The sequence below is a fragment of the Nycticebus coucang genome, chromosome 10, assembly GCF_027406575.1.
Source record: "Nycticebus coucang isolate mNycCou1 chromosome 10, mNycCou1.pri, whole genome shotgun sequence".
In the NCBI taxonomy this organism is placed as follows: domain Eukaryota; kingdom Metazoa; phylum Chordata; class Mammalia; order Primates; family Lorisidae; genus Nycticebus; species Nycticebus coucang.
In genome coordinates, this window is record NC_069789.1 from 121,778,003 (window position 1) to 122,016,978 (window position 238,976).

The following is a 238,976-nucleotide window of genomic DNA, read 5'->3' on the forward strand; positions in this document are numbered from 1 at the left end:
GTAATGCATCACTCTGACCACCAGGAGGCAGCAGCCACACAGAATCCAGGTTGGAAGGATTCACTAGGGCCCGCAAGCTGCGGGAGACGTGGGCGGGGTCTGGGGATTGGTCCGTAGGAGAGGCTGCTTGCTGGTAAGGAGGGACGTCTCCATGTGAAAAGAGCAGGGAAGAAGTTCTGGGAAGGGCAGCCCGGGGGAAGGAAGACCAATTAGAAATTGGTCTTTCAGTGGAAGACCAATTAGAAATTCCCTGTCCTGTCTTGCAATGTCCCCCGCACAGAGCTTTAGGAATGCAGGTGGGGCTTGTTTGACAGGGTACTTCCAATAGCCATGGGTTTGTATTTTAGACCTTGATTTTCTTTACTGTCCTTTCTTGATAGTATTACTTTGCATTCTGTAATCAAAACAAACTGAACATTCAAGAAAAGTCAAGTGTTGAAAATATTATTTTAAGGCCGGGAGAGGTGACTCACACCTGTAATCCTAGCACCCTGGGAGGCCAAGGCAGGTGGATCACCTGAACTTAGGAGTTCAAGACCAGCCCTAGCAAGAGTGAAACTCCATCTCTACTAAAAAAAAACAAGAAAAGAAAAGAAAAAAGAAAAATTATCCAGGCATTGTGGTGGGTGCTTGTAGCCCCAGCTATTCAGGAGGCTGCGGCAAGAAGATTGCTTGAACCCAGGAGTTTGAGGTTGTTGGGAACTATGATGCCACAGTACTCTACTCAGGGTGACAGAGTGAGACTCTGTCTCAAAAAAAAAAAAAAAAAGGGAAAAAAGAAAGAAGAAAAAAATTTTTAAATGGTAAAAATGGCAAAAGTAATTTTTTTAAAATGGGGGAAAAAACCATACTGAACTTTTTTTTTTTTTTGAGTAGAGACAGAGTCTCACTTTTTCACCCTCTGTAGAGTGCCATGGCATCACACAGCTCACAGCAACCTCCAACTCCTGGGCTTAGGCGATTCTCTTGCCTGAGCCACCCAAGTAGCTGGGACTATAGGTGCCCGCCACAACGCCCAGCTATTTTTTTGTTGTAGTTTGGCCGGTGCCAGGGCTGCGTTTGAACCTGCCATCCTCAGTATATGGGGCCAGCGCCCCACCCACTGAGCCACAGGCGCTGCCCAATACTGCACTTGTTTTTAGTTTTTGACTGCTTCCCTGTGAGAGTCCTTCCTCCATGGAAGCACATCCCCCACCCCCAAAGCTGCCTTGGCTTTCCCTTATTATCTCAGGCATCACTTCCATCCAGAAGCTTTCCCTCACTTCTTCCTCTGTCTCCTCTTGGTTTCCGCAGAGCCCTATCTGCAGCCTTAAATATTCTGGCTTGTAATCACTTATTTATTTTGGGCTAGCTCTATTGTGGTATAATTTGCATTCTCTCTTAAGCCCAGGAGTCTGAGATTGCTGTGAGCTGTTACGCCATGGTACTCTACCCAGGGTGACAGCGTGAGACTCTATCTCAAAAAAAAAATTTTTTTTTTCACCAGTTTTATGTGTACTGTTTGATGAGCTTACACACACTCTTGTGTAACCAGCACCACAGTCACGTACAAAGCATTTCCATTACCCTTAAAAGTTCTCTCTTGGACCTTTACTGTCAGTTCCCTCCTTCCACTGCAGCTCTTTGCAGCAGTAATAGTTTTGCTCTGTCTAGAATTTCATAGACGTGGAATCCTACACTATGTAGCCTTCTATGTCTAGCTTCTTTCACTTTGCTTTGAGGTTCATCTATGTTGCCGCGCGTGTCAGTCCTCACTCCCCTGAGGGTCTCTGTGAGGGCCGTGTATCTCCTTCACCTTTGTTTCTTCAACTTGCAGCATAGCACTAGCACATGGCGATCATAGTACATAGTACATGGATCCCAGTACACAGCACTAGTACATAGGGAACTGCATCAACTGCCCTGGGACAGCCGGGCTTGGAGAGCTTCTGAACCTGGGTGTGCATAAGGCAGGACTGCCCTGTCTGTCTGGGAGTTGCCCGTGGCCAGTGGCCTTCACACCCCACTCCAGTTGCTCCTGCATTTCCCCTGCCTCTTTCCTCTCAGCAGGCTCCCGCTCCTCTGCCCCTTTCTAATCTGCCCCCTTCTCCCTGGTCCTTGGTTCCCTGCTCCTGGCCTCAGGCCCCCACTCCACTGTTCACTCCTGCCTCCTCCTGGCCTTTGGAAGTCTCCACACTACTGAGCCCTGGACTTCCTGGGTCCACCAGCCTCTCGGCTCCTCCCCTGCCTCCTCCAAGACCCTCTCCCTTCAGACGCCTCTACACCTTAGAGTGTGCTAGGTCTGTGTGCAGACCTTAATATGTGTCTCCCTTAGTATGTGTCTCAAGGTCCCTCTCTTTGGGCCCCTTCTGGGATGGTGGAGCAGTTGGCTGCCCCATCCTGGTGGGCTATGATTTCTTTTACTTTCTCTCTTTTGCTGCTCTTTCATCCCCATACTCGAACACCTTTTCATGGGAGGCCCTTGGGCAATCTCTAAATTTTGTTCTGACCAAAAAAGCCTCTCTCTCTCTCGTTTCTTTTTCACTTGGTTCCCTCCCTCCTCCCATCTCCTTTCTCCTTCACTCTGCTTGACATCCTCACCCTGCTTTCTTGCCATTCTTGAGTCAGTGCCCCCTACCTTCCTTCTCCCGCCCTCCCCTCCTTTCCCTCCCACCCCTTCTCCTCCTTCCTCATCCCCAGCCCCTCTCCCTCTGCCTGTGTCCGCAGGCCTGGCCTCCTTCCTTCCCTGGGTTCAGTTCCAGGTCTCGTGTTTTTGCCTCTTCTTCTTGCGCCTCTTCCTTCCTTTTTCTCCCAGTTTCTTCCATTTCCCTTGTCTTAACCCTTTATCCTCGGAGGTTGTAAAGGCGGCCCAAGACTTGTAATATGTATACATACACACACATGTGCGCACACAGAGGTGGCCACACATGTGTGAACAGGTGTGTTGCATTGGTGAGCGTGGGCATCAAGTTAGAGGCATGTTCAGATGCACACACACACGGTTAAGACCACCATTTCCAATTGTTGTACTTAGTGTGTGCCAGGTACTATTATTTTTATTCATGTTTCTGAAATGTGAACAGGCAGAATGAAGAGGGAGTGAGAGCCAAGCACACAAGTTCACTCGCACAAGGAAGACCCATTCCCGGGGATGGCCCTCACTGAGACATGCATGCACATATATTCCTTGGAGGAATCTGATATTCTTTCTGGAACTGGTCATCTTTCAGAAGCAAAGGGAACACACACATTTTCTCTGTGTTGTGTGCAGTATACTGCGTACATCTTTGTCGTGCCTGGCGTGTGTACGTGTGTGGCATCAACCTTCGTGGAGTCGTGACTCAGGGCTGTGGGGAGCTCTGGAGATCATTAAGTCAGCCTGCACCCAGAAATTGCTTGAGTCTCCTCTTGGATCTCATGAGGGAGACTCTGGTAAGTACATGAGGGGAGGATAGCCTCTGCTTAATATAGATATTCTGCATAATTAAAAGATACCAGTCTTTCATAGACTGTGGATCTCAGACACTCAACATACTGTCCAGCAAGCATATGATATGGACTTAGCACATCTTAAATCATTTTTTTTAAAGAGAGTTTCACTCCGTCACCCTGGATAGAGTGCTACAGCCTCATCATAGCTCACAGCAATCCCAGTGATCCTCTTGCCTCAGCCTCCTGAGTAACTGGGACTACAGGTGCCCAGCTGTATTTATTTATTTGTGAAATAGAGTCTCACTCTGTCACCCTAGGTAGAGTGCTGTGGCATTACTACTCACAGCAACCTCAAACTCCTGGGTTTGAGCAATCCTCTTGCCTCAGCCTCCCAAGTAGCTGGACTATAGGCACCTGCCACAATGCCTGGCTAGTTTTTCTGTTTTTAGTGGAGATGCAGGTCTCACTCTTGCTCAGGCTGGTCTTGAATTCCTGAGCTCAAGCAGTCCCTCTGCCTCAGCCTCCCAGAGTGCTAGGATTATAGGGATGAGCCATTCACTGTAGCCAACTTCAAATCAATTTCTTTTGATCCTTTATATTGGCTCTCTGTGCTTAACATGTGCTCATTGTACATATAATCATCATGTATTTGGTCATTATCAGAAGGGGTGGCCCTCTTCCCCCGGATGCTGATCCTTCTAGGTGCTGGGGGTGAGGCCGGGAACAGGACATCCTGGGACCCTGCTGTGTCTCTGAACTTCCCTTCTAGCAGGGACACAAGGTATCTGTAGTTCTTCTTAGGTCTATTGTACATGTACAGACGATTGTGGGAGGAGTGCTCCAGATTTGGTGGGGTATATTCATGGCAGAGTTCAAGTTTCTTTTCTTCCAGAGTAGGTAGTTCGTGGTTGTCATTACACATACCCTTTATGAGTTCCCGTCTTACTGATGGGACCGAATGTGCCTTTGTATACAGGTAGGGTGTGTGTTTCTTATGTTCAGTTGTGTTATATATGCCCGGGGGGTCACCAGGACCTGCTTTGGGGTGTTTTTATGTTCACACCAGGTAGGTCTAGTAGCCTGGTGTGCTTGCTTCCTAGGCATGAAGGACAGGATGTGTCCTGCACGCATGTGTGTTGTACACACACAGCATGGGACTTGGGAAGCTGCTTGGTATGCGGCTGCTGGGAAGTTTCATGTCTCACGCGATATGCCCATAGGTCCCATGCGCCTAGCTCGTGTGCAGGTGGGGAGGGCGTTTCCTGTATTTATTTGATTTGTACACTCACAGCATGGATCTCAGGAGCCTGTTCTGGAGAGTGGGTACTAAGTGGTCCCATGTCTATTATGCACTTCCTGAGTGGGTAAGTCCCTGTGTCTACTTTGTATGCACGTGGGTAGATATTTTTTGCATCTATTTGTGTTGTGCACACAGTGCGGGTCCCAAGAGACTGCTCCGCACAGGGAGTAGTAGGTAGTTCTGTGTCTATTATGCACACGCTACACGGGTCCCGGGTACTTACTTTGTACGCCCGCGGGGTAGGTGTTTCCTGTATTTATTTCTGTTACGCATTTGCAGTGTAGGTCCCGGGAGCATTTTCTGTACATGTGGGCAGTTGGTGATTCTCGTGTTTCTCTCACACACAAGTCGCAAGGGTCGCCTATGCCCCCTCAGTACGGACGGGGCAGCCGTGCTGGTAACAAAGCGAAGGGCGGCTGCTGACTGAGACCGTGCAGCGCGTGCCCGCATCCTCCTCCTCCTCCTCCTCGGTCCCCCTCCTCCCTAACATCCCTCCTGGGTCTGGGTACCATTGCAGCCCATCCGCCTCCCTGAGCAGCCACTTCGCCCTGCCAGCAGGGGGCAGGAGCCGTGCACCCTTCCCAGACCCAAATGGGATGTCCCCTGGCCCAGGACCCCTTCCCGCTCTGCCCTCCTTTCGTTCCTCCTCCTCCCCAAGCTGACTGCCTGGCACAAGAGAGGTGTCAGTGACCGGGCACTGCCCTGCTCACTTCCTTTCCCTCTTCTCCCTTCTCCCGCTCCCTCCTCTCTGGTGTCTCTCCCCTCCCACCTGCCCTCTCCCTTTTGGCGCCCCCCACAGACTCTCTTGGCACCCTCGGAGTCTCTGCTCTCACCTTGGCCTGCCCCTTCCCTCGCTTTCCCTGGCCTCCGACTCTTTGTCCCACTCCTTGTCTTTTCCAGGTTTCATTCTTTATGTCGGCCTCTCCATTTATCTCTTCCTGTCTCTGTCTTGTGTCTCTCTGTGGATCTGTCCACCAGAAAGCCCCTTCCAGTGTCTGTCTCCATCTCACTGATCTCTGTGTCTCCTTGGGCTTCTCCTTTCTTGCAGACTGTCCCTGCTGTGTGTCTCTGTGTTTCTCTGTATCACTTTGACTCTCTAAGACTGTCTCTCACTGCCTCTATTTCTTTTTTGTCTCTGTATGTCTGGGCCTCTGTGTCTCTCTTTGCACACATCTTCCTGTCTCTGTTTCTTCGGTTCCTTTTTAGAATCTCTATGCGTGTTTCTCTGTGTTTCTGTCTACTTCTCACTAATCATCTGTCCCTTGTCTGATTCTCTCTGGCTCTTCATATCTCTCTGATTCTGCAGGGTATCTCTCTTATCTCTGTGTGCCTGTCTCTCTCTCTGTGTCTCTAACTCTGCCTTGCAGCTTCACCTTTCTCTCTCTGCCTGTCTTTCTGATCTCTGTGAGTCTCTCTCTCTTTTCTCCCTGTATCTCCCTATCTCTGTGTGTCTGCTTCTCTGTTCTGCACCCTTCTCCGCATGAACTCTTCTTCTTATCTCTTTGTCTCTGGGTGTCTCTCTCTGTGCCTTCATGTCCTCATCTGTGCCTCATCTCCCTCCTCCCCCCCTCTACTCTGCCCTGTGTCTGTGTATTTCTGAATATCTCTCTGCCTGTGTGAGTCTCTTTCTGCCTCAGTGTCCCCTGTGCTCCAGGCTTTCTCCTTTCTTCCTTTGCTCTGGGTGTCCCTTTGAGTCTCTGGTTTTAGGGCCTCTCTCTGACTTTGAGTCCCCCTCTGCTCCCCATCTCCTCTCTTCTCTTTCTCTGTGTCCCTCTGTTTCTATGCACCTGTGTCTCTCGGTCTCTGTCTCTGAGTCCTCCCGAGCTGTCTTCTGTGCTCCTTCCCGGTCCCCTCTCCCTTATCTCTCCGTCTCTGAGTATTTCTGTGAGTTTCTGGACGTCAGGATCTCTCCCTGCCTTGAATCCCCCTCTGCTCCCTGCTCCTCTCCCTTTCTTCTCTTTCTGTGTGTCCGTGTGTCTCTGGGTATCTCTGAGTCTCTGTGAGTCTCAGGGCTTCTCCCTTCCTTGCTGTCCCCCTCTACTTCCCACCCCTCTCCCCTATCTCTGTCTCTGTCTCTGTCTCGTCGTATCTCTGCGCGTCTCTGTGGGTCTCGGGCCTCTCCCTGCCTCCGTGTCCCCTGCGCTCCCCGCCCTCTCCCTCTCCCTCTCTCTCTCTCCCCCCTCGCTCTCTCGCTCGCGCTCTCTCTCTGAGCATCCTTGGGCCCGGGGTTGCCATGGGGACAAGGTGGGAGCCGGGGATGGCGCGCGCCTGGGCTCGCGCCGGCAGCTCAGGCGAGGAGCAGCGGCCAGAGCAGCGCCAGCAGCAGGCAGCGAGCGGGCGCGGGAGCGGGAGCGGGAGCGGGGGTAGCGTTGGCGGCGGCGGCTCCTCCTCGGCCATCCCCTCGGAGCCGTGCAGCTGACGCGCATGGCGAAGACAGCGGCGCCTACCGATGGGAGCAGCGGTAAGGCAAGGCGGCGCGGCGCAGCCGGGCGGGCGGCGGGCAGCCTCCTCCTCTCCCCAGCTCGCCTGCGCGCCCGCCCGCCCGCCCTCCCTTCCTCCCTCTCCCCTCGCAGCCCCTGCCCGCCTGCCCGCGCCGCGCTCGCCCTTCCATTTAAAAATCTTTAAAACTTTGCATATTAATATCTGCGCTTTGCATAATCTGACCCGCGCTTTATTGATTGCAAGAAGCTTAATGCAGCCGGCTCGGCCTATTGCAGAGAGCTCTCCGGCGGGAGCCGGGCGGGCGCCGCTCGCTCCGCACCGCGCTCCAGCTGCCCGCCGCCGCCGCGGCCCCGGCCCTCTCGCTTCCCTCCCGGCGCCTGGCGCCGGGGCTTTGCCCTCTGGCTGGTATTTTTATTATTTGGGGGCGACGGGGGCCAGCTTGCTGTCGGTGGCGGTGAGGGAACCAGAGGAGAGATGAGGGGGTAGGGATGGGAGGAAATAGAGATGGAGAGGAGGTGAAGAGAGAGAGAAAAAGGGGAGAAGGGGTAAGAAGGATGGGGAAAGGAGAGGGGTGGAGGGGAGGCGGTGGAGAGGAGAGGGCGATCGGCTGAGGACAGAGCTAAGAGGACAGGAGCGAGAGCCGGGCAGAAGAGAAAGGAGGGAGGCGGAGGAGCGCAGAGCAGAGAAAGAGCCGGACGCCGCCGAGCTGGCAAGGAGACAGGCAGCGGGCGCTTCGTTGCTACCGCTCGCAGGCCAAAAAATAAAGAAAAGAGAAAGAAAAAATAATGCCAATAAAAAGACAATGAAAATAAAACACATCGCAGCCAGGGCCACCGAACACAAAAAGGAGAGAAAATGGAGAAGAGAGGCGAGGTCGCGCGGCTCCTGGCGGCTGCGGCGCTTCGGAGAGGCTCCCCGGGCTGGGCGGGACCCCAATTTTGACCCTGCATTTGAGGAAGGGGAGACTGTGGAGAAAATGAGGCAAGAGGGGGTCAGGGCTGGTGGCGGTTCCGCCTGTTTTTTTTTTTTCCTCTCTCTCCTTTCCTGGGGGTGTGGGGGCCGGTTTAGTGTGATGATGGTGAGGATATTGGTTGGTGATGCTGTCTGAAGCTCCGAAGCAAGCGGGGTGCATGGGGGGGAGAGGTAAGAGGGCAGAGGGACTGAGAAAGGGCTGGTGGGTGGGAATGAGGGGTGAGAGAAAGGAGTGGGGTGCCTTGGACGGCAGGAAGGGTGGGAATGGGAAGAGGAAGCAGCCGGGATGGGGCGCAGAGAGGCGGTGGCGCGTCTCAGGCAGGAGGGGAGGTGCACAACGGAGCTCCAGGGCCCCAGAGTGATGCTGGGGAGCCACAGAGTGCCCCTCAGCTTTCTGGACAAAGTCCATAACTTGGGGACCCCCTTTGGTGGCTGCTTTGCTCCCTTCTCTTTTCTTCCCCTTCTCATGTCCTTTCTCTGCTCCTTTCCCTCCATCTCCTTTACTGATTTTTCTTTCTCCCTGTTTTCCAGTTTCTCTTCCTCTCAGTAAGATCTCTTTCTCTCCTAAGTCCCCCCCAGTTTTTATTTTTCTATCTCCCACTCTACACCCACTCCCTTTCTTTTTCTTCCCCCTTTCCCTTCCCCCTTTCCCCTTCTCTTTTATTCTCCCTTCCCTGCCACTCATTTTCCCTGTCGTGAGTTCTTTCTATCCCCTCCCTCAGTTTCATTTATTCATCACTTTTGCAGCACTAGCTTGAATGGGGTGCTAGGGAGACGGGCTCCACAAAGAGGCAGGAATACCCCAACTCTCGCCAGAGCCTAACCCCTATTCTGAACCTCATGTATTTCCACCCTCTTCTTTCCCTCCCAGCTGGGGGCCTGGGTCTGGGGGGGTTAGCGCCACCCCCATTTCCTTTGGGCTCAGAGAAGTCCTGCTGGATAATGGGGGGGGGTTTAGGAGGGGCAGGGGAAGATCTTAAGTGAGGGCTCATGGCTATGGACTCAGCCCCACTGAGAGAGAAGGGTGTGGACAGAGGCGAAAATGACATGGATGGCTAGCGGGAAGGGAAAGGGGAGGTAATTGGGGTGGGGGTTCTTCTGAGAGGGTCCTTAGAGCTTTAGAGTCCAGGAAAAAAATCCCCAGAGAAAGCCTCTGGTCTGCTAACCGCTCCCCATGCTAGGGTTGTGGAGTTGGGTTGTAGGTCTTGGATTTAGAGAAAGACCCAATCAGGTGCTGAACTCAGTAGCGTTTAGTCTCTTTGCCATCTTGTCAGGCAGATTTGTCCCCCATCCTCCAGGGTAAAAGGGGAGGGTAGAGTCCATGTGCAGTGGGGGACTGGCGTGCACAGAGTTGGACCATGGCAGTAGCACGCATGTATATAAGGCCTACATCCATAGCGAGATGAGTTTAGGAAGGACTAACTATGTGTGCAGGGCTTGGCACCCTTGGCAGAATGAGAAACCAAAGGTGTAGAACCATGTCATGTGTTTTCAGAGGGGGTCAGTGACTGGGGTTCCCCATACGTGCAAGAGGGAGTTAGTGCGGGCATTTGTACTTGATGTTCATGTACCACTCGCTGTGTGTGTGCTCCAGAGGCCTTCTCTGGCTCTGTTCGTGGAAGCTGTCCACGCGTGTGCAGGTCTGTGTGCCAAGTCTGGCTTCAGCGGTGGACACATGACATTCTGTACATGCATCGTGTTTGGAGTAGAGGCTCTACATTTGGGTACTAGGTCTGGGTGTAGTGTGTGCACATGAAGGTGAATGTTGAAGACATGTGTATGAAAGTGCCATGTCTTCATGGAGATATTATTATCGTAATTGCTAGGGGTCTCTGTGTATCCGGGGAAGGGGAGAGTAGGTTTGTGAAGGAGGGCCTGTGTGAGCAAATAGAGGTCGCGGGCATATGGGTGGGTTTGACAGCATGCTTGCGCAGCAACCTTGAAGCTGGGTTCAAGAAAACAAAACAAGAAAAGATCCCCGCTCCCCGCAGTCTGCCAGCCTAAGAAAGCCCTTCTGTAGTAACAAAGCTTCAGTGTAGGGGTGGCAGGGGGGCCTGGAGGGAAGCTGATCAGGGCCGCAGGCATCATCTTCAGTTGCTGGTAACGCGATTCTGTGTCTACTTCCTGATTTATGGGTAATGCTCAACAGAGCCCCATCCTTGCCCATTTGAGAGGTGCAGACCCCCCATTTCCCTGAGGCTGATGGCCAACCAACCCTCTGGCAGATTGCAGGGCCATCCTTGGGGCCGTTGGTTGCTCTCACTTCCCTCTGCCAGTCTTTGCAGGGAAACTGGAAGGTCCACGGCAGGGCCGCGGTAGGGAAAGAATTCAGAAAGAATCCAGTCATGTTTGTGAGTGGGTGTGTGTGTGTGTACACACCTATACCCAGGCTGTGTGTGTAAAAGAGATTGGTAGTCTATACATCTGAGACCGCATGTTGGCCAGATTTGTTTTTCCGGAGAGTCCATCAGTGGCCACTACAGGCCACTTCCATTCTGGTTCATATATATATTCCCTCCTTGCATGAATGGCCCTTAGGTAAAACCTCTTCCCCCACCAGCGTGACAGTTAGGCAAGGGTCCCAACCTTAGCACTCCACTGGGTAGATATTTCCACAGCCCTGGTGCATAATCAGAATGTGTGCAGGCATGACCTGCAGCATGTGGGTGAGCCGTATGGCCTCACCAAAGGCTATTTGAACATCGATGGGGTTAAGGGACCAGTTTCCCTTTCCGGCATGTGCTGGTTAATTTTCAGGATTTTTCGGGATGGAGATGGCTGAGAAATCCAGGTGTGACAAATTGTTAGAAGACAGAATGGGTATAGGCTCTCCTCAGACCACAGTCTATTCTTCCTTCTAAATATGTATTGCTCACCATTTTCTCTTGAGCCAAACACCTCCTGTTATAATAATAATAATAATAATAATAATAATAATAATAACAAGACATCCCTTACACTTCCCCAGCTCTTACTGCAGCCCCGATGGTGTCCCTTTCACAGATGAGGATTGTGAGGCCCACATTATTTGTTCAGCCGATCACCAACTAAGCGGCTATAGAACCAAGGCCTCTGTACTCCTGGTACTGAGTTTTGTCTGTCCTGAGAGGTCTATCCCTCTCCTATCAGCTGTCCCAGCGCCATTTTCTTTCCCTGGCTCTGCCCCTTCCCCCACTTACTCCCTGCCCCCTGAGACATCCATCCACAGGCCTGTCTCCCAGGACCTGTCGGGTGGATGGATGCCTTATGTGGCTCAGCGCGGCTTTGAGGACCTGGGTCTCGCTTTGTATCCTAGAAAGAAAGCTGGCAAATGAGCATGGTTGGGTCTGCTCTGTCGGTGATGGTTTGGGCTGGGCCTGTTCAAAGATGAGTATGGATGAGTTCATGGCCCCTCGGCCCCTTCTGGTGATCCCTGTGTCATCTTCCCAGATGCACGTGGTGGCCTTGGGAGGCAGGCGCACCTTCCTTCACTCACCCACCACCCCAACTTTGTTAGATCCTTGGGGAAGCAGCTTCCCCAGCTCTGACACATTGAAAGGAGGCTGATGCTGGTAGTCCCACAGGAATACAGGATTTTTGCATTCAATAGGCATTTACTGAGTGGAATGAATCACTGACCAAAAAAGTCCAGTAAGTTCCCTGCAGTGATCGGGCAATGGTAGCATGATCACTCCTCACTGAAAATGATTGTTAGGCACCAACCATGGACCAACTCAGGCCTGGACTCTAAAGCAGAGACAGCCTCAGTCTTAGTCAAGATCCTGGGTGCCTGGCCTGTGAGCACAAAGGGAGCTTTCAAGTCATTAAGTGTCTGGAGAAAGGGGAAGGCATAGGTTTGGATAGGGAGATGGGTCTTGGAGGATGCTCAGGCATTGAGGAAGGAGGAGTGGCGGAAGGGCATCAGGATGGCTGGGGAAGCAGGGAGGAAGAGCCCAGGTTGGCAGCATGGTCCTAAGGCAGAAGTTGGCACAGTGTCGCAAGGTCCCATCTAGAGAGGCTCAGCTACTGGCTTTGAGAAGTTTGGACTTGAGCTAGCTGGCAGTGGGGAGCTATCATGCATGCGGTCACACTTGTGCATCTTGCAAAAATGTGCCTTGGACCACATAGAGTGGTGTGTGAGCAGGAGTGTATTCGTGTGCACACACATTGAGGAAGGGACCTTCATCCTGGCGACCATTCAGAAGCTCCCTCACAGAAACTAACCAGGGGGGCACTTTAGCCCTCACCCCCAGGATCCTATAACGCACAGGGCTATGACCCACACATGCGAGTGGAAGAGCAGACTGGGGACCCTCCCCCATCCAGGGTGTGGACTCATGTGACATTCACAGACTTAATCCGCCGCAGTGAGGCCAGGGAGGCAGCATCTGTCACTTTCACAAACACAGGCAACAGAGTCTGAGAGGCACACTCCACTGTCTCACAACTGCTTAAGAAATACTGTCCTCCCACCCCAAGCCAAAGACAGAGATGGTCCCTCATGGACCCTCCACACCAAGCCCAGACCTATACACTAAGTCACTCCTGCACTAAAGCATGCACACACGCAAACACACTCGCAGGAAGCACAGCCCCTGACATTCCCTCTCCCCATACGCACAACCGTATACTCAGGCACTCTTTGACTTTAAGCACAGCCGCTGACATCCTAACCCTGTAGTCACACACACACACACACACACACACACTCCTTTTGACTTAAAGCTAAGCTATGGCCAGCCCACCACCCATGCACACACACCTATAAGCAGACTTACACACACTCACACACGCAGCCTCGAGATCCACCAGAACCACTGTGGCCAGCGGTCATTGAAGAATGACAGCCTGAGCAGTGTGCTGGGTTGGGGGGGTTGCTCTGAGGCATGGGCTGAGGGTCACACAACAGGGTACCTCGGACTCACTTGAGGAAAGGGTCAGGCAGACCCCGAAAGGGCTCCATTGGTCCAGACGGTTCTGCCAGGTAAGGAAGATTCAACAAATGCAGGCCAGAGGCAGGAGCCGGCTAATGGCCGAGGCCGCCGACGGCCGAGATGGCTGGTCAGCGAGGAGGGGAGGCTTGACAATTGGTGTGACTCAGAGCTGGACAAATGATGGCGCATTTGGCTGAAGCTGGCTGGGGGCCACGGTCCAGAGACCAGGCAGCCATTCTCGCCTCAGTGGGAAAAGGGCCAGAGCGGGTTATGTTGTAGCAGGGTGGGTTTCCAGCCTGCTCCCCCAGGCATCCTGGTGTGTGTGTCTTGGGGGTCTTTGTAGGTGTGAGTGTTCACATTTGTGTGCATGTGTGTTCATATGTTCATCTGCAGTCGTCAGCGTGCACCTGCCTCCATAGAACTTTGTGTCTTCAGGACTCTTGGTGTGCGTCTGTGTGTGTGTCTTTGTGTGTGTGTGTTTGCTTGTGTGTATATATATATATATATGTACATGCCCACTCACAAAGTGTTCAGGGACCTTTCTCATTGGACTCTGTTTTTGTGTCTCTGTGTGTGTGTGTGTGTTTGTGTACTGAATGTGTAGGGACCTTTCTTATTGTGAGATGCCATGCACTCTTGCTTGGATTTGTTTTTTTTTTGTCATTGCGGTGTAGGTTGGGGTGGGGAAGAAGGGATGGGTCTGGCTCTGGACCCTAAGGTGTCCATGCATCTGGGGGCCCATGAGGCTGTCTTTGTGCATCCATTTGAGACTCTATCTAGGTATCGGCAGCCATGAGCTTATGTGTTTGCCTGCTGTGGAGTTGGAATATCTGTGTGTCCACAACAGCATCTCCCTTTGCCCATGGCTGTGGGTGGGGTAGGCCAGACCAGGATGTGAGGGGCATCTCCCCGAATCTCAGCATCCCTCTGGAGGGGTTCACACAACCCATGCTGAGCCCTGCTGGCACCCAGCAGCACAGCACGGTACCGACCACCCCTCCCCCTTCTTCTCCCCCATGACCTTTGAGCACAGCAGCCCCAAATACATATTTATCAGAGGGGCTGTGGGGACCGGCCCCTCCCCCACCACTCCCCTCAGGGCCCAGCCTGCCTGGCTGCAGAGAAATTAACCTTGTGACACAGGAGCTCGCTGACACCCCGGCCCCCTCCCCATCCGCAAGGCACATATGAGCATGGCTGGGAGTGCGTGAGAGAAGAGAGAGAGAAAAGGTACTCATCCAGGCTGGGAGGCAACAGCAGCTAGGGAAGACAGACGCACAGGTATACACGAGTCCATATCACCCCAGACATACACACACACACACTCTCTTTCTCACTTTCCGAACTAGAGAGGCCACATAAGTCTTGAACAGATACACAGGCAAATACTGAAATAGATATGCATGCATTTGTAGGCAATGGTCTTGAAACGGACGCCCACCCAGATTCTGAAACACATGACAGACATGTGTGATCATGGGTCCTAAGACCCAGATACCCATACTCTTGATCAGAGATTTTCTTAGAAAATTCATAGATCATAAATCTACAGATCCATTCAGATATTGGTGTACGTGACTAGAGAGACGCTGGAATGGACACACAGGTTTGGAAACAAGGAGAAGAACATATTCACACACAGGTATGACAACCCAGATGTCTGTGCAGGCACGTAGGTACTGAAACATCACAGGACAAGACAAATACCAAAACACCAGGGTGCTCCTCATGTGGAGATTTTGTTTCAACAGAAAATGTACAAATACAAATGCTAAAACATAGCGGCCTCCTGGCCTACATGCCCTGGGGCGCACATAGGCCATGATCAGGGATCCCAGGAGGAAGCCACGCATGGTGACCAAAAGGGACACACCCTGCACACACAGACATCCCCCAATCTAGCCTCATACCCTTAAAGCAAACAAGAATGGGGAGATACTCAAGCATGAATATGTTCTTGGGATTAATTAACTCATAGCACAGGTACTTAGCCCTTACTTGAGCCTGTCCCCATATAAGAAGCCGGAGAAACATTGAGTTTCCAAGACAGAACTTGGCCTTGCTTAGGGAGCACTCCAAGCCAACAGGACTGATGCTGATGGGACCTTAGTGTCTGGTCAGTTATAACTGGAGATAACATCTGGAAAGGACAGGAACAGGGCTGCGGGAGGAGGTCACAGAGAACCTGGTTTAGACGAGTGTTTCAGGTGTAATACCGCAGAGCAAGTGGTGTTTAAGATGAGTGTTAGACACGACTGAAAGTTCTGAATGTGTACACATATCCTTCCCCAAACTCGCCCAGGCCACACAGGCATAAATAATGCAGGGCTCAGATGTCCCACCCCCACCCCATATGCTGCAACTGTCCCTTTAGAAAAGTCCTCTGGGCTGGGCACAATAGCTCATGCCTGTAATCCTAGCACTCTGGTAGGCGGAGGCAGGGGTGGTTTGTCTGAGCTCAGGAGTTCAAGACCAGCCTGAGACTCCTTCTCTACTAAAAAATAGAAAAACTAGCCAGGAGTGGTGGCGGATGCTGCAGTTCTAGCTACTGGGGAGGCTGAGGCAAGAGGATCACTTGAGCCCAAGAGTTTGAGGTTGCTGTGAGCTACGATGCCATGGCACTCTACCCAGGGTAACAGAGTCAGACTCTGTCTCAAAAAAAAAAAAAGAAAGAAAGAAAAGAAAAAAAAAAAAGAAAAGAAATTCTGATGTATCCCTAGGTGGGAAATGGGGTCTCTGCAACTGGGGCCCAGGTTCTGGTCTCTAATGGGGGTGCACAGAGTGCTTGGGGGCACCACTGAGGAGGGCGTCCCCAGGAATCTTCACCAAGGAGAGGACATGGACAGGGTGAGTTGGGTGTAAGGAACAGGGGAGGCAGAGAGCTTTTAAAATGGAGGTGCTCGCCTGGGCAAAGGCATAGAGATGTGAACAAGTATGGATTGTCTCCAGCAACCAGGCAGGACCCAGGGTCACTAGGCAATCGGGAGCCCGGGAGGAGCTGGACATGATTGGGAAGGGCGAATTTATTCTAGGCACACCGTGTAATCATGGTTTTGAGGAGGGACAGGTGTGTGGGCTGGGTACTAAGTCAGGGGTCTCTTGAAGCCTGGTGGGGAGGAGGAACAGCATGTGCAGACCCTGGAGGAAGGGATTTGGTGAGCAAGCCACCAGTCACAGGCCTGCTGCCCTCCCTATCCAGCCTGGGAACCTGGGACAAGGCTTGGTGTAGGAGGGTAGACTGCCTTCCCCTTGTGACCAATGAAGTTCCCTGGGCAGAGTTGGACAAGATATGGTTTGCCTCCAAATGGAGCTTTGCTGGGGGATGGGGATAGGGGTTACAGTCCTCCTTGGTAACTACTGACATTACTGATTTCTGAGGCCTCTGGTGGCCAGGCCTGAGCTGGGTGCCAGGACACACGGATGAGTCAGATCCTACTCTGTTCCAGAGGAGTCCCCAGTCTGGGGACGTTGACCTGGACAAAGCCCTGGCAAGGGACTCCAAAGGCTTATCCCAGGCTTCTTGGGTTTGGTCTTTAAGAGTGGTTCTACTAGGTATATGGGGAAAGAGTCAGGCTGAAGCTTGGATTCTCTCTTTCTCTCTCTTTACTAAACACTTTTTAAAAGAGACTGGGTCCTACTGTGTTGTCCAGGCTGGTATAGAACTCCTGAGCTCGAGTGATCCTCCTGCCTCTGCCTTCTGAGTACTGGGACTATAGCTTCAAGCAACCACACTCAGTGAGTCTAAAGGTGAAACCCTCACCTGCCACCCTGACAGCCTGTCATTCCCCCCATCGCACTTAGAAGAACATCTAGCTGGGCCTGGTGACTAGGCCCAGTGCTAGGATTCCTGCAATCCTAGCACTCTGGGAGACCAAGTCAGGAAGATCGTTTGAGGTCAGAAGGAGTTCAAGACCAGTCAGGGCCACATAGGAAGAAACTGTCTTACCAAAAATAGCTGGATGTGGTGGCAAGTCTCTATAGTCCTAGCTACTTGGGAGGCTGAGGCAGGAGGATCACTTCAGCCCAGGAATTCATTTCTTCAGTGAGCTATGATCATGCCACTACACTCCAGCCTGGGCCACAGGGGAAGAGCTTGCCTCAAGGAATAAAGAGGAGGCTTGGTGCCTGTGACTCAAGCGGCTAAGGCACCAGCCACATACACCAGAGCTGGCAGGTTTGAATCCAGCCGGGGCCTGCCAAAAAACAATGATAATTACAATCAAAAAGTAGCCAGGCATTCTGGCGGGCACCTGTAGTCCCAGCTGCTTGGGAGGCTGAAGCAAGAGAATCGCTTGAGCCCAGGAGTTGGAGGTTGCTGTGAGCTGTGATGCTACGGCACTCTACCCAGGGTGACAGCTTGAGGCTCTGTCTCAAAAAAAAAAAAAAAAAGAAAGAAAAGAAAAGAAAAAAAGAGGAAAAAAGAACATCTTTCTTGATCTACAAAGCCCTACATAAGCTGATGCCTGTCTGCCTATTCAACTTTACTCCTTTCCTCCTGGCTCCAGAAGCTCAAGCCCATCTGGCCTTTTTTCTATTCCTTAAACCTTCTTCCTGACTCAGGGCCTTTGCACTTACTGCTTCCTTTGCCAGGAAAGCTCTGACCTCCATACTTCATTTAGGCTGCTGCTCAAAACCCACCTCTCCCAACAGATCTTTCCTGACCACTCATTCTAGAATAACATATTGAAAAAACCAAATAAATAAAATAACACTTTGTAAGCCACTCCTTACTTGCTTTATTTTCCTTGTTATTTATTTTATTTTCTTTTTGGTGACAGTCTCACTTTCTTGTTCCTAGTAGAGTGCTGTGACGTCATAGCTCACAGCAACCTCAAACTCTTGGACTCAAACAGTCCTCTAGCCTCAGCCTCCTAAGCAGCTGGGACTATCGGTGCCTGCCACAACACACGGCAATTTTTTAGAGACGGGGGGTCTTGCACTTGCTCAGGCTGGTCTCGAACTCACGAGCTCAAGCAATCCACCCACCTTGGCCTCCCAGAGTGCTGGGATTACAGGCGTGAGCTACCGTACTGGCTTTCTTCTTAGTTCTTAAGGGTACTTTCCTGCCTGTTATATCTCTTCCTTTACTAGAAGGCCAATGCCTTGAAGGCAGGAAGTTTTTCTTGTTCCCAGCTGTATTCCCAGTGTAAGCCACAGTTCCCAGCATGTGACTGAATGCTCAGGGGATATTGGTCAAGTGAACTGGAGCCGATGCCCTGTCTTCCTACTTGCCCAATATAATGGTGGAGGTGGATGTCTGCTGTGTCTAACAAGGCTGGGGGGAGCTCCCCTTCCAGGGGGCTGCACCTGCCAGTGCTATAGGGAGACATTGGCAACTCAGTCCACTTCTGGCCTGAGCTTCAAAGCAGTCAGATTCCAAAGCTGCCATCCTGGGCCCGTCTACTCCCCTCCTGCACCTCCATCTCCCTCACAACACTCCCTTTGCTCCAGCCAACTCACCCTTACCCCCATTGTCTTGTCTGCTCACCCCCAGCATACGGAGCTGCCCTCCTCTCCTTCACCCTGATGGCCCCACCCCCAGACACAAAGGAGGAGGCCACAGAGACTGTGGAGCCCCACATACCCGGCTTCCAGTCACAGCACTCCTTTTAAGCTTCGAGTTTCCTCGTTGGCAAAATGAGGTTTTTGTGGGGATGAAGAGCAGTGGCATGGTGGCATGTGTGATGATGACACTAATAATAGCTCCTATTTATTGAGTACCTGCCAGGTGGTAGGCATTGTGCTAGGTGCTTTGAACTTTTTTTTTCATTAAAAAAAAAAAGGAGGAAAAATACCCTGAGCACAGAGTGTCCCCAGAGTGTCGGGCCTGTGAATTACAAACTCTGTACAACCCATCTGCACAGAGCTTACTATTCCAGTGTGTGCACACACACCTGAGCTGCTACACCAGTCAGATGGTGGGGGTTTGTGGTCCTCTACTCAGCGCTTTTCAGCAGAAGCCCCAAGGGACAGTTTGGGGACTACTGAGGCAGCAACTCTTGGAGGCAGGGACCAGCCCCAGCCATCCCTAATTCCCCCTTTACCAGCCCAGTGGGAGCTCTCATTATTCCTATCTGAATTGCAGGGCCCAGCACAGGGTTTGACCTAGAATTGGCCTCAGGAAATACTTAGAATGAATGAACAGATGAATGAATAAACACAGGAACAGATTTAACCAGGTGTCTTCTTGCGTTTTTTCATTTGCTCAGGTTACCCTTCCCCTCCCACCGCCTTCCATCCTGCCCAGCACTTGTGGCTGATGATGGTAATATCATTTCTAATGCTCACTTGCCCCCTTTTGGTGTGTCTGCTAAGTTCCTTATAAGCGCAGGATTTTTGGCTCCTCACCTCAGTGCTGTGAGGGAGGTGTTATTGTCGTCATGCTGTGATTGAGCAAACAGGCTCAGAGAGATGAAGTGACTTGTGCAGGGCCACACAGGGATGAAGCAGCATGCCCAGTGTTACCCACCATGCTCTTCTGCCCTGCACAAGTGCCCATTCTCTCAGTAGTCTGCCTGCACGCTTGCTCCTGCCGTTTTCCTCCTGCCAGTAGTAGAATGGGATGACCCAGGACACAGGAGCCTGGAGCCCCAGCATCTGGTCCTGGTTCTCTCATAACCAGCTGGGTAACTCTGGGGAAATCCCTTCCCTCCCTCTGGGTCATGGCTTTGCTTCCAGCTGTTCCTCCTGCCTGTAAAGGTTCAGCCAGTTTCCTGGAGAGGGGATGGGGGACATTATTTGGCTTGATCCTACCCTGCTCACTCTATTGAGAGCAGAAACTAGAAGAGCAAGCGCTTCTCTAGTCAGCAGACTTGAAATTCATTCACGTACTTTTCTTCTTCTTTTTTATCATTCACATTCTTGAGGACACTGAACTTTGCTGGACTTGGACATAGGAGGGGACGTTAAGACCAGCCTGGCTGGGAAAGGGAGAGGGGCCGAGAGAAACAGCGCTTCTCGTGTGTCTGCTGTGCCCTCAGCCATAGTTCAGCCAGGGCAGTGTTCATTAGCCCCACTTCTCACATTTACAAACAAGTGGTGTGATACACATCCATTGTAGAAGTAATAGAAAACACAGACACTCCAAGAGATGATAATCTAGTTAACAATAATCTAGTTTATGGCTTTTTTTTTTTTTCTTCTTGTTGCACTTTGGCCGGGGCCGGATTCAAACCCACCACCCTCAGTATATGGGGCTGGTGCCCTACTCACTGAGTCACAGGCGCTGCCCCCAGATGGCTTTTTCTCAAAGGGGAGTATGCCTCTGAGTTTACCCAAAGAAATTCAGATGACTGGGACCCAAACTCAGAATTCTGATTTCTGTTCCAAACCTTTTTTTGGGGGGAGGAGCAAGGAGGAAGTGTGGGTGTGTGTTTCATAAAAATGAGATCATATGCTATATACCTGTTTATAACTTGCCCGTTTTCCTTCCTAACAACAGATTATGAACATCGCTCCCTTGTCAGTGAATTTATTTCAAGCATATTTTCTACAACTCCACAGTTCTCCTTCGTATGGCTGCTAAACCATCATTTATCGTGCCAGTCCCCAGCTATAGGACATCTGGGTTTTTCCCTATGATAATTATTTCCAGGTAATAGATAAGGACACTGAGGCTCAGATGTGAAGACTCTCCATGTGTGAAAACCTAAGGCATGGTCCGCGGGAAGTTGGGAGTGGCAGGGGGGCCGGGCTCATCATTGGCCTCATTCAGGGAATAGTGTTCACTAGCCCTTCTTCTTGCAATTACAAACAAGTGGTGTGATGTGTGCTCATTGTAGAAGTAACAGGAGGGCCCAGAGAGGAAAGAGAAGCTTGGGAAGAGGAAGCCCTCAGACAGAAGACATGAGATGTTTCCGGAGGCAGGAGACCCTGAGGAAGAAGAGATCATCACCTTCCAGGCCTCAGGCCCAGGGTTGAGGCAGGCTTGAGCCCTATCCCTCCAGGCATCCCCCGTCCCTTTCACGGCCTCCCTCCCTGAGCCCACTCGCCGCCTGCTCCATCCTTGCCAGCTTATCAATAGGTTAAGTGGTCAGGTCAGTGATATTGACCATTTGATTAGGACCTTGTCAGATCAATCCCCGGCTCATCTTGTGGGCCTCCTCTCCTGCCCATACCACTCCCTCCTGCTCTTCTGTATCAGGGAGCTGGTGGCCACAAAAGCTTCTGTTCTCCCCACATAGCACCCCGGAACTGGGAGCCCAGCGGCCCGTTGTGGGCCACGCCTGGGCCTCTGCCTATGTGCTAGGTTTCACTTCCTCCTGGCATCCAGATCTCTCGCTTGTAGTCATTAAATCTTATTTGTTCTGCATCTGGTGCCCCTCTGGGTTCAGACAGGTGACCTTGGGCAAATGGCTTTACCTCTCTGAGCTTCCATTTCTTCAGCAGTGTCAGGGGATGGTACTCACCAAATCTTTGTGAGGATTCTGAGAGATCCTGTGGGCCAAGCACCATACCTGGTGCATACCCAGCATTTAGGAAACACCAGTGCTGATGTGTTTGTGGGTCTCTCCATGCATCTGCCCCATGGTGGGGGTATTTGTGGACAGTCTGTGTCTTGTAAGCAAGTGACACTATCATCCTTAGGCCTGTCCCAAGCCCCAGCTTGGAGATATACGCTGTGTTGGGTGATGCTGGCAACCCCCCGGGGAGCCAGGCCCTGCCCTGCCTTCAAGCAGCTCACAGCCTGGTAGGCAGGTGGAGACGAGGACACAACGAACCCACCTGCCATGAGGGTTGCCAAGGGGCCCGGACTGAACTCTGAACTTTCTTTCCTCCTGTGAACGTTAGCATCAACCACTTGTCTGGTACAGCTGCAGGGAACACAGGCTTTGGAGTCAGACATCTCTGTTTCAAATCTTGGCTCCTCCTCTTCCTATATCTGTTAACTGTGGCCCAGCTGCTTCCCCTCTCTGATCTTCGGAGTCCGCATCTATAAAATGGGGAGAAGGCATCTTACAAATAGCTTCCGGGGTCAAGGTGCTCCTGGCAATACAGGTCCCAGATCTCATGGGCTGTCTACTTGGAGAAGTTGTCTACCTGGGAGAGGCATTCTCTCCCCTCTGTCAGAGGGCATATGGCGGGTCAGGGCCCTGGGAGAAGGGAGGAGGAGAGCTGGAGGCAGATAGGCCGGGGTAGTGCTGCACATGGGACTGCAGCTGAGGGTGGCAGAGGGCAGAGAGACTGAAGTGTGGGCCCTGCTGGAGGGAAGCCCTATATAGGGGTGCTGCCTGGGGGAAGCCCCAGCCCTGAGGCACTATCTGACTCCAGCCCCCTCCAGGCCCAGGGATTCCCCCTCCCACCCCACCATCACTTACACCAATATTGACGGTTAATGCCGTGTCTCCACCATGTTCAACACTCAGCACGGCTAATTGTTTTGACTGGGAATCGGCAAGGCGATTAAACGCCATCGATTTTGCCCTGCGCGCTGCATCGATTTTTAAATTTCCTATTGATCCCAGCCCTAAATCTCCTTAACCAAGACCTCACCGTGGAGATGACAGCCGCTGATTAGCTCCAGGGCGGGGGTGTGGGGGGAGCAGCCCCTGAGGAGGGAGCAACCCTCCCTCCCCCAGGAACCAGGCATCCTGGTCCCCTTCTGCCCCTGAAGATGGAGGCCCAGCAAGAGGGGTGGGCAGAGAGAGGGGAGGGAAGCTCCTCTGTCCCCTTTTCTTTCCCATTAGGCTTTTCTCTGGTCTCTGCCTGTGGTTTCCTCCATCCCTTCCGTCCGTCTGTCTGTCTGTCTGTCTCCCCATCTGTCCTCCTCTCTCTCCCCTCTGTCTCAGTTTGTCTTCTTCTCTTTTCTCCTCCTGAGCTCTGGTGCCTCTTGTAACTCCTCGTGCTTCCTTACCGCAGGGCTGCGGAGAGGCTCAGCCAACACGCTTTGGGGATGGGTCTCCCGACCTCCTATCTGCCCCTCTGTCCTCTCTTTCTTCTACACAGAACTCAGGGAACTTTTCCAGACAAACTGGATGATGGCCTTTCCTCTCCCACGAAGCCCCCACTGCTTGGACCCTACATGCCAGGCCCTGCAGGGTGCAGCCCCTGTGATCTCCGAAACCTCTTCCTTTCCCACTTCTCTCATTGAATCCTGAGTGGGCAAAGGCTTGACATTCTCTTTCCTTCCCCCTGTTCCTTTGTCTGACTAAAGTTTGTCTTCCAGGTCTGGCTGGCATGTTCTTCCCTCCCTGACTTCCTGTGGGATTCCTGCGGCATCCTCTGCCACCCTAGCACATTGGCATCAACTCTTTTTTTTTTTTTTTTTTTTTGGCCGGGGCTGGGTTTGAACCCGCCTCCGGCATATGGGACCGGAGCCCTACTCCTTGAGCCACAGGCACCACCCAGCATCAACTCTTTATTCAACTTGTCCATGAGTCCTGTAAGAAATAGGGCAGAGACCTAGTCTAATCCCTCTCTGTACTCCTTGCACTTGATTCAGAGCCAGATAAACCACAATAATTGTCGATTAACTAAATGTGAAAGTGAATGGATAGATGCACAAGTTAGAAATATCACTGTGACTCTTACTATCTCCCTACAGCACGTAGGTACCTAATAATGAGTAACCCTTTCAAATTTCTTCCTCATTTGATCCTCCCAGCAGTCCTTTGAGATACACAGTTTGTTAATTAATTAATTCATCTACTCACCCATTCACTTAGTCATCCATTATGTACTCATTGAGCATCTCGAATTTGCCAGGCTCTCTGCCAAGACTATGCACTTTTTTTTTGTAGAGACAGAGTCTTATTTTATCGCTCTCAATAGAGTACTGTGAAGTCACAGCTCACAGCAACCTCCAACTCCTGGGCTGAGGCAATTCTCCTGCCTCAGCCTCCTGAGTAGCTGGGACTACAGGTGCCCACCACAACGCCCGACTATATTTTTTTTGTTGCAGTTTGGCTGGGGCTGGGTTTGAACCTGCCACCTTCGATATATGGGGCTGACGCCCTACCCACTGAGCTACAGGCACTGCCCAGTCCCTGCACTTTAAGGAGTTCCTAGTCTGATGGGAAAAGACAGATGTTCAACAAGGGCTGGCACCAGATGCCCATTTATGAGATGAAGATACTGAGGCTCAGAGGCCAGAAACAACCCAGGCAACAAGTGGCTGACAGGACTGAGTCCCCGGCACCTGAATGCACTTCTTACCAGCTTGCAACTCCTAGTGGTGTGACAGAGGAGGGACATGAGTTCTGCACGAACTTAAGGAGGTTGACTCATTCTCTTCTCTCTCCAGGTTCTCAACTGGACCCGGTTGGTGGCCTGAATGTATTAGCTTCGCTGCGTCTGCCCAAGAGGTAAGGGCTGCGGGCTCAGAGTTTTGCTCATTGCTGTGTTCAGGGGTCCTGTTTTCTCACAAAGCCCCTGCTTCCTCACCCTCATCTCTGATGCCACCCAGGGGTTCTGCCCTTGGCCACTCTGCAATCCCCTACCCCCAGATTAGAGTCTGACTGGGTTGGGTTTTCATCCTCCAGGCATCCTGAGGCTTTCCGGCCAAATCAGTGGTTCTGGGTATTGGTGACTATGGGCCTTTCTGCTGCTGAGTGTTAGGGCTCAACAGGAGAGAGATGGGACTAACTTTGTGGCTCAGATCACAGCTTTGATCAGGTACACTTATATTTTAATCTCTTTTCTGCCCCTTCTTAACTGCGAGGAGCCTGGGAATGTTGGTCCCTTCATTCCTCATCTGTAAATAGGCATAATAACAGAACCTACCTTAAGTGCTATCCTGAGGGAAGAAGGAGCAGAGGAAGGATAATTGGGAGGTTTTGTGATCCTGAGCATGGCTCAGTTTCCCCAGATGTCAGAGAGGTGTAAATAATAGCACCCACAACACTGAGGTATTATGAAGATGAAAGTAGTTATTCCTCTTGCAATACACCTGGGAGCACTCACCTGAACAAATAAGGATTTGAAAAGCCCCTCGTTGGAGCCCACTGATGCTCCCAGATGGATGCTGGAGTTTTCCAGCCACTCTGGGCATTTGCTCCACCCAGCAGAGTGAGGCCCTGGGAATAAGCATCTCCAGGGGGATGAGGACAGAGTCTCTGCCTCCCACACTGCCACCTATTCCAACTAGAGCAGCTTAACCCACAGGCCTCAGGACCTTGAGGAGGTGGCTGTTTGCTGTCCTAGGATTCCTACTCAGGAATCTTTGCTGTCCCGGGAATCACATACTCATTTTAAAAAGCAAATGAACTCCTAGAGGCTGAGGCGGGCAGATTGCTTGAGTTCAGGAGTTCAAGGCCAGCCTGAGCAAGAGCAAGACCCTGCCTCTAAAAATAGCTGGGCATTGTGGTGGGTGCCTGTAGTCCCAGCTACTCAGGAGGCTGAGATAAAAGAATCACTTGAGGCCCCAGGTGACTGAGTGAGACTGTCTCAAAAAAAAAAAAAAAAGCAGATGAAAAACTATAGCCCAGTGTTTGCAACTGGTGTAGTAGGCTGTGTGGTAGACCAGAAAATGCATGGAGTCGGGGGCTGCTTTTTAGGTCTACTGACTGTTTTCATATACAGGTGCAACTCTGACTTGCCAGATTTTCTGATTTTTCAAGAGAAGGCAGAAATCCAGACTTTTATGTGAGATATCTCAATTTTTACTTCTTAGTTTTTTAACATACATGTTTTTTTTTGGTTGCAGTTCAGCCGGGGCCAGGTTTGAACCTGCCACCCTTGGTATATGGGGCCGGCGCCTTACCGACTGAGCCACAGGCGCCGCCCAAGATATCCCAATTTTTAAGTGGTGGCAACTAATGCAAAATTTTTAAAATCCCTATTTGGTCCAAACCAAGCAACCTTCGGCCCACGGATGTCTAGTTTTACAACAGTATAGACCTGCTCCCGGGAATATTTACGTTCATCTAGTTGTGCTATGATGTTGGGATGTTCACAGACCCTCTGAAGTTCGTTTATGGACTGATGATCTAGCTGGTAAGGAACGTAGGCGTCTTAGTTACAGGACATATGCTTTCTCCAGGGAACAAGAGTGGCAGCTTTCCCAGGATTCCTCATGTCCTCTGATACCCTTAAGGTTGAAAAGAACGTTAGGGAACTTCTAGGGTGCAGAATTAGTTTGGGGGCTGGAGGCTGGCTTTGAGGAAGGCCCGGAAGTTGGGCTGAAATAACAGAGGAGTTTAGTTATGTTTTACAGTTGGTAGAGATTACTATCAGGTCTATGATTTTAGTTGTTTGGCTTCAAAAGGTTGTTCATTAAGTATCTAAAGTTTTATGGACATATGCATGACAGATTTGGTAACACAGAACTGTTACATCTCAATGAGGAAATTGCTTTTATTTTTTTGTGAGGCACAGTCACACTCTGTCCCCCTTGGTAGAGTGCTGTGGCATCATAGCTCACAGCAACCTCAAACTCTTGGGCTCAAGCAGTCAGCTTTAGCCTCTTGGGTAGCTGGCACCATAGGTGCCCACCACAACGCCTGACTAGTTTTTCTATTTTTAATAGAGACAGGGTCTGGCTCTTGCTCAGGCTGGTCTTGAACTCCTGAGCTCAAAGGATCCTCCTGCCTCAGCCTCCCAGAGTGCTAGGATTACAGGTGTGAGCCACTGTGCCCAACCTTCAATGAGGACATTTAATTATCTATTAGGGGCTACCATGTGCAAGAGACTATTCTGAGGACTTTCCGTGTCACGCGCACACACACACATAAAAGTCATTGTGTGGGTCGTTATTAGGGCAGCCATGGAAGAGCACTTTTTTTTTTGAGACAGTGTCTTACTCTTGCTCCAGGCTACAGTGCTGTGTAGTCATAGCTCATGGTAACCTCAACTCCAGAGTTCAAGGGATCCTCCCAAGGTCTCAGCCTTCCAAGTAGCTGGGACTCTAGGCACCCACCACAATTCCCTAATTCCTGCTAATTTTTACTATTTTATGTAGAGATGGGGTCTTGCTTTTGCTCAAGCTGATCTCAAACTCCTGCCTCAGCCTCCTGAGAATGATGGGATTATAGGTGTGAGCCACCATTCCTCACCTTTTTTATTTTATTTTATTTTATTTTATTTATTCATTCATTCATTTATTTCGAGACAGAGTCTCAAGCTATTGCCCTGGGTAGAGTGCTGTGACGTCACAGCTCACAGCAACCTCAAACTCTTGGGCTTAAGCAATTCTCTTGTCTCAGCCTCCCAAGTAGCTGGGACTGCAGGGACCCACCACGGCACCCAGCTATTTTTTTTATTTTGGTTGCAGTTGTCGTTGTTTAGCTGGCCTGGGCTGGGTTCGAACCCACCAACCTTGGTGTACGTGGCTGGCACCCTACTGATTGAGCTGTGGACGCCGCTTTTTTTTTTTAAGACAAGGTCCTGCTCTGTCACGTAGACTAAAGTGCAATGGTGCAATCATAACACACTGCAGTTTCAAACTCCTGGCCTCAAGCAAGCATCTCACCTCAGTTTCTCAAGTAGCTACGACTACAGGCACGTGACCCAGCTAATTTTTAAATATTTTGTAAAGAAGAGGTCTTGTGGCTTGGCGCCTATAGCTCAGCGGCTAGGGTGCCAGCCACATACACCAGAGCTGGCAGATTTGAACCCATCCTGGGCCTGCCAAACAACGATGACAACTCCAACCAAAAAATAGCTGAATATTAGCATTGTGGAAAGTGCCTATACTCCCAGCTACTTGGGAGGCTGACAAGAGTATCTGTTTTTTTTTTTTTAGAGACAGAGTCTCACTTTATCACTCTCGGTAGAGTGCTGTGCTGTCACAACTGACAGCAACCTCCAACTCCTGGCCTTACGTGATTCTCTTGCCTCAGCCTCCCGAGTAGCTGGGACTACAGACGCCCGCCACAATGCCCTGCTATTTTTTTTTTTTTTTGGTTGCAGTTTGACTGGGGCCAGGTTCAAACCCGCCATCCTCGATATATGGGGCTGGTGCCCTACCTGGCAAGAGAATCTGTTAAGCCCAAGAGTTTGAGGTTGCTGTGAGCTGTGACACCACTGCACTCTAGCCAGGACAACATAGTGAGACCCCTGTCTCAAAAAAAAAAGAAGAGGTCTTGCTATGTTGCCCAGGTTGATTGAACTTCTGGCCTCTACTGATCCTTTTGCCTCGTCCTCCCAAAGCACTGGGATTTATAAGCATGAACTACCATGCTTGGCTGCACTTTGCTTTTCATCCTCACTGGGACCCTTGAAGTGGGTGTTTGTCACCTGCTATAAGGGAAGGAAACTGAAGCGCAGAAAGGGAAGGCAATTTGCCTAAGGTCACCCAGCGTGTAAGGGGCAGAGTCAGAACTTGAATTTGGGTTTGCCTGAACTTAAAGCTCTCATTCTTTTACATCACCAAGAGCCACCATAGTTTTGGGAATACTCTATAGGGTGGCAAGTTTTTGTACTCTGGAAGTGAATTTGATTCGGAAGAACACCTAAAGTCTCATTTAACATGAACTGTGATAAATTTAGCAAAATAGGGGCTACTTACTGGTTTTTCGGTAGAAACTAGAGACAGACAGTGGAGGGATGTTTTGCTGATGGAGTTTGTAAACTGGCCTTGAAGGCTGGTGCCAGTGTATCTGAGTGGTTTGAGAGAAACTTCAGCCTCCTAGGGAGACATCTTTGAAGGAGGCCACACTCTTTTAGGTGTACAACTTTGTTATAAAACCACTACTGCAATAAACACTCTCCCCACCTCCAACCTGTTTTTCCTTTGTAACTATGCTTGGGAGGTGAGAGATTCCCCCAAACATGTCTGGAGGCCTCCTCAATGCTCCTCAGCTTTCCCGCTAAGCCTGCTGCTAAGCCTTCCCAACTTTGAATGACCTTTTCTGCCCCCTGGGCTGCTATGCCCCCTTTTCCCTCCTGAGCACTGTCCCCATATCTGATTATATTCTATGCGTTAGAGTCTGCCCCCAAGGCCTCATGGTGAGGGGACTCCTCTAATTGTCTAACCTGTCTACACTCAGTCCCTGGCACATAAATAAGTGAACAAACAGACACATAAACCCATATCCATCCATTTATTCCTCCAGCCAACATTTTCTGGGATTTCTTGTGTGTGAGGCCTCAAGCCATTGTCTGAGGGGCCCCCAGGCTGGTGGGAAGTCAGGGACAAATGCTACCTACCCACACTAGGGGGGTGCACAGTGCTGGGCTAGGGGACAGAGGGAGAGATTGACCCACCTGGGAGGAGGAGGTGGTAAGGGAGGAGCTCCTGAAGGGCTAGGACAAGCCAAAGAAGTTACAGTTGGGTGGGTGTGAAGAGTGCTAGGTGACCAGGCTCTTGTTCACTCTGGGGGACTGTGGATGCTGGCCTGGCTCAGGGTCCCCAGAGCCACTACAGTCCTCTGAGTATCTGATGCTCTCTGGGCTCTAGGACAGGAGCAAGGCTATGTTCCCACCTTATCTCTCCCTCTCTTCTGTCCTTCTGTCCTTCCACAAAAAGACACAATGGTCTTCTGTATGGAGTAGGTCCTGAGGTCACAGGTAACTGAGACATAAGCACCCGGGGCATACCCCAGGTTACCCACACACCCCAAGGGTGTCCTGAATGCCTCAGAAGCAGAAGCTTAGCTGTGGGTAAAGGCTTTCATGTTGGGTGTGATGAGGTGACAGGGCTGCATGTGGAGGGACACTGAGCCCCAGGTGGCAACCTTCACTCACAGGCGAGAGCATAGGCGTGGGGACAGGTTGCCCTGGGATCAGAAGTGCAGGCCTTCAGGGCAGCACAGGTGTTTTGTGGACAGGAAGCCCGTTGGTGGGATCAGGGACTTGTCCAGATGCCCCAGGGCAGTGAACCTCCAGGATTGCACTTGGGCCGGTGTTGGCTACAGGAATAGGGTGTGTGGTGTGCTTTTACAGATGTGGCTTGCTGGGTGGGCTGGGCTGGGCCAGAGCTTCACATGCTTTAATCCAGGTGGGCTACGGCTGTGGGGTGGTCTGTAGGTGGCAGCTGTGTGATCCAGGTGGTGGGCAGGAGCTGAGCCCAGATGCCAGGGGTTTACCATTTTGAAGTGCTAGGAGGTGGCAAGAGGTGCTTGATCGCTTTGGCTGCCTGTGTTCTGTCCCTGAGTGTAGAGTGTCTGTCGGCCACGGAATGGGGCTTATAGACGTGGAGGAGGGAAAAATGGCTTGAATCTCTTAGCAGGTTCAGGGACTGGTGCACCGCTGGAATCCCTGACAGTCCCACAGCAGATGAAGGTCAAGTGCTCACCATCCTGGCAAGCAGGGAGCCCCAGGGGCTGAGGGCAGGTGCTGGTCTCTGACTTCACATAGCGGGAGCGGATCCTCAGGGCTCTATGGAGCACTGGTGGGAGCCAGTAGGCAGGTGCGGGCCTCGGAGGCTGACCCCAGACATTTCAGCAATGCTTGTTGGAGATCATGATGCGTGCCTACCCCACCCCACCCAGGACTGTGCAGCTCACACTGCCCTGTGGGCTCGGCTTCTGGCTTTCCTTCCTGTCCTCTTCCTCTCCCCGTGGCTCCAGACCCGTTCTTTTCTTTCTTCTTTTTCTCGGTCTTGGCCTCTCCATTCTTCCCTGAGCCTGGATCTCTGTTTCTGTGACTTGTCTGTGGAGAGTATATAGGTTGGCGTCTCAGCTTCTGTCTCCAGGGAGAGATGTAGGGCCTGGTGGGAGGAGGGGTGGAGTGAGGAAAGGGAAGAGGAAAGGCTTGAGGGAAAAACAGGAAAAAAAATGTCCCGCCACCACCAGCCACCCCAGGACAGTCTGAGGCCCCATGCACAGTGACCTGCCATCAACACCATGGCTTTTCTGGGGACACCTTCAGGCAGGCCATAGGGTCATCTGAGAAAGGGGAGTCCAGAAATATATCAGAGGGGTATGGGATGAGAGGGACACTTGGGAGACAGAGAGAACACCCTGCGACAGAGGCAGAGAAATACAGAGAGAAAAAGGGAGCAACCAAGTTGAGGACAAAGGGAAAGGGAGATCAGGGGAAAAGTCAGAGACAGGGAGGCAGAGCGAGGGACTCGGGCAGAAAGAGTGCGTGACAGAGCGTGAGTGTGAGCAGGGTGAGCAAGAGAGAACCAGGTGAGAGATGAGGGCCCCGTGCTCTGGGAGGGAAGGAGTGAGGCTGGGAAGGACAGCGTTGAGGGCAGCCAGGAAAATGGTCAGGAGTTTGGGGCAAGAAGGGAGCGCCCTAAAACCTGGTCCCTAGCCCCTCACTAGCCTGGCCAAGGTCTGTGTGTGTGTGAAGGCGGCAGGGACCTACTTACACCCACCGGCTGGGCTGCCTCTGGCCTCTGCCTGCCTGAGCGCATCCTTGTCCTCCATCCCATTCCCTTCCTGCACTGGCTCACAGGGCCCAGAGGACCATGGGAGGGCTTGGCATCCTGACTTCTGCCCCGGTGGGGAGAAGGCTGAGTGCGTGTGTGCCTGTGTGGGGGCATCAGTCCCCCTTCAGCTGCTCTCCAGCTCTGCCGCCTCAGTCTGAGTTCCCCCACCACGGCCACCTGCGTGCCTGCCTTTTATCGCTGGCCTGCCTCGTTCTCTCCCTCAGTCTTCCTGCGGCTGTCTGCGTGTCAGGCCCCTCTCTAGGTCCCTGCCTCTGCTCGCATGCTCCCTTTATCTGCTTCTCCTCTCTGTGTGGCTCCATGGCTGGGTTCACTCTGCTGGGTTCTCTTTCTGTTTCTCCCTGTCTCTCTGGTCTGTGTTTCTGTCTCTTTCTCCGCTGCGTTCTCTGCCTTTGCCCTCCTTCTGCTCTTGTCCTCTGCTTTGCCTCCTGGCTTCGGTGCGCGTCCCTCCTCGTCTCTTTCATCTTCCATCTCTGCCTCTCTCCGTGTGTCCCTTGTCTCATTCTCGGGCCTTGTCTCTCTGGTCTCTGGCTGTCCATCCCTGCCTCTGTGTGTGTCTCTCTCACTCCCCCTCCCTCCCCCGTTTTTTCCTGTTTCTAACACCCACACTCACATCCTACCTCTGGAGTAATTGCTTTTGTCTGGGTTGGACTGGACTTGTGGTGGGGGGAGGGCGGGGGGAGTGGGTGGCGCTGGGGGGGTTGGGAGGGACGAGGTCGCTTGGTGCAGTTGAGGTGCCGTCCACCAACACAGGGGGTATTGAGGACCAAAGGTGAAGCTTGCCCGAGGAGCATGGGGAGGGGCCTGGGCCCATCCTGGCAGGGGCCTGGGACCTCTGGCAGGGAAGGGAAAGGCAGCAGGCAGAGCCTCCCATTCGCATTGGGAACCAATACAGGGATGAAGCAGGCTGGCTAGTGTCTCAGTGGCAGCCTCTGCTGCCTCGTCATCCCCACTCAGCGACTCGGGGACGTAGCCCCCCACCATTGTGACACACACAGGGACACACCCAGAGCCTCCCACACACTTGTGGAAACACACTTGGCCACCAGCGCATCGGAACATTCAGAGTCACGTAGACACATGGAGAAACCACACGGAATCGCTGACAATCATGGAGAGCCTCCAACACACGGAGAAAGCCACCCGGAGTCCCAGAAACACACACGCAGCCACCCAGCGACACAGGCGCAGAATCCACACAGGATGCACGGGACTCACAGAAACACTCATGCTCACGCACACTGCGGCACAGGCGCGCACACACCAACACAGGCGGGTTTCCCGGAGCACATAGGAACACATTATTTGGGAAGAGCGGGTATCCTCTGACATGCTCCTAGGATACATTCATATTTTCTCAAGGGACAGACAGATATTTGAGGACATCCAGAGTCAGGGAGACACTTATGGCAGCACATACACAGCCATTAAATGCTCCTGGGACACACCCACAGACTCATGGCCACACACAGACATGACTCAGGAGCCAGGATACTCGGGCACACGGCCCCAGAGTCCCACAGCAGAGCTTAAGGACAAATGCACACCCTTCCTATATGGCACTCAGACACCACAGCCCTCTCACGGGGACCTCCTGTCCGAAGCTTTACAAGCCCCCACCCTCATCACACATGTGCAGGCCAGGCTCTGGGGTGAGGTAAGGCAGTTTCTACTCACAGAGACCCAAAGAAGGGGCAGCCAGCGGCTCTGTGGGTGGGCAGTAGGCTCGCTTGAGGGGAATCGTCTTTGCGTCCACTCACCTTAGCTGTCTCCAGCACCCCCAGGCTTTCCCCTGCCCCATGGGCTCAGGATAGTGTCTCTGCAAACCCCCAGGTGCCCCCTGCCCCCCTCCCAGAGCTTTGTCTCTAACATACTTTCAAAGGGTCCCATTTTCCTGAGCTGCTCCCAACTGAGGGGATGCCTGCTTTCTCCCATGGGGGGGACTGTCCCTCAATTTATCCCAGGCCCCTAACCTGCAAGTGTGACCCCATCCCCATCTGCTTCCCTGCCCACTCCCATACTCACCCCCTCTCCTGGCTGTCCAAGCTCTCAGCCTCCCTAAGCTCTCCTGCTGTAGGGGAGTGGTGGTGGGGATCCCCGGCCCCTCAGAGGCTTGGCTAAGGGGCGCATGGGGGTTGGGGGGACCTGGGTGCGGCTCCGGGAAAGGGAAACAAGACAAGCTAGGGAGAGAGAGAGAGAGAGAGAGAGAGGCAAAGGCAGGCAGCCAGCCGGCTTTATATCCCTGCCGTATTGATCCACCATGTCACAGCCCCGGTCGATAGCCAGCCGAGAAAGAGAGAGGAAGAGAAGGGAGGGGAGGTTTGGGGGAGGGCAGCTGGGACCCCTATAGTCCTTGGCCCATCTGGGACCTCCTTGGCAGGCTGCGGGGGCATATTCGAGCCTGCCCTGCCCCCCAAAATACAGGCCCATCTTATCCTCCCCCTCATCTTCTTGGCTGTGGTCCTGGAGAACCACCTCAGCCTTGGTAGAAGAATTTAAGCATGGAAGATTCGCCCATTTCTTTCTGTCTCTCTGGTGGGCATGGGGTTCCCTGCCTGAGCTCCCCTATGCCCTCCACAGTTGGCTGGGCAGGTGGGAGGCCTCAAGGCAGTGTCCAGTTGGCTTTGGGACTGACCACAGTGTGAATCCTCCTTTGCTGTGACCATGGTAAGAGAGAAAACTTCTGTAAGGCCCTCTTCCCCAGCCATCACCAGCTGGGCCCCAGGAGCATCCTGCTACCTCAGTTTCTTGCCCTTTCCAGCTGACACTAAGTTTCTCCCTGCAGCTGTACCAGGCCAGTGCTAGAGGCAGGTTACATTTAAAATTTATTTCTCCTGGCCTTCAGTGGCCTGAGAGGAAAGCCTCTCCTTCTCCTTGGCCTCCCCTTCCCTCTCCTAGAACATTCTACCACCTGTCCCCACCTAAGCATCCCCTGACCTGGGGAGGATAGGCAGGGAAGGAAGATGTCTTCCCTTGGTAGGAAGAGAAGTGAGGGCCAAGGCTATTAGATAGCGCTGAGAGCCCTGTGGCCATACCACATCCTAGCTTCCAACCCTGGCTCTGTCTACCCTCTCTAGGACTCAGTTTCCCTCCCCCCCCCAATCCAAGTTTGCCCAAGCTCAGAAGTATGTGTGGCTCTGGGATCCATTGGGATTGGTGCAGATGGGAGGCAGGGCCATCCGGAGGGTGAGACCAGGGCCAGAGGGGTGCCTGCTGTCCTTCCTCAGCCAGGACCGCCTGGGTCCCAGGTGCATCTCCCCAGCCCCCAACTCCCAGGGGCTCTAGTTCTTTGTCTGTCCAGATCCTCCCCCCTCCCATGCCAGCATGTAAGAGGTTGAGGAATCACCTTAGCCTTGACCTGAGGGGGAGGGCAGAGGAGGGGCAGGCAGACCCACCCCTGCCTCCTGCCCATGGCCATCGCATAGCCCCTCTCTCCTCCCACTTCCCTGAGTACCAGGCCCCAGCCAGCCAGCTAGTTGGGCCCATGCTCCCTTTGTTAGGAAGGGGGAGGGGAAAGAGATGAGCTGAGGGGACGCGGCCTGACCCCCGACCTCTTCCCCCTCCCCTCTTCCATTTGGGTCCCCAGGGGCTCAGAGCCCCCTTGACGGACAGTTCTGACCATCAGCCAAATGGCTCTGGGATTGAGCAGGGGGCCAGGTAGGGGGGAGAGGAGGAAGGCCTGGCCAGGGCCCTGGGCCTATGACGGGTGTATAGGGTGCTGGTGGGTGGAAGGACGCCTCTAGGAGGGGTGGCGAGGGGAGTCAGGCACCCACAGGAGACATTCACTGAGAAAGCCTGGTTGGATTGGGGTATATAGAATCAAAGTGGGGCTCATCCCAGGGCCAGCAGCTCTGGACATCCTGTGGGTAGGAGCCTTGCCTGGGCTGACAACCCCACCCTGCCCCCACCCAGCCTGCGGCATTGGGAGTGCAGCGAGTTTTGAAAAAAATTAAAAGAAAAAAAACAGGAGCAGGAGAAGCTGGGGGAAAAAATATATAAGAAAAAATATAATAAGAACTAAGCGGTGGCTGCAGGAGAGAGAAAGGGCAGGAGGCGGGGAGGGGGGCACAGGGGGAGGGCGGCTCGGGCCCTGGTCGCTGCAGAGGCCGGCCGCCGGCCTCTTCACTGAGCCCTCCGCGTCCCCCCTGCCGGCCCCCTCCAGCCCCGATCGATCCAGTTTCTTGGCAATAAAGCATTTTTATTGTCAGCTGCCCTGAATGCCAAATGTGAGCCTGGTCCTGCTCCCCCCAACCCGCTTCCTCACCACCCCTCCCCCAGCCCTCCTCCACCCCCTCCCCTGTCCCCCCACCGCAGAATCAGCATCGTCCATCACCAAGACCCCCTCCTCTTCTTCCTCATCCATGTCAGCCGCAGTGCCCACACCTCCTCAAGAATCCACCAAGCCCTCAGCCCCCCACCCCAGCCACTGTGCTTCCCTTCATAACCCCAAACCCATAGGGGAGTAGAAAGGTGGGCATGGGATGAGTGGTCTTGGGGGACATGGGGATGGGCAGGAGGAGGTGCTGAAGTGTGTCGCATGGTGATGGCCACAGGTTGAGGGAGGCGCTGGCCAAAGTCAGGAACGCACAAGCCTGTCCCCCTGCACAAGGTACAAGAGGGAGGGAAGGGCAGGTGGGCCCTGTGCTGTCCCCTGGTGCAGCCCTCGGTTCTCTGTCCCCAGAGCCTGTCCCTGCCCCTTCCATCCAAACTTGGCCCCTTTCTCTCAAAGGCAGTTGGGTGAGGGAGAAAGAGAGAAAGCTGGGAGTTGGACACCCCTTGCACGTATCAGTCTCGGCACTGTTTGGAACAGCCCCTTCAGGGCTGGGGACAACTGGGGATGATGACAACACATATCCTGCAGGCTACTGGTGTGAGGGACAGAGGAGGGGTGCTGGGAAGCAATTTGCAGACGGTCGGGCAGCCCCAGCCAGCTTGCTCGGCCTCCATCCCTCCTTCTTTCCTCTTTGTCTCTCTTTCTGCCTTTCTCTGTCTCTGCCTCTCTCTCTGCATCTCTCTGTCTCTGTCCCTCTCCATTTGATACTGACTCTCTTCTTTATTGCTGCCTCTCCCTCCAGGGATTTAAAAGCCTCCCTCACTTCCCTGTTCTACTTTCATATCTCCAGTTATTCTTCCCTGTCCCTCTTTGCTCAGCTCTGCTACCTGCTTTCCCTCTGTCCTTCTCTACCCTGCCTGCCTCCCACTCCTCTTCCCACCTCTCCGACTCATCCCACATCTCCCTTGGTTCATCCCCCCTCCCTCAGCCATAAAAATAAACAGAGGCCAGATCCTTGGATGTCAGCAGAAAGCACAGAAGAAGGGCCTTTAGCCCCTCTTATCTCATCCTCTCAGGGCGGTGTCCAGAGGAGCTGGACCAGTGCACACCTGCCGAGCTGGAGGACCAGGGGTCCATCTCTCCACCACAGATGTGTTGTGTGGTTTTGCTAAAGTCATTTGCTGGCCCTGAGCCTCAGTTTCCCTGAAAAATGAGCTACTTGGAGGGTATCCACAGCCTGCCCTATGGACTCCCTGTGCCTGAAGGCCCAGGGTTCTCTCAGTCTCCTAGGGAGGGAGTCGGGGTAGGATCCTAACTCTGGGGGACTCTCCCTCCTCTCACCTTCTCCTGGTATCTGCAGAGATTTTTCCTCTGGAGTCAGTCTGGGTAGGAGAGACACTGATTAGGGTCATGCTTTAAGGAGTGTAGGGCATGGATTCAAGACCCCAGGCTCCATGTCCATTTTCAGCTCCCCAGGGCAGGGGCCATGACATTGTGGGTCCCCAGATCAGTGTCTGCCTGGATGACGTTCTGGAGACATCTGTGGAGTTAGTGAGGAAGAATGTGTGCAACAGGGCTGAGAAGGGGGTGGGGCAGGGACAGGGGAAGGAGCCGAGGAATTCAGACATATCTGGGTGGAATGGAGAAGAAGTTGACGTATGGGGGGCACTCGGGAGAAAGAAGAGGAGGATTCTGGATGACCCTGGGTCCAAGCTGCTACCCTTCACTCAAGATTCAGTTACCTGGCAAGTCACCTGCACCCACGACAAATCTCTACATCGGCGTGGCATTCACATTTCTCTGCCTTGGGCCTCACACCTACCTGGTTTGCCAAGAGGAGTGAAGAGCTGTGTTAGGGACATCCCTTTGACATGTGGGAAGAGGCCATTTGTGTCAAAGAGGTTGTGTATAGGTTGGACACAGTGGCTCATGCCTGTAATTCTAGCACTATAGACAGGAAGATCACTTGAGGCCAGAAGTGATCTTTGCTCTTTGAAATTCAGGACACACTGAGGCTTCCCACTTCCTGCCTTGGCAGCAGGGCATGGATTTGGGAGTCCCTTCCCATCTGGCTCCAGATGCTCCTCCTGCCGGAGGCCTTCTGTTATCGACCTTCTCTCCACTGGCCTCTTATCATCCTTTGTTCATGCCATTCCTTCCCATGGAAGAGTAACACTCCTAACGGCTGTCCATGGACTGCTTTCTTGGTGCTAGGCTCTCAACCTGTGTGTTCTTGCTGACCCCCAACCACCCTGAGTGGTAGACGCTTTCATTATTCCCACTTTGCAGATGGGAACATTGAGACCGAGAGATAGGAAGCAACCTGTCCAAGGTCAACAGCCAGTGACAGGCAGAGCTGGGACTGCCATTCAGGCCCAGTGATTCTGGTTGGTCCTTCTCTTTGGTTCAACTCAGATGTTAAGATCCCACAGCTTTGGTGTGAGGAGGTCAAATCCCGCCTCTACCATGGACTCACCACGACATCATGGCCATGAAGCTCCTCCTTCCTGAGCCTCAATTTCGTCCTCTGGCTCATAACCACTACCTCCTGAGAGTCAGTCAAATAGGAAATGTAAAATGCAAATAACATTACCTGCCACATGGCCATGACCTTCCCTCCAGCTCTTCTCTTCCCTGATTCCTGCCCATCCTCTAGGTTTCAGGTCTTTCAACCATTTTTATTTGTAGAGCATTTTTCCCAAAGCACTGACAATATTCATTAACTGTGGGATCCTTACCACTACCTTGTAAGCGAAGAATTATTAACTTGACATTATGGAAGTGGAAACTGAGGCTTAGAAAACTCAAGAAATCTTCCTAGAGTGCTTGTCTCTATGAAGGAACCATTTAAAACATTTTTACAAGTCTGTTGAGCCCTAACTATGTGCCAGGCACTTATTGGACACGGAAGATATAGCAGTGAACAAAATGGACACAGCCTATTTTCATGGAGCTGACAGACTAGAGGAGATGTAGGTCTTTTTTTGGGGGGGAGACAGTCTCACTTTATGGCCCTTGGCAGAGCGCCGTGGCCTCACACAGCTCACAGCAACCTCCAATTCCTGGGCTTAAGCGATTCTCTTGCCTCAGCCTCCCAAGTAGCTGGGACTACAGGCGCCCGCCACAATGCCCGGCTATTTTTTGGTTGCAGTTCAGCCGGGGCCGGGTTTGAACCCGCCACCCTGGGTATATGGGGCTGGCGCCCTACCGATTGAGCCACAGGAGCCGCCCGAGATGTAGGTCTTTAAGTGTGATTATTAATCAAAAACAAAACTGGAGGCTGGACGTGGTGGCTCACACCTGTAATCTCAGCATTCTGTGAGACTGAGGCAGGAGAATCCCGTGAGCTCAGGAGTTTGGGACCAGCCTGAGCAAGAGTGAGACCCTGTGTCTACTAAAAATAGAAAAATTAGCCAGGTGTGGTGGCGGGCAACTGTAGTCCCAACTACTCAGGAGGCTGAAGTAGGAGGATTGCTTGAACCCAGGAGTCTGAGGTTGCTGTGAGCTAGGCTGACACCATGGCACTCTATCCTGGGCAACAGAGTAAGGCTCTGTCTCAGCAAAACAAAACAAACCAAAAACAAACTCCTGGAACTTATAATAAATTCCCCCAAAGAACATACAAGAATAGGGAGCTAGGCAAGAGAGGACAAGACATTTAAGATAAACCTTGAAAGGAGAGTAGGATTTAAACAGGCAAAGGGCACAGGAAGAGTGTTTCAGGCAGGGGGAATGGTACATGCAAAGGGCCTGGGGCTGGAAAGAGCTTGATTTGAGAACAGAGAGACAGACTCAGCGCCTGTATCTCTGGCGGCTAGGACACCAGCCACATACACAAGAGCTGGCAGGTTTGAATCCAGCCTGGGCCAAAAAATAGCTGGGTGTTGTGGCAGGTGCCTGTAGTCCCAGCTACTTTGGAGGCTGAGGCAAGAGAATCGCTGGGGCCCGGGAGTTTGAGGTTGTTGTGATCTGTGACTCCACAGCACTCTATCCAGGGCAACAGCTTGAGATTCTGTCTCAAAAAGAAAGAAAGAGAGAGAAGAAGGAAGGAGGGAAGGAAGGAGAGAGACAGTGTGGCTTGGAGCAGGACACGTGAAAGGGTAAGTGATCGGGGAGAGATGAGAGGTATTGGCAGAGAGCAGATCACACAGGACTCTGTAGGCTGAGTTAAGAGGTTTGAGTTTTATTCCCAAATACACAGGAAGCTCCTGGAGAGTCTTAAGCAAGGGAGTGGCACGGCTTGGTTAAATTTCATTTTATTTTATATTTATTTATTTATTAATTTGTTTAGAGATAGAATCTTACTTGGTCGCCCTCTATAGAGTGCTATGGCATCATAGCTCATGGCAACCTCAAACTCCTGGGCTCATGTGATCCTCTTATCTCAGCCTCTGGAGTAACTGAGACTACAGGTGCCTGCCACAATGCTTGCCTATTTTTAGAGACTGGGTCTCGTTCTTGCTCAGGCTGGTCTTGAACTCCTGAGCTCAAGCAATCCACCCATCCCGGCCTTCCAGAATGCTAGGATTACAGACATGAGCCACTGTGCCCAGACCCACTTGGTTAAATTTTAGAAAGACCATCTCTGGGTGCCAGGGGAAGGCAGGGATATAGGGAGGAGGCCATTAAAGTCACTTAGACCAGAGATGGCGGTGGCCTGGACTGCCTTGGGAGTGGAGGAAGTGAAAGAATTAGAGAACACTTTTTTTGGGACAGAGTCTCAGTTGCCCTCAGTAGAGTGCTATGGCATCACAGTTCACAGCAATCTCAAACTTTGGGGCTTAAGCAATTCTCATGTGTTAGCATCCCAAGTAGCTGGGACTACAGGCGCCCACCACACACATGGCTATTTTTTTTTTTTTTTGTCATTGTTGTTTGGCAGGCCCGGGCTAGATTGGAACCCGCCAGCTCTGGTGTATGTGGCTGGTGCCCTAGCTGCTGAATTGCAGGCACCGAGCAAATTCCAAAGAGAACACTTTGGAATTGGTGACAATATCGAGACTCAAAGAAGTGGAGAGCAGAGTAAGCATCTGAACCCATATATACCTTTTCCTTTACCAGAAAGATGTAACTAGATGTAACTAGGGACAGTGATGGGAGACACATGGGTGTCTCAGATGGCAAAGCCCAGGTTAAAGGGCAATGTTTTATGCTGAGCCAAAGGGACGAGGTGGGCAAAGGTTTGATGGAGAGGAAGAGGGCAGTGGATAGCAATGTGTACTTTGGGGTCCAGCTGCCTGGGTGCCAATCTTGGCTCCATCTGTGTGACCCCAGGCAGATGATTTAACCTTGCTGAGCATCATTGTTCATCTGTAAAATGGGAATGTTGACAATGCTTTTGTCGCAGCATGTTGAGAAGATTCAGTGAGAAAGTGCTTCTGACTAGTACGTGCAGGGTTCTTTTAATTTGTCTAATGTGGAACTCTAGATTCCCTGTCCTCAGCTTCTCCAGGAGCTTGTATCCATCTCATTAAATGGTTGTCACACCAAAAACCTAGACATTTCCCTTGATCCCTCACTTTCCTTCAAGTGTCCAGAGCTCTGAGTTTGCTTCAATGATTGGCAAGTACTGTGTCTCATATGATCTGAGCAACCCAATTATGTTAAGTTAAACTTCCCTGAATCAATGTTTGGGGAGCATCTCCTGCAGCCAGGGTCCTCTGCGGATGCTGCTCAGAGTCCACATGGTTCCAGGAGAGGCACAGAGAGGTCGAATGACTTTCTTGAAGTCACACAGCAAGGACTCAGCAGGCTTCACAGAGGCTGAGAGAGGCCCAGGCCACTTCTAATTCTTTCTTTTCTTTCTTTTCTTTCTTCATGCTCACTCTGTCTCCGTGGATAAAGTGCCAGGGCATCGTGGCTCACAGCAACCTTAAACTCTTGTGTTTAAAGAGATCCTCCTGGCTCAGCAGGTAGCTGGGACTATAAGTGCCCACCATTAACACCTGGCTAGTTTTTCTATTTTCAGTAGAGATTGGGTCTCTTGCTCAGGCTGGTCTTGAACTCCTGAGCTCAAGCAATCCGCCCATCTTGGCCTCCCTGAGTACTAGGATTACAGGCATGAGCTACTGTGCTGGGCCCTAGTTCTAATTCTTGAGCCTCCAAGTGTACTAATAATGAAGGAATACCAAAATGGAGCTACTGCTTTTAGCAACAACAACAAAATGCAACATTCACTGATACTTACATGGTCATTTCAGGATTTACTGAAACAAAATTCATATTATAGGTGATATGGTCTGGCCATGGCACCAACAATAAATTTGAAAAGGAACATCTTGTTTTAATCTGGTCCCTTCATGAATGTGGTACCTGGGCCAAGCAACACCCCTGCCCAGGCTACACCTAGGCCCATACCTATTTACATGACTCTAAAGCTGACACCTTTTCATCTATCCTCAGTTGCTTTTTCAGAGATGAAAGAGGGCCATGGACTTTTGGAGAGAAACATGCATGCAGTCAGTGTCACACAAGTTGCGCGGCCTGGTGGTAAGGAGAGCGTGGGGTCCTGCCTCAGCCTCCCCAGCAGCTGGAACTACAGGTGCCAGTCACAACTCCTAACTAGTTTTTCTATTTTTAGTAGAGCTGGGGTCTTGCTCTTCTTACTCAGGCTGGTCTTGAACTGCTGAACTCAAGGGATCCTCAGCCTCCCAGAGTGCTAGGATGACAGGTGTGAGCCACTGTGCCTGGCCTCTATTTGGATGTTGAATGGTGGGTTCACATTAACACACTATGAAAAACAAGTAGAGTGTGGTCAGGGTACAGTGGCTCACACCTGTAATCCTAGCACTTTGGGAGGCTGAAGTGGGAGGATCACTTAAAGCCATAAATTTGAAACCAGCTTAAAAAACATAGCAAGACTTGTCTGCGCGCGGGCGCGCACACACACACACACACACACACACACACACACACACACACACACACTTAGCTAAGCATGGCAGTGCATGCTTGTAGTCCTAGCTACTCAAAAGGCTGAGGCAGGAGGATGACTTGAGCCCAGGAGTTTGTGATTGCAGTGAGCTGTGATTACATTACTCTAGCCTGGACAACAGAATGCGACCTTGTATTTAAAAAAAAATATGTAACATAAATAAATGAAAGAATAAAGAAAGGCTCAGCGTCTGTAGCCCAGTGGTTAGGGCACCAGCCACATGCACCAGGGCTGGCAGGTTTGAACCCGGCCAGGGCCTGCTAAGCAACAATGACAACAAAAAAATAGCCGGCGTTGTGGCAGGTGCTTGTAGTCCCAGCTACTTGGGAGGCTGAGGCAAGAGAATCACTTAAGCCCAAGAGTTTGAGGTTGCTGTGAGCCGTGATGCCACGGCATTCTACTAAAAGTGACAAAGTAAGACTCTATTTCGGAAAAAAAAAAAAGAAGAAGAAATAATAAAGAAGGAGAGCTCTACCCAGCCCAGTGATGGGACTATGTCATGAACCAAGGATTACTATTAATATAATTTCGTGCACCTGAGGTCCTTTTAAAAGATGAGATGCAATATAACAAGACAAAAAAATCCTAACAGGACATAAAGGCTTCCTGTCCTGGCATGAGCATTCAAGTGGGGGAGGAGAGAGGTAATAAACAAGCACAGTAAACATGGAAACTTGAATGTTAGATGATGAAAAGTGCTCGATTACAGCGGTTCTCAGCCTGTGGATTGCGACCCACAGGAACTCTATTAAAGGGTCGCGGCATTAGGAAGGTTGAGAACCACTGTGCTAGAAGAAAATGCAACCTGATAAAGGCCAAGAGGGATGGGAAGGGTCGTATGAGGTAGGATGATTAAAAAGACTTGTCTAGGGGCTACGCCTGTGGCTCAGTCGGTAAGGCGCCGGCCCCATATACCGAGGGTGGCGGGTTCAAACCCGGCCCCGGCCAAACTGCAACCAAAAAATAGCCAGGCGTTGTGGCAGGCGCCTGTAGTCCCAGCTACTCAGGAGGCTGAGGCAAGAGAATCACTTAAGCCCAGGAGTTGGAGGTTGCCGTGAGCTGTGTGAGGCCACGGCACTCTACCGAGGGCCATAAAGTGAGACTCTGTCTCTACAAAAAAAAAGACTTGTCTAAGAGGAATCCTGGGGCCACGCGAGTGGCTCCTGCCTGTAACCCTAGAACTGTAGGAGGCCGAAGTGGGTGGATTGCTTGAGCAATGGGAAGACCCCATCTCTAGTAAAAATAGAAAAAAACAGCTGGCTGTTGTGGTGAGCACCTGTAGTTCTTAGCTAGGTTGGGAGGCTGAGGTAAGAGGATCTCTTGAACCCAGGAGTTCAAGGTTGCTGTGAGCTATGAGGCCATAGCGCTCTACCCAGGGTGACAAGAATGAGACTCTGTCTCCAAAAAAAAAGAAAAGAAGAAGAATGAGATGAGCTTATCATCTCCGGAAAGATTGCACCAGGAAGGGGCAGAAGAAGAGCAAAGGTCCTGGGGGTGCTGGAGCAGAAAGCCAGTCAGAGTGGGGGACGCCAGTGACAGGTGGGAGAGCACGGGAGAGTAGCAGAGGTGCCAGGAGCTCCTTCAGAAAGAGGAGTCTCTTGGGCGGCGCCTGTGGCTCAAAGGAGTAGGGCCGGAAAAAAAACCCAAAACTGCAGAAAGAGGAGTCTCAAAGTTGGCTTGCTTGGCCAGCCTCCCCAGGCTTGAGTCCTTAGTACCCCCGAGAGAGGCTTCCACCCCTCTGGAAGCTTGCAGCAGTGGGTGAACCCTACCTAACACGGACTCACATTAAGCCTGCTTCTGGGCAGTGAAATGGGAGGAGGAGAAAGATGATACTGTAATGAAGTATTGCCTGCGGGAAGTGTGTGGTCACTGCATGAGACACGGACGTACGTTCAGTGAATCTTGATTGAGTGAACATCATATTCACTACGTGGGTGGCAGGTGTCAAAGACACCCAGCACCTGGAAGCCCCGCCCCTGTGTGTCCCTTCCTAAACATACCCTTCCGCCCCTGCTGGAGACAACCACCATCCTCACTTTTGGAATAATCACTTCTATGCTTTTCTGCCTCTGTATCATTTAATATAGTCTAATTTTAATTTAAAAAAGGAATACAACCTCATGAAAACTAAAATAATTGCAGAACAGGCTAAAATCGCCTTTGAGTCCCCTCTACTTTCCCAGTCCTCATCCCCTCACCAAAGATAGTAGTCATTAGTGAATTAATTTGTTACTGGACCTTTCTGTATTTGCTCAATAACCTACGCACCTATAGAGAATGTATAGTTTTTCTGGTATGTGCTTTACAGAAATGATATCCAATGATATACATCATTCTGCAGCTTGCTTTTTCACTCACCTGTATCCTGGAGAACTTTCCATTTCCATATCCATAGTTCCATCTCGTTCTCTTTCATTACTATATAATATTCCTAAGTGTGAGTTTACTGTACCTTATTTAGCCACTGTCCTGTTGGTGACATCTAGGTATTTCTGATTTTTCTTTTTTCGAGACAGAGTCTCACTTTGTCACCCTGGGTAGAGTGCTGTGGCGTCGTAGCTCACAGCAACCTCAAACTCTTGGGCTCAAGGGATCCCCTTGCCTCAGTCTCCTGACTATCTGAAACTACAGGCACCCGCCACAATGCCCAGCTATTTTTAGAGGTAGAGTGTCACTCTTACTCGGGCTGGTCTTGAACTCCTGAGCTCAAGTAATTCACCCGCCTTGGTGTCCCAGAGTGCTGAGATTACAGGAGTGAGCCACCACGCTGGGTCTAGTATTTCTGATTTTTCTCAGTCTCCAACCTTGATATAGTGACCACCTTTGTACTTAGAGCACCATGGCATGTATTGTATTTATGATCAATAAATTTCCTATCAGCCCATGTTTCTGCTCCCATTTCACAGATGAGAAGCCTGAGGTTCAGAGAGGGAAGTCACTTACCCAAGGTCACATAGCAAATGAGTAGAAGAGCCCATTTCCAAAGCCTTATCTATCGCGTTATTCGCAAACCAGTCATTGGGCACGCCTGTGTGGGTAGTTACAGGTGTCTGGGAGCCCTGGTTGGATGCAGGCCCCGTGCTGGGCTCTGACTCTACAAGAATGAATCAAACTCAGCCCTGTCCTGATGAGGAGGGGGGACAGCCTCACTGGGAAGTAACCCCAGGGACACTGCCTGGAGCTCAGGGAAGACAATAATATTAACTATTCCCTGGGCCTCCTGCAGCATCAGGGAAGGCATCCAGGGAGAGGAGATGTGTGCAGAGGCTGGTGGCAGACAAAGCAGGCATGAGGGACAGGGCACATAGGGCAACACAAGTTACTAAAAAGAGGGAGAGGCTGGGTGCAGTGGCTCACTCCTGTAATCCTAGAACTCCTCTGGAGGCTGAGGTGGGTGGATTGCTTGAGCTCAGTTCACGACCAGCTTGAGCAAGAATGAGACCCCATCTCTACTAAAAATAGAAAAACATGGGCAGCACCTGTAGCTCAGTGGGTAGCCGAGGGTGGCGGGTTCGAACCTGGCCCCGGCTGAACTGCAACCAAAAAATAGCCGGGCGTTGTAGCGGGCGCCTGTAGTCCCAGCTACTCGGGAGGCTGAGGCAAGAGAATCGCCTAAGCCCAGGAGTTGGAGGTTGCTGTGAGCTGTGACGCCATAACACTCTACCGAGGGTGACAAAGTGAGACTGTCTCTAAAAAAAAGAAAAAAGAAAGAAAATGCAACTGGGTAATGGAGTGGAGTGTGACCAGGGAGGGCCTCTCTGGGTGTGGCCATTGCGTCCTGACATAAGCAGAGGAGGAAGAAGTAGGGAACAGAGTTCAAGGGGAGCAGCAAGGTTGAAGGGCCTCAGGTGGGACAAAGGTGGCTTCCTCCACCAAGGCTGGAGCGTGGCACTCTTGTGAGCAGAGTGGGCGTCCTGCCAAGCCCTGCAGGCCAGGGTAGGGGGATGGAATCTGTCCCAGAGCAGCAGGGCTGGAGGGCTCTGAACCAAGGCTGCAGCCCTTGCTTTTCAGCCTTTGGACAGCTCCCTGCGCTGTGGGGACTGCGGTGGCCCTTACGCCAACAAAGCCAATGCTGAGTGAGGATGTTAGAGCTGGAGCAGAGCACAAAGCACAGGGGTGGGGGGTGGAGCACTCCTGGGCCAGGAACAGAGTCTCCCCAGTGAAGACCCAGGGCCAGGCACCTGCTCCCATGGCTCATTTGGAGGCCCTGGTGATCACGTGGTGTCGGATGCTAAGGAACTTCCCTGTTCTTGGGAGGTCTGCAATCCTGGGAGAGACATGCACAAGCCAGGATGAGGTGCAGCAAGCTCAACACAGCAGTTTAGGCACAAGCTTACGGTCAGCCAGACACTGGGTCTGCCTTGGCCTGTGTGACTGTGGGCCTCAGCTTCCTCATCTGTGAAATGGGGCAATAGCAGTCCCTACCTCATAAGATGGTCGTGGGGAGTCAGTGGAATGCTGAGTATACTCAGCCAGCACCCTCTTCTCTCTCTGTCCTACCACTAGTCAATCCATTCGCCCATCTTGCCTGCTCTTGTTTCTTTTAAGCCACAGGATGTTAGAGCAGGAAGAAGCCTCTGTGTTCCCAAATTTGGCTTTGTTGACTCCCCAAAATCACCCCCCCGGTGCGCCTGATTCTTCCTCTGCCCACTGCCACCATCGCCTCTCATGCAGACACCACATCAGCGTCCCCGTGATGATCCCCCACACGCTGGTCCTTCATTGCTGCTTCTCTAGCAGCTAGAATCGTCATGAAAATGTTCATAGAACCACGTCGCTCTCCAGCTTGACATCATCCCACTGTGTCCCACTGTACTTGGCGTAAAGTCCAAAATTCTTACCTTGGCCCACAAGGCCCGTGTGGCCTGGCCCTGGCTGCCCCATCTCCTGTATTCTCCTCCTTGTCCTCTCTGCTCCTGGAACTGCCACGTGACTTGCTGCCACGGGGCCATCATGTCCTCTATTCCCATTGCCTGGAGTGCCTTTCCCCACATTCTCTGCCTGGGGACATGCCACCCTCCATCTTACAGCAATACCCTCCTCTACCTATTGTTTTTTGTTTTTAGACAGAGTCTCACTCTGTGGGTAGACTCTGGGTAGAGTGCTGCGGGGTCATAGCTCACAGCAACCTCAAACTCTGGGGCTCAAGGGATACTCTTGCCTTAGCCTCCCAAGTAGCCAGGACTACAGACGCTGTTTTTATTTATTTATTTATTTTACTGTAGAATTATCTTTTTATTTTGGGTAAAAACCCACAGTAATTTGGGGGGGCTATAATTAAGATTTAACAGCATTATAATTCTAATGAATTACTTAAATATCCTCTTGAGATAAATATCATATTTTATGGATATTTTGGAACCCAGTATTAAGGCTACAAATACACACCAGCCTACATCTATCCCCAATGACTCAGACCGGTTCTTTCTAATGAATTGACCATTACATTTCCGAAGTTCTGAAATGGCCAACAGCCCACAGAAAGATAATTCTTTAGGCTCCTGCTTGAAACCAACAGCTTCAGCAAACTGCTGGCCTTGATTCAGGGGCTGTTTTTAGTAGACTCAGGTCTCACTCTTACTCAGGCTGGTCTCGAACTTCTGAGCTCAGGCAATCCACCCGCCTCGGCCTCCTGGAGTGCTAGGATTATAGTCGTGAGCCACTGCATCTTACCTCTACCTATTCTTGAAAGCACTTTTCCCAACTTGGAAAAGATATTTACTTGATGGCTTTTTAAAATTGTTTCTCTCCCCAAAGATGCAGGGGTGGGGAAACCTGTGGCCTCAAGGCTACATGTGAGTTTACAGATTCTTGAGTGCAGACCCTCAGCAGAATCTAAACTTCTGTAAAATTCAGATTTGGGCATACTCAAGGGTCTAGAAGGCCGTGTGTGGCCCCAAGGCTGCAGGTTTCCCACTCTTGCTGGGGAAAGACAAGCATCTTTGTTTTGTTGTTAACTACCGTGGTCTCTGAGTTTAGCAATGGCTTGGCACAAAATGGTGTTTATTGAATCCTTACTGAGAGACAGACTGTCATGATGTCTTTGCTCCAGTCTTCCCTCATACTGTGAGCTCCTGGAGAGCAGGTTTCGAATCTAGATCGTCTGTGCATCCTTAGCTCCTAGCACAGAACTTGGCACTGAGGCACATGAGAAAATTTTCTAATTTAAAGAAATGGGAAGGGTTTGGCCAGGACTGATGGGATTGGAAGGCATCTAGTGCAGCGTTGAATATGGACAAACAGACTCTAAGCTATGGGAGCTGGGCTCCCAGGGGACTCCAGTGTTCCCCAGTGTGCAAAGAGTGGTTATTACTGCTGCCCACCGGAGGATGGAAAACATTTCAAAGGTCCAAGAAGGAGGCCCGTGGCTGAGTAGAGAGAACAGGGGTGAGGAGGACAGACCTGAGTTTGAATTCTGCCCACTCACATGCTATGTGACTTGGGGCAAGTGAGTTCACCTCTCTGAGGCCCCATTCAGTAAAGTGGGAATGATGACAGACCTTACCTCCTCCGACTACCATGAAGATTGAGAAAAAACATATTGGTTCAAGTAACACAGAAGTAACAGCAGTGCTGCTGCTGCTATGATAGGATGAAGGAGAAGAAATAAAGTCCTTGGAGGTTGGATGCTCCTAAGAAGAACGTGACCTTAGAGGCAGGTGTGTAAACAGGAAATGGGCTTGAACCCAGGAGCCAGGAATGTGGGCAAGAAGCAGACAGGCAGTGCCCAGGGTGGGCCAGGGCTGAGGGTATCTGAGGCCCACTGGGGACTGCATGGCCTTTCAGCAGGACCAGCCACACATCCCTTTATGTGCTTGCCACCCCTCTCATACCGTTCTCTTGCCTGTTTGGGTTCCTAAGCCAGCTTTCCACAGTCCTCTGGAGGCTGCCCTTGGCCTGGGCTCTGCTGAGGGCCCACAAGCTTAGATACAGCAGGGAGGCTGGACAGTAAGAGGCTGGCTTCAATGAATCTTGGGCCCAAGTTCATCTCCTGGCCCAGCCATTGACTCACAGTGTGGCCTGTAAGTTGGTCTCCCTGTTTCCCTCCAAGCTAAGGGTTTGAGGGGCCTCCCTGAACTCACACATGCTACACGCTCCTGAAGAGGGCAGCACCTATGGGGAAACCTGTAGAACCCTTGGGGTCCCCATGCAGGGCAGAGATGAAGCTGGTGTCTAAGTGGAGAGATTGCCAAAGACTGCAGGAGCCCAGAGAGAGGCCAGGGAACTGAGCCTCAGACAAAGTCCCCAGGGTGGCCAAGAGGAAGAGGCCATGGCTGGGGGGCCCTGAGGGGTGAAGAATCTGGTTCTACTGTCCCCGGTGGGCTGGCTGCTCCCCCCCCCCACTCCCTGCCGGGCCCCCAGGGGACCTCGCTCTAATAATGTATTTGATCGACTCACCGGCCGCGTACAAGCGATTATTGTCTTGTCGGGAGTCAAACGTATCGATCCGGTGAGAAATATGAGCGGAGCAATGGGGCCCGCGTGTCAGTTACCAGCCCCGCTGGCCCTGGGGAGCCCCCTACGTCTCCTTTAATTACGGCTCAGCCCTGAGCCCAGCCTGGCCTCGCCTGTGCCGCCTCCCTCCCAGGCTCCCTGCACCTTCAGTGTCCCCCCTGCTCCCCAGTTCCCATGCCTACCTGCTTTGCTCAGCATAGCTTGAGGCCTCTTCTCTGGCAATGAAGCCACCATCTCCCCCTGCCTGGACTTCCCTATTCCCTGCTGCCAGTTCCTACCCAACCAGTATGTTCCATACTCTGCCCCTCCATCCTCTCAGGAAGTCCCATCGTCCTTCAAGATCCCCTGACCCAGGCCCAGGGACTCAGCTCTGGTCTGAGGCAGTAACAGTGGAGCCAGCACTGGAGGCTGGAGGGTGATTTCATTCTTCGGGGATATAACAGGCCTTCCCTGGCTCTTGGAACCAGCCACAGACCTGGCAGCCCTGGGGGTGGGTGTCCTTCCCTTCTTGCTCACCTTTAAGAGCTGGCACAGGGTCATGTCTAAAGGCGAACTCCTGGCCTGGATGATACTGATTCCAGAGTGGAGCATAGGGACGGCTGATAGGGTTTTGGCCCTCCCCACAATGTCCTATGATCCCCATTTCCAAGCCCCTAAAATATAAATCCTAAATGAAATCAGAGCTTACTGGGCAAATGCAGCTTTAAAACAAGTGCCCCACAGCCATCAGACTGTTGTCAGGAACACCCTCACATGGAAACCCTGCAGCTAGTTGCTACATGGTCTGTGGAGCTCCCCTGTGAAATGGCCTTTACCATATGGGATGCTGTGGAGTGCAGATGCCTAGAAACTGTCCCCTTTGGGTGTGGATCTGAGAAGTGCCCACCTGCCTAGGCGTGTCTGGGTGTACAGGGACCTTGTGTAGACAGGGGAGGACACTCATGTTGGTCTGTGTGCTGTGCTCTTTTCCAACTTGCCTATGAGTGTGAGTGTGGGTAGGAATGGCTAGGAAGTGTGCCTGGGCTTGTGTGAATGTGCCCTTGTCCCCGTGGGTCCATGTAAGGAAGCAGAGGGGCATCTGTGTAGGAAGTGCCCTGTTATTAGTGAGAGTTGGTGTTGGGGCCTGGGCACCCAGAGATGTATTCGTGTGAATCTGTGTGTGTGAAGTGCTGGGGTCCATGTGTAAAAATACTTAAGTGTATGCGTATGTCTGGGTAAGTCCTGGCGTCTGTGCGCGCGCGTGTGATTTAGGGGGCCCGCAGCGTGGGGCCTGACGGCCGGGCCAGGCAGACGGTCCCACAGCCTCGGACCCCGGACGACAAGGGGAGGAAGAGGGCAGCGGGCTCGGGCGCGCCTTTGTCTGAGCCGCTGTGCGCGGGGAGTCCGGCGCCTTTGTGTGACCCTCGCAGGTGTGCGCGCGGGGGCGGGGACGCGGGAGTTGGCTATGGGGTGGAGGGAGGGGTTCCATCCTCCACAATCGGCCTCGCCCTCCTGCCTATTGGCTGGGCGCTGCTGCCCTCTGGCGGGCGCGGTGGGAAGCGCTGGACTGGAAGCGCCGCAGCACCAAGAAGGGGACCCCGGGCTCTCCTTCACCAGAACTTCCCCCGGTCTCCAGCATTTGATCCTTGACAGGCCTCTTGCCACCATAGGCCAAGGACCCGATCCACCGCCCGCTTCCCACGGGCACCGCTTCCTCCTAGACACCTAGGTGCCCCCAGACACCTCACCTGCAGACAGGTGCAAACTTGGTCCTTCCCAACGCACCATGCTTTTTGTCTTCAACTCGTCCCAAAGTGGGCCCTTAGGAAAGCTACCTCTCACCTCTTTGGTCCTCGATCTTTTTGTCCGTAAAATGGAGCCAGTAACAGTGCCCACCTGTGGAGCTGACACCTGTCAAGTGTGAAATGCAGGGCCGGCCACTGGGAAAGCCCTCCCTCCAATAAGCTGTTGGCTGGTGTTTTATTGTTGTGGTCTAGGCGCCTTGCTCCAGCTGTGTTTGCCCCTATGGGTGTGGCAGGATGGCAGGCACCTCCTGGGGTGGAAGCTGGGGGACCTTCCAGGCTGCTTGCCCTTTGTCTCACGAACCCACACCCTCTATCATGCACACATGATTTGGGGTTCGCCAGGTTGCTGGCGTGGGTCTGCAGGCCTGGGTATTTTTCGCTTCTGAAAGGGGCGGACTCTTGCTCACTTCGGCAGCACATACACTAAAATTGAAGGGGGCGGACCGGGCCTGTGGTTTCCTCCCTGGGTGACTTCCGGCAGGGAGGGCTCAGCCCCCAGAGAGGCGGGGAGATGACACAGTTGTTCCCCCAGCCCTGGCGGGGCGGGCAGCATGGTTCACTCCAGCATGGGGGCTCCAGGTAAGGGGGCTGGTGCCTGTGCCACTGATCAGGAGGACAGGCTGCACATTTGGGTTTGTCCTGCTGTGTCACCTCTGCTTGCCCTCCACTGTTTTCATTGTCCTTCTACTCTGTACTCTAGCAACTACCCCTCTCCAGTGTTGGGTCCACCTCCCCCAGCTCCTCCTTGTCCTCCCCTTCCAAATCACACACCAAAGCTTCCAGCATCTTCTCCCTATCTCTGTTGTCTGGGGGAGGGAGGCATGGAGGCTGTTGGTCGTGGGCCCTTACATGGAGAACCAGTGGGGTGGGTGACATGGGTGATGTTGGGTGGGGGCTGCAAAAGAGTTGGACACCAAGTTGCTGAACTTGGAGGGCGTCACTCTCCTTTTGAGTGTATGAGTCTGTGAGTGTGTGTAGTTGTTTTCAGTCCTCTGAGAGTGACGGCTGTGTGCTTGTGTATGAGGGAGGGGAGGGGGCTGTTGTGTGTAGCATCCTGGGGGTAGCCTTGGCAATGAACTCTTGGCTCATTTCCTCACTTCATTTGCCTCAGATGTCACCTCCTCAGGGCAGCCTTCCCTGACCTCCCCATCCAAACTGGCACTGATCCTGTCACTCAGTCCTCTCAGCCTGTTTTATCTTTTCTTCACGGCACTTATCACCACTGGGAATGTCATTACGTGTGTGTCTGTGTGCTTATGAAATGCCTCCTCCAGAAAATGTCAGTTGATAAGTGAACGTTGTGCACCAGGCGCTGGGTACCGTATGAACTGATTTGTATTGTTTGCTAATTTAGTGCAATGTGTGTATGTGTGTATCTCTGCATGGCCATAGTCGTCACTCGTCACAAGTGTGAATGCGGTGGTGTCTGTGACATCCTTACCACAGTGCCAGGGGCATGTGTACACTTGAACCTTCATGACGACTGTGGGTGTGAGTCTCAGTTTGGCATGTGCCATCCTATGTGTGTCAGTGTGTGTGGCATCCTGCGACCCCCCCCCCCATCAACGTATATTCACTGAGCAGTTCTGTGCTGGGTGTTGGAAATACAACTGACAGAGACAGCTTCGAATCTGTCCTCCCGAAGCCCCCAGATCAGTAGAGAAGACAGACCTATGACCAGTGACAGCATACAGGGGCACAGGCAGAGGGACTGTGGGAGCCCAGAAGATGTGTGATTCAGTTGGTGGGGTGTCAGGGAGGGCTCCCTGGAGAAGGGGGACATCTGAGTGAGGCTGTGAAGGGTGAGGGGGTGTGAGCAAGGCAGAGGAGGTGAGGAGGGTTGGGGTGGAGGGAAGACTGTGTGCAGGACAGCATATGTGTATTAACTGGGGTGATTGTATGTGCAACTGGGTCACACAGCAGGATGCAGAAATCCCAAGTATCTGCACATACATGGTGTCTGCTTTCCCCCTGACTTGTCCCTGTCTGGGGTTGAATGGGGACCTTGTACGTACTGGGCAGTAGATTTGACCCTTTACTTGGGATTTCTCCCAGAACAGCCCTGCTGGGGAGGACTGGCCTGGTTTTCCTGCCTGGACATGAATGAATACATTGTGTGGCCTTGAACGGATCACTTGCCTTGCCTGGTCCTGGGCTCCACACCTGGGTTCAGGGGTCTACTGTGTCCATCTCCCAAGATGAGGTGACTCTGGGTGTGTGTGTACATCTGTATGTATCTGTGTGTGTATGTTTGTGTGTGACTCTGGGTATGAGAGTGTGTGTACATCTGTGGGTATCTGTGTGTGACTCTGGGTGTGAGTGTGCACACGGCTGTATGTATATGTGTGTGGTAGTGGGTGGCTCTGGGTATGAGAGTGTGTGTGCATCTGTGGGCATCTGTGTGTGTGTAAGACTCTGGGTACGTGAGTGTGTGCACATCTGGGTGTGTCAATCTGGCTGGTTGGGCATGACTTGGTGTGATGTAAGTGCATGTGCATGGGCCTATTGAGTGACTCTCGGGGTGTCTGTGTGTTGCTCTGGGTGCGTGAGTGTGTGCATATCTGTGTGTATCCAGCCGGCTGGCTGTGTGAGAGTGTGTAGGAGTGCATGCGTGTGTATACACGTCCAGGTGTGTGTTTCGCGTATCCACCGTATACACCTGTGGCACCGTGTCTGGGTGTCTTTATCTGCAAACTTGTGTACGTCCCTGCCTGGAATCTGCATCCCCGCATCTTGTGTGTGTTGCCTGGGCCCCTGCCTGCCTGTGGCCGTGGTGTGGGTACTGTGTGGTAGCTCTTGTCAGAACAGCTGTGGGGCCACTGTTCTTGTTGTGTCTGCTGCCCGTATCTCTGTCCCTCCCTCCTGACAGCTCAGAAGTGTTTGCTCCCTTGAGGCCACCCAGGGACAGCTGTGGGGCTGGGTGGGTGTGAGGTGCTGCTCCTGGGGCGGCCGGGACTGGGCCAGCTGGGCCCACAGAGGTTCCCGGCAGCACCAACCTGCCCACAGGGGCTCCCGGGCCATAGCCTTGATTGAGGCAGGTTGTGGAGCCAGGGGACCCAGGGGACAGGCCAAGTGGGGCCAGAGGGGTGAGGGGCAGTCCTTGGGCCCTCTATATTTAGCCCCATTTTCGGTAAGTGCTAACGAGAAGCTGGCCTAAGTCTGCTAAAACTGGCTGGGGGAAATGCAGAGGAGAAGTGAAAGTCCGGGGAGGGTGGGAAGGGGAGGGCAGAGGGGACCCAGAGCCCAGACCTGGGGCAGTCGGGCAAGGGAGTATGAGTTTAGGGCCTGGGCAGCCCTGGGTGGGTCTGTCCCGAGGATGGTGATATTCAAGGGGCCACGCAGTTCCAAGGAGCCTGGTAGGGTTGTGTGTTGCTTTTCTCTGCCAGTTTCTCTGAAAAGTTATACACTGCCTGGTCTTGGGAGTGGGAATGAGCGTCAACAACCAACCAACTTTTCTGTGCAAATGAGGCTTTGAGAGGGGCTTCGAAAGGGGCCAGGGGCTGGAGCACATTAGAATCACCTGCAGGGCCTTTTAAAACTCTGGACGGCCAGGTCCCACCTGTACCATCGAAATCAGAGGGTCTGTGGGTGGGAATAGGCACCAGTATTTCTGTAAAGAGGTGGGCAATGGGCATCCCTGCCTGGGCTGAGGCTGAGCCAGAGCCTTTTGACAAATCTTCCAAGCCCATGGTTGCCAGTGCCCTAGAGTCCCTGTTAAGGCATCTTTTGGTGGCTGGGTGCAGTGGCTCACACCTGTAATTCTGGGAGGCCAAGGCAGGAGGATTGCTTGAGCTCAGGAGTTTGCGTCCAGCCTGAGCAAAAGCGAGACCCTATCTCTACTAAAAGTAGAAAAACTAACCGGGCATTGTGGGGAACACCTGTAGTCTCATGCTCAACAGGCTGAGGCAGGAGGATCACTTGTGCCCAGGAGTTTGAGGTTGCTGTGAGCTAGGTTGATGCCATGGTATTCTAGCCTGGGTGACAGAGCAAGACTCTTGTCTCAGAAAAAAAAAAAAAAGGCATTGTTTGGCTTTTGGTTCATGGTGAAAATGGAACCCTATTCATCCTTGGTGGGAATGATTTGATTCTATTCTCAGATGGAGCTCTGATGGGGAGGAGGAGGAAAGAGCAAGGGGGACCTGGGCCAACAGCAGCACTTGACCATTCACTGTGGCCCAAGCAAGCGCTAGGTGGGGAGTGCACAGGCTTGTAGGGGAGTGGTTGGGAGAATCAGGGAAAATAAAGGAACTGAATGGTGGAAATTTTCCCTCAAACTGCTTCTGTCTGTCTAGCTGCTATTCCTGCAGAGGGAACCCTACCTAAAAGGTTATTTATTTATTTATTTATTGCAGTTTTTGGCCGGGGCTGGATTTGAACCCTCCACCTCCGGTATATGGGGCCAGCGCCCTACTCCTTTGAGCCACAGGTGCTGCTCCTATTATTTTTTATTTTTTTATTTTTTTGAGACAATACCTCATTTTGTCACCCTTGGTAGAATGCGATGGTGTCATAGCTCACAGCAACCTCAAACTCTTGGGCTCAAGTGATCCTCTTGCCTCAGCCTCCCAAGTAATTGGGACTATAGGTTAGGTGTCCACTACAATGCCCAGCTATCTTTTAGAGATGTGGTCTTTCTCTTGCTCAGGCTGGTCTTGAACTCCTGAACTCAAGAAATCCACCCACCTCGGCCTGCCTGAGTGTTAGGATTACAGGTGTGAGCCACCATACCTGGCCTAACCGAAAAGGTTTAAATTGGGTTTGCTTGGGGATGGGGATTAGGGTTGAGATGCTGGGTGGCGTCAGAGACAGGGTCTGTTGGAGAGGATTGAGACCTGGTCAGTGGGGGGATTCTCTCCCGCATTCATTCATTCTAAAGATATTGCCTGAGGCCTGGGCAGTGATGACTCCAGCCTGGGCCCTGGAGGAGCCCACAGTCAAGGGGTGGAGAAGGGCCATCCAGGGTGGTCAGAGTTGATGGAGGTGGTACAGGGCTAGGAACCTTAGACAAGAGAGATGCTGACCAACCCGGGGAGTCAGGGAGGACTTCCTCAGTGGGGAAGGACGGGGGAGAGGAGCAGAGGCAGAGGCATAGGGAAGGGAGGTCAGGGCCTTGGGGCCACTACTGCCCACTGACCCTCATGTCCTCCTCTGGGCGCTATTGAGGCCCTACTGTCAGACCTGCTCTTGAGGAGTTCCCAGTCTAATAGCAGACACATACTGGGGCCCAGCTGGCTGCAGTCAGCCCCTAGGACAGTGACAAGGGAGGTGCTGGGGCATGGGGAGAGAGCTGGGGCGTTGGGGTAGTGGCTTCATAACAGATGGAGCCTGTGACAGGTCTCAAATGAGGAGTAGGTATTTGCCAGGTGGACAGTTGGGGAGCAGCATTCCAGGCAGAGGGACCGGCCCACACCAAATCCTTGTTAAATGGCAACACTTACGGCAGGGAGGCAGCAGGACGGGGCAGCTGCAGGGAGGGACGTCCACCAAACAGTTAGAACCTGTTCTGGGAGGGTGATGCCGGGGACCCAGCAATGAGTCAAACCAGGACCGTCCCCTGGTCTGGTGGGGAAGGAACCTGGACATCACAGATGGCCACAGCCCTGGGGGCTGGAACAGCAGAGCGATAGGAACCATGGGAGGTTGTATTTGTCTGCTAAGGCTGCCATAATAAAGAACCACAAACTGGATGGCTGAAACAAACAGGAATTTGTTTCCTAGCAATTCTGGAGCCTAGAAATCAGAGACTAAGGTGTCAGCAAGAGTGGTTTTTTCAGAGGCCTCACTCCTTGGCTTGTAGATGGCTGTCTTCTCCCATGTCTGCTTATGGCCTTCCCCCTGTTCCTGTCTGTATCCTAATTCCCACTTCCTATAAGGATGCCAGTTAGATTGGATTAGAGCCCACTCTAACAACCTAATTTTACCTTAATTACTTTGTGAAGACCCTATCTCCAGATGGTTAAATTCTGAGGTATCAGGGCTTAGGACTTCATTATATGATTTGGTGGGCGAGCAAAAATCAGCCCACAGCAGAGATCATGAATGAGTGTGACCTTTCTGGGGTGGAAGTGAGGACAGAGGCTACCCTGTTCTGTGGGCAGCAGAGGTGTCTCCAGCTAGGCAGGGAGTTAGAGCCTACAAGGCCTGGACTCCCCACCAAGCAGAACCTCTATGACAGTGGTTCTCAACCTTCCTAATGCAGCGGCACTTTAATACAGTTCCTGTGGGTCATGACCCACAAGTTGAGAACTGCTGTTCTAAGCAGAGGGAAATGCTTGACAGGACAGGTTAAAGTGCAGGGTACATGAATGGCAAGAGAGGAGAAGTGGAGGGTGACGGACCACACCCAGAAGGCCAGGGAGAGCTGGGTGTAGGAAGAATTGCCCTGGGGCAGTGTGGAGCCCAGTGGAAGGGTGGACAGGGGGAGGAGGCTGGGGTTACAGGTTTAGGGATGCTAGGAGGGGGAGATTAGGGCTGGGGTGGGATAGTGGTGGCTTGGAATAAGATTAAGTTAGGGGTTAAGTTAGAGCTAGGATCAGGCAGGATTCCTGCCTTTACTGACCCGGAGCTGGCCTTGTCACCGGCTCCCTTTCTGTCTCTTTCTGTATCTGGTATGATCATAACCATTTAGTGCCCCATCCCCAGTGCCCGGAAATAGGACCTGAGCACTAGTAGCATACTGGGCACCTAGTATGCTCCCACCTTCCACCCTCAGAAGCCTGTGCTTTAATAATATTACAAGATGGTTGTGGCGGGTGCCTGTAGTCCCAGCTACTCGGGAGGCAGAGGCAGGAGAATCGCTTGAGCTCAGGAGTTGGAGGTTGCTGTGAGCTGTGATGTCTCGGCATTCTACCCAGGGCGATAGCTTGAGGCTCTGTCTCAAAAAAATAAATAAATAAAATAAAATAAAAAATAATAATACTACAAGATGGCTTTTTAAAAAATAGCTTTTAAATATTTTTCTTTTGGTTAAAACAATGTATTTACAGTAAAGTGTTCAAATTTTAAGTATAGATCTTTTTTTTTTTTATGGACAGGCTGATCTTTTTTTTTTTTTTTTTTCCGTTTTAGACTCTGAGACTCTGTCGCCCTGAGTAGAGTGCAGTGACCTCATGGCTCACAGCAACCTCAAACTCCTGGGCTTAAGCAATGCTCTTGCCTCGGCCTCCTGAGAAGCGGGGGCTAAGGTGCCCGCCACAATGCCAGCTAGTTTTTCTATTTTTATTTATTTATTTATTTATTTATTTATTTTTGAGACAAAGTCTTACTATGTCTCCCTTGGTAGAGTGCCATGGCATTACAGTTCCCAGCAACCTCAAACTCTTGGGCTTACATGATTCTCTTGCCCCAGCCTCCCAAGTAGCTGGGACTACAGGCGCCCATCACAAAGCGCGGCTACTTTTTTTTTTTGCTGTTGTTTTCCTTGTTGTTTAGCAGGTGTGGGCTGGGTTCGAACCCACCAGCCCTGGTCCATGTGGCTGGCACTCTAACCACTGAGAATGGGCACCAACCCATAGTTTTTCTATTTTTTTTTTTTTATAGAGACAGAGTCTCACTTTACTGCCTTCGGTAGAGTGCCATGATGTCACAGGACTCACAGCAACCTCTAACTCTTCCGTGATTCTCCTTCCTCAGCCTCCTGAGCAGCTGGGACTACAGGCGCCCGCCACAATGCCCTGCTATTTTTTGGTTGCAGTTTGGCCAGGGCTGGGTTTGAACCCGCCACCCTCAGTATATGGGGCCGGCGCCCTACTCACTGAGCCACAGACGTCACCCAGTTTTTCTATTTTTAAAGATAGGGTTTTGCTCTTGCTCAGGAGGATGATCCAGCAGCCTCTGCCTCCCAAAGGGCTGGGATCACAGGTGGAAGCACCCAGCCCTGGATTTTTGCATATGTATAGGCCCCTGTAACTACCAGACAGGTCCTTTCTGGCCATTCAGCCCTTCCAACCTTCCCAGGCACCATCCCCCAAAGGTACTCCCTAATCTGACCTTCATCACCTGATGTCAGCCTGTCTGTTTTGAACCTTCTGCCATTGGAGTCATCACTGTGGATCTGCTTTTGTGTTTGGCTTCTTTCACTCAGGCTCATGTTGGTGAGATTCAGAAATGCAGATGAGGGCGGCGCCTGTGGCTCAGTGAGTAGGGCACCGGCCCCCATATACCGAGGGTGGCGGGTTCAAACCCAGCCCCTGCTCGGGAGGCTGAGGCAAGAGAATCGCGCTAAGCCCAAGAGTTAGAGGTTGCTGTGAGCCGTGTGACGCCCCAGCACTCTACCTGAGGGCGGTACAGTGAGACTTTGTCTCTACAAAAAAAAAAAGAAAGAAAGAAAAAAAAAGAAATGCAGATGAAGCAGGACTTTATTCTGTTTCGTTATATGGATGTACCATGTTTTGTCTATCCTTTCACCTGCTGATGGGCCCTTGGTTTGTCTCCAGATTGGGGCCATTGTGAAAAGCTTTGGAAAGTTCATGCCCATGCCCTTTGGTGGGCAGTGAGCGTGTATGTCTTGGGTGGATGCCTAGGAGTGGATGTGCTATGTTGTAGGGAGGGGGCATCTCTGCAGTTTGCTGAATTGTGCTGTATCAGTTTATATTCCTGCCAGCAATACATGACCTGACTTTATTTTATTTTATTTTATTTATTTATTTATTTTTGAGACAGTCTCACTGTGTCACCCTTGGTAGAGTACGATGGCATCACAGCTCACAGCAACCGCAAACTCTTGGGCTTAAGCGATTCTCTCACCTCAGCCTCCCAAGTAGCTGGGACTGCAGGAGCCTGCCACAACACCTGGCTATTTTTTGTCGCAGTTGTCATGGTTGGCTGCCCCGGGCCAGGTTCGAACCCGCCAACTTCGGTGTACGTGGCTGGCGCCATAACCACTGTGCTATGAGTGCCGAGCCATGACCTGACTTTTTAATTAGGATGTTCAGACACAAGCAATGATTCATGTCAAGTAGTCCCCAGTTGCAAAATTCTTAGCCTTTTCTGAAGTTGCCGAACTCTTCCCATCCTTCACTTTAGCTGGCCTTCTTTAAATATCTTCTGGAGTTGGAAAGCTCTCTTTGGTAGGGTTGGAGTCGTGGTTTAGGTGGGATTTTGGAGTGAGTTGTGGAGGAGAGTTTAGGATCAGAGACAGTTATGAATAAGGTCTCAGGACAGTTGGGGATCAAGGTCAGATGAAGGCCTTGGGCCATCTGGGCACAAACTGGGATTCAGGGTGAGTAAGGGGAACTAAAAACAAGTCAGGTGAAGCCCACATTTGTGCTGGGGTTTAAGACCAGGAAGGATTGGGGTTGGTATCAGGATGAGCTTGGATTGGGGCACTTTTGGAGATGAAATAGGTAGGAGTCAGGCCTGGGGGCCATAGGCCTGGAGTGGTCCTGAGCCCTGGAGTCACAAAGATGATTTAGGGCACCTTTGCTGTCTTACTGTAGTCCTGGTAAGGTGACATCCCCGCTCAGAGCCTCGGTTTCCTCCTCTGTAAAATGGGGGTAATATTAGCACCAACCGCTAGTGTGAGCTCTGAGTCACAACCTAGCTCTGTGCGTGGTATTGGCGAGCACTCACCTCTCCATGATCAGTATCAGAGTGCTTTGAGGACAGGCGTTTGTCCGTTGGTTTACGTGCCCTTACCCCGCTTGCTGCTTGCCACCTTTCTTTGGCTACCTCCTTGCAACCTTTCCTTGGCTACCTCCTTTCATTTTCTGGGTCTAGAGGATGATAGAAAGTGGCTGTACTGCAGACGCAGATGTGATGGTGCAGCTGGGGTTCAAGGCTGAAGTCTGGGGTGAAATCTAGGGTTTGCTGGAGGACAAGATCAGGGATAGGGCCGGCTATAGTTGGGGTCAGAGAGGATCCAGGTGGGGCTGCTTGGCCTGTGCCCTGAACCAGTGAGAAGGCCAGGTGAGAGTGAGGTGTGGATGAGGAAAGTGGTGGGCCGGGGAGAGGGCCGGAGGGTGGCTGAATCACACTGGAGATCTGACAGCCCCCTCCTTTGAGGATGCTGCTGCCCCATCACATGCCCCAGGCCCCACTCTGAGTGGAAAACATGTCTCACCCGAAACCTGTGGGGCAGGACGCCTGTGGAGGAGGCTCAAGGTTGCACTCGCTCCTCTGTTACATCACCAGCCTCCTCCTGGGCAGCTGACACCTTCTTGTGACCACTTTCTATCTCCTGCCCTGCCCCAGGGCCTCCTGGTGGGTGACACCCACTGTGCCACTTTCTGGAGGGGGTGAAAGGATAATGTAAGATCCCTCAGGGCCTGAGGGTCCCCTCTTGTTCTGCCAGAGGAGGGCAGAGGCTCAGATCAGAGAACAGGTCTCTCTCTCACTTTTTTTCTCTCTAGTCTCTCAGGAGACACTTCGAAGGTGGTGGGGGGGTGGAGAATTTGGGGAAAGGCTGGGGTGTGGCGCAAGAGGGGCCCGACAGCCCTCCTGGATTCCCCTCCCTCACTCCACTTCCATCCCTTTCTGTCCCCAGAAATAAGAATGTCTAAGCCCCTGGAGGCCGAGAAGCAAGGTCTGGACTCCCCGTCAGAGCACACAGGTGGGTGGGAGGGGAGCAGGGGCAGCAGTTACTGCGGGTAGGTGGGAAGGCAGCAGGGAGGGGACAGGTGTGGTGGGGGTGGCTGATGACAACAAATCCTTGCCCTCTTTTTGCAGACACTGAAAGAAATGGACCAGACACTAATCATCAGGTCAGGAGGGGGTAGTCACTTAGCAGGCAGGAGAGGGAGGAGGGAGTGGACCGGGTCAGTGCGTCAGATGCTGCTCCATTGCACTATTCTCATTCCCCTGCACCTATTTTTTCTTTTCAGAACCCCCAGAGTAAGACCTCCCCGTTCTCCGTGTCCCCAACTGCCCCCAGCACCAAGGTAAGCACCTGTTGAAACAGCCAGGGAAAGGAGTGGTACTAGGGAGATGGTCCTTGGCAGACCTGCCATGGGCCCAGGCCTGAGAGAGCACCAAGCCCTGGTACCTTGGTGACAAGGCTCCTCCCGCCCCTTCTCACCCTTGGGCTCCCGCCTCAAGCCTGTGACTCACTCAGGCTCCTTCCCCTTCCCTAGGGGGTGGGGGTGGCCAGGGAAATCCCCCCCACAGCCCCAGGGTGATGAACAACAGGAAGCCAAGGGCTCCACCCCCATCCCGACTTCCCTGACCCAGCAGGGGCCTGCACCACCCCCTTGTCCCCCAATATACACACATGTAGGGGCTAGCCTAGGTGAGGGTGATTGGCAGACCCTGTGAGGGCAGCCTTGGGGATGCAGGAGCGGACAGCGATGGAGAGGCCAGAAGCAGGTGGTACAAATTCCAGATCTAGATGGGTCCCCTGCTAGGCACTGCTGGGCTTCCTGGGGTTTCTTGGGGGCTCAGGTCCCCACCCTCCAGGCTGATTAGGGCAGCAGACAGGTCCAGAGGCTTGAATGATGATAGGGGTAGAGAGGGCAGGAGCCAGACCCTGCCCTTGACCTGTGGTGGTCGAGGGTGGGGTGAGAGGCTAAGAACTACTCCCCACCCTGGGGCAACCTTGCTCTGTGACCATGAGAAAGTCACTTCCCCTCTCTGGGCTTCTCAGTTTCCTCTTCTCTAACATTAGTTGGGGGGAGGGGGCAGTCAGATTGGACGGCCTCAGAGGTCTGGAAATCTGGTGTGCACCGATGCCACCGTGGGAGGACCAAGTGCTTTGTGAGCAGGTGTCTAAAACTCTTCTGTTCGAAGAGCTTTGAACAGGGCCCCAGGAAGGGCTTGGGTCTTGACCTCCTCCACCCTCTGACCACAGACTTGGTCTGACCCTGAGTAGAGCATGCGTCTCTAGGTTCTGCTGCAGCTGAATCGGATCTTTCCAGGTTTCCTCGCCCCTGCAGGAGAAACTGGAAAGATTCTCTTGGGGAAGCCAGTGGGGCCGAGGGAATGAAGGTTTCTTTCTCCCCTTCCCAGACTTGGGCTCCTTGCACACCTCGCCTGTTTCTCGGCCTTTCCCTCTCAGCCTCTTCTCTGTCAGTCTTTCCCTAACTGCCGTGATTCATGGGCTCCCATTGCGGTCTCAGATGTATCCTCACATCACTGTGTGTGATTATTTACATAATGATTTCGCTAATCCGCTCAATTAAAAAAAAACACTTTATTATGGAAAATGTGAAACAGATACAAAAACAGAGAAAGATATAATGAAAATAAACCCCCAGGTACCCATCAATCAGCTTTAACAATTACCCACTCATGAACTGGCTCGCTTTTTCAACAGCTTCAATAAATGTTTTTCAAATGGAAATTTCATGAATGGAAAACCAGAATCACTTGCCATGGAAATAAATACAATGATTATTAAAATTTGCCCAGAGTCTCTTATGTGCTGAAGAATCTAGACCTGAGGCCTGTTCTCTGTTTATTAAAAGAAGAAATCAGCCAATATTGGACAGATGTTAAAGACATCCTAGCACCAAACCAGAACTTTCTTAAGATAACTAACTAGAAAAAATGAAAAAGCACCAAAAAAGGAATAGTGGTCTTGCCAGGCCATTCATTGTTATTTTTTAAAAACTTTATATTCAAATATGACACACATCAAAACACACACAGAATCCTCAGTGTATGACTCTGTGAATTTTCACAAACTGAGCACACCTATGTCACCAGCACCAGATTAAGAAGCAGAGCACCACCAGCCTTCCCAAGGTCCTTACTTCCCCTGCCAGGGATAGCCATGGCCCTGACTTGTAAGTCACAGTGTCATTTCACACTGCATCCCTGTAGCTCTTAATCTTTCTGAGACTTTTGTCCCATAATTTGGTACATGCCACTCACTCTCATATAGCCTGTTCCTGGCCTCTGTTGTCTGTCTGTGTTCTAAATGCCACCCCTCTGCCAACCTGCTGTGTCACCTTGCAAAATTACTTTCCCTCTCTGGACCTTCTTTTCCAAAATGGTGTCGGGATATTGGGCCAACAGATGATCCCAATGTCTGCTCTGGGCAGGCAGAGACTACGTGATCCATCAAGCCATGCTTCATTGCAACTCTGAACTTCTGGGCTCAAGTTACCCTTCTGCCTCAGCCTCCTGAGTAGCTGGGCTATAGCTATGCCAAAACACCTAGCTTGGTGTCTGGCTTTTTATCTAGGAGAGGAAGGAGGCCAGGATGGCTCTGTGCCAGTCTATTCTATGGATATGATGCAATCTGAGTCCACACCTTCCTCAGAGAGATGCAGAGGGGCTTGGCAGACCTCTGGGGCAGAGGCTAAAGCTTTGTAGCACCTGGGCCACATCTGGCCTGGCCATAGCACAGGACATATGCTGTGCTTTGCTTTGCTTGTCAGGATTTTTGTTTTAGACTTTGAAATGAGGGCCGGGGGTGGTGGCTCACACCTGTAATCCTGGCACTCTGGGAGGCTGACGTGGGTGGATTGCTAGAGCTCAGGAGTTGGGAGACCAGACTGAGCAAGAGGGAGACCAGACTGAGCAAGAGTGAGACCCCCGTCTCTACTAAAAATAGAAAAACTCGCCAGGTATAGTGGCAGGTGCCTATAGGCCCAGCTACTTGGGAGGCTGAGGCAGGAGGATCACGTGAGCCCAAGAGTTTGAGATTGCTATGAGCTACAACCCCCTGGCACTCTACCCAGGGTGAGAGAGTGAAACTCTGTCCCTCCCCCAAATAAAAATAGACTTTGAAATGACAGACTAGTAAGATATCCCATCTCCATCTACCCTGTCCTTATCACCCTTTTGTGCTATCTGCCTATTTTTATAAGCATTTTGAGTTTATGGCCTGAGTTCCAAGGAGGTGATTTTAATACCCTAAGACCTTTTCTTCCAATCACAGCCTGTCAGCCAGCTCCCCAGAACCCACAGCTCACCTTGTCCCAACCCATTGGACAAATGGAGTAAGACTCCATCTGGCTGACACAGATGAACGTGTAAGACCCAGGACCCCCTTATTTGATCTCCTAGGTGCCCAGTGGCTATTATTTTCCATTTTGCAGTTGGGGAAACTGACTCCCAGGAGGGAAAAAGCACTTTGCAAAGGTGACCTAAGCTGTAGGGAGTTTGGGAGCAGATAGTATGTCAGCCCTGTCTGATTTATAAGGAAGCTGGGGCCAGAGGAGTGTTCTGAGGGTCCCAGCTGGTCAGTGCAGGGCCACGAGCCTCAGCCTCACCTCTGTAACCCAGTCTGCTCCTCCTGTGCCAACCCGAGGCTGCCATCGCCACACACGTGCCTTCTCTTTGGTTTGCAGGTGGGCATTCTCTCTGGCCTCCACTTAACATTCTGGGGTCCCGGACCCTGCCTCTCTCCTCCCCAGATCAAGGCTGAAGACCCCAGTGGTGACTCAGCCCCGGCAGCACCCCCACCCCCTCAGCCGGCTCAGCCTCATCTGCCCCAGGCCCAACTCATGTTGACAGGCAGCCAGCTCGCTGGGGTAAGTACACGGGAAGGCTGGGGATGGGGGGTGCAAACCAGCCACCTCCCATCTGTTGCAGGGCTAGTGGATGAGGTGTCCCTCCAAGGCCATGGCCGCTCTCTCACACCTGCCTCTTGCCCTCCTGCCCTCCAGGAAGACTTGTCTCCTCTCCTGCTTGGCTTAGGCACTAACACCTCTCTGCCTTCTCTGCTCCTCCCCAACTCCCTGCTCTGGCCTCTGCCGTCCCCCACCCACCACCCCACAGCTCACGGCGCTGATGCCGGCTCAGCAGCAGCTCCTCCTGCAGCAAGCGCAGGCCCAGCTCTTGGCCGCCGCCGTGCAGCAGTCCAATGCCGCCGCTGCTGCTGCCGCCGCCTCCTCCTCCGCCTCCTCTTCCTCCTCTTCCTCTGCCTCCTCCTCGACCTCGCAGCCCCCAGCCTCCTCTGGGGGAGGTGACCTGCCACCACCACAGCCTGCCAGCCAGCCCCCTGGGACCCCACAGCTCACCTTGTCCCAACCCATCCAGCTCACAGCACAGGTAAGGATGGTCACTGGGATCACACTCCCTCCAGCATAGGACATGCAAAAGCAGTGGGTGTCCCCAAGGGGCTGCTACTGTGCCAGCAACCCTGGAAGCCTTAGGAGATGTTGCCGTCCCATCTTACAGAGGGGGAAGGACTTGGGCAGTGCCCCTCATGCTAACCTTCCTCCTGATGGAGCGGGGAAGAGCATTTCCATACATCTCATGGAGGGTTCAGGGCCTCCTAGGAGGTTGATGTCATTATCCTCAACTCACAGGTGAGGAAAGTACAGATCAGTCCTGTGAACAGTAACTGTGGGGGTACAAAAAAAGGGCTGAGAATCAGAATTAGTGCCCCACGTCATACCCCCTGGCTCATCCAACAAGATGGTCCTTTCAGAAAAGGCGTCCATTGGGGTTAGATGTATTCATTTAAAAAACATAGAAAGAGGGGGCGGTGCCTGTGGGGTCTCAGTGGGTAGGGTGCCGGCCAAACAAAAAATAGCCGGGCGTTGTGGCGGGCGCCTGTAGTCCCAGCTACTTGGGAAGCTGAGGCAGGAGAATCACCTAAGCCCGGGAGTTGGAGGTTGCTGTGAGCTGTGTGACGCCACAGCACTCTACGGAGGGCGATAGAGTGAGACTCTGTCTCTGCAAAAAAAAAAAATAGAAAGAGGGTCCGTGATGCATGAATTAGGAAGTGCTGCACCCTCTTTCCCCACTCTGGAGTTGTCTCATGTACAGTTGACTGTAAACGAGTATCTGTCTTAGTTTCCCTGGGCTGCCATAACAAAGTATCACAAACAGTGTCTTAAAATAACAGGAATGTCTCGGACCACAGTTCCAAAGTCCAGGTGTTACAGGGCTGCACTCTCTCTGAAGACAGGAGAAGAGTCCGCCTGGGTGGGCTCCAGCTTCTGGTGTTGCTGGCAATCCTTGGTGTTCCGTGGCTTGTCAATGAGTCACTCGGCTCTCTGCCTCTGTCATCACATGGCCATCTTCTGTATATGTGTCTGTCTGTGTATTCAGATTTTCATCCAATGACACCAGTCATCAGATTAGGGCCCACCATCATGACCTCATTTTAACTTGATTACAAAGACCTATTTCCAAATAAGTTCATGTTTACAGGTACCAGGGGTTAGGACTTCCATATGTCTTGGCGGACACAATCCAACCCATATTCAGTGGCTGGCAGATTTCCTACAAAGATAGCCAGAGAGTGCAGAGGAGGACGCTTCCCCTTTAGAGAGGCCACTCTCTCCAGCCCACTCCCATCTGCACATGCTCACTGCACCATTTGTGCTGCTTGTCTGGGTTTTTTTTAATTTAATTTTTTTTCTTTTTGAGACAGAGTCTCACTCTGCTGCCCTGGGTAGAGTGCCGTGGGATCATAGCTCATAGCAATCTCAAACTCTTAGGCTTGAGCAATCTTCTTACCTCAGCCTCTTGAGTAGGTGGGACTACAGGTACCCACTATAACACCCGTCTAGTTTTTTTATTTTTAGTACAGACAGGGTCTCACTCTTGCTCAGGCTGGTCTTGAATGCCTGAGCGCAGGTGATACACCTGCCTTGGCCTCCTGGAATGCTAGGGTTACAAGCATGAGTCAGCATGCTGGGCTGCTTGTCTGGTTTCAATAAGCGTTTGAGTCTGTGGCAGTGTGATGGTCTAAGGCAGTGAAGGTCCTGAGAAGTCCTACAGGAAAGAAACCCGTTTAACTTCCCTTAGCCTAGAGTTGCCTGCAATGGCTGCCTCACAGATGGCTTTTCTCTGTGTCCCCCCTCTTCCACAGAACACCTGGTGGCAGATGCAGCCTACCTGGGGGAGCTACCTACCCTCTATAGGGCTGTTCCCTCAACAGAGTTCAACCCACCAGATAGGCCCATTTCATTACTGAGCAATACTCCCATGCAGGATTCTCCTTAACCCTGAGCTGACACCTGCCTCCTTAGAACTTCCTGTCAGTGGGCCAGACACCATGGAGACAGAGTAAACTGGGCCCACTGGTCCATGATGGTCCTTCCAGATGCAGCCTCCCAACACCTGGCTCTCCACAGTAGCAGTAACTATAGTCTATTGGGTGCTGCTTTTGTTCTGGGCACTGTGCCAGTGTGAACTCTTTGAACCCACAAGTCCTCCCAGCTGAGGCTTGGAGTGGCAGACTGACCTGCCCCAGGTCATGCCGTGAGCAGGATTGGCAGAGTCAGCCTGTATGCCCAGGACGCTAATCCCATGATCTGTGGCTGCTACCCTCAGCCATCCTTCATGGAAGTGGTTTCCAGCTCCTCCCACCCCCCCTCTCTGGTCACCAGAAATGCCCTTGGCAGACCCTTCAGTGAGCAAGGCCAAGGGTTGGGGCTCCTCACAGGGGCACGGCCCTTTCTCATCTCCTGCTCTCCTTCTCCTTTGCACTTCGAGGTCTGCTCCCTTCTTTTACCTGGACAATTTCTCTTCATCTGTTAGGCCCAGCTGTGGAGTCCATACCTCCAGGAAGTTGTGATGATTTCCCACCCTCAAGCTGTGCCTGGGTATACCCAAGGAAATACCAATTCAAGGAACAGAGACTAGAGGGAAGCAGGAGGCACAGGGCAGCCTAGTGCAGGCCCAGCCAGGCCCTTACCCAAGTGGGCAGCAAACACTCCTATTACTACACACTTAGAACCACCTTCCCCAGCTCACCAGGGACCCTAGCAGCAGCAGGCTGACCCTCTGTCACCCGCTGTCCAGCCCACACCTTGATTGTCAAGGTCTCCTTAATCCCCTCCCTGCAAAGTCCTTTCCTTTTGCTCCTTCCTCCCCAGCTTCCCTCAGCTCGCCATCTTTCCCTGTCTGTCCTCAGCAAGTGCAAAGCCCAGCCAAGTTCGTTTTCTGGGAATTCCTTATCACAGGCTGAGTTGCCCTGTGATATCATTTCTCCCAACAGCACCTCCTCCGTGCCAGGCCCCACGCAGGGCCCAGGCTGCAGTGGGGACCGCTCCTCCTGCCCCAGCTGCCACGCTGCAGCCCTTCCTGGCCCCTGGGCTTGAACAGCTCCCCTGCAGCTTCTTGTGCCTTCTCAGCTCTGCTGGGGTGGTCATTTCACAGACATTTCCCAGCCTTCTGCACTTCAGGCCCTGGCAGGAAAGCCAAAGACTTAAGAGTGAATCACAGCACCACTCAGCCCCACCCCTCAGGGGCTCCCTGTTTTGTAGTAGAGCAGGCACATCTATGAACCACTAAGAAATGTTTCACTTGAAAAATACTAAGAAGCCTGGGATAGAAAGTCAAAAGCCTTCGGAAACTCTATCACTTTAAAATTATATAAAGTACTAAGGAAGAGTCCCCCCTTCCATCCCTCTGATGTCAGCTTCTGAAGTAATGCCAGTTAAACAGTTTGGAAGGATCCTTCCCTGCAATTTCCTGGCTTGTACAGATGAAGGGGCGATTATAATACAGTTTCATAATTTGTCTGTCCATTGCTCGGCGCAGTGCCTTCCACCGAGGGGGCCATGTGGATGTTTACTGGATCAATGAGGGATGTTTTGCTGCAGTTTTTCAATCAAAGGAAGGGAAGACATCTCTCCAGGGGAGTATTTCAGAATGTCTGGGGTAGGCAAAGGCATTGATTGAAAACTTACGTTAACGGTTAGAACATCATTTTGTATTAGAGCGCAGGAAAAAAAATCCCTATTTTCGTAATAGGTCCATGGAAAATAAAGCTTGACAAAATCTGTTTAGGCTAGGGAGACCCAGTGAATAAAGGTTTCTGGGAGGAACCTACTAGATATGATGCAAATGTGGGAAATGAAGTGTGAGCTTGTGTCTGAGGGAATCAGGAAGGCTTTGGGGAGGAGGCAGGATCTGAACTAGGGGGAGATGAGTAGGCGTTTTCCCAGAAAGGGCTTCCAGGCAGTGAGAATGGCAGGTACAAAGGGAGAAAGCGGAGGCAGTTGGGGGTGGGGGGCAGGTAGTGGGAAAGGGAAGGACATGTGGGAGGGTGTAGGGGTCAGGCAAAGCCCAGGTCCAGGTGCCTGAAGAGTACAGGGAATATTTGGCTCAGACCACTGAAAAGGCCTGGCCTGGAACATCAAGCCCCGCTCCAGGGATCTTTCTCCCTGTTTCATGCTGGGGCAGGCAAAATGGATACCAGCCTTTCCAGACTTGCAGCTGTCCTGCCCAGAGATAAAAACACATCCACAGGCCAGGTTTGAGTCAATGAGCCTTGAGAAGGTGGGGTCAGCCCCATGTAGATCTCATGACCTGTGTGTATGTGGGGGAGGAATAAGTCCCCCCAAAGGGATGGGTCCTATTGCCTGAAGAGGGGGTAGTGGGGACCAGGCCAGTCCAAACTGCCCACCTGGGATCTGCTCTTGCTTGTCTATCCTGGAATTCTGGCCTGAGGTAGAATGTGATGAAACACAATCCATACGTAAGTTGGATGGGTCTCTGTTTCGTGGTTTTCTGCCCCACTGCTAGGATGTGGGGGGTTCCATTTGGCATGCCCAATCTCTGGGAGCCAGGATGCAGAGAAGAGCCCACACTTGAGAAGGGCCACCTCCCCGATCCTCCACCCCCATCTTTCAAGCTTCCCCTAGTAGAATGACAGGAATCATCATAGTCATTCATTCATTCAACTGCAATTTACTGAGCCCCTTTTTTATGGCAGGTACCCATTCATGGCCTGGGGGAACAGCTGTGAACAAGGCGGAGGTGGCTGCCCTCAAGGACTATGTATTCTAGTAGGGAGACCAAGAGTAAACAAGCCAACCAGCAAAACAAGACCGTTTCTGAGTTAGCATAATGAAGAAAAGGAAACAAAGCAGTGTCAGCCAGGGAGGAGGCCACTTGCGCAGTGGTTAGGAAAGGTTCACTGAGAAGGTGAGCTTTCAGAGATAAGGGCCGGAAGACTCAGTCATGAAAGAAGCCAGAGGAAGATCATTTCAGGAAGAGGGAACAGTACATGCAAAGATCCTGAGGTGGAAACCAGCTCACAGAGGAAGGTGGTATGACTGAGCCCAGCAGGCAAGGGGTAAACATGTATGAGAGGTGAGGCAGGAAGAATTGGAGTGTGCAAGGGGCTGGGAAGCTTTTGGAGGGTTTTAAATGAGGAGGTCACGTGACCTGATTGACCATTTTAGGAAGCTCCTCTCACCACTGCCATGGGAGAATGGACTTTCAGGATGGGAGTAGAAATGAGCCCAGCAGGAAGTCCTTGCAGGCATCCAGGTGGAGAGGAGGGTGGCTTGAACTGGGAGGGTGCTGGTGGAGTCCTGGATGCTATTTTGTATGGCCTGGGTTCATATGTCAAGGATGATGCCTAAGATTTTGGCTTCAGCAACTGGGTAGTGATGAGCTGGTGTCCTGAGTTGGGGAATAGAGGGAGACAGCAGGGTGTTTTGGAAAGCTGGGGTAGGAAACCAGGAGTTTCATATTGGATGTGTTAGGGTTTGAAGAGGCTATTAATCACCCAAGTGGAGACCCCCAGGTAGGCAGATAGATATTTGAGGCTGAAGCTCAGCAGAGTGTCCAGGGGCTGGAAGTTGTGAGCCGTCAGGAGGAGAACTGACTCCTTAGCCACATTGGGTTTCCACCCTCAAGGGCTCACAGTTGAGTGGGGAGAAATGAGAGGGCAGCAGAAGCAAATGCTGATCTTTGAGGGTACTCTGTGATTTCCAAATATTACTCAGGCCTGAGGGCAACTGAGTGAAAATCAGCCATTAGGGGTGGCACCTGTGGCTCAAAGGGGTAGGGCTCCGGCCCCATATGCTGGCGGTGGCAGGTCAAGCCCAGCCCCGGCCAAAAACTGCAAAAAAGAAAAAAGAAAATCAGCCATTATATAATCCCCATTTTTTTGAGACAGAGTCTCAGTATGTCGCCCTGGGTAGAGTGCCGGGGTGTCACAGCTCATAGCAACCTCAAACTTTTGGGCTTAAGTGATTCTCTTGCTGCAGCCTCCCAAGTAGCTAGGACTACAGGCACCCACCACAACACCGGCTATTTTTTTGTTGTAGTTGTCATTGTTGTTTAGCTGGCCCGTGTCGGGTTCAAACCCACCACCTTCGGTATATGTGGTTGGCACCATAACCACTGTACTATGGGTGCTGAGCCAACCATTTTATTTATTTATTTGTTTACTTTTTGAGAAAGAGTCTCACTCAGTCACCCTGGGGTTGAGTACCATGGTGTCATAGCTCACAGCAACCTCAAACTCTTGGGCTCAAGTGATTCTCTTGCCTCAGCCTCCCGAGTAGCTGAGACTACAGGTGCCTGCCACAAAGGCACTATTTTTTAGAGACGGGGGTCTCACTCTTGCTCAGGCTGATCTTGAACTCCTGAGCTCAGGCAGTCCATCCACCCCGGCCTCCCAGAGTGCTAGGATTAAAGGCATGAGCCACCACACCTGGTTACCACCCCCATTTTATAGATAAGAAAACTGAGGTCCTGAGAAAGAAATGACTCAGTAATAATAAGTACCATTTCTGGAGGACCAGTTAGGTGAATGGGAACCAGGCATTCTACGTGCATTGTTGCACACTGACTTCCTTTCACAGCTCCGTGTGGTAAGAATTACTGTGGTATCACCTAGGAAATTGAGGCTTAGAAAGTGTAGGGAACTGCCCACAGTCTCGGGGTGTATAAGAGGTAGTTAGGGTTCTGGCATCTCCAAAACCCAGGTCTTTCCACGACACCTTGCATCATCGTCCTGTACTGTTAAGGAGGCCGAGCCCCAGAAGAGAGGGAGCCTTCCCCCAGATCACACAGCAAGAAGCAGTCGAGAGAGATTCTAAGCTGGAAGGGCCCCTTGCACCCCTCTGTTCTAATCTCCCCCTGCAGTGTTGCACTCCCTTGCCAATGTCACCAGGTGACATCCCAGGTGGGGATTTCCCCCAGGTGGCTTCTTTGACAGGAGCTCACTGCCTTCTGGGGCAGCATGTCCCAAAGCTGGACAGACTGACACTGCTCACAGTGTCAGGAAGCCTGTCCTCAGTTTTTCTTAAGTTTTCTTTTATTTCTAATGGACAAATAGTAAGTGCCTGTACTAATGGAGTACAGTTCAGTGTTTCCACACATGTATGGAAACATGTGTTTCCACACATGTGGAATGGTCAGGTGGTGCCCGTAGCTCAGTGAGTAGAGCGCTGGCCACATACACCAAGGCTGGCAGGTTTGAGCCCGGCCCCGGTCAAAAACTCTCGGGGGGGCGGGGAAAGCCAGGCATTGTGGTGGGCACCTGTGGTCCCGGATGGTTGGGAGGCTGAGGCAGGGGAATTGCTTAAGTCTGAGAGTTTGGGTTTGGCGCCTGTGGCTCAAGCAGCTAAGGTGCCAGCCACATACACCTGAGCTGGCGGTTCGAATCCAGCCTGGGCCGCCAAACAACAATGACAGCTGCAACCAAAAAACAGCTGGGCGTTATGTCAGGCACCTGTAGCCCCAGCTACTTGGGAGGTAGAGGCAGGGAATCACTTGAGCCCAGGAGTTGGAGGTTGCTGTGAGCTGTGACAACACCACAGCACTCTATTGAGGGAGACATAGTGACACTCTGCCTAAAAAAAAACAAAAAACATTGTGGAATAGTCACATCAGACTAATTGGCATACCCATCTCCTCAAATATTTATCATTTATTTGTGGTGAGAACATTTAAAACCCTCTCTTTTAGCTGTTTAGAATTATATATTATTATCAACTAGCATCACTAGATCACCAGGACTTAATCCTCCCCTCTAACTGAAACTTTGTACCCCTTGACCAAAGTCTCCCCTTCGCCTGCTCGTTCCCCCTTCTCATTTTGAACAATCACAATATAATTTGCATGGTGTTCAGACCCTACCCCTTCCTGTTCTCCCCACTCTGGACTTAACTCAAGGCTCTCCATGTCCAGAACTGATCACAATTTGCCATTTCAAAGAGGCAGGTGAGTGTTGACCCTCACAACAACACCATCCCAGCCGCAGTGGCTGCCAGGGTGTTCATGAAAGCCTGTTGGGTGAGGGGTGCCGGACCATGGGGGTTGGGCCATCTGCCCTGCGTGCTGGGGCGTGTCAGCCAGCAACTGTGGGGTCCAGGCCTTGTCCAGTTCAATCTCTGAGCTTTCTCTACCCACTCAGGTGGAAACAAGCCCCGGAGGGAGAGTGGGCGATTACACTTCACTTGTACATCATATAACCGTGCGTTACTCTTTCTGCCCCCACCTGTGGCCAAAGTCCCAGCTGGGGCAAAGCACAGTCGGTCTCTCCCGAGGTTTCACCTCATTCATTCATTGGAACTGTAGTCATCTATTAGGCGCCTGAACTAGGGGCAGGAGGATGATCAGAATGCAGTGATGAGCAAGAATGGGTCCCTTCCCTTCTCAGCTTCGATTGGGCGGGGGGGGGGGGTGCTAGCTCTCTGTGGTTGACGTTCTCACAGGCCAGAGAGAGAGCTGTCCATCCGTGAAATACGTTTGGCCAGGGGCTCTTCTCTTGCACCTCTGGACTCACTAGAACTTCTACACCATCTCACTGGTACATAACACGTCCCCAAGTGGCTTCAGATGGGCACGTGGCCTCGATTGTGGAGAACTGGTGCCCCCTACCGGCTACCGCCAGTCCTTTCTCTCATTCTCTCATTCCTTCAATCAGCAAATATTTAGCGAACATCACCACACTCGGGCACCTTTCTAGGTGGGGGATATAGTGAGGAATAAGGTAGACAAGCTTGTACCCTCACGAAACTGACATCTCTGGGGCTGGGGAGACAGACAGGAAGCATATAATTGCTATGAGGGAAAGCAAAGAGTGGGATGTAATAGTGACCGAGAAAAAAAAGCCCCTCTGTAGAGGGGACATTTGATACAGACTTAAATGATGGGAGGGGGCAGCTATGTGCAGATCCAGAAATGGGACTGGCAAAGGCCCTGAGGTGGGGACCTCTTTGTGGGTTCAGTAACAGGAAGGGGAGCAGTGGTGCAGAATCAGAGTTGGGGAGCCAGAGATTTGAATCTTGTGAGATAGGGAAGGAGAGGGAAGCAGGGGGCCGGATCATTCAGGGCCATGGTGGGGATTTACATTTTAGAACAGGGACCTGGTGTCTAAAGACTACCCCTGGAAGGGTCTGTGGATAGAATCCAGAGAGTCCATGAACTTGGATAAGAAAAAAAAATACATCTCAATTTTTACCATCCTTGGAAATGTGGTACTTCTTTCTATTTAAGAATACGATCAACTGACTCAGCATTAGCAGTACCGATAGAATGCACAGAGATTTTTATATTCTCTTATAGTTGTTGCAGATATTGTTTTCACTCATCATTGCTTTGAAATTAGTCATCAGACCTATTGCTGGATTTTGTCAATGTGCTAATAACCTCATCAATTAACTATATCATGATTTGAAATATGTTTGATGACTATATTTCATTAAAATTGACTTCACTTGAATTCATGTATATTTTAGTGTGTTTAGAGACAGTCCTGCTGTCACCCAGGCTGGAGTGGATGACAGAGAGGTCTGATCATAGCTCACTGCAACCTGGAACTCCTGGGCTCAAGTGATCCTCCCACCATGGCCTCCCAAAGTGCTGGGATTACAGGTGTGAGCCACCATGCCCTGCCTTTTTTTTTTTTTTTTGCACAAACAGTAGCACATCATACCTACTGTTTGCCTCTTTTTTTTTTTTTTTTCCTGAGACAAAGTCTCATTATGTCACCCTTGGTAGAGTGCTATGGCATCACAGCTCACAGCAACCTCAAACTCTTGGGCTTAAGCAATTCTCTTGCCTCAGCAAGACTACAGGCACCTGCCACAACACCCAGATATTTTTGTTGTTGTTGTTGTTGTCATTGTTTAGCAGGCCCTGGCTGGTTTTGAACCCGCCAGCCTCGGTGTATGTGGCTGGTGCCCTAAGCACTGAGCTACGGGTGCTAAGCCCTGTTTGCCGCTTGAGCTTTGCACCCAGCAGGACATTCTGCAGATTGTTCTGTATCCAGACACAAAGGCTGTTCTCATTCTTTTTGATGACCACATGGTTTTCCACTATAAAGCTTCATTCTAACTCAGCCAGCCCATCCCCTACTGCTGCACGCTCAGCTTGTGTCTACTCATTTGCTAGAACACCACTAGCTGCTGGGTATAGCCTTCTATGGAGATCATTTTGCACAAGTATGAATATATCCCTAAGATAAATTCCTAGTAGTGGAACGGCTGAATCAAAGGGCATATGAATTTGTAATGTCGATAGGTATTGCCAAATTACCTTCTCACCAGCAATGCACAGTGTTTGTTTCCCCACATTCCCCAGCTGTTTTTATCTTTGTTGATCTGACAGGTAAAAATGGTATCTCAGTGCAATTGTACTTGTGTTTATCTTATTGTGAGGGAATCCGAATGTATTTTTTTTTTTTTTTAGAGACAGAGTTTCACTTTATCACCCTCAGTAGAGTGCCGTGGCGTCACAGCTCATAGCAACCTCCAACTCCTGGGCTTAGGCGATTCTCTAGCCTCAGCCTCCTGAGTAGCTGGGACTACAGGCGCCTGCCACAATGCCTGGCTATTTTTTTGTTGCAGTTTGGCCGGGGCTGGGTTTGAACCTGTGACCCTCAGTATATGGTGCCAGCACCCTACCCACTGAGCCACAGATGCCGCCCTATCTGAATGTATTTTTATTTGGAGTTGTTTGTATTTCCTTTGCTAGGCACTCTCTAGACCTGCTTTTTGGCCACATTACTGCTGGGTTGTTAGTTTTTTTTTTTTCTTTCTTTTGAAACAGAGTCTTAGTCTGTTGTAGAGTGCTGTGGCATCATAGCTCACAGTACTACCTCAAATTCTTGAGCTCAAATGATCCTCTTGCCTCAGCCTCCCAACTTGCTGAGACCACAGGCACCCAAAACAATGGGTGCCTGTGGATAGTTTTTCTTTCTTTCTTTCTTTCTTTAGTTTTTCTATTTTTAGTAGAGACCAGTTCTCACTCTTGCTCAGACTGGTCTCAAACTCCTGAGCTCAGGTGATCCACCTGCCTCACCCTCTCGAGTAGCTGGGACTAGTGGTGTGTGCCAACATACCTGGCTAATTTTTGTAATTTTTTTAGAGATGAAGTCAGGGTGGTCTGGAACTTTCCAGCTCGAGGGATCCTTCCATGTCAGCCTCCCAAGTAGCTGGGATCACAGGCATGCACCCTGCACCTGGCTAGGTGTTGGCTATTTCAAATGGTCCATGTCACATTCTAATATACATCTTGTGGTAAAAACATGTACATATTTATGGTGGGTTATACCCAGAATTGCTGGGTTGGAAGGCAGTTGTATACTCCACAATGCCTTCATTAGTCTCCCAGAGCTGCCATAACAAGGACCGTGAACTGGGAAACTTAAACAACAGAAATTGTTTGCCTCACAATTCTGGAAGCTAGAGGTCCAAAACCAAGGTGTTGACAGGGATAGTAGGTTTTTCTTTTTCTTTTTTTTTTTACAGGGATAGTAGAGCCTTTTTTTTTTTTTTTTTTAGAAACAGTCTCACTCTGTCATTCTCAGCTCACAGCAACCTCCAGCTCTTGGGCTTAGATGATTCTCTTGCCTCAGCCTCCGGAGTAGCTGGGACTACAGGCATCCACCACAACACCCGGCTATTTTTTTGTTGTTGTTGCAGTTTGCCTGGGGCTGGATTCGAACCCACCACCCTCGGTACATGGGGCCGGTGCCCTACTCACTGAGCCACAGGCACTGCCCCAGGTTTTTTGTTTTTTTTTTTTTTTTTTTTTACAGGAATAGTAGCTTTTAAGGACTATGAGGGAGAATCTGTTCCAGGTCTCTCTCCTAGGCTTGTAGGGGGCCATCTTTTTTCCCCTGTGTCTCTTCACGTTCTCTTCCCTCTATCCATGTCTGCCTCTGTCCAAATTTGTCCTTTTTATAAAGATACCAGACTTACTGGATTAGAGCCCACCCTGATGACCTTATTTTAACTTGATCATCTGCAAAGATCCTCTCTCCAAATAAGGTCACACTGAGGTTCTGGGCGTTAGGATTCCAACATAGCTTTTTTTTTTTTTTTGGAGGGTGAGAAGACAAAATTCATCCCATAACAGTCCCAAAGAGGTTCCCAAAGTAGTTGTACCAATTTATGGACCCAATATTTGCTGGGGTATTTTAAAGCTAATTCCAGACATGGTGTCATTTGCCTTGGGAGTGTTTTAAAAGGAAGAAAGACTTGGTCTGGTTTACATTTTTAAATGAGTCTATTTGTTCTGTGGGAATGTAAGACAAGGCAAATATCTCATCAAGAAAGAAAAAGTAAATAAAGAGTGAGCCCTCCTGAGATGGCCCATTTGAGACTCTCTGGTACCCTGTGGTCAAGAGAATCTTCTGGGTGCCTATAGTTCAGGGATGCCATTCAGACACTGAGTGGATCACCCTTTTTTTTTTTTTGCAGTTTTTGGCCTGGGCCGGGTTTGAACCCACCACCTCAGGTATACGGGACCGGCGCCGTACTCCTTTGAGCCACAGGTGCCACCCTGAGTGGATCATCCTTCCTTGGCCAGGCCACGCTGCCCAAGGGACAACTTCCTGGTTTCAGCCCCTTGGGGTTCAGGTGATGCAGAGGGAGAAACCCAGCCAGGACTCAGGCCATCTCTCTGTCTATCCCCTTCCCTGGCAGGACATACAGCAGCTCCTCCAGCTCCAGCAGCTGGTGCTTGTGCCAGGTCACCACCTCCAGCCACCTGCTCAGTTCCTGCTCCCACAGGCCCAGCAGAGTCAGCCAGGTAAGGCTCCCGGACCCTGGATGGCCTCCCTGATGCGACCACAGAACGTCCCTCACTTTCCCCTTTGTCTCCCCAGGCCTCCTACCGACACCAAATCTATTCCAGCTACCTCAGCAAACCCAGGGAGCTCTTCTGACCTCCCAGCCCCGGGCCGGGCTTCCCACACAGGTGAGACTGTCCACTGAGTGTGTCAGGCGAGGCTGCGTGACAGGGATGGGTAGAGGGGTAAGAGTCTGAGAGTCGCCTCTCCATGTGGCTCACCCTATAGCCATAGGGTCTAAGACAGGAGTTGGGGAACCTAAGGCCTTGCCCCACTCTGCCAGTGATTTGCTGTGGCACCTTAGGCAAGCTACTCTCTCTTCCTGGGTCAGCCCCTTCTTCTGTAGCACGGGGGAAGTTGAACCAAGATTAAAGGCTCTTAACCATTTCAGGCACATGGACTCCTCTGAGAATCTGATGAAAGATTTAGATCCCCCCAAATGCACATGTACACAAACACACAAAATTTCAGGGGGTTATAAGCCTCGAGGTTATAAATACCTTGGGTCTCTTCCAGTACTGCAACTGGAGGGTTCTCAGAGTAAGGCATCTGTTAGGTATTGCCGTCTGTTTACTACACCAGAGACCAAAAGCAGTGCCCCCAAATGTGTTTTATTCAGCCGTCAACTAAATTCCCAGAAAACACCAGATTTCCAGGTTCTCTGGACAAACTAGAAGATCCAGAAAGACCAGATCTGTGTCCATGTGGTGGTTTGGTGACAGCAAGCAGCTAGCTTGGCCACTGGCAGGAAGGGCCCTGGTAGGCAAGGTGCCAGCTCTTCAGGCCACCTTAGCACCTGGAGCCCAAGGCTTTTTTCAGTTTCCTGGTTGGGTTCTAGACTTTAATAATAATCTTTCACTACCCTTTACAAATGTCAAACCTTTTTCCTACTCCTTTGTTTACAGCCCTTTCAAAAAATATATGACCTGGCTGGGCACCTGTTACTCAGTGGTTACGGCGCCAGCCACATGTTCCGGGGCTGGTGTGTTTGATCCTGGCCCAAGCCTGTTAAACAGACAACAAAAAATAGCCAGGTGTTGTGGTGGGTGCCTGTAGAACCAGCTACTAGGGAAGCTGAGGCAAGAGAATCATTTGAGCCTAAGAGTTTGAGGTTGCTGTGAGCTATGACACCACAGCACTCTACTGAGGGTGACAAAGTAAGACTCTGTTTCAATAATAAAAAAAAAAAACAAATTATTGCAGAAAGACCTAAAAGTTTGGAAACTAATACAGGTCTTAGTTTCAGTTCCGAAATCCAAAACGCTCTGAAATCCAAGTTGTTCTTATAACGTTGACATCAGAACTCATTTGGTTGAAAAACCTGCCCTGCCGTGACAGGAAGCAGTGCACTTTCTTTATCTGTCTTGGTGTGGCATTCCTGCTGCTGCAGAGCCATTACTGTGTCTGATTATAGGATAATGCCTTGACCCTGATGGAGGGCGGCTGGTCACATTATCTATGATATAGGCCCTACGTAGGCTTTTTTTTTTTTTTTTTTAGAGACAGAGTCTCATTTTGTGGCCCTCAGTAAAGTGCCACGGCGTCACAGGTCACAACAACCTCCAGCTCTTGGGCATAGGTGCATCTCTTGCCTCAGCCTCCCTAATAGCCGGGACCACAGGCGCCTGCCACGATACTGGCTATTTTTTGTTGCAGTTGGCCAGGGCTGGGTTTGAACCCACCACCCTCAGTATATGGGGCCGGTGCCCTACTCATTGAGCCATAGGCGCCGCCCCCTATGTAGGCTTTTTAAAAACTGGAACACTTGGGCGGCGCCTGTGGCTCAGTGAGTAGGGTGCCGGCCCCATATGCCGAGGGTGGCGGGTTCAAACCCGGCCCCGGCCAAACTGCAACAAAAAAATAGCCGGGCGTTGTGGCGGGCGCCTGTAGTCCCAGCTGCTCGGGAGGCTGAGGCAAGAGAATCATGTAAGCCCAAGAGTTAGAGGTTGCTGTGAGCCGTGTGACGCCACGGCACTCTACCCGAGGGCGGTACAGTGAGACTCTGTCTCTACAAAAAAAAAAAAAAAAAAAACTGGAACACTTCTGAATTCTAAAACATATCTGGCCCTTGTGTTTTGGATAACAGATCAAGGACCTGGGTGACAAACATCCCTGCACCCACCACACTTCAAATCTTTTATTTTTAGGGAAAGTAATTATTCTAGATGGAGCGGTTGCTTTTCTATAAATCCCCCTAATATTTCTCCCTGTCCTTTTTTTTTCTTTTACTTTATCTGCAATCTCATTTAAAAAAAAAAAAAACTTTATTATTATTATTTTTAAACAAAATCTCACTCCGTTACCCTGGGTAGAGTACCATGCATCACAGCTCACAGCAACCTCTAAATCAGGGGTCCTCAAACTTTTTTTTTTTTTTTTTTGTAGAGACAGAGTCTCACTTTATGGCCCTCGGTAGAGTGCCGTGGCATCACACAGCTCACAGCAACCTCCAACTCCTGGGCTCAAGCGATTATCCTGCCTCAGCCTCCCGAGTAGCTGGGACTACAGGCGCCCGCCACAACGCCCAGCTATTTTTTGGTTGCAGTTCAGCCGGGGCTGGGTTTGAACCTGCCACCCTCGGTATATGGGGCCGGCGCCTTACTGACTGAGCCACACGCGCCGCCCGGTCCTCAAACTTTTTAAACGGGGGGCCAGTTCACTGTCCCTCAGACCATTGGAGAGCCGGACTATAGTTTAAAAAAAAAAAAACTATGAACAAATTCCTATGCACACTGCACATATCTTATTTTGAAGTAAAAAAACAAAACGGGAACAAATACAATCACACCACCTCATGTGGCCCGCGGGCCATAGCTTGAGGACCCTTGGGCTGGAGCAATCTTCTTGCTTCAGCCTCCCAAAGTATCTAGACTACAGGTGCCCACCACAACACCTGGCTAGTTTTTCTATGTTTTTTAAGTAGAGATGGGCTCTCACGCTTGCTCAGGTTGATCTCCAACACGCTTGCTCAGGTTGATCTCCAACACCTGAGCTCAAGCAATCCACCCACCTCGGCCTCCCAGAGTGTTAGGATTACAGTTGTGAGCCGCCACACCCAGCATAAGACTTAATTTTTTAAGAATAGTTTTAGATTCCCAGCAAAACTGATACAGAGATGTCCCCTTCCTTCTGCTTCCACTCATGCACAGCCTCCCCCATTATCAACATCCCCAACCAGAGTGATACATGTGTAACAACTAATGAACCTACAGTGACACCTCATTATCCCCCAAAGTTCCTAGTTTACATTAAAGCTCACTCTTGGTGGTGTACCTTTTATGGGTTTGGACAACCTATTCATTTGTTAACCCTATTCTCTCAACAGCCGCATTGGGTAGGTAGAGCACAGGGATTATTTCCATCCTGCAGAGGGGGAAAGTGAGGCCTGGGAAGGTTAAGAAGCTTACCTGAGCTACCCAGCAATTCTTTTTTTTTTTTTTTGTAGAGACAGAGTCTCACTTTATGGCCCTCGGTAGAGTACTATGGCCTCACACAGCTCACAGCAACCTCCAACTCCTAGGCTTAAGCAATTCTCCTGCCTCAGCCTCCCAAGCAGCTGGGACTACAGGCGCCCGCCACACGCCCGGCTATTTTTTGGTTGCAGTTAGGCTGGGGCCGGGTTTGAACCCGCCACCCTCGGTATATGGGGCCAGCGCCTTACTGACTGAGCCACAGGCGCCGCCCGCTACCCAGCAATTCTGTGGCAAGAGCCAGTCCTTGATTCCCTGACCTGGGAGGAGAATAAAACCATCACCACCCCCAGCTCCAGGAAGAGAGCCTTTGGAGAAAGAAGGTGACTGCTTGGCTCACGCCTGTAATCCTAGCACTCTGGGAAGCCGAAGCTGGTGGCTTGCTTGAGCTCAAGAGTTTAAGACCAGCCTGAGCAAAAAGCGAGACCCCGTCTCTACTAAAATAGAAAAACTGAGGCAAGAGGATCGCTTGAGCCCAGGAGTTGCAGGTTGCTATGAGCTCTGACGCCATGACACTCTACCCAGGGCGACAGCTTGAGACTCTGTCTCAAAAAAAAAAAAAAGGTGGCTGCTCCTTCTCGGAGTTCGCAGGCTTGAAGGGACAGTGCAAAGAGTTACAGGGAATGAGAGGACCTATGTAAGACAGCAGAGTCAAACCTTTAAAGGGACCGACAATGAGTGTGGGGGGGCCTCCTGGGGTAGGTGGAGGGGAGAGTCTTCAGGAAGAGGCTGGACACCAGAGAGGCCGGGGAACTGTGCAGTCATTGCTGAGCCCCGGAACTGGTCCTCCGTCCTGCATCCCACCCACCTGCCCACCCCACCAGGCCGTGACCCGCCCCACGCTGCCCGACCCGCACCTCTCGCACCCGCAGCCCCCCAAATGCTTGGAGCCACCATCCCACCCCGAGGAGCCCAGTGATCTGGAGGAGCTGGAGCAGTTTGCCCGCACCTTCAAGCAACGCCGCATCAAGCTGGGCTTCACGCAGGTCTGGGACCACCTGGCTGGCCGGCGGGAGAAGGGCGCGGCCGCGTTGGGGTGGGGGCGGGGCGAGTGGGCGTGGTCCGCGACCCAGTGCCAGAAGGCCCCGCCCTGATCTCCACCCCATCCTCGCCCCACTGGCCCAGGGTGACGTGGGCCTGGCCATGGGCAAGCTCTACGGCAACGACTTCAGCCAGACAACCATTTCACGGTTCGAGGCCCTCAACCTGAGCTTCAAGAACATGTGCAAACTCAAGCCCCTCCTGGAGAAGTGGCTCAACGACGCAGGTGGGGATTAGGCTGGGGCTCCTGCGCGGGGGTTGGCTGCGGGCTGCGGCCGGGGTGGCGCCCTCTCACGCGCTCGTCTCCTCCTGGACACAGAGACTATGTCTGTGGACTCAAGTCTGCCCAGCCCCAACCAGCTGAGCAGCCCCAGCCTGGGTTTCGACGGGCTGCCCGGCCGGAGACGCAAGAAGAGGACCAGCATCGAAACAAATGTCCGCTTCGCCTTAGAGAAGAGTTTTCTAGCGGTGAGGCGCGCACCCTGCCGGTGGCCTCGAAGGGTGGGGGGCGGATGGGCTGGCGCTGACGACCTCTCTGCCCCGCAGAACCAGAAGCCTACCTCAGAGGAGATCTTGCTGATCGCCGAGCAGCTGCACATGGAGAAAGAAGTGATCCGCGTCTGGTTCTGCAACCGGCGCCAGAAGGAGAAACGCATCAACCCCTGCAGCGCGGCCCCCATGCTGCCCAGCCCCGGGAAGCCGGCCAGCTACAGCCCCCATATGGTACCAAGAGCCCTCTGCGGGGGTGGGAAGGCACAAAGCTACCCAGTCACCTGTGTAAAGCACACCCTACCTGGTTGTCCCTGAGCCTAGAACAGAGGCAGGGAGTCACTCTTGGGGACAGCCTGTCACATATATGGAGCAATCACACAGGGACACATAATTTCCAGGGAACTGTGGTCTGATGTGGGGGATACAAGCACCCACAGATTCACACTGACACAGCCAGACCTAGGGTTATCAGAGGGACTTAGCCACACAGGGATGGATACATATGTGGAGGGACATGGTCGAGGTAGAGACATAGGCTCACAACCACATGGAGACAGGAAGAGGTGCTTATTTACTCTGCAGAGACATTGTCACACCCATGGGTGTACTCTTAGGTCCACAGCTGCACACAGGCTTACTCAGTATCAGACACAACTGGGACATCTTTTATTCCATCTCTTTATTTCCATTTGTGGAAAGGGTGGTGACATTACAGAGAGGAGCCTCTACCTCCAATGGTGTGGACAGAGGAGGGACTGTCTGGGCTGACTCATAAAGGATGAGAGAGTGTTAGCCAGCCACGTGAAGGAGAGGAGAAAGGCCTCCAAGCAAAGGGACTAGTGTGCACAAAGGCCTAGAAACCCCAGTGTCCCAACCTGATCTGAGGAACTCCAGTGCAATTTCGTGTGGCTGAAGCTGCAATGTATATGAGTGAAGGTGAGGGTAGGGGGCGAGCAAGAGGCAGACACCCCAAGTGTCAAGATGAGGAGCTTGAACTTGAACCATGGACAGTGAGGAGCTAAGGAAGGATTTTGAACTGGGGAAGGTTAGGGCTAAATTTAGTGAGGTTTTTGGGGCTGATGCAAAGGGGAAACTGAAGGCAGGGAGGCCAAGCAGGAAGCTGGCAAATGGTACCAGAAGGTCAAGTAATGTGACATCCCTGCACTCTGACACTGTGTCCCTTTGCTTCACAAATCCCCCTTTAACCACCCCCCCAACACACATACTTTATTTATTATTATTTTTTTTAGAAAAAAAAACCCACAGGGCTTTATTATTCCCATCACAAAGAGCAGGCCTTCACAAGACGGGGGAGCAAGCTGTCAGCGGGGAAGAGGGCCCTATTTGCCAGCAATAAGTGGGTTCCGCAGGACCACAATGACTGAGTCCCCACGCAGGAACATCTTGGAGATGTAGCGATCTTTGTTGACTGGCTTAGACTTCTTCTTACCCTTGCCACTTTTGGGGACCTCAGTCCACATCTCCTTCACATTCTCTAGCACCATGTTGCAGTGCCTATGAAAGGCTTTCACCCGGCCCAGGAGTTTCTTGTTATTGCGGCAATTAATAAGCACTTGAGTGTTCTTGACTGATTGTGTGAGCACAGAGAGTGGACCAGTGTTAAATTCTTCTTCCTCCTGCTTCTGTAGCTCCTCTGGGTCATCTCACTCTTGGGCTTGTTAAGGAGGCTCATGGTGGTGGCTGTGCTCTCTCCAACACACATACTTTAGACTTGCTCCTTTCTTGCCTGAGTCACTTTGAACAGTTTCTCCTGCATGGCTTGCCAACTCCACTCTTAAAAGGTCAGTAAAAGGACAGGATTTTTAGTCACAGAACCAACACTGGCAGGCACATGGAGAGCGCTAACCCAGTGTTCAGGTGTGCTGTTGCTTCCGACAGGATGCAGCACTGCTGAGAGTAGCCTGCTTCGTCATCTCAGAGAGAGATGGGAGCTCTCGCATTTGGGATTATTCCTTCCTGCTTGTGGCTCAGATAATCTGGGGTAAATGTGAAGAAAGATAGGATGGAAAGCACATGGAATAACATAAATGCAGCATTGTGGCCGGGCATGGTGGCTTACTCCTATAATCCAGCACTCTGGGAGGCTGAGGCTGGACAATGATTTAGAGTTGCAGACCAGCCTAAGTAAGAGTAAGACCACATCTCTACTAAAAATAGAAAAACTAGCAAATTAGCAACAGAAAAACTAGAAAATTGTGGTGGGTGCCTGTAGTCCCAACTAATTGGAATGTTAAGGCAAGAGGATCACTTGAGCCCAAGAGTTCGAGGTTGCTGTGAGCTGTGAGCCCACAGCACTTTACCCAGGGTGACAGAGTAAGACTCTGTCTCAAAAACAACAACAAAAAACCTATCCAAACAAAAACCCAAAACCCCCCAAATGCAGCATTGTACCCTTTACTTCAACCTGGGGGTAGACGAGTGGGGGTTGTACCCACAGGTAGCATCATGGGGCTGCTGGGAGACGGTGGCCTAACCATACCTCCTTTCCTCTCTCTCTAGGTCACACCCCAAGGGGGCGCAGGGACCTTACCATTGTCCCAAGCTTCCAGCAGTCTGAGCACAACAGGTCAGGGAGGGCAGAAGATGGTGAGGGGGCACTGGGAGGATGCATCACAGGCTGGAGCCTGAGGTTTTCAAGTGGTTCTTGGCATCCATTGGCCTCAAGGCTGGGCCTGGGGGAATATGGGAGGGATGGAAGGGAGGAACAGGGGGAGAGGCAGGCTCCCTCCTTCCTCTTCTCAGAGAAACTTGGCTTTTATTTGTTCTACAACTTCATGAGAAAAACATGGGGTTGGTAAAAGGTGACCACTTGGGTTTGGGGCCTGGCCTCTGTCATTTATGAACTGTGTGAATTTCAGAAGTTAAGGCTGGGTGAGGTGACTGACGCCTGTAATCTTAGCACTTTGGGAAGCTGAAGTGAGAATTTGCGACCAGCCTAAGCATCACAGTGAGATCTCATCTTTACAAAAAAGTAAAAAATGTAGCAAGGTGTGGTGGCTTGCACCTATAGTTCCAGCTACTCGGGAGGCTAAAACAGGAGAATTGCTTGAGCCAAGGAATTTGAGGTTACAGTGAACTATGATTGTGCCACTGTACTCTAGCCCATCTCAAAAAAAAAAAAAAGAAAAGAAAAGAAAAGATGCTTTCTCTCCCTAAGCTTCCATTTTTATAAAATTATTGTGAATGTGCCAAGAGCAGTGGCTCATGCTTATAATCCTAGCACTCTGGGAGGCCGAGGTGGGTGAATTGCCTGAGCTCAGGAGTTCAAGGCCAGCCTGAGCAAGAGCTAGACACCATCTCTAAAAACAATTGGGTGTTGTGGCGGGCGCTTGTAGTCCCACCTACTTGGGAGGCTGAGGCAAGAGAATCACTTGAGTCCAAGAGTTTGAGGTTGCTGTGAGCTATGATGCTCCAGCACTCTACTAAGGGCAGCAAAGTGAGACTCTGTCTTAAAAGAATTATTTTGAATGTATAATTCACACAGAAGATATATGCATAAACATATACTATAAGAGTGTATGTATATGTGTACTCTTGTACCCAAAGTCTCCCTTTCCTTCTTACTGGGACAGGGGATGTTGAATACCATATATGTGACAGTAATATAAAAGAATAACATTAAACACCATTTTGCTGCTCTCCAGGTTAAGAAATAATAATTGGAGATTTATAAAGTACTAAGTGCATGCCTGGCACTGTTCTGAGCCCTTTTTTTTCTTCTTTTTTTTTTTTTAAGACAGAGCCTCAAGCTGTCCCTCTGGGTTAGAGTGCCATGGCATCACATCTCACAGCAACCTCCAACCCCTAGGCTCAAGCGAGTCTTCTCCCTCTGCCTCCCAAGTAGCTAGGACCACAGGCACCCGCCACAATGCCTGGCTTTTTTTTTTTTTTTTTTGGTTGCAGCCATCATTGTTGTTTGGTGGGCCTGGGCTGGATTCAAACCCACCAGCTCAGGTGTATGTGGCTGGCGCCTTAGCCACTTGAGCCATAGGCATTGAGCCTTTCTTTTTTTTTTTTTTTTTTGAGACAGAGTCTCACTTTGTTGCTCTTGGTAGAGTGCTTTGCTGTCATAGCTCACAGCAACTTCAAACTCTTGGGCTTAAGTGATTCTCTTGCCTCAGCCTCCCAAGTAGCTGGGACTACAGGTGCCTGGCACAACGCCCTGCTATTTTTTTGTTGCAGTTGTCATTATTGTTTAGCAGGCCCAGGCTGGGTTCGAACCTGCCAGCCTCAGTGTGTGTGGTAGACACGGTAGCCACTGAGCTACGGGTGCCGAGCCTGTACTAAGCTCATTATAACCGTGGTTGGTGGCATGAGCCTGTGTTGCCAGCTATTTAGAAGGCTGAGTATGAGGATGCTTGAGCCCAGGAGTTGGAGGCTGCAGGGAGCTATGAAGGTGTCTGTGAATAGCCATTGCACTGTGTCCTAGGTCATGGTGAGACCCTGTCTCTTAAAAAAAAAAAAGTATATTGACTGATTTAGTTTTCACACCCCTTTTATGAGATAGGTTCTATTATTAGCCCCATTTTTCAGATAAGAGATCTGAGGGTCAGAGGGGTTAAAGCACTCGACCATGGGCACAGGAGCTTCTACCCCAGCAATCTGGGCTCCTAGGGTGCCCATTCCTGAGCTGCTAACCTTGCACCCTGTGCCCCCATCACCGGCCTCTAGAGGGAGCCATAGGGCTTTGTCTCCTGGGTGCCCAGTTTTTTGCCTGCGTGAAAGTGGTGCAGGGCGTGGCTGGCATAGTACCAGCAAATCTGGCACAGGGCACAGGTTCAGTAGGTGACAGCTGCTCTTACTTTGATTATTGTGATTGCTGTCACTATGGCAGAGGCACAAAGAAATGGCTCTGGGAAAAGAGGGCAGGGAGGTCTAGATCTGTTCTGACTGGAAATCCTATATGAGCTGGGTTGGAAAGACAAGCAGTTGACCCTGAGTTCCCCGGTGGGGGATGAGTGAAAGCTGAAGATCCCATCTCTCTGTCTCTCTCTGGCAGTTACTACCTTATCCTCAGCTGTGGGGACGCTCCACCCCAGCCGGACAGTCGGAGGGGGTGGGGGTGGGGGCGGGGCCGCGCCCCCCCTCAATTCCATCCCCTCTGTCACTCCCCCACCCCCGGCCACCACCAACAGCACAAATCCCAGCCCTCAAGGCAGCCACTCAGCTATCGGCTTGTCAGGCCTGAACCCCAGCACGGGGTAAGTGGGTGCAGGCGGGGAGGCTGTGGGAACAACAGTAGGGTCGCTTCTGCTTCCAGGGTGGGGAACTGTACCCCAGTTTGGCTGGCGGGTCCCTGCCCCTGCTAATGCCTCTGCTTTGCCTCTTGCAGAAGCACAATGGTGGGGTTGAGCTCCGGGCTGAGTCCAGCCCTCATGAGCAACAACCCTTTGGCCACTATCCAAGGTGCGTGCTGCCTCATGTCACTCCCATCGTCACCAGCTCTGCCCTTGGGGCCCTTGAGCTCCCCCCATTGCTGCTCCAGCCATCCTGCCCTTGCTCACTGCATTGCTCACCTCTTCATACCCATCTCACCTTTGGGGAAGGTGTGAGGGCTGCTGATGGGGGTTATTGGGGACAGATGGGAAGATAAGGGGGCATTCTGGGCAGGACACTGGAAGGCGAAGGTCTCCCCTGGCCCAGCGTGCCCCCAGCCCAGCCTCTCTTTCTCCTCACCAGCCCTGGCCTCTGGTGGAACCCTGCCCCTTACCAGCCTTGATGGCAGCGGGAACCTGGTGCTGGGGGCAGCTGGCACAGCCCCAGGGAGCCCTGGCCTGGTGACTTCGCCACTCTTCTTGAACCATGCCGGGCTGCCCCTACTCAGTGCCCCACCTGGAGTGGGCCTGGTCTCTGCAGCGGCTGCAGCCGTGGCAGCCTCCATCTCCAGCAAATCTCCTGGCCTCTCCTCATCCTCTTCATCCTCCTCATCCTCTTCTTCCTCCTCCACTTGCAGTGAGGCAGCAGCACAGACCCCTGGAGGCTCAGGAGGACCCGAGGCAGGGTCCAAGCCTGAGTGAGGGCCTGCCATGCCTCTCCTCCCACTCCTCTGACCCCCACTTAGGTCCCTTGCCTGGGAAGAGGGCGAGGAGGCCAGCGATGGGGATGCAGAGTGTCCTTGGAGCAGGAGTGACAAGGGAGGAAAGACCAAAAAATAGAAACAACCCAACCAACCAAAAAAAAAAAAAAAAAGTAAAGAAACCAACAAAAAAGAAAACCAAAAATAATCACAACAGAAACCAGCGGTCCAAAGGAACCAGAGGTGAAAACAAAGAAAACCAAAAACAAACCAACCCCCCCCCCCAAATCAAACAAACCAAAAACCAGTTGCGAGCCAGACCTCAGTGTGCTCACCCTCACTGCTATGACACCAAATACTAACCCCAGCCAGGGGCGGAGGAGTCTCCAGTAGGTCGGACCTTACACACGAGCCCTGGCTGTGGGGCAAACCCCCAACCCTGCCTCCCCCAGTGGGGGCTAGAGAAGGAAAAAGAGAATATACAGCTTCCTGGCTCCAGCCTCCAGCCCTGGGCCAGCGAAGACAGGGCACAGCCTAGGGAAGATGGGCTGGGACTCAGAACCACCTGCCAAATGTTCTTTTCTAGAAGGTGAAAGAGAAAGGGCCTGAACAACTTTACACCAAATATTCAGTAGCTTCATCCAAAGGATGTACAGAATTTTTAGCGTTATGCTCAACAGAATGTGTCCCTACCATGTGTTCCCCCTCTCCCTGGCCCCCCACTTCTCCGCATCTGGGCAGGGGGTCTCGCTTTAACCTTCTCCCTCCTCCCAGCCAGGGGAGAGTTCAGGGGGAGGCCTGGGGATGACTTTTCATCCCCTGTTTCTCCCCCTCTTCTCCCTTGAAGGGTGGGCTAGGCCATTTTGCCAAGTTGTAGCTCTCATGAGTCCCTCTTCACCCTCCTCTGCTCTAGAATCTACCCCCTTCCCAGCCCATGGAAATGTGGGAGTTCCAGGCAAGAGGGGATGAGGTGAGGGCATTCAAGTCGTCTTTTTTTTTTTTCCATCTTGTCTGTCAGTTTCCCTGAAAAAAAAAAAAATTCATATTCCAGTGCCTATCCGTGGGATCCTTCACGTTCTTTGACATTAACCAGAAACCAAAAAGAACTCACCTCACTCTTCCCACCCTGTGCCCCCCTGATACTGCTGAATGCCTCCACCCCACATGCACATACACTCAAGCACCCCAGTGGTGGGGGTTCTCAAGATGGTGTCCCCATCAGGGTTCCTGTGGCAGGGACAGTGCCATGACCTATGGTCCCCATCTGAGAGGGCACAGTGGTGGCCACCTCTCCCACGAGACCTCCACAAGTCTTGGCTGGACCCTGTGTGTGCCCAGCCCTGGATTCGTCTCAGCAGTGGACAGAGGAGAGATGCCCTTGGGAGCCACCTCACCCTTCTGCTATTGCAGAGGCCAACGAAGTTTTGAACCAAAAAACAAAACCAGAAAACCAAACAAACAATAAATTTAAACTAGAAAAAGAAAGAATTTATAGATATATATATATATATATATAAAGGGAAAGAAGATGAGGACTCTTCAAGAATAAGAAGGAGTCGCGAGGTGGAGCCAAGCCCCTGCACCAGTGGTCCAGGCCCTTGGTCCCCAGCGCGAATGGAAGGATGGATGCTTCTTTCTCTTCATAAATACCTCATGGACGTCGTCTTCGGGAAAGCCGGAGGGAGGCGGCTGGGGCAGGGCCTGTCCCTCAGCCAGGGCTGATGGAAGCGGGTGGGTGGGGCTGAGTGAGGGTGTCAGGGACAGGGGTGAAAAGCCCCAAACTCCCCGCCCCCCCAATCAACTGAAAAAGCTTTAAAAAAAAAAAAGACAGGAAGAAAAAGGAGTAAGAGCAAAAAGAATGGACGAAGGAAAACTAACAACTTTTGGGTGGTTTGATTCTTCCTTTGATTTTTTTTCCTGTTCTCTCCTGTCTCCCATTTATTTCTCTACCTTCTCCTCTCTCCCCTCTTCTGTTGCTTTTCTCTCATCTCTCTCAATCTCATTCTTTCTGTGTCTCTCCTCAAACCAAAGTATTGCTGTGAAGGACGCGAGCCATTGAAATCTGAGTGGAGCCCAGTGGCTGTGCTGGGCAGGAGCAGAGGGAGGGGGCTGGGTGGCTTCCACTTTCTGCTGGACACTCTGGGGAGAGCAAGACGGAGCCCCAGGCCTCAGCGTTCTCTTTTTTTCTTGTCTCCCTTCTCCCACCCGGGAAATGAAACTGTTGGGCTGGGCCATGGAGGCAGCAGAGACTCGGCTGTTGCAGGGACCTCCAGGTGCCTTCTCTGGGCAGCGGTGGAGTAGCCGCCCCCCGACCTCTGGCACCCATGGGGCCTGGCACCAGGTTGACCCATCCTCGCCGGAATGTAAGCATCTCCGCCGAACGGAATCCCTGCCCTTACCCTACCTCTGAGTTTGTCCATGTTAATTTCCTGAAGAGAGAAGGGACTGGCGAGAGGGCCTGGGCCCCAGCCCAAGGGCGGAGAGGGAGCCAAGAGTTCCTGACCAGATAGGAAGGACATTTGAGCAGAGCAAAATGAAAGGAATTACAACCAAAAACCCCTCCGAGAAGACAGGCAGCATGGAAGGCATGGTGGAGATGACTCAAACAAAAACTATGATTCTAGACCAAAAAAAAAAAAAAAAAGAAAGAAAAGAAAAAAGAAAAAAAAATCCAGGACTCACCACCACCCACTTCATCCTGCTTCCTCCCCATCAAGTCCCACCACCTGGGACCTCTCCCCACCCCAGTGTGGGGACGTGGGGCAAAGAGAAGAGGAGGAAGCAGGAGGCAGGGATGGGGCAGATGCCCTGACACTGGTGGAGGGACCCCCGTGCAGCAGGGGGTGCTGGGGACCCTCCCATCCAACCCCACAACTGGGAAAAGTAAAGCAAGAAAAAAGAAAATTCCTGGGAGGGGGGAAAATAACCAAATCCCAAGCTTTAACTACAGCTGTGAAACCAAATATTGGGAAGGGGGAGGGAGGGAGGGGCAGGTGAGCCCCAGTTCTCCCCCCTGGGCCCCTCTCCCCTGAGGACTCGAGATAAGGCACCAAATACCTCATAGAACTTTAATGTTAAAAAAAGGAAACCAAATATCGTTGGCTGGGGGCCAGCCAGGGCAAGGGGCTGGGGGGCTGGAGGGAGCCAGGGTCAGGATGGTGATGGGGGAATTCATACCCCACACCTCCCTCTGCCCCTTCTACTCCGGTCTCCCGTCTCGACTCCGGGAAACAAAACTATCTCATCATTTTTATTTTGTGGTCTGTACAGAGCCTGTGTCCGTGTGTCTGTGTGAGCAAGAGTTGTAGGGCTGGGGAGCTTTCTGTGGGGGATGAAAGGGAAGCCCCAGGCCAGGCCCTAGGCTAGGTGAGGTGTCCTGAGGTGGGGAGTCAGGGGCCTGGGCTAGAAAGAGAGGAGAGATGAGTGGATTGGAGCAAGGGGGAGCCCTCTGAATTTCTCTCCTCCCCAACCCAGACCTCCTGCTTAAGGGAGGGACAGAGACTAGGTCTACCCTAATGGTGGGTCTTTTAATTGTGCCAAAAAAAAAAAAAAATGCCAGTAACTAAACCACCTCTCTCTGTTCTCTTTTGGGGGGTGGAGTAGGAATGTGTGTGTGGGGGGGTAGGGATGGCGGAACCCAAGCCCTTGTAGGAATTGGGGATAAGATCAGAAGGAGGGGGAAGGATGTGAGTTTTCCACCCATCTCCTCCCTGGGGAAGGCCAAGAGAAGGTCTTCAAGCCCTGGGCAGATAGGGTGATGGACTATACAAGTCAGGGATGACCTCTTGACCTGACTAGTTTTTCTCACCCACCCAAATCCCAGGGTAGGGGAACTGAGTGAGAGAGAGAATGAGACAGACTGAGCAAGATTGAGACACACGGGCCCCCACTGGTCTCTGAGTGGGAAGGCAAGTGCGAGAGATAAAGGCCTCCAAGAGAAAAAAGAAACAAACCAAAGATTTAACCATTAAAAAAAAAACCCACAGACAACTCCGCTACCTTTTTATATGTTGGAAAAAAAAGTGAAAAAAATTTAAAAATAAAAATAAAAAAAAACACAAACACAAAAACTCCAAGCCGCAGGTCCTTCATGTGGTTTGAAGTTTGACCTCAGCAGTCTCCAAAGCAAGACGATGATGATGAAGGTGGAAAAAAAAAGAAAAAATAATGTATATTTTTAAGTATTTGTCCTTGAGATGTTAGCTCATTGTTAAACAAAAAAAAAAAAAAAAAAAAAAAAGGAGAGAAAAATCCAGAGAGAAGTGTTGCTGGGATGGAGACAACTATTTACTATGTCTGTGACCCCTCCTCTGCCCCTCTTCCCTCTCCTCTTTCCTTTCCTCTAACCTGCCCCTCCCTAACCTGTTCCCCAAGCCCAGGGGCTCAGTATTTATTTATTTATATAATTGCAGGGTGACTGGGGGCCTCTCGAGAATTCATAGAGGGCCTTTGGATCATGGTGGGTTGGGGAAAGGGCAGGGAATCTTTGGGGAAAGCTGGGGCTTGATCTTTGATCAACTCCTTTCTGGCCTCTTGTCCCACTGCTGCCACCATTACCTCCCAAATCCAGGGCTGCACTAGAGCAAGGTGACCTCCCTACATTGGAAAGATCTGCTTGGCTTGTTCTTTTGTGGTGTGGGGTACCTCATCTACTCACTTGAAGGACCAGGTTGGAATGAGGGTGAAGGGATTCAGAGTGGGTGGCAAACAGTAGGCAAAGGAGACCAAAAAGTGGCATCCAGAAATTGAGTAGGCCTCAGAGTAGACCTGCTTTTCCTCTATTCTCACAAAATTAGCCCCTCTTTCAGTTCTGACCCATGTTGGTAGCCCCTTCCTTCCCTTCCTGTACCCTCTCCCTGTCTCTTCTCGTGGTAGCGGGTTAGCGTTTCAGTGTTCTTAATTCCAATCTGCTTGTTCATTGTACAATGTGCTTCTTTTAAGGCCCCATTTTTGTAACTTGAGTGTGTCATTCATCTGAACAACAAACATCAAAAAATAAAAAATGAAAAACTGTACAGAGAAATGATGCCTGTTCTCCCTTGGTCTCCTGAATTTCTGTACTGGAAGTGTGGTTAGGAAATCAGGGAATGGTGTTGGGGACATGTAATAGGGTATGGGGTGGTATAGGTATAGGGTATTAAGTTACTTCTGTTCTACCAGTGAATGGAAGTGAGGCCTGCACAAGTTTCCTTAACAACCAAAAATCAAATCTTGGAATTTAGGAAGAATTCAAATCTCAGTTCTGCCATTTTATAGAAATGTGACCTTCAGCATCCTCATCTGTATAACAGGAACAGTATCTATACCTCTGGGATTATAAGACCATGGTGTAGATAAAGAGCTTAGGACAATGGTTCTCAACCTTCCTAATGCCGTGAGCCTTTAATACAGTTCCTGTGGGTCACAACCCACAGGTTGAGAACTGCTGGCTTAGGATAAGGCCAAGTGTGGTGGCTCATGCCTGTAATCCTAACACACTGGGACGCTGAGGCAGGTGGATTGCTTGAGCTCAGGAGTTCAAGACCAGCCTGAGCAAAAGCAAGATCCTAATAGAAAAAGTAGGTGGGCATAGTGGTGTGTGCGTTTAGTCCCAGCTACTCAGGAGGCTGAGGCAAGCAGGGGTTCTCAAACTTTTTAAACTCAGACCGTTGGAGGGCCGGACTATAGTTTAAAAAAAAACTACGAACAAATTCCTATGCACACTGCGCATATCTTATTTTGAAGTAAAAAAAAATAAAACGGGAACAAATACAATCACACCACCACATGTGGCCCGCGGGCTATAGTTTGAGTACCCCTAAGGATCACTCAAGCCCAAGAGTTTGAGGTTGCTGTGAGAAATGAGGCCATGGCACTCTACTGAGGGCCACAAACTGAGACTGTCTCAAACAAAACAAAACAAAACAGAAACACCTTAGCACAATCTTCTGTAAATGAGAACTATGAGAGAGCCAGGAAACCAGGAAGTACTTCCCCATCTCCATCCCTTGATGCTTCTCCAGAGGACTAAAAAGACCCTTTAAAACCAGTGTTGAGAGGGGATGGGTAAATTCATACCTAACAGGTACAGTGCACGCTAGGTTATGGCAACACTTACAACTTTCAAATAGTACAAATGTAATTTATGCAACCAAAATGTTTGTACCCCCAAAATATTCTGAAATAAAGAAAACCCCTTATGGGGGCAAGACATGATTGCACGAGGGACGTTGCCTAACAATTGCAATCAATGTAACCTGGCTTATTGTACCCTCAATGAATCCCCAACAATAAAAAAAAAAAAAAAAGACATTAAAAAAGAAAACCCCAGAGTTCATTGCGAAGTTTTCTGGTGGTACAATGTACACCACCCTTTCCTTTTTAAAGCAACATTAACTCTTATTCAAATTATTTTGCCTATCTTGACCAAGTCATTTGGCAGAAACAACAGCTTCATAGGTGTCCAGGCCATGGACCTCATCATTGAAAATCAGAAATGGTGGGCGGCGCCTGTGGCTCAGTGAGTAGGGCGCTGGCCCCATATGCCGAGGGTGGCGGGTTCAAACCCAGCCCCGGCCAAACTGCAACCAAAAAATAGCCGGGTGTTGTGGTGGGCGCCTGTAGTCCCAGCTACTCGGGAGGCTGAGGCAGGAGAATCACCTAAGCCCAGGAGTTGGAGGTTGCTGTGAGCCGTGTAAGGACACGGCACTCTACCGAGGGCCATAAAGTGAAACTGTCTCTACAAAAAAAAAAAAAAGAAAATCAGAAATGGTATCAATGAAAATACACTGAGAAACCATTGGGTTTCCTTGTCACTGTTCCATTCTCTGTGGGGATGGGGGCACAGGAAAAAGGAACAGAGTGGGAGATGGGTTTGATAATTTAGTTAAGATAAAAAGTATTAGTACCACATCATTTTTAGCAAGACTGAAAGAAAATGAAGTCTCCAACTCTCAAGATAAGTCAGCAGGGATGGAGTTCCAGGATAGTACATGGAAGAACATCTTTCAGTCAAGCCTACTGCCTCCGAGGTGGTAGTCAAAACCAGACTCTAACATTCCTTGTCATCCAGGCCATCCTGTGACAAGCAGACAGAACACCCGAGAGCTGGGTATCTCATCACTTGTCCTGAAGCCTTAACTCTATACCCATCCAAAGCTTGGTGTGCTTAACTGCTCTCTGTGCCTGGCTTTCTACTCATTTTCCTCTCATTAAGAACATATTGGCACAGTGGTTTATGCCTTAATCCCAGCACTCTGGAGTCTGAGGTGGGAGTACTTGAGGCCAGGAGTTTGGGACCATCCTGGGCAACACAGCAAGACCCTATCTCTACAAAAATAAAAAACAAAACTTTAGTCCTAAGTGGTGCATGCTATCCCCCATCCCTCAGTCCTAGCCTGAGGCAGGATAGCTTGAACCCAGGAGTTCAGGGCTGCAGTGAGCTATGATCATACCACTACAGGGAGCAAGACCCCGTCTCTCAGAGAAAAAAATAAAATAAAATAAAACTCTATTGGGTACTAGATGAGTAGTGTTCTGTCCTTGACTACTCTGGCTTATACAACTTCCATTCCAACTAAAAACAGGCAATGCAAGCCCCACCTTCATCAGGATTGGTATGTGTGCACAACACAGATTCCTGGGTCTCATCCCAGATAGGCTTACTGGATCTAAGTCTCAGAAAACCGGCTAACACACATTAAAATTTGGGAACCATCCAACTTGAACACCAGCATCCAAGTGATCAGCATTATCATGCTATTTTTAGGACCATGGTTCAACCTAGAACCAAAGTTCCAGCAGGATGATAGTGAGCAATGAATGCCCTGAACTGTTCATAAACATTTGCACAAATAAACTTTTCTCAGAGTACGGACCTAGAATTTTTATTCGAGGCTCCGAAAAAGAACAATGGGGGAAGAACGGCTAACCTCTGTCATAGATCCATTCCTTTCTGAAAATATCTGTTTAACTAACACCCTCAGTTTTTTTTCCTCCATTCTTGTCCTTTTTCCTAATTCAGCCTGACTGATTATTCCAACTGTTGAAAGCACTTACTTGATGACTTGCAGTATGTTATAGCTCTTCTTGAGAAGGGACAGTTCAGGAATGATTATGTGGGGATTAGGGGGACCTGGCATGCTGGGCTATGAGGGCTCAAGTCCTTTCTGCAGGGTATATAGTAACTGAAAAAAGATGGTGTCCATGATCAGCATGCTCTGGTGAGAAACAACTGATTAATAGAGATTTGCTCTTCACAAGGAGTTGTTAGGACATCAAGTGAGTACTTTTTCTTTAAAAAAAAAAAAAGGAGTACAATAAGCATATTGTAGTAGAGTTAGGAGACCTGGCTTCTAGCCTTCTTCTCAACTAAGCAACAGGTCAAACCAGTAACTTTCAAACGATGTCCTAGAGCAAAAAGGAGTTAAGGAGTGGAGAAGCCAAGTGGATGTTACTTGGGCCTCCCTTTCCCCAAATTTCAAAATAAAAATAGCTTCCCTTCTACCTCTCACTTACTGAGGTTCTAAATAAGAGCTCCTTTCAATAGAAGGATCTGGAGTAATCTGGGGGTAAGGGTCTTAAGAGGCAAAGCTAGTACAGCAACTTAGCATTTCTCCCCCAGTCATACATTCCCCAACTCCTATCTTTATCACCCTCCCTCAAGTATGCAAAAGGCAGCAAAGCAAACAAGAATGCATCTAGGTGACTAAACCAAATGAAACTAGGCTTAAATTCCAGCTTTGCCCAGATTGGGTTGAATTTGACATTGGTCAAGTCTCTCAATATTTTTGACTGTAGATTTCTTCCCTGCAAAATATTCTCACAAGATCAGGATATTACTCAAAATAATGTGGGAAAGTACTTGAGACTAACTAGATCTTCAAACACTGGCAATCCACCCCAATGATCCCTCTGTCCACAACAAAAATCTGTTGACCAAGCCAAAGTCCAATTCCAGGGGAGCTTCAAGGCATCTCTCTTTATGAGGTTTCCTACCCCCAGGAACAGATTATTCAGAAATCTTCTCCAACTTCACAGTTGAGTCTGGCCCAAGGGGCTACCCTCTGCTGCCCTGGAGGATCATGCCTACATTTGCCCTCAGAGACCCAGTGAGAAAACCTTACTTGGGAGACAAAGCCCACATCAGGACACAAGTGAGGAACCTGGAGCAGGGATATAAGAATCTGAGCTCTATGTTCCTGCCACCAAAAGAAACAGCTTTGAGCTTTTCCACAGGGATATGGAGACCTCTAGTGGCAAGAAAGCCACACTCCCTCCCTTGATGTTCCAGCTCTAAAAGCTGTGCTTGCAGATGCCAGGTCCTTCTCTTCAACAAATGTTTACTGAGCTCCTACTGTCCACCAGGCCCTATTGTGGGGCTGGGGATACAGCCATAAGATATCAGGCCTGGTACCTGGCCTTATGACTCCTCAAATTCCACCCCACACAGCTGGGCCTGACAAAAGCTCATAAATGTCCAATTCAGTCTTTATTCAGTTTCATTTTGGGGTCACCAGTGCTAAAAGGTGGAAGATAGGGGAATACCTTTATGCACATCAAAGACCCCAGACTACCCCTCCCCAGAAGGGACAATAGATCCTATTACAGAACTTACACGGTGATGGGGACAAGCAGAGAAAGAGCACAGTCCATACAGAGTTTAAGGGGATTCTGGAAGGCCTTCAGCAACAGAGCATGGTGGTGCTGAGGAAGGAAACAGGGCAGGGTCAGCCACTGATCTGGACCCCCTCAGTGTCAGCCAGAGGGTAGATCTCGATGGCCTCCACCAGGGGTAGCGCCTCCACTGCAGTCTCCATCACAGCAAGGCCAACAGCAGCCTCCGCCTCTGCCAGCTGCTGCCGCACAGCTGCCTGATGCTGCTGCTGGTGGGTCTTGCGGTGCTTCCAGAGGTTGGAGAAGGAACGGTAGCTCTTGCCGCAGTCGGGACAGGAGTACGGCCGCTCACCTGTGTGGATGCGGCGATGTTCTGCCAGGCGCATGGAGATGGCAAAGGCTTTGCCACACACTTCACAGGCAAAGGGCCGCTCACCCGTGTGCAGGCGCCGGTGGTCTTTCAAGTGGGTACTCTGACGGAAAGCTTTACCACAGTCTGGACATGGGTATGGCCGCTCACCAGTGTGGATGCGCCGGTGCACCTGCAACGATGTCTCTGTGCTGAACAGCTTCTTGCACTCACTGCACTCCAGGCCCCGGCGCCGGGCAGGGGCTGCTGTGGCCACGCCTCCAAGGGCTGCTGGGGACGTGACTGGTGTGCGAGTGGCCCGAGGGGCCCGAGGGGCAGGGGGCTCCTTAGCCAGGACCTCTCCAGGCCCAGCCGCTGCATGAGCTGCCTCATGTGCCTGCAGCCGAGCAGCAGAGCCCACTTTTTTGCCACAGGTACCACACTCAAAGCGCCGTGGGGCCTGGGCAGCTGCAGCGGCACAACGGTGCTCACACAGCCGCAGCGAGGAGGGAAAGGCAGCCCCACATGATGGACAGCGGTGGGGCTGGCGCCCTGCATGAACCACAAGCTGGTGCACTTCCAGCAGCCGGCGCAGCAAGAAGGAACGAGGGCACTCACGACACTTGTAGGGGTACTCGCCTGTGTGGTGGTAGCGGTGCATGAGCAGGCGGTAAGGGCGGTGAAAACGCACCCCACATTCCTGGCAGCGGTAGGGGAAGTGTTGGGCATGCACAAGGCGGTGCTGCCTCAGTGTTGAGCTCTGTGTAAAGGCCTTGCCACAATCCCCACACCGGTAGGGCCGCTCCCCTGTATGTGTAAGCCGGTGGCGGGCCAGGTTGGCAGGTGAGTTGAAGGGCTTGGAGCAGTCAGGGCAGGGAAAAGGGCGTTCCCCAGTGTGTGTGCGCAGGTGGTTACGTACATGAGACTTCTTCTTGAACATTTTGCCACAAATGCTGCACTTATGGCGCCGCTCCAGCCGGTGCACAAAACGCTGATGCCGGGTTAGCTGCAATGCCTTGCCAAATTCACGGCTGCAAAGGAGGCAGCGGTAGGTGCCTGGGGCAGTAGGCCCTGCTGAGCTCTCCTCGGACACAGGGGGCTGAGGGGCCTCTTGCTCTCCAGTCTCTGCTGGGGCTGGCTCAGGGAAACTGATGACAGGCTCTTCTGGTGGGACTGGTGTTGTGGGCAGAGGGACACCCCCTACCCCATGGGTACGCCGGTGATAAAGGAACTTAGTGAGATTAACAAAGGTCTTTCCACAGGGACATGAATGCAGAGGATTTGGGGTGTGGGCTCGCCGGTGGGCCAAGAGGAGAGCTTCTGTGCCAAAGGCTAGGCCACAGTCTACACACAGGAAATGCGATTCACTGCTGTGGTCTCCAAGGTGCTGGTCCAGACTGGAAGGGCTAGGGAAGACACGACTGCACAGGGGGCATTTAAAGACGCCCTCCCGGTGACTCCGTAGGTGCTGCTGGAGTTGGTGGGGTGACAGAAAGAGCTGGTCACAGGCTGAACAAAAAAGCTCCTGCGTAGCTGCCCCACCTGGCTCTCCACTATTGTTCCTCCGGGCCTTGCGTCCCCGACGATCACGCCCAATGGCTTCACCGTTGCGCAGTTCGTAACTATGGTCAGAAGATGGCAAGGGGTCAGGTTGTGACACAGGCACCTCTGCAGGTGATGAGGTTAGCATTTCTTGCTGTAAGGCAGGCTCCTCAGACTCTGGGGTAGGAGCAGGGAAATGAGTTGCCTGGTGCTCCAGAAAGTCAGCTGGTAGCTGAAAGAGCTGGGAGCACTCAGAGCACTTGTAGAGAAGCAGCTCCACCTCAGTCACCACCTCAGTGGTGGTGGCAGCTGCAGATGGGACAGCTGCCCCTTCCCCACCCTCTTCTGCCTTTCGGTATGAGTGCTCCACAGCCACACGGGTCTGTCCCATGGGGGGCCCTAGGACAACTGGGGACCCCAGGACAACTGGGCCAGAAGCCTTGGTGGGGGCGTGGCCCGGAGATGTGTCTGCCGGTGGTTCAGCCAGAGCTCCTGGCTGGCGAAGAGAGCCTTGCAATCCACACACTCATAGTGGATGGTGCTGGAGCTCAGAGGGGGTGCCTTGGGTGGTGGCTCAGCTGGGACTGCTTCCTGGGGTACCATTATCTTCAGGTGCAGTTCCTGGTGCTCCAAGAGCTGGCTGGGTGACATCAGCAGCTGACCACACTCCAGGCACTGGTACTGGCTCTCTTGTACTAGGGTTTGATAGAGGCCTGTGCCCGATGCTGCCTCTGTGGCCACAGTGACTCCAGGGTCAGCCACACCCACCAGCTCAAAGTGCTGCTGGGGCACATGAGAGTTCTGGTGCATAAGCACCTCTTCCAGGGATCCATAGAGCTGGTTGCACTCAGAGCAGACATAACGGTGCTCAATGTATAGGACTGTCTCTTCTGACTCCTCAGTCATGGCAGCAGCAAGGCCCTGCTCTGGGAGAGGGGAAAGTGGGGACAAAAGAGTTAAGCTACTGCTTCCTCAGTCCTTCCCAGGGACAGTTCTTTCCCTTTATCACTCTTATCTCCCAATACCTTAACTACTTCTTTGGATTTGTCTAACCCCACATCCTTTCCTAACAATTCTTCCTCCCCTGAATATATAACACCAAACATAAAACCTTCCCAGCATTCTCTTCTCTGGATTCTACCCCAAGTCTCATCTCTGAATTAACTAGAATCAAACTCCACCCACCAGATTCTTGTCACCTGTCCAGTCCCCTCATCTCTTATGCCTCCAGCAGGTCCCATGGTCCTACCCATCACACAGGAACCTATCTCATCTCCTCACCAGTTCATACTACTCCAATTCCCTCTCTCAGGTACCCAGGCCTTAAGCACCTATTTCTTCCAGCCACATTCCTCTAATGGCCTCTGTTCTTTCTCCTAGGTTTTCAGACCTCTTTCTCTTTTTACAGGCAGACTATTCAAGCTGTCCAATGTCCTCCCACTCCACTTTCAGTACCCTTATGTGACATGATCCATCTTCCTTTTTGTTTTTTTTTTTTGAGACAGAGTCTCAAACTGTCACCCTGGGTACAGTGTCGTGGCGTCACAGCTCATAGCAACCTCAAACTCCTGAGCTTAAGTGATTCTTTTGACTCAGTCTCCCAAGTAGCTGGGACTACAGGTGCCCACCACAACGCCCAGCTATTTTTTTGTTGTAGTTGTCATTGTTGTTTGACAGGCCCAGGCTGGATTCAAACCAACCAGCTCTAGTACATGTGCCTGGCGCCGTAACCGCAGAGCTATAGGTGCCAAGCCCCACTCTTCCTTTTTTTTATTTTTAGTCAGAGTCTCACTATGTCACCCTTGGTAGACGGCTATGGTGTCACAGCTCACAGCAACCTCAAACTCTTGGGCTTAAGCGATTCTCCTGCCTCAGATTCCCCAGTAGCTGGAACAACAGGTACCCACCATAACACCTAGCTATATTTTTGTTGCAGTTGTCATTGCTGTTTAGCTGGCCCGGGCTGGATCTGAACCCACCAGCCTCGGTGTGTGTGGCTGGCGCCCTACCCACTGAGTTACAAGCGCCACCCCCCCCCTCCTTTACAATCTTTGCTATCTACTATCTCTCTTGCTGTGATGCACAGATTCCTCACATCCAACTTTCCCTGTCTCTGTCAAATTTTCTCACACTAACCTATCTGCATTTTCTTTCCCACCTTAAAGACTTCTTCATGACACCCATCCCCCCGTTTTTTCCCAGAGACACAATCTCACTTTGTTGCCCTTGGTAGAATGCCATGGTGTCCTAGCTTACAGCAACCTCAAACTCTTGAGCTCCAGTGATCCTCTTGCCTCAGTCTCCCAAGTATCTAGAACTACAGGCGCCTATCACAACACCCGGCTATTTTTAGAGATGAGGTCTTACTCTTGCTCAGGCTGGTCTCAAACTCTTGAGGCTCAGGTAATCCACCCATCTCAGCCTCCCAGAGTACTAGGATTACAGGTGTAAATGGCTGAGTCCAGGCCTTTTTTTTTTTTTTTTTGAGATAAGAGTTTCACTCTGTTGCCCTGAATAGAGTGCCATGGTGTCCTAGCTCATAGCAATTTCAAACTCTTAGGCTCAGTTGATCCCCTTGCTTCCGCCTTCTGAGAGCTGGGACTACGGGTACCCACCATAACACTGGGCTAGTTTTTCTTTCTTTCTTTTTTTTTTTTTTTGTAGAGACAGTCTCACTTTATGGCCCTCGGTAGAGTGCCATGGCATCACACAGCTCACAGCAACCTCCAACTCCTGGGCTTAAGCGATTCTCTTGCCTCAGTCTCCCGAGTAGCTGGGACTACAGGCGCCCACCACAACGCCTGGCTATTTTTTGGTTGCAGTTCAGCCGGGGCCGGGTTTGAACCCACCACCCTCGGTATATGGGGCCGGCGCCTTACCGACTGAGCCACAGGCGCCACCCTGGGCTAGTTTTTCTATCAGAGCTGGTCCCCACACCCCCTTTATATTACTCAACCTCCTCTACAAATCAAGGTCCTCTCTCACACTCTAATTCCCCCTTCACCCAAAATATCCAGACCCATCTTCACAAAAGCCTGCTCTAATCCTTTCTTCATACCTAGACCCTTTCCACCATTCTAACTCATGCGTCTAGGCTTTACAGACACAATTCACATTAATCAATTCTTCACAGCAGTGTCACTCATGCCAGTAATCCTAGAACCCTGGGAGGCTGAGGCAGGTGGACTGCTTGAGCTCAGGAGTTCGAGACCAGCTTGAGCAAGAATGAGACCCCGTCTCTACTAAAAATAGAAAAACTAGCCAGTCATGGTGGCAGGCACCTCTAGTCCTAGCTGTTCAGGAGACTGAGGCAGGAGGATCACTTGAGCTCAAGAGTTTGAGGTTGTTGTGAGCTGTGATGCCACAGCACTTAACCCAGGGTGATAGAGTGAGACTGTCTCAAAGAACAAACAAGAAAAAAAACTTTTTACCCAGAACAAATCTGCGATTCTAACCCCCTCTGAGATATGAATATTCCTTTTTCACAATGACTTAGACCCCTCTTCTTCATACAAAACCACCCCAACTTATTCTGGGATACACCCTCTCTTCATGTCAACCTAAGCTCCTTGTCTTTGCAAAAAAGGCCTACCCTAACCCATTCTGAGGATGCCCAAATACCTTCTCCACACTGTCTTAAGCCCTTATTGCACCCCCACACCCTAAACCATACCCAAACCTTCCTTCACATACTAATTTAACCTTTTCTCATCTGCAAAGACCTCCCCCCACCCATTCTAGGAATGTTCAGAACGCTTCTTCACATCAAATTAAAACTGAACTCCTCTTCTTCCCCCAAAGATCCCCCCATATACTGTAACTCACTCCAAGGAGATCCAGACTTAAATTTCTTTCACAAATACCGTTCCTATTCCTCAAATATCTTTAGCGATACCCAGACCTCCTATTCTTCTCATGTAGAACCCCCATCACCACTTTCATTCAGCAGACACCTCTTCTTCACACCCAAAACCCTCTCACCAAGATAGCCCCCCAACTTCTTAGCAACCTACCATTTCATTCTCATTCCAGGAATACCTAGAGCCCCCCTTTTTAGTACACAGATCTCTTGCAACCCTACTCCCACCCCAACAACCAAATCCCACCTTCACTTCAGCCTAATTACCTGTACTTTAAACGAATTCGAAGGGTACCCAACCCCCAACACACTGTTTAACGTGTTAATTTAACCCCATCCTTTACACCTGAACATCTCCCATAGCTCAATTCCTAATACCCTAACACCAATTCACTACCCTAATTCTTCCCAACCATAACTATTTTCCCTCTGTGTTAACTTAATTACCTCCTATCTCACTCCCTAAACCCTTCACCAGGCACTCAAATGCCGTCTAACCGCTCCAGCCCCTTCAGTCCTGGACTCATCCCACAAACAAGCCCTTTACCCTAGCACCTTATGGCGCCTCCGCGCCCTCTTCGGAGACAGCTCAAAGACCTCCCGCCCCGGTCCCTCCCAGCCCCCGGCCCAAGCCCCGCCCCTCTCCGCTCAGCCCCGCCCCAAGACTCAACCCCTTCCCCACCCGCCGCCCCGACCTGACTGGCCCCCGCCCCGCCACCGCGCGCTCCGCCGGCCGTTGGTGCAGCTCCGCCCTCGCCGCCCGGCGCGCGCTCCCCCCGGGCCCTCAGTGCGCAGGCGAGGTGGCAAAAGGAGGCCGCAGGGTAGTGTAGGGGGCTGGGCCGGCCCTCAGCGCGTCCACTTGTACTCACCCGCCTCTGCCGTCTCGCACGCCCCGAACCTGGGCCCAGGCCACCGTTCCCCTTGCACAGCCACCCTAGCGTTACGCCTCTCTAGCTCCTGCCGTCTCCTCTCGCCTGCTCCGCAGCCTCGCTCTCGCCCCCAGCCACCCTCAGCGACGCCCCTCCCACCTTCCTCTTCGGCCGCCACGGGACGGCCGAGCGCGTCCAATCACCGCTCCTCTGGTCTTTGCCGCTTAGCCAATCGACACTCCGGTCTCTGAGGCTTGGACCAACGGTGCTGAGCGGTGGAGTGCTCCCCAAAGCCCAACCAATCATCTAGCGAAGTTCCCTTATGGACCGGCCCCCAGGTTGATAGTTCCCGCCCCCTTAAGCCTCCCTGGAGGATACTCCTCCTCCACATCCTAGCTGACTCCACCTCTGACGGCTCCAGGAGGGAGCCTTGAACGTAGGGCAGCGTGATGACGTCAGGCAGCGGCGCGAGGCTGCGGCCGCCATCTTGGAGGCGCTGCGGGGTATTAGATGTCGGAGTCAGGGTGCGTGAAAGTCTGGGAACTTGAGGCACGCGACGTCCAGACTGCTGGAGCCGGGGAGCTGAAGCACAGGAACCCCCAAGGGTCAAAGAGAGAAAGTGAAACACCACGTGACACGAATCGCGCGTAGGGAGAAAAGAAAAACCAAGGCTCAAGACTCACTTTATTAAAAAGAGATGAGTGTTAGCCGGACGTTGTGGCGGGCGCCTGTGGTCCCAGCTACTTGGGAGGCTGAGTCAAGAGATTCGCCTAAGCCCAAGGATTTGGAGGTTGCTGTGAGCTGTGTGAGGCCACGGCACTCTACAGAAGGCGAGACTCTGTCTCTACCAAAAAAAAAAAAAAAGATGAGTGAAACCAACTGGAATGAAATGAGAGAAAAAAGAGCATTTTTTTTTTTTTTTTGGAGAGAGGAGTATTGTCAGAAAGCAAGGAGAGGGAATCTAGAGGAAACGTAGGAACAAAAGTTTAATTTTTTTAAACTTAAAAAACGGGCGCGATGGCTCAGGCCTGTAATCCTAATACTCTGGAGGACCAGGAGGGTAGATCGTTTGAGCTCATGAGTTCGAGACCAGCCTGACCAAGAGTGACCTGTCTCTACTAAAAATAGAAAAATTAGCTGGCATTGTTGCCGGCGCCTATAGTCCCAGCTACTGGGAGGCTGAGACAGGAGAATATTTGAGCCCAAGAGTTTGAGGTTACCGTGAGCTATGAGGCCATGGCGCTTTACCCAGGATGACAGAGTGAGCCTCTGTCTCAAAAAAAAAAAGTTTCATTTGAATAAACAGGGAGTTGGGGGTGGGGTAGGAGACTTGAAGGACTATTAGGGTGACAGCCTGAAGGAAGTACACCTGTAGGATTTTATTCTGCTCCATTCCACGGTGATTCTGACCCTGCACAGCTCAAGGACAGTGGGGCCCAGTGTGTCCAAGGGGCCCTGGACATTCCTACTTACCTTCCCTCTAACACTCAGGGCCTTGGGAGTGAGTAGTGTCGGTACTGTTGGAACTGTTTCCAGAGCTACTCCTTGGACATAAAGACAGGGGAACTGCAAGAAGTTCACTTGGTCCAACCTTCTACCCACCCACCCATTCCTCAGGTGAGGAAACTAAGTCTCAAGAGTTGAGTCATTGGCTCAGAGCCTGTAGCTCAGTGCTTAGGGTGCTGTCATGTACACTGAGGCTGGTGGGTTGGAACCCAGCCTGGGCCTACTAAACAACAATGACAACGACAAAAAAAAAAAAAAAAATAGGTGGGTGTTGTGGCAAGCGCCTGTAGTCCAGCTTCTTTGGAGAATCGCTTAAGCCCAAAAGTTTGAGGTTGCTGGAGCTGTGACTCCACGCACTCTGCTGAGGGCAACATTGTGAAACTCTGTCTCAAAAAAAAAAAAAAGAGTTGAGTCATTTACCTGAGACCAAAAGCTGCTAGAGGATGGAACACAGTGAGACCCAGGTCTGTTTCTTTTTTTTTTTTGGCTGGGGCTGGGTTTGAACCCACCACCTCCAGCATATGGGGCCAGCACCCTACTCCGCCAGGTCTGTTTCTTAAGTCATCAGTTTTGCTGTGTCCATTTGGTCTCTAAGTAGATGTTCCAACTTTCTCCCAGATTAAACTCCCTATTATCAGGCCTATGTGGTTAAACCAGGCTGTCTGGATTGGAATCCTGGCCTTGACACTGCCTAGCTATGACCTGGAGGAAGTCAGCTGCCCATGTGCCTCAATTTCTCTCATCTGTGAAATGGGGATAATAACAGCTCTTGTCTGGTGGTGGTTGTGGGGCACTGAGTAAAATTTATGTAGGAGTTAGTTATCTTTATTAGTATCTCCAAGAGTCTAATAATAATAGCTCACATGGGTGTGTCATGATGTACTAAGTGTAATGCTCAGTGCTTCATATGCATTATTCAGTTTAATCCTCTCATACTCCTATGAGAGAGAAACTGAAGCTCAGAGAAGTTAAGTAACTTGTGTAAGTTCCTATAATTATGAAGATGGTCCTGGATGCCTGGAAGCCCCAGTGCAGAGTCTGCAAAAAAAAAAAAAAAAAAAAATTATGAAGAGACAGAGCTAACCCGGGAGGTTACTCCGAGGCCTACATTCTTGTTCCCCAGGCTCTACGGCCTGGCTGGTGGGAAGTTCTGTGGTTATACATTGAGGGGATGAATCCAAAAAGTAGATGAAAGACTTTGGTAGTAATCAGTGAGGCAAAAGCTAGGCCCAGCCTGCTCCAGGCAGTTTGGGTTTGCTGTTAAGGCAAAAATCTGTGGCTCAGTGAGTGGGGTGCCGGCCCCATATACCAAGGGTGGTGGGTTTGGACCCAGCCCTAGCCAAACTGCAACAAAAAAATAGCCAGGTGTTGTGTGGCAGGCGCCTGTAGTCCCAGCTACTTGGGAGGCTGAGGCAAGAGAATCGCCTAAACCCAGGAGTTGGAGGTTGCTGTGAGCTGTGACGCTACAGCACTCTACTGAGGGTGATAAAGTGAGACTCTGTCTCTAAAAAAAAAAAAAAAGAAAGAAAAAAAAATCTGAGGTAAAGCCAGAGAAATGGAAACTAGCCTCAATCTTTGATAGGCTCTTGACCTTGAGCAGATTCTTGCTTCTGCTAAGGCCTCCTTTTCTTCATTTAAAAATCCAAGGATCCAGGCTGTGCCTGTAGCTCAGTGAGTAGTACACCGGCCACATACACTCCAGGCTGCCGGGTTTGAACCCAGCCTGGGCCTGCTAAACAACAATGACAACTGCAACCAAAAAATAGCTGGACGCCTGTAACCCCAGCTACTTGGGATGCTGAGGCAAGAGAATCGCTTAAGCCCAAGAGTTTGAGGTTGCTGTGAGCTGTGACACCACAGCAGCACTCTACCAAGGGTGACATAGTAAAGACTCTATCTCAAAAAAAAAAAAAAAAAATCCAAGGGTCCTTGACCGGGTATGGTGGCTCACACCTATAATCCTAGCTCTCTGGGAGGTTAAGGCAAGTGGGTAGCTTGAGCTCAGGAGTTTGAGATGGGATCTCCCTCTTTCTTGTTCAGCCTGACCAAGAATGAGAACTCGTCTCTATTAAAAATAGAAAAACTAGCCAGGCATTGTGTCAGGCGCCTGTAGTCCCAGCTAATTGGGAGGCTACGGCAAGAGGATTGCTCAAGCCCAAGAGTTAGAGATTGCTGTGAGCTATGATGCCACAGTATTCTACCCAGGACAACAGAGTGAGACTCTGTCTCAAAAAAAAAAAAAAAAAAAAATTAAAAATAATAAAAATCTAAGGGTCTAGCTTGACTTCTCAGGATCTTGAATTGCCCAACTTATCAGGTCAGTTAGGTATCTCTTCTTCAGATGATAGAGGAGTAAGTTGAAGCCTGGATCGTTGCTTCTGGAGGTGGCAGCATGGGACTAGGACTTCTGGGACAGATCGAATTTAGGGAGGATAGGTTCTCTGTGCTGGAACACCTGCATAAGCAAAGACCTAGAGGCAGGTATGAGTCTAGGCTTTCAGGCCTGGCTGGAGCTAATGGTGGTCCTTTGGGACGAGATGTATGTTGGAGATGCCCCACATGCCAACTAGCAGAGGGCTTTCCATGCTAACCTGGCATGTGGTCCTAGTGTTGCCATGTGCCAGCTGTGTGTTCGAGGCATGTGGTCACATGTGCTGGGGGCTGCACGTGAGTATGTTGGTGTCTCCTCCCCATCACGAGCATCGGGGGTGGTGGTGAGTCACAGGCTCAGCCTTCAAGCACCAACTGTCAGTTCCTTCTCCCCAAATTTCACCCCCACCCAGCCGTGCAGCACCCACCCCCACTCTAGATCTGTGTTGCTCTCTCTTCGATACCCCTGCCCCCCTCAGCTCCCTCTGAGAAGCTGCAGGATGTTCTTATATTCTTGGGCTGCAGAGTCTTCTGCTTCTCCTGGCCCTGCCTTCCATCTCCCTGCCCTATTGTCCCACCCTCTTTCCCTTTGCTTCTCTGCTCCCACCTCCTCATCTCTGTGCGTCCCAAGGATTTCTCTATGCATTGTAGAGAATTCCCATGCTCACCACCCACCCCTTCACCTCTGTGGGAGCTATTTCTATTTTGGGGGGCTTCTCCCTCATTTCCATGGCTAGCCACTTGTGCTTCCGTAGGCTTCTTGTGTCTTTGAGCCACATTCTTGTCTCTGTGGGTCCCCTGGTGTTTGTAACCCCACCCCCTACCCCCACCTCCCAGTCTGTGACCTTCTCCAGCTCCTCTTGGCTCTCTCCCTGTCTTGTTCCAAATGTGTGGATTGTTTTCTGTTTTTTTGTGAGTGTCTCTGCCCTCTCCCCTTTTTTCCTTCATGGGGAGCTTTCTATGTCCATGAACTGCCCCTTGTCTGGAGGTCTTTTTCTTGTCTCTGTGGGCTGTTTCCTTGTCTTTGGGGGGCTTTCTTTCTTATCCCTGGGCTTTTCCCTGTCCTTGTCCTTGTAGGTTTGTGGGACTTGGCCCACCTTTCTGGGTGTTCATGGCTGTCTTTCATCTCTTTGCATTTCTCTTCATCTCTGTAACCCTCTCCCCCCATCTCCATGCCCTTCTCCCCAGGTCTCTCTGCCTCTCATCTCTGTGGGCTCCTGTGCCCAGGGCTGCCTGGGCAGGGCGGTGGCATGGGGTGGTGGAGGAGGTGGCTAGGGGTGGGCCCTCTATCCAATGCAGCTCCTTATTCTCATCAGCATTCTCCTCGCGGGGCCCCCAGCCCCGACCAATACGGTCTCCCCCTCCCTCGACTCCCCTCCCTCCTTGCTCTCAGCCTGCCTCCCTCCCTTCCTCCTGCCTGCCCTCCTCCCTCCCTCATCTCTCTCCCCCCGCCCCCCTGCGCTCCAGGACCTAGCGCGGGCGGCGGGCAGGCAGGCAGGCGGCGGCTTCGGAGGGGAGACAAGCGGTGGCGGCAGCGGTGGTGGCGGCCAGCAGCGGGGAGGCAGGCCCAGCCTGGGACTGGAGCCGGCGGCAGCGGCAACCACTGCTGCTCACAGGGACCAGGAGTCTGTGGCCAGGCCCTCCTACTGAGGCCCTGTGCCGGGAGCCCCCAGGACACCCCACCCTCCTCTGCCTTCTTCCACCTGCACGCCTCCCTCCTCTCCTCCCTTCTCCTTTACCCACTTCCCATCCCACCTCATCTGCTCCCCTCTCCATCTCCTCCGGTCTTAGTCTGTCTGGGTCTACTAGCACCCCATCCTCCCTAGCCCCTGCACTCCCGCCTCTCCTTGCCCCCAGCATGCTTTTCCCGTGGGGGCTGAGGGCTTGAGGACTCCAGGCCCTAGCCTCGTCCAGGGCAGGGCCAAGGCTGGGGGGAGGGGGGAAGGGGGTTACCCCCTCCCCCCCCACTAAGCCCTCCCCTCCCCCACTCCTCCTGATGGCCGGCTTCCTTTTCTCCACCCAGTCCTTGCCCCCTGTGGCCCCCCCAGGCCGGCCTGGCTAGGGGAGGGGGCAGGGGCCCTTTCCTGGGCCGGCTTCCCCCTCCCCCGGCTTGCCTGTGCCCCCCTTCCATTTTCACCTTCCTCTCCTCCTTTCCTCCCTCCTTCCCCTCCATTTGCTCCTTCCCCCTCTTCTCTCTCCCCTTCTCTCCTCCATTTTCTCCTTTCCCCTTCCTCTTCTCCCCAGCCTGCCCTCTCCTCTTCCACCTGTCCTTTCTCCCTGCTACCGGGGAGCCACCGTTTTGGATTAGTTGGGGGCCACCGCTGGTGGTGGGGGAGGGGGCCCCTGTGGACTGCCCTCTCCCCCTGCCCCAGCCACACCACCACCCAGCACCAGAGCATCTCCCTGTTGTCGTTCCTCGGGCCTCGGGCCTCGAGGGAGCCCAGCCCTCCGTCCCTCCAGGATCCGTGAGTGTCTGCAGGCGGGGATTGGGCTGGGTTCTGGGTCCTGGAAGGCTGGGCTCAGTGCCGCTTGGCAGGGTCCCCACTGCTCCCCGGACTGGCAAGTACCCTCCCCCACCAGGGGCCTGCTCTGAACCTCCATCTCTCCAGCCTCCATTCACCCTGACCTTTTCTCACCCCTTCTGGGTCCACATCTCACCCCTATACCAACCCCACCTCCTGGGGTCCTACGGGGCTGTCTCTTACTTGTGGGCTCATTCCTCCCAGGCCCCTGGCATGTCTCTGTCTCTGCTTTCTCCCACTGTCAGTCCCGGTCCCAGACCAGACAGACTCTTGTCTCTCTCTCTCTCTCTCTCTCTCTTCCATCCATCCTCTGAGCCTCATCCCCTCTGCCTGCCTTGGGCCCTGTCTCCAGCCCATCCAGATTCAATCTCCTTGAAAAGATGTCTCAGTTTTTGAGTCTCCCATTTCATGTGTCTCTTGGGCCTTTCTCAGACTTTACCCAACTTCTCTCCTCTCTGCTATAGCCGGCCCTTCCTTGGGGTGTTTATGTTGATAACCCTCTCTCCCTGTCAAAGCTCCCTTTCTCAGGTCTCTCTTTTGAGGCTCCCTAGCAGGTCTCTTTCCACTTCTCTCCTTTCTGTGCCTCAGATGTGCCTGTGCTCACCTGTCTCCTCCCTCCCTCTGGGCTTGAAGGCTGTCCTCCTGTTCCTACTTCTCTGCTCTCCCCCAGATCCACTCTGGGCGCCCGGCTCCTCCATCCCTCACTCCTTAGCGCTGCCCTGCCAGCCGCTTGGGTTCACGTTGGCTTTTCCTTGCCGGTCTCACTTTTCCCGCCCCCGTCCTCTCTCCCCACATCTGCGTTACCTCGTGTGCCCTTTCTGCTCCCATTCCTCCCCACACCTGGGGGCTTGAGGGCCCTGGGATCTTCTGCTCCCCCGCATGGCATCCCTGAGTGTCTCAGGGTGGTTGTGCCTCCCTGAGCGAGCAAGCAAGCAGGTGCACGCCCTGGCTCTGCCTGTTCTCCAGGGCACTCACTCTTCCTTTCCGCCTCAGTTTCCTTCCCTGATGCTCTTCTCTCCTGGTTTGCAAATCACCCCTCTCCCTGTGTGCTTCTCCCCCTCTGCCCCTTCCTATTCTGGGGGCCTGCTCTGAACTCTGACATACTTTCTCTTTCTTTCAGACCAGTTCTCACCGTTTTCAGAGTTTTGCTGTCTTTCTTCTTACCATGTTTCTTGTACCAGCTGCTATTTATTTCTGTTCCTGCCTACTCCTTGCCCCTTTGCCTCCTTAACCTGCTTGCTTCTCGCTTGGCTGATGTCTATCATTTGTCCACTTGTCGGTCTTTCTCCTCTAGTGGGGCCCCTGTCTTGGCCCCTTTTACTCAGTTGTTTGCTGTGTTTCCATCTTTGTCCTACATCTGTGAGTCCCAGGCCTGCCTGACATGCTCTCCTTCTCTCTCACACCCTCTGTCTTGTCTCTGTCCCCTGTGGTGTCTCACTTTTAGGCTGTGTCTGTGTCTCATTTAGCCCCAGGTCCTATCTTTTGGGCTTTGTTTCTCTCTGTATGTACCTTTCTATACCTCTGTGTCCATTTGCCGACCCAAACCCTGTCCTACACTCTTTTTCTGTCTTTCTGCTCCCACCTGTGTCTGCCACCTGTGGGACCCTGTTCCTTTCCCTATCTCTCCCTTAGTCTTTCTGTCCTCTAGTCTCTGCTCCCTAATATGCCCCGGAAGTCGCTGGTGTCGCAGGATGACCCCCCCCACTCCTGCCTCTCCTAGCCCCGCCCTTCACACCCTCCCTTTGAGGTCTCCTTCCGGGCCTCCCAGCATCCCTTGCTCCTCCACCCTTGACAAGCCTTCATCTTAGATCCCAATTACAGTTTGCAGCCACTAGCCTGTCCAGCATGCACTCCCACCACCTGCTTCTTCCCCGAGACCCAGAGAGAGAGGGGTGACTTACTCAAGGTCACACAGTGAGTTGGGGGCACAGCTGGGACTGGTCCAGTTTCCTGCTGTCCTGGCCTGACTTTTTCTGGATCTACAAGATGGTCAGAAGTGTTGCCTGGTGCCTCTGCCCTTCCCTGGCAGTTCTCATCCCACTGTTTACCCAGCTCAGGCCATCCTGCCATGGGGTCTGGTTGGAGTGGGGGATCCAGGCTCACCTCATAGCACTGTGGGCCCCACAATAACTGTACTCCATGCACACCCAAGTGTCCCTTCCCTTATGGCACAGCCCTCAGTCGAAGGAGTTTCACATCTGGTGGAACCCCTCCCTGCTCAGTGTTTGCCTTTCAAAAGGCCCAGGGGTACCTAGAAGAATGCCTGACTTCCTGGGAGTGGAGAGTTGTGAGGAGCAGAGATATGTTCTCTGCCTCTTTGCTTCAGCTCTCAGAATGGGGTTGGGGGCAGTGGTTTGGCATCCACTTCTAGAAAGCAGCTCATTCCCTGCCTTTCTGCCCTTTTGGCTCTCTCTGGTTGCATCCTAGATCCATTTCTGTCTTCCCTCCTTTCTCTATCTTTCTCTTTATGTGTCTCGTCTATACCTTGGTTTCCCCTTCTCCGGCCTCCTTCACTTTCTTCTCCCTCTTCTTTTTTTCTTTTTTGAGTAAGAGTCTTATTTTGTCGCACTCGGTAGAGGGCTGTGGTATCATAGCTCACAGCAACCTCAAACCTTTGGGCTCAAGGGACCTATTGCCTAAGCCTCCCGAGTAGCTGGGACCACAGGCGCCCACCATAATGCCAGGCTAGTTTTGGAGACGAGGTCTTGGTTTTGCTCGGGCTGGTCTCAAACCCCTGAGCTCAAGCAATCCATCTGCCTCACCTCCCATAGTGCTAGGATTACAGACGTGAGCCACCACTCTGGCCTTTCTTCTTCCTCTTCTGTCCTTTTCCCATCTCATCTCCCATCTCCCTGTCTCTTTCCTCTCCCAGCCCTGTCCCTAGTTCCCTGTAACTCTTTCCTTCTCTCTTTTTCTCCATTTCTGTCCTCATTTTCCTGTATTATCTTTCTGTTCTCTTGTATTTCTTCCTGTTTTGTCCTTTGCTCTTTTTCTGAGTCTGTTTATCTTTCCTCTTTCTAAGCCTGTCTTCTACTTTGTTCCCCCCTTCTCTCTCGACACTTTTTTTAGTCCTTTTGCTGCTTTGAGTTCATCCATCTGTGTGTCTCCACATCTCTCTCTCTTCTTCCTCCCTTCTCTCCTCAAGTTTCCTAACTCCTGGATACTCTCCCCTCAAGACCATGGATGTCCAGGGCTCTCTCTCCATGGGACTGTGGGAACCAGGGATGTAAGGAAGGTAGAAAGTGAGGCCTGGGATGGAGTTGCCTAGCAACCACAGCATCCTCTCCAGCCAGTTTCTGTTGCCTAGGAACGGCTGCCTGCCCAGAGATGGGGTGGGACTGGGTGGGGGGGTGGTACTTCCTGGTTTCCTACTGGGGTGGGGCTGGTCCCTGGAATTCACCCCCACCTGAAATCCTCATTTGCTTCCCTCTTTGTGTACCGGTGCCTGTCCTTCCCAGCCTGTCCCACATAGTATCCGAGTGCCATGAGGTCCTCTTTGGGAGTGCTCCTCTGAGCCTTTTAGCAGCGCCCTCAGTATTGTGAGCCTGTGACCAGAGCAGGGCCCTTCAGAGCTGGGAACTCCTCACCAACAATGTCCCAGGGGCTGTGGTTATCACCCGATCCAACAGTCCTCCAAGGGGCTCCGTCCCCCAACACCAGCAGTCTCCTTGTGGGTTGGGGGTCTCCCTGCAGGTGGCAAGTGGGGGCCGCGGCAGCTGCGTCCCCATGAGGAGGGGAGGAAGATGCCGGCTGAGCTGCTGCTGCTGCTGATTGTTGCCTTTGCCAGACCCAGCTGCCAGGTGCTCTCATCACTGCGCATGGGTGAGGCCCTCAGCACCCCGCCTCTGCCTCTTAAGAGACCTGCCCCTTGGGCCTTGGGCTCCTTGTTTGGGACCCAGGCATGCCAGTCCCTTGGGACCCAGGAATTTGGGCCTCAGGTCTCAGCTCCCAGCATCTTGTTCCCTTTAGACTCAGGGGTCCAGACCCCTAGCTTTTGCCACTGTCAGATCCAGGAGTCCTCCTAAAACCCTCTTACTCCAGGACCCCAGCTCCTTCCTTCCTCAGGACACTGGAGTCTGGTCCCCAACCCCTGTGTCCCCTCAGCTGCAATCCTGGATGACCAGACAGTGTGTGGCCGTGGTGAGCGTCTTGCCTTGGCCCTGGCCCGGGAGCAGATCAACGGGATCATCGAGGTCCCAGCCAAGGCCCGAGTGGAAGTAGACATCTTTGAGCTGCAGCGGGACAGCCAGTACGAGACCACGGACACCAGTGAGCGGGGCCACAGGGGTGTGGGGTGAGGCCAGGCAGGCTGGTGGCCCTCAGTGTGTCCCTCTGTCCTGGCCTTTGGCTTGGCCTTTTCCTCTTCAAGCTCTGTCTGGCCCCTTTTTTTGCATCTGTCTCTGCCTTCTTCCCAGAGACAATTGCTGCTGGGCATGGTAGGGTAGGTGAGAGGGTAAGCCCCAGTCCTGCCCTGGAGGAGCTCAGGGCCTCATTTGGAGGACATATTACAACTGGCTGGGAACACTTGTCAGTCCCTAGAGCTGAATAATAAGGGTCCCAAGCAGGGAGGTCAGAAGGCTGGGGGCAGGGGTCAGTGAAGGCAATCTGGAGAAGACTAGACTGAAGTTGAGCTTTGAAAGGTGAGTAGGTTGTAGAAGGAGTGGTGTTGCTCCAAGCACAACCAGCTACATGGTAGGGTCATGTTAAGTGTTTGTTGAATACTAATGGGCCAAATGAATGTTCACAGGTGTCACTTGAACAGATGTGCTGGACATGCTACCTTAAAACGTGTTTTCTTTCCTGCAGGCCTTAGCAGAGGTTTTATTGTGTTCATGTATGTTTCAAGTCACCAAGTGGGAGAATGGGGTGCAGTGTTTCCCAGACCTTGACTGGAGTGGCATAGAGCACAATTTGGGAGATGTTGGGATGGAGGGCAAGGAGGGAGATGACATTTCAGTTGTGTACCTAGAGTCTGGGGTTAGAGGGCAGGGGGAGGTATTTGGAGCCAAGAATTGGGGTGTGGGGTTGAGTCCATTCTGACCTCCTGATTCAGGACATGTTTGGGGAGATTGTGAGAAACTTCCAAGCTGAATATGACCGGGCAGTGGGAGGGGGAGGGGGGTGAGAATTGGCAGTACCAGGGTGAAAGATGCCACCTTTGTGTGTAGGCAGTGGGGGAGCTATTGATGGGTTTAAATCAGGGAACTGGGTATCTGGAAAGAGAATCTGGAGGCTGGATTTGGGTGATGAGTGAGGAGGCTGGTACATGCCTGAGTTGCGAGTCCAGTGACAGAGGGGTTGAAGAAATGGGGACAGATGTGAGAAAATTTGAGGACAAAGAAGAGAGAGGAGTGGTGACTAATTGACTTTCAGGAGAGAGATTGAAGGCAAGTATCATTTCTAGGCATCTGGTCTGTGCAAATGATGGGGCACAGAGGGGACAAGTTTGGAGGAAGACGAGTTGTTCAGTTATGATGCTTTTGGTTAGATGTGGCAGAAACCCAACTCAGGCTGGTTCAAGACAAAAAGAAAACTTATTAGGTAATGTTACTAAAAGGCTTAAGCACTAATTTCAGGCATGGCTGGATCCAAGTACTCAAATGATGTCCCAGGATTGCTTCAGGCATGGCTAGATCCAGGCATTGAAATAATGTCCCAGGAATCTCTTTGTCTTTATCTCTGGGCCCTGCTTTCCTCTGAGTTGGCTTCATTTTCAGGAATGCTTCCCCCTGCAGGTGGCAAGATGGCCCAGCAGCTCAATGCCTGTAGCTTAACAATTTAGCAAAGCCACCAGTAACTGTAGCAGAAGACGTGATTTGAACCCATATTTATTGCTGACCTGGTCTCTGTGGCTTGGAGAATGTGGTTCTGTGACTTACCGGGCCTGAATTGGTGCCAGTCCATCCTGAGAATCTCATGGACTAAAGGGTGGGGATATCTCCTCCAGGAGAAGTTAGGGTCCTGCCATGAGAACAGGCTTTGGACAGGCAAAAGAAATAGCTTTCCACCTCCTGTTCTTGAGAGACACATGTGTTTAAGGGGAATGGAGGAGCAAGTAAATGGCACAGAAGAGTGGTGTCTGAGTGTAGGGGACCCAGGTGCCCTCAGCTGTGGGTTCAGGATGGAGGGGGCCTAAAAAGATTGAGAAGGACAAAGGCCAAGCAACTGGGCACTGAATTTGCAGGCCAGAGGGGGCCCTTGGTGTCTTTTTCTTCATTCCTTCCTTCTGTCTCTTTTGGTGTGACCATCCCTCTGTTGCCACATCCCCCTGTCTCTGTCTCATGTCCCCTCCTTTATCACTGTGTTATGTGGGGTCAAGGATTGGCCCTCTAGATGCCAGGTGGTGGAAGAAGATCAGGCAGTATCCTTCAGGTGGCTGGAGGCTCCCTGGAAGGTGGAGGAGAGGATGCAGGGGGTCCTTGACTCTGCCCTCTTCCCCGTCCCTTGCAGTGTGTCAGATCCTGCCAAAGGGAGTCGTGTCTGTCCTGGGGCCCTCCTCCAGTCCAGCATCTGCCTCCACCGTGAGCCATATCTGTGGGGAGAAGGAGGTGAGCTGGGTATGGGGTGGGGTAGGTGGGGGAGCGGGTCCCCGGGAGTTGAGCTGGGAGCAGGATGGAAGCCAGAGCTCCCTCTCTATCCAGATCCCCCACATCAAGGTGGGTCCCGAGGAGACGCCCCGCCTTCAGTACCTTCGCTTCGCGTCTGTCAGCTTGTACCCCAGTAACGAGGACGTCAGTCTGGCAGTCTCCCGAATCCTCAAGTCCTTCAACTACCCCTCGGCTAGCCTCATCTGCGCCAAGGCTGAGTGTGAGGGAGGAGAACTGGATATTTTATTTTCTATTCCTCTGAACGCCCCTTCCCAAGAGATCTGGTATCCCACAGGGTTGTTCAGTGCCCATGCGTTAGGCTCCCTGGGAGACCTAGATACCAGGCTTTCCTTATCCCCATCATCCCGTTCCCCTTTAGAAACCAAGACCTCTAGTTCCACAGACCCCTTCTCCTCCAAAAAAGCCCCTTTTGGTGCACAGATGGTGACCAAATACCTGCTATGTCAAGGCCCTCTGCTAGGTCCTAGAGAGGCCAAAGGTCACACAGCTGCTGTGATATAGGAGGCATGCAGGGCCTCTAGGAGTGCACAGAAGGGATCCTATCCCATGTAGGATGTTCAGGGCTTGCGTACTCTAAAAAGGACATCTAGACTGAACCTGAAATATGGGAGAGAAGGGAGGGAATGTGTTCTAAGCAGAGAGCATGGCAGGGGCAGAAGTGAAGGTCCCGGAGTAGGACAGCCCCTTTGAGCGTTGAAGGTGTGTGCCCAGTGGCTGAAGTGTAGGGACCATGAAGCAGGAGGTGGTGGGAGCTGGGGAAGGTTCCCACACAGGGCAGGGCGAGGGGCCATGTCCAAATGTATGCTGTACAAAGAACTTTTTGGCTGCAATGTAGAGAATGAGCTAGAGAGTGACATGAAGTGTGGCAGGAGCCCAGCGAGAGGCAGGGGAGAAGTGATGGTGGTCTGGGCTCAGGTGGTGGCTGCCAGGATGGAGGGGCTCAGGGTAGAGAGAAGGGAGAGGGCAGGGGCTTCTGTTATGGGGGGGAACATAGTCCCTTCAGGAGCACACAGTGAGTATGCTGTGTCTTTGAGACATAAACATGACTTGCTGGGAGGCTGGTGGATTTGTGAGTGTGGAGTTTGAGACGGGGGATTGTGTTTTGTAACCTCTAGAGGAATTCCTCCTTCCACAGGTATTTTTTGTGCACTTGTTGTGTGCTGGGTGCTCTCTTGCTCTCAGGCATCTAGCAGTGAGTGAAGCAGTCAGGAACCCCTGCCCTTGTTGGATTATATTCTGCGGAGAGGAGTTAGGCGGTAAACCCACCAGTAACTGTAGCAGAAGTACACCACAAATAAGTACGTGGTGAGGAGTAGTAAGTTCTGTGGAGAGGTACTGTGAGTAAAGAGGACTGGGAGTCTGGTGTGGGGGTGCGGTGCAATTTTAAATAAAATGGGGGCGAGGGCCTCAGTGAGAAGGTGGCATCTGAGTAAAGACCTGAGGAGGGGAGGAAGGGAGCTATATAGGGACGTGGGAGAAGAGGGTTCCCAGCTAAGGGAACATCCATGCATGAAGGCCATAGGACGGGAGCATGACTGTGGTGTGGCTGCAGCCAAGTGACGGAGAGAAAGGAGAGGAGTTCTGGAAGGTAGTGGGGTGGGGAGCAGAAGTAGGGTCTTGGAGGCTATGAGGAGTTTGACCTTTAGGACTCTGAATGAAAGGGAAAGCCATCAGTGGGTTTGGAGCAGAGAAGTTCATCGAATCATTCTGGCTGCTGCTGTGGAGAACAGACTCGGGGGAACATGGCTATTGCAGCAGGCAGAAGATGGTGTGGCTGGGGCCAAGGCAGTGACAGTGGTGCAGTGTGATGGGGTCTGATGTGTTTTGAAGGTGGGGCCTAGGTGTACTGGGCATGGGCACAAGAGAGAAAGCCAGGCTGCCACTGAGAGCTTTGGCCTGCCTGGCAGGCTGGAGATGTCATTCACCAACCTGTGTGAGATATGGTGGTTTGGGCTAGGAGAGTGAGATACCTGCCAGACATCCTGGTGGGAGTCAGGAAGGTGGCAGAGGTGGGAATCTGTGGGCAGAGGTCTAGGTCAGGGTTTTAATTGGGAAGGACCTGAGCTTAGTACCCCAAAGGGCCCAGCCTCACTCTGGACAGCTGCCCCACCACCTTGGTGTGTCTGCCAGTCCTCTGCCCTGCCCCATGCCCACATATTTGGAAGAGCTTTAACCTGAGGCCTGATCTCCTCCCCCAGGCCTGCTGCGATTGGAGGAACTGGTGCGTGGCTTCCTCATCTCCAAGGAGACGCTGTCAGTGAGGATGCTGGATGATAGCCGGGACCCCACGCCACTGCTCAAGGAGATCCGGGATGACAAGGTGTCCACCATCATCATCGACGCAAATGCGTCCATCTCCCACCTCATCCTCCGCAAGGTGGGCTGCCCTCCATCTCTGGTTCCCTAAAGGGAGCAGGAATATGGGGCTATTGTAAGCAAGTCACCCAATGCCTGTGGGCCTTAGTGTTGAAAGGGGTTGTTTAGACCTTTTTCTTATATGCAGATGATGGTCATAAAGTTTGTCTCCCTCCCTGGCCACTTGCTGGTTGTGGACACATTTCTTTGTGAAGTGAAGACAGTGGTAGTTCCTCAGTGGGTTGTAAGGGTGAATGATGGAATGGCAGGTAAAGCGCTTAGGGCAGTACCTGGCTCAGCTTCAATGCTGTCTCAGTCACAGCTACTCAGAATTGTTTTTTCTGTTAGAGATGGAGTCTCACTTTGTTGCCCAGATTGGAATGCAGTGATCATAGCTCACTGCATCCTTGAAGTGAGTGCTCAAGCAATTCTTCTACCTCAGCCTCCTGAGTAGCTGGGACTATAGGCTTGACGATTATACCTTGCAAATTTTTATAATTTTTTGTAGAGCTGGGGGTCTCACCATGTCACTCAGGCCGGTCTTGAATCCTGGCCTCAAATGATCCTCCCACCTCAGCCTCCCAAAGTGTTGGGATTACAGGCGTGAGCCATCTCACCCAGCCTTAGATTTTTATTGAGGTTATTGAGGCCCCATGTTGGGGTGCTTTGTATGCATTCTTTACTTTGGCTGTCAACCACCTTGTGAGGTTTGGAGGGGGAAAGGACTGGCTCCAGGGCAAACAAGAGGAGTCAGAGCACCAGGACCTCCCCCCATGGGCTTGGCACATTCAGTCCACCAATGATCCATACACATTAATTATCAAGTTGCTTCCCTGCCATTAATTTCTCTTCATAACCAAGTTTGTATTATTAATTTTTCTCCAGTAAGAAAAAAAATTAAAACCATATGTCACTGCTGATCATAGCTTACAAAAAGAAGTGTGCACGAAATCCACTGGGCTCCTGAGACAGGAGGGCTTATGGAAGAGATTTTGAATTTCTCTCCGGTGCCGGCCTTATGAGCAGTTGTTCCTTCCTGCTCCACGCCTGCTGACTGTGATATCCACATGAAAGCCAGCTCCCACCACCCAGGAAACGCAAACTGGTGCCCTTTTATGTTACATTTCTTGTGGGGGCAACAGGATTGGGTGCTTCTGGCAGGGAGTTTTCCAGTTTTGTTCTCCTTGAGGGCTACGAGAAAGGGGCCTCAAAAATGAATCTTGTGGCCAGGTGTAGTAGCTCATTCCTGTAATTTCTGACACTCTGAGAGGTTGAGGCAGGTGGATTGTTTGAGCTCAGGAGTTCAAGACTAGCCTAAGCAAGAGCAAGACCCCGTGTCTACTAAAAACAGAAAAACTAGCCAGACATAATAGTGGGTGCCTGTAGTCCTAGCTACTTGGGAGGCTCAGGCAAGAGGATCGCTTGAGCCCCAGGAGTTTAAGGTTGTTGTGAGCTATGATGCCATGGCTCTAGGTGGGTGACAGAGTGAGACTCTGTTTCAAAAATAAATAAATAAATAAATAAATAAAAGAATCTTGGGCAGCGTCCATAGCTCAGTGGGTAGGGTGCTGGCCACATACACCAAGGTTGGCAGGTTTGGACCCGGCCACGGCCAGCTAAACAACAATGACAACTGCAACAACCACCACCACAAAAACAGTCGGGCATTGTGGTGGTCACCTGTAGTCCCAGTTACTTGGGAGGCTGAGATAAGCGAATCGTTTAAGCCCAAGAGTTTGAGGTTGCTGTGAGCTGTAATGTGCCATGGCATTCCACCAAGGGCGACATAGACTTCGTTTGAAAAAATAAAAAAACAAAGAATCTTGACATCCGAATTGGCTGCCTTTTATTGCAATGCAATTTCAGAGATTGCAGAGAGTAGTTTTTCTGAACTTATGACTGGGCTCAGCCTTACTTGTTAGTAGCTGACACTTGGCTTTTGGTAGTGTAGGGTGTGAAGGTTAAAGTTTTCCTCTTCACTTTGTTTCTAAGGTTTCCCTTTGCCTGTCTCCAGAAGGAAGTCTTTAAGTGCCCTAATGAGGGACAGGGGATGTTTGAAGGTCTCATTCTCTCCTTCAGCAAAATCTCCATTTTACCTGGGGTGCCAGTCATTGTGACAGAATCAAGGGACCATGGTGTCCCTCTGTCCTCACTGTCTCCTCCCTGTCTGTCTCTGGGCATATTTTATTGAGTTTCCCCTTGGTAACTTCTCACCAGGCCTGTCTCTAAATCTCTTTTTTTGGGGGGGTTGGGATCCCCGTCTCTGCCTCTCATGCTGCCTCTTTAACCTTCTGTGTCCTCTAGGCCTCAGAACTGGGAATGACCTCAGCATTTTATAAGTACATCCTCACCACCATGGTGCGTACCCCCCTGCCTCCTTTCCCTTCCACCTCCACTGCTCCACTCAGGGCTGGTCACCAGGTCTCACCACCTCTCCTTGGTCCTAGGACTTCCCCATCCTGCATCTGGACGGTATTGTGGAGGACTCTTCCAACATCCTGGGCTTCTCCATGTTCAACACCTCCCACCCTTTCTACCCTGAGTTTGTGCGCAGCCTCAACATGTCCTGGAGGGAGAACTGCGAAGCCAGCACCTATCCGGGCCCTGCGGTGAGCACAGAGATACCCGTAACACCCAGAGACACACTCTGCACAGAAACTTCCAGGGACCCCTTTGGGGTCTCACTCAGGTAACGCTCAGAGCCCTTTAGCATGTTGAGAGGCCTGCAGTGCAGCTTGTTATGAGTCTGATCCACGTCTTCCTTGCTACCTCTCAAGCTGCTCCCAGCCACACCCAGGCACAGGTGTACCTTAGGGCCTTTGCACATATCTTGTTCTGCTTCCTGCACACTTCTCCAGAGAAGGAGCAGCTCATGCCTCGTGGCCAGGTCACTGTGTATATGTCCCTTTGGTTGTAAGATTTTCCTTGGTCTTCTTGTTTAAAAAATAGGAAACACTCTACTTTTTTTTTTTTTTAACACTGATTGCATTTGTTAGGTAAAGACCATCTTCCAATTGTGTCTTGTCCCCAAAAGGTGTGGCACACACCAAGACCCCACCCCCTCGCTCCTTCCCTCTCTCTGCTTTTCCTTTCCCCACCCCTCCCTCCTTTCTCTCTCTGCTTTCCCCTTCCCCCACCCCCACCGTGTCCTTAATTGTCATTAATTGTCCTCATATCAAAACTGAGTGCATAGGATTCATGCTTCTCCATTGTTGTGATCCTTTACTAAGAATAATGTGTTCCACTTCCATTCAGGTTAATACAAAGGCTGTGAAGTCTTTTTTTTTGCAGTTTTTGGCCAGGGCTGGGTTTGAACCCACTACCTCTGGCCTATGGGGCCGGCGCCCTACCCCTTTGAGCCACAGGCACCGCCTGAAGTCTCCATTTTTTTTAATGGCTGAATAGATTCCATAGTGTACATATACCACAGCTTGTTAATCTATTTCTGGGTTGGTGGGCATTTAGGCTGATTCCACATTTTGGCGATTGTAAATTGAGCTGCAATAAACAGTCTAGTGCAAGTGTCCTTATGATAAAACGATTTTTTTCCTTCTGGGTAGATGTCCAGTAATGGGATTGCAGGATCAAATGGAAGGTCTAGCCTAAGTTCTCCATACTTCCTTCCAAAAAGGTTGTATTAAACAATCTACTTTTTAACCCCATCCCCTGCTTCTCTTTTCCCATAGAACTTACATGTATATTTATTTATTTAATCACTAAGTAGCTTACTCTGTATCATACTGATAAGTTTAAGATCATAAGTTCCATGAGGGCAGGGATTTCTATTTTGTTCACCATTGTATCCCCCACACCTAAAACAGCCTAGCTCATGGTAAGTGCCCGATAATATTTATTGAATAAATGCAGAAATACAAAAAAGATGTATGTTTATGTTTATCTGTTCACAGACATCAACTCACATATCAAGACTTCTGCATGCAAAAAAGTGCACACAGGCCGTACAACCGGATATGTGTGCAGGGACACTACACACACCGACACAGAGGTGCATTAGTACACACCCTACACACACCCACACAACGCAGATCTATAGACCTTCACATCCACTCAGCTGAGACACACACTCACAGGCACATGTAGACTGACCACGAGCGTCAGTCACAGCTCCGTGGCCCGGGTCTGTTAGACACTCACTGTGTGCCAGGCGCTGTTCCAAGTACTTCACAGGTGTTTCCTCATTGTATCCCCTAATAATGCTTAGAGGCAGAGATTACTACTATCTTCCCTTCATAGGAAAAGAAACAATGGGCGGCGCCTATGGCTCAGTGAGTAGGGTGTTGACCCCATATACCAAGGGTGGCGGATTCAAACCCGGCCCGGCCAAACTGCAACAACAACAACAAAAAATAGCTGGGTGTTGTGGCGGGTGCCTGTAGTCCCAGCTACTCGGGAGGCTGAGGCAAGAGAATCTCCTAAGCTCAAGAACTGGAGGTTACTGTGAGCAGTGATGCCACAGCGCTCTACTGAGGGTAACATAATTAGACTCTGTCTCTTAAAAGAAAAAGAAAAAGAAACAAGTTCAGGGAGGGATGGGATCTGGCCACATCACAGAGTCAGGAAATAGCCCAGCGCAGCCTTCAGCTCTAAGCTGCCTGCCTCTAGGCTCAGGATCAACCATGGTACCCTTCTGCCTCCCTGACACCTCACCCACCATGTACAGACAAATGGATACATTTGTCCAGCCCCACCCACACAGCATGGCCCAGACACACTCAGACAGGGACTCTGGCTGTCTTCCCTAGTCTGCATCAGCCATGCGTAGGCACACCTGTCCCTGTGGTGACACAGTTGGCTGTCCAGGCAGACTCTCTCTGAGACACATGCCATGCACAGTCCAGGAGAGCTGCTCCTTTGAGGCCTGGGCAGCATGTACACCTTCCTCACTATCCTCTACAATTCTTTTTTTTTTTTTTTGAGACAGAGTCTCAAGCTGTTGCCCTGGGTAGAGTGCTGTGGCATCATAGCTCACAGCAACCTCCTACTCTTGGGCTCAAGCAATCCTCTTGCCTCAGTTTTTCTATTTTTAGTAGAGACAGGGGTCTTGCTTTTTGCTCAGGCTAGTCTTGAACCCGTGAGCTCAAGCTATCCATCCGCTTCGGCCTCCCAGAGTGCTAGGATTACAGACGTGAGCCACCACGCCTGGCTGTCCTCTACATTTCTTGAAAAAAACATCAGAGCCACTTCCTCACTCCTGGCCCACAGGTCTTCCATTCTGGGAGAGAACAGAGTTGTTTGAAGGCTTGGACATAGCTCCATCAGGGCCTTCGACGTTCCCCATGCTGAGTTGCTGCTCTCCCATCCTTCCCCCACTTTGCTCCCACCCCAGCTATCTGCTGCCCTGATGTTTGACGCTGTGCACGTGGTGGTGAGCGCCGTCAGGGAGCTGAACCGCAGCCAGGAGATTGGCGTGAAGCCGCTGGCCTGTACATCGGCCAACATTTGGCCCCACGGGACCAGCCTCATGAACTACCTGCGCATGGTGAGCCTGGAGCGGGTGAGGGCAGAGGAGACAGGGCAGTGGCCACCTCAGGTGGCAGCACTCACTGTGTCCACTCTGTGGCCCTCTGTCTTCTCCCCCCACCTCCATCCCTACCACCACTTCTGGGCTTTCTCTGGGTCTCCTCATTCTTCTGCTCATCTGGCTGTTCACTACCTGTCCGGGCTGTGCACTTTCTGCCTCTTTCTGGGTCTTATTCTTTTTTTCCTCTTGGTTCCATCTCCCCCTTATTTCTTGGTGTGTTGTCTTGCTCTTCCGAGTGTGGACTTCCTTATTTCTGTCTCTCTCTCTTCCCTTCCATCCTGTCTCTATGCCTTTTTCTGTGGCTATCTTGGGCCCACTGGGCCTTTCCCTGCCCATCTCTGGTCCTGCCACCCCCTCCCTCTGCCCCGCGTCCCCACCCTGCTAGGTAGAGTATGATGGGCTGACTGGGCGGGTCGAGTTCAACAGCAAAGGGCAGAGGACCAACTACACCCTGCGCATCCTAGAGAAGTCCCGGCAGGGCCACCGTGAGGTGAGCGGACATGTGGCAATGCCAGGACCCTGCAGGGTTTGGGGCTGGGATGGGGGCAGGCCCAGAGGCTGCTGCATCCTTGGCAAGCCTGCACTGACAGCACCCACTCTGCCCCCAGATCGGGGTGTGGTACTCTAACCGGACCCTGGCCATGAATGCCACTACCCTAGACATCAACCTGTCGCAGACGCTGGCCAACAAGACCCTGGTGGTCACAACCATCTTGGTAAGTGGCCCTGCAGGGGTATGTGGGGGGGTTGTGGTAAGTGAAGGGGCCTGAGTGCAGGGCATTCCCCAAATGATGTCCTGAGCCCAATCCTAGCTCCCCAGTGAAGTAGAGGAGACCTCAGCTGGCAGCACACAGGCCAGTGGGGAACATAACCCATGTACTCACCAACCCCAGACTGAGATCAAGACCTCACCATGGGAACCACTGCCACAGTTGGGGAGGGCACACTCTGCCATCAGAGCCAGGCTCAACTCACAGTGCCTGGCCAGTGGTGGACCCTGGTTAGTCATGGTTGCTTTGCCATCCTTGCTAACCTCATGGGTTGACACGTGGCAACTTATTATCCATCTTGAAGATATGGAAACTGAAGCTCAGAGAGGGGAAGGGACTTGCCTAGGGTCACACAGCAAGTATCTGGTATAGCCAGAACTGTAGGCTGTGTCTCTAAGGCTCCAGAGCCTGGCTCTGGACCTCAGTTCTCTGAAACTCCAGTCCTTTCAGTATCTGAGCATAGTCAAGGCTACTATCTGCTTGTCCCGGGGGTGCCACTCCTACAGTTTACCAAATCAAAGCAGAAGGTTTTTTTTTTATTTTTGAGACAGAATCTCATTTAGTTGCCCTTGGTATAGTGCTGTGGCATCGTAGTTCATAGCAACCTCAAACTCTTGGGCCCAAGCGATTCTCTTGTCTCAGCCTCCCAAGTAGCTGAGACTATGGCGCCTGTCGCAATGCCTGGCTATTTTTACAGATGAGATCTTACTCTTGCTCAGTCTGGTCTTGAACTCCTGAGCTCAAGCAATCCAGCTGCCTCGACTTCCGAGAGTGCTGAATTACAGGCGTGAGCCACTGCACTTGGTTGGCAGAGGTCCTTTGTGTGGTGACAGGTATTTATTGAACACCTATTTTGCACTAGGCACTGCTCTTTAGGCTTCACAGCTAACTGTGATGGTGGCCTGATTTCCCTCCTTTTTTTTTCATTGAGACAGTCTCACTCTTGTTGCCCTGGGTAGTGTGCCATGGCATCATCATAGCTCACAGCAACTCCTAACTCTTGGTGTCAAGAGATTCTCCTGCCTCAGCCTCCTAAGTAGCTGGGACTACAGGTGTCCACAATAGTGCCTGGCTAATTTTTCTATTTTTAGTAGAGATGGGGTCTCGCTCTTACTCAGGCTGGTCTCAACCTCCTGAGCTCAAGCAATACACCAGCCTCCAGAGTGCTAGGATTACATGCATGAGCCACTGTGTCTGCCCTTATCTTCCTGCTTTCGAAGGTAAGGAAACAGGTTGCACAGTGAGTCCCTGGTGGGGCTGAGTGTTGGGCTCAGAGCCTGTGCTTCGCTGCACCCTGTTGCCTCTTGCCAAGCTGGATGGGCCTCCAGTGCTGGGAGAGGTCAGGGGAGGGCGATGGCCAGGTCCTGCTAAGCAGGCTTCCCTGAGCAGCTGGCCTGGAGGCAGGACCATGCCAGGCAGACATGCTTGCCTCAGTGGCCAAGTCCATGGCCTGCTGGCATCCGTTGTCTATGGGAGCCCCTCAGTAACTCACAGAGCTGGGCTGTGTAAGAGCTGTGGATGCTAAGGAACCAAAGGGTTCCATAGGCTGTCAGAGACCCCCTAAAGCATCCAGTCACAGAGCTGTTTCCTCAGTCCCTAGGGAACTCCTGATCTAAAACAGACTTGGAGTCCTTCTGGAGAAGGGCCAGTGAGCCTGTTGTGGAGGGACAGATGGCTTGCAGACGGGAAACCAGACACTTCCTAACTGCCTCACCAAGGGGCCCTGAGGGCTGGCAGGCTGGGAGCAGCCAGCCCCTCTGTGCCTGTGGTGTGTGTTCAATTCCTGAAGCCTCCTGGAAATGGAAGAGGTGGGGTCCTTGGTGGGGACCAGGGGTCAGAGGTCAGAGAGGGACATCAGGAATGCTGAGACATAACCTTGGGGACTTTGAGTCTCTTTCTTCTTCTTTTTTTTTCTTGTTTTTTTTGGGGGGGCGGGGGGGCATAGTAGAATGCCATACAGTCATCATAGCTCACAGCAACCTCAAACTCTTGGGCTCATAGGATCCTCCTGCCTCAGCCTCCTGAGTAGCTGGGACTACAGCTGCCCTCCACAATCCCCAGGTTTTTTTTTTTTTTTTCTTTTTTTTGCGGTTTTTGGCCGGGCCTGGATTTGAACCCACCACCTCTGGCATATGGGGCCAGTGCCCTACCCCTTTGAGCCACAGGCGCCACCCCTCAGGTACTTTTTCTATTGTTAGTAGAGATGGGGTCTTGCTCTTGCTCCTGCTCCTGAGCTCAAGTGATACATTTGCCTCGGCCTCCCAGAGTACTAGGATTACAGGTGTGAGCCATCACGCCCGGCCTCAAGTCTCTTTCTTATACTCCTGTAGCTCTCTCCTCAAGGCCTGAGAGCCAATGTTGTTCTTTTTTTTTTTTTTTCTTTTGACACAGAGCCTCAAGCTGTCGCTGTGGGTAGAGTGCTGTGACATCACAGCTCACAGCAACCTTCGACTCCTGGGCTCAAGCAATTCTCTTGCCTCAGCCTCCCAAATAGCTGGGACTACAGGCACCTGCCACAACACCCAGCCATTTTTTGGTTTTAGCTGTCATTGTTTGGCAGGCCCAGGCTAGATTCAAACCTGCCAGCTCTGATGTATGTGGCCGGCGCCTTAGCCACTTGAGCTCAGGCACTAAGCCTGTTCTTTTCTTGACAGAGATTCCTTCATTCATTCCATTCATTTACTGCTACTGCTGTGCTGGCTGTTACACAAGTTCTAGAGCAGTGGTTCTCTTCCTGTCATGACCCACAGGAACTGTATTAAAGGGTTGCAGCATTAGGAAGGTTGAGAACCACTGTTCTAGAGGCACAGAAATGAGTCACAGGTGCTCTCAAGTGGCACTAGTGGTGGTGATCCCAGTCTAATGAAGGAGACAACACCTGGACACAATCATTCCCACAGTTAGGGATTCCTGAGGAAAAAGAGGGACTGAGTCAGCTTTAGAAGATCTGAGGAGGGCTTCATGAAGGAGGTGGCATGAGATGGGGTTTTTAGAGGTGGAGTAGGAATTGGATATACAGAGAATATCCTAGGCAGCAGGAGCAGAAGGGACAGGGGTTTCTGGGCAGGGTCTGTGTCAGCCACTTGGGGATTCAGACATGAGTCAAACTGGGTGCCTGGGGCAGGATGTGGGACGGGATTGTCTTGTTCTGCTCTGTCCACAGGGCCTGGAGCAGTGTCTTGCACTTAGGAAGTGCAGAGAGGTGTGTTGAGTGATGGTGCAGAGGTGGCCTGGGAGGTTGTGGAGCAGCAGATGTGGAAGGGTCTCTGAGGGATCCAGATGTGCATAAGTTTTGGTGAGAGCGTGTTGAGCAGGAAGGGGCAGGGCCAGGTCTGGGTGTCAGGAAGTCATCCTTGATATGAAGAGCAGTGGCTAGCATCTTTGAGCTCTGTGCCAATACCCTTGTCAAACTCAATCTTCACAGCAGACCTGATTTTCTGATAAAGATACTTAGAACACAGAAGTGACATGCCCAAGATCATCCAGTAGTAAGGCAGCAGAGTCCATGTACCTCTGCACACGTTGCTTTAGGGCTTAGCAGCCTCATTTTCTGCTGCTTTCCAACCCCTTAGGACTCTGCAGGGTCTGGTACTGCTGTCCACATGCTCTGTGACCTGAGCAGGTCTCTTCTATCTGGCCTCAGTGGCCTCCTTTGAAATGAGGAGATGAAGAGGTTGCACCAGCTCAGATGTTTTAAACTGCACTTTATTGGGAAAACACACTTGATTCATAAAATAATAATAATAAAATTAACTGCACTCCAGGAAGTCCTGCACGTGGATTTAGGTCATGGGTTCATGAAAGCATCCAGGCAAACAGCTTGCGAGGAATATTTTAGAACATAAGCGATCTTAATTTTTTTACTATCGAGATTTTTATTGAAGTGTAGCATACATACAAAAACTTGTATAAATTGTGGTACTTACCACTGAATTTTCTTTTCTTGCTTTCTTTTTTTATTCCTTTTATTTATTTATTTTTGAGACAGAGTCTCACTCTGTCACCCTGGGTAGTGTGCCATGGCATCATAGGTCACAGGAACCTCAAACTCTTGGGCTCAAGCAATCCTCTTGCCTCGGTCTCCTGAGTAGCTGGGACTACAGGGTGTGTGTCTCAGCTTTAGTAGATACTGCAAAAATGTTTTCCAAAGTGGTTGTGCCACTTTCATTCCCAGTCACACTATCTGAATGAGAATACCAGTTGCTCCCTATTTTCACAAGTGATGAGTGTATAAAAGTACCAGCCGTGTGTGTTGGTTTTCATTTGCATTTCCCTGAGTCTCACTCTGTGGCCTACAGGTGCCTGCCACAGTGCCCAGCCATTTTTTGTTGCTGTTGCAGTTGTTTAGCTGGCCCAGGCCAGTTTTGAACCCGCTACCCTCCGTGTATGTGGCTAATGCCTTAACCTCTGTGCTACGGGCACCGCCTGGTATTGAACTCTTGAGCTCAAGCAAATCACCCATCTTAGTCTCCCAGAGTGCTAGGATTACAGGCGTGAGCCACAGTGCCTGGCCAAAAGATTTGATTTTTAATTTTACTAAAGTTCACTCTATAGCTTTTTCCTCTTATATTTAATTATTTAATACTTTTAGAATTTGGGCGGCGCCTGTGGCTCAGTGAGTAGGGCACCGGCCCCATATGCCGAGGGTGGCGGGTTCAAACCCAGCCCCGGCCAAACTGCAACAAAAAAAAATAGCCGGGCGTTGTGGCGGGCGCCTGTAGTCCCAGCTGCTCGGGAGGCTGAGGCAAGAGAATCGCGTGAGCCCAAGAGTTAGAGGTTGCTGTGAGCTGTGTGACGCCACGGCACTCTACCCGAGGGCGGTATAGTGAGACTCTGTCTCTACAAAAAAAAAAAAAATATGGGGCCAGCGCCCTACTCACTGAGCCACAGGCGCCACCCAGAATTTAAGAATTCTTTGCATACCCCCAAGATCATGAAGATACTCTCCTATTTGGTTTTAAAAACATAGTATTGATTTTTCTGTGTCATGTTTAATTGAATAGCACCTTTTTTTTATTTTTTGAGACAGAGTTTCATTATGTCACCCTCGGTAGAGTGCTGTGACATCACAGTTCACAGCAACCTCAAACTCTTGGGCTTAAGTAATGCTCTTGCCTTGGCCTCCCAAGTAGCTGGGACTATAGGTATCTGCCACCATGTCCACCCAGCTGTTTTTTTGTTGCAGTTGTCATTGTTTAGCTGGCCTGGGCTGGGTTCAAACCCGCCAGCCTCGGTGTATGTGGCCAGTGGTATGGGCGCTGAGCCAGAATAGCACCTTTTTTTTTTTTTTTGAGACAGAGTCTCACTATGTTGCCCTGGGTAGAGTGCTATGGCATCATAGCTCACAGCAGCATCAAACTCTTGGGCTTAAGTGATCCTCTTGCTTCAGCCTCCCAAGTAGCTGGGACTATAGGAACCCACCACAGCCCCTGTCCAGTTTTTCTGTTTTTAGTAGAGATAGGGTCTTGCTCTTGCTCTTGCTCAGGCTGGTCTGGAATTCCTGAGCTCAAGCAAGTGATCTACCTGCCTCAGCCTCCCAGAGTGCTAGGATTACAGGTGTGAGCCACCCAGCCCAGCCTGAATAGCACCATTTATTGAAATGATCATTCTTCTTTCCCCTTTCACCAGTATTACCTTTGTCATAAATCAATATTCATTTCTTTTTTTTTTTTAGAGACAGAGTCTCACTTTGTCACCCTTGGTAGAGTGCCGTGGCGTCACAGCTCACAGCAACCTCCAGCTCTTGGGCTTAGGCAATTCTCTTGCCTCACCCTCCCGAGCAGCTGGGACTACAGGCGCCCGCCACAATGCCCGGCTATTTTTTTGTTGCAGTTTGGCCGGGGCCGGGTTTGAACCTGCCACCTTTGGTATATGGGACCGGCGCCCTATCTACTGAGCCACAGGCGCCACCCCCAATATTCATTTCTGTGTGTGGAGTTCCAAACGCTCCATTCTCTTGTCCATTTGTCTGTCTTTGTTCTAATACCACATTGTTTTAAATATCACAGCCTTAAATTAAGTGTTAATATTTGACAGGGTAAATCCTCTAACTTTGATACTCTTCTTTAGGATTGCTTTACCTCTTCTTGACCCTTTGCATTTCTATACACATTTAAATATCATACTTCAATTTTTAAAAATTTACTACAATGAGGGGCTGGACATCATGGTTTATGCCTGTAATCCCAACACTTGGGGAGACCATGGCGTGGGTGGGGGCAGATCACTTGAGGCAAGGAGTTCAAGATCAGCCTAGGCAACATAATGAGACTCTGTCTCTACAACAAATAGAAAAATTAGCTGGGCATAGTGGCACACACCGGTAATTATAGATACTTGGGCGGCTGAGATAGGAGGATCGCTTGAGCCCAGGGGCTCCAGGCTACAGTGAGCTTTGATGAGGCTACTGTTCTCTAGCCTGAGTGAGATCCTGTATCTGAAAAAAATGTATAATAATGATAATAATAATAATAATGGGCTCAGCATCTGTAGCTCAGTGAGTAGGGCGCCAGCCACATATACCGAGGCAGGTGGGTTCAACCCCAGCCCGGGCCTGCTAAACAACAATGACAACTCCAACAAAAAAATAGCAGGGTGTTGTGGCGGGGTGCCTGTTGTCCCAGCTACTTGGGAGGCTGAGGAAAGATAATCGCGTATGCCCGAGAGTTTGAGCTTGCTGTGAGCTGTGATTTAATAGCACTCTACCAAGGGTGACATAATGAGACTCAAAAAAAAAAAAATAATAATAATAAAATAAATAATAATAAAAAATACACTGGGGTAGAGGCAGAAGCTAATACAAATCTAGGTAAGATAGAATTCAAAGAGTACAAGGGGTTAAGGAATTATCAATCTCCTTCCTTCGCTTGTCACTCATTTTTCTTAGAGTCCACCATCCTTCCAGAAATGTCTATGCATGTACAAGCACATCCCCCTCTTTCTTTCGCAAGTAGCATATTGTACACGTTGTTCTGTATCTTGTTTTTTTCCTCTTAATATATCTTGAAGACCTTGCTATTTTAGTGGTTGCCTGGGATTCTTTTATGACATTGATAATCTTTTTAACTTGTCCCAAATTAGGTTGTTTCGGTCTTTGTTCCCATGACAAGCAAGGCTGCAGTGACTGTTTGGACCTACATTTTTGCCTATAGATGCACAGCCATTTGTAGGATGAATTTGTAGAATTGGACTTAGCAATATCCTGCTGTCTGCAGTGTTAAGCTTCCAAGGAAGAGTCTCTTTGAAGAAGCCTGAAAATCCTGGATTACAGGCTTCTGAAGGATCCTTTGGTTCTGTTAGTCTGGGACTCTTAAGTGGAGTCCTAAATCATTGTCTAATCTTGAGTTCTGCTCACAGGCCCCAGTCTCTGTTGGCCCAGACTCTGATTCTGAGATCTTTTTTTTTTTTTTGTAGAGACAGAGTCTCACTGTACCGCCCGCCCTCGGGTAGAGTGCCGTGGCGTCACACGGCTCACAGCAACCTCTAACTCTTGGGCTTACGCGATTCTCTTGCCTCAGCCTCCCGAGCAGCTGGGACTACAGGCGCCCGCCACAACATCCGGCTATTTTTTTGTTGCAGTTTGGCTGGGGTGGGTTTGAACCCGCCACCCTCGGCATATGGGGCTGGCGCCCTACTCACTGAGCCACAGGCGCTGCCCTGATTCTGAGATCTTGAACCCAGTTTCCTCAGTCCTGAATTTGGAAATCAGGTTGGCATGATGGAAGGAACTAGGGCTTCAGCCTACACAGCACTGGGCTGTGGACCCCAGCTCTGCCTCACCTCCCCTTCCCACTGCTCTGCTTCAGCTGTGCGGCCTTGGGCTGGACAGTATCTCCCGGAGCCTTAGTTCCTCCTCTGTATGAGAAGAGGGCTGTGTGAAAGCTAGATACTTGTCTCTAGGATTCTCATTTCTGATTTTTCAGCTTTTTTTTTTTTTTTTTAACATAGAGTCTTACTTTGTTGCCCTGGATAGGGTGCTGTGGCCTCATAGCTTACAGCAACCTCAAACTTCTGTGCTCAAGTGATCCTTCTGCCTTAGCCTCCCTAGTAGCTGGGACTATAGGTATCTGCCACAATGCTTGGCTAGTTTTTTTTAGTTTTAGTAGAGATGAGAGCCTCACTCTTGCTCAGGCTAATCTCTAAACTCTTGAGCTGAGGCAATCCACCCACCTCAGCCTCCCAGAGTGCTAGGATTACAGGTGTGAGCCTCTGTGTCCAGCCCTGATTTTCTAGCTTTGATTCTTCACCTCGTTGCCCTATCTCTGTCTGGCTGCTCCCATGTGTGCTGTCTGGTTTTGTTCCCTTGGATTCAGTCTAGCCCAGGGCATAAGAGCCAAGCTATAGAGTCAGACCAACTTGTCCTTCTTGGGCACTTACTACTTCGTGAACCTCAGCATCCTCATCCCCAAAACAGAGATAATAATACCAACTTCCCACGCTGACAGAAGAGCTGTCACACAGCAAGCCCACAAGAAATGTTGGCTGCTGCTGCTATTATTAGTATTATTTCACATTCTTGTTTCCATTCCCACAGTTTTGGATTTGGAAAGGCAGCTTAGGAGAGAGAAACACTGACTTCCCCCTATCCCACTGCCCCATGGCCATGAGGTTCCATGCAGTCTTGGAGTTTAGTACCTTGCACAAGACCTGACCCCATGGAAGGAGATTCTATCATTGTGTTGCAGACCACACCAGAACCCAGAGATGGAGAACAGTAATGATTTATTATTTCTCCCAGTTCTAAGGTCTGATGGAACAATTCTTTGGCTGGTCTCGCCTGGGTGCACTGTGGCCACATTCAGCTGGTAGCCAGACCATGCTGGAAGGTCCAGAATAGCCATTGTTGCTGGCTTTTGGCTGACACACCTCAGTCCACTCATCCTCCAGCAGGCTGGGCTGGCTTCCTTCCATGGTGGTCTCAAGAGGCTGCTCTGAAGGCCAAAGCTCTGGAATTCACACAGAGTTACTTCCACCACATCCTGTTTGCCAGAACAAGTCACAAGGCCAGCTCAGACCTAAGGAGTCTGAACTTAAGGATTATGGACTCCACTCCACCTGCTTATGGGAGAACAGCATAATATTATGGCCACATCTACCATAGAGCTCAGTAATTATGTATTGAATGAATGAATGAGAAGTGGTAGGGGTCACTTGACCTCCATGAGCCTTGGTGTCCACATGTGCAAAATGAGTCTAATAATGCTCATTTTAGTGTGAGACCAGTGTGAGGAATTGAAGTGGTCAGTATACAGAAACCAAGTCCCTTGGGCGGCACCTGTGGTTCAAAGGAGTAGGGCACCAGCCCCATATACTGGAGGTGGTGGGTTCAAACCCAGCCCTGGCCAAAAAAAAAAAAAAAAGAAACCAAGTCCCTCCTGGCTTTTTCTTAAACCTAAGTCTTTTCATTTGTTAGCTCAAATTGATACTGCCCAAACAACCATTTAGACAATATCTTTTTTTTTTTTAGACAGAGTCTTACTCTATTACCATGGGTAGAGTGCCATGGCATCATTATTCAGAACAATCTCAAACTCTTGGGCTCAAGCAATCCTCTTGCCTCAGCTTCCTGAGTAGCTGGGACTACAGGTGCCTGCCACATCGCCCAGCTAGATTTTTCATTTTTAGTAGAGACAGGTTCTCTTGCTCAGGCTGGTCTCGAATTCCTACGCTTAGGCAATTTACTCGCCTCGGCCTCTCAGAGTGCTGGGATTACAGGCACAAGCCACTATGCCTGGCCCATTTAGAAAGTATCTATGTCAATAGCCAGGCATTGTGGCGACCACCTGTAGTCCCAGCTACTCGGGAGGCTGAGGCAAGAGAATCGCTTAAGCCCAAGAGTTTGAAGTTGCTGTTAGTTGTGATGCCACAGCACTCTACCAAGGGTGACAGAATCTCACTTAAAAAAAAAAAAAAGAAAGGGCGGCACCTGTGGCTCAGTGAGCAGGGCACCGGCTCCATATGCTGAGGGTGGCGGGTTCAAACCCAGCCCCGGCCAAACTGCAACAACAAAAAAAATAGCCGGGCGTTGTGGCGGGCGCCTGTAGTCCCAGCTACTCGGGAGGCTGAGGCAAGAGAATCGCCTGAGCCCAGGAGCTGGAGGTTGCTGTGAGCTGTGTGATGCCACGGCACTCTACCAAGGGCAATAAAGTGAAACTCTGTCTCTACAAAAAAAAAGAAAGTATCTATGTCAAGATAAATTTCCCATTTTTCATTGTTGTCATCTTATGCCTCACCTTGCTAGCACTTGGGCCATTCTCTGTTTTTGCTTTGCTTTAGCACAGTAAAAAGTAATAAAGTTTGCATGAAGCACCCTGAGAAATATGCATCAGTGTAGCAAACCGACTGTAGGCCAGAGATTGCAAACTAGTAGATGTGTGTGTTTGACCTGCAGAGCATTAAAAAAAAATGGTATTAAAATTTTAATTGGTTGCTAACATTTATAATCAGGAAATTTTACAAAACAATCCAGGTTTCCAAATGCTCTTGAAAGTGCACCATCTGGTATCTCAGGCCTGCTTCCCTCATGGTGGCATTGGGCTAGAGCTAAATCCTGGTGGGGGGAGTGCTCTCTCTGACCCATTGGTGGCTCATGAAGTTGGTTTAGTGAGTTATTACTGGTCATGTGAAAAATGGAAGAATAGAAGAATAGAAATATCAGTGTACTGCTCATACTCAGGGCAAAGACTGTACTGTGGAATTAAATCTAGTTACATGTGTCTATGTGTGCAAGTGACTTGGGTTACAAAGTAAAATATATCTCTTATTGTGGGTCATAATAAAAAATTCAAAAGCCCCTGCCCCAGTTTGGCACAAGTTCCATCCAGTCTGATTCTCTCTGAAGTTACTTTTTCCCTTGTTGGCCCTTGAGCTTGAGATCAATGAACTTCAGGTCGTCTAGTGGAGATCAAAATGACTCCCTTGGGGGCGGCACCTGTGGCTCAGTGAGTAGGGTGCTGGCCCCATATGCCGAGGGTGGCGGGTTCAAACCCAGCCCCGGCCAAACTGCAACAACAACAAAAAAATAGCTGGGCGTTGTAGCGGGCACCTGTAGTCCCAGCTGCTCGGGAGGCCGAGGCAAGAGAATCGCGTAAGCCCAAGAGTTAGAGGTTGCTGTGAGCCGTGTGACGCCACGGCACTCTACCGAGGGCGGTACAGTGAGACTCTGTCTCTGCAAAAAAAAAAACAAAAAACAAAATGACTCCCTTGGACCAGGTGTGGTGGCTTGCGCCTGCAATCCCAGCATCCAGGAGGTGGAGGCAGCTGGATTGCTTGAGCTCAGGAGTTTGAAACCAGCCTGAGCAAGAGTGAGACCCCATCTCTAAAAATAGCTGAGCATTGTGGTGGGTACCTGTAGTTCCAGCTACTTGGGAGGCTGAGGCAAGAGTATTGTTTGAGCCCACCACAGCACTCTACTCAGGGCAACAGAGTGATTCTGTCGCAAAAAACCAACAAAAAATGACACCCTGCAATCTGCCATGGCTGGCAGTATCCCTGTGCTTCTGTTCCCCACTCTGAGCATTTGTAACTGGGGAGGGTGCACTGTGAATCCATTATCCCCACTCTTTTCCAGCAGATTCCTACTCTATCTGCCTGGGCTCCAGGATCCCCGGCGTGGTCCCCAGATGCCTAATCTCTGACCTCTGCTCTCTTCTGCCCACCCAGGAGAACCCATATGTCATGCGCCGGCCCAACTTCCAGGCCCTGTCCGGGAATGAGCGCTTTGAAGGCTTCTGTGTGGACATGCTGCGAGAGCTGGCTGAGCTGCTGCGCTTCCGCTACCGCCTGCGCTTGGTGGAGGACGGGCTGTATGGGGCCCCTGAACCCAATGGCTCCTGGACAGGCATGGTTGGCGAGCTCATCAACCGGGTATGGTCAGGTTGGGGCTGGGGAAAGGGACCACGGGCTGGGTATATGAGGGAGGGTGGGTGGACAGGCAGCCCTTTGAGCCTTAGAACCAGACTGGCACGTTGCAAAAGAAGGAAGAGTCATCAATGGCTTCTTGCACCACTCTCACTGATGATTCATTGTGCCTGTCAAATGTCGCCACCTGTCAAATGCCCCCTTCAGGCCACCTTGGCTTAGTCGGTGCTCAAAGATGTGTTGAGCAAATGAGAGATATGGAGTGGGAATCACGCCAACATGAGGTGGTTGAAGGAGGCTTTCTGCAGGAGATAGGCTGAGAACAGGGCTGCAGCTCATCTGTACTCTGTGCCCAGCACATGTAGGGAGGGCTTGGCACACTGCAGGCATCCAGGGCTGCCCGCTGAACACACATTCGCTCACTGATGGGACATAGCTGTGGGCATAGTGCACCTGGACCTAGCCTCCAAGAGTTTAGAGTACCTTTAGGATGCAGAAAACCAAATGGCCTGGCTGTGATGAAGGAAACGAAGAGGGGGTCCAGAGCAGGCATCTGACCCAGCCAGGGAATCTAGAGGGCTTCCCAGAAGAGGTGACACCCAAATTGATTCCCAAAGGGCATGGCAGAGTCAGCAGGTGAAATGAGTGTGGAAGGAGAGGAGTGTATTTGGAGTGGAGGAGACAGCATTTATTTGAAGGGGTATGAGAGTGGGGTACACTGGAAGAGCCAGTGTGGCCTGAGCATGGGCAGGATTGTGATGAAGATGAGGAGGGATGAGGTGACAGGCCAGGGTGCAGTAGAAGAAAAATTTTGGAGATAGATCAACCTGCATTTGAATCCTTGGGTGAGTCATTTCTCTTCTCTGAACTTCAGTCCCCCTCTCCCTGCGAGGGGAATAGTAGTATGTTACAGGTCCACAGGAAACAAGGACAAGTACCTCACACATTGTTGGGCAGAGTGGGGACCAGTATGTAGTTCCTCTTTTTATTCCTGGTGGGATAAACTGTGTTGGACAATGTCCAGAGGCAGGACTGTGTTCTGGGAGAGAAATAGACTCCTGCTGGGGTCACGCCCAGAGCTGTGTGTAGAACAGGGATGGTCAGGTAGCCTTGACATTAGACATGACAGACCACATCAGAGATTCTCACTCTCCTGTCTTTCCCAATCTAGAATTTACTTCATCCAAGCTTCTGAATGTCACCAGAAAAGACACAGGAAGGCAATTTTGCTTGACGAAGGTCATTTATCCCTTAGGGCACTGATTTTCAAAAGTTATTTTAACAGCAGAACATTTTTTTTTTTTCCAATTGAAAGCTCCTTCAGAACCCAGGACCAAAGCAGAGCTGCTCTGGTGGAGGAGAGGTGGGGTACCTCCCACCCCTGCCCAGGCAGGCCCTGAGGCACAGTCCCATCAAGCCACCTGAGAGTTTGAAAGCTGCTGTCCCTGGTGGGTTTTAAGGTCAGGGTAGGTTTTAAGGCCTGAAACCCAAAGAGGCACCTGATGAGATAGGAGGTGAGGAGTCCCAGGGCTGGAGACCTGACACCCCTAACCTGGCAGGCTTCCCTGTGACCTGTGTCCGCAGCCTGGTCCTCAGTCACATGGGCTCAGAAATTTTCTTTCACCAGGGCCCCCAGAAAAAAGCAGGCTCCAGGGAGTATCCCTGTGCAGCTGAAGTGACTGTAAACTGGATGCCAGTTTACACATCCACAAAGAAGTGGGACATCTAGACCAGTCCTTATTCACAGTTGCCTGGCTGTGGGTGAGAGTCAACTTTACTGCCTCAGGGCCTGCTCATTGCAGGGTGGGGGTGCAAGAGGATTTTGTACCTGCAGTAAGTGAAGCTGGAGCTCCTGTGACTGTAGTCCTAAGACTTGTTTGAATCTTAGCTAGCTGCATGCACTAGCTATGTGACATCGGGCAAGCTACTTAACCTCCCTGTAAGTTGTGGTTTCTCGAACCATAACAGTTGTTTAGTACAGAGGGTTATCATGAGCATGAAATGAAGAACTCAGAATGGGGCCTGATGCATAGTGGGTGCTATGTGCACGTGTCCTATTTTTATTATTTTTTCTTTTTTTTGAGATAGAGTCTTACTCTGTTGTCCTGGGTAGAGTGCTGTGGTGTCGTCATAGCTCACAGCAACCTCAGACTCCTGGGCTCAAGTGATCCTCTTACTTCAGCTTCCCAAGTAGCTGGGCCTACAGGTACCTGTCATGACACCCAGCTAGCTGGTTTTTCTATTTTTAGTAGAGATGGGGTCTTGCTCTTGCTCAAGCTACTCTCAACTCCTGAGCTCAAGTGATCCTCCTACCTCGGCCTCCCAGTGTGCTAGGATGACAGGTGTGAGCTACTGTACCCGGCCCGTTCTTTTTTGTTATTGTTATTGCTATTATTCATGTCAGCATGGCCAGCACATACATCCATTCATGTGTTTATCCCTTCTCCATCCAGCCAGTATGTATTGAGTACCTACTGAGTGTCAGGCTCTCTGCTATACCTTGTGGATACAGTGGCAAACAAGCCAGACAATGCTCTTACTCAACGGGTTAAGGAGTGTGGACTTCAGCAGGAGGCCCTTGGGATGCTCTTGAAAGGTCTTGAGCTGGCTCAAGTGAGCTGGGCCAGTGTGGAGTGGGGGTGTGTGTGGCAGAAGCAGCCAGAGACAGGTGGGGAGCTACGGGGCCAGGGAAGAGCACTCTGACCAGGGAGGGGCTGGAGAAAGGCCACAAGCATCCCTCCCATGTCTGGCTTAGGCAGCTGGGCGATGGTGATGACATTTCAGAGAGAACACTGGAGGAGGAGACGTCTGGAGCTCAGGATGGGTGGGGCTCGGCCTTGCAGGCCTGATGCAGACAGGCACTCCCCACCTCCATAGCCACCATCTGCTGACTTCACACCACATGCCAGGAACTTTTGAAGTGTTAACTTAATTTTTCTAACAATCCTTCATGGCCTGGGGATCATTGCCCAATGCCAGTTCTAGACCATAGTGGTCAAGGGACTTGTCACCCATCCCATAGAGCTGCAGCCCGTTGTGTACGCCCAAAGGCCTGTACCCCTTCCAGGCCCCAGCAGATACTAGGGAGGCCTAGGGGACATTGACAGAGCACCATGCTCCACCAGATCCTTGCCCAGGCTTTCTGACTTGTCAAAGCCACCCGGTGAGGGAAGGACTTGCATTAGCACAGAGTGAGGCACCAGTGTGTTATGTTCAGGCCAAACAGCTAGTGATGGGGAGGGGCGAGGTGGACACCTGACCAGGCTAGCCCAAAGCTTGTGAGTGACTTCCAGATAGAAGACAGCCTGTGTGTGTGTGGGGGGGGGGGGGTGCCAGCATTCCCCTCAGTCACCTCCAGCTAGGAACAGGGCTCCTTGGCTAGTCTCAAATTATGATCCATTTATTCTATCCATTGGCCACTACTGGTGTTGGTGTTGTCCTCCCTGCCATCACTGCCATGGTGTGAATTCAGGCCCCAGCTCTCTTGTCTGCCTCCTTACTGGCCTCCCCGCCTTGGGTCTCTCTGCCCCCCACTTTGTTCTCCAGTAGGATCTTTCTACAATACAAGTCTGATCTCTCTCATATGCTGTAGCTGCGGCCCCCCAGGGCCCTCAGGATAAAGTCTGTGACTTCAGGCCTGGCCCTCAAAGGCAGAGCAGGTGTCATAGGTCAGTGTCCTAGTAAGCAGACTCTGAGATGGAGATTTACAGGCAGGAGGTATGGAAGGCGTTTGGCTGCAGTGCAATCATGACTGGGCCTCTGCTATTCCAAAGGCAGCTCTGGAGATGGGTGGCCATCAAAGTCATCTTCCCCAAGGGAAGGGGACCAGGACTTTTTCTGATCCACCCACATGACTGGACATGGGATGCCCTCTGGGAGAGTCAGGACTAGGGGCAAGGAGGCTGTCTTGTACCAATGGAGCTGAGAGCCACCAGCCACTGATACCCTGGGCAACTGAGGCAACAAGTGCCCCGATCCCAAGGGTAGTTCTGGGTGCCCCCCACAGTGTCCACTCAGATTCCCTGCTTTCCTACTTGATCTATGGCAGGTCTCTTATCTCTTGAACTCCAGTTTCCCCTCCTAAAATGGGCTGATACTACCTCCCTGACAGAGTTTTGGGGAGAAAGCATTTGCAAAGAGCCTGGTACCTGCCTGATACATACAGGAGTGTGTTTAGAAGCATGGGCTTTAGATCCGCTGTTCTGGGTACAAATTTGGACTTGCACCATACTGGCTATGTGACTTGCAAGCAGGTGGCTACCCCCTCTGAGTCTCAGTGTCCCCTAATAAGGTGAGCAGTGACTTCTAATTTTGGAGCTATCACAAGGGACAGATAGATCACAGGACAGAGTGCTGTCATGACCACAATAATGCCTGCCTCACCTGTGACATCCTCATCTTGGGGGTGGGAACCTTGTCTCCTTAGCTCTGGGTCCCTGGCATGGCCTGATAAATTAGTACAAAATAGGCGATTGACTGCTTCTGTCAAAGCGTCTTTAGAAATGCTCCCCCCCAGTCTTCTCCATCTAATGGAAGATACATACACACACACACAAACATACAAACTTATGCATACACCACACCCCCCACACACACACAGAGCACAGTTTTGTTTTGCCTTGCCTTGCCTTCTCTTCCTTTCCCTTCCCTATTTTTTTTTTTTTTTTGAGACAGAGCCTCAAGCTGTCGCCCTGGGTAGAGCGCTACGGCATCACAGCTCACAGCAACCTCAAACTCCTGGGCTCAAGTGATTCTCCTGCTCAGCCTCCCAAGTAGTTGGGATGATAGGTGCCCATCACAACGCCTGGCTATTTTTTGGTTGCAGCCGTCATTGTTATTTGGTGGGCCCGGGCTGGATTCAAGCCCGCCAACTCAGGTGTATATGGCTGGCACTGAGCCCCTTTTCTTTTTTTAAAAACAGATTCTCACTCTGTGGTCCTAGGTAAAGTGCCATGGAGTCATAGCTCACAGCAACCTCAAATTCCTGGGCTCAGGCAATCCTCTTTCCACAGACATGTGCTATAGATAGTTTTTCTATTTTTAGTAGAGATGGGGTCTCACTCTTGCTCAGGCTGGTCTTCAACTGCTGAGCTCAAGCAGTTCACTGCCTCAGCCTCCCAGAGTGCTGAGATTACAGGCGTGAACCATCATGCCCGGCCAGCATAGTTTTCTTTAGCCAAACACACGGTACTAAATTTTGATTTTCTTTTTTTTGTAGAGACAGAGTCTCACTGTACCGCCCTCGGGTAGAGTGCCGTGGCGTCACACGGCTCACAGCAACCTCTAACTCTTGGGCTTAAGCGATTCTCTTGCCTCAGCCTCCCAAGCTGGGACTACAGGCGCCCGCCACAACGCCCGGCTATTTTTTTGTTGCAGTTTGGCCGGGGCTGGGTTTGAACCCGCCACCCTCGGCATATGGGGCCGGCGCCCTACTCACTGAGCCACAGGCGCCGCCCTAAATTTTGATTTTCTTGTTTTCCTTTCCTGTCCGACCTTGTCTCCTGGGGTTGCAGCAAATCACCTAGATTGGTGTTTTCAAATAGCATGTAATGTTTATCTTCCAATTCTAAAATTTCTACTTATTGTACAGAGAAGAAAGATATTATTACAAGATACCTCTGTTTTATGTTTTAAAAAATTTTTGTGTATGGAATTTTAAATTCTAATTTTTTTTTCTTTTGAGACAGTGTCTCACTTTGTCATCCTCAGTGGAGTGCCATAGCATCACAGCTCACAGCAACCTCCAACGCTTGGGGGCTCAAGTGATTCGCTTACCTCAGCCTCCCGAGTAGCTGGGACTACATGCATCTACCACACCACCTAGCTATTTTTATTTATTTATTTATTTTTAGAGGCAGAGTCTTAGTTTGTCACCCTCGGTAGAGTGCTATGGTGTCATAGCTCACAATAACCTCCAACTCCTGGGCTTAGGTGATTCTCTTACCTCAGCTTCCCAAGTAGCTGGGACTATACGTGCCCACCACAACACCCGGCTATTTTTTGTTGCAGTTTGGCTGGGTACGGGTTTGAACCCGCCACCCTCGGTATATGGACCGGCACCCTACCCACTGAGCCATAGGTGCCGCCCCCACCACCCGGCTATTTTTAGAGATGGGGTTTTGCTCTTGCTCAGGCTGGTCTTGAACTCCTGAGCTTAAGCAATCCACCGCCTTGGCCTCCCAGAGTGCTAGGATTACAGGCGTGAACCACTGTTCCCAGTCCTAAATTCTAATTTCTCAAATTTTATGTTATATTGTATTTCAGGTTATAAAACATTATTTGTACTAAGTATATTATCTCATTTTGCACAAAAATAGTACATATAGACAGAAGGTGTCAATAAAAGGTATATACATTTTAAGAAGGTAAAAAACTGCATTAACACTGTAGTAATATGTACTGATAAGAAAAGGTGCATACAAGTCATGTTTGACTTCTGCAATTACAGGAGGTGCTCAAAGTGGTTACTGTCAGTGCCCAGACACTTCTGATTATGGGAACTACTGCTAGAGCCACGTTGACCAGTATCCACTTAATATCACTGTGCATGCCATTCAGTTTCTTCCTGAAGTAACCCCGTGTACTGGGGGTTTCCTGAGGTACACCATATCCTTTAAGGTCCCCGTATTCATGCCTCCCTTGTCGTTGTACTTCCACAACATTCTTAAATTTCAAATACCTTTTCAAAATGGTCTTGTGGACAAGACAACAACCGTGCTTCTGCCATTGTCCTTGCCTGTCCTGTATGTTGCATGGTGACTCTAGTGTTCATTTGATGAACTCCATCTTTTTTTTTTTTTTTGTATGATGTTGAACTCCATCTTTTTTTCTTTTTTTTTTTTTAGGGTATTGGATGTGCATATTTTTATAGCACTTGAAATGTATTGCCAAATTATTTTCTTTTTTTTTGTTTTATTGTTGGGGATGCATTGAGGGTACAATAAGCCAGATTACACTGATTGCAATTGTTAGGTAAAGTCCCTCCTGCAATCATGTCTTGCCCCCATAAAGTGTGGCACACACCAAGGCCCCACCCCCCCTCCCTCCGTCCCTCTTTCTGCTTCCCCCCCATAACCTTAATTGTCATTAATTGTCCTCATATCAAAATTGAGTACATAGGATGAACTCCATCTTTTGAGTGGCTATCATACTACATATTGCAACCATAATTTAGTTCAACCTTAAAAAGTAATACATAGATAACATCTCTTGAAATATATGTACATTTTTTGGCACCCCTTGAATATATGCATCCAAAAATTACAAGCATTTTTGCATGCCATTAAAAATTTTCATAATTAGCCAGTCATGGTGGTGCTTGCCTGTAGTCCCAGCTACTCAGGAGGCTGAAGTAGGAGGATCACTTGAGCCCAGGAGTTTGAGGCTGCAGTGAGCTATGATCATTCCACAGCACTCCAGTCTGGGTAATAGAGCAAGACCCCCATCTCAAAAGAGAAAAAAAACAAAAGTAAATAAATAAAAAAAAAAAAAATTTCAGAAGCGATTTAAAAGCAATCCCCTTATTTTCTCTGTTTACATATGTAATGCAAACTGATAAAAAATCAAATGGTACAAAAAGTAGGAACACTGGACATGAATTCTAATCTCACACATAGGAGATAAATGGGATGAATACAGGGCAAATTTCTCCAACTCATTTTCTACAATCCATTGATACATGTATGCATTTACATTTCTTTCTTTCTTTTTTTTTAGAGACAGAGTCTCACTTTATTGCCCTTGGTAGAGTGTTGTGGTGTCACAGCTCACAGCAATGTCCAACTCCTGGGCCTAGGCAATTCTCTCGCCTCAGCCTCCCAACTAGCTGGGACTACAGGCACCCGCCACAACACCCATCTATTTTTTGTTGCAGTTTGGCCAGGGCCAGGTTTGAACCCGCCACCCTCGGTATATGGGGCCGGAGCCCCACCCACTGAGCCACAGGCACTGCCCCGCATTTAAATTTCTTAAAATTTTGTTTTATAAACAAACAAAAACAACAACAAAAAAATTTTGTTTTTACAACAAAAGTATCTTGCGGGGGCAGCGCCTGTAGCTCAAAGAGGTAGGGCGCTGGTCCCATATGCTGGAGGTGGTGGGTTCAAACACAGCCCCAGCCAAAAAACAAAAAAAAAAGTATCTTGGCTTAGTGCCCATAGCACAGTGGTTATGGCACCAGTCATATACACCAACAATGGCAGGTTTGAACCTGGCCTGGGCCAGCTGAAACAACAATGACAACTACGACAAAAAATATCCAGGTGTTGTGATGGGTGCCTGAAGCCCCAGCTACTTAGGCAAGAGAATCACTTAAGCCCAAGAATTTGAGATTGCTGTGAGCTGTGATGCCACGGCACTCTACCGAGGGTGACAAAATGAGACTATCTCAAAAAAACAAAAAATAGTATCTTGGTATACATACTGTTGTGTAATCTTTTTTTCACGGTGTCTTTCTTCCTGTGTTAGTATACATCGATCTTTCTCTTTTTAAAAAAGATACATGTCCATAGCCGGGCGTTGTGGTGGGCGCCTGTAGTCCCAGCTACTCGGGAGGCTGAGGCAAGAGAATCGCTTAAGCCCAGGAGTTGGAGGTTGCTGTGAGCTGTGTGAGGCCACGGCACTCTACCAAGGGCCATAAAGTGAGACTCTGTCTCTACAAAAAAAAAAAAAAAAAAAGATACATGTCCAGATGCAGTGGCTCACGCCTGTAATCCCATCACTCTGGGAGGCCAAGGCGGGCGGATTGCCTGAGCTCAATAGTTTGAGACCAGCCTAAGCAAGTGGGAGACACCGTCTCTTAAAATAGCTGGATGAGGTTGGGCATGGTGGCTCACACCTGTAATCCCAGCACTCTGGGAGGCCAAGGTGGGTGGATTGCCTGAGCTCACAGGTTCAAGACCAGCCTGAGCCAGAGCAAGACCTCATCTCTAAAAATAGCTGGGCATTTTGGCAGGCTCAAGAGTTTAGGGTTGCTGTCAGCTATGATGCCAGAGCACTCTACCGAGAGTAACAAAGTGAAATTGTCTCAAAAAAAAAAAATAAATAAAAACAGATACTTTTAATCATTCACTTATACTATTTACTGAGCAGCTATTTTTTTGCTTGCTCTGTTCCAGCCATTAGGGGGTAGCAGTGTGCAGAACAGACATCTAGTGGGGAAAATTGACAGCAGGTATATTAATATCATGGCAGGTGAAGGGAGCATTTCAAATAGAAATAAAGCAAAGTAAGAAAGAGGATAAAAGTGGCTTGGGGATGCTGTTTCAGACAAGGTGGTTGGGTAGCATTTCAGAAGAGACTTGAATGGGATGAAGAAGACTGCCCTGAGAAGGCCCATGACAGAGGGCTTCATGAAGGCTGAGTTTATCTGTTTTCTTTACTTCTGTATACCCAGTGTCTAGAACCCTCTGACACCCAGCAGGTGCTCATTAAAAAAATTGCTGAATGAGGGCGGCACCTGTGGCTCAGTTGGTAAGGCGCCAGCCCCATATACCGAGGGTGGCGGGTTCAAACCTGGCCCCGGCTGAACTGCAACCAAAAAATAGCTGGGCGTTGTGGCGGGCACCTGTAGTCCCAGCTACTCGGGAGGCTGAGGCAAGAGAATTGCTTAAGCCCAGGAGTTGGAGGTTTCTGTGAGCTGTGTGATGCCAAGGCACTCTACCGAGGACCATAAAGTGAGACTCTGTCTCTACAAAAAAAAAAAAAAAAATTGCTGAATGAATAGTCGGTGCAGGGGAAGAGTGTTTTCCAGGTAGAGGGGCCGTAAGTTTAAAGCTCTCAGGGAGAAAATGAACTTGCCTGATTTCCTCCAGGGAAACAGAATGTGGCTGAAGGGAGGGAGAAAGGAACAGGGAGGGGTTGACAGTGAGGTCCAAGGGCAAGGCCCAAATTGCCGGGCCTCAATAAATGCTGCTAAGAACTGTGGTTGTTATTTTTATTGTGTTGTATAGTCACTAGAAGGTTTTAAGCAGGGAATATGCTGTGATCTGGGGTTCCCCCCTCTTCTATTGAGATGAAATTCATGTAACAGAAAATTAACCATTTTAAAGTGTGTAATCCAATGGCATTTGGTACATTCACTGTATTGTGCAACCACCACCTTTATCTAGTTCCAGACATTTTTATAACTCTAAAAGAAAACTCCATACCCATCAAGCAGTCCCTGCCCATTCCCCTCCTCCCACCTATACCCTCTGAAAATCACCAATCTTTCTGTCTCCATGGATTTACCTGTTACATATCTCTCATGTAAATACAGCCATCTGACATGTGGTCTTTGTGTCTGGCTGTGTTCATTCGGCAAGATGTTTTTGAAATTCATCCATGTTATAGCATATACTGTGTTCCTTGTTATGCTAAATATTCTGTTGTATGGATAGACAACCTGAATCTAATCTTTATTATGTCGTTTTTTATTTATTTATTGTTTTTGAGACAGAATCTCACTCTGTTGCTCTGGGTAGAGTGCTGTGGCATCATCGTAGCTCACAGCAACCTCAAACTCTTGGGCTTGAGCAATCTTCTTACCTCAGCCTTCCGAGTAGCTGGGACTATAGGCACCCATCACAACACTGAGCTATTTTTAGAGACAGGGTCTTGCTCTTACTCAGGCTGGCCTTGAACTGCTATCCACTTGCCTTGGCTTCCTAGAGTGCTAGGATTACAAGAATGAGCCACTGCACCTGGCCTGAATCTAATTTTTAAATCATTTAACATGATTACTCCAGCTGCTCTCTTGAGAAATTCTGTAGTAGGACATGAGTAGGAATAGAATGGTCCCTTTAGGAGGCTGCTATGGTATGTAGACCAGAGAAGATATTGGCCTGGTCTTGTGTGGGAACTGTGTCAAGTCGATACTGGTCTGGACATAGGTAAGAGGGAGAGAGGGATCAAGGTGACTGCAGGGTTTGGCTAGGCAGCTGGGTGAATGGTGAAGCCTGTTTCCACCAAGGGGAAAATACAGGAGAAGCAGTTTGGTGGGGTTAGGAAACAAGTTCTCTCTGGACATGGATCATTTGAGATGCCTGTTTGAAATTTAAGTGGCGAGGTAAGGATTCTGTTGTGTGGTTGAAACATGAATTACTTAAAGTGTCCCCTATGGGTGGATATTTGGGTGGTTTCCAGTTTTTGCTAACATAGCCAATGTCACCGTAAACTTGGCCTGTGGATTTGCAGAGTGCTCCTAAGGGATAAATTCCAGGAATTGGAAGTGCTGGGTCAAAGGGCATGAATTTTAAATATATCTTGCCAAATGGCTGTTCCAAATCTTTCACCAATTTATGTTCCCACCAAAAGTGCACAAGAGGCCGGGCACAGTGGCTCATGCCTATAATTCTAGCACTCTGGAAGGCTGAGGCAGGTGGATTGCCTAAGCTTGGGAGTTCAAGACCAGCCTGAGCAAGAGCAATATCCATCTCTGCTAAAAATAGAAAGATGAGCTAGGCGTGGTGGTGGGTGCCTGTAGTCCTAGCTGCTCCGGAGCTGAGGCAAGAGAATCACTTGAACCCATGAGATTGAGGTTGCTGTGAGCTATGATGTGATATCACTCTACTCAGAGCGACAGAACGAGGCTCTGTATCAAATAAAAAAACCAAAGTGCACGAGAAAGTCACATTTCCCATACCCTGGCCAAAGGTGAGTATTATCAATCTTAAAAAAAAAAAAAAGAAAATCTTTGCCAATTTGAAAGGTCAAAAATCATATTTTATTATTTTAACCTAAACAGAATGTCACATGGCTGCATACTAATCCCGGTGTGATGTACTATAATTATTTAACCACTTTTTATAATTAGTTGTTTCCAGGTGTTTCTATTTGTCCTATTATAAACAACCATTAACATACAGCTTCCTGGGCAGTGCCTGTGGCTCAATGGGCAGGGCGCTGGCCCCATATACTGAGGGTGGAGGATTCGAACCTGGCCCTGGCCAAACTGCAACAAAAAATAGCCAGGCATTGTGGTGGGTGCCTGTAGTCCCAGCTACTTGGGAGGCTGAGGCAAGAGAATCGCTTAAGCTCAGAAGTTGGAGGTTGCTGTGAGCTATGACACCACAGCACTCTACCGAGGGCAACAAAGTGAGACTCTATCTCTAAAAAACAAAAAAAGCTTTCTGCACAGCAGATTTGCCTGCACCACAGCTTATTTTTTTAATATTGATTCTTAGAATAGAATGACTGAGTGAAAGAGGAAAACCCTTTTTTATGGCTTTTGCTATATTTTGTTGAATTGCTTTCCAAAAAGACTACATTAGTTGTTTTTTTGTTTTGTTTGTTTTTGAGACAGCGTCTCACTATGTCACCCTAGGTAGAGTGCCGTGACATCAATGCTCACAGCAACCTCCAACTCCTGGCTTAAGCAATTCTCTTGCCTCAGCCTCCCGAGTAGCTGGGACTACAGGCACCTGCCACAACGCCTGGCTATTTTTTGGTTGCAGTTGTCATTGTTATTTAGCAGGCTCGGGCCGGGCTCAAACCGCCAGCCTTGGTGTGTGTGGGCTGCACCCTACTCACTGAGCTATGGGCACCGAGCTGATTACTTTGTTTGTTTTGATATTGAGTCTGTTCACCCAGGCTAGAGTGCTGTGGTGTCAGCCTACCTCACAGCAACCTCAAACTCCTGGGTTTGAGTAATCTTGCCTCAGCCTCCTGAATGCCAAGGACTACAGGCTCCTACCACAATGCCCCACTAGTTTTTCTATTTTTATTATTTATTTATTTATTTTGAGACAGAGGTTCACTATGTCGCCCTCTGTGACGTCATAGCTCATAGCAACCTCAAACGCTTGGGCTTGGTGCTCTTGCCTCAGCCTCCTAAATAGCTGGGACTATAGGTGCCTGCTATTTTTGTTGTTGTTGTTTAGCAGGCGTGGGCCGGGTTCGAACCCACGAACCCCAATGTATGTGGCCGGCACCCTAACCACTGAGTTACGGACATGGAGCCGAGTTTTTCTGTTTTTACTAGAGACTGGGTCTTGCTCTTGCTCAGGTTGGTTTCAAACTCCTGCCTTCAAGCAGTCCTCCTGCCTCAGTCTCCAAAAATGCTAGAATCATAGGCATAAGCCACTGCGCCTAGACTACAGCAGTTTCTATATAGGCTCCTTTTCAGCATTGAGTGTTTATTTTATTTTATTTTATTTTTAATTTTTATTTATTTATTTTTTATGGAGACAGAGTCTCACTTTATCACCCTTGGTAGAGTGCTGTAGTATCACAGCTCACAGCAACCTCCAACTCCTGGGCTTAGGTGATTCTCTTGCCTCAGCCTCCCGAGTAGCTGGGACTATAGGTGTCCACCACAACGCCCAGCTATTTTTTTTGTTGTTGCAGGTTGGCCAGGGCCAGATTCAAACCTGCCACCCTTGGTATATGGGGCCAGCGCCCTACCAACTGAGCCATGGGTGCCGCCCTTTTATTTATTTTTTGAGACAGAGTCTCACTATGTTGCCTTTGGTAGAGTGCTGTGGTGTCATAGCTCACAGCAACCTCAGACACTTGGGCTTAAGTGATTCTCTTGCCTTAGCTTCCGGAGTGGCTGGACTATAGACTCATGCCACAATGCCTAGATATTTTTTTGTTTCTTGCAGTTGTCATTGTTGTTTAGCAGGTCTGGGCTGGGTTCGAACCCACCAGTCTCAGTGTATGTGGCCAGCGCCAACCCACTGAGCTATGGGTGCTACCAGCACTGAGTGTTTTGATTAGCTTTTAGCTATTTAGACAACTCTCTTTTTTTATCTTTTCTTTTTCTTTCTTTCTTAAGAATCTCCTGTCATTTTTATAGTGGCAAATTATTTTGATTTTCCCTGTTTTGGTTAATAGACCACAATGGGGCTTATGTGGTCATGTGATAGCTGGAATCTGAGCCTAAGTTCAATTCAGAAGGAACTTGATAGGGCCATGGGCCACCCTGTGTTTTCCCAGCCTCTGGTTGTGTAATTGGAATAGACATACATGGGAGCTGGCAGAATCCCATACTGGTGCAGTGACCCGTGAAGTCAGGGCCATTATTGTAGAAAGAGCCACATAGAAGTCCCTACAACTCTCTTTCTTTCTCAGGATAATAATTCTACATCATTTCTACATCTTTGGGGGGAATTGTGGAGATTAGTGCACCATTAACAGCTTGAAGGAAGCACAGGTGGTGAACCCATCCCTATTCAGCTAGCCTGTTTGGCCTGTGCAGCAGGCAGATGGATCTTGGAGAGTGACTGTGGATTATTGTCAACCTAATCAGGTGGCGACTGCAATGGCAGTTGCTGTCCCAAATGAAGTATCTCTACTGGTGCAGATCAACATAGCCCTTGGCAACTGGTGTGAGCTACTGACCTGGCATATGCTTTTTTCTCATACCAATTTCCAAGGACCACCAGAAGCCAAGAGTCCACATCTGCAGCCTTGCTCTGGGTGACATCAGCTTTACCACTTGCTGGCTTAGTATAGGCCGCAGAGATCTTCATCTCAGCAGTCTACACAGCATCACATTGGCCTGCTACATTGATGACGGGATGCTGAGCAGATCTGATGAATGGGAGGTAGTTTATTAAGTGTGGTTGGCAAGAAACCCCTTGCTGCTGTCGGTCTGTCAGGTCCAGTCTGGGGACAGAAGCAATTATTTGAATAAAATTATAGCAGTTATCTGAAGAGAGAGAACTTAGTGTAAACAGTTAGGGGGTTCCAGGCTATGGTTTTTGAGACAGAGTCTCACTCTGTTGCCCTGAGTAAAGTATTGTGGTGTCAGCCTCGTTCACAGTAACCTCAGACTCCTGGGCTCAAGCAATCCTCCTGTCTCAGCCTCCTGAGTAGGTGGGACCACAGGCGTCCCAACAACACCAGGCTAGTTTTTCTGTTTGTTTTTTTTTTTTAGTGTAGACAGGGTGGGGGATGTGTGTGTCTTTCTTGCTCAGGCTGGTCTTGAACTCCTGAACTTAAGCAATCCTCCCACCTCAGCCTCCTAGAGTGCTGGGAATATACTGACCAACAATCGTTAACTAAATGCAAAGTTGTTAACTAGCTAAATGGAAGGGTAAAAGAAAAACTAAGGAGTCCTGGAAGCAGGAACTGCAAGAAGCAGCTATTACCCCCAGGGCTGAGGGGACAAAGGGAAAGAGATTGAAAAGGTAAAAACTGGGAAGCTCTGGGGAGGGGCCCCACACAGCTGAGACTCAGACCTCTGAGGAGGGTGCTGTTTGGTTGGTTCCATATTTGGTGGACTTTATGGATTTTGGTCACAATGTACACCACAATGAGTATGCTACTCTTATCTGTTTACTTTCCAAACAACCAGTAAGACTTTTCATTTTAGGCCAGGTGTGGTGGCTCACTCCTAGAGCACTCTGGGAGGCCTAGCTGGGAAGATTGCTTAAGCTCAGAAATTTGAGACCAGCCTGTGCAAGAGGGAGACCCTGTCTCTACTAAAAATAGAAAAAAGTAGCCAGGTGTGATGGCACATGCCTGGAGTCCTAGCTACCCAGGAGGCTGAGGTAGGAGGATCGCTTGAACCCAGGAGTTTGAGGTTTACTGTGAGCTATGATGCCATGGCATTCTACCTAGGGCAACAGAGTGAGACTCTGTCTCAAGGGAAAAAAAAAGGACTTTTCATTTTGAGTGAGGTGCGGAGTATAGAAGGCTGTGTAAATAAGTGCAGGCTACGTGACCCAGCAGACCTGGCCTCTCCATGGTGGTGAAGAAGGATGGTGTGTGGAGGCTTGGGCAGGTGCCAACAGGGGACTCATGGCACAGACCTTTAGGCTTTGGGAGTGAATGTGTGCCCTCTTCTGCACACATATCTATTTTCCTTTTCAGAAACCACATTCTATTTTCTTTTCAGAAACCACTCCTGCCTTGTTCCTGGGCCCTGCTGAGACCAAACACCTTCTCATGCCCTTGAGTAACCAGAGGGGCTGAGCTCCCATCATGACCTGCGTGCTGCCATTGATGCATCTGTCAGGTCCTGCTAGGAGACAAGCCATGTGAGGCGTTTGAATGAAGAGAATTGTTTTCTAAGTGTCCAGTTGCTAATTGCATAACTGAGAGGGTAAAAGGAGAATTCCAACTCAAGGACCAGACAGCTTTTTCTTTCAAGGGCCAGAGAGTAATATTTTGGCTTTCAGGCCATACTGTCACAATTCCCCAGCCCATCTGTTGTGTGGGGTTCCAATAAAACTTTCTTTACAAAGCAGGCTGTAGATGGCCTGAGGGCTAAAGATTTCTCACCCTGGGTCTCTGTCAGGTGACACGGAGCTAGCACAGCCAGAAGCAGCCACATCCCCAGTTCGGAAGGAAGAAAGGCCAGGAGCTGAAACTTTTGGAAACTTAGAGGAAGGGCTCTGGGAGCCAAAACTCAGACCATGAGGGAAGGGCTGCCTGATGGCCCTAGTGTCCGTGAGCGGGGCCGGATGAGGCCAGTTCTGCAGGTGCTGGGAAGATGCAAATGGCATTCATCTTGTTGAAGTAAGAACCACCCCTGCCAGGGACTGCAGAAGCAGGGTGGTGGGAGAGTAGCCTGGTAGGAGCAATTCCTTCTCCCCAGCACCTCCTGTCTGCAGAGCAGGGCAGGCTTAGCTGGCAATGCAGGGGTGCAGTTTGAACAGCTGGGTGCACAGGGCAAGTTGAGAGCTGAAGGAAAAAATCAAGTGCTTTGATTGGCTTTTGGGAATTTAGACTACTACCTTGTCTTTTCTACAAATGGCTCATCGTTTGAATTCTTCGTTACTTCATTCCAGAGATGAAACAATTGTCTGGGTCCATTGAGGTGGGAGTAGGGTGTGTATGTCAGGGTGGGGGGTCTTCTCTAAGAAATAGGTCATTTTTCTTGGAAGCCAAGGCTTAGGAGGTAGAAAGGGATTCTGAGGCTCTGAGGGAGTCTGGGAAGGAACTGGCAGTGTTTAGGTTTCTTCCGTCCTGTCTTGAGAATAAAACCAGATCAGACCACCTCTCTCCATCACCATGCCTGCCACTCACTTTTGCTTCTAGCATCTCCATGGCACCTTCATTAGGCTCACTGGTCCCCACATCCACTCTTGTGCCTGTGATCTGTTCTCACGTGGCCATGACAGCCAAATCATGCCCCCCACACCCAGTATCCTTGAATGTTATGTCCTCTGGTGCCCAGTCGGCTCTGGTCCCCACCCTGGGGCATTTTCTGCCACTCCCATTCTGCCCCAGCCTCCCTGTACCCTGCAAGCCACTTCCTACCTCAGGGCCTAAACCTGCTGATTCCTCAGCCTGGAACCTTTGGCCCAGGTCTTCTCCTCCCTCGGCCTGCACTTCCTTCACATCCATACTCAAATAATACCTCCTCACACTGAGGAGTGTATCAAAAGCAGTGTCTTCCAGCAGTCTCTGTCTTGTTACCTGCTTGATTTTTCATCATAGCCCTTGTCACCACCTGACATTGTATGTTTGTATTCACTACTGTGCTCCCAAAGCTAGGCTTGTGTTTGGCCAAGGGAGGGTGCTTGACAAATATTTGTCAAGCAGGTAAATAAATGAATGAATGAGCAAATGGAAAGGGCAGAATGTCTGCCACATGGGGATAGAGGGTAAGACTGTGAATGTGTGTGAAATAAGTGAGGTTGCTGGTATAAGACGGGGCAGCAAGGACTTCATGGATCCAGGTGTGGGTAGGGCCTCATGGAGGGACCAGGTATGGGGCAAAGCCTTGTGGGACCAAGGGAGGAGTTTGGATGACAGTTTAAGAACAAGGAGAATCATTGTAGAATTGGAGCAGGGGAGTGGTATGACAAGAGCCTAGTGCAATAGGATCCCTTGGCTGCTGGTTGAGTGGCCTGGGAGGCAGAGATCCCCTTTCTAATCAGAGAAGGGGCCTTGGCAGAGGTGGATAGTAGAAGCAGAGAGGAGGACCTCAATTCCAGAGGTCTTGGGGGGCAGAATTGAGGGGCTTGAGAGTGGATGCAGTGAGGTGTGAGAGAGAGTGGCATGTGCAGGCCCCCCAGGGACTTCTGCCTGGGATGGTGTTGGGGAGACTTGGAGGGGGCAGAAGTTGTGTCTGCTGCAGGTTCATCAGAGGTTTGAGGTCTGGCTCACTCTGGTCAGTCAGGGCTCATTGCCTAAATCCCTGGGACCCAGGGAGGAGTCACACATCTAGACGTGACCTCAGGTGCCCCCCTCTGCCATGGGGCAGCAGGCAGAAAAAGCCCCCTCAGAGGGCAAGCAGTTCTGAATCCCAGGGTCAGCTAGCAAGGTATTTCTTCTCTGTGCCTCAGTTTCTTTATGTGTGGAATGTGGGAATGGAGGGCCTTCCATATAGGGTTGTTCTGGGGACTAAACCGCTGCTCTGGGGAAAACTCTGGACAAGTGGCCTCCCAGGGTAAGAGCTGCATATGTGGGAGTGTCTGACCTGTGTGAGCTTCCACCACAGGGCCAGAGAAGAGGTCCCTGCATCATAGCCCTTGGAGAGCCTGAGAGAGCCACCGAGGAGGCAGCAACATTCCCCGGCACTCAGCAGAGGATGATGAAATGTGAGATGCAGCCGGTCCTGCTCTGAGCTGGCCCCTGAGCAGTGCTAGAGACATAGGACATGTCCAGCTGGCCCTGCCTTTGAAGGGCTGTGGTTTAGTAGCAGAGATAGAGAAATGAACAGACATTTTCCACATGGAGCTGTGTTGAGATCCGGGTGGGAGGGGTCTGTGGAAGACATCCCAGAGGAGCGATGACATGAGGATGTGCTAGAGGGATGGGTGGGATCCAGCTCTGCAGGACACTGGGGGCACTTCAGGCAAAGGAAATGGCACTCTCAAATGTTGGTGGCCAGAAAGAAGCTGGCGTGAAAGAAAGAGGAGTGGCAAGTGGCCCAGGAGCACAGCGGGGAAGCCGTTGGCAGCCGCGGATTCCATTCAGAAAGGCTGGACTCAGTCAGACCTGAGCAATATTTGTTGGGAACCTACTCTGTGTAGGCTCCGGGGTGCCCCTGTGAGCCAGACAGACACGTGCGGAGCTTGGAATGTAGGGAAGACAGCCCATTACCGAACAGATAAGCAGGACCATCTTCAGTCATGCTGAGAAGGACATAAAACAGGGTAATGAGTAATGTGAGACAGCACCCTAGGTGGGAGTAGGAGGAATATGGAGGCTGCTTTGGAGAGGGCTGAAAGAGGAGGTATGATCGAACCCTAGAATGGTGAGAAGGCTGCAGGAAGAGCATGTACAAAGGCCCTGAGGTAGGAAGCGAGGCTGCCATGTTGGACAGCAGAAAGTAGGCCAACCTGGCTGGAGCAGGGGGAGCAGGGAAAGGGCATGAGGGGAGGCTGGCGAGACTGCTGGGCTTCCAACACTAGGGCCTCTGGCCCATGAAAGGGTTTTGTCTCAGGTGCAGAATCCATGACAGGTTTTATTTATTTATGTATGTATTTATTTTGAGATAGTCTTTTTTTTTTTTTTGCACTTCGGCCGGAGTCGTGTTTGAACCTGCCATCCTCAGTATATGGCCGGCACTTTACCAACTGAGCCACAGGCCCCACCCTTTTTCTTACTTTCTTTCTTATTTTATTTTATTTTATTTTTTGAGACAGTCTCAAGCTGTCACCCTGGGTAGAGTGCCATGGTGTTATAGCTCACAGCAACCTCAAACTCTTGGGTTTAAGTGATTCTCTTGCCTTAGCCTCCCAAGTAGCTGGGACTACAGGCACCCACCACAACTCCCGGCAATTTATTATTATTATTATTGCAGTTATCATTGTTGTTTTAGCTGGCCCTGGCCAGTTTCAAACCCACCAACCTCTATGTATGTGGCTGGCACCCTACCTACTGAACTGTGGGCACTGCCATTGAGATAGCGCCTTACTCTCACCCTGGGTAGAGTTCCATGGCATCATTTAGCTCACAGCAGCTTCAAACTCCTGGGTTCAAGAGATCTTCCTGCCTCAACCTTCTGAGTAGCTGGGACTACAGGTACCTGCCACAATGACCAGCTAGTTTTTCTGTTTTTGGTAGAGACAGGGTCTCACTCTTGCTCAGGCTGGTGTCAAATCCCTGAGCTCAGGCAATACACCGGCTTGGTTTTCCAGGGTGCTAGGATTATAGGCATGAGCAAGCACAGGTTTTAATCAGGAGAGTATATCCCTTTGGCTTATATGTGGGGAATGGATTACGGGTTATGAGTGGCAGCAGGGGGCCAATGAGGAGGCAAATGTGGTTGTCAGGAGAGAGATGCTGGTGGCCTGTGCTGGGGGGAGGGGGAGAGTAGTTAGGGGGGAAGAGAAAGAGACAAATCCAAGGATTGTTTCAGGAGCACAGCTGCTGCTCTCGCTCCAGGGGAGATAGGCAGCAGGGCCTGGCCCAGGTGTCTGGGCACAGTCTTGGCCTCAGAAGTGGGTAAGGAAGCTAGTGACCTAGAAGGGATGGCACAGAGGGATGGGGGCCCTGCAGGCCTCCAAGAAGTGCAGTCCCGAGTGCCTGCCCCTGGGTCTGTCAGTGGCCCCCTGAGCCCATCTGAAAGGCCACTGCTGCTTTCTCTCAGAAATGGGGACCTGGCCACTGTGGTGAGCCTTGCCAGGATAGCCCTTCCATGGGTACAAAGACTCATGGGCATCCTATCAGCTGTGATGATTCCCACAGCAATTCACGTCAGTCATAAAAGTGGCAAATGCACAAGAAAGGAGGTAAAGGCTCCTAAACTTAACTCCCAGGAATAGATATTCTCAGCATCGAGCCCTGTTTAGGCCCCTGCCACACATTGCCACCTCTGGATCATGCTTTGGGGCTGTGCCATCTCTGCTCCTATGTGTGGGCCACTGCCATCTCTCACTCACCCTGTGTTAGCTGTTGAACCTGTGCCATCTCTGTCCACTCAGTTCATCTTTTGTCTGCCTTTTCCTTTCTCCCTGAGGTTATGGGGTTGTCTTGGGAATCTGCCTTTTCTCTCCCTGACCCTTAATTTCATTTTGGGTCCATCTGTTCTCCCGTTGACCTTGGGTTTTGTGTGCAGCCTGTGCCACCTCTCTATACTTTGTGGTTATCTTTTGGGCCTGTGTCATCTCTTGCTGACCTTGGGTTGTGTTTGGGTCCCATGCTGTCTATCCCTGACCCTCAGTTAAGTTTTGTGCCCTCTCCCTGGGTCAGGGATAGACAGCATGGGACCCAAACACAATGGGTGATTAGGGCCTGGGTTATCCCTCCACTGGCTGGGGACATACTCTGATCTGCACCTTCTCTCCCCACCCCATGTCATTTCTGGGGCCTGCATCCTCTCTCCCTGCCCTGTGTTTTGTCTGGGCCTGCATTACCTCCTGTGCTCTCAGTCTCAGCTCTTTTATTTCATCTTCCAGGGGAGGTCTCTGCTGGAATTTTGGTTTGAGGGTCCCTCCACTTCCTACGACTGGTGCTGGGGCCCAATTGAGGCCTAAGCAATAGTGTCAGCGTGGCCTGAAGGGAGCTGGGGGCCCCACTCAGGACCTGAAGAGCCATGGGAGACCTTGTGCCCAACTCCCTTGTTTACAGATGAGCAAACTAAGACCCAGAGATGTGAAAGCTCCTGTCCCAGGTCACCCAGCACACCAGGGTGCCTCGTCCCACCTGCTCTGTCATGTGTGCACGTGTAAGTGCCACATGTGTGTGCTATGCCTCCAGGGGATGCCCTGGGTGTCCCTGCTGTCAGCCTGCATTAGCTGCATCACTGGGTCAGCCTGAGTCTTGGCATGTGTGGGCACGGCATAGTGACGCCCATCAGTGACGTTGTATATATGGCTGCCTAGTGCTCACATGTACATGCATGTGTGTTTTGGTGTGTGTACACAGGGTGTGTGTGAAGTGCCAGTTATTTTCCCAGCCTTGTGTCCCAACCTCAGCTAAAGGTTCACTAATGTCCCCTTGAGATAACCCTTTTGGATGAGAGATTTTAGGGCACCAGCCTACAAACTCGCTGAGGTCATTATCTCAGTAAAGCTGGGCCCTGGTTCTGTGTTTCAGGGGTACCTTCACAAACACATGTAGGTCAGTGGGAGAGTTGCTATCATATCCCTGCTTTGCGATAAAGCGTTTCCCTTTACTCACTAAGATCTTTGCCTCTCTGAGACTCAGTTTTTCCATCTGTGAAATGGGGCTAATAGTAGTCCCCAGGGTGCTGTTGGGACAAGTACACAAGATAATTTATGTAATGATGCTACCTAGTGTGGATTGCCCTTTTTTTCTTTTTGACACAAAGTCTTACACTGTTGTTGCCCTGGATATAGTGCCACGGCATCATAGCTCACAGCAACTTCATGCTTTGGGGCTCAAGTAATCCTCCTGCCTCAGCCTCCTGAGTAGCTGGGACTACAGGTTCCTACCACAATGCCCAGCTAGTTTTTCTATTTTTAGTAGAGATGGAGTCTTACCCTTGCTCAGGCTGGTCTTGAACATCTGAGCTCAAGCAATCTATTCACCTCGGCCTCCCAGAGTGCTAGGATTACAGGTGTGAGCAACCTTGCTCAGCCAATAAGATGCTGCCTATTAACTATTAAGACAGAAGAGGTAAAACCAAACCCCAGAGAGGTTCGTGGAGTAGGTCGGTGTCTAGGTGTCTGGACTCTTGTCTCAGGCTGTCTGCCAGACTTGCAGGGGTGGGAGGAATGGGGGTAAGTGGCGAATTTTGCAAAGCAGGCCTCAGTGAGGATTCTACGGAGGAGGGGGCAGGAGGGCATGGCGGGGACAGGCAGCTGGGTAGGAAAGAGCCCAGAGGACACTCTTAACAGTGGCCATGAGATGATGAGGGTCTGATTTCAGGCCCCAGTGGTCTCCAGGCCCCTCTGTTTTCTGCCTCTCTCTTCTTCCCTGACCCTCAGTCACTGGCGTTCAGTGCGTTTCTCTCTAACCCCCTGTGTCTGTCCTCTCCTCTGCCTGCCTCCGCCCGGCCCTGCTTCCCTCCAGCAGAAGGCAGACCTGGCTGTGGCCGCGTTCACCATCACAGCTGAGCGGGAGAAGGTCATCGACTTTTCCAAACCCTTCATGACCCTAGGGATCAGCATCCTCTACCGAGTGCACATGGTATGGTTCTCCTGGAGACGGTGGGCTGCTTTCCAGCGTGGAGGCTGACTAGGACCAGGGGGCTGCAAGCTAGAGGCAGACACCCACTAGACAGCTGAGCCGGTCAGCTCTTTGGTCCCTGGTGATGGCAGGGACTGGGCATGTAGCTTGGGTCAGGGGTGGCACTATATCTCACTCCCTCTCCCTACAGGGTCGAAAGCCTGGATACTTCTCCTTCCTGGACCCCTTCTCCCCTGCCGTGTGGCTCTTCATGCTTCTTGCCTACCTGGCAGTCAGCTGCGTCCTGTTTCTGGCTGCCAGGTGAGTCAGCTGCTTGCTGTCTGGGAAGGAGGGCTGGGAGGAACCAGGGTTTCTGTCACCAATCTGCACGTTCTCTCTTCAGTGTGGACCATCCTTGGCTTCCTCTCCGGGGGGCTAGAGTCCCTGCACCCTCCTTTTTCCCCTTTCTTTCTGTCTCTGGGGCTCATTCCTTCCCCTTGTTCTGCAGTTCTCTCTGGGCCTATTCTTTCTGTCTCTCTCCTGTTTTGCCTTCTCTGTCTTCTCTGTTTCTCTCTCTCTCTCTCTCTGTCTGCCTCTTTTGGGTCTCTCTGGGTTTCTCTTTCCACCTTTTTTATCTGTCTGTGTATTATCTCTGTCTCTCTCCTTTTCCCCTCTCCCCCTTCTCTCATGATCACGGAGGCTCTGTCTCCTTCCTCTGTCTCTCTCCTTTTCCTTATCCTCTCGGCCCCATCCACCCACGCCATTTCTCTCCGCAGGCTGAGTCCCTACGAGTGGTATAACCCGCACCCATGTCTCCGGGCACGCCCCCACATCCTGGAGAATCAGTACACGCTGGGCAACAGCCTGTGGTTTCCTGTGGGGGGCTTCATGCAGCAGGGCTCAGAGATCATGCCCCGGGCGCTGTCCACGCGCTGTGTCAGTGGAGTCTGGTGAGAAGCTTTCTGTCTGCCCCTGCGAGGCCGGGGAGGGGCAGTCTGAGGCCTGAGTAGGGTTGGGGGCAGGTGCAGTATCCCCAGGTTAGATTCCCTGTTCCCCACCAAGAGCAGGACATGGTGGGGAGGGCTGAGCCGCAGCTCTGCCACTCACTAGCTCTCTGACCTTGGCTAGGCCACATCCTCTCTCCATACCTCAGTCTCGCTATCTGAAAAATGGGGATAAAAATGCCCATGTCTTAGGATTGTAAGGATTCCATAAGGCTGCTGTGGAATAATGCTCCGTGAGATGGGCAGCCTTGTGTTGGCACCAGGGACACGATTATAATAGGACTGCTGTTACTGTCACAGTCACAGACATTGTCCTGGTTGTCACAGAGACTTAAGAGTCCCCAGGCTGAGACAGGCTTTTCTGTCTAAATGCTCCCTCAAAGTCCCACAAGGCTCCAGTGTGTCAGACAGAACTTTGCCCTTGACACAACTCTGAAGCTATGTATCAGAAGGCAGACAGCACAAGTTGTTTTTTGTTTTTTTTTAAGAGACAGAGTTTTACTTTGTCACCCTCGGTAAGAGTGGCATCACAGCTCACAGCAACCTCCAGCTCTTGGGCTTAGGTGATTCTCTTGCTTCAGCCTCCTGAGTAGCTGGGACTACAGATGCCCGCCACAACGCCTGGCTATTTTTTTCTTGCGGTTTGGCTGGGGCCGGGTTTGAACCCACCACCCTAGGTGTATGGGGCTGGCGCCCTACTCGCTGAGCCATAGGTCCCACCCTACAAGTTGGTTTTTTCTTTTTGTTTGTTTCTTTTTAGAGATAGAGTCTCACTTTGTCGCCCATGGTAGAGTGCCATGGCATCACAGCTCACAGCAATCTCCAGCTCTTGGGCTTAGGTGATTCTTTTGCCTCAGCCTCCCGAGTAGCTGGGATTACAGGTGCCTGCCATAATGCCCGGCTATTTTTTTTTGTTGCAGTTTGGCCAGGACCGAGTTTGAACCCTCTACCCTCGATATATGGGACTGGTACCCCACACACTGAGCCACAGGCGCCACCCCACATGTTGATTTTTAAAAAATTAGGAATTATGGCTCAACGCCCATAGCTCAATGGTTAGGGTGCCAGCCACATACACTGGAGCTGGTAGGTTCGAACCCGACCAGGGCCTGCTAAACAACAATGACAGCAATAACAAAAAAATAGCTGGGCACTGTGGTGGGTGCCTGTAGTCCCAGCTACTTGGAAGGCTGAGGCAAGAGAATCACTTAAGCTCAAGAGTTTGAGGTTGCTGTGAGCTGTCACACCACAGCACTCTACCAAGGGTGACATAAAAAGACTCTGTTTCAAAAAATAAATAGGCTTGGTGCCTGTGGCTCAAACGGCTAAGGCACCAGCCACATACACCAGAGCTGGCGGGTTCGAATCCAGCCCAGGCCTACCAAACAACAATGACAACTACAACCAAAAAAATAGCCAGCCATTGTGGCAGGCACCTGTAGTCCCAGCTACTTGGGAGGCTGAGGCAAGAGAATTGTGTCAGCCCAGGAGTTGGAGGTTGCTGTTAGCTGTGATGCAACAGCACTCTACCCAGGGCGACAGCTTGAGGCTCTGTCTTAAAAAAAAGAAAGAAAGAAAGAAACATAAATAAATAATTAGGAATTAGAGAGCCGGACTCAGTGGCTCACGCCTGTAATCTTAGCATTCTGGGAGGCCAAGGCAAGTGGATTGCCTAAGCTCAGATGTTTGAGACCAGCCTGAGCAAGAGTGAGACCCCATCTCTACTAAAAATAGCTGGGTGTTGTAGTGGGCACCTGAAGTCCCAGCTACTTGGGAAGCTGAGACAAGAGAATCGCTTGAGCCCAGTAGTTTGAGGTTGCTGGGAGCTATGACGCCATGGTACTCTCTAAAGGGTGACGAAGTGAGACCCTGTCTCTAAAAAAAAAAAAAAAGAAATAGGAATTAGATACCAACACATTGGGCAAATTTGCTCTAACAAATCCAGATTTCTTGCTCTCCCTAATAATCTGGGAGATCTAGCAGTGCTCAGCTGGCGTTTCTGCCAGGTGCCAAGGTCCGCTCCTACCTGCCTCTGTCCCCACTGCTGCTTCAGCTGACTGCCAGCCTGGCCACCATAGGCATCCACATTAGTGACCCTGGTCCTATAAATAGCAGCTGGGCTTCACTGCAGTTCCTACAACTCTCCTCACCCCTTTTTTTCTCATGAGAACCACAGAAAGCTGAGGAGAATGCTTAGAGCAGGGAATATTCTCCGTCTATTATGGATTAGAGGACTGAGATGCAGAGAGAAGGAGTAGCTTGCTAGAAAGCAGGAGTTTGGCTAGAGGTAGGGCCAGGCCAGAACTGGGCTCTTTGTCCTGTGCCAGCTGGCCCTCAGCACTGTCTGAGCCCAGCTCCCGAGGCCTTTGGGAGCCTTTGGCAATCCCAGGCATCTGGCCTCCTTAAGGAATGTTTCTTCTTCATCTCCTCCCCATCGAAATTCACACATCTATGGTCATTCCTCAGATGCCCTTCCAATTACCAGGCACTCAGGTGAAGAGTCAGCCTCATCTCTGTCCTCAAGAGGCAGAGAAACCAATAACAAACAAGTAAACAGAAATACAGGCATTGGACATCATATTTTGTTCAAAGGGTATTTCCCAAGATATCATCTCATTTGGAACTTGATCAGTTTGAGACCAACTTTAATGGGTGGCAGCTTTTTTTCCCTCTCCTAAGTGAAAGTAACTGTCATATGGCAATTATTTGCAATCCATTTGGTCTACTGGCTCTAAAATTTCTGAGTCTTGATGATTATTAAAATGTTTTTGGATTTTGGTTTGGCACCTGTAGCACAGTGATTACAGTGCCAGCCACATGCACCGGAGCTGGCGGGTTCAAACCGGCCTGGCCTGCCAAACGATGACAACTGCAACAACAAAAAAAAATAGCTGGGCATTGTGGCGGGCGCCTGTAGTTTCAGCTAGTTGGGAGGCTGAAGCAGAAGAATCGCTTAAGCCCAAGAGGTTAAAGTTGCTGTGAGCTATAATGCCACGGTACTCTACTGAGGACGACGTAGTGAGGCTCTGTCTCAAAAAAAAAAAAGATTTTTGAATTTTTTGTTTTTTTTTTTTAGAGATGAAGTCTTACTTTGTCACCCTCAGTAGAGTGCTATGGAGTCACAGCTCACAGCAATCTCCAGCTCCTGGGCTTAGACGATTCTTTTGCCTCAGTCTTCCAAGCAGCTGGGACTACAGGCACCCGCCACAATGCCCAGCTATTTTTTGTTCCAGTTTGGCGGGGTCCGGGTTTGAACCTGCCACCCTCAGTACATGGGGCCCATGCCCTACTCACTGAGCCCAAGGCGCTGCCCAGGTTTTTGAATTTTAATCATTTCAAATGACACCTCTATTAGTTTAGTTTCCTATTGCTACTGCAAAAAATTACCAGTAATTTAGTGACTTGAAACAACACATTTAATTCTCCTACAGTTCTAGAGGTCAGAAGTTGGAAATATATCTCACTGGGCTAAAATCAGGTTGTTGGCAGGCTGGTTCATCTGGAGGCTCAAGGGGAGAATTCATTTCCTTGCCTCTTCTGGCTTCTAGAAACCATCCACAATCTGTGGCTTGTGGCTCTTTCCTCCATCTTCAAAGCTGGGAGTGGAGCATCTTCAGATCTCTCTTTCTAACTCTGATTTCCTTCTTCCACTTATAAGGACCCTTGTGATTCTTGTAGGCCCTCCTGGATAATCTGGGGTAATCTCCCCATTTTTTTTTTTTTTTTTTGTAGAGACAGAGTCTCACTGTACCGCCCTCAGTAGAGTGCCGTGGCGTCACATGGCTCACAGCAACCTCTAACTCTTGGGCTCACGCGATTCTCTTGCCTCAGCCTCCTGAGTAGCTGGGACTACAGGCGCCCGCCACAACGCCCAGCTAATTTTTTTTTGTTGCAGTTTGGCCGGGGCTGGGTTTGAACCCGCCACCCTTGGCATATTGGGCCGGCGCCCTACTCACTGAGCCACAGGCGCCGCCCGGTAATCTCCCCATTTTAAGATCCTTAACTTAATTACATCTACAAAGTCCCTTTTACCATGTAAGGTCACATATTTCTGTATTTTAGGGAGCAGGATGGAGATGTCTTTGGTGGTAGTTGTAGAAGGGAACTTATTCTGCCTACCACACACCCCAAGTGAGATATGTTAATATTGTCAGTATGAAGCTGGGTGCATTGGCTCACACCTGTAATCCCAGCACTTTGGGAGGCTGAGGTAGGAGGATTGCTTGAGGACAGGAGTTTGAGACCAGCCTGGGAAGCAAAGTAAGACTGTCTCTACAAAACATTTTTGAAAATAAGTTGGGTGTGGTGGCATGTCCCTGTAGTCCTAGTTACTTAGGAGGCTGAGGCAGGAGAATTGCTTGTGCCCAAGAGTTTGAGGTTATAGTGAGCTATGATGATGCTCTCGTACCCCAGCCTAGGTGACACAGTGAGGCTCAAGTCTTTAAAAAAAATTGTCAATATAATGATGTAGCAGATGCAGATAAAATGTGCTACTAAGAACCAAAAACAGTAGAGAATGGAGGTGGTCAGAGAAGGCCCCTGAAGAAGTGAATCTGGGCTGAGTCCTAAAGGCAAAAATTGGCCAGGTATGGTATCACACCTGTCACCTGTAATCCTAGCACTCTGGGAAGCTGAAGCTGAGGTGGGTAGATTGCCTGAGGAGTTCAAAACCAGACTGAGCAAGAGTGAGAGTAAACATAGAAAAACTAGCTGGGCATTGTGGCGGGTAGCTATAATCCCAGCTACTTAGGAGGCTGAAGCAAGAGGATCACTTGAGCCCAAGAGCTTGAGGTTCCTGTGAGCTATGACACCATGGCACTCTACTCGGGAACAGAGTAAGACTCAAAAAAAAAAAAAAAAAAAGGCAAAAATGGAGTCTGTGTCAAAAGAGAGGGAGGAGCATTTCAGATAGGTGGGAATGAGCTAGGTGTGTGTAGAGGTGGCTGAGAGGGTACTGAGGAGACCAGCCTTGACCAGTCTGGCTGAGTCCCCACATCGGGGGAAAGGGGCACTCATGGCCTCCTCTCTGCAGGCCCCTTTTCTGCTCCCTGGTCAGGGCCTCTTCCTGAGTGAGGATCATGCTCTCTAGCCAGCTGTTCCTTGCCTCTTCCCATTGCTGTCACCCGGGAAGCCTTTGCTTATGTCCCCTCCCTTCATTAGAGCCTTTAACTCTGAGGGGTCACTCTCTTCTGCACCCCACTTCCTCTAACACATTCACTCACTCAGCAGATGTCTGTTAATCTGTAGATGTGACCCGGCACAAAGACTCAGCAGGCCAGGTCGAGAGACTCACATTCCAGTTGGGAGTGAGAGGTTGGTGCTGTCATTCTGGGAAACTTGGCTGGTGCCTGACCTGTAGCAGTCAGGCCACAATCCACCTCATATCCGTGTCTACTCAGCTTATGCAGCCACACCCAAGGCTTGTCATTATTCCAACAGCTCTGCCTCAGGAGTTACCATTTCCAAGGTTTCAGTCTGACCACAGCCCCTGTCCCTGCTAAGTCTTCCTTGGTCACTCTATGCAGTGAGCCCTCTTCTCCTCTGAGCCCTGCCTGCTTTCATTCCAGCCATTTCCAGGTAGCTTCTGGCTCATCTCTTTAACTGTTGTCCTCAACCCTTTCCCAGGTTATTTTTCTCACGCCCTTATGGCAAGAAAACCCCCACACCTCTGATCTGACCAGCAGCTTGGCTCCACCCCCTCTCCTCAACCCCAGCTCCACCAGGGGCACACGTGAGCCCCCCCTCCATACAACCAATCTCTGTTTTACCTGCAGGCAGCGTTTACCCCATCAGCGTTTACTCTGCTTGCTGTGTGTCCTTCTGGTTTCCTCCTGCCTCTCTGCTCCTGTTTAAGCTGCTATGGCTCTCTCTGCCCTTGCCACCCCTCATATGGTACTTCTCACCCACTGGTGGGTTTTCAGTGCTTGCAGACCCAATGCCCTCTTTTTATAATAAATATTGTTTGATACTTCTTTTCCACCCTGAGCTGAAATTTAAGGGTGAGATATCCACTTACACAAATAATTTTTTTTTAATCAAAATAATGTTCCTGGCTGGGCACAGTGGCTCACACCTGTAATCCTAGCACTATGGGAGGCCACAGCAGGTGGACTGCTTGAGCTCAGGAGTTCAAGATCAGCCTGAACAAGAGCAAGACCCCATCTCTACTAAAAACAGAAAAATCAGCCAGGTGTTGTGGCAGTAAACTATAGTCCCAGCTACTCAGGAGGCTGAGGCATGAGCATCACTTGAGCCCAGTAGTTTGAAGTTGCTGTGAGCTATAACACCAGCACTCTACCCATGGTGACAGAGTGAGACTCTGTCTCAAGAAAAAAAAAATACACACACACACACACACACAATGCTCCAATAGTAATACAAAGGGAAGCAGTTTCTAATAAAATAATGCAATGGCAATACGAAAGTATTTGGCCGTGGCTATGCAGAAGACAGAAAGTGACAGTCAGGTGGCACTTACTTAGAATGGATAAGCTTAGAATGATGAGAAGTGAGATCACTTACTAGAATTTTGTCAATGTTAGGTATCACTTTGAACAGGTTAGCAAATGAGCACGTTTGTACAGACATAGTCCCTGTGAAACAGACGATTGACTAATGCAGCTGGTACAAGTGTCTTGACTCGGTGACTCAAATGTGAGTGGAGTTACTGTCAGGAATGTGATTTCTCAAAACGGTGAACAGTTCTCGCCAAGTCCCAAACAAAACAACATCCAGTGGTTCCTCATTTTAAACACGAGGTGCATTTTTGGAGGTTTCTTGTATGTGTGTATTATGATTATGTAAAAAATACACTTGGGATTTTATGAACCAGAGTTAGGCTCAAATAAGTGTGGACTGGATTTTCACTTGTGAAGACTGAGTCTCACAGGGTCAGACACCTGCCCCACCCACTGAAGCCACTGTGACCACCAACTTACTACCATTTTACCAGACATCTCCCAGGACACACTCCCTGCTGGAGACTGCTGCGAGGCACACTCCTTCCAGGCCTGTCTCACCTACTCCAAGGGTCTCTAGCTCTCCATATACTGACACTTCTAAAATCCTCATTTTGGCTTGGTGTGGGGATTCACGTTTGTAATCTTAACACTCTGGGAGGCAAAGTGGGTGGACTGCTTCAGCTCAGGAGTTTAAGACCAGCCCGAGTAAGAGCAAGACCCCATCTCTACTGAAAATAGAAAAACTAGCCAGATGTGGCGGGTGCCTGTGGTCCCAACTACTCGGGAGGCTGAGGCAAGAGGATTGCTCAAGCCCAGGAGTTTGAGGTTGCTGTGAGCTATGATGACGCCAAGGCACTCTACCCAGGGTGACAGAGTGAGACTCTGTCTCAAAACAAAACAAAGTCCTCATCTCTAAGTCTCTACATGTATCTAGCCATCTGGAGCTGTTCCTTTTTGGGTGCCCAACAGGCATCCCCAGACTCACCTTGTCCGAAAGGGAACTCATGTCTTTACTCCCAAACCTGACTCATCATCTGTGCCCCCTGCTATCTCAGGGTGTGGCCCCATCACTAACACAAGTCACCCACACTGTATACTCAGGAGCTGAGGCAGGTATGCCCAGGTTGTACCAGGCACTGCATAATTTTGTTTTGAATAAATGACAACATTGAGTCATGAGATGGGTTTGGAGACTTGGTCTCTGGAGCAGTTGTGTCAGAGCCTGTTGGAGTTTTGGTTTTATATTGCAGAAGGCTATTATCATTCAATCCCTCTATCAAGCCCGCAGCCACCCCCGTCCCCCAGTGCCTAGCACAATGCTTTGCACATGTGCTAAGGTGAAGACAGCTGCTGTTTTCATCATTAGATGCTGGGGGACATGGGGGTGGGGTTCTTGGAAGGCCCTCTCAGCATCTCCTCTGTCTTCAGACCCCTCAGATCTGTATGGTGTGCAGGGAGCCTGTCCATTCTTACTTGTCCAGAAGGAGAACAGAGAGAGTCAGGATAAGGCAAGTGACTGCTTTAGGGTCCCATATCCAGGCTGGTGGGTGCTTTTTCTCTTGGGTTGGTCTGTGTCACCAACACAACAAAAGCAAACACTTCCATACCACTTGCTGTGTGCCAGATTAATTCATTCACTTATCACAGAACCCTGTGAGGAAGGGCCTATAATTGTAACTTCTTTGCAGGTGAGGAAACTGACACGTACAGGATTTGAGGGTTTTCCGGAGGTTTTTCTATTACTGATTTCTAATTTAGTTCCAATGTGGTCAGAGAATATTCTGTGCAGGACGTTCATCCTTCTGATTTATCCAGACTTGCTTTATGGCTCAGCACATGGTCTACCCTGGTAAATGTTCCGTGTACACTTGGATTGAATATATATTCAGCTGTTGGTGGGTGCAGTGTTCTATGAGTGCCAATTAGAGCCAATAGGTTGATCATGTTGTTCAGATCTTCTATATCCTTAGTTGATTTTCCATCTACTTGGTCTACCAATTATTATTATTATTTATTTTTTTTTTGAGACAGAGTCTCACTATGTTACTCTCAGTAGAGTGCTGTGGCATAACAGCTCACAGCAACCTCAAACTCTTAGGCTTAAGCAATTCTCTTGCCTCAGCCTCCCAAGTAGCTGGGACTACAGGTGCCTGCCAGGACACCTTGCTATTTTTTGGTTATAGTTGTCGTTGTTTGGCAGGCCCGGGCTAGGTTCGAATCCACCAGCTCTGGTGTATGTGGCTGGCGCCCTGGCCGCTGAGCTACAGGAGCCAAGCCTGGTCTATCAATTATTGAGAGGGGAGTTTTGAAATCTCAACCTATAATTATGGAGAAGTTATGTCTTTTTCAGTTTTTTGCTTCATGAATTTTGAAGCCCTGTAATTAGGTGTATAAATGTTTAGAATTGTTACGTCCTCTTGATGAATTGACCCCTTTGTCATTATATATATAATGTCTCTCCTAATTCCCGGTAGTTAACTTTATTTGGTACTAATGTAGATAATCCAGTTTTCTGATACTTTAGTGTTTTTACATTTTGTTTCTTTTCTTTCCTTCTTTTTTTGAGACAGTCTCACTCTGTTGCTAGAGTACCATGGAGTCATAGCTCACAGCAACTCCAAACTCCTGGGCTCAAGTGATCTTCCTGCCTCAGCCTCCTGAGTAGCTGGGACTACAGGTGCTGGCCACAACAACTGGCTAGTTTTTCTGTTTTTTAGTAGAGATGGCGTCTCATTCTTGCTCACGTTGGTCTTGAACTCTTCCTCAAGCAGTCTACCCGCCCCAGCCGCCCAGAGTGTTAGGATGACAGGCATGAGCCACGGCACCTGGCCTACATTTTGTTTCTTAAAAAGAGCACATACTAAGGCTATTGAAGCAGAGGTTGGCAGATTTTTTCCATATTGTGCCAAATAGTAAATATTTTAAAAATTTTGTTTTGACATATAATAATTGTACATATTCGGGGGTACACATGATATTTAGATATTTGTATACAATGTGTAATGATCAAATCAGGGTAACTGAGTTATCTATCACCTCAAACATTTATCTTTTCTTTGTGTTGGGAAAATTACAATTCTTCTCTACTAAGTAAATATTTTTTAGTGTCCCCCCCAAAAAAAATTCATAGTAAATAGTTTTGACTTTGCTGGCCATCTGGCTTTTTTGATAATTAGTCAATTCTGCCATTGTAGTATGAAAGCAGCTATAGATAATATGTAAATGAATTTGTATAGTCTTGTTCCAATAAAACTTTATGGATGCTGACATTGGAATTTGAATTTTAGGTTAGGCACCTGTAGCACAGTGGTTGTGGCGCTGGCCACATGCACAGGGGTGGCGGGTTTGAACCCAGCCTGGGCCGGCTGCTGGGCATTGTGGCAGGTACCTGTAGTCCCAGCTACTTGGGGCTGAGGCAAGAGAATAGCTTAAGCCCAAGAGTTTGAGGTTGCTATGAGCTGTGATGCCAAGGCACTCTACCAAGGATGTGACATAGTGAGACTCTGTCTCAAAAAAGAAGAAAAAAAGAAATTTGAATTTTATATAAGCCATGTGTCATGAAATATTGTTCTTCTTTTGATGTCTTTTTAACCATTTAAAAATGTGAAAACCACTCTTAGCTTGTAGGCAGTACAAAAATAGATCGCAGACTGGATTTGGCTTTTGGACCATAATGTGCCAATGCCTGATTTTCTTTTTGTTGTTGTTCAGTTGAGACAGAGTCTCACTATGTCGCCTTCCATAGAGTGCTATAGTGTCACAGCTCACAGCAACCTCGAACTCTTGGGCTTAAGCAATTCTCTTGCCTCAGCCTCCCAAGTAGCTGGGACTACCGGCTTCCGCCACAATGCTCGGCTATTTTTTCTTGCAGTTGTTATTGTTTAGCTGGCCCAGGCTGGGCTTGAACCTGCCAGCCTCAGTGTATGTGGCTGGCGCTAAGTCGCCAGTGCCTAATTTTGACTATTTACCTTCTATGTAATTATTAATATGGCCTGGTTTCAGTCTGCCCCTCTGCTATTTGTCCCATCTGTTCTTTGTTCCTTTTCCCCTCTTTTCCTACCTTCTTTTGGGTTTATTGGGATTTTTAGAATTTTCTTTATCTCTATAATTGATGTTTTAGCTATACTTACTTGTTGTTTTTTTCAGTTATTGCTCTTGGTTTACAATATGCATCTTTAATTTATTACAAAAATACTTTCAAGTAAAATTATACCACTTCACATATTATTATATATATTACTTATACATATCTTATGAACCCCACAATATATTAGACTTTTTATGTTTGCTTTGAACAATAAATGTAACAAAAAAATTTTTTTTTTGACACACAGTCTCACTTTATCACCCTCGGTAGAGTGCTGTGGCATCACAGCTTACAATAACCTCCAACTCCTGGACTTAGGCAATTCTCTTGCCTCAGCCTCCCAAGTAGCTGGGACTATAGGCACCCACCACAATGCCTATTTTTTGTTGCAGTTTGGCTGGGGCTGGTTTTGAACCCACCACCCTCAGTATATGGGGCCGGCTCCTTACCCACTGAGCCACAGGCACCACCCAATGTAACCAGATTTTTTAATGAGATGTCTTTGATATTTATCCATGTATCTACCATTTCTGGTATTTTTCATTCATTCTTGTCCATCTACTTGTCCTTCTAGTATTATTTTTCTTTTACACGTAAAACTTCCTTTAACATTTCTCAAAGTGCAGGTCTTCTGGCAGTTAATTCTTCCAGCTTTTGTTTGTATGAAAAATGTGTTAGTGTGTCTTCTTTGTAGGATATTTTTGCTAGATATGAAGTTCTCAGTTGACAGTTTTGTTTTGTTTTTCTTTTCAGTGCTTGTCTTTGGGCTTGTACACTCTTTGACAAGCGGTCTACTGTGTCTGTTACTTTGCTTCTCTGTATATAATATGTTCTCCCCCTTCTAGCTGCTTTCAAGGTTTTTCTCTTTATCACTGGTTTTTAAGCAAAGGATTATGATATACCTTGGTGTGTTTTGTAAATATGTGTTCGTCTTTCTTGGGGTTTATTGAGCTTCTGGGATCTGCAAGTTTACAGTTTTCATCAAATTTGAAAAATTTTTGGCCACTACTACTTCAGCCCTTTCTCTCCTGTCTTTCTGAGACTCCAAACACATATGTAGGCTATTTGTTTCCTTTTTTTTTTTTTTGTAGAGACAGAGCCTCACTTTATGGCCCTCGGTAGAGGGCCGTGGCATCACACAGCTCACAGCAACCTCCAACTCCTGGGCTTAAGCGATTCTCTTGCCTCAGCCTCCCGAATAGCTGGGACTACAGGCGCCCGCCACAATGCCCAGCTATTTTTTGGTTGCAGTTTGGCTGGGGCCGGGTTTGAACTCACCACCCTCGGTATATGGGGCTGGCGCCTTACCGACTGAGCCACAGGCGCCGCCCCTATGTAGGCTATTTGATCCTATTCCTCAGGCCACTGAGGCGCTTTGTACATTTTTAGTCATTTTCTTCTCTGCTTTGTTTTGGGTATGTTCTATTCCTGTCTTCAAATTCCCTGATCTTAGGCTGAGTGCAGTGGTTCATGCTTATAATTCTAGCCACTTTGGGGAGGGGGGAAAGGGAGGAGGGCGAGGCAGGACAATCACTTAAGGCCAGGAGTTCAAGACCAGCCTGAACAAGAGTGAGATCTCATCTCTACAAAAAATAGAAAAATTAGCCAGACATGGTAGTGTGCACATATAGTCCCAGCCACTAGTGAGGCTGAGGCAAAAAGATCACTTGAGCCCAGGAGTTTGAAGTTGCGGTGAGCTGTGATGATGCCACTATACTCTAGGCTGGGTGACAGAGGAGGACCCTGTCTCAAAAAAAAAAAAAGAAAAAAGAAAACAAAAATTCCTTGCTGCAGGGCCTAATCTGTGTAAATCCTTGCAGTAAAATTTTCCTTTCAGGGTGGTGCCTGTGGCTTAGTGAGTAGGGTGCTGGCCCCATATACCGGAAGTGGGAAGTTCCAACGTGGCCCCAAACTGCAAAAAAAAAATAGCTGGGCATTGTGGTGGGCACCTGTATTCCCAGCTATTCAGGAGGCTGAGGCAAGAACATCACCTAAACCCAAGAGCTAGAGGTTGCTGTGAGCTATAACGCCACAGCACTCTACTCAGGGTGACAGCTTGAGACTCTGTTTTAAAAAAAAAGAAATTTCCTTTTAGATATTTATCATTCCATAGAAGTTCCATTCACTTCTTTTTTTTTTTTTTGTGATTTTTGGCCGGGGCTGGGTTTGAACCCGCCACCTCCGGCATATGGGACTGGCGCCCTACTCCTTGAGCCACAGGCACCACTCTCACTTCTTTTTTTAAAATCTTCCATTTCTCTCCTCATTACCCTCATGTTTTCCTTTCATCTTTGTGCATTCTGAATATATTTATAATTGCTATTTTGTTTTTTGTTTTCTTTTTTTTTTGGTAGAGACAGAGTCTCACTCTATTGCCCACGGTAGAGTGCCATGGTGTCACACAGCTCACAGCAACCTCCAACCCCTGAGCTTAGACAATTTTTTTTGCCTCAGCCTCCTGCGTAGCTGGGACTACAGGTATCCACCACAACACCCGGCTATTTTTTTTGTTGCAGTTTGGCTGGGGCCAGGTTTGAACCCACCACCCTCCCACTGAGCCACAGGTGCTGCCCGATTTTTTTTATTTTTATTTTTTTTATTTATAGAGACAGAGTCTCATTTTGTCACCCTTGGTAGAGTGCCGTGTCAATTCTGAGTCTATTTCAGTGATTTTTCTCTTGGTTATGGGTCAGATTTTCCTTTACCTTTGTATATCTAGTGATATATTTTTTTAGGTGATACAGGTTCTTTTGTATCACTTACAATGTTGAATGTATTTCTTCAAAGAGTCTTAGACTTTCAGGCGATTATGTTACTTGTGAATATTTTGATCCTTCCAAGCGGTTTTTAAGCTCCTTTAAGGAAGATCAGGCATTGCCTTAATTTTAGGGCCAACATACCCCTGTTTCTTTTTTTTTCTTTTTTTCTTTTCTGTGACAGAGTGTCGCTCTGTGCCCTGGATAGAGTGCTGTGGAGTCATCATATCTCACAGCAACCTCAAAATGATTGGCTTGAGGAATCCTTTTGCCTCAGCCTCCTGAGTAGCTGGGACTACAGGTGTGCCCCATTGCACCCAGCTGGTTTTTCTATTTTTAGTAGAGACAGAGTCTAGCTTTTGCTCAGGCTGGTCTCCAACTCCTGAGCTCAAGTAATCTACCTGCCTTGGCCTCCCAGAATGCTGGGATTACAGGTGTGAGCCACTGCACCTGGCCCCTGTTTCTTTCATGTTGCATTTTTAGATCGCTACTTAATGTGCCATGTATACAATGAGATCTCTATACTTTGTTTGAGGGAGCCTATAAGCCTCTCAGCCCTGGGTGGACCTTAAGAATTATTCTCTCCTTGAAAGTTTTTCTTGTCTGGCCCCATGGAGTTTCACCCATGCATGCACAGATTGATACTTAGCCAAAGACTCAAGCGTTTCCCATATTTCTGAACATTCTCTCTGTGTAGCTCCTCCTCTCTGGTTCTCTTTCTTACAAATTCCAGCCATCTTGGCCTCCCTGATCTCTGATCTCTATCTGCAACTCTGCAGGATTGCTGTACTATTTGGAATTCCCTTCCTGGTGCTGATGTCTATAAATTAAATCCAGCCAGACAGCCTGGACAATAGGCTCACTTTGAACCAGGTGCAGTGGCTCATGCTTGTAATCCCAGCACTCTGGGAACCTGAGGTGGAAAGATTGCCTGAGATCAGGCGTTCAAGACCTGCCTGAGCAAGAGCAAGACCCCCGTCTCTACTAAAAATAGAAAAACTAGCCTAGCGTAGTGGTGCACACCTGTAGTCCCAGCTACTTAGGAGGCTGAGGCAAGATGATTGCTCAAGCCCAGGATTTTGAGGTTACTGTGAGCTAAGCTGACACCACAGCACTCTAGCCTGGGTGACAGAGTAAGACAGAAAAACAGAAACTCACTTTGTTTCTCTAAGGCATCACAGTCCTGTGTTACCTGTTGTCCTACGTCTTTAGTTTCCTACATTCTGTCCAGTTTTCTAGCCATTTATAATTTGTGGTATTTCGAGACCATCTTACTCTCTTATATCTGAAAGCATAGGTCTCTAGATGCAATATTTAAACCCAGGGGTCTGGCTCCAGAGTCCACATTCCTAGCTTCTCCACTGGCCAACAGTCACTGAGCTGTATGGATACAGCGTTTCTTGGCAGGGGGGACACTACCAATGGCGTGCATGCCCATAGGGCAGGATAGCAGGGGTGGCTTCAGCCTGCAGCTCACCCCTCCCACCCCTCAGGTGGGCCTTCACCTTGATCATCATCTCCTCCTACACGGCCAACCTGGCCGCCTTCCTCACCGTGCAGCGCATGGAGGTGCCTGTGGAGTCAGCTGATGACCTGGCGGATCAGACCAATATTGAGTACGGCACCATCCACGCTGGCTCCACCATGACCTTCTTCCAGGTGGGGCCATTCAGAACTTCCTGGGCTTGGTGTTGGGATCCCTGCTATACACAGCAGCCCAGACTGGGGTTGGGCAGGGCCTCCTGGGTCTGGGGGAGTGATTGTCAGTGACAGCCTGGGAGGCTGGGTAGCACAAAACACACTTACTCTGCTGTCTGGGTGGGGAACTGGACTTTGACCTGGGGATTGGTGGCTGGGAAGTGGGTATGGGATCTAATATCCAGAGCTGTCCAGGCTGAATGGGCTTAAGGAGGCTGCTGGGAGGGACAGGCCCAGAGAAATTGACAGCAAAGACAAGGGAAGGTCCTCCAAAGTGAAGAAACTTGATCCTATGTATTTTGGGGGTATGGGGAGGAAGCAGAAGGAAAGTGAGCCTGGTGAAGAGGTTCAAGGCAGAGACTGCCGAGGCCTCAAAGACCAGGAGGGGGCACTCAGATCGGACCCTGTATATGGGAGCATTTAGAGATAACAGTTCCTTGGGTGGCCAGATTGGGGGTAGACTAGTGTTCTGGAGGGAGCCAGAGATGGGCAGGGCCCACTGGCTGAAAGGTTAAGGGTTGTGGGAGGGAACTCCCAGAACTCCCAGGTGGGAAACTAGAGAAGATCTGGGAGGGGCTTTGGGACATCTAGGAAAAGCAGTTTCTTCCTCGCTGGACTGGTGGCTGTGGGGATGACTTGGCCATGGCCAGTTTGTCTGTCTTGTCTCCTCCTCTGTCTTTGGGTCTTTGTCTTCCCCTCATCTCTTCACTCTCTCTCAGATCAAGAGACTTCCTGGAGGATAGGACTCAGGGAAAGGAAGGAGGTGGAAAGGCCTAATCTATCCCCTGTGTTCCCTTTGCCCAGAATTCTCGTTACCAGACATACCAGCGTATGTGGAATTATATGCAGTCAAAGCAGCCCAGTGTGTTCGTTAAGAGCACAGAAGAGGGTATCGCCCGTGTCCTCAACTCCCGCTATGCCTTCCTGCTGGAATCCACCATGAATGAGTACCATCGGCGCCTCAACTGCAACCTCACCCAGATCGGGGGCCTCCTCGACACCAAGGGCTATGGCATTGGCATGCCGCTGGGTATGGCAACAGCAGGGTGTGGAACATGGCAGGGGCCCTGTACACCCAGACCAAGATGTGTGAGCACAGCCGAGACCAGGCCAGGCCCTCCCTGAGGCAGGCTGGGTGTGTTTTGTGTGGCTTCCTGGCTGTGTGGTCTTGGGTGGGTGCCATCCTAAACCTTTGCATTGTCAACCTGCAAAACTGACCCTAGAAGCAATCAGTTCTAGCCTTGCAGGGCTACTGAGAGGATCCAGTGAGACTCAGTGTGGGCAGTTCAGGACACGTAGGCCGTGAGGCAAATGGTCTATCCCCATTTGCTGGAGAGCCCCTTGAGGGTGAGAAGCTGGTTTTATTTGTGTCATTTTCTCTGCACCAAACCCATAGCCTGGCTCAGAGCAGGTACTGAGAAAATGCTTATAGGATGAATGGATGGACAGATGGATGGATGGATGATCTGCAGGGAGACTTGGGCCTGTCTATTTACACTTCAGGTACTTTTCTAGGGCCCAGTGCTGTAAACCCAGTAGCAATTTGTCACCAAGTTTTGGCATTTGGCCTTTTAAAATCATCTCTATGCTGATGACACCTATATTTTCTATTACTGCACAGCAAATTGCCCCCAAATTTTTATAACTTTGTAAGTGAGTCAGGGCTGTGCCAGAGAAGCAATGTAGCCTGGTGCTTTGGGGACAGACTCTGGAGTTGCACTAACCTGGATCCAAATCCTAGTTCCTTCCCTGACTCAGCACCTGACCTTATGCAACAGAATCACTTTGCTCACTCAGAAATACCTACCTCAGATGGTAAGAACTGCTTCACAGGATCACGGGGAGACATGAATAAGCTCAGGGTCTGGCACACAGTTGGTGTGCTAAATTAATTAATATGAAGCTCTCCTCCACTTGCCATATTCCTACTTCTTAGCTTGTGGTAGATGCTCAAGATGCATCTTAGTAGCTGGGTGTGATGGCTCACACCCATAATCCTAGCACTTTGGGAGGCTGAGGCAGGAGGATTGTTTAAGCTGGAGTTCCAGACCAGCTTGAGCAAAAGTAAGACGCCGTTTCTCCTAAACATAGAAAAACTAGCCGGTGTGGTGGGCACCTGTAGTTCCAGCTATACAGGAGGCTGAGGCTAAAGGATCACTTGAGCCGAAGAGTTTGATAGAATTGAGATTTGGTCTCAAAAAAAGAAAAAAAAAAAAAAAAAGAAGTAGTAGTACTTAATGACTGAAGAAGTAGTAAGTTCAGGGTAGGGTATGAGGGGTGTGGGGGCCAAGGATGGTTTAAGGGTGGGGAGAAGTGGCCCAGAGGAGAAGGGTGGATGGGGACACACTCACTTGGTGGGTCTGTCTGGCACCCTGTGGTGTGCCAGGTCCTGTACTGGCTGGGACACCACAGTGGGGTGGCTGCCAAGTGCCCCCTCCTGCCTTCTATTAAGGGTAGCAGACAACAAGCAGATGATAAACACGTAGCTATATAACATGATGTCAGGTGGTGGCAACTGCTCTAAAGTAGATTAAAAGGGAGAGAGACTGGGGAGTGGTGGGTATTTGGTGCCATTTTAAATAGAGAAGACACCTCCCCCACCAACCCCCAAGGAGCCAGCATGTGGGCAGAGACCTGAATGAGGTGGGGTAAGAAACCTTCCAGGCAGAGGCAAAGGTCCTACGGTGGGGCTATGCTTGCTGGATTCAGGGAACTTTATGGGTGGGGGCGTCTGAGAATGGCAGGGCATGAGTGCAGGATCTTGAAGCCCAGGGGAGGACCTTGTGCTGACTACAATAGGCATTTGAACACAGGAGAGGCATAACCCATGAGTGTTCCTAAAACTGTCTCTCTGGCTATTGTGCTGAGAAGAGGCTGGGTGGGGGGTGAGGCAGGGCCACAGGGAAGATTTTAGGCACATGATAGAAGTGGTAAAGGCCATGGTGAGGGAGCAGCTTAGGCTGTGGGGCAGGCAGGGCTCCAGGTCCTCGATGGCCAGTCTACCCCCTCGTGTGCCTGGTCCAGGCTCTCCGTTCCGAGATGAGATCACGCTGGCCATCCTGCAGCTCCAGGAGAACAACCGGCTGGAGATCCTGAAGCGCAAGTGGTGGGAGGGCGGCCGGTGCCCCAAGGAGGAGGATCATCGAGCGAAAGGTCAGCGGCCGCCGCTTGTGGTGTGCCTTTCCCCAGGCTCCCATGAGGTCCCTATGCCCACACAGCCCTGACCCCGTGGCTCTCCCCACTTGACCCCTAGGTTTGGGCATGGAGAACATTGGTGGCATTTTTGTCGTGCTTATCTGTGGCCTCATCATTGCTGTCTTTGTGGCAGTCATGGAATTCATATGGTCCACACGGAGGTCAGCAGAGTCTGAAGAGGTAAGGAGGTGGGCAGAGGGTCAGGGAGGGGCTGGGAGGCTGTGGCATTGGGAGCCTGGAGGAGGAAGGCAGGAGGGAGAAAGGGCCACAAGGTGAGTGAGCACACAGGTGGGTAGAGATTCTACGGCATGAGCAGGACAGGGAAAGCAGGGTCAGAATCAGGAAGGGGTAGGAGAGGCGAGGGGACAGATTGTGGGGGGCCCCTGGGGAAGTGAGAAATAAGGGAAGAAACGTGATTAAAAAGCCACGGGCACAAAAAAAGACCAGAGCCTTGCTGGCCAGTGTCATGCTGCCCAGGGGCTGTGACACCCTTGCATTTCCAGAGCATTCGTACTGCCACACCACTGGGATGCTAATTCCCAGCTACCCTTCTCTCTGCTGACCTCCTTCCTCTCCTCCCCATCCTCACTGTCCTCCTTCTAGCAGTTGACCTCATATCTACTCCCTGCCGCCCCCTCCGCATCCAGCCGCCTGTGTTCTCCACTCAGCCATGGGCTTCTCTGAAGGAGCCTCCATGTGTCTAGCAGAGGCGCCCTCCACACGGGCCTCCTCTCTTGCCTTCTTAAGGACATCCCTCCAGCAAGTCTTTCCTTTCTTCTCATATCATCATGTCTTCTCTTTACTGGAGCCAGGCCATCAGCATACAGATGTGCTATCATCTGAAAGAAACTCTCTCTTGTCCCTCACCTCTCCTCCCAGTCACCCCTGGTTTCTCCCCTTCCCTTCACAGCCTTGAAAGAGCTTTGTCTCGGGCAGCACCTGTGGCTCAAGGAGTAGGGCGCTGGTCCCATATGCCAGAGGTGGCAGGTTCAAACCTACCCCGGCCAAAAACCAAAAAAAAAAAAAAGAGAGCTTTGTCTCCCGCTGCCTCCAGTTTCTTTCCTCCCATTGACTCTTGGCCTGCTCCAGTTTGGCTTCTGTCCCCACCCCATTCCACTGAAGCTACTCTTGTCACCAGTACCCTCCATTTCTAGGGGTTTTTTTTTTCCTTTGGAGTGGGGGAAATTCTTTTTTTTTTTTTTGAGACAAGAGTCTCACTCTGTTGCCCAGGATAGTCTGTGATGTCACAGCTCACAGCAACCTCAAACTCCTGGGCTCAAGGGACCCTCCCCCCTCAGGACTGGGACTGTAGGTGCCTACCACACCACCCAGCTAATTTTTCTTTTTTAAATTAAATTAAATTAAAAAAAAAAAATTATTTATTTATTTTTTTTTTGAGACAGAGTCTCACTCTGTTTCCCAGGCTACAGTGCCATGGTATCATAGCTCATAGCAACCTCAAACTCCTAGGCTCAAGTGATCCTCTTGCCTCAGCCTCCTAAGTAGCCAGGACTATAGCACCTGCCACAATGTCTGGCTATTTTTAGAGACAGGGTCTCATTCTTGCTCAGGCTGGTCTCAAACTCCTGAGCTCAGGAGATCTACCCACCTCAGCCTCCCAGAGTGCTGGGATTACAGGCGTGAGCCACCATTCCTGGCTTTAATTTTTCTATTTTTTAGTAGAGACAGGGTCTTGTTCTTGCTTAGGCTGGTCTCAAACTCCTGATCTGAAGGGATCTTCCTGTCTCGGCCTCCCAGAGTAGGGATTATAGGTAGGAGCCACCATGCCTGACAGCACCCTCCACTTCTGAAATCCAGTGCCCAAGCCTCAGGCCCTACGTACATGAGGCAGCAGTAGGCTTCAGCACATCTAATCCCTCTCTTCCCGAACCTCTTTTCTGGCCATGCCTTCCTAGCCTCCGTTGTTGAGTTCCTCTTTCTCCTTAGCCTCTGTGCACTGGGGAGCTCTGGGGTTTGGTCCTTGGACAGTCTCTCTTCTCTGTCTTTCTTCACTCCCTCGGCAACTCCATCCAGCCAATTGGCTTTTAAAGCCACATATGTGCTGGTGACACCTGTATTTGTTATCTGTTGCTACCATAACAAATTACCTTACTAGCTTACAATAGCCACCTTCTATGAGTTAGTTGTCAGTTAGTCCTATGGCCCAGAAGCCAGCTTAGTTGGGTGATTCTGGCTGCTCTAGTCCCAGGTGAGGTCACAGTTATGTTGTTGGCTGGGGCTGCTGTGGACTGAAGGCTGGACTAGGCCTAGAGGATCCACTTCCAGGAGGGCTTACTGTCTTAAATGTCTCCATGGGATTTTAATTTTCAGAAGCATCTGAGTAATGATATTGAAAGATTTTTATTTCCAGGCAGCGCCTGTGGCTCAGTGGGTAGGGTGCCAGCCCCATATACTGAGGGTGGCATGTTTGAACCTGGCTCTGGCCAAACTGCAACAAAAAAATAGCCGGGCACTGTGCCTGTAGTCCCAGCTACTTGGGAGGCTGAGGCAAGAGAATTGCCTAAGCTCAGGCGTTGGAGGTTGCTGTGAGCTGTGATGCTACAGCACTCTACTGAGGGCAATAAAGCGAGACTCTGTTTCTAAAAAAAGAAAGATTTTTATTTCCTACATACCACATCAAAAGGGCTGTGAGGAAAGTACCAAATTTAGTCAGGAGTCAAAAGCAAGGGACTTTTTCTACATCCTTTTCTTTAAAAAAAAAAAGTCAGGGGCCAGTAGGCCATGTCCTTTATTGGGGTTTCCTCAGGAAAGGAGGGCAGGGCTGGGAATAGTTTAGGAATAGCTCATGTGAATAATGTGACTGGGGTCTGGGCTACAGGGACTGTCCCTCATTATCTGGTGCTTGGCCCTGGTAGATTAGGGCTTGGTGAAAGGGATGGTTGGGGGTATAGACTCAGGATTAGTTGGTTTACATTTGAGCCTTTTGTTATCTCTAAGAATTGGTTAGTTCTGGAGAGGCAGTTTCTCCCCAGCCTGCACGATATTTAAGATGTCAAAATATCCTAAGACTGAAAATAAAAAACATTGTGAATAAACTCACATGGCAGTTGGCAGGAGGCCTCATTTCCTCAAACAAGGGCCTTTCCATGGGACTACTTGAGTGTCCTCCCACCATGGTAGCTGACATCCCCTAGAATAAGTGATCAAGAAAACAAAATGGCAATGGCCTAGCGATATTCTCTTGGTCACATAGACCAACCCTGTGAGTGTCAGGAGGTGGGAACTTGGAGGATACCTTAACTCCTAGATGTCTATCTCCCTTGAAGCCAAGGCTTCTGAGGGCAGCTCCACACTTGACCTCCACATGTGCGTGCATGGAGGTATGTGTGTTAACCTATGTGTCCATTGGGCAGCGCCTGTGGCTTAGTGGGTAGGGCGCTGGCCCCATATATGGTGGGTAACAGGTTCAAACCTGGCCCCGGCCAAACTGCAACAAAAAAATAGCCAGGCTTTGTGGTGGGTGCCTGGGACTCCAGCTACTTGGGAGGCTGAGGCAATAGAATCGCTTAAGCCCAAGAGTTGGAGGTTGCTGTGAACTGTGACGCCACAGCAGTCTACCATGGGCGACAAAGTGAGACTGTCTCTAAAAAAAAAAAGAGAGAGAGAGAATCGCTTGAGTCCGAGAGTTTGAGGTTGCTGTGAGCTATGACTCCAGGGCACTCTACCAAGGGTGACAAATTAAGACCTCTGTCTCAATAAAAAACAAAACAAACAACTCTCAAGTGGCTCCCATCTGACTCAAGATAAAAGCCAATGTTCTTCCAATAGGCTACAGGCCTCACCTGAGCTGACCACCACTGCTCCTCCCACCTCATCATCTCCCTCACTCCCCATTCCAAGCACCCTGACCTGCCTGCAGTTCCTCAGAGCTCTTCCCACCTGGGCACCTTGGCCCTGCTGACATATGCCCAGGACTCTCCTCCCAGCCTCCTCGTGCCTCACCCATCTTTACTTAAGGGTCCTCCTCTCAGTGAGGTCCTCTTGGGCTGTCCTGTCTCAAAATTCAGCTCCTACCCCACCTCTCTTTCCTATTTATTTTTGTCCAAAGTGCTTGTAGTGATCTAACATACTACACACATTTACATATTTGTTATTTTCCCTCTCTGCACACTTGAATATAACCTCCACAGGAGCTGGGACTTCTGTTTTGTTCTCTGCTATATCCCCAGTGGCCAGAACAATGGCCTGGCACACAGTGGCACTCAGTAAATGTGCCTTTTAACAATGACTGCATGAATAAGGGGCAGAAATGGGGATTAAACAGGAGGGAAAGGTTGGAGGCAGTCAGAAAAGACGAGAGAAGAGGAACCTAGACAGGAGGTGAAAGGCAGATTCAGAATGAACCCAAAGGAAATCAGAGACATAGGAGAGAAGTGGGAGGGACAGGAGTGCGGAGGTAGAGGCGGCGAGACGGAAGACACAGGGAGATAAAGGACTGTGGTGGAGAGTGGGAAGTGAGAAGAGGGCGAATGAAGAGGAGAGGAGGAGTGGGATGTTGAGAAAAGCTGGAGGGGGTGATAGGAGAGGGAGGCTGCAGGAGCCGGGGGCAGGGGAAGCCAGGAGAGCGCCCGCCCGGACGGTGATTGCCCCGCACCGCCCCCAGGTGTCGGTGTGCCAGGAGATGCTGCAGGAGCTGCGCCACGCCGTGTCTTGCCGCAAGACGTCGCGTTCCCGCCGGCGCCGGCGCCCGGGCGGCCCGAGCCGGGCCCTGCTGTCGCTGCGCGCGGTCCGCGAGATGCGCCTCAGCAACGGCAAGCTGTACTCGGCTGGCGCGGGCGGGGATGCGGGCGGCGCGCACGGGGGTCCGCAGCGCCTTCTGGACGACCCAGGACCGCCTGGCGGGGCCCGGCCCCCCGTCCCCACCCCCTGCACCCACGTGCGCGTCTGCCAGGAGTGCCGGCGCATCCAGGCGCTGCGGGCCTCGGGGGCCGGTGCGGCCTCGCGTGGGCTGGGCGTCCCCTCCGAGACCACCAGCCCGCCCCGGCCGCGGCCCGGCCCCGCCGGCCCCCGCGAGCTGGCCGAGCATGAGTGACCACGGGTGGGGCAGGGCAGGCGCCCAGACTGACCGCAGGGACAGGGCCCGGCTGCTCCCACTTCCCCAGCGGGAGGCGGACAGGACTTGCGTGCCGGAGCTGCCGACGCTGGGATTTTGCCTTGGTTTTTCTGTGAAGTCCGAACCCTGGCTCGGGAGCCCGCCTGCGCCCCCCGGTGGACTCGTGAGAGGGTGCCGCGGATGCCTGCACTCCGCCTCCTGCAGGCAAAGAGCCCAGACACCCAGGACTCCAGGGACAGGGAACTTTGGGAGTCAATCCTGGAAGCAGAAAGCAGTCCGTGGAGAGGACCCCATCCTAGGACTGCTCAGGCCCCCCAAGACTGGACTCAGTCTCCCACGCTTCTGGAGGTGGGAGAGCCTCTGGACAGATGGGTGTCTCCTGGTGCCCCTCCACTCTTCTCTTTCTCTCTTTTTTGGGGGGAGAAACCTCGGAATTTCTATGAGATCCTCCCCCCCCCGGGGAGGGGGTCCGTTGGGCCTCCATCCCTCCCCGTGCCACATCTCAGTCCCTGTTGGAATAAAAAAAGAACAAAACCCCCAAATTGGGACGATCGGTATCATTTCCCAGAGTATGAGGACATTGGAGGCTTTGGCCCCAGGGGCAACTGCTGAGAACTACAGGCTCACTGGTCACTTCACATTCTCCACCCTGGGCCCTGCCCACAGCCAGCAGGTCAGCCCAGGTCCCAGCAGCTGTATGCTGTCCATTAACCTCTCAGGACAGAGGAAGGCTGCAACAGAGACCCTGAGACAGATGGAGAGAGATGCAGGGATCTGGAGAGGCAGAGACACCAGAAACAAGACACAAAGACAGAGAAACCAGATGGGGGTGGGGAGGGCCAGGGAGCTGTTTTGTTCTCTGCTATATCCCCAGGGTGCTTGGGATGGCCCCCATGGTGGCAAATGTGTGCATGGGCCAGGTTGACTTGATAACTTTGTGATCACATGTGTACATCCATGAGGCCATCTTCAACTGTCTGTGACTGTGATCCTGAGTTCTGCTGAAAATGTACTTCCCCAGTCCCCAAGAGAGGAAGTAAGGAATCCCAGTAAAGTGGGGTTGGGGCCGGGAGCGGGAGAGGCTGAAGGGCTGCTGGCTGCAGTGAGAAGGGTGGGTATGCCTTCTGTCCCCGCCCTTCCTCGCCCTGCTGGAGGTTTCTGTGGAAACTGCAGTTGAGAAAGGACAAGTGAAGGTCACACAGTGAGAGCCAAAATGAGGCCAAGTAGAAAGAGGAGTGAGGAGAGAGAGGGATGGGGAAAGAGCTGGGGGCAAAAAGGGGATGAGACAGAGGGAGCGATGCTGTGATTAGGTGAAAGAAGGAGTAGAGGGCTAGGGAAGAGGTGAAACAGGAAGGGAAAGAGACACGGGGAGTTGGGGTGAGAGACAGGAAGCCATAAAAAACTTCAAGCCATAAATGGAGTCTGGAGAGGATCGGAGTGGTGAGCAAAGCCAGACAGGATCTGAGAGAAAGAGAGGGAGAGGGTGGGCCGCCCCACAGCCAGCCTGAGCCCGGGAGCTGTCCGTTCAGCACCCGGCCGGTGCAGGTCCCGGCCCTGGTCTCCCCTCCAGGGCCCCGCTGACTTCTGGATTCCTCAGCAGGCAGACCACATGCAGGGAACCAAGAGACCATCCCGGCACACCGTACCCCCAATGCTGAGCATTTCACACAGTGCCCCCAGTCTCCACCAGGCCCCTTCTGTGTCTTGGACACTCGCTGCCTGTGTGCCCTTAAGGACCGTTGTGAGGGCCAGCACCAGCCTCTTTCTAGTCTCAGTGTCTCTGTTGTCTCCATATCTCTTTCACAGACTCTGTCAATGTCTCTGCCCTTGGGCTGGACTCTGCCTGTCAAGGTGACTAGAATATGATTGCAGACATTTCAAGTTTTTCACTTTTTCTGTCCCACCCTTTGGGGTCTTTTTCCCTCCCCCACCAACTTTGTGCTCAGTCTCTCTCTCTCTCTAATCTTTATCTCTGAGTCTCCTTAGTTTTCCAAACCTGTCTCTGCCTTGCTCTCTAAGTCCCTGTGTCTCTCTGTCACCTTCACTGAGTATTTCTGTTGCTCTGTCTCCCTCTGTTTTCTCATCTTTGTCTTTGCCAGTATCTGTCTTTTTCAGTCTGTCTGTATCGGGCTGTCTCTGGTTCTGGACTGTGTGTCTGTTTCTCCTCTTATGCCTCTCCTCTCATCTCCCATGCTGAACTCCCCTGTCCCCCTCCATCCCTGTGACCTTCCTGAGTCTTCCCTCCTCACCCCCCCCTTCTGCAGAGCCTCAACTGGGAGCACGATGCACAGTCATCAGTCTCACCAGGCTTGTGTCTGAGAAGGGAGTGCATGAGGGGGGACATGAGCCTGTGTCTAAGGTGGGATGGGGGAGGCCCGAGGCCTCCCCCAGCCCAGCTAGAGAGCAGGAGGAGAAAGAGCCTAGAAGCTCCTGGAATCCAGACCTCCCCCACCTCCCCAGACTTCTCTGTCTCCCTAGTCTTATCCTCCGTGGTTCAGCCCCTACTTTCAGGCCAAAGTGTCAAGAGAAGGAAGGGGTGACATGTTGACAAACTCTCCCTCCCCCAGAAAGGGGATAAAACTGGGGAAGGGGCATCTGGGGGCAATGCACCTGGGGTAAAAGATGTGGCTCCTCCCCCTTTCCCAGTCTCTATGGCAACAGCCTAGTCTGCAGGCCCAGCCTCCCTTGCTGCAGAGTCAGCCTCCTTGTTACCATGGCAACACAGTACCCAGGGAGGGCTGGGGACTGGTCAGAGTACAGGATTGGGACTGGGTGCTGCAAGAAGCCTTTGCACCTCCTATTCTGTCTCTGGCCCTGTCTATGCCCATCTCTCTGTGTCTCTGTCTCTGTGTCTCTCACTTTGGCCTTCAGTCATTCACACATTTCCCTGCCCAGGTCTTCAACCTTCACCCCTCCCCACCCCCATGCATCAAGATCACACCTTATCCCTTGCTGTGTCCCCCACACTTCGACTCCCATCTGTGGGGAGGAGACCCATATTCTGAGAAAACTACAATGTTGGGTTCTCTCTCTCCCTTCTACAATTCCCAGGGGACGGGGTCTTGGGTGTTCCTCATGGAGCAAAGTGGTATCAGTGTGAGTGTGGGAGGCCAGGACTCCTCAGGCCCCGAGGGATGGTTGATGGGTTTGGTGTGTAGGTAGCAGACCTAGGGTGTGGGCACTGGCTGTGCGTCTGGGTGTGCATACACATACTGTGATGGGGGTGTGTGAGTGAGGGCATTGGGGTGTGCTTGAAGGTGCAACAAAGGTGTCTGCAGTCATGCTGCAATACGTGATGTATGTGTGGGATGGTATCATGTGATGTGTCTGTCATTCACAGTTATAGAGGATTTGGCAGTTTTGCATTGTGGCCTTTGCTTATGCCCAGGCACACTGGGGAGTAGTGTGTATGATGATGTATATGGATTGTAAGGTAGTGCAGCAATGTCCACAGAGGCTTACATGGCATGTCTGAAGGTTAAAGCCTGACAGTGCTGAGAGGAGGTGTGTGTTGGGTCATGGGCTACATGGTGTGGGTCTCTCTGTAAGACAGTGCAAAGTCGGGTGAGGTAGATGTGTGTCTGAGATACAATGTTCTGAGGGTGTGTGTTCGTCTATGTGGCACTTTATGTCGGTGAATGTGATTCTGCTGTGCGTGTGATGGGTGTGCAAGGTGGGTGCTCTGTGTATTTCATACTCTGGGGGTGTGTGATGGGTACAAGCTTGTGTGTGATGGAATGTGAGTGTGACCTGTGGTGGTGGTGGGGTGTGTGTGTGTGTGTGTGTGTGTGTGTGTGTGTGTGTGTTCCCAACATCCGGGCTACCTGTGTAAACGTTGTGTGTAACTGGGATGCTGGGCATTTTCTGGGCCTCCCAGGGTAGTCCTCTGCTCTGTCGTGTCTCATTGGACAGCTCAACCACTGTGGGGGGTGGGGCACACAGTGAGGGATTCTCAGGGCTTCTTGCCCCAATGCCCCTCCTCAGTTTGGGGGTCTTCCTTACTTTCTTGTGTCCCCCTCCATTTTCCCATCCTGAAGGGCCCTCCCCCTGGACAGCACCCCACATGCTCCAGGGAAGCCCCAGCCTCACTGCAAAGCAGGGTTCTCCTATGAGGCCCTTGCTTTATTGCAGTGCTTCACGGGACTTTCCCCCATTCCGTGTCACCACCCTCTCCCTGGTGGCTCACCCACACAAGGAGGGGATTTCTGAGCTCTTTCCCTCAGCGCCCCCTCCTTCGACACTCCACCCACATTGAGGGGGTCTACAGGTCTCCCTTTGCGTGGGTCCCTGGGAATTACCGCCCCCCCCCCACCCTGCAGAGCTCCCCCTTCTCAGCCACGCCGCCACTTTGCAGAGACCAGGGGAGGACAGCTGCAGTACCGGGGGCGGGGGCACGGGCCGTCCGTCAGCGCAGCAGCAACCCTGATTGGCCGGCGCCGCTCCCCCACGCGGGCGCGGGCATATGAGGAGGCGGCGGCACCGGCAGCCGCAGCCTCTGTGCCGCGAGACCGACTGACGGACGGACTCGCGCACCCACCGAGGCGCGGGCGCTGCAGAGGCCCCCAGCCCGAGCCCGCGCCTGAGCCCTCCCTGAGGCACCCGTCCGCCAGCCGGCCCCTCTGCCCGCCGAGCCGCCAAGATGGGGGTAAGTGCTGGGGCCGGCCGGGTACTGCATGTACGTGACATTGTGGGTCCGGTGACATTGAATGTGAGCAGGGGACAGGGTGTCCGGACCCCTGAGTTCAGGGCCGGGTCTTCAGGACCCCGTGAGCTGACTAAATCTGCCGGGCCTTGCGCTTGTGTGGCTGGTGTGAGCGCAGCGCGGGGCCGCGGGGGTCGGTGGGGGTCTGTGGCGCATGTTGGCATGGCTTTGTGTGCTGGAGTCCGCGGGGGCGTGCACCATCCCTTGGCATCTCTGCCTGACCTTGTGCTGTTGCATGTGTGCATCTGCATGTGTGCGTATCAGTTCCTGGCTCTGTGAGGTCCTAGCAGCAATTGTGTGACCTCGGTGGTGTCTGAAAGTCTGCAATCCTGTCTGGGTGTGTCTGAGAGCGTGTGTTCGTGCGTCTGAGGTTGGCGAAGCCCCCCCCAGCTTCTCTGGCTGGGTGGGGTTAGGTTCAGACTGTGAGATGGACACCAGATGACCTCTCTTTCTCCTTCCAGACCTGGGTAGGGGGTGCTCTGCAGTGTGCTGGGGCTTGGGGCTGTGATGTGTGTGCAGCCCCTAATCTAGGGAGCAGACGTGGGGGGCTTATGGAGGGGGAGGAACAGGAGAGCTGTGGCGGGGAGATTGCGTGCATGGCTGAGGGTGTATGTGTGTGAATGTGTGGTGAGGGGAGCATGCATGCCTGGCTGTGTCCTTGCCTCCGCGTCCATGTGTCCTTGTCTGTCTGTGAGTCTCTCCAGCAGATGCCGCCTCCTTCCCTGGCTGACCACCTGACCCCTGATGCAGCCCTGGATTCCTCCCTGTGTGTCTGGGGTTGGGGTGTGGGGCGGGTGGTCAGGGGAGGAGGTGGGTGAGTTGGAGTAGGTGGGATAAGGAGGCAGGGTGGGGATGGGAGAAGCTGATGGAGAGGAAATAGGAGGGATAGGGAGAAAGATGGCGGATAAAGGCTGATGGGCCTAGAGATGGAGGTGGGGGATGGGGCTGCAGATCTAGTGGGGTGGGGTGGCTGGGGGGGAGAGAATTGAGTTGGGGGACGACTAGGGGAGAGAAGGGAGGAGGGGGTAGTCAATGATGGCTTTAAGGTAAGTGGAATATGGAGGGAGGGAAGCTGTAGACAGATTGGGGAAGAGGACAGAGGCTCAATGCCCTAGAGAAGGAAGGGGAGGGGTCTTAGGAAAAGAAGCAGGGATGGGGGAGAAGCAAAGATGGCTTAGATTTAGAGGGAGAGATGGAGAGACAGAAGCATGGGAAGACAGAGAGAGGGAAAGACACTCTGAAAGAGATGGACAGAGACCTAGACAGAGACAAAGAAAGAGACAGAGACAAGCAGAAAGACATGGAGACATAAAGAGAGATGAGACGTGGGTGAGATAAATGCCAAGAGACATTGAGAGAAACAAAATGAGAAACCGAGGCTGAGATGAGAGACACAAGGACAGCCATATCCTATCCAGACAGTCAAAGTCAGCCTGAATGACAGGAAGAGGATGCAGAGGGCAAAAGGGGAGATAAGGGGAGAGATACTCAGAGATGTCTACCACATTCACCACAGGTACCCTGGGGGTGGGGGTGAAGCAAGGTGCTGAGGCTGCATGAGCTAGTGCCAGCATCAGGGAGAGGCGGACAGCATGAAAATAGCGAGGAGCTGCAGAGGCGGGCTACAGCGAGACAGCCGTGTCCCCTACCCTCGGAGGTGCTCACGCCTGCAGTGCGCCCATCTGGGCCTCCTGCCTTGACTGGGAAAGCCTCAGCTGCCCACTCCAACAGATGGAAGCCTACCCCCAAAGGAGTCTGGTCATTGCAAGGGCAAGCAGAAACCATGACTCGCATGCCTGGGACCTGGGTGCCCCAGCCCCTCCTCCCTCAAACTCAGGGGTCCAGGCCTCAGCCCCTCCTCTCTCAAAATCCAAGCATCTGGGCCCCACCCCAAGCTTCCATAGGGACCCAAGTGTCAGCTCCCAAGCCTTCCCTAAGGTTTCAGGGGTGGCATCTCCCCCCCTCCTGCCAGACCCCCATTGCTGTCCTCTCCTGCTTCCCTGTACATTTCTTGACCCCATGACTTCATTGCTTCATATCTCCTTACCCATAGTCTACCCCATCTGTGCTGAGACCACCCCTGGCACTGGAGTTGTGTGGAAGAGTGGCCTGCCTCCCTGTCCCCTAGTCTCTGTGCCTCCATGTCTGAGACGCAGTGTTGCTGCAGGGTTGGCCCTGGGCCAAGCCTCCCTCCACTCCCTGTGCCCCTCCTTGAGGCTCCCAGATCTCCAGGCTGAAGCCCCTCCCCGCACCCCCCAGACTCAGCATCCAGGTCTGGGGGCAGACAGCAGGCAGCTCAGGCCCTCTACAAGGTCACGAGGAGATTAGCACTGAGCCGAGCTGAGCCGCGGATCCCAGCTTGGCCCTGGGCCCATAGGATCTGTCAGCGGCCCTCTGCAAGGGCCTCGCTCCACCCTTCCTGCCAGCCTCAGACACTGCCCTTCCCATCTGCCCAGGACCCCAAACTGGAACTTCAGTCAATGCCATCACACCACACTCAGGTCAACCCAGGCGTGGGGCTCCTGCCTCTTGCTTTCTGCACCCCAAACTCCATCTTGCTTCTGCTTGGCCCCCAGGGACCTAACTTCATCCACACCACCCTCAGGAGCACCTATGGACCCAGAGGAGATTCCCAGAGAGACAAAGAGGAGATTCCAGAGATAGAAAGTGAGAGAGACACAGACAGAGATAGAGGAGACTCTAGAGATGGATAGTAAGATAAAGAGACAGACAGAAATAGAGAGGAGTAGCCCAGAGAAAGACAGTGTGGGGGAGAGGGAGAGACAGAGATAGAGGGACAGACACAGGGATATCCCAGAGAGAGATAGTAGGAGACAGATATGTCCCAGAGAGATACAGTCAGAGAGAGAGAAAGTCGATACCAGAGTGAGACCTTGAGAGAGAGAGACATAGGCAGAGATAGAGGGGAGGCCCCAGAGTAAGACAGTGAGAATGAGAGAGAGACAGAGACACAGACAGGGAGACAGAAACAGAGAACAGATCCCTGAGAAGAAAGAGGGAGAGACAGAGATAGATGGAGGCACAGAGACAGTAAGAGAGGGAGGAGATACCAGAGTGAGACACTGAGAGAGACACACACACAAATAGAGAGGAGATCCCAGAGAACGATAGTGAGAGAGAAACAGGGACAGGGCTATCCCAGAGACAGTAAGAGAGAAACAGAGATCGAAAGGAGATTCCAGAGAGAGACAGAGATAGATCTCAGAGAGAGAGAGAGGGAGAGACAGACGCAGAGAGAGATAGCAGTAGAGGTACCCTAGGTAGAGCTAGGGACAGAGAGGATTCCCAGAGATAGCGAGAAAGAGAGAAAGATCCCCAGAGAAGGGAGACAAGCGAGTTGAAAGAGAAAGTGAGGCAGACAGACACACCAAGTGTCCCGGAAAAGGAGACAGCTTGAGAAATGAAGATAGAAACACAGGACAGAGAGAGAGTGTGCAAAAGACGGAGAAAGACAGAGACAGAAAATACTGATCTTAAAGATGGTCTAAGAAGCCAGCAGACACTGAGTCAGGGCAATAAGAACCCGGAGACGGAAGCTCAGCTGGGCCTGGGGAGAGGCAGCAAGAAGAAGAGAGACATCCGAGAGATAGACAGAAAGAGCCAGAGATCAGAGAGACACAACCTTAGAGAGACATGCAGAGTGACCCAGAGACAGGGAAAAGAGATGGAGAATGACAGAGAGACAACATAAAGTGAAGAGAGATAGATCAAGGGAAAGAAACAGCGTGGAGAGATAAAGAGATCAAAGGAAAAGGAGAGATGAAACAGCAAAACTATCTGGAGAGACAGAAAGGCCCAAGAAGGGATAGAAAGAGAAAGACAGAGACATCAAGGGACTGACACACAGAACCGTCGAACAGGCCTGGGGAGAAGGCGAAAAGAGACAGAAAGAGACACGCAGAGATGAAAAGTCACATCGAGAGGGAAGGAGAGAGACTCACAGATATGGGCACAGACACACACAGAAAGAAACACAGGCAGAAGCCAGAAAGAGATGTTTAGGGATAGAAGCCCAGACATCCACAAAGCCAGAGACTGAGGCCAGTCTGGGGAGATGAGACTCCCAGGGTCTGAGAGATGCCTGGAGCCAGAAGGGAAACTGAACCCACAGGGACACTGGGCAGAGACAGGGAGGCCCTGAGAGGCAGACAGATCTTCACTGAGAGGTGCAGAGACATAGGCCAGGAGGAGAGCCGGGGCACGGAGGGCCGGTGTCCCCCTGGAAACCCTTCTCGCCCGCAGTCTGGTCGCTCTGACAGCTATCGTGTCGCCACCTCGCAGGACAAGAAAGATGACAAGGGCTCACCCAAGAAGAACAAGGCCAAGGAGCGCCGGGACCTAGATGACCTCAAGAAGGAGGTTGCTATGGTAAGCACTGCCCGAGTGCCCCAGTACCCTCCCAGAGAGCCCCCAGGCCCTGGTTGGCCTGGGCACTCACCCACATCCCCCAAACTCCTGTTCCTCAGACAGAGCACAAGATGTCAGTGGAAGAAGTCTGCCGGAAATACAACACGGACTGCGTGCAGGTGAGACTGGCTGGGGCAAGGGCTGGGTTCCATACTTCTGTGTCTGAGGAAGGAGGGGCTGGAGTTGGACCCTTGAACCTGAGAGAGGAGGGGATGGGGCTGGACCCCAGGTCTGAGGGAGAAAGGGCTGGGCCTAACTAAACCCTGGGTCTGAGGGAGGAGACACTGAGAGTAGGTCTTCTTGGTGCTTGGGGGTGCCAGTGAGGGCTTGGGATGCCAGGGCTGCTTAGGGAGGGTTCTTTATGAGTACTTTGTCCCCCAGGGTCTGACTCACAGCAAAGCCCAGGAGATCCTGGCTCGAGATGGGCCTAATGCACTCACACCTCCGCCTACCACCCCAGAGTGGGTCAAGTTCTGTCGTCAGCTCTTTGGGGGCTTCTCCATCCTGCTGTGGATCGGGGCCATCCTCTGCTTCCTGGCCTATGGCATCCAGGCGGGCACCGAAGATGACCCCTCTGGCGACAACGTGAGTGCCCTTAGGAACATACTAGCCTCCACTTCTCCCTACTCATTTAGACTTTTCAAAGCCCACTCTCCTTTTTCTCATTCAACTTTCACAAACACTCAGTGGGTGAATCAGAAAAGATAAGAGGAAAATTGAGGCTCAGAAAGGCCAAGTAACTTGTCCAAGGTCACACAGTAGGATATGTGATCTGGAGCTCTGTCCCAAGCCTATGTGACCTCAGTGCCCCTAAGAACAGACACTGTCAAGGGGTCATGTACCAAACAGATACCATCAGGTGGGCAGATACCCAAAGAGTAAGTATGCTCACATAGAGACCCAGGCTCCCCCACCTACTAATACATCAGGACCTATCCACTCACTCAGGGGACATGTGTGGGACATGGTCCTAGCAGATCCTGTGCCCACAAACAAAGACCCACACACTTGCTACACAGAGATCTTTGCACATGCAGGCATCCACACATCAAGAGCCAACCCAGACCATCACCCTGGTGTGCAGATTCAAACACATCCACCTCATTCAGACTCACAGACACAGACTGAGACAGGCAAGCACAGAAATTCACATGTGACAAACACACACAGAGATGCGGGCATAACCTGGTAACAGGGACACAAAAAGCAAGCAGAGACAGGCAGAATTCTCAGAAATTAAAACCTAAGCAGGCAGACAGACAGACAGATATCCCCAGAGTCTGAGACATAAGCTGACCAGTAGAGTCAGGGACAGAGACAGGGATACACATATAGAGAGTTAAACACAGTGTGATACATCTAAAGCTGGATACGCAGTCAGGACAGACACACAAACCTACACACAGACAGACAGATACACACACACACACACAAAATAGAGAAATCAACAGACCCCAAGACTCAAACACTCCTATGTATAGAAAAAGGGACTGAAACACAGACACACAAAGAAAACTTCAACACACACAGACAAGACAGAGTCAGATACACAGACCCTTCCAACTCTGAGGTCAGATACACAAGTACAGACTCCCGTTGACACAAAGCTCCCCTCCGAGATTCCACCAAACTCAAGGGTGCACTGGTAGTCAGTGGCTCTGCGCGGCTTGTGACCCCGCCTCTCTCTCTATGTCTCTTCCTCAGCTGTACCTTGGCATTGTGCTGGCAGCTGTCGTGATCATCACTGGCTGCTTCTCCTACTACCAGGAGGCCAAGAGCTCCAAGATCATGGAGTCCTTCAAAAACATGGTGCCGCAGGTGAGGGCTGCCCAGGAAGGGCAGATAGGGGTGAGCAGGTAGGGAGGGCCAAGCCAAGTGACACCCAGGTCGAGGGACGCTGGGAAGTGACTCTTCTCCATCCTATTCCTAGCAAGCCCTGGTGATCCGGGAAGGTGAGAAGATGCAGGTGAATGCTGAGGAGGTTGTGGTTGGGGACCTGGTGGAGATCAAGGGTGGAGACCGAGTCCCAGCTGACCTTCGTATCATCTCAGCCCACGGCTGCAAGGTGGGTCTGGGTCCGGGTCCCAGCTCTGTCCTCCCCTTGGGCAGTCTAAGGGTTGAGGACCCTAGCCCCTCCTCCCTCAGACCCAGGGGTCCAGGTGTCATCCCTACCTCCCTCAGACCCAATGGTCTAGGTCCCCGCCCCCATCACCCAGGAGTCAGGAGTCTGGGGCCCAGACCTAACACCTCTGAGACCTTCAGATACCTTCTTAGACCTTGGCAAGCAGCCCTGTATCTCCCCCACCTTCAAGATCTCAGCATCTTGTCTCCCAGACACCACTCACTCAACTGGGCATGCAGGCTTTTAGCTGTCACCTCCAAGGACACGGTCTTCAGACCCAATGTCTCCTGGACAAATGCCCTTTGATCCTAGACCCTGGGCTGAGCCCTCTGTCTGTTTTACCCATCCCCAGGTAGACAACTCTTCCCTCACTGGTGAATCTGAGCCGCAGACCCGCTCTCCTGACTGCACACACGACAACCCCCTGGAGACCCGGAACATTACCTTTTTTTCCACAAACTGTGTGGAAGGTGAGGCAGGGCATGGAGGGGACATTCAGGTGGGGCAGATAGAGGTCTGTGCCTCCAGAGGTCAGGTCCCTCAGAACTTCCCTGAGTCTACCTTATCTCACCTAACCCTTCTGGTCCACAGGCACGGCTCGGGGTGTGGTGGTGGCCACAGGTGACCGCACTGTTATGGGCCGCATTGCCACCCTGGCGTCAGGGCTGGAGGTGGGCAAGACACCCATTGCCATCGAGATTGAGCACTTCATCCAGCTCATCACTGGTGTGGCCGTCTTTCTGGGTGTCTCCTTCTTCATCCTCTCCCTCATTCTTGGATATACCTGGCTTGAGGCTGTCATCTTCCTCATCGGCATCATCGTGGCCAATGTCCCCGAGGGCCTTCTAGCTACTGTCACCGTAAGGGCCAGATCCCTAGGTCTGAGGGAGGAGGGTCTGGGGACCTGGATTGCAATGTCCTTGATAAGGATATTTGTGCACTGAGGGCTGAGCTGCCTAGATCCTGAATAAGGAGGGACCCGAAACTCACAGGTCCTCATTAACTCAGCAAACAAACAGATACAAACAAAAACCTTGAGAAACACCGCAAGACATAAAGAGCTAACAATCCTTTCACTTATTAAGTTAACTTATAAAATTAAGAACCACACTCAGTGAGGACATCGGCTCAGGCTTGTAATCCCAGCACTTTGGAAGGCCAAGACAGGAGGATTGCTTGAGGTCAGGAGTTCAAAACCAACCTGGGTAGCATAGAATAGAGACGCCATCTCTACAAAAAATTAATAAATTAGCTGGGGCTTGGTGTGGTGGCTCAGGCCTATAATCCTAGCACTCTGAGAGGCCAAGGCAGAAGGATCCTTTGAGCTCAGGAGTTAGAGACCAACCTGAGCAGAAGTGAGACCCTATCAGTACTGAAAATAGAAAAATTAACTGGGTGTTGTGGCAGGGGCCTATAGTCCCAGCTACTCGGGAGACACAGGGGGAAAGGTGGGTTCACAGGCCACCCAGAGCCTCTGACAACCAGCCCACCCTTGAGTTTGGTGGAATCTGGGAAGGGAGCTTTGTGTCAAGGGGAGTCTGTACTTGTGTATCTGACCCCAGGGTTGGGAGAGTCTGTGTGTCTGAGTCTATCTTATCTTTGTATGTCTGTGTGCTGAGGTGGGAAGATGGCTTGAGCCCAGAAGTTTGCTGAGATAGGCTGACACTCTATGCTGGGCAACAGTGAGACTTTGTCTTAAATAAATAAATAGTTAGCGGGGCTGGTGGTATACCTCTGTAGTCCCAGCCACTTGGGACGTTGAGGTGGAAGGTCAAGCTCAACAGGTTGAGATTACATGAGGTTATAGTGAGCTGTGATCAGGCCACTGCCCGGCAGTGTGAGACTATGTCTCTAAAAAAAACAAACAACAACAAAAATAAAAACACTCATTCACTGTAAAACATCTGAAGACTATGTCAAGTTAAAAAATAAAATAGCAGTTTCTCTCTTGCTGCCTAGCCACCAGCCCCACCCCGGAAGTATGGTCTCTGCGCTGTCCCCTTGAGAGCTGTGGGCATATTGATTAATGTTGTTTTCAAGATACACAGAAGGATCCATCCTAGAGAGACCATTATGCTCCTTGATTCTTTGACTTAATGTGTTGTGCAAAATTTTCCATATTAGCCTATTCACAGCTAGCCTTTCCCAAGAGGCTTTTCATTGGCCAGCATTGCACACACAAAATAGTCTGATGATTCTGGGCAAACTGAACTCACTCTTACCCACTGCACCCAAATTGTGTCTCCCAGAAGTCCGTCAAAACCTCATTTGAGCTCCTACCCCCCAACCCAAGGGTAACTCCTAACCTGGCTTCTAACAGCATAGATTAACTTTGCCTGATTTCAATCTTCACATTAATGGAATAATTCAGTATGAACTCTTATTTCTGGCTCTTTTTTACTAAACATTATATTTTTGAGCTTCATCCATGCAGGCAGCAGGGATTTATTCTTTTTTATTGAGGTATAGTATTCCATGTTTTATTCCACAATTTATCCTTTCTGCTGTTAGTGGACATCTGGGCTGTTTTCAGTTTTGGATTATTATAAATATTGCTGCTATAAAAATTCTAGAATATGTCTGACCAGGGAGTGGCATTGCTGGGTGCTCCCTCGTACTTCCCAGCACCCCCCGGATTCTCCTTAGGCTGAGCAATTGGGCTGTGGCTGCTCACAGAGCTCAGCCAACTCTACTGCCGGGCTTCTACTTGTAACTTGCCTGCACTTACACATCCTTCAGGTGTGTCTGACACTGACCGCGAAGCGCATGGCTCGGAAGAACTGCCTGGTAAAGAACCTGGAAGCAGTAGAGACCCTGGGCTCCACATCCACTATCTGCTCGGACAAGACAGGGACCCTCACCCAGAACCGCATGACGGTCGCACACATGTGGTTTGACAACCAGATTCATGAGGCTGACACCACTGAGGATCAGTCAGGTGAGTGGAGACCCAGGATGGATATCATGGAGACCTGACCCCAGGGAGCCCAAGCCCACAGCTCTCACACATGCCTCCTTCAGGGACCTCATTCGACAAGAGCTCGCACACCTGGGTGGCCCTGTCCCACATCGCTGGACTATGCAATCGCGCAGTCTTCAAGGGTGGCCAGGACAACATCCCTGTGCTCAAGGTGGGTCCAGCTGTGAGCATCCTTCTGCCTGTGTTCACCCCTCTGCTGCACCTGCTCTGATGGCCCCTTCTCTCTCCCCAGAGAGATGTGGCCGGCGATGCCTCCGAGTCGGCCCTGCTCAAGTGCATTGAGTTGTCCTCGGGCTCTGTGAAGCTGATGCGTGAACGCAACAAGAAAGTGGCCGAGATCCCCTTTAATTCCACGAACAAATACCAGGTACTCTAATTCCTAATTTCTAATACTTTAATTCCAGGAACAAATACCAGGTATTTGTCTTTCTGAGAGAGCTGGGCTGGACCTCAGTGTCCCTATAAGGCCTGTAAAGTGGTCACCTCTGCCCCACTGGCCTCCTGCTTTGGACAAGTTACTGACATTCTCAGAGCCCATCTGTAAAACAGGAATAATAATCCTCCCTGCTGGGGAGAGCAACAGAAGAACCCAAGAGTGAGAGTGAGAGGCAAAGGGTGGGAGCCAGCCAGAGATCTCGGGAGCAGGGCAGCACTTTCATTCATTCAACACTTTTTTTTGTTTTTTTTTTCTTTGTTTTGTAGAGACAGAGTCTCACTTTATGGCCCTTGGTAGAGTGCCGTGGCCTCACACAGCTCACAGCAACCTCCAACTCCTGGGCTTAAGTGATTCTCTTGCCTCAGCCTCCCGAGCAGCTGGGACTACAGGCGCCCACCACAGCGCCCGGCTATTTTTTTGTTGCAGTTCGGCTGGGGTTGGGTTTGAACCCGCCACCCTCGGTATATGGGGCCGGCGCCCCACCAACTGAGCCACAGGTGCCGCCCTGTTTTGTTTTGTTTTTGAGACAGAGTCTCACTGTGTCGTCCTCGGTAGAGTGCCATGGTGTCACAGCTCGCAGCAACCTCCAACTCCTGGGCTTAAGTGATTCTCTTGCCTCTGCCTCCCAAGTAGCTGGGACTATAGGCACCCGCCTCAACACCCAGCTATTTTTTGTTGCAGTTGCCATTGTTGTTTAGCTGGCCTGGGCTGGGTTTGAACCTGCCAGCCTCTGTACATGTGGCCGGTGCCATAACCACTGTGCTACAGGCACCGAGCCACGTTTTTTTGCTTTTGTGGCTTTTTTTTTTTGAGACAGAGTCTCATTCTGTCACCCTAGGTAGAGTACTGTGGCATCATAGCTCACAGCAACCTCAAACTCTTGGGTTCAAGCAATCCTCTTACCTCAGCCTCTGCAGCAGCTGGGACTACAGGTTCCTGCCACAATACTCGGCTAGTTTTTCTATTTTTAGTAGAGATGGGGTCTCATTGTTGCTTAGGCTGTCTCAGACTCCTAAGCTCAAGCAATCTATGTGCCTCGGCCTCACAGAGTGCTGGAATTACAGGCATGAGCCACCACCCCTGGCTCATTCTACACTTTTTGTTTGAAGTAGCCAACACTTGTCATGTCCTGTCTTAGGTGGTAGGGTTACCCACCTAAGAGTGAGTTCCTCCCTTCTAGAGCTTATACTCTGGTTCAAGAAGACAGATAATGATAAAGGCATGAGGAAATATACACAACTGGTCATTGTGCTGAAAGAAGGAGCACTGCAGGTGGCTGGGGCAAGAGTGTTCAGGCAGTGGGTCCTGATGCAGGAGTGTGTTGATGGCTGAACAACAGCCAGACAGCCAGGGCAGAGCAGCCAGGAGCCAGGGAATGTGGCGGGGGGTGGGGAGGGCTTGGGTTCTGGGCCAGATCCCAGATTCCTCTGGGCACCCCTCCCAGGTCAAGGAGAGGACTTGGCTGCAACTCTGAAGGGGACACAAGCTCTGAGCAGAGGACAGACAGGAGTTAACACGCATGTTTTTAAATAGCTTTATTAAGATATAATTCCCATACTACAGAGCATCCATTTAAAGTGTCTAATTCTCTAGTTTTAGTATACTCGTGGTTACAGGCAACCATCTACATAGTTAATTTTAGAGCATTTTCATCTCCTCAAAAAAGAAACCACACATTTCGTTCCTAGCTATCACCCACCCCCTCTTCCTCCCATACTCCCAGCCCTAAGCAACCACTAACCTACTTTCTGTCCCTATGGATTTGCTTATTCTGGACACTTCATAAAAATGGAATCATGCAACATGTGGCCTTTTGTGACTGGCTTCTTTCCCTGAGCGTAATGTTTTCAAGGCCTGTCCACATTGTATCAAGCATCAGAGCTTTATTCCTTTTAATGACTGGGTAATATTTCAGTGTAGAGCTTCTCCACATTTTGTTGATCTGTTCATCCAGGAATGGACATGTAGATTACCCCCACCTTGTGGCTACTATGAATAATGCTGCTGTGAACTGGACTAATTTCTGTGTGGCCATTTGTTTGCATTATTCTTGGGTCATGATGGGAGGTTGAGGGGTCATATGATGACTATGTTTAACCTTTTGGGAAACTGCTGGAATGATTTCCAGAGTGGCTTCTCCTTTTCCACTGAGCCACATTTTCTTTTTTTTGAGATAGAGTCCCTTGTGTCATAGCTCACAGCAACTTCAAACTCCTGGTCTCAAGTGATCCCCTTGTCTCAGCTCTGCAAGTAGCTGGGATTACCGGTGCCTGCCACATGTCTGGCTCATAATTGAGTCACTTTTTTTTTTTTTTGAGACAGAGTCTCACTTTGTCGCCCTCTGTAGTGTGCTGTGGCAGCAACCTCAGACTCCTGGGCTTAAGTGATTCTCTTGCCTCAGCCTCTCAAATAGCTGGGACTACAGGAATGCTTGTAGCCTGCCACGACACCCAGCTATTTTTAAAGGCAGGGTCTCGCTCTTGCTCAAGCTGGTCTCAAACTCCTGGTCTTGAACTCCTGAGCTCAGGCAATCTGTCCACCTTGGCCTCCCAGAGTATTGGGATTACAGGCGTATTTTTAAAAGCTCCTCCTAGCTGCCACAGGAAGGAGGTGCTGTGGGCTGGGGACCTCATTGTGGGGGTTGTCACGATGACGTACCGAGTGAGGAATGGCAGAGGCTGGATGGGGGCAAGGAGTAGGGAGAAGAGGTCAGATTCTGGGTGTGTTTTTGAGGCTGATGATAAGTTGGAGAGAGCAAGGGAGAGCCGAGAGAGAGGCACGTGATTTCTGCAGGGGATACAGAGGGACAGAAATATCTGTGAGCTAGACAGAAAGGGGGAGGGGTAAGCAGAGATCTCTATGAGAAAGTCTGATAAACACATGGATCTCTCTTGGGTGAAGAGACTTGGGCAGCACCCTCTGGGTCACTCTGGCCGTAAATGACCCTGGCAGCCATCCCTGAGTGTGGGGGCAGGACATTGCCCTCCCCCAGCTGGGCACAGGTGGTCTCCAGGAGTCTTTGCGGCTCAGGCATGCCCACCCTCAACTCTGTCTGCAGCTCTCCATCCATGAGACTGAGGACCCTAATGACAACCGATACCTGCTGGTGATGAAGGGCGCCCCTGAACGCATTCTGGACCGCTGCTCGACCATCCTGCTGCAGGGCAAGGAGCAGCCGCTGGACGAGGAGATGAAGGAGGCCTTCCAGAATGCCTATCTCGAGCTTGGCGGCCTGGGCGAGCGTGTGCTGGGTACTCATCGCCGGCATGGCAGGGCAACAGGGGCCAAATCCATGCTGGCTCTGGGGGCTCCTAGAGGGCAAGGAGGGGTGTCTAGAGCCTGACTCAAAATTGGGCCTGCCTATGTACACTACGAATGAAAGAATAAGAAGGGAAGGCATCTTTAGGAAGTGAAGTGGGATGTTGATTCACTGGCTGACTGGGGAGATGGAACGCTGGAGATGTATACCTTGGAGCCAGGGCGGTAGTGGAGCCCTCACACCCTGTCCTGTCTCTGCCTGCAGGCTTCTGCCATTACTACCTACCTGAGGAGCAGTTCCCCAAGGGCTTTGCCTTTGACTGTGATGACGTGAACTTCACCACAGACAACCTCTGCTTTGTGGGCCTTATGTCCATGATCGACCCACCCCGGGCAGCCGTCCCTGACGCCGTGGGCAAGTGCCGCAGCGCAGGCATCAAGGTATGGCCTGGGGTGGCAGGGAGGCAGGGCCAGGGCTGCAGGAAGACGGTGCACTGTCCCTAAAAGACAATGCCCATAGGTCATCATGGTCACGGGCGATCACCCCATCACAGCCAAGGCCATCGCCAAGGGCGTGGGCATCATCTCTGAGGGCAATGAGACCGTGGAGGACATTGCAGCTCGGCTTAACATCCCTGTCAGCCAGGTCAACCCCCGGTGAGCCACCCACCCTGCCCAAGCCCTGCGACCCACAGATCCATGGATCCATTGTGGGCCTCACACAGGAGGTCTGCCTCCATCTGGTCTCTGGCCAGCTCTGGCCAGCCTCCCTGTGCACTGCTCATCCCCTTCCTGGGGCCCCTCTGTACACTCAGGCTCTGGCTTCTGATCCTCCTTCATGTGTGGGATGGGCAGCCTGTGTTGCAGCCACAAGGCTTAGCTATAAGCTATGTACCTTAGGCAAGTCATTTAGCATCCTGGAGCCTCAGTTTTCCTATCTGTAAACTGGGCTACTATTAATTCCTATCTTAGAGGATTCAATGAAATCCCATGTTTCTCTGTGTCTCTCTCTCTTTTCCTATCTATCTTTATCTTTCCTTCCTTTCTCTGTTTTGATTTTCTGACATCCTCAGCTTTGCTATCCTCATGCCTGTCTCTGTGTGTCTCCCTCCCTGTCTGTCCATACATCTAAGCTCCTCTAAACCCACTGGCCCAAGGACTTCCTGAGGACCGTCCCCGCTGCCCGCTCCTGCAGTACCCCCAGAGACCCTCTGCGTCTCTCAGCCCTTGGTCCTCTGGCTCTCCCATCTGTGGGCCTGGCCCATCTGTCTCTCTGTCCATTAGTCATCACTGTACCACTACTCAGACACCCTGACCTCTGCCGACTGCCCTCTCTGCTCTTCCCAGTGACGCCAAGGCCTGTGTGATCCATGGCACGGACCTTAAGGACTTCACCTCTGAGCAAATTGATGAGATCCTGCAGAATCACACTGAGATTGTCTTCGCCCGCACATCCCCCCAGCAGAAGCTCATCATTGTGGAAGGCTGCCAGAGACAGGTGGGCGTGGGCCGGGCTCCAGCAGAGGGGGGGACCAGGCTTTCAATTCCTGGGTCCTAACTGAGGAAGGGAGACCCCCAGGTCTGAGGGAGGAGGAGATGGGGCCTGGACCCCTAGGTCTGAGAGGACTGGGACTGGACTCCTGTGTCTGTGGGAAGAGGAGCTGGGGCTGGACCTTTTCTTCTGAGGGAAGAGGTATTTGGGGCCTGGACCCCTTCATCTGAGGGAAGAGGGGCTGGGATCCTGGACTCCTGGCTCTGAAGGAGGAAGGGCTGGAGCCCAGACCCCTTCATCTGAGGAAGAAGGAGCTGGTCTGAGGGAGAAGGGGCTAGGGCTGGACTCCTATGTCTGTGGGAGGAAGGACTGGGGCTGGACCCTGTCTTCTTCTGAGGGACAAGGGATTTGGGGCCTGGACCCCTTCATCTGAGGGAGGAAGGGCTGAGGGCCTGGACCTCTGGGTCTGAGGGAGGAAAGGCTGGAGCCTGGACCCCTTGAGGAAGGAGGGACTGGGGACCTGGACCCCTGAGTCTGAGGGGGGAGGGGCTGGAGCCTGGACCCATAAGTCTGTGGGAGGAGGGGCTGGGGGCCTAGACCTCTGGGTCTGAGGGATGAGGGGCTAGGGACTCGGACCCCTGGGTATGAGGGAGGAGTGGTTGGGGCTTGTCCTCTGAGTGTCATCCTCACCCTCTTTCCCTCCAGGGTGCAATTGTGGCCGTGACCGGGGATGGTGTGAACGACTCCCCTGCTCTTAAGAAGGCTGACATTGGGGTGGCCATGGGCATCGCTGGCTCTGATGTCTCTAAGCAGGCAGCGGACATGATTCTGCTGGATGACAACTTTGCCTCTATTGTCACGGGTGTGGAGGAGGGTGAGTTGGCCAGGGATGGCCCTGGAGCCTGGGGTCACTGCAGTAGGCCTGAGAAAGGAGAGGGGAACAGGCCAGAGCTGCAGCAGGATGTGTGGTGGAGAACACAGCTCCCCCTGGGCCCTGGCAGGGCTGGATCCTGCCTTTTCTGTCTTCCTCACCCCCCACCCCAGAGTCAGGAGCTCTCTGCGGGTAGGACCAGGCTGAGGCATTTCTGGGTCCTTGAGCTAAGGATCCTGGGGGAAGTCTTTGGGGCTCTTCACCCAGATTCCCAGAGTGGACAGGGATGGCTGAGTTGAGTCACTGGGCCAAACGGTTATTTCCACGGAGAGCAATGTTCGGGACAGGATTGCAGGAAACTGTGTGGGGAGACACGTGGGGGGCTGGGCTCTGAGGCAGGAGCTGGTACTGAGTTGAGGGTACTGGAGCCCTGCAGAGCTGGTAGGCACCCCTTCCTGATGGCCTAGCATGGCCACAGAGGCACTGGTTAACATTCAGTTTTATTCTGATAGAAAAAAAACATTCAGTTTTATTCTGACAGAAAAGCACTAAGGAACAAATGGAAATCACTCATAATCTCAACATTCGTAAATAATTGTTGTTCATGCTTTGGTGCATTTTCTTTTAATTTCTTTCTCCCATTTGAAATGTTACTAGAGACTCCACGCCTGTAGCTCAGTGGCTAGGGCGCCAGCCACATGCACTGGGGCTGGAGGGTTTGAATCTGGCCTGGGCCCACCAAATAACATTGACAACTACAACAAAAAAAATGGCTGGGCATTGTGGCGGGCGCCTGTAGTCCCAGCTACTTGGGAGGATGAGGCAAGAGAATCGCTTAAGCCCAAGAGTTAGAGGTTGCTGTGAGCTGTGATGCGACAGCACTCTACTGAGGGTGGAGTGCTTACACTCACCCTCAGTAGAGTGCTGTCTCAAAAAAAAAAAAAAATGAAATGTTACTAGAGTCAAAAATAGGTTCATGTCAAACAGTAAAGCTGAGTCCAAATTAAATGCCCTTGCCCCTTGTCTCCTACATCCCAGAAGAAACCATGGTTAGCACTTTCTTCCTCACAAGACATCTGTGCACACACAATCCACATGCCTTCCTGGACATAGTATGCCCTGCTTCCAGAGCTGGTGCCTCTGCAGGGTGCTGGGGTGCAGCTGTGAGCACAGCAGACCCTCAGGGGTGGGGGGGTGTGAGGAGACAGCCTTCCACAAGTCGCAGATACACAAAGAGGTACAAAATTATGATCTGTGTTGCCAAAAAACAGCTGGCATACTGTGATAGGTAATCCCAGGAGTCCTGCCCAGAGAGAGTGAACAGGGAAGGACTCGGTGAAGTGGGAAGAAAGAAAGTTTAACTTCCATTAGGGGAGTTTCAGGTTGCTCCAAGAGCAACAAGCCCTCCGTGCCTGCACCCGGGCAGCAGCGGGGATCATGGCCTGCCTTGGCTCTTTCTCGCTCCTTGCCACACACAGAGAACCTCACTAATGTGCATATAAATCATTGTTTCACCCCTAGATTTTTTTTTGTTTTGAAACAGAGTCTCACTCTTGTCACCCTGGGTAGAGTGCCATGGTGTCATCATAACTCACAGCAATCGCAGACTCTTGGGCTCAAACTATCCTCCTGCCTCAGCCTCCCAAATAGCTGGGACTATAAGTGTGAGCCACCAGGCCCAACTAGTGTTTCTATTTTTAGAAGAGACGGGGTGCTGTTATTCAGGCTGGTCTTGAACTCTTGAGCTCAGATGATCCACCTGCCTCAGCCTACCAGAGTGCTAGGATTACAGATGTGAGCCACAGCACCTGGCCACACCCATAGATATTTTAGGATGAGAAATATCCAGTCTGTGAGAACAGCACGCTGCAGGGAGAGAGACCCCCAGGAGGGAGGACCAGGGTCTTTCTGTTACATTATGTGCAGCCTTGCTGGGTTTACTTTACATACACTGTACTGGTCACATTTTCACTGAAATTTATCATGCTAACATACATCAGTGAGCTAGGCAGCTTCAGGAATTTTCACAGGTGTACACACCCAGGCAAGCACCAGATGCCAGTCAAGACAGAGAACTTTTCCAGGCCTCCATTCCAGTTTTGTCTGATCCCCTCCAAGTCTGTCTCCCCTCTGCCCCAGAAATAACCACCACCTTGGCTTCTTACACCATAGATTAGTATTGACCCTCATCTAGATGGAAGCGCATGGTGTAAATGCCCTTGGGTCTGGCTGGCTTCACTTAACACCATGAAGGTGGATGTGCCTTCCAGCCATGAAGGTGGATGTGCCTGAGCCTACCCCTTTTCCCGGCTGAGTGATACTCCACCGCATGGAGGCACTGTGGTTTGTTCATCTCTTACCTGCTGAGGACATTGGGATTGGCTCTGGGTTTTGGCTATTACAAATCATGCTACAGTGAACATTCTTGCGCTGCTTCCTGGTGGACATAAGCACTCATTTCTCTTGGGGATTAGTCTGGTAGTAGGTTGCTGGGGTGGAGACATGTTTAACTCTAATAAAAACTCCCAGACCATCTTACAAAGGGGTTGCATTTCAAGAATGTTTGAACAGAGACAAAGTGTGTGGAAAGGTGGGGCATAGGTGTGAGCTGGATTAGAAAGGATTTGTGACTGGGCAGGAGATGGGCAGAGGGAATGGAGCTCCCTGGGTGGGCACCTGAGCTCTGAGCCTGCCCCTGCTGCAGGCCGCCTGATCTTCGACAACCTGAAGAAGTCTATTGCCTATACCCTGACTAGCAACATCCCTGAGATCACACCCTTCCTGCTCTTCATCATGGCCAATATCCCACTGCCCCTGGGCACCATCACCATCCTCTGCATTGACCTCGGCACCGATATGGTGAGATCCGGCAGCTATCCCTGGGCCCTGGGATGGTGGGGTCTTCCTTCCTCTGCCTTCCCGAGCTCACCTGGGCCTCTCTTGCCCAGGTCCCTGCCATCTCCTTGGCGTACGAGGCTGCCGAGAGTGACATCATGAAAAGACAGCCCAGGAACCCACGGACCGACAAGCTAGTGAACGAGAGGCTCATCAGCATGGCCTACGGGCAGATTGGTGAGGGGCTGGGACCCTGGTGCTGCCCAAGGGAAACAGACCTGGGACAGGACCAGTGTGTGAGCTCCCTAGGAGTGGAGGGCTGCACCCCATCCTTCTGCACCTCCTGCTCTCCTACTGCTGGAGTGATGTGTGCAGAGCCCAGAGGTGCATAGCAGCTGTCCTTAAGAGTGTCTCAGCAAGCAAGGGCTCCCCAGCAGTGGGCAGCGGCCTGAGAGGTCACACCTGCCTGGGGGGCCCATCAGACTCAGGGCCAGGGTTTTATGTTGTTCAGGTCATGTGGGATGGGGGCTGTAGGTTACCCATCTGTGAGAGCCCCTCCCTGAGGCTCAGACCCAGGTGGTGCATTCAGGCGTTCACTGCCAATAGGACCCTAGTTGTCTCTGGGAACCCGTCCTCAGACCACAGAGCTCAACACGAGGTAGCCCACCTTCCTCCCCGTGGGGCTCTCAGGAGGCCCCTGAGGTGCACTGGCTGGCCACCGGCTCCCACCTGAGCCTCTTTTCAGCTCCGTTCCCTCCTTCCCCCAGGAATGATCCAGGCTCTCGGTGGCTTCTTCTCCTACTTTGTGATCCTGGCAGAAAATGGCTTCTTGCCTGGCAACCTTGTGGGCATTCGGCTGAACTGGGACGACCGCACCGTCAATGACCTAGAGGACAGTTATGGGCAGCAGTGGGTGAGTGAGGCCGGCTCCACAGCATTGTGGGAGGCCTCCAAGTCAGAGTCCCTGCCCACCACAGGGGCCTGGGTGAGCTGCTCAGCCATTGTGGCCACCTCCTCCAATGTCCCCTCTGCCTCAGGGACAGCAGCAAAATTCCTGCCAAGGATGTGGAGCCTCCTGGGGCTCTTGGTGCTCTCTGACCCACCAGGCCTCCATTCCTGCCTCTGTCTGTCCCTTCAAAGTGCCATCTGTCCTCCTTGGGGGGCTTAAGGGATCCTTGACCTCCTCCCTGGCCCTGTCAACCTTTCTCCTTCCTTGGACTCTTTCCTCAGGGGTATTAGCCTGAAAAAAGGAGACACCTCTGGGGCCCCTGGGGCCCTGTCCAGGTTGGGAGTCAGGTGAAAGGCACCAGTGGTGGGGTGGGGGTGGGGCTGCAGGGCTGACCAGGCGCCCCATGTCCTGCTCACCACTCCTGCAGACGTACGAGCAGAGGAAGGTGGTGGAGTTCACGTGCCACACCGCCTTCTTCGTGAGCATAGTGGTCGTGCAGTGGGCCGATCTGATCATCTGCAAGACCCGGAGGAACTCAGTCTTCCAACAGGGCATGAAGTGAGGGCCGGCTGCCACCTGTCCTATCTGTGTGTCTGTCTGTATCCATCCCCATGCTTCCTGCTGTGGATGTCTTGTTGCCTGAGTTCTCTCTCAGTCTGTCTCTTGGGGGGTGGGTGCCCTGAGTCCCTCCCCAGATCTGCTTTTTCTTTTTATTCCACTGCCTCTCTGTGCCTCCCCCCATTCCTCCCTGCCTTTCTGTCTTTACCTTTCTGTGTCACCTTTGCCTCCTGTCTCGGGGTGCGTCTCACACCCTTTCTCTCCCGGTGTCTCTGCCTGCGTCTCGCATCTGTGGTTCCTGTAGCACTCTGTGCATGCATGGCCGTCTCTGTTGCTGCTGGTCTCTGTGGGTCTCTGGGTGTCTGTGTCCTGCCTCTTGCTGTCCCTGCGGGGTGGGGAGCTCTCTGGGCCCAGCCCTGCCTCTCCTGTACCTCCAGGAACAAGATCTTGATCTTTGGGCTCTTTGAGGAGACAGCGCTGGCCGCCTTCCTGTCCTACTGCCCCGGCATGGATGTGGCCCTCCGCATGTACCCTCTCAAGTGAGTGCCCTCCCTCCCACCCAGCCTGGTGCCCTCCAGGAGATCCTGCCAGCCAGTTTTAGCTAAAATGTAAACACTGAAAACTCTTTTTTTTTTTTGGAGACAGAGTCTCATCTGTCACCCTGGGTAGAGTGCAATGGCATCATAGCTCACAGCAACCTCAAACTCTTGGACCTCAGCCTCCCTAGTACCTGGGACTACAGGTGCTCGCCACTATGTCTGGCTGATGTTTCTATTTTTAGTAGAGACCGGGTCTCACTCTTGCTTAGACTGGTCTCGAACTCCTGAGCTCAAGCAACCCACCCACCTCAGCCTCTCAGAGTGCTAGGATTACAGGCATGAGCCACCTCGCCCAGCCCTGAAAACTCGTTTTAAACTGAAGGGAAAAAAGGATCATTCCCTGGGACATCCTCACAGGCCTCAGCCTGGGCCCCAGCTCTACCTCTCCTGGGGTCTCTCTGGAGCCCTGGCTGTGTGTTCCTATTCTGATACCACCAAGCCTCCTCAATGGTGGTCCTCACAGTGGGTCGCTCTGCAGGCCCCAGTGCACCCCTCACCTATGGGCACAGAGTCTTGGGAGATGGAGCCCCCATGTCCCTTCACAGGGTCCCATGTTCATATCCTCTCCTCTCCCTCTCTGCAGGCCCAGCTGGTGGTTCTGTGCCTTCCCCTACAGTTTCCTCATCTTCGTCTACGATGAAATCCGCAAACTCATCCTGCGCAGGAACCCTGGGGGTGAGGGGGCTCAGTAGGCAGAGGGCAGAGACCAGGGCTAGGACAGGCCAAGGCGGGGAAGGGGGGTGGTGTCTCTCCTTGCCCTTCCCAACTCCTCCTCCCTTCCTGACTTTCCTGGCCTCCTCGCTGCCCTCCCACGCTCTGTCCCTCTGGTTTCCTGCAGCTGTTCCTTTGGCAGGCATTCTTGCTTCTGCTGTGTCGTGCCTGTCTCTCCCCACCTCTTACTCTATCTCTTTCCTTCTTTGTCTCTGCAGGTTGGGTGGAGAAAGAAACCTACTACTGACCTCAACCCCACCACATTGCTGGCTCTTCCCTACGCCCCAAGCCTGGGACAGTCCCCTCCAGGACCCCCATTTTGTATTCTGGGGGGAGGGGCCCTCTCTCCCCACCGCCCCACCTTGGCCCACACCCCTTCCCCTCTCTTGGCCCTCCCTCTGGCTGGCATCTCCCCCTGCCCCCCTCCTTGCCATCTCTCTCCCTCTCCTCCCCCCCACCCCTCCATCCTCCATCCAAGCCACCTCCCTGGGCTCTTTTTTACTCCCTCCTACTCCCCAACTGATGCCATCTCTGGTTCTGGACAATTATCAAATATATCCATGGGAGAGAAATGGTATGTGTGTTGTGCGTGATGTCTGGACGGATGGGGGCTGCAGGCAGGACAGGGTTACCTCTGCTGCCATTTGCTGCCACCTGTCATACACAGCCCCAGGAACTTGGCTTGGGAGGTGTGAAATCTTAGAGTCTTCAAATCACAGAGTTCTAGACTCCATGAAGCTTGAATTCGCCAGGTGAAGGGCTTACAGAGTCAGAGCAGGAGAGAGGAAGAGAATCAGATGCCAAACTGGGGATCCTCTCATGCCAGGGTAGGGCCCAGGAGGTGATGATGGTGATTCTCCGAGTACCCACTACGTGCTCTGCCTCCTTCTAAGCCTTCTGTATATTAGCCCGTTTAATTCTCATAAGGTATGGATTAAATGTGCACAGAAAGGGAAGTGACTCACTCATAGTCACACAGCTAGGAGGAGACAAATCAGGGATCTGAGCCAAGGCTGTCTGAACAATAGGTCACTATACCATTCTCTCTTTCTATTGAGATAAACTTTCATTCAGTGAAATGCACAGATCTTAAAGGCACAGTTCAAAGATTTTTAAATTACATCTTACTATAACTCAGACTAGTATCACCACACACTAGTTGTGCCTGTTCCTGATATAAATCAAATCTCATAGCACATTTTCTCTATGTCTAGCCCCTTGTCCTCTGGCATCATGTCTAAGAGAGTCACCCATGTTGGCACATGTATTGATACCCTGTCCCTTTCACTGGTGTGTAGTATTCCATCAAAGGATAACGCAATTTTTTCTCCTGTTAAGGGATATTTAGGTTGTTTCCAGTCTGGGAGCCGTTTACAATTGGTGCTGTTAGTCATAGGAGCATTCTAGTCACATCTCTTTAATGACATGTACACACACTCCACTGGGTATATTTGTGCCTAGGAGCAGAATTGCTAGGTCATGGGGTCTACTATGTTTAACAGAAACTGTGAGACACTTTCCAGAGCTCTGTGTCCTTTTGCATGCAACGGTGTATGAAAGTTCCAGTTGCTCCCCATCCTTGGCACCCCTAGGTATCGTTGGTCATTTAATTTTAGCCATTCTGGCTGGGCAGCTTCCCTTCAGGAAGCCTTTCTAAGACAGCCCAGAGATGCAACTCAGGGGAGGGGCTAGGGCCAGAACTGGGCCTGCCCGCCTTTCAGTGCAGCTGTCTAGGAGACCAGGATGTTTGGAATGTGTGAGTATGGATGGGTGTGTGAGTGTGTGCACATGGCCAACGTGCAAGACAATGGTAAAGGTGAAGAGGAAGCTCCTCAATTTGAGTAGGAAGGCAGGCAGGGGTCAGGGGCCATGTGTCCCAGGCACTCCTCACAATCCCAGGGCAGAGCCTGGTCCTGGTAGGGTCTGCATGAGCCTAGGCCTCTCCTCGGGGGCCTGTGGATACTGCTTTGTTCATTTGGTACAGGGGAAGAGACCCTCCCATAAACACATGGACAGACTGAAGTCAAGGGTGTAGGCCTTCCCGGAGATCACACAGCGAGGACTTTGACCCAGCTTTCTGGTTATCTGTGCTAAGGTAGCTCCACTTCCTCTTGGAAACTAGGAGGCAGGAAGGAGTCCTTAACCAGGGTCTATCTCCCACAATCTGCCTAGGTACTCATTCGTGTCTTGCTACCCCCCTAATTATAGGCCTCCTCTCTCAGGGACCCCATCTTCTACCATCTCTCCCGTATGTCTGCCTTAGGGCCCCTTTCTCATGGCCCTGTTTCAAAGCCTCCTCTTTCACAGTGCAAATGTAGAGGCCCCATCTCCTGAAAATCCCTCACTCAAAGTTCCCCCCACCATGCTGCTCAGAGGGCCCCTCCCCACAATGTCCTTGCCTCTGGACCCCACTGTCCTTCTCCTCTGAAGCCCTCTCTCTGGCCATGTCCCATACTATGCAACACCTCTAGGCCTTTTACTGTGTACATCCTTTGCTCAGAACAAGGACTGGTGGGTTATGAGATGAAATTGCTTCCATTCAGCCCCTATAAGGAAACCCAACAAGCTTGGAAAACCAGATTTTCCAAGGTTAGGCCACTGAGGAAATTGTTTAAAGACAGAACCATGGCTGTGGGAACCAGGGAAAAGAAAGACACCTCAGGGCAGCGTCTGTGACTCAATGGAGTAGGGCGCTGGCCCCATATGTCGGAGGTGGCAGGTTCAAACCCAGCCCCAGCCAAAAACTGCAAAAAGAAAAGAAAGAAAGACACCTCAGACATTGGTCACTCCTTGGGACATCCCAGGGGCCAGCAGCCCATGACATTACTGTTAGATTTAAGGAGGTTGAACTCTAGAAATTACAATCATAACATTCCTCACTTAATGTAGCAGTAATAAGGACTATCTTTTTTTGTTGTTGTTGCAGTTTTTGGCCAGGGTTGGGTTTGAACCCGCCACCTCTGGTATATGGGACCAACACCCTACTCCTTGAGCCACAGGTGCCACCCTATCATTTATTATTATAAAATATCAAAACTCTTTCAAGCACTTTACATGGAGCATCTAACTTAATCATCAGAACCTTGAGTCTGGTACCTATTAGAATCCCCACAGCCCAGATGAGGACATTGAAGTTCTGGGAGGTGACTGGGTCAAAGCCGCATAGTCTGGATTTTCTCATGAGTCTGACTCCAGCAATTTTAGATATAACAACTTCTTTAAAAATTCTCAAACCTTGGGCAGTGCCTGTGGCTCAAAGGGGTAGGGCGCCAGCCCCATATGCCAGAGGTGGTGGGTTCAAGCCTAGACCTGGCCAAAAAAAAAAAAATTCTCAAACCTCTTCTTTCCCAACTTCTCTCTCTTTTATACAAAGGTGTGTGTGTGAGGGGCGTGTCTCTTCTTCATCCTTCATCCTTGGGTTTCCAAGGGTGGAGGGGGAGGCCTTTGCTCCCAACGTCAGATACCCCCTCTAGCAACCATGGTCCCCTCACTAGCCTCTGCCTCTTGAGGAAGGAATCAATTCCCGCAAATTTTCTATAATCTTTACTCAAAATGTGATCCATGGACCATCAATATCAACGTCACTTGGGAACTTAGAAATGCAAATGAGGGCTTCACCCATTGCTGAATCAGAATATCTGGGGGTGAGGCCGGGAAATCAGTGTTTTATCAAGCCTTCCAGGGGGGTTTTATGCCCTCTAGGGTCAAGATAGTTCTGCACGGCCTCGTTATATCCTCATGGGGAGAGTACACAACGGCCCCTTCCATCATCAGAGGTCTAATAACACCCTCAAGCTTGACAGCCCACGCCCTTGCACCTGAAACTACAACTCCCACAGTGCTCAGAGACGCTCTTCGTCGCTTCCTAGGACTACATCTCCCAAGATGTCTTGCAAGCCAGACCACATCATGGCGCCCACCTTCCCGGCACAGGACTACAACTCCCACAGTGCCCGGCGGCAGACAGACAGTCCCAGCGGCTCCCGGGCGGCGCCACGTCCGCTCCGCTGGGTGAGGGAGGGTGAGGGAGGGCTCGGGCGCGGCCCGCAGGGTCTGAGGGGCCGCGGGCTCTTCACAGCCGTTCTGCCCTTCACAACCCGGAGATGGCGGCCCAGAAGGACCAGCAGAAGGATGCCGAGGCGGAAGGACTGAGTGCCACGTGAGCAAACCCCACTCTAGCCCCCTGCCCCGAGTCCCGACCACCTCCTCCCTCCAGCACCAGGAGTCCCGGCTCTCAAACACAGGAATCTAGGCCCACGGTCTCTTCTTCTGAGACCCTGGCGTCTGGGCCCCCACCCCCTCTTTCTGGGATGCAGGAGTTTTGACCTCCTCCCGGGACTCCGGAATCCGGCTTTCCACACCACCACCCGCATCCCTCTTCTTGCGAGGGGGGTCTCGGCCTCCATCCCGGTCTGCTCTGACCTGGTCCCGTCCCCACCCCCCAGGACCCTGCTGCCGAAGCTGATTCCATCCGGTGCAGGCCGGGAATGGCTGGAGCGGCGCCGCGCGACCATCCGCCCCTGGGGCACCTTCGTGGACCAGCAACGCTTCTCGCGGCCCCGCAACCTGGGTGAGCTGTGCCAGCGCCTCGTACGCAACGTGGAGTACTACCAGAGCAACTATGTGTTTGTGTTTCTGGGCCTCATCCTGTACTGCGTGTGAGTACCTCTCCCGCCCTGCACTCCTCTCCTCCAGCAGGCCCTGCCCATGGGTGGGTTATTACTGCCTGACCTTGTACCAAAGGGCCAGGTATCCCCTGCCAATGCATCAGCCTGACCTGGATGCAGCGTGACCATATGTCACCTGGCCCTTCCTGGTCTCCAGGATGTGGCCTGCCACCGCTGGTGTAGAAGGCCCAGGCCCCTGGCTGGCCCAGCCCCAGCTGCCTGACCATTACCTCCCTGCACTTCTCCAGGGTGACATCCCCCATGTTGCTGGTGGCTCTGGCCGTCTTCTTTGGCGCCTGTTACATTCTCTATCTTCGCACGTTGCAGTCCAGGCTTGTGCTCTTTGGTGAGTAATCTCCTGGCCAGATAAATCCCTGACCCCTGAAATCCTGGTCTTTTGGAATGAAAACCTCAGACACCACACCCAAAGGGTTTGAACATTAGTCTGCCCAAGCCTAGAGGTATGCTAGATTCCCCAAACCTGCCCCCCCCCACTTTTTTTTTGAGACAGAGTTTTGTTTTGTCACCCTCAGTAGAGTGCTGTGGCATCTTAAGTCACAGCAACCTCAAACTCTTGGGCTCAGGCAATCCCCTTATCTCAGCCTCTTGAATAGCTGGAACTACAGGCTCCTGCTCTGGCTTCGACTGCTCACGAACTCCTGAGCTCAAGGGATCCACCAGTCTTAGCCTCCCAAAGTGCTAGGATTACAGGTGTGAGCAACTGAGCCTGGCCACAAACCTGATCCTTTAAAATCTCAGACACCCCGATGCTCCCATCCAGTTCCCCAAATTGCTATCCCCCAAATCCAGAATAAGATAACGCAGGACCCACCCTCCACTTGGCTGGTTGAATTTGCTCCTCTCCAAACACTTGTCTCCTTCCATTCCCTCCTCCCTAACCTCTCAGAGGGGAGCATCAGCTGCAAGTACTCACATTAGGCACCAAGTGGCGACCTTCCACTGGCCTTCTAGATCTGTCTCCTCCCTTGTCCTGCTTCTTGGGATGGGACCAGAAGGATCTGGGCACTTGTCAGGGAAGCTGAGGACTGTGGCTCATGTGTTTCCAGACTGGTACCAAACACTGCTGGAAAGACAGGATGGGGCGGCGCCTGTGGCTCAGTGAGTAGGGCGCCAACCCCATATACCGAGGGTGGCGAGTTCAAACCCAGTCCCAGCCAAACTGCAACAAAAAATAGCTGGGTGTTATGGCAGGCGCCTGTAGTCCCAGCTACCCAGGAGGCTGAGGCAAGGGAATCGCCTAAGCCCAGGAGTTGGAGGTTGCTGTGAGCTGTGAGCTGTGACGCCACAGCACGACACTCTACCAAGGGCATAGAGTGAGACTCTGTCTCTTAAAAAAAAGAAAGACAGGATGACAGGGGAAGTTCCCCCAGGGGATAGTCAAGGTTTGGAGTGGGGTCAGGAAATTGGGATCAGACCTTCTGGTAGACCTTTAGGCAAGGGTCTTCAGGGTCCTGCAAGTTAAGTACACACAAAATTGGGCTGGTGTGGAGAGGTATAGAGAGAGCCCTAGCTATACTTGGCCTTAGCTGACTGCTCTCCCTGGAGCATGCAGACCTGAGCTTCCAGTCTTCTGTGAGAAGCCAGAAGTCTGTGTTTTTTTATGTGTTTATCAGCCACAAATCAAATTCTTGTGAAAAATCTCAACATATCTGCAGGTCAGACTGCGGATCTTTGGGCTACCACTTTGAGACCCTTGGTTTACTATGTGAGTGCTAAAGCAGGGGAGCTTTTACCTGGGGAAATGGGTGGCCAGACGTTTCTAGGGCAGAGGGCAGGGGGCTGCAGAAGGTGAGGAGGATGAGGAAGATGTGCTGTATTCTGGGGAACAGCAGGAACATCACGGGCAAGGACTCAGAGGGCCTTGACATGAGGAGTTTGGATTAGATTATGAGTATCCCTGAGTGACAAAGATTTTTGGGGGGCTCAGAGGTTACTCTGGGAGAGGGCACAGAGAGCTGGAACAGCTGCCCCAATGTCATCTGCCTTCAGGCCGAGAGGTGAGCCCAGCTCATCAGTACGCTCTGGCCGGAGGCATCTCCTTCCCCTTCTTCTGGCTGGCTGGTGCAGGCTCAGCTGTCTTTTGGGTGCTGGGTGAGTACAGGGTCTGGGGGATGGGGGTGTGGGCCATGAGAGGGCATGGCCCTGAACTGTCCATTTTCCTGCAGGAGCCACCCTGGTGGTCATTGGCTCCCACGCTGCCTTTCACCAGATCGAGGCTGTAGATGGGGAGGAACTGCAGATGGAACCCGTGTGAGGTGTTCCTAAGAACCTGCCGGCTTCCTGGGCCAGCTGCCCCAGCCCGGGCCTCCCCTGTCCTGCATGGCTGTGCTGCTCGGGCCCAAGGCATCTGTCCCATCACAAGCCCAGGGAGTGATTCCACCTTTGGAAATAAAGCTGTTAGAGTTCTCATCCAGCACATACTCCCCCAGTGTCTTCTGTGGGTCTCTGAGTGGACCTGGGAATGCTGCAGAGACAAGACAGGGGCCCAGGGCGTGGGAAAGATCATAGCAGGGAAGACAGGTAAAACATCACAGGATGTCAAGTGGTGACAAAGTGGGAAGGAGGAGAAAAGAGTTGAGAAGGGACAGTGTGTCAGGGGTCCCCAAGACCGCCTTTAGTTTTGATGATTTTTTAGGGCTCAGGACTCAGTAGACAGCTGTACTCACAGCTGTGATTTATTATCATGAAAGGATGCAAACAAGGTCAGCAAAAGGAAAAAGTGCCTGGAGTGAACTGAAGTGGAAACCAGGCCCAAGCCTCCCAGAGTCCACCCAGCAGTCAGCCAGGATGTGCCTGATTCCTCTAGCAGTGATGGTGACAATGCATGTGAACTGTCAACCAGGGAAGCTCCTCAGTCTCAGTGCCCAGGGTTTTATTGGGGTAGCTCCCTAGGCACTTTCTGTCTGGCATGTACCAAAATCCCAGACTCTTGGAAGGAAAGCAGGTGCTGGCATAAAGAATATTGCTGGCACAGTCAAGGCCCAGCAAGCCACTCTTACTGGGTAAGACAACTCCCCACACACACATTCCAAATTCCCAGTCTTTAGGCAGGGGCCAACTGTGCACGCAGGCAGGAAGGACAGCAATCTCGGACCTGCTATGTTAATTCTTTTCTGCACAGGGAAATTCCTGGAGTAAGTTGCAGGTTAAAGAGGCTGGCCAAGTTGGGTGAGGTGGCTCATGCCTGTAATCCCAGCATTCTGGGAGGCTGAGACAGGTGGATCCCTTGCGCTCAGAAGTTTGAGACCAGTGAGACCTCAGTGACACCTTGTCTCTACTAAAAATAGAAAAACTAATTGGGCGTTATGCTGGGTGCCTGTAGTCCCAGCTGCTAGGGAGGCTGGGGCAAGAGAATTGCTTAAACCGAGGAGTATGAGGTTGCTGTGAGTTATAATGCCAGGGCACTCTACCAAGGGCAACAAAGTGAAACTCTGTCTCAAAAAAATTAAAGAGCTAACCAGAGACATCCTCCCTGAGGTGACACTGAGTGAAATCAAGGAGTAGCCTGGGATCTTTTGGAGGAGAATGCTCTAAGCAGAGGAAGCTGTAGGTGTGAAGGCTCAGAGATGGGAGTGTGCAGGAGGCTTGAGGGCATCCAGGAGGCCAGTATGGCTGGAACAGATGAACAAGGGGAAGCAGTGGGAGATGAGAGAAACTGTGGGGCATGGCAAGGGCTTTGAAAGACACTCAGTTTGCTTTGTATCGTGTGAAGACTGCCATATGGAAATGCTGACAAGAGGGAAGCAGTAAGCAGACAGTACAAAGTAAGGTGGCTGAGAGGACCGGAGCTACTTTAGATGGGACTTGGCTGGAGTGGGGGAAGCTCTGTGAGGAGGCAGTATTACTGTGAGCCTAAGGGACAGCTCTACAAGAAGAGTCACGAGTGGAGTCTCCTAAGCAGAGGGACAGCAAGTGCCAAGGCCTGAAGATGTGTCCCCTGAGCCTCTCCAACCTCTTGTCTCATCACCAAGACTCAGCCACTCCGCTGTGATTCAGCAAGTGTTTATTCAGAGCCTGCGCTGTTCTGGGACTCTGCAGTCAGGTATGGTGGCCATCAGCCATGTGTGACTCCCAAGCACTTGAGACACAGCTGTTCCTAACTGAGACATGCTGTGAGTGTGGAATAGGCACCAGATTTTGAATACTTAGTATGAAAAGAGGGTAAAATATCTCAATAATTTTGTATATTGAGCTGGGCATAGTGTTGTGTACCTGTTGTCCCAGCTATTTGGGAGGCTGGAGTGGGTAGATTGCTTGAGGCTGGGAGTTTGAGGTTGCAGTGAGCTATGATTGCACTTGTGAATAGCCACTACACTCCAGCCTGGGCAATGCAGCAAGACTCTGTCTCTAAAAAAAGCAATAAAAAAAAAAATGTTTTGGGGCCCGGCACAGTGGTTCAGGCACTAGGGAGGCTAAGGCGGGTGGATTGCCTGAGCTCACAGGTTCGAGACCATTCTGAGCCAGAGTGAGACCTCATCTGTAAAAATAGCAGTGCATTGTGGCAGGCACCTGTTGTCCCAGCTACTTGGGAGTCTGAGGCAAGAAAATCACTTGAGCCCAAGAGTTTGAGGTTGCTGTGAGCTATGACGCTTCAGCACTCTGCTGAGGGTGACCAAGTACGATTCTGTCTCAAAAAAAAATTATGTTTTGTGGGCCAGGTGTGGTGGCTCACACCTATAATCCCAGCACTCTGAAGAGATGAGGTGACTGGATTGCTTGAGCTCAGGAGTTTGAGACCAGTCTGAGCAAGAGCCTTATCTCTACTAAAAATAGAAAAACTAGCCAGGCGTTATGGTGGGCACCTGTACCAACTACTTGGGAGGCTGAAGTAAGAGGATTGCTCAGGCCCAATAGTTTGTGGTTGCAGTGAGCTATGACACCATGTCCTTCTACCCAGGGTGACAGAGTGAGAATCTTTCTGAAGAAAAAAAAAGTTTTATATTGATTATGTCTGTTGGAAGGATAATTTGGGGACATATGGGTTAAATTATTATTAATTTCACCTTTTTTTAACTTTAAAAAATGTGATTAAGTAGCAAATGGAAAGTTCCATGTATGGCTTGTATTCTGCTGCTGTCTGACACACAGGCTTAGATGCTGAGCAAACGGCAGGGCCACAAACAGATAAGGCCTGGCTCTCTCTGAGCTCACGTTAAGTGGGCACACCACACACAAACAAAACAGCTGGCAAACAGGAAACTCCGAGAAGGCTGAATACTCTGAAGCCCGTCAGATGGGACCGGGTAAGATGGGAGTGAGGGGCGGGGCCTTCCTGGGGACTGAGGGGGCAGCTTGCTCCTTGGAGGTCTGGGGGAACAATGCTTGCCAGAGGGAGCAGTGAGTGCCAAGGCCCTGAGGTCAGATATGTTCAATGATGGGGCAGTGCCCGTAGTCAGGATGAATAGGGTGAAGGATTTGGGGGAACCACTTTGGGAGATGATGTTGGGGAAGATGCTGGGGGCTGGATCATGCTAGACCTGCAGGCCATGGTAAGGTCTATGGATTGTGGCTTAAAATGGAAAACCATGCAAGGGTTTTGATAGGGAAAGGACAGGATTGGGTTAAATGTTAGAAATATCCCCCTAAGAGGCGGCGCCTGTGGCTCAGTGAGTAAGGCGCCGGCCCCATATACCGAGGGTGGTGGGTTCAAACCCAGCCCCGGCCAAACTGCAACAAAAAAATGGCTGGGTGTTGTGACGGGCGCCTGTAGTCCCAGCTGCTCCAGAGGCTGAGGTAAGAGAATCGCCTAAGCCCAGGAGTTGGAGGTTGCTGTGAGCTGTGGTGCCATAGCACTCTACCAAGGGTGATAAAGTGACACTCTGTCTCTACAAAAAAAATGAAGAAGAAAGAAATGTTCCCCTAGGGTCGTATGAGATTGAAGAAAGTGAGATCAGAGAGGATGATCCAAGCTGGGGAAGATGAAGCAGGGACTTAGGGTATAAAGGAGGGACAGGGATGACAGATTTGAGAGGAGGATGAACAGAGCTTGGTGGCTGTCCTGAATGAGATCTGAGTGGGAGGGGGCAGGATGACCCCCAGGCTTCCAGCAAGATGGGAAGATTAGGGGGCCTGGTGTTGGGTACACATGGGTCCCAGTCATGGGGAGCACACCTCCAGAAGCTGCCACCAGAGGGCAGACAAGCGCTTTCTCCTACTCTCCAGGGAGGGAGCCAGAGGTGAATCAGAGGTGAATTTACCCTGGGAGAACAGGCAGGAAGGTGCGTTCCTAAGGCCAGGAGTCAGGTCACCTTTGTCCACTTAGTGGCTAGGGTCCCAATTCCAATTTCAGGGTAGTAGAGGGTGTTTTGCTTGTCGATCCCAATGCCAGTGTTCCTAGGGGAGACTGAGTGGCTGTGCCCACGTAGGTAAGTGGACATCATGTCCAGCTTACACCACTGGGCTGGGAGCAAATTTGGTCAGGCTGCCTTGCATGGAGGTGACTGAGGCCAAGGGCTCAAGAGCCCAGTTCTCAGATCGCTGAGACAGGCTGGGACCCAGGGGGAGACTGAAACTAAGGGAAGAGCCTTATGCTGTGGGTGACTGACTACAAGTCCCTAATTTTGTTGTTGAGTTATTGAGATGCTCAGACAAGAAGCTTCCACTGCCAGTGGTTGAGACAAAAGGCCCATGTCCCTGTCCATCTCCCCCAAATGACCTTAGGATTAAGGTTCAATTTGGGGTAACAGAAACTGGAGGCCTTGGTAGGGTGGAATGACAGATTAGGGATCTGATTTCCTGTTTGAGATGATAGCCTGAGGTCTGGTTTCTCATTTGGGGTAATAGAATTTGAGGTGACAAAGACTAGTGGGTCTGACAACAGAGCTGGGATTCCTGATGCCTGGGTGTCTAGATGACAAATTTGGATTGATGACACTCAGAGACCAGGGCCCTAGTTTGGGATGACAAGGCAGGGTGTGCTCTTGGCTAGAGGTGACCCAGAGGGTCTGGTTGACACCTTGTAGGAAAAGAGATGGGCACTATTGTCCAGTTTGGAGCAGCAGAGACTGTAGGTCTGGAGATCCAGTTGCCCAGGGGTCCTGATGCAAAATATGTGACAACAGAGACTGGGTGGGAAGTGGTCTGATTGCTTAGTGTGATGTGCTAGCTACCGAAGGCAATATGATTTTTTTTTTGTAGAGACAGAGTTTCACTTTATGGCCCTCGGTAGAGTGCCATATCATCATACAGCTCACAGCAACCTCCAACTCCTGGGCTTAAGCAATTCTCTTGCCTCAGCCCCCCGAGTAGCTGGGACTACAGGCGCCCGCCACAACGCCTGGCTATTTTTTTGGTTGTAGTTCAGCCGGGGCGGGTTTGAACCTGCCACCCTTGGTATACAGGGCCGGCGCCTTACCGACTGAGCCACAGGCACCGCCCTAGGCAATATGATTTTTACTTTGGGGAATGTCTGCTTACCTAGTTTGGGATTAAAATTATAATGGGTCTACTTCTCAACTTTTAAATGACAAATTAGAGATTTGTCTGGTTGGGAGTGATAGGAATCAGTCATTTCAGGCATCAAGAGACTGGGATTCATGTCTAGGTGGGGGTGACAGACTAGGCTCCAATCATCTAATTTCAGGTGACCTCCTTGGGGATTTAGGATTGGGATCCAGCCTCTTTTGAGGTGAAGGCTAGATTGAGACACCAAAATTTTAGGTTTGGGTGCCAAACTGAGGGTTTGATAACTAGTTTGGAGCAACAGAAATTGGGGATCTAGGCCAATTCCAATGCCAAGGCGCAGTGGCTCACACTTGTAATACTAGCATTTTGGAAAGCCGAGGCAGATGGATTGCTTGAGCTCAGGAGTTTGAGACCAGACTAAGCAAGAGCAAGACCTTGTCTACTAAAAATAGAAAAACTAGCTAGGCATTGTGGCAGGCGCTTGTAGTCCCTGCTACTCGGGATGCTGAGGCAAGAGGATTGCTTGAGCCTAAGAATTTGAGGTTGCTATGAGATATGATGCCACAGCACACTACCCAGGGTGATGGAGTGAGACTCTGTCTAAAAAATAAATAAATAAATTTTAAAACAGAAAAGGCTCAGCTCCTGTGGCTCAGCAGTTAGGGCGCCGGCCACATATACTGAGGCTGGTGGGTTTGAACCCTGCCCAGGCCTGCTAAACAACAATGACAACTGCACCACCAACAAAAAATAATAGCCGGACGTTGTAGGGGTATCTACTTGGGAGGCTGAGGCAAGAGAATTGCTTAAGCCCAAGACTTTGAGGTTGCTACGAGCTGTTATAGAGACCAAGAGACTGGTCATCTAGTTTGGGGTGATTATATTAGGGTTCAAGGCTTTGGTTTTGGGTGAAAGGCATGGGTTGACCAGTTGGCTGATTTGAGGCTGCAGACACTGCAGGTCTGATTGCCTAGTTGGGGTAACAGAATAACTTGGATCTGATGATTGGATAGTCTGGAGTACCAGAGACAGACTGGAGGTTCTGTTTTCTAACTTTGTGGGACAATTTGGGTCCAGTTGCATATCTTGATGTGCCAGACATGATTCAGCATTGTCATGTTTGGGGTGACAGAAACTGTAGGTCTCGTCTAGTTGGGAGTGATGGCAACCATTGGTCTAGTTTTCTAGTTTGGGGTAACAATGACTAGGGTCCTTTTGTCCTGTTTAGGCTGATAGCAATTGGGGTTTATTGTTCATTTGTTGGAGGCAGAGCCTAGAATCAGGTGTCTAGTTTGGGATGATGAGGCCAAATGTCAGGGGTCCTGCTTTGGGGTAACATTAATGGAAGACACAGTTTCTTAGGGGACGGCGCCTGTGGCTCAGTGAGTAGGGCGCCGGCCCCATATGCCAAGGGTGGCGGGTTCAAACCCAGCCCCAGCCAAACTGCGACACAGTTTCTTGGTTCCTGAGGACAGAGACTGACTAGCTTGGTAGACAGAGACTGGGGGTACAGCTGTGCAGTTGGAGATGGCGGGGCTGAGGATTGCCTTTTTTAGTTTATGGTGGTAGGAAACATTATTCCAGTCCCCTAGTTTAGGGCACAGAGCCCAAAGTCCTGGCACCTTCTAAATATGGCTGAGTCTGAAAGTGCTGGTGCCTGAGTGTTTGCAGGGCAACTGAGTCAGGATTTCCTGCACCCAGGTGTGGCATCCCTGAGTAAGTGTGGTCAGGGCTATGGAGGCTCATATAAAGGTCACTGAAGCTGGGAGTCTGGGCATTTGGTCAGGCTGTTGGTCAGAACCCCAGGGCTCAGGGTCCACTGGAAGGTGCCTGATTGGGTGTGATTCAGTGAGTATGTTGTGAAGGGCGATGCTTTCCAGGCTGGTGCCACTGCAACCCAACAGGGGCAGCAATGGAGACTAGGGTAGAGATGCCAAATTTGGGGCCCTAACGCGTCGCTAGGGATCACTGAGGCTCTGACACAATTACCCATGGGGGTTTCTGGTCCTGGTCTCTTGGCCACAGAGGATTCTGTAGATTCAAAGCGTAGTTCAGGGGCAAATAGCTGCAGAGGTTGAGAGACATGTTTTGTGTGTGACTTAAAATGGAAACCCAGATCCTTACTTTTTTTTGTTTTTTTGAGACAGAGTCTCATTATGTCCCCCTTAGTAGAGTGCTATGGCGTCACAGCTCACAGCAACCTCAAACTCTTGGGCACAAGCGATTCTCTTGCCTCAGCCTCCCAAGTAGCTGGGACTACAGGCGCCCACCACAATGCCCAGCTATTTTTCGGGTGTAGTTGTCATTGTTGTTTGGCAGGCCCAGGCCAGGTTTGAACCCACCAGCTCCAGTGTATGTGGCTGGTGCCCTCACCTCTGAGGTATAGGTGCTGAGCCCCAGATTCTTAGTTTGAAGAGATGGATGCTGGGGGTTAAGATACTTAATTTAGGGAGTGACTGGACTCCATCCTGCTACTTCTGAGTGTCTCTGAGCCCATGTTCTTGGCCTGGGACATCTAACTCTGGGCTCAGACTTCTGCAGGACTGCAAACTTACCACTGAGGCCAGGCTTAGGGCTGCTGGTGCTCACAGTAGTTAAGACTGTTGAGGATCTAAATGTCTAGACTAGAAGTGACTTCCTGTGGTGTTTCACCTGCCAAGTTTGAGGCAAGTGAGTCTGAAGACTGAGATGTCAGTCAAGTTTAGGGCAACATGTTTTGGGGTTTAATGGTCACCAAGTTTAGCAGCCCACATGTTGATATTAGGGCCTATTGATTATTTTAGGGCTGACTGAAGCTCGAGGTCCACTTGCTTAGTTTGGGGTCCCTGAGCCTGGGCTCAAGAGCATCTGAGACTGGAAGGCTAAATGTCACATCTGTGAGTGACTAGCTGTGGAGTTCAAATGTCTATTTTAAATAGAGTGAGGTGACTGTTCCCTGTGGTTTTACTGCCTGTGGGAACTTCAAGGGTAATTGCATGAGCCTGCATTCTAATTTGGGGATAGACTAAGGCTGGGGCCCCAAGGTGACTTATGGTGTCCATGAAGGGTGCTGAGGCTAGGTTCCTGGAGCCCTATTTTGGGGGTGATTGAATTTGAAGCTCTAGTTTGTAGATAACTAAGGAAAACTACTGTGCCCAGGTGTTGAGGTTGGGATGACCAATGTGTAGTCCAAACGCCAGTTTAGGGTAGTAGGGCCCAGATGTTCCTTGGTGGGTCAGGCGCCAAGCTGGGTTGACTATGTCATCAAGTATCTCCTGGAAGATGGTGGTTCTTATGTAGAAGGAGCCTAGTTCGGGGGAAGGCGCTTGAGAAGGGGTGATCATAGCATAGTTTAAGAGTTACTGATTATGATTTCCTAATACTTCTGTATAATTTGGGGTTTTCTGAGCCTCAAGACCTGGTTGCTAAGGTTTGAGGTGACTGTTGCTGGGGATCCTTATACCTAGTTTAGGGGCGATGGAGTTTGGAGAGTTGTTGCTTAATGAGGAAGTGTTGAGTCCAATCACCCAGATGCCCTGTTTGGGGAAAATGACATAGAGACTCAGGGGAATGCCCAGATTGGGGGGGTGGCTTTATTTGGGGATCTTGAAACTTGTGGCCCATATCCTGAGTTTAAGGTTTACCAACTGGGAGGCCTATTGCTTACTTTACTTCAGGGGTGCTGAAACTGGGCTCCCCTCGGCCTTCATCTAAGGTGTCTGTGTCAGGGGTCAGTCGCCTCATTTCCAGGGTTATTGAGACGGCGGTGGGATGCAGTTGGAGGTCACTTTGGGGAGGTCCTAAGCTTGTTTTAGTGTTGATGATGGCTGTGAATCCCATATATGCCTTGGGGCTGAATGAGCCTTAGGACCTAGTTAATAAATTTGGGGGTGACTATGGATCCCTGGTGTCATGATGGTGAGTGGCTGGGCTAGTTCTCTGCATTTCTGAATCTGTGTTCTATTCTCCAAAAACCTAGTCTGGGGAAGAGAATCTAGTTTTGGGGTACCTGACTGTGAGAATCTCCATTTGCAATTTTGGGGTTCACTGACTCTAGGGATACAGAGGCTTAGTCCAGGGAGTTATATTATTAGTTTCCTGTGGCTGCCATAGAAACAATTCTGGCAGCTTAAAACAGTGGAAATGTATTCTCTTTAAGTTCTTGAGGCCACAAAGCCAAAATCCAGGTGCATGCAGGGCTACACATTCTGTGAAGGTCCCGTCCTTGCCTCTTCTACCTGCTGGTGGCTCCTAGTGTTACTGGGCTTGTGGCCGCATCACTTTTGCCTCATCTTCTTTCCTTGATGTCCCTATCTTCTCTGTGTCTCTTCCTAGGACATTTAACAATGGATTTACAGCCTATCTGGGTAATCCAAGATGATCTCATCTCAAGATCCTTCATTTGATTGCATCTGGATAGACCCTTTCTCCATAAGGTCACATTAGCAGGATCCCGAGTTAGAGTTGGCTGTGGACATATCTTTTGAGGGCCACCATTCAACCTCCTGTGAGGGTATCTGAGGCACACACCAAATTTGGGTCTCTCTGATTATTAGATTCCTGGTGTTTGGGTTAAGAAGTCTTTGAGGGTCAGTTCCAAATATCTAATGTGGGGGGTTGTGACTTGCCTACTTTGAGGGTAACAGCCTGTGGCATTCTGATGGTTAATGTAGGAGTAACTGAAGTTTGGGGACAAGAAGTGTAATTTAGAGATCACTGAGCTTCAGTACCACAAAGTCCTAAATTTAGAGATATTTGAGGTTGGAAGGCTAGATGCTAAGTTTATGGGGTAACTGACTGAGGAGTCCCTAACTCTTGATCTTAGCCAAAAGGCCAAGAAATGATAGGTGTCTGACTCTTGTGAGTAGGGGTGGGGGGACCTAGAGTGAAAGCTCCAGTGTATATTTTAAGGACAGCTGATGCTGGGATTCCAGATGCCAAATAGGGGGATTATTAAAGCTGGTTGTCCAGATGTGTAGGTTAGGGCCACTAATGAATAGATCCAGATGGAAGGTTTGGGGGTAATGGTGGAGAACTAAATAATGAGTGTCAGGGTGACTTGTTGGGAGTCGCCCTGTCACTTTTTTGGTTTTTTTTTTTTTTTTTTGAGACAGAGTCTCATTATGTCCCCCTCAGTTGAGATAGAGTGCCGTGGCTTAACAGCTCAAACTCTTGGGCTTAAGTGATTCTCTTGCCTCAGCCTCCCAAGTAGCTGGGGCTACTTGGCGCCCACCACAACACCCAGCTTTTTTTTGTTGTTGCAGTTGTTTAGCTGGCCCAGGGCCAGGTTTGAACCTGCCAGCTTGGGTGTATGTGGCTGGCACCATAACCACTGTGCTACTACGGGTGCTGAGCCATTGTTGGGAGCTCTTGATCTTTTTTTTTTTTTTGCAGTTTTTTTGGCTGGGGCTAGGTTTGAACCTACCATCTCTGACACATGGGGCCAGTGCCCTACTCCTTTGAGCCATAGGTGCTACCCGGAGCTCTTGATCTTGGTTTAGTGGAAACTTGGTCTGAGCAGCCAGATGTCTAGTTTAGGGGAGTCTTAAGCTGAGTGGGGTCAAGATCCCAATTTTGAATTCAGTCTGGGATCTAGTTGTCAAGTTTCAGGTTGCTCAGGTTAGGGGTGAGTTTCAGTCCCATTTTCTAGTTTGAGTGTGTTGGAAATGGGGGTCACATGCTGAGGTGGGTGAGAGCAGTTAGGGCCCATGTGTCTAGATCATGGGGGATGTACCTTGGGGTCCTGTTGAGGGTTCAGTGAGGAGAGATGACTGGAGGTGTGCCATTCTAGGACCCCTGATGCCTTATTTTTGGGCAACTGAGTCTGGGGGAATAAGTGCCTAGTTTAAGGGTAACTTGTGGAGTTACAGATGCATATTTTCAGCTGGCTGAGCTAAGGCTCATTTCCCTTATCCAAGTGCCTTGGGCTGGAGGACTTGTTTGGGGGTGCCTGGGGGGTACACAGTCCTCTGAGTTTCTGAGGCCATCCACACAGCTGGGGGTTATCTGGCTCCAAGTCTAGGTCTGATTCCAGGGGCCTCCCTGGAGTCCATGTGGGGGCATCTGAGGAGGATGAGGGCTCAGACGCCTGGTTTGTGGGGATCTAGACACCTCCTTTGGAGAATCTGAGACCAGGACCCAGAAGTCCTAGGGAACTGGCCAAGTCTAGGGGGACCCATCTTCACTGCTCACCCCTGAGCCCAGGCCCTTCCTGAGGGTCTTCAGGAGATGAGTGACTCGAGGTTCACACGCCTAGCATACGTGGGCCTGGCGGGGAATGAAGGGGTCCGACAGCGGGAGTGGGGGCTCTGCAGAGCGGAGCCAGCTGGGCCCCCGGGGCTGGCTGCAGCCGGGGTTCCCGCGGGAAGCGGAGCGCGGCGGGGCAGCCGGCGGCGGCAGGGCGAGCGCCGGAGTGACAGGAGAGGAAGAAAAATGGGCCGAGAAATCAGAGTGGACGCGCTGGGGGCGCGAGTCCGGGAGCAGGCGGCGGCGGCGGGAGCAGGCGGGTGCGGCGCCTCTGCCTCCAGGGACGCCGTCCGCTCGCCTTCCCGACCCCCGCCCTGGAGGCTGGGGCCGGTGATCCGACCCCTCCCCTAATTCCAACCCTGCGCCCACCTCAACGCCCTGCCGCCTTCTAGCCTCCACGCCTCCCGAATTCCAGGCCCCTTCCCTAGTTCTCCATGCCCCCCTCCCCGAGTTCCTTTTTCCTCTAAGGAGTTCTGTTTACTTTCTGCGTGTTCTAAACCCTCCCCGCGGCCTTCTTCTCCCCCTCTCCGCCCGCTTTCTGAGTCGCCCATGGTCTAAACTGCCTGGGCCACCCAGCCCCGTGCCCCTTCACGCCCCTGCCCTTTTCTAACTCTGCCCACACATTCCACCTCCCTCTTTCGCCAATCTTTTCCCTGAGGAACCCCCCCAACTCCTTTGCAAAGGTTTGAAGCGGAAATGGGGCGCGCGGCGGCGGCGGCGGGGGCGGGGCGGGGCGGGGGCGGCGGCCAATGGAGCGGGAAGCAGGACAAATGAGGCCCGGCCCGCGCGGCCGACAGGCCCCTCCATCTTCCCATTAGCGCCTAATGGCCCCCCCGCCGCCGCCTGATGAAGATTTATCGGCCCCGGAACCCCCGTCCCCTCCGCCCCCGGCCTTCCCCTCCCCTGTTGGCCGCACCCCGCCCGCCAGAGCGGACACCTGATGAAGCCGTCACCCGCGGGAGGGGCCGCGCAGCCCGACCCCTGGCCTCTCTCGAGGCGGACGAGACAGCTAGCCAGAGACCCTGAGGGAGGACAGGAAGAAAGTTTCTGGGATGCGGGGTCGGAGACCCTGAGAAGGAGTCTGAGGGAGGGTCTGACCAACAGCGTAGGGAGGCCCCCAGCTGTGAATCCGTCTTCAGTTCTGTGCAGGGACGGACCCCAATGGGAGATGGAGGCTGCTGCCCACGAGGGAAGAGTCAGGATCCTCAGGCATCTGAGGGAGGATAGCCTTGGGGGTCTCAAAGCCTAGGCCAGAGAGAGAAGTGGACTCACACCCAGACCCCCGGATCTAAGGGGAGAGGGGCCGAGGAGCTGGGGCTGAGGACCTGAATCCCTGAATCTGAGGGAGGAGGGGCTGGGGACTTGGACCACGCCCCCATCCCCACCCCAGTCTGAAGCAGGCCCCTGGGTGTGAGGGAGGAGATGCTGGGGCCTGGGGGAAAAGGGTGCTGGGAGACTGGACTCCTGGGCCCTAGGCTGGGAGCTTGGCACTGGGGGGGCTGGGTTGGGAGGCCCCTGATTGATTTCTGTTTACCAGCTGTCCCCGCAGGCGGAAGAGCGAATCGCGCCCCATCCATCAACAGGCTCGCAGCCTCCCTAATAAAAACATTTTACTCCTAAATGATCTCGAACTAATTAACTCAAAGTGTTAATTAAAGTTTGCGCAGACAGCATTGTCATCAGGGAGGGTGGTGGATCCATCTTCCTGAGAGAGAGAGACAGTGTTTGGGGGGGCTCCCCATCCCCCTAGCCACTGAGCCCTGTCCACTGCTGCCCCAGTCTCCCCAGACTCCTAGCTGCTCTCTCTGTATCTGCCCCCAGTCTCTGAGCTCTTCACCCAGTCTCTGTCTCTTCCATCTCTGTCATCATGTCACTGTGTCTTTCTGAGTTTCTCTTTCTCTCTGGCTTCTCTTGCTGAGTGCTGTCTTCCTATTGTTCCTATGTCCCACTACCATGGGGTCTTTATGTGTCTGTGTGCACTGGGGATATGTGTCAGAGTTTGTGTGTGTACATGTGTGCATGAGTCCAGGGTTGTGTGTTAGGGTTTACACATGCACAGGTATGTGGGAGCCCAGGGGCCCCTGTGTGTCTGGGTGTGTGACCATTGTTGACAGGTAGGCGGTGGGACTCCTCTGGGGTGTCCCTGAGGCAGGGTGTGAGTACTTCTGGGGCTTATGCTTGGCAGGGCAGAGAGGAAGCAGGGGCTGTAGGTGCACTGGGTGAGTAAAGAACCAGGCTCAAGTTCACTGGGCCCATCTCCCTTCCCACCTTTTCTGCAGCCCACAGCCAGCAGGGCAAGGGAGCTAGGGCTGGGACAGGCCACCAGGCCATGGGCATCGGTGGGGTGGCTGGCTGGGCGGCCCCAGTGTGAGCTCATACATCAGGGCTGACAGGCTCCGAAAGCCCCGGAATTAAAACCTAAATCGAATATTGATTACTCGCTCCGGCCGTGGCGCCCAGATGCCCCCCCAGCTCCCTCGCGCTTGCTCTCTGCTCCCCGGCTCTCAAGCGTCACTGCTGTCCTGTCTTTCTCCCTGTTTCACCTCCTTTCTCCCTGGCTTCTCTCCACTCTAGCCTTCTGGTGATTCATCTCTGGCCCCACCAGGTGCCCCCCTCAGCCAGAGACAGAGACTAAGAGATAGAGAGACAGAGACACACGGATGCACAAAACAGGCTCAGGCATAGAAACAGATACAGACCTAGACAGACCCAGAGCACGCAGCACATAGACACAAATCCAGGCAGACAGATACAGCATGCAGGCACCCATAGATGCATACACAGGAAGTCACACAGTCACACCCTGAAAGTCACATTGACACAGACACACATCACACAAAAATGCTTCACATAGGATGCATACAGAGAAAGTGACACTTAGGCACAGACAGACAGATATCCACAGGCCCTCAGAGTTGCAGTCACACACAGAGTCACCCAGGAATGGGGTAGTGACAGGGAGGCACAATCCCAAAGCAAGTTACATCAACATAGGCAGGGCAAGACAGAAAGTACACAGTCATCCATGCTGGCAGACACACTGCGCTCCAGTATGGCAGAGAATACGCACACCACATCTCCCCATTTCCAATCATTCTGACATAATCCACCTCCGTCTGACTCACCCCCCAGACACTACCTGACTCCTGAATCCAGAACCCAGAAGAGTGCCTACACAGGAAAGGGGCTCCCGGACCTCATCCCCATCACCAACCTTGGGCAGTCCCTTCCATGTCCCAAAGGTCCAGGGCTGGTCCTGGAAGGGAGATGGAGAGATGGACCCTAGAGATGGGTAAGAAGGGCTTCCTATCCAGAGAGGGGCGGGGACAGGGCCAAGGTCATGCTGTCCAGGATGACTTAGGAATTTGGCATCCTTGTCTCAGAAACCACCTGTAGGATTGAGGCCAGACAGTAGAATGAACTTCCCTGGGCCATGAGGGCTGGTGGCCTGCAAAGTGGGCAGAGGTGCTGCCCCAGCCCCCACCCCCACCTTAAGGCTTCCCAGTTGGGGCGGGCAGCACTGGAGGCAGGCGGTGGTGGCTGCCGGGGAGAAGATGAATCTTTCATGAGTGATTTGCAGCCGCCTCTTCTCGTCCCGTGTTGTTTAATGTTTCAATTTGGGCGAAAGCAAAACATTCAATCAGGCGGATTAAGTGCGTAATGCGTCTCATCGCTCAATCTGTCGCCTCCGCCGGGCAGCCCGCCGGGTGGGGGGGGGAGGGTTGGGAGGGGTGGCCGGCAGAGACCCTGGCCAGGGGAGCCTGTTCCCCAGCAACTGTCCTAAGATTTGCCATAGGAAGCTCCTCACCCTGGACCCCACGCCAGGTCCCACTCTTCCCCAGTCCAGCCTCACCCCACATACCAACCACTCTCTCACTTGGGCATGGGGGGTCCTGGCTTCTCTGTATCTCCCTGTCTGCCTGTCTGTCTCCGTGTGTCCTCTCTGTGTGACATGCCTTTCTCTATGTCCACCTGTCTTCTCTCTGCCTGTTCCCTAGATTTTCTCTCCCTTCTTATTTACATCTATCCTGCATTCTTCTGTCACACTCACTGTCCTTCTGTCCATATGCTCCCCTCCCTGTCTCTCACACTCTGTCCCCATGTCACACCAGCCCAGCTGCTGCCTGTCCAACAACAGTCTCTGTGTGGTCCTTGTTCCTTACCTGCTGTCTGGTGCAGACACTCCCTGTCTTTCTTTTCTTTTCTTTTCTTTTCTTTTCTTTTCTTTTCTTTTCTTTTCTTTTCTTTTCTTTCTTTCTTTCTTTCTTTCTTTCTTTCTTTCTTTCTTTCTTTCTTTCTTTCTTTCTTTCTTTCTTCTTCTCTCTCTCTTTCTCTCTCTCTCTCTCTCTTTCTTTCTTTTCTTTCCTTTTTGTTTTTGAGACAGAGCCTCAAGCTGTCACCCTGGGTAGAGTGCCATGGCATCACAGCTCACAGCACCCTCCAACTCCTGGGCTTAAGCGATTCTCTTGCCTCAGCCTCCCAAGCAGCTGGGACTACAGGCGCCTGCCACAACGCCCGGCCATTTTAGGGTTGTAGTTGTCATCGCTGTTTGGCAGGCCCGGGCTGGATTCGAATCCTCCAGCTCTGGTGTATGTGGCTGGCACTCTAGCTGCTTGAGCTCCAGGCACCGAGCCTGTCCTCTGTCTTACCCTGTCTCCATGCAATTCCATCTCTGTCCTCGTGCCTCCTGCCCCTTTCTCTCTCTCTTTTTTCAACCAAGCTCTCCATCCTCTGTCCGCCTGCGCCGGCACCCTTCTCTGTTCCCTATTCATCTCTGTCTGTGTCTGTGTCAGCCTTTGTCTTTCTCCTGTCCATCTCTCTCCATCCCTCTCTTCCCTCTCCATTCTGTCTTTTCTCTTTCTCCACCCCTCATGTCTGCTCCCATTTGGGTCAGGGCCTCTGGCTTCTCTGCTGGGGTTCCTTGACCTGTTAGCTCCCTGTCCCTTGCCTGGACTGGTCTCCATCTCCACTAGGGGGCAGCAAGTACAGGCTTTTCTGGTGGGGAGGCTAAACCTGCTGAGGAGCTTCTCAGCCAGCCCCATTGCTTGTTGGCAGACCATCCCATTCCTTGAGACAGAGCCTCCAGGCTCCCAGCCCCTCCTCCCTCAGACCCAGGGGTCCAGCCCCTCAGCCCCAATTCCCTCATACCCATACCCAGGGGTACATCCAGGCCCCAGTGCCTCCTCCCTCAGACCAGAAGTCTAGCCCCCAGCCCCTCTTCCCTCAGATCCAAGAGTGCAGGTCCCCCTGTCACCTAGTCTTGTAGAACCCAGGGGTCCTCTCTTCTAGCCCCTCTTCTTTCTCTTCCTCTCGGCAGCTTGTGACCTGCTCAGGGATAAATGGAGATTTCAACTGGGGGACTGACAGGCACTAACCAGAAATGTTGTCACCACTGCCTGCTCAGCCTTCTGCTGAGACCCAGGGGGCTGCCAGACCAGGGGCCCACAGCATGTGCAGGAACAGGGACATACACAAATGGACTCCAGGAAATACAGAAGTAATAGGATTCAGTCAACATACAGGGACACACACAGACACAGTGAACACGCACCAGAATCCAACGCTTGGGACACACACCCTCCACACACTGGTCTTTCTCCCACTCAGGGTGACTTTGGGGGCAGCAGAGGTAGGGTGGGAGGGTCTCTCCAGACCCCATCTCCATGTCTGCCCTCAGCCCTGATCCCTGGCCCTCTCTTGGTGCTCTGGGTCCCTCTTATCTCCTTCTCCACAGGCTGTCAGCCTTCTGGAAGGTTCATTTGGGTCCCTCTCCCGCTCCTCCTCTCCTCCTCCAGGCCTCTCCTCTGGGGCTTTCTCTGGCTCAGGGCCCCTTCACCCTTCAGTGTCTCTCCCCCCAGCTCCCTGAGTTCCTCCTCCCCAGCCTCTCACTTGGGTCTGTCCGTCAGCTTCTCCTCCCTTATTCTCCATCTGTCTCTTTCTCTGAATTTGTTTTTGTCCATTTCTGTGGCTAACATCTAGGGTTTTCTCTGAGACACCCTCTGTTGTCCTTTTTAGGGTGTCTCGCTCTCTGTATTATCTTGTCTCTCTATCTCTGAATCTGTCTCCGAATGTCTCCCTCAGTCTCCGTCTCTCTATGATCTAGGCTCTTACAGTCTCCCAAGTTCTCTCTGTGTCTCTGCATCTCTGCATATCTCTCCGCATCTCTGGATGTCTCTTGCACTGTCCGTCCCTCCCTCTCTCTCCCTGTCTCTCTGTCCATCCCTCTCTCTCCCTCTTGGCCCCTCCCGCCCTCCCCCTCTCTCCCTCTCTGTCTCACTCTTCGCCTCTCTCTTTTCTCTCTCAAGTGTTTTCAATTTTATTCTGAGTGGAATTAACTACCCCTGATGTCAAATTGCCGCCGAAATCGATAATAATATCTTTACAAAAGAGGATATTCTTCTCTCGGAGAACGGCCTCTGAAAAATGGAAAATTTAGTCGAAATTGATTCATTACTTGACACTTTATAGAACGGCTGCGTATTGATCGCACCTGTCATGTCCCATCTCCCCTAATCGAAGCTGAAGGCCGGCTCCGATGCCTGCTATTTTTCATAATTCCACCGCAGCCGACAGCTCCACAAACACCACCGCTCACGCAGCCTCCGCCTCCCCGTGCTGCTGCCACTGCGCGCCCTCGGCCTGGCCCTGGCCCCACGGACAGCGCCTGCATGGTCGTCACTCAGTCCATCTGTCCACCAATTCCTTGGATGCCCTCTGTCTGTCATCCCCTCCCTGGAGGCCCCTTTCCCCCACTGTCTGTTTGTCCTCCCTGCCCCAATCCCAAGACCCCCTTCTGTCTGTCATTTTCCTGGATGGCCCCATCTGTCCATCAGTCTTCTGACACCTTGCCCATTCTGCTCCTCACCCCTGTCCGTCTGTCCATCTTCCCACCCCCACTGCCACATGCGCCCCCTGGCTGGCTGCCTCCCCTGCTCTCTCTGTGACTGGCTGGCTGTCCTCCCTGAACTTGCTCCCCTGTCTTTATCCTCCTCCTACCTTCCAGGGCCCTCTCTCTGGTGGGGGGGTAAGGTGAGGAAGGGAGTGGGGATGCCCTCTTTCTGCACCCCTTCCTCAGTAGATGTGGCTCCCTCATTCCCTCTGCTCTCCCCAACATTCAAGGCACTTCTCAGCCTAGTTCTAACCCCAGCTTCCCACCCCCTTCAGCCCCCAGGGCTCCCTGCCCTTCCTCCCCCCCTCTCTCTGTAACATCCTCTACCTCCCTGGCTCCTCCCCAGGTCCTCTGGGGAGGGAACCTGGATGAATAAGACCTAGGCCCT

At 51.2% G+C, this 238,976-nt stretch overlaps 5 protein-coding genes, 1 non-coding gene and 1 pseudogene across 24 annotated transcripts; 4 read left to right on the forward strand and 3 right to left on the reverse strand.

Moving 5' to 3' along the window:
- Window positions 1-7,062: 7,062 nt before the first annotated feature.
- On the forward strand, window positions 7,063-92,340 carry POU2F2 (POU class 2 homeobox 2). Of its 16 annotated transcripts, XM_053606902.1 has the most exons (17): window positions 7,063-7,172; window positions 24,281-24,341; window positions 62,242-62,307; window positions 62,424-62,458; window positions 62,579-62,635; window positions 65,990-66,172; window positions 66,420-66,692; window positions 79,280-79,385; window positions 79,462-79,553; window positions 83,720-83,881; window positions 84,021-84,162; window positions 84,256-84,404; window positions 84,483-84,659; window positions 86,949-87,015; window positions 89,449-89,650; window positions 89,782-89,855; window positions 90,129-92,340. In XM_053606902.1, the coding sequence occupies exons 3-17, from the start codon at window positions 62,250-62,252 to the stop codon at window positions 90,464-90,466; spliced, it is 2,115 nt and encodes a 704-aa protein (XP_053462877.1). In that variant the 5' UTR covers window positions 7,063-7,172; window positions 24,281-24,341; window positions 62,242-62,249; the 3' UTR covers window positions 90,467-92,340. The 16 variants fall into 16 exon arrangements, 15 of the variants coding, with proteins under 15 accessions (XP_053462877.1, XP_053462883.1, XP_053462884.1 ...); XM_053606901.1 differs by lacking the exons at window positions 7,063-7,172; window positions 24,281-24,341 and adding an exon at window positions 52,294-52,337; XM_053606905.1 differs by lacking the exons at window positions 7,063-7,172; window positions 24,281-24,341 and adding an exon at window positions 52,294-52,337 and having other exon boundaries at window positions 66,056-66,172.
- LOC128597990 (small nucleolar RNA SNORA2/SNORA34 family) lies at window positions 47,935-48,071 on the reverse strand. Its single transcript, XR_008383519.1, has one exon. It is a non-coding gene; the product is annotated as a small nucleolar RNA SNORA2/SNORA34 family (small nucleolar RNA).
- LOC128596990 (small nuclear ribonucleoprotein Sm D2-like) lies at window positions 85,682-86,443 on the reverse strand (annotated as a pseudogene). The gene has a single exon (XR_008383182.1). The product of XR_008383182.1 is annotated as a small nuclear ribonucleoprotein Sm D2-like (transcript).
- Window positions 92,341-99,923: 7,583 nt separating the features above from the next.
- ZNF574 (zinc finger protein 574) lies at window positions 99,924-106,829 on the reverse strand. The gene is given in 3 exon segments (XM_053604862.1): window positions 99,924-102,398; window positions 102,401-102,876; window positions 106,679-106,829. Coding segments are annotated over 2 exon segments (2,682 nt in total). The 5' UTR covers window positions 102,857-102,876; window positions 106,679-106,829; the 3' UTR covers window positions 99,924-100,172.
- Window positions 106,830-111,704: 4,875 nt separating this feature from the next.
- GRIK5 (glutamate ionotropic receptor kainate type subunit 5) lies at window positions 111,705-187,983 on the forward strand. 3 transcript variants are annotated; one of them, XM_053604866.1, is made up of 21 exons: window positions 111,705-113,968; window positions 114,013-114,990; window positions 116,770-116,898; window positions 117,181-117,345; window positions 119,527-119,624; window positions 119,718-119,883; window positions 121,883-122,061; window positions 124,344-124,397; window positions 124,487-124,648; window positions 127,387-127,539; window positions 127,967-128,071; window positions 128,190-128,297; window positions 140,013-140,216; window positions 163,074-163,187; window positions 163,378-163,487; window positions 163,943-164,116; window positions 178,968-179,133; window positions 179,977-180,202; window positions 182,197-182,325; window positions 182,426-182,547; window positions 186,992-187,983. In XM_053604866.1, the coding sequence occupies exons 3-21, from the start codon at window positions 116,820-116,822 to the stop codon at window positions 187,418-187,420; spliced, it is 2,943 nt and encodes a 980-aa protein (XP_053460841.1). In that variant the 5' UTR covers window positions 111,705-113,968; window positions 114,013-114,990; window positions 116,770-116,819; the 3' UTR covers window positions 187,421-187,983. The 3 variants fall into 3 exon arrangements, with proteins under 3 accessions (XP_053460841.1, XP_053460840.1, XP_053460839.1); XM_053604865.1 differs by lacking the exon at window positions 114,013-114,990 and having other exon boundaries at window positions 111,705-113,019; XM_053604864.1 differs by lacking the exons at window positions 111,705-113,968; window positions 114,013-114,990 and adding an exon at window positions 115,002-116,311.
- A 3,910-nt stretch (window positions 187,984-191,893) lies between these two features.
- ATP1A3 (ATPase Na+/K+ transporting subunit alpha 3) lies at window positions 191,894-213,950 on the forward strand. Its single transcript, XM_053604867.1, has 23 exons — window positions 191,894-192,086; window positions 196,446-196,532; window positions 196,631-196,690; window positions 196,953-197,156; window positions 198,276-198,389; window positions 198,502-198,636; window positions 199,046-199,163; window positions 199,285-199,553; window positions 201,433-201,631; window positions 201,715-201,824; window positions 201,906-202,040; window positions 205,168-205,360; window positions 205,633-205,808; window positions 205,888-206,024; window positions 206,715-206,865; window positions 207,565-207,733; window positions 210,435-210,589; window positions 210,679-210,802; window positions 211,333-211,478; window positions 211,942-212,072; window positions 212,510-212,611; window positions 213,255-213,346; window positions 213,601-213,950. The coding sequence occupies exons 1-23, from the start codon at window positions 192,081-192,083 to the stop codon at window positions 213,627-213,629; spliced, it is 3,042 nt and encodes a 1,013-aa protein (XP_053460842.1). The 5' UTR covers window positions 191,894-192,080; the 3' UTR covers window positions 213,630-213,950.
- Window positions 213,951-217,382: 3,432 nt separating this feature from the next.
- RABAC1 (Rab acceptor 1) lies at window positions 217,383-220,486 on the forward strand. Its single transcript, XM_053604884.1, has 5 exons — window positions 217,383-217,541; window positions 217,828-218,040; window positions 218,298-218,395; window positions 220,060-220,161; window positions 220,236-220,486. The coding sequence occupies exons 1-5, from the start codon at window positions 217,486-217,488 to the stop codon at window positions 220,322-220,324; spliced, it is 558 nt and encodes a 185-aa protein (XP_053460859.1). The 5' UTR covers window positions 217,383-217,485; the 3' UTR covers window positions 220,325-220,486.
- Window positions 220,487-238,976: the final 18,490 nt, after the last annotated feature.

Excerpts from the sequence above, each read along its gene's own strand:
- POU2F2 (XM_053606901.1), top strand. The coding sequence starts at position 52,310 with ATGGTTCACTCCAGCATGGGGGCTCCAG. Across the intron at positions 62,636-65,989 it reads CAACTGCCCCCAGCACCAAG|GTGGGCATTCTCTCTGGCCT; the intron begins GTAAGCACCTGT and ends TTTGGTTTGCAG. Across the intron at positions 84,405-84,482 it reads TAGAGAAGAGTTTTCTAGCG|AACCAGAAGCCTACCTCAGA; the intron begins GTGAGGCGCGCA and ends TCTGCCCCGCAG.
- GRIK5 (XM_053604864.1), top strand. The coding sequence starts at position 116,260 with ATGTCCAGGGCTCTCTCTCCATGGGACTGTGGGAACCAGGGATGTAAG. Across the intron at positions 116,312-116,769 it reads GAACCAGGGATGTAAGGAAG|GTGGCAAGTGGGGGCCGCGG; the intron begins GTAGAAAGTGAG and ends GTCTCCCTGCAG. Across the intron at positions 180,203-182,196 it reads TGGCATTGGCATGCCGCTGG|GCTCTCCGTTCCGAGATGAG; the intron begins GTATGGCAACAG and ends TGCCTGGTCCAG.
- ATP1A3 (XM_053604867.1), top strand. Across the intron at positions 197,157-198,275 it reads ATGACCCCTCTGGCGACAAC|CTGTACCTTGGCATTGTGCT; the intron begins GTGAGTGCCCTT and ends TCTCTTCCTCAG. Across the intron at positions 199,554-201,432 it reads GCCTTCTAGCTACTGTCACC|GTGTGTCTGACACTGACCGC; the intron begins GTAAGGGCCAGA and ends CACATCCTTCAG.
- RABAC1 (XM_053604884.1), top strand. The coding sequence starts at position 217,486 with ATGGCGGCCCAGAAGGACCAGCAGAAGGATGCCGAGGCGGAAGGACTG. Across the intron at positions 217,542-217,827 it reads GCGGAAGGACTGAGTGCCAC|GACCCTGCTGCCGAAGCTGA; the intron begins GTGAGCAAACCC and ends CCCACCCCCCAG. Across the intron at positions 218,041-218,297 it reads GGCCTCATCCTGTACTGCGT|GGTGACATCCCCCATGTTGC; the intron begins GTGAGTACCTCT and ends GCACTTCTCCAG.